The sequence below is a fragment of the Heptranchias perlo genome, chromosome 18 (assembly GCF_035084215.1).
Source record: "Heptranchias perlo isolate sHepPer1 chromosome 18, sHepPer1.hap1, whole genome shotgun sequence".
Classification (NCBI taxonomy): domain Eukaryota; kingdom Metazoa; phylum Chordata; class Chondrichthyes; order Hexanchiformes; family Hexanchidae; genus Heptranchias; species Heptranchias perlo.
In genome coordinates, this window is record NC_090342.1 from 43828782 (window position 1) to 44117139 (window position 288358).

The window sequence follows — 288358 nt, forward strand, 5'->3', positions numbered from 1 at the left end:
CTTTCATCAGAACTGGAAAATGTGAAAGAGTTAAAGTTTTTAAACAAGTACAGAGCCAGGGAAAGAGCGGGGGGAGAACACACGGGAAGGTCTGTGATAGGGTAGAAGGCACGAGTGATTAAATAACTAAAGGGATGATAGTGCAAGGCAAGGAGGGTGGTAATGGGTCAGGTTAAGAAACAAAAAATCGGTCCAGAGGAGCTGTAAATGACAACGGCAGAACCTGCTGTCCTAAATAAATAAATATATAAATAAATGGGAGTAGTAGTTATGATCTGAAGTTATTGAAATCAATGTTGAGTCCGGAAGGTTGTAAAGAGCCTAAACAAAAGATGAGGTGCTGTTCCTCGAGCTTACGTTGAGCTTCATTGGAACAGTGTAAGAGGCTGAGGACAGAGAGAACAGAGTGGGAGTAGGACGGGGAATTAAAATGGCAAGCGACCGGCAGGTCAGGGTCACGCTTGCGGACAGAGCGGAGGTGTTCAGCAAAACGATCACCCAATTTTTTTTTTGTCTTTTTTTTTCTGTTTTAATCCTTTCCTCTCCCTACACCATGCACTATTCGGGAATTGAGAACAGACATGATCGAGTCCCATTTGTCTACAAATACTCCTTTGATGTTCTTTGGGATGAGTGTACAAACAGAATAGTGTGACTCAACCTCTATTTTCTCCTCCGCCACCCTTTTTTGAGTTAACTGATCTCTACTGGGGGCAATTAACTTCTGCCTCCCTGGTTTGGAGAGGAGGAAATCGGGCAGAGGTTCTCATTCTTGGTTGCTATACAACTATCGCTGCTGGAAGTGCAGTTGTGTGGCTGTCAGGTGAGAACAGGACTGGGCTCAGCTGTGATGCCCATGTGGTCGAATAGCCTACTTACACTCACTGTTGAGGGTCACGTGTGAATAATGGCCAAATGGGTACCTGGTGCCTATGGGACTGTACTCTACAATAGGAGCCATGATGTGGAGATGCCGGTGATGGACTGGGGTGGACAAATGTAAGGAATCTTACAACACCAGGTTATAGTCCAACAATTTTATTTTAAAATCACAAGCTTTCGGAGATAATCTCCGAAAGCTTGTGATTTTAAAATAAAATTGTTGGACTATAACCTGGTGTTGTAAGATTCCCTACAATAGGAGATAGCAAGGAAGAGAGGGAGGGAAGAAAATTGGTAAAAAAATAATGTATATAAAAGTAAGTAAAACATACCTTTAAAAATATAAGCACACTGACTCCATCTTGTGGCTACTGTGTGCAGAGTGGTTACATTTTCACAGATTATATTTGAAGTATTGAAGTACACTTCATGTCTCCAATATATCTCAGTACATTTCTCTGCTCCACTGACAAGAACAGGTGTTAAAAACAAATCATTTCTCAATGAAAACCTATAGAAAACGTAACTACTAGGGCATATAAGTGGGAAATTACTCGTGAATTAAAACCAGTTACAATGATTTTTGCGTTACGCCAATCAGTCAGACCTGGGGTATCACACTGTGAATCACTTATTTTCAATTTTTTTTCAAGGCTCCTTGCCTCTGTCTGATTTTTCCTGTGTCCTTTTCTCCCAGCTTTGTAATCGGTCACCCATCCCTGGTGTTGCTGTTCTTGCCCACTTGAGGCTGACACTTCAACTAGCTAGCTTCCCCACAGGTTGCCGGCCCTGACCTTGAGCCTGAAAAAAAATTGCTTCAGCCAAAGTTCTCATATTGGCAAATACCATTCACAGTGCAGGAAAGTAGCTTTGGCTGCTTATGTGTCTGACAGGCCAGGAACAGGTTGGGGGTGGGGGGTTGGGCAGCAGATCGTGGGGAGGGAGGCCGATCACGGCAGGTTAGTTTGGGGGGCCGGGGAGAAGCACTCCTGCTCCTCCTGGCCCACAAGCCATGTTGGAAAAACATTTCCCTGCTGGATCCGGCGGTTCTCGCTTCCCTTTAGCTGCCGGGTTTCCTGAGCCCTCAGTCCTTAAATCAAAAAGCTCCTAAAATCTGAGGCATGCAGCCTCATTTAACATTTTAAAATTAACAACCTGCCTCTCAAGACCTGGTTACTCGCCTGACTCCAACCCGCCCAGGTTAAACTGGAAGTAGGTGCGTTTGCAGCATGATGAGGTCGAGTTTCAGATTTTTAAGAATTGCCTGTATAATTACAGTAAGAAAGACATTATAAACACCGTGTTATAACTTTTAAGTGCAACATTTAGCTGCATCATTGTATTTTAGAAATCTTTATTGGCAGGCAAGTTGGTCATGGAGGGCATCACAGCAGAGCTCTATCCTGCTCAACAAATACACTTTCTAGCAGGAATCACTTGACAGCAATGAGGAGAGAGAACCCCAGGTGAATTCCCCTCTCCGCTACCCCTCCCCTGCAGTCCAGGAGCATTGAGGCTAATTGATGCCCTGGCTGAAATCAGCCAGCTTAGTACAGACTCTATAATTGTACATCTGCCAGTCCATCATCGCTAACCTAGGGCCTACCAACTCAAACCACAACCAATCAATAATTCCAGTAACCATTTGATTCAGTCCATTTCCTAGGATTCCACGCCCTTTCTAAACTGGGCGTGGAATCCTAAAGTGCGCTGTTGTTACTGAGGGCACTTTGCCGTGATTTGTCTCAACAGCAGTGTTTTCCTCTCTCTTCATTAGGTACTTTCAACTAATAATACTATTACCATTGCTGCCTCACATGGGATGCAGTACACCTCCCATGTAGGTTTCTACCAGATCATCTTTTGAATTGGCAGCATGCACTGTTATGTAACATCTGTTTGCAGCATTCCCCTAGTCCTTCACGACTTAGCTTTCTCTGATTCCTGGTAGAATCTTAATTTTCAATCTCTTTATTTTCATTAAGTTCCTCTTGAATCATGTATGGATCCATTTAGGGTTGCTACTTTTTCCCAAATCCAAACCAGATAGAGGGTTGGATTGATGTGGGGCAGGGGGTAACTTCTAATGTTGGCTTTGCTATTGATTAAAAATTAATTGAAAATCTTGTTGATGAATGCCTTTATGTCAAAAGACACTGGGGTAAGTGGAAAAAACTTTTTTAAAGAACAAACTTTGAGTGTCGGGATCACGTATTAGAAATTACCAGACAACCCACTCAAAAACTGAACTGCCTGGTTCAAAATGGAACAGATGGCAACCCAGATCCACGATGGTACATACCTTCAGACTTACTGACAGCCAACCATATAGTTCACAGCAAGTGAGGGGAGATTGTGGAGTACACTCAAACATTGGCCATCGCAGTCCAATTTAAAGTTTAAAAAAACCCAGCAGACTGCAAAATGGGAAGCTGTAAAAGTGACTTCTTGTCATCAACATATAGATTGAAGTCTGCTCTTGTTGTCAGTGATGTGTAATGGACTTTCATGGTTGTTACTTTCCTGCTTGCAATGTGAAAATCTATTTGAAAGAAAGAAAGACATGCATTTATATACTGTCCTTCATGACCTCAGGACATCCCAAATCGCTTTTGAATTGCTTTTGAAGTGTATTCCCTGTTGTAATGTAGGAAACACGACAGCCAATTTGCACACAGCAAGGCCCCCTCATACAGCAATGAAATAAATGACCATAATTCAGGTTGCTTTGTATATTGTCTTTTGCTGACATTTGTTTGCACCTCTCAGGTATTTATCTAATTCCCTTTTGAAAGTTACTATTGAATCTGCTTTCACCACCCTTTCAGGCAGTGCTTTCCAGATCATTACAAACTCGCTGCGTAAAAAAATGTTTCCTCATGTCGCCTCTGGCTCTTTTGCCGGTCACCTTAAATCTGTGTCCTCTGGTTACTGACCCTTCTGCCACCGGAAATAGTTCCTCCTTATTTACTCGATCAAAACCGTTCATGATTTTGAACACCTTTATCAAATCTCTCCTTAACCTTCTCTGTTCTAAGGAGAACAACTCCAGCTTCTCCAGTCTCTCCACATAACTGAAGTCCCTCATCCCTGGTACCATTCTAGTAAATCTCTTCTGCACCCTCTCTAATGCCCAGAATTGAACACAATACTCCAGCTGAGGCCTAACCAGTGTTTTTTAAAGGTATAGCATAACTTTGTTGCTTTTGTGCTCTATGGGGTCGATTTTAGGATGGCCAAGTGGGTGCGTTCGTGGCGGGGGGGCTCCGAAAATTTGGGATTCCAGGGGTGGGTCCGGAGCCCGGCTCCATCCCGCCCACTTCCAGGTTCCCCAGTGACGCGCTTAGATGCGTGTGCAGCCCCCACATGCGGGACTCCCACCAGCAATTAAAGCCAGCGGGATCCCACTTAAGGCAACTATTTTGATACTTCAGGTCATTAGCAGACCTGATTGGGAGGGTATTTTAGGAGGGGTGGGATTTTCATCCAAACTGAGCGTGTTTCCCATACTGGGGGAAACACTCCCAGTTGAAATGGACGTGTTGCAGCCACTAGCCTGTGGGAGCTGCAAAGGTCCATTTGACAAGTCGGGGGGGAGACCTTCACTCATTGCAGGAGGCCACTCTGTCACTTTGGACAAAGTTTGGCCTCCACCACCCTCCTCCGAACACTAAAATTCACAAACTTGCAACCTCAACCCCAGTGTGCAGACACATTTACCTATCTTGCGGACCCCCTCAAATGTACATCTTCCGGATGGGGGCCGCCATAGCTGCAGTCATGACCTCATCGGAGGACGAACAGCATCACCAGCCTTGCTGGCCACGCCGTCCACCTCTGACACATGGAGCTCCACAACACAGTGCTGTGACACATCCACCTGCACAGCAGGAGGGAGGGCAATGGCAGAGAGAGATACGTCGCAGAAGGCACTACCCTCGCCACAGGGTCTACAGACCGAAGCTCAGCTTCTTGGACCTCTCTGAGCAGCAGTGCACAAGAAGGCTCAGAGTCACTCGACATGTAGTCGTGGACATCTGCAGCCTCCTTCATGCCGAGCTGCTCCCGGCTGGCCCGAGCACCACCTTCTTACCTGTCGCTGTCAAAGTCACCACTGCCCTCAACAACTTCTCCTCCGGATCCTTCCAGGGTGCCACCGGGGACATCGCCGGCGTCTCTCAGTCGTCTGCACAAAAGAGCCCTGCAAATACACCTACACCTACTCTGCAGTGACACAATGGGTAGCATCAGTTGTGGGTCTTCATGGTGATCCTCAGGAAAGGGAATTATTGCACAAACCAGACAAGATTTGCAAAGATGTGGCAGTAGTGGTGATAACAAATTTTAATGTGCTTTGCAAAACAAACAAAAGTAAATCAAAAACATGACATTTTGTCTTACACCCTTGCGCATCCCCTTTGTGCTCACAAAACCTTCGCCTTACGTTTACGGGAATCCCTACGTGATGCTACCCCTGTGGCTTCGGCAGAGGTAGTGGCAGGTTGCTCTTGTCCATGCCCTGACCGATGAGATGCTTTGCGCGGACGCCCTCTGGGTTTGGGCCCCTCCAAAGACTACTCCACCTGCACCTGTGCAGGGGCAGACTCGGCCACCTGGAGAGGAGGCAGCATTGCGGGTACTGGTTGAGAAGGGGGCAACGGGTGAGACGTGGGAGCGCCTAGAGTGGCGTCCCCACTTCCATGTCCCCTTTCACCATCATCCCTCTCCTGGGCCAGGCCCACATCACTCCTTCCACCCTGCTGGACGACAGTTTGGAGGACTTGTGTGAAGCCTTGGAAGGCCAGTTGTAATGTATCTGTCAGCTTGTTTAAGGCGGCAGAATATTGCTCACCCTGAATCCGAACGGCCGTTGTCAGGGCCTGAATGGACTCATTGTTGAGCCGTGCTTGAAGCTCGAGGGAGGCTAGCCTTTCCTCTATCGCAGACATTCCCGCACCTACCCACGACACTATCTCAGAGATGCCCTCATGTCCCTGTGACAGTATCTCGGAGATCCCCTCCTGTACCTGTGCCACCATTCCACTCATGCAGGAGTTGGACTCCTCCATCCTCTGCGCGATTGTGGAGAGTGCGCGTGGCAACTGTTCCAGTACCTCAGCAATGTGCTGCTGGCCCTCGCTGACTCTCCTTTTCACGGCTGGCCCCCAGGGTTCAGCATCTGGGTCCAGCTGAGCAGAGCCTGGAGAAGAGTGCTCCCACCGACGCGGACTCTCAACGGCTGCCCCTGCCACCAGGGTCTGCTCGTGCTCACATGTGCGTGGTGACTCACCATGTGCAAGCCCAACTAAATGAGGCCAGGGACCCACCGAGGTGTGTGTATCTGCGCTGGTGGATGGCTGGCTCAGATGTGACGATGCACCCTCAGAGGCCGGCAGATCCTCTGAGGAATCACCCTCTGCAGTCACGGCGGTCGCAGATAGCCCTGCAAGAGAACAGAAAGCAATATTAAGCATGTGGAGAGATGTTGAGGTGCTGCAGATGCCAAGTGATGCTAAGATCATTCGCTATCATGAGTGCTGAGTGTTAGATTTCTGTCACCAGCCATTTGTGCGCTCCCAGTCTCGGCCTCCACCACGGACAGGCATTCCAGTGTCCGGTTTACTTCCAATGTCTGCTGCTCCACGTCTGTTAAGACCACCTGGTGTGGCGGGCCCCCTCCGGTTCTTGCCCTCTCCCTGGCATTCTGGCATCTCTTTTCTTAACGAGGCAAAACACAGAGAGGCGTGATTGAGTGATGGTTGCAGAGTGACCGGCTGCATACATTGGTGTGGGTGGGGGTGAGCGTGAGGGAGATGCATGGGAGGGTGCATGTGAGACATAGCCATGAGATTGTATGAGGATTGGGTTGCATGGTAGTGTTCGAATGGCAACTGGGGCGGTGAGTACGTGCAGGCAAGGTGAGGATGATGGTTGAGTGGATGTGAGGAGTGATGCGAGAGTGTTGTGGTGGCAGTGCAGAAGGAGCTGTGTGGTGGTGGAGGTGATGTGGAAGATGGAGTGTGGGAGAATACGTGAGTATACTCACTTTGGCTGACCTAGTTAGGTCATTAAAGCGCTTCCTGCATTGGACCCATGTTTGGCAGACATTGCTGCTGCTGGTGATCTCCTCAGCCACCTCGAGCCAGGCCTTCTTGGTGGCAGAGGGAGGCCACCTCTTCCCATCTGATGGGAACAAAATTTCCCTCCTCCTCCTCACCCCATCGAGCAGCACCAGGAGTGAGGAGTCAGAGAACCTTGGAGCAGCCTTGCCTCTGGCCTGCTCCATGTTCCAAAAATGGTTCTTTGTTGCAGGAGCAGCATTGGAGGACTGCCCCTTTAAATATGGCTCCTCCTGCTGACAGCCTGTGATGCGGGTGCGCAGTGCACCCGCTGCGCAGGTCTGGAACGGGAAACCCGGAAACACGGGTAAGTACCTTCAATTAGGCTGCGATCGCGTGCGGAGCACCTCGATTTCACTGGGCGCGTTACCCACGCGCCCAGTCGACCCCCCCGCTGCCAGCCAGCCTCCCTCCTAATATCGGGCCCTATGCCTCTATCAATAAAGCCCAGGATCTCATATGTTTTTTTAACAGCCTTCTCAACTTGTCTTGCCACCTTCAAGGATTTGTGTGTGTGCACCCCCAGGTCTCTCTGTACCTGCACCCCCTTTAAAATTGTACCATTTAGTTTATATTGCCTCTCCTCATTCTTCCTGCCAAAATGTATCACTTCACAGTTCTCTGCGTTAAATTTCATCTGCCATTTCACCAGTCTGCCTATGTTCTCCTGAAGTTTGTTATTATCCTCCACATTGTTTACTACATTCCCGAGTTTCGTGTCATCTGCAAACTTTGAAATTATACCCTCTAAACCCAAGTCCAGGTCATTAATATGTATCAAAAAGAGCAGTGACCCTAATACTGACCCCTGGAGAACACCATTGTATACTTCCCTCCGGTCTGAAAAACAACCATTCACCACTACTCTCTGCTTTCTGTCCCTTAGCCAATTTTGTATCCATGCTACCACTGTCCCTTTAATCCCATGGACTTTAATTTTGCTAACAAGTCTTTTATGTGGTATTTTATCAAATGCCCTTTGAAAGTCCATATACACATCAACCCCACTATCCTCATTAACCCTCTCCGTTACTTCGTCAAAGAACTCAATCAAGTTAGTCAAACACGATTTTCTTTTAACAAATCCGTGCTGACTCTCATTTATTAGCCCATTTTCTAAATGCCAATTAATTTTGTTCCAGATTATTGTCTCTAAAAGTTTCCCCACTACCAACGTGCCTTGCTTTATGGGAAGCTCCTGCAGAATACTTCTTAAAGGGGCATTGACTTCATAGAAAATGGCAAACTTTTTTTCATTTCTTTACAAACAGATGATACAATAGTGTCCAGCACTTTTCAATGCATCATTATGTCATATGATGACTATGCTGCATGGCACTTTTGGCTTCTCCCTTGCCAAACAAATTAAAATGCTTGTGGAACATTTTGCCCTGAAGACAATGACCCTTTGACAACAATTGTCTAATTGGCTGTAATATTGTCTACCTCTGTAAACTACTCATTTGAAAAAGTATAGTTCAATGATTGGAGTGGTTTCCTGCCTATTAGTAATTATTTATGTTGATTTACCACCACATGGATAATAGCTAAATTACACCCAGAGCAGATCTTAACTAGGTGACAGTAGACACTTTACTCTCAGTTACAAGGTGTCAGTGAAAGCAAGTGTACACGCTATGCTATAGTGGCACATGAGGTCACATTATATGTCAGAGATGAGTGCCTACTCAAACCCACCGGTGCACACTGCTTTAAGCACTCATTTTGCATTGCATTATTTATAGTAGTGTACACATGAAAAATGAATAACTGTGAAATGCATGTATAGAGGAAATAATTGGGCTTTTACAGTTGTCACCAGAAAGGACACCTTCCATAAGAATATCATTAGGATCTCCAAAAGAAAAGAAGGTTTAATGAAACTGAACATTCCAGAAAAAAAAGTACAATTCCACCTACAGGAACATTGATGGAAAGACATCGTAAAAAATCGAGCAAAGCTTTTTTATTTATAGTGAAACATCGAGTGGTTATATTAATGAACAAGTAGTGACTGTGTAGGGAAATAAGTGAGACTTGATAAGTTTGATCCCTCACCCTTGCCATATGCAGATAAACACACGAACAATCTAAGGAAAGTGTTGTATTGCCAGTTTATAACATCGCAGTGGAATGATATATTTCTATAATACATTTTCCTCACTGTTTAGAGTACTGATTCACTTCCTCCTTCAGCAGAGAGGACAAGTTCGTCATGGCTACAGCATCCGTAATCTGTTATCACTGCCACTTAGTGAGTGCTGAACAGGCTGTGTTAATTTGAAGGAGTGCTCCATCTTGTGGCCCAACTGACAAAGCAAAAAAACACTTTCGACCACAAGGCGATCAGTAAGTGGTCCTCACGTAACGTCCTCAAGACCCTGCGGGAAAAGGAGATGATGGATCCTGTCGGTTGGTTCCCCGAGCAGACTGTCAATGTCATTTGGCAGAACACCTCATCGCCAGAACTTTCAAACAAGCACCAAGACATAGCTTGGCTGGTGGTGAGAAGGGCCCTTCCTGTCAGATCCTTCATGCACTCCCGGACTCTCAGCGCCACCGCGCACTGTCCCCGAGGAGGCTGCGGTGCAGACGAAACCGTCACCCATCTCTTTCTGGAATGCGCCTTTGCAAGGAAGGTCTGGAGAGAGATGCAGTGGTATCTGTCCAGGTTCGTCCCGAGCAGTTCCGTAACACACGACTCTGTGCTTTAGCTTTTCCTGGGGACACACACCGAGACAGACATCAACTGCTGCTGGAAGACCATCAACTCGGTGAAAGACGCCCTTTGGTCTGCCCGAAACTTGCTGGTCTTCCAGTGCACGGAGCTGTCCTCGACCGAGTGTTGCAGACTGGCACATTCCAAGGTCCAGGACTACGTGCTCAGGGACGCACTGAGGATGGGTGCGGCCGCTGCAAAGGCTCTGTGGGGAAAGGCAACCATTTAGAGCCTTCCCGCCATTGTATACCGAGGGGCTGCAATCAGGGAAACACCCCCCCCCCCCCCCCCCCGGGCAGAATGTAAAATTCAAATTGCTGTAATGTACCTGTAATGAATCTGTAATCAATAATCTGTATTGAGTATAATGCAATGAGACACCCCAGAGTGTCATGAACTGTAATTATGTACAATGTGTTCATTGAACTTTACTTGATGTAACCTGCAAATTGTATAATCTGTATTGTGTACGTTTGGAATGTGATATGACAACTGTATTATATGTTTTGCTGCAAATTTTATGAATAAAGTATATTTTTTGAAAAAAAAACTGGCAAAAACTGTCTGATGAGGACAGGTGAGTTTAAATGACTGACAGTGAAAGTTGGAATCCAGTGCATGCCTTAGCCTCTTGAGAGGGGTTAGATCTGTATTCCTTCTCATTAATTTTCTTTTTGTTAGGGATGGAGGAATTACTTGAAGTGGTTGTGATGTGCAGTTGTTTTAAGCCCTTGACTCTTAGAGGCTAGATTTGGGCCTAATGAATCAAAATAATGATAATACCTGTGAGGTAAACATATAGGCTTTAAAACAACAGTCGGTTTGTCTATTTTAACAAATTAATTGAGCTCTGGCGGGTTTTTCTTTTGTTTATTGAATTAAATTACAATTTAAATGAAGTTAGATGGAAGTAAGTATATGGATTTTACTGATTTGCCTGAGCTTTGGAAGATTTTGGAGAACTATTAACATCTCTCTGGATCAAGTTTTTCAATTGATTTGTTGGGTTGGCTTTCTAATTCAGGCCAGTTTCATACACCAGGGCTTTTCCAACAATAGTGGGCTTCCAGTTTATAGTGTGTTTCTGTGGGGACAAATGTTGAAAGCATTAAGTGCTACTGAGGTATTATGAAGCTTAAAGGATCAATGATGGAGTGCAATTACATATTTAAAAAATAATATCTCTTGAATCTAATCCCATTGTTATCTAACCACGCACTTCATAGCATTTGCGCTTGACAACTTATATTAAGTGCTTGTGGCTTATGGTTTGTGCTTTCCGGCGTGTGTTTTTTCCGTCGAGTGGATTGTGGGTTAGAGGAAGACGACTGCGCATTTTGCAATGACTATTCAAATGATTGTGTCCAATTCTGAGCACCGCACTTTAGGAAAGATATGAAGGGCTTAGAGAGGGTGCAGAAGAGATTTACTGGAATGATTCCAGGGATGAGGGACTTTAGTTACATGGATAGACTGGAGAAGCTGGGGTTGTTCTCCTTGGAACAGAGATGGTTGCGAGGAGATTTGATAGAGGTGTTCAAAATCATGAAGGGTCTAGACAGAGTAGATAGAGAGAAACTGTTCCCATTGACAGAAGGGTCAAGAACCAGAGGACACAGATTTAAGGTGATTGGCAAAAGAACCAAAGGTGACATGAGGAAAAACTTTTTTACACAGCGAGTGGTTAGGATCTGGAATGCACTGCCCCGGGATGGAGGGGCGGGGTGGGGGGTGGTGGGTGGTGGAGGTAGATTCAATCATGACCTTCAAAAGGGAACTGGATAAGTATTTGAAAGGCAAAAATTTGCAGGACTATGGGGAAAGGGCGGGGGTGTGGGACTAGCTGGATTGCTCTTTCATAGAGCCGGCGTGGACTCGATGGGCCGAATGGCCTCCTTCCGTGCTATAACCTTTCTATGATTCTGTGATTCTATGATTTGACAAAAACAGCTATACAACTGCAATCTGTTAGGTTTTCAGCATTGATTACACATGTTGCTGCATTTGTTTGGTGGAGCAATTGTGGAATCCGTTCTTTGTTCACCTCCTTTAGTTTGTAATTTGCAACTACTGTAAAGGCTGGGCCGAGTTGCTGCCATCTAGCAAATTGAAGCAGTTAGTAGGAGATTTTTCATGGATGTTTGTCCAGCTGATGCTGGAGGAATCTGTATGCATAAAGGAACCTCTTAAATATCTCTAATTGTTCTTTTTCCCATTTGCGGTATCTTACATTTGCCATTTCTTCTTTCTGTCTTATCTTTTGAGGTTTGCATTCTCTCTTTGCTTGTCTGTATTCAAAAGAGATGCAATTTAGTTCAGTACATGGATGGTAATGTATTTCTGCTCTGTGGATGTTTCTGCTCTGGAGCGATGCCTTTCAATGGGTGCTCTTATTAAGGCCTTTTAAAAGAAAAGTTTACAGAGGAAGTATATCAAGCTAGAAGGATCTAGAAGCTAGTCTGTCATAAAGATTCATTTAAGAATTTTCATTTTAGTAAATTACAATCTTATCTCCAATCACAAATAATTCTGCTGCTTGCCTTTTCTGCACATGACATGATGATGATCTTGTAGTGGGCTTCTTTACAAGATGGCTTAATATGTTTCTTCATGATTGGTCAATGGTACTTGTTGCTTATCTGATGAAGTGCCAACCTTTTGGCTATTGTTTCCATACTCGAGGTCATAAATGGAAGCTCAAGTAGTTTTTGCATTTCAAACATGATCATCTACAGTTCTTTAATAGTCTCAGTTGAAAATTAAGCATTCCAATGTTATGTTGTTCTAAAGAGCTTGTTGCTTTGTCAGGATTATTTTTTAGTTTCTGTTTAGCTACTAAGATTTGATTACTTTTTTTATATTTCAAAATATACTTTATTTCATAAAATTTAAAGGTACACACGGTTCAATGTAAAAAACACAATTTCAAGCAATATAGTTCGAACCAATACAATGCAGATCATACAAACTATGATCTAATTTTTACAATTCAGAGCATAGTATATGTCTTCTAAAACATTCTGTACAATGAAAAGTGGGGTGGCCTTACATGGTGGCCTTTCCTCATAGAGCCTTTGTATAGGCTGCACCTCGCTTCAGAGCGTCCCGCAGCATGTACTCCTGGAGCTTGGAGTGTGTCAGTTGGCAACACTCAGTCATGGACAGCTCCTTTAGCTGAAAGACCAGCAGGTTTCGGGTGGATCAAAGGGCCTCTTTTCCGAGTTGATGGTCTTCCAGCAGCAGTTGATATCTGTCTCAGTGTGCGTCCCCGGGAACAACCCATAGAGCACAGGGTCCTGTGTTACCGAGCTGTTTGGGATGAACAGGGACACTTATCAACGCATCTCTCTCCACACCTTTTGCACAAAGGGGCAGCCCATCAGGAGGTGGAGGGCGGTCTCTTCCCCACTGCAGTCTCAAGGGCAGCTCGCGGTGGCACTGAGATTCTGTGCGTGTTGGAAGGATCACACTGGGAGGGCCCTTCTCACCTCCATTCAGGCTACATCCTGGTGCCTGTTGGTCAGTTCTGGCGACGAGACGTTCTGCCAAATGGCATCGGCCATCTGGTTGGGGAACTGCCTGATCGGATCCACCCTCTCCTTTCCCTGCTGGACTCTCAGAGCGTTCCATGCCAATCACTATCTGACAGTCTTGTGGTTGAAGAGGTTCCTCCTCAGGAACTTCTCCACCTGGGACAGGTGGTGGCGGATGGTCCAGTTGAACAGGACGTCATGTGCCTGCTCGGCCAGCGTGGCCAGTCCTAGCCTTCTCAGTGTGTTGGATGGGTAGAAACTCAGCACGTAGTGACACTTGGTGTTTACATACTGGGGCTCTACACACATCCTGATGCAGCTACACACAAAGGTGGTTATCAGGATCAGAACGGCATTGGGGACACTCTTCCCCTTCTTTGTCTGGGGGCTTGCACATGATGTCCCCACGGACGCGTTCTACCTTGGACCTCCAGACAAAGTGGAAGATAGCTCGGGTGAGTGTGACGGCAGATTGGCGGGGAATGGGCCAAACCTTGGCCACATAGAGCAACACCACGACTACCTCGCACCTTATCACGAGGTTCCTGCTGGTTATGGAGAGGGATCGCCCCACTCACATACCAAGCTTCTGTTTGGACTTGGCGATCCGTTCCTCCCAGTTCTTGGTGCAGGCCTGGGGCCCCCCCCGAACCAGACCCCTAGCACCTTCAGGTAGTCAGACCTGACAGTGAAGGGGAAAAAGGACTGGGTCTCCCACATGCCAAAGGACATGGCCTCATTCTTACTGAGGTTCGCACTGGCCCCCGAGACCAGCTCGAAACGATCGCAGATGCCCATCAGTCTGTGGACCGACTGCTGATTGGAGCAAAAGATGGTGACGTCGTCCATGTACAGGGAAGCCTTAACCTGAGAGTCTCTGCTGCCTGGGATCGTCACCCCGATACCTGCGTCCTTCCTGACGGACGCGGCAAACAGCTTGATACAACATATGAACAAAACTGCGGAGGGAGGACAGTCCTGCCTGACTCCAGATCCGATCAGAAAGCTCTCTGACTTCCACCCGTTAATTGGGACTGTGCTACGGATATCTGCATAAAGCAGTCGGATCTAATTGCGGATTCCCTCCCCATATCCCATTTTGGAGAGCACATCCATCATGTACGTGTGGGATATTCTGTCAAAGGCCTTCTCCTGGTCCAGGCCTTTGAGGCAGGTGTTCACCCCCCTCTCCTGCACGTATCCCTGAGCAGTGCAAGGCTATCAGAGATCTTCCTGCCAGGCACCGTACAGGTCTGATCTGAGTGGATCTCCCACTCCAGAGCAGACTTGAGTCTGTTGGTGATGGTCTTAGACAGAATCTGGAAGTTGACATTTAGCAAGGGAATGGGTCGCCAATTTCTGATTTCTTCCCTCTTCCCCCTTCTGCTTGTAGATGAGGGTGATGATGCCTTTCCTCATGAACTCTGACATGCTGCCTGCCAGAAGCATACTCCCGTACATTTCCAGTAGGTCTGGGCCTATCCAGTCCCACAGAGCCGAGTGCAACTCGACCGGTAAGCCGTCGCTTCTGGAAGTTCTACTCTTCTCGAAGGATCAGATGGCCTTTGTCAGCACGTCCTGAGTCAGCGGCCAATCCATGCTCTCCCACCCGGTGTCCTCTGAGACCTCCGAACTCCGTGATAGAGGACAGGAAGGATTGGGAGGCCATGCTGTCTATGGGCTTCATGTCATACAGTCCGGCATAAAAGGATTTGCTGATCCTCGGTATGTCGTCCTGCGAAGATGTCAGCGAGCCGTCATCCTCCTTCAGGCTGCTGATCACAGAGGTCCACCAACCTGTGCAATCCCTCTTTAGTTCCTCGATGTTCTCCGGGGTCAACAGTCTCATGTTCAGCTTCCCTATCCCCCTGCCCACCTTCTGGTCTTCCTGTAATTGACAGTCTGCCAGTAGGGGGCAGTGGTCAGAGAAGAACACTGGCTGGACATCGGTGGATCTGACCTTGATCGTTGGGGACACAAGTAGGAAGTCTATCCTGGAACGGACGGACCCGTCTGGCTTGGACCAGGTGTATCTCTGCGGCGCTCGGTCTGCAGGGTTGCTGAAGACATCGCAAAGCTTTGCATCTTTCACTGCTTCCATCAGGAGTTTGGACGTGATGTCCAGTTTTCCGCCGCCCCTGCTGGATCGTCCAGCCGCATCAATAATGCAGTTGAAGTCCCCGGCGAGAATGAACGGCCTGGAGGTCGCCAACAGCATCGGGAGATGGTGGAAGACCTCCAGCCACTCGCTTTTGAGGGTCGGGGCGTCCACATTGATCAGTCAGAGTGGGGCGTTCTTGTACAGAATGTCTGCTACAAGCAGGCGGCCCCTCATCACCTTCTTAACCTCAGTGATGGTGAATTGGCCGCCTCGCAGCAGAATCCCCAGGCCCGAAGATCGATTATCATTGCCTCCTGACTAGATCGACTGCCCCTGGGTCCAGATGCGTGATCACTGCCAATAGTTGCTGAGGTATCCTGCACTCCTGCAAGAACAGCAAGTCCCTCTTGACCCTGGACAGGTAGTTCAGGGACGTAGCACATCCCATAGTTGATTTAATACTACACACGTTTAAGGATGCAATTTTTAAAGCCATTTTAAAAATACAAAGGGACAACCATTAATGTCTTACAATTGCATTGTCCGGGTTCTATGTCACCGTCTATTTCGAACGCTCGATCCAGATTCTGCATTTGTGTGGTGTGCAGGAACTTCTGGACGGTCCTGGGGTTGAGGAAGGAGGCCTGTCCTCTGTTGGGGGAGGGTCTGCGCTCGGGGGTCAACGATGTGGTCTCGTGGGGTGGTGTGTCTGTGAGATCTGCGACCGGGTCCGGCTCCTCGGCCATCGCTGGTAGTTTGCTCTCTGCATCTACCGTGCTGCTTCTGGTTTCCCGGAGTTGGGGGACCTCGCTCTCCGTATTGCTTCTCCTGGTTGCCCGGAGTTGGGGGACCTCGCTTTCAGAGTTGCTTCTCCCGGTTGCCAGGGGTTGGGTTCCCTTGCTCTCCGTGTTACTTCTCCAAGTTGCCCGGAGTTGGGGGACCTCGCTCTCCGAGTTGCTTCTCCCGGTTGCCCGGAGTTGGGGGACCTCGCTCTCCGAGTTGCTTCTCCCGGTTTCCCGGAGTTGGGGGACCTCGCTCTCCGAGTTGCTTCTCCCGGTTGCCCGGAGTTGGGGGACCTCGCTCTCCGAGTTGCTTCTCCCGGTTGCCCGGAGTTGGGGGACCTCGCTCTCCGAGTTGCTTCTCCCGGTTGCCCGGAGTTGGGGGACCTCGCTCTCCGAGTTGCTTCTCCCGGTTGCCCGGAGTTGGGGGACCTCGCTCTCCGAGTTGCTTCTCCCGGTTGCCCGGAGTTGGGGGACCTCGCTCTCCGAGTTGCTTCTCCCGGTTGCCCGGAGTTGGGGGACCTCGCTCTCCGAGTTGCTTCTCCCGGTTGCCCGGAGTTGGGGGACCTCGCTCTCCGAGTTGCTTCTCCCGGTTGCCCGGAGTTGGGGGACCTCGCTCTCCGAGTTGCTTCTCCCGGTTGCCCGGAGTTGGGGGACCTCGCTCTCCGAGTTGCTTCTCCCGGTTGCCCGGAGTTGGGGGACCTCGCTCTCCGAGTTGCTTCTCCCGGTTGCCCGGAGTTGGGGGACCTCGCTCTCCGAGTTGCTTCTCCCGGTTGCCCGGAGTTGGGGGACCTCGCTCTCCGAGTTGCTTCTCCCGGTTGCCCGGAGTTGGGGGACCTCGCTCTCCGAGTTGCTTCTCCCGGTTGCCCGGAGTTGGGGGACCTCGCTCTCTGAGTTGCTTCTCCCGGTTGCCCGGAGTTGGGGGACCTCGCTCTCCGAGTTGCTTCTCCCGGTTGCCCGGAGTTGGGGGACCTCGCTCTCCGTGTTGCTTCTCCCGGTTGCCCGGAATTGGGGACCTCGCTCTCTGCGTTACTATTCCCGGCATCCCCAAGTTGGGGTGCACTGGGTGTGTTGCTGCTCCCAAGTTCCTGGAGCTGGAGCGAGTTGTCAGTGTCGTTGGTCACCACCGCGTTTTGCTGCTTCCTTTGATGAAGATGGGGTTTCCCCCCTTTCCTTGTTCATCTGCTGAGGAGTGGTTGCTGTTGTCCATTGGGGACTCTAAGCTCCTCTTGCTGCTGGTCGCACCTTTGGCTTTCATATCTCTGGTCCTACCGGACTTCCTCTTTTTCTTTCCCTGTGTCACCCATCCTTCTTCCGCTCCTGGGTCGCTTGCCATCGACTCTGTGTTCTCAGCAGGAGTCTTGGGGCTGGTGTCGGTTTGATTGTTTTCCTTAACTCTCCCTTCCTACTCTTTGTCCTCCTCCTGGTTGTTGGCTGTTTCATGGGGGTCCATGGTGGGTGGGTCAGACCTCCTTTGGGGCAGCTATGACTACTGCTGTCTTCTCCTGCGTCACCTTGCCTCTTGCTGCCTGTGTGTAGCTGTGTCTGCGGTTTTTCAGGTCTTGTACAGGTGACCAGCCTCTCCACACAGGTTGCAGCACTTGCCTCCTGATAGTCCAGTGTCTGGTCGCCCTCCTTCCAGCAGATCACCGTCTTGCAGGAGGTCACCTTGTGCCCGGGTTTGCCGCAGGATGGACATACTCTGGGCTGCCTCTTGTACACCACATACCCACGACTCGTTCCAAACGTGAAACTTGACGGGAGGTGGATGATGTTTCTGTTGGCATCCACCCTCAGCCTCGCCTTGATGCTCTTCTTGCTGGTCCAAATCCTGTGCATGTCCTGGATGTCCTGCAGGCAAACCAAGCCCAGTCGACCCTACAAAGTCCTCCTCACTAACATCTGGAGACTTGTGCCAAAATTGGGAGAGTTGTCCCACAGACTGGTCAAGCAACAGCCTGACAAAGCCATACTCACAGAATCATACCTTTCAGCCAACGTCCCAAACTCTTCCATCACCATCCCTGAGTATGTCCTGTCCCACTGGCAGGACAGACCTACCAGAGGTGGCGGTACAGTGATATACAATCAGGAGGGAGTGGCCCTGGGAGTCCTCCACATTGATTCCAGACCTCATGAAATCTCATGGCATCAGGTTAAACATGGGCAAGGAAACCTTCTGCTGATTACCACCTACTGTCCTCCCTCAGCTGATGAATCAGTCCTCCTCCATGTTGAGCACCACTTGGAAGAAGCACTGAGGGTAGCAAGGGCACAGAATGTATTCTGGGTGGGGGACTTCAATGTCCATCACCAAGAGTGGCTTGGTAGCACCACTACTGACCGAGTTGGCCGAGTCCTGAAGGACATAGCTGCCAGACTGGGCCTGTGGTGAGCGAACCAACACAAGGGAAAAACCTACTTGACCTCGTCCTCACCAATCTACCTGTCGCAGATGCATCTGTCCATGACAGTATTGGTAGGAGTGACCACCATATAGTCCTTGTGGAGGCGAAGTCCCGTCTTCACACTGAGGACACCATCCAACGTATTGTGTGGCACTACCACCGTGTTAAATGGGATAGATTCAGAACAGATCTTGCAGCTCAAAAGTGGGCATCCATGAGATGCTGTGGGCCATCAGCAGCAGCAGAATTGTATTCCAGCACAATCTGTAACCTCATGGCCTGGCATATTCCTCACTCTACCATTACCAACAAGCCAGGGGATCAACCCTGGCTCAATGAGGAGTGTAGAAGAGCATGCCAGGAGCAGCACCAGGTGTACCCAAAAATGAGGTGCCAACCTGGTATAGCTACAACACAGGACTACATGCATTCTAAACAGTGGAAGCAACATGCTATAGACAGAGCTAGGTGATTCAACAACCAACGGATCATAAGAACATAAGAACATAAGAAATAGGAGCAGGAGTAGGCCAATCGGCCCCTCAAGCGTGCTCCGCCATTCAATAAGATCAAAGCTCTGCAGTCCTGCCACATCCAGTTGCAAATGGTGGTGGACAATTAAACAACTAACAGGAGGAGGAGGCTCTGTAAACATCCCCATCCTCAATGATGGCAGAATCCAGCACGTGAGTGGAAGCATTTGCAACCATCTGCAGCCAGAAGTGCTGAGCAGATGATCCATCTCGGCCTCCTCCCGATATCCCCACCATCACAGAAGCCAGTCTTCAGCCAATTCGATTCACTCCATGAGATATCAAGAAACAGCTGAGTTCCGGCTGAGACAACATCCCAGCTGTAGTGCTGAAGACTTGTGCTCCAGAACTAACCCTGCCTCTAGCCAAACTGTTCCAGTACAGCTACAACACTGGCATCTACTCGACAATGTGGAAAATTGCCCAGGTATGTCCTGTCCACAAAAAGCAGGACAAATCCAATCCGGCCAATTACCGCCCCATCAGTCTACTCTCAATCGTCAGCAAAGTGATGGAAAGTTTCATCGACAGTGCTATCAAGCGGCACTTACTCACCAATAACCTGCTCACCGATGCTCAGTTTGGGTTCCGCAAGGACCACTCGGCTCCAGACCTCATTACAGCCTTGGTCCAAACATGGACAAAAGAGCTGAATTCCAGAGGTGAGGTGAGAGTGACAGCCCTTGACATCAAGGCAGCATTTAACCGAGTGTGGCACCAAGGAGCCCTAGTAAAATTGAGGTCAATGGGAATCAGGGGGAAAATTCTCCAGTGGCTGGAGTCGTACCTAGCACTAAGGAGTGGTTGTTGGAGGCCAATCATCTCAGCCCTAGGACATTGCTGCAGAAGTTCCTCAGGGCAGTGTCCTAGGCCCAACCATCTTCAGCTGCTTCATCAATGACCTTCCCTCCATCATAAGGTCAGAAATGGGGATGTTCGCTGATGATTGCGCAGTGTTCAGTTCCATTCGCAACCCCTCAGATAATGAAGCATTCCATGCCTACATGCAGCAAGACCTGGACAACATCCAAGCTTGGGCTGATAAGTGGCAAGTAACATTCGCGCCAGATAAGTGCCAGGCAATGACCATCTCCAACAAGAGAGAGTCTAACCACCTCCCCTTGACATTCAACTGCATTACCATCGCTGAATCCCCCACCATCAACATCCTGGGGGTCACCATTGACCGGAAACTTAACTGGACTTAAATACTGTGGCTACAAGAGCAGGTCAGAGGCTGGGTATTCTGTGGCGAATGACTCATCTCCTGACTCCCCAAAACCTTTCCACCATCTACAAGGCACAAGTCAGGAGTGTGATGGAATACTCTCCACTTGCCTGGATGAGTGCAGCTGCAACAACACTCAAGAAGTTTGACACCATCCAGGACAAAGCAGCCTGCTTGATTAGCACCTCATCCACCCCCTAAACATTCACTCCCTTCACCACCGGCGCACAGTGGCTGCAGTGTGCACCATCCACAGGATGCACTGCAGCAACTCGCCAAGGCTTCTTCGACAGCACCTCCCAAACCCGCGACCTCTATCACCTAGAAGGACAAGAGCAGCAGGCACATGGGAAGAACACCACCTGCACGTTCCCCTCCAAGTCACACGCCATCCCGACTTGGAAATATATCGCCGTTCCTTCATCGTCGCTGGGTCAAAATCCTGGAACACCCTTCCTAACAGCATTGTGGGAGAACCTTCACCATACGGACTGCAGCGGTTCAAGAAGGTGGCTCACCATCACCTTCTCAAGGGCAATTAGGGATGGGCAATAAATGCTGGCCTTACCAGTGATGCCCACATCCCATGAACAAATTAAAATAAAATGCTCAGATCCGCTCCGTCCACCTATCTCTTGAGGAACATCAGAACATCCATGACAGGCACATGCGGGTTGAACATGTGGACCGTTAGCGTCTGTTCCCTCTCCTGTGGGAGCGCGAAGAGTGTCTCTGCGGTGAGGAGCGACAACGGTGCTTTATTCCCCTTCTCCTTGAAGGCCTGGAGAATCATCAGGCATCCTTTGACATCCCTGAAGGTGACTTTGAAGTAACTACTCCTCGGAAAGTCCTGCGGGCAGAAGATGTCCGCGGCCTATGAGGGGCAGACTGGGTATATGGGAAATCAAGAGATTTCCCAATTGTTCCCGTGAATGGTTCCACAGCTGTATTATCGGTGCCCCCTTTATACATGAGAATCCTGAACATTCCTGCGCCCTTTTGGGGAGCCAGTCCACCACTGCTCCCTACTGGAATGCAGTTCCAAAGGCACTGGCAGTCTTCCAGTACCTCACCCAAGTGCCCACTCTTCCTGTGTGAGCATTGATGGCATGGTATCAAGCCTTAGAGGGCATCACAGCCAATCCTGTTTTTAACTGACATCCAGAGATGTACATTTCCAGCAAGGGTTGGTTGTTGGTTAATTATTAGGAGTGGAGACCCGGTCTAATTTTCTCCTCTCCAACTCAGGGACATTGAAACTAATTGCAGCATTCCTACCATAATCAGCTTGCTCAGTATCAGAGTCTGGGACCTTCCTGGTCTCTATGGCTAAACTAACACTGCCTTAACTAGCTGTGCCATATGGTGGAGGGTGTGGGAGTAGAAACTGGTTCCAGCTGTTTAAATGCACCTCATTTGCCTCATTATTTAAATCAGAAATATAATTCCTGACATTTGCTAAGTTTATGGTTCTAATGATTACCTTTCTTTCGATGTAGAGGTCTGTAACTAGGATACTTGAATATAGAAGGAAAAACTTTATATAGCGTCTTTCACGACCTCAGTGCCCCATAGTGCTTCACAGCCAAAGAAGTACTTTTGAAATGCAGTCACTGTTGTAATGTTGGGAACGGGACAGCCAATTTGTGCACAGCAAGGTCGCACAAAACAAGTCATAATGACCAGATAATCTGTTTTAGGTGTTGGTTGAGGGATAAGTATTGACTAGAACACTGGGGGGAACTCCCCTGCTTTTCTTCGAATAGTGTTGGTGGGATCTTTTATGTCCACCTGAGAGGACAGATGGGCCTCGGTTTAAAGTCTCATCTGAAAGCCGGCACCTCTGACAGTGCAGCACTCCCTCACTGAGGTATATGCCTCGATTATGTGCTCAAGTCTCTAGAGTGGGGGTGGGACTTGGACTTGAACCCAACAACCTTCTGGCTTGCATATAAAGTTGAAATGCGTACAGTGGAGAAATTACATATTTTCTTTGTGTTTTCTATATTGCATTTATTATGTTTTAGACTGGTTTACTTTCATAGTGATTTTTATTTTTGCATTTATCATGTATTTCCCTTCGATTAATTTTTAATTGTCTGATTCTTTATCTCTCTCTCTCCTTATCGTGTCTGGGACTTGACCTAATGCGGTTGACATGCGGACACATTCCACTCCCCCTCCCTCCCTCCCTCCCCTCCTACACACACACACACACACACAACGTTGTTGGGCAGCTGATGTGACGCTCGGCTCTCGCTTGACTGTCATATGATCGCTGGCTGCGGAGCTGGAGAAGGAGAGGAGGGGAAGAGCCGAGCCGAGCCGAGCCGAGAGACAAGAGGGGCAGAGAAATACAAGGAGGACATACAGCAGAAAGTGGAGCCGGGGTCCGGGGCTGGAGCCGGGGCCGGGGACAGGAACATGAGCATGTTGGTGCTGATCAATAAGCTGCTGGACTGGTTCAAGTCGCTGTTCTGGAAGGAGGAGATGGAGCTGACCCTGGTCGGGCTGCAGTACTCGGGCAAGACGACGTTTGTGAATGTGATAGCGGTACGGTGAGCCACTGCCCGCCGAGGGCTGCGATTGACCAGTGTCTGTGCTTCGTTGTTTTAAAAAAAATAAAATGATTATTCATCTCCTTGTCACCCCTGACAACCAGGAGGGGAGCAGGCCCTGACTCCAGGGCAGAGCCACTCACTTGGCCTTTTCACCTGCCTGCACTCCGCTCTGCCCAACAATTCCTTGTCATTGAAACCATTCACTTTATTGAAAGGGAAATCCCACTTCCAACCCTTTTTCTGGATGAGGATCCCTGGATTGCCCCTCTGCGGCCTGTAGGGTTTGGTACCTCTTCAGGCGAGTGGCAGCAGGAGCCCAGCTCCCCTGAATCGTATCTGTGCCCAGTAAATCTCTCCTAGAAACACGCTTATCATCGTTCCTTGTGAATAATTACATTTTATGTCTCGGTGCCTTGCTTTTTATTCTCTTTTCTTAAAAAAAAAATATTGTTGCTTGCAGCTTTCAGTATTTTTAAAAAATTGTATTTTAAGATCTGTTTCACTTTCTGTCCCCCTCCCCAAATGTGATGGGCATCATTTTGCGTGTGTGTGTGTATAATGTATCTACACACATGGTGCTGTCATGTGTGGTCCAGCTGAGCCAAGTCACCTGATGTTGCACAAGCCCTTCCCCAGGAAATAAGAAACCTTGAATCATCCACTTCATGTATAATGCAATAGTAGCATTACTGATGATTTTCAGTTACAGATTCTAAGAGTGGAATGATGCATTAGAAATAAATATTTGTTCCTTCTCCTCTTCCTGTCTATATTTTTAATTACATATTCTGGTCTTATATTAATGAAATTTAGTATTGATATCCTTTTAACTTCCTGAGCAGTAACAGACCTTCCCAGGTTCCAGACGAACTTAAAGGGATTTCTGTAGATCTTTCTAGAAATTTAAGTTGGATTTGAGAACAAAGTAAATAACATTTCTTCGCTTTGAAATGATAAAATAAAAGTTTTTTTAAAAATTTGGTGCAAAGTTCCTCCTCCTGCGCTGTATGATTCTATGAAATTCATTGCAGTTCGCCAAACGGGTGAAGGTTATGCAAAAGCTGACCCTCCCAGTGTGCTAAATTTATACGGTAACTGGATAAAGTAATTAGACCAACACAATAAAACCGAGTATATAATGTTTTGGAAATGCACATAATCAGTAGTTGTTGCAGATGTAGGTTTTATATTTTTAGAATACTGTATTTCTGAATTAGAACATTGAGCATATGTTTTCTAAGGAAATAAAACCTGGTTTGGGACTGTTGGGTGTACAGTATCTTTTAAGTTGCTTCCCCTCAATATAAATGATGCATAAATTCACCTGCTTCAAGTCTCGGTGAGGAGAACGGTCATAAGACCTGAAGTGTTAACCCTACGGTCCTCCCTCCTCAGATGCTGCCTGACCTCTAAGCGTTTCCAGGGTTTTCTGTTTTTATTCCAAGTAATTATTGCCCACCCTGTTTTATTTATTAGTAGATCAGTCCTCTCCTTTTCACCCCACCTCTCCTGAGGATGCTGATTCGTCAGCAAAAAAAGAAAACTGATTATTTGGTCATCGCTGTTTGCGAGACCTTGTTGTGCTGTTGCATTTCCTACATTATAACAATGACTGCACTTCAAAATTACTTAATTGACTGTAAAGCTTTTTTGGGAAGTCCCGAGGTTGTGAAAGGCGCTATATAAATGCAAGCTCTTTTTTTCTTTTCTCATACTGGTACTTTGGGTCCTAGCTGCGCCTCCAGTACTTTGTCGCAAGTGGCCATTCATCATTTGTGATTTAGACAGTCACTGTTAGCATGCAACTTAATTATAGAGGTGATTCCAATTAAGCCCACTTTGTTCTTTTCTCATTTCTGACACCTTACACATGTTTTTCCAGGAGGAAGCATTGAATAAAATGATACAGCACAGAATCGAGGCCATTCGGCCCATTGTGCCTGTGGCAGCTCTTTGAAAGAGCTATCCAGTTAGTCCCATTCCCCTGCTCTTTCCCCATAGCCCTGCAAATTTTTCCCCTTCAAGTATTTATCCAGTTCCCTTTTGAAAGTTATTATTGAATCTGCTTCCACCACTCTTTCAGGCAGTGCATTCCACATCATAACAACTCACTGTTTAAAAATAAATTCTCCTCATGTCGCCACTTTTTTTTGCCAATTACCCTAAATCTGTGCCCTCTGGTTACTGACTCATCTGCCACTCAAAACAGTTTTTCCTTATTTACTCTATCAAAGCCCTTATCTCCATTAAATCTCCCCGCAGCCTTCTCTGTTCTAAGAACAGCCCTAGCTTCTCTAGTCTCTCTGCGTAACTGAAGTCCCACATCCCTGGTACCATTCTAGTAAATCTCCTCTACACCCTTTCTAAGGCTTTCACATCCTTCCTAAAGTGCGGTGTGCAGAATTGGACACAGTACTCCTGCTGGGGCCTAACCAGTGATTTCTGAAGGTTTTCATAACTTACTTGCTATTGTACTCTATGCCTCTGTTTATAAAGAACATAAGAACATAAGAAATTGGAGCAGGAGTAGGCCAATCGGCCCCTCGAGCCTGCTCCGCCATTCAATAAGATCATGGCTGATCTGATCCCAACCACAAATCTAAAGAACACAAGAAGTCGGAGCAGGACCCGGCCACATAGCCCCTGGGCCCTCTCCGCCACCCACAGGGCATTGACCGATCCGAACTCAGCTTCATGTCCAATTTCCTGCCCGCTCCCCATAACCCCTAATTCCCTTTACTTCTAGGAATCTGTCTATTTCTGTTTTAAATTTATCTAATGATGTAGCTTCCACAGCTTCCTGGGGCAGCAAATTCCACAGACTTACCACCCTCTGAGTGAAGAAGTTTCTCCTCATCTCAGTTTTGAAAGAGCAGCCCCTTATTCTAAGATTATGCCCCCTAGTTCTAGTTTCACCCATCTTTGGGAACATCCTTACTGCATCCACCCGATCAAGACCCTTCACAATCTTATATGTTTCAATAAGATCGCCTCTCATTCTTCTGAACTCCAATGAGTAGAGTCCCAATCTACTCAACCTCTCCTCATATGTCCGCCCCCTCATCCCCGGGATTAACCGAGTGAACCTTCTTTGTACTGCCTCGAGAGCAAGTATGTCTTTTCTTAAGTATGGAGACCAAAACTGTATGCAGTATTCCAGGTGCGGTCTCACCAATACCTTATATAACTGCAGCAATACCTCCTTGTTTTTATATTCTATCCCCCTAGCAATAAAAGCCAACATTCCGTTGGCTTTCTTGATCACCTGCTGCACCTGCAGACCAACATTTTGATTTTCTTGCACTAGGACCCCCAGATCCCTTTGTACTGCAGTACTTTCCAGTCTCTCGCCATTAAGATAATAACTTGCTCTCTGATTTTTCCTGCCAAAGTGCATAACCTCACATTTTCCAATATTATATTGCATCTGCCAAATCTCCGCCCACTCACCCAGCCTGTCTATATCCCCTTGCAGGTTTTTTATGTCCACCTCACTCTCTACTTTCCCTCCCATCTTTGTATCATCTGCAAATTTTGATATGTTGCACTCGGTCCCCTCCTCCAAATCGTTAATATAGATTGTAAAGAGTTGGGGACCCAGCACCGACCCCTGTGGAACACCACTGGTTACTGGTTGCCAGTCCGAAAATGAACCATTTATCCCAACTCTCTGCTTCCTGTTCGATAACCAATCCTCCACCCATGCCAGAATATTACCCCCAATCCCGTGATTTTTTATCTTAAGTAATAATCTTTTATGTGGCACCTTGTCGAATGCCTTCTGGAAGTCTAAATACACTATGTCCACTGGTTCCCCTTTATCCACCCTATACGTTATATCCTCGAAGAACTCAAGCAAATTTGTCAGACATGACTTCCCCTTCATAAAGCCATGCTGACTTTGTCCTATTAAATTATGCTTATCTAAATGTTCCGTTACTGTCTCCTTAATAATAGACTCCAAAATTTTACCCACCACAGATGTTAAGCTAACTGGCCTATAATTTCCAGCCTTCTGCCTACTACCCTTTTTAAATAACGGTGTTACATTAGCAGTTTTCCAATCTGCCGGGACCTCTCCTGAGTCCAGGGAATTTTGGAAAACTATCACCAAAGCATCCACAATCCCTACTGCCACTTCCCTCAAGACCCTAGGATGGAAGCCATCAGGTCCAGGGGATTTATCCGCCTTGAGTCCCATTATTTTACTGAGTACCATCTCCTGAGTGATTTTAATCGTATTTAGCTCCTCCCCCCCGAGAGTCCCCTGTTTGTCCAGTGTTGGGATATTCTTAGTGTCCTCTACTGTAAAGACTGAAACAAAATATTTGTTCAGCATTTTTGCCATCTCCATGTTTCCCACCATTAATTTCCCGGTCTCATCCTCTAAGGGACCTATGTTTGCCTTAGCCACCCTTTTTCTTTTTATATAACTATAGAAACTCTTGCTATCTGTTTTTATATTTTTTGCTAATTTCTTTTCATAATCTAACTTCCCTTTCTTAATCAATCCTTTAGTTACTTTTTGCTGTCTTTTGAAGAATTCCCAATCTTCTATCCTCCCACTAAGTTTGGCTACCTTATATGTCCTTGTTTTTAGTCGGATACTATCCTTGATTTCTTTACTTAGCCACGGATGGCTGTCATTTCTTTTACACCCTTTTTTCCTCAGTGGAATATATTTATTTTGAAAGTTGTAAAATAACTCCCTAAATGAACACCACTGCTCATGTACCGTCTTACCCTTTAATCTATTTTCCCAGTCCACTTTAATCAATTCCGCTCTCATACCATCATAGTCTCCTTTATTCAAGCTCAGTACGCTTGTTTGAGAATCAACCTTCTCACCCTCTAATTGGATATGGAATTCAACCATGTTGTGGTCGCTCGTTCCAAGGGGATCCTTAACTAGGACATTATTAATTAATCCTGACTCATTACACAGGACCAGGTCCAAGGTTGCCTGCCCCCTTGTAGGATCAGTTACATACTGCTCAAGAAATCCATCCCTGATGCACTCAATGAACTCGTCCAGTTAATATGATAATTAAAATCCCCCATAATTATGGCTGTTCCCTTATTACATGCCCCGACTATCTCCTGATTAATACTTCTTCCAGCAGAGTTGCAACTATTAGGAGGCCTATATACTACACCCACTAATGTTTTTTTTCCCTTATTATTCCTTATCTCCACCCAAACTGTTTCATTATCTTGATGCTTTGTCCCAATATCATTTCTCTGTATTACAGTGATTCCTTCCTTTATTAACATAGCCACCCCACCTCCCCTTCCTTCCTGCCTGTCCTTCCTGATTGTTAAATACCCTGGCATATTTAATTCCCAGTCGTTGTCACCCTGCAGCCATGTTTCTGTAATGGCCACAAGATCATACCCATACGTAGTTATTTGTGCCGTTAACTCGTCCATTTTATTACGAATGCTACGTGCATTCAGATAAAGAACTTTCAAATCTGTTTTGTGACGCTTTTAGAGCTGTTAAAGCTAAGGATCCCCTGTGCTTTAACAGCCAGCTCAACTTGTCCTGCCACCTTCAAAGATTTGTGTACATACATCCCCAGGTCTCTCTGTTCCTGCACCCCCTTTAGAATTGTATCATTTAATTTATATTGCCTCTCCTCATTCTTCCTACCAAAATGCATCAATTCACACTTTTCTGCGAAAAATTGCATCTACCACGTGTCTGCCCATTTCACCAGTCTGTATGTCCTCCTGAAGTCTGTTACCAGCCTCCTCACCGTTTACTACATTTGAGTTTCGTGTCCTCTGCAAACTTTGAAATTATTACCCAAGTCCAGGTCATTAATATCAAAAAGAGCAGTGGTCCTAATACCAACTCCTGGGGGACACCACTGTATATATCCATTCAGTCTGGAAAAACAACCATTCATCACTACTCCCTGTTTTCTGTCTCTTAGCCAATTTTGTATCCAACTGCTATTGCTCCTTTTAATCCCATGGGCTTCAATTTTGCTAACAAGTCTATTATGTGGCACTTTATCAAAACTTTATTAAATGCCTGACTAGAACTTTTCCCCCTTATTAGCCCAGGGATCCTGAGGCTGATTGCCATGCCCCTATTATTGACTGGCTATTAACAAGGAACTTAGCACAATCAAGGAATGAAACCTGGGATCTTTCTGGTGCGTATGGATCTATGCCACACTGGGTGGTGCCTTTACACACTAAATATTGAGGGAGCTCAGAAATGTCCTTCTAAAACTACACTGCTGTACAGGTTTTGTGAGATTATTTCCCTAACATATAAGGAGCTAATTGCGACCATCTATCAGTTTTCTTTCTAATGTCGTCGGTTACAAAGGTAGTGAACGTTTTGCTGTGGAGGTCAGTTTTGGCGATGTGTTAACATTTGATTCTTTCCCTGAGGTCAGCAGCATGAAAACTGCCCTCTCATGAAAATGAGCTAAATTCATAAGAAATAATGGTAGGGGTGGGAGAAAGAATGTGTGGCTCTCTCAGTCCCTGCACAGTGGATTGGAAACTATTATATGGTGACAAATGTGGAAAATGAAGCACTCTGACAATTCTTGGCCCAATTGTTTTATGGCAAATCAGCCGTTTTCCCTCCTTCATTCCCACATGTAAGGCTGCAATGCAAATAGCAGTAACTCTTGAGTGCTTTATTTTTACTTTTAATTTCCTTTCCTAAAAATGATAGGTTTAGTATGATTAATCGATCTGCATTCATTTCCTTGCATGTGAGATGAAACCTCCTGCCAAAGGTGGTCTTAAAATGACAATCCCCTTTTTCTCTGCATAGCATATCCATAAATGGCATATCATTATGGTGAATATGATTCCATTCAATTCCTTTCCAGTGGCATTTTATGTCCTAAGCAAAGCCTTGAAATGTTAATGGATTTGTGCCTGCCAACACTCAATTTGCATTCTTGCTTCACGCACTCATCAGCCCATTGTGCCTTCCCTTTTATCCAATGTATGTTACCTGATATTGATTTAAATTATTAATTCTAACCATGCTCCCTCTGAGCTTTTGCCTTCTTACTAGTGAAAAAGGTCACTTGTAAACAGAATTACCTCACTTGGTTTTTAAATTCTTACTTAGGATCTAATTAGCTTTGTTTGTACTGAAACGTTAATTTTCCAGTTCAGGATATGTTGTCTGATGTTTCCGTTTTTTAGTGATCACAGTTACCACCAGGGTTACAATTTAAAAAAAAAATTGTTCTCATGATGTGGGCGACAATGAGAAGACTGCATTTATTGCCCATCCCTAGTTGCTCTGAGAAAGTGGTGTTGGGCCTTCTCCTTGAATAGGTGCAGTCCTTGTGGCGATGGTGTTTCCACGGTGGTTGTTGTATTGTTCTTCCTGGGGGTTCAAGTGTCACAATGCCAGAAAAGCATGCAGGATCTGCTCCAGCTGCAGTCGATGGGGGTCAATGTCGCGGAGGAACTCCAAGAGGTGAAGGGCCAGCAAACCTTGCTCTTTGCCTCCGAGGCCTCAAAGATCATCTTCCGGTCCAGAGCCTGATCCGTGGTGCATGGCGAGAAGTGCTCGCTCTTCTTCCTCTTCCAGAAGCTGTACAGAGGTCTGTGATCAGCAGTCTGAAAGAGGAAGACGGCTCAGTGATGTCTTCGCAAGCCAACATACTGAGGATCAGCAAATCCTTTTATGCCGGGCTGTATGACACGAAGCCCACAGACAGCATAGCTTCCCAGTCCTTTCTGTCCTCTTATCACGGATGTCTTAGAGGACAGTGAGTGGGAGAGCACGGATCGGCCACTGATCTTTGACGAGCAGACAAAGGCCATCCAGTCCTTCGAGAAGAGTAGAACTCCCGGAAGCGACAGCTTACTGGTCGAGTTGTACTTGGCTCTGTGGAACTGGATAGGCCCAGACGTACTAGAAATGTACGGGAGTATGCTTCTGGCAGGCAGCATGTCAGAGTCCACGAGGAAAGGCATCATCACCTTCACCTACAAGCGGAAGGGGGAGAGGGAAGAAATCAAAAATTGGCCACCCATTTCCTTGCTAAATGTTGACTACAAGAGTCTGTCTAAAGTCATCGCCAACTGGCTCAAGTCTGCTCTGGAGCTGGTGATCCACCCAGATCAGACCTGTACTGTACCCGGCAGGAAGATCTCTGATAGTCTTGCGCTGCTCAGGGATACAATTGCCTATGTGCAGTTCAGGGGGGTGAACACCTACCTCATCAGCCTGGACTAGGAGAAGGCCTTTGACAGAATATCCCACATGTCCATGATGGACGTGCTCTCAAATGGGTTTTGGGGAGGGAATCTGCATTTGGATCCGACTGCTCTATGTGGTAGCTGATCGGTGGTGCAGTCCTAATCAACAGGTGGGAGTCGGAGAGCTTTCCGAACAGATTTGGAGTCAGGCAGGGCTGTCCTCTCTCCGTGGTCTTGTTCGTATGTTGTATCGAACCGTTTGCTGCGTCCATCAGGAAGGATGCAGGTTTCAGGGGGGTGATGATCCCAGGCAGCGGAGGCTCTCAGGTTAAGGTTTTCCTGTACTTGGACGATGTCACCGTCTTCTGCTCCGATCAGCAGTCGGTCCACACACTGATGGGCATCTGTGACCGTTTCGAGCTGGCCTTTGGGGGCCAGAGTGGACCGAAGTAAAAGCAAGGCCATGTTCTTTGGCATCTGAGAGACCCGGTCCTTTGCCTCTTCACTGTCAGGTCCGACTACCTGAAGGTGCTGGGGATCTGGTTCGAGGGGTCCATGGCCTGCACAAAGAACTGGGAGGAACAGGTCACCAAGGCCAAACAGAAGCTTGGTATGTAGGTGGGGGCGATCCCTCTCCATAACCGGCAGGAACCTGATGATAAGGTGTGAGGTACTCGTGGCATTGCTCTATGTTGCCAGGGTCTGGTCCATTCCCCACAACTCTACTGTCACAGTCACCTGAGCTATCTTCCACTTTGTCTGGAGGTCCAAGGTAGAACGTGTTTGCAGGGCCACCATGTAGAAGCCCCCAGACAAAAGGGGGAAGAGCGTCCCCAGCACTGCTCTGATCCTGATGGCCACCTTTGTGTGTGGCTGCCTCAGGATGTGTGTAGAGTCCCAGTACGTAAACACCGAGTGTCACTGTGCTGAGTTTCTACCTGTCCAACGCACTGAGAAAGCTGGGTCTGGCCATGCTGGCCGAACAGGCGCAGGACGTCCCGTCCAGCTGAACCGCCCCCCAACCTGTCCCAGGTGGAGGAGAAGTTCCTGAGGAGGAACCTCTTCGACCACAAGGCCGTCAGACAGTGGTCGACACGAAACATTCTAAGAGTCCTGCAAGAAACTGAGAGGGTGGACTCGATCGGTTTCTTCCCCAATCAGATGGTTGAATGCATTTGGCAGAACACCTCATCACTGGAACTGACCAACAGGCACCAGGATGTAGCCTGGATGGTGGTGAGAAAGGCCCTCCCAATGCGATCCTTCCAATGTTCATGGAACCTCAGCGCCACCGCGAGCTGCCCTCCTGATGGGCTGCCCCTTTGCGTAGAGGGTGTGGAGAGAGATACGTTGGTATCTGTCCCAGTTCGTCCCCAACAGTTCGGTAACACAGGATGCTGTGCTCTACGGGCTGTTCCCCGGGACGCACACCGAGACAGATATCACATACGGCTGGAAGACCATCAGCTCGGTGAAGGAGGCTCTTTGGTCCGCCCGAAACCTGCTGGTCTTCCAGTTGAAGGAGCTGTCCGCGACCAAGCGTTGCTGACTGACACACTCGAAGGTCAAGGAGTACGTGCTGCGGGACGCACTGTAGCGAGGTGCGACCTATGCAAAGGCTGTATGTGGGAAGGCCATCCCACCCTGTATTGTACAGAATGTATTAGAAAATATCTGTTTTAAAATTGTAACAATAAGATCATAGGGCATACGATCTGTACTGTATTGCTTTGAACTGCTGTGCTGCATTTTGTGCCCTTTATTTGAACTGTGTGTAAACTGTGTGTATCTTTAAAATCTTATGGAGTGAAGTATATTTTGAAATAATTCTTATTTAAAAAAAAGGTTAAAGTCTCACTACAGACTTGAGCATATCTAGGCTGATGCTTCCATGCAGTACTGATGGCATACTGCATTGTTTGAGGTGCCCTTTTGGGATGAAATGAGGCCCCGTTTACTTGCTTGAGTGAACATAAAGGATCCGATGACACTGAAGAAGAGCAGGAAGTTCGGGTGTCCCGGCCAGCTTTCCTTCCTCAGCCAAGGCCACTGACCGTGATCTGGTCATTCATTTGTTTGCTGTTTATGGGACCTTGCCACATGCAAATTGGCTGCCGTGCTATAAAATGTAAGATTGTTCTCCTCTTTTCCTGCCTGAGTACCTTGCTTTTTCCTGCTTGATTGCTTGGCTGTGAATCCATTCACTTTGGCAAGATTGATGACTATGTATTCCATGTCAAACATCGTTAAATCATCATAAAATATGGCTGGGTAAGTCATTACATGTCTTCATCATGACTCCTAAACCTTGAAATTTAACTTGAAGAAAATCTGAGTCTGTGACAGGTTGGCCACAAACTGCAGGGAAAAAAATAGTTTGTCATGGACAACTTCTGATTTTTTGAGCAACATTTGGTGATTTAGTCAATTGATCAGTCGGTCCCAATTGATCAGTTGGGTACTGCAGGCGATTGGCGTGGTTGAGCTACATTCCAGCCAGAAGGTTGGACAAAATCTTTAGTAGGAAATCAATTATCTATGCTGTCAAGGAACACTGCATCTTGTATGTCATCTTAAGAGGTCCAACTGTCCAGTTATTTTTGCTGATAGCTGTGCTCTTTAATAGTTCTTTCCTCTCAATGTCACTCCATTTTGATTTGCTCTGTATTGGACTTACTTGATCTCTTGTGACCAACTCTAAAACCCTGAATGTAGCATTCTAGCAATGTACCTTGACTCTTCACAGATGTAGTCCAGCCTGCTATTTATTTTCTTCAACATTTCTCAAGATAAAACTTTGATAATATAACTTGAATGCCTGCTACTAATAGGGCAAGACTTATTCTGGTTTTGTTTTGTGGATTTTGTTCTGTTCTGTTATACCCTTTGTGGCATTACATTTTTTTACCGTCTTTTCCAATTGATTGTCACAGCAGTACTTCAGATTTGGTTTCCCTCTAACATTTTAATTTGAAGAAAATATCTTTGAGCAATTTTAATTTTGTCTTAGGTCCAGTCTAACTTACACAACAATTCTAGCCACATCCATTTTTAATTAGTGGGATTACTGTTGTGCAAATTACGGTTAATTTATACCAGTAACTACTGATCTGAGAACCGTTGATACATAATTGGTTTCAGCCATGCGGTATGTTATTTATATTGCCTGGCTCACAATTGAATTTTCACAGCCAGGAGACAGCTCTGTGTATGCAGGCTTATACACATGTGCAGAGCTCCGTACCTGTCGTGCACATTCAAAGCATTTACAATAACTCTAAGTTTATAATTGTCCAAGAAATCCTAGTGACACTGTTTGCATAGGTTTAGAAACTAAATGCGGTGTGAAATTGCCTCTCCCGGACTCATACTGCTCCCCTTTGGAGTCAGGTAGGGACCCAACTTAAGAGGTGTATTGCCACTTGAGCATTCTTGGGAAATTGCTTTGTAGTATAAGTGCACCCATAGATTCTTATGGGACAAGAAATGGCACCTTAACTGATTTGCAGAAGGAATGATAAAATTCACACAGAAGCACTGAACATTGTGTTCTGTCGATGGATGGAAAGTTTTATGAATGGAAACTAGGATTTCAAACATTGATGGATTTTGAGGGCCATACTAAACGAAAATTTTAATTGGAAAAAATGCCAAAATACAAGCTTTCTAGAACCATTACTTGACGAGGATTATTGGATTTAAGTGATTCAAAAGTATTTGCTTGATATGAGAAAGCAGAGCCCAATACTATTGTTCATAAGCTTAAATTAATTTGGGATTCCTGCTTCTCTGTTGATTGCATAATCGGATCCATTTGGACCTTTTTTAAAATATGGAAAACTTACAGCTGTCAATAGGTGCCATAATGTGGAAGTCAAATGCTTTGTCCCCTGTACCTAATATGACTGAACACCTCACCAGTGTTGTGCACAGTGCTGTGATCTGAAGGAGTAAATTAGAGGGGCTGTTTTGCAGTTGTTTTTGCCGTGTCATCTCCTCCCAATTTTCTCTTATCCATAAAGGTGCTTATTTCTTCTCTGGGGTAGGGTTCAATGAGTAATAGTCATCCTCCAATTGCTTGCCCAAGTGGCTATTGTTCTTGTGTGAGCTTGATGGTGAGTGTGGCAAACAGTCCTACTATGGAAGACATACTAAGACTGGTGATTGAACGTGGGATGTTCCTGGTTTGTATTGTTCAGAGAAGGAGACTTTACCTCTGAGCTATCGGGCTAGCTAGAAAGGTGGAGTTTTTTAATGGTTTCCAGTTATCATTTAAGTTTTTGTTAAAGTCTGTCACTGCTTAACACACAGAATAACAGCACCACCTGTCCTTTCTATGGTCCTCCTCAAATAAAGAGACGCCTAAGTGCTGGTGGACACTGGGCAGGAGGAGGAAGATTTGAAGAGAAATGGTTGAGGAGAGAGGGTAACAAGATGGAGGTACAAAGGGTGGGGAAGAGTGCTGAAGGAGTGGTGGAGCAGAGGAGGTGGGGAAAGGGAAGTAAGGTAGTGTTGGAGGAACAGAGGGTGTGGGAAGGGATGTACAGCTGGAGGAGATCGTGGAGGTAGCAGGTAAGGGCAAACAGGGATTTGAAGGTGAAGATATAGATCTTAATCAGATCTCTAGGGCAGAAGGGGTCAGTAGAGCTAGGCATGAATGGGTGTGATGGGGACTCAGTCTATAGTGCAGGTGACAACACAAGTTGCAGTGTTCTGGATAAATTTCAGTTCATGGAGGGAGGCTGGCAAGATGTTTATTTGAGAAATTCAGTCTTGAGGAGTTAAAGGCTTGAATTAAGGTTTTGGTGGCAGTGGAGACAGAAGCGAAGGTGGGTGATTTTTTTAATAGGTGAAAGAAATTGGTTTTGGTACCGGGGAGGAAGCTGAGCTTTTGGGATGAGCAGTAGACCAAGGATCTAAACCTCTGGGCTTAGCCTGAAATTGCAACTCGGAGGTTGATGGAGTTGAGGCCAGAGGCACATAGGAATCAAAGAGTATGGCATTCGTTTTGTTGATATTTAGCTGGAGGAAGGTTTGGCTCACCCAGGCCTCAATGTTGGAGAGAATGACAACAGTTGTGGGATTGAGGTTCAGAGCTGAGTGTCATTGGCGTACATGTAAAAGCTGCGCCATCTTTCTGGACGATGTTGCCTATATGTAGCGTGTAAATGAAGAGGGAGCCAAGGATGGAGCCTGGGTTACACTGGAAGTGACTGTGAACAAAGGAGAAAAAGCTAGAGAAAGCCTTTAGATGTTAACCTTAGGTCAGTGGGTAGCACCCTCGCCGCTGAGTCAACAGGTTGTAGGTTCAAATCTCACTCCAGAGACTTGAGCATATAATCTAAGATGCCATTTTAGTGCAGTATTGAGGGAGTTGCCATCTTTCAGATGAGACGTTAAACCAAGACCCCGTTTGCGCTCTCAAGCGAACATAAAAGATCCCATGGCGCACTCCCCAGTGACTTGGCCAATATTTATCTCTCAACCAACATCACTAGAATAGATTATCTGGTCATTTTCTCTGGGGATGGATAGAGGAAGGAGAGGGAAAGGATGTTGGAAAGATTAACTCCAGGGGAGTAGTCAAGTGCAGAAAACAACATAGAAGGGGAATAAGGCTCTTGGGATGACTGCTGAGGCAGCGAGAGCTGAGTGGTGAAGGGTACTTAGGAGGCGACAGGAAGCCATAGCCTGCTCAGGAGTGATGAGAGCCTGAGGTGACAGAGGGAAAGGAGTTCAGTGGGGGAGTCATAGGGCTAGGAGTGGGTGGGCCAGAAGTAGTTTCTCAAGCGTGTTCAGCACAGTATGTTCACTTGCTTATTTTAGTTTAAGTTGCCCTAGTGTTTATTGTGTTATTTTCCCTCCTTCCCTGAGGATAGTTTCTCATTCTAGGGTCCAATTCAGCCCTTGGTATCTTGCCCAGGAGGTTATTTTTACTAGTGTATCACAGCATTTGTTTACTGTGCTGGAGCGAAGTCTTTGATTTTATTTTGCTTTGCTTTGTAGTATTAAGTTTCGTTCCATGACTGGAACCTTCTGCTGCTTCCCTTTCTAAGCAACTATCACTACCTCCTTACAGCAGTAGATTTGGCTGCAGAAGTGTCATTTGTCTTATTCTCATGTTACGGTTACTGTGATCAATTTTGTTTCTGGCACTTTCCATGCCTCATAAATGTGGAAATGCATGGATACTGTGCAGCAGCAGTTGATGGATATACTGCACTGGGTGTACTTACAGGACGCAGTGAACTGCTCTTGTATGCAGTGGGTTGGAACAGCCGAAGCTGCTTCTAAACCATGACCGGCTGTGCCTTAGGTAGTTCATACTCTTATCATATTTCCTTGTACATGGAGATTAATAGCTCTTACGCTGGACCTCATGTAAAAAAGCTGTAGAACTAAAATTTGACACAGGATATCAGCATATTTGTGGCGGAAAGACATTATGGCTTGGAGTTTCCGCATGATTTCCGCCCAGATATCAGCTTAATCTGCGCAGAATCAAATGAAATAGCTCTAAAGATTGCAGAATTTTAACCGTACATGAGTTGTGCCCATAACCACCGTACGCTGGAGTAGCTGCGATCTTGTACGCTGCTTCAGAAGTCCATTTGCCCAAAGCAGTCCCTGCCCACAAAACTGGCCAAGCCTCCAGTTTCCGCCGATTGCACCTGTTCTGGGGTTGGGGAGTGGGTTTGTCACATTGTGAGCCCACAGGCACCCGTGGTCACGTGAATCCAGTGTTAATCACCTGACCTGTAGCCAATTGAAGCCACTGGCCCAGGTATGTTTCTCCTGCTGCTGTTACAATTCCTTTAAATTCAATCAATTGATTTGCCCTTGCTATATAAGACCTGTGACTAGCAGCCAATTGAAGCCACAGGACTTCATCCTCACTCTGAAGGGAAATTTTCTTTTCCTTGTCTTTTATACGACCCCAGCATAAACTTCAGTGTAGCTTCACCTTCACTAAACTGGCACAGTATCCAGCGCATTCTGGGCGCGTTTTGCTGATTGCACCCCCAGGCTATAGGCTACTTCATGCCATTGGCTATTTTTTTTTGTGTATTAGTTTGCTAATTTGTACACAGAAGAATAATCTGAATAGTGCTGACTTTCATATCTACATTGCCCCTTGGAGCATGCTGTAAGAGGCATGCACAATTCAATGCATGACGCAGTCCCTTATTAAAGAGCCTGACTGAGATTTGTAACCTGTGATTCAAATTACAAAAATAGTGTAACATCTGTGAACAGACTCCATAAACAATGCAATTCTCACTCTAGTACGTATAAAGGAGCAAATCACGATGTTTCCTAGTGCTTGATACTGTAAAATAAGCAGATCCATTTTGTACTTGGTTTACAGTACTTGTGCACACCAACACCTGCTTCCCTGTATCAGAGTAGTGCAAGCATGAGAGGCCAAGAGGGAGTGAGGATTTGGACCAGGGTCCATTATCTGAATGCCCTTACTGTATATCATAGTAGTAGTTTTGCAAATATGTAATTTAAAAATGTTTAGGATGACCTTATGTTATTTGAGTCGTAGTGTGTGTATTTTTTCTATTTACCGCATTCTCCTACTTCAGCAGTACTTATGTTTATTAAAAATAAACTCTTTTAAAACAGAAAATGCCTTTTATAAGTTTGCTTACACAAGACACGAAGATGGATGTTAAGCTTGTTCCAGTGTTCCATTATATTTATTTATCCTAAGTTTTTCCCTCCTCTCCAGTTTCTTATGCTGAAGTCCACAAGCAGTGGCAGCCCTCAGCCAAGTGGCTATTCTTTGTGTACAAATGTAAGGAATCTTACAACACCAGGTTATAGTCCAACAGTTTTATTTGAATAAAACAGTTGGACTATAACCTGGTGTTGTAAGATTTCTTACATTTGTACACCCCAGTCCATCACCGGCATCTCCACATCATATTCTTTGTGTGTTAGCCAAGCCAATGATTATTTGACTGGGGAAGGATCAAAGCGGTGCAGATTTCTGTGTTTACCCCATATTAACATGTGCAGTTTCCAGTGGTGGGTGTGTGTGGGGGAGGGGGAAACGTTGGATGATAATCAGGAGAGGAACCCGAGCTGAATTTCTTTCCCCCCCCCCCCCACATCCCCTCCTGTTCAGGACGCTGAATCTGATTTCTGTCTCAGCTAAGGTTAGCTAACTTGAGGCTGTTTTAAATTGGAATTCTTTTGGGTCTGTATTATGGGAAAACAGTATGTGTGCACCTACTGTCTGTGTTTACACTGCTGAAACACATTCACTTGTCCTGACAGCAGAATCGTGGACCTACTTTTGCTGCAAAAAAAGTTTTCTTGTGACATGTTATTTGCCTTGACTGTTTCTCTAGTCATTGAAATTTCAGCATAGAAGGAGGCTTTTTTGGCCTATCGTGCCTGTGTTAGTGCTTGTACCACATTGGAGCTATTTAATCTAATCTCCTTTCCCTGTTCTCTTCTCGTATTTTTCCTTTTCCTTCAAGTGTTTATCTAATATCCTCTTAAATAATGTGATTGACTTGACTTCATTCTGTTTCCGAATAATCTTTTGTGTGAAAGAAATTCTTTTAACCAACCCCTTTGTGTCAAGTGCTAATCTTAAATTTATGCGAGTGCATTTATTTTTGTTTGCATGAAACTGTGAGGGGTTTCATTTGTGGATCAGTGAAATAATCATTCACATCTGTCTGTGCTTACCAGATCAGGTAGTGCTTGATGCTGGCGCTGGATGCCTGAAATGGGAGACGCTCCATTTCCCAGCACTAATATCCCTCACCTTGACACGCACAAACTTGTATATTTAAAAAAAACACAATCTAGCTCAAGACTACATAAAAATTTACAATACCTATTCTGTTTTAGCTAAAAGGCGTTTGCACACTTCTGGTGTTTATCCCTTAAAATCTTTTAAAATATGAATATTGATTCATTTTTTTTTTGTTTTCTGTACAGTCTGGTCAGTTCACTGAAGATATGATTCCAACAGTGGGTTTCAACATGAGGAAACTAACGAAAGGCAATGTCACCATAAAGGTAGGTTGTCAGGAAATATTTCCGTATATCTCAATATTTTAATTTTCTGCAGCAAAAAAATTAAAATTTTAGCAACCACTTTGATACATACTGTTCTATACATGACCACATATAAAATGGTTTATTTTTTAATACACTGAAAACTTTTAACAAGCTATCTTTTCAGATGATGAACAGGAAACAGGGAGTAGGGGTTAAAGATAGTTACTCAGACTGGTAAAAGGTGGGAACTGGTGTTCCACAGGGATCGGTGCTGGGACCATTATCGTTCACAATTTACATTAACGATTTGGATTCAGGAATCGGAAGTACAATTTCAAAATTTGCAGACGACACCAAATTGGGGAGTGTAGTTAATACAAAGGAAGAATGCACCAAAATGCAAGAGGATATTAATAAACTTGCAGAATGAGCAATTGTAATTGGCAAATAACTTTCAATATAGGTAAATGTGAGGTGGTGCATTTTGGCAGGAAGAATAAGGAGGCCACACACTGCTTGGATAATAAGAGTCTAAATAGGATAGAGGAGCAAAGAGATCTAGGGGTACAGATACACAAATCACAAAGTAGCGACAAATGAAGCACCAGGGTTCATTTCTGGAAGGATAAAATTGAAAAGCAAAGAAGTTATGTTAAACTCATACAGAACCTTGGTTAGACCACACTTGGGGTATTGTTCACAGTCTGGTCTCCATATTATAGAAAGGATGTTGAGGCATTGGAGAAGGATTCATAAGGATGATACCAGAACTGAGGGGATATCCTTATCAGGAAAGGCTTAAATGGCTGGGGCTCTTTTCTCTAGAAAAAAAAAGGTTGAGGGGTGACCTGATAGCGGTCTTTAAGGTAATGATAGGGTTTGATAGAGCAGACATAAAGAAAAAGTTTCCACTTATGGGGGAATCCAAAAGTAGAGGTCATAAATATAAAATAGTCGCTAATAAATCCAATAGGCAATTCAGGAGAAACTACTTCACCCAGAGTGGTAAGAATGTGGAATGCGCTACCACAAGGAGTAGTTGAGAATCACATAGATGCATTTAAGGAGAAGCTAGATAAGGACATGAGGGAGAAAGGAATAGAAGGGTATCCTGATAGGGTTAGATGAAGTAGGGAGGAGGTTCATGTGGAGCATAAACGCCGGCATAGACCAGTTGGGCCAAATGGCCTGTTTCTGTGTGTAGTTACACACATTGCTGCTCTCCGTAGGCCATATTGAAATATGGGGACCTCCTCCAATACATTATGTGCAGTCATCATGTAAAGCATTAAGTGACGTAGCATTGGAGTACATAGGAGAGCAATTACATAGCAAACCAAGCTGTAGCAGATTGCATTGCATTAGAAGTCCATCTGCTTTCTCCTTCCAACTGCAAAGCAAAACAAGAGCAGGGGAGTTCTTCCCAGTGACCTGGCCAATATTTATCCCTTAACCCACATCACTAAAAACAGAATATCTGGTCATTATTGCATTGCTGTTTGTGGGATCTTGCTGTGTGCAAATTGGCTGCCACGTTTCGTACATTACAACAGTGACTACACTTCAATAGTACGTCATTGGCTGTAAAGCACTTTAGGACGATCTGAGGTCATGAAAGGAGCTATATAAATGCAAGTCTTTCTTTATGCAACTTCGAACCTAGGAGACAAAGCTTGACAATGAGCTGCAAACCTGGGACACTAAATCGTGATGTACCCATTCAGACAGTGCTATGGCCTCGGTTGTGCACATGCGTGACCTCCTCAACATCATATACCTAAGCATGTTATGCCCCAGGAGCCTGGGAATTGAGATGGACATGTAATGGGTCCAAGAGTGGAGGTGTTGGATCTGATGGCAGATTGCTCGACCCACAAAACTATGGACTTATGTTGCTGCTGGGTCACTAATATTAATGAGTACTGTCTATTCCATTCCAGTGAAACAAAATCACCTTTAATCAAAATGGTGTTATCTACTGATTTTGGCATTTTAGTGAAGGGTGACCACTGGGATTCTTATTTTACTCAACACACCAGTATTAATTCTCTAAGAAAATAATCTTTAGAACAAAAACAGTGATAGAAGTAACAGTTCCTGTGCTTTACAATCTTTTCTGGATGTGATCACATTTTGTATTGCTTGTATCATAATTTGTTATTACAATACTCAATGTGATCACCTGGAATTTGTACTACTCAGTATGTGTGTGTGATGCTAGTTACTGGTATGGTATGTTTATTAATTTGGGTGCTACATATTACAATTCAGTTGTTTTCTCTTTGATTAGAAGTTCCCAGCAAAGGTGAAAGATTACATTCTTTTCTGAGCTTCCCCCACCTCCCTTTTCTGTTAATTCTCCCCCCTTTCCTGAAGACATGATTCCTTAGTGAGGTACGATTTCACAGAAATCGTTCACCTTTTGGAACCTTGCACTAGTGTCTGCGCTTCACATGTGAGCCCAGATGGTGTCCAATGTACCCTTCCCTAACCCTGGGGCAATGAAGCCACTGTACTGCTCCTATTGCCATCCTCACCTAAAATCAGCCTACTCGCCACAGAACGAAGATTGAACCTGCTGTCGTCTTGATCTGTGTGGTGACTACTTACCGCCTTAACCAGCTGAGCCATTAGGGGAGCATTTACTGGGCTTTCATCATGAAAAAATGTATATAACCCATGAGCATCCTTGACATAACCATTTGATTTGTTTATGGTTCCTTCATTCACACATCATACAACCTTTAATGGCCTTTCCTGCCTCCTCCCAACAAAACAATAGTTTATGCCGTGTTGTCTTTTTTTTCCAGTATATGCATCCTTTTTAGGAAATAAATTGCTGTTTTAGTTTTTAGAACTAGTAAAAATAAAGTTTACCCTAAATTTGCTATGACCACAACTTAAATTATGTAATATTACTGTTTTTTTTCTTTATTTACAAATCCTTCTTTTAGGGACCACAAAGCCACACTCAGTAAAATAACCCTAACATTTTATGAGGTGATAATAGCACAGCAGTTCATATTGGGACCCCTGCTAGCCCTGGACAGGAAATGATGTCATGTAAATGCACAAAACTAATTCTTGGGGCGTGTCTGGCTGTGTTTAAGTGCATTGCCAGATAGTAAAGACAGCACTAAGTCAAAATAAAACTGTTGACTGTAAAATCTCATTCTCAGAAAACGCGTTTTAGTTACTTATAAACTTTCCTTCCAGCTCTTATCTGACATGACTGGGAATGCAGTATTAATGGCAGTTTGTATCTGATTGAATTACACCAATGGAAAGTAATAAAAATCTGATTTTCAGAAGAGAAAAAAATAAGGCAAAGCAATTCAAGATACTAGTACATAAAATTCTTCACAAATCAGTGCTTTATGATACCATGCAATGTAAAAGAGCAACAGTATACAATGATGCCATTGATGAAGGTGAATTTAGGATTAGTGGAAGGCAGCCTCCGATCTTCGGGTAAGCGTTCTCCAAGCCGGCCTTCGAGACACACGACAATGCAAAATCGTCGAGCAGAAATTGATAGCCAAGTTCCGCACCCATGAGGACGGCCTCAACCGGGATCTTGGGTTCATGTCACGCTACATGTAACCCCACCAGTGGAAAAAAGTTATCTGTTTTTAATACAACTGGACTCTCTCTCTCTCTCTCTCTCTCTGCCTTTCGGGTCTCTTTCTCTCTCTGTCTTTGTGACCTGACCCAACCCATTGTGTATTCAGTATACTGGGATGTAATGTTTTCCGTGGCTAACCTGTCTGAACACCAACGGCACCTTTGATTGCTGTGATCGTCTCCCAGCCGAGGTGTTATAGGAGGCAGTTGGAAAGATTATCTGTAATCACCAGGCATTGTTCTCTGACTATATATGCCATGCGTTTTTAGAATCCCTTCACTCACTTGACGAAGGAGGAAAGCTCCGAAAGCTTGTGATTTAAAATAAAACTGTTGGACTATAACCTGGTGTTGTGCAAGTCCTTACTTCTGCCCCATTTAGGCTCTTATCTTCCAAGGAGTGTGTGGCCTCCTTATTCTTCCTACCAACATGTACCACCTCACATCTATATTGAAATTCATTTGCCAATTACACGCCCATTCTGCAACTTTATTAATGTCGTCCTGTATTTTGTAGCAGTCCCCCTCAGTATTAACTACACTCCCCAATTTGGTGTCAACCGCAAATTTTTAAATTGTACTTCCGATTCCAGAGTCCAAATAGTTTGTGTAAATGGTGAACAACAGTGATCCCAGTACTGATCCTTGTGGAACACCAGTTCCCACCTTTTGCCAGTCTGAGTAACTATCATTAATCCCTACTCTCTGTTTTCTGTTTTGTAGCCAGCTTGCTATCGATTCTGCTACTTGTCCCCTGACACCACATGCTCTGACCTTAGTCATGAGTCTACTATGCGGTACCTTATCGTAGGCCTTTTGAAAATCCAAATGTGTTACATCTACTGCATTACCCTTGTCCACCCTTTCTGTTACTTATTCAAAGAATTCAATAAGGTTGGTCAAGCATAACCTTCCCTTTTGAAATCCGTGCTGACTATTTATTATATTTTCTATTACATCTTTGAGTAAGGAATCCATTATCTTTCCTACCTCCAACGTTAAGCTAATTGGTCTATAGTTCCCTGGACTTGTTCTATCTCCCTTTTTAAATATAGGAATCATATTAGCTGTCTGCCAGACCTCTGGCACTATTCTCTTTTCTAATTAATTTTTAAAGCCTCTGCTTTCTCTTCCCTAACTTCTTTTAATATGCACGGATGCAATCCATCTGGACCAGGGGTTTTATCTCCTATGTTTGATTAGTTTATCGATTATCTCCTCCCTTTCTATCTTAAATGTCTTTATATCTTTTTTGATCTCTTCTTCTAATGTCATGCCCACCATGTTAGTCTCCCTGGTAAATAGTGAGGCAAAGTAATTATTTAACATTTCTGCCATTTCGCTGTCATTACCTGTGAGTTTATCGTGTATATCCCTTAGTGGTTCTATCCCTATCCTGATTTTTCTTTTGTTATTTGTGTCTTTAGAATACTATTTCCTTTTATATTCCTTGATAATTTAATTTTGTAGTTTCTCTTTGCCCTCCTAATTTTTTTGACTTCTTTCCTAACCTTTTTATGTGTGTTTGCATGCGTGCGTGCAGTGTTTGGGGAAATTATTAATAACCAGGTTAAAACAAAAAGTGCTCTCGTCGTTGTTTGAGCACCCAGAATTACTGGTGATGTATTTAAAAATGCTTATCTTGTTGTAATTGTCTTTTGATGTTAAATAACCTTGCTGGTTGAGATCACTTTTGACTGGAGAGAGAAAAATTGATGTGCAAAAAATAGTACATAGTACACACATGGCATCAACATAAGGCAAATTCACTGCTTTGCATGTTATTTTGAGTGTTTTGCAGAGCATCTTTTGAATTTTAGCATCCTGGTTGACATTATAGTTGGCCTTGATTTGCATTTTTTTTAACATACAACATTTTCCAAAGTCACATCCTTGGTAACCAGATGTTCTAATTTATGGTTTTAATAGCACAATGTTCCTTCCTCAAGCTGCCCTTTTTCGCTGCATTTCTTTAGTTTGCTTTCATTTGCAATCCTCTGGGGTCTGGAGGCTTGTGTGGCTCTCTTCTTCCCTTTGTGATGGCATGTTTTCGTAAAACCATTTTAGAATTTCAATCTTTTTTCATTTGCAACTCTTTGACGTGTTAGCAATTGAATTTGTGTAATACCAGCAACATATTTGGTTTGTTCCTTGTAGTGCAGATGCACTTTGTTGTGATGAGACAAATACTAGTGTGCAGACCGTTTAAGTAATTGCCTCATGATACCAGCGAGAGTGGGACTAGATCATCTGATGAGACTGTCTGATCTAGTTGTGATGAGTTGGATGGCATTGGATGATAACTGTCTGCAGACAGATGAGTTTTGTGCAGCCAAGTGCAACAGCTGGATGACTGCACAATTGAAAGACACCTCTGTTTCAGGAAGATTAGTTTGTTTGAAATTTGAGAAAATTGCTAAAACAGAACACGTATAAATTGGAATAGTTGCTGTGGCTTAATGGCCAATTAGTTTTGAACGGTATAAAGATGCGAGTGCTCATCTTCCAACCCTTAGTTCTAAAGATGGTATAGATGTTGCAAAAACAAAACAAATTGCAGGATGAAGTTCTTTTTTTTTAATTTGTTGTAATTATATCCCTCATTACATCAACTCATTCTGTCCCAGGGTCTCAAATCCATGGAACGTCCTCAGTTTTACTTTCCACCTACAATCTACAGGCTTTTAAAACTCTTTGCATCGCTTGTCACTGTTTCTTGATTTACCTTGTGTTCTTCCCTACTCTTTTCAGCCTTGGTGTTGTCCTGCATTATAGTCCATGAGCCTTCACCATGGTTTCTCAATAAATATTATTAGGCTAAAAAAAGTGTAATTTTGGCATTGGCACAAAATGGCGGCAGCAGCTCACGCAAGTATTAGTTCAGTTAATCAGAAAGGGGAAGCTGCACTTTAGGGAATTTGAATAAAGTGCCACATGCAGCTCGTGAGTTGTGAATTGGCCACCCTGATAAAGATACAAGGATCAAAAAATAGTAGTGACTAATGTTGAAAAGTCAGTTAGTGATAGCTGAAAAGGATGTTGGAAAACACTAGAAAAGGTAATTAGATAATAGAAAGAAAGACTGATCAGCAACTGAGAGGGAACAAAACCAATTTCTAGGTCTGGATAAATATCAGGTCCTTTTTAATGGATCAGTGGGGTAGAAATATTTGGGGGACTAGGAAATACAGAGGCATATTAAGTTAATTATTCACAATAGATGGAGGGCAAACTCAATTTTCAATTAGATTGTCTTGGAATTTTGAGTTCTGTACAAGGTAGAGAACTAAATGTCTGCAGGGCAACTGCAATGGATGAGATGAATCCCTTCTGAAAAGAAAATGGGTAATGCTGGTTTTATATATTTTAAAGGCTATACATGAGGACTAGAAAATAGGAAGCATTATCCTGATAATTCAAAAAAGGAGCAACTTTTGAATCGGAGAACTCCAGACTCTAACATTGTGAGTGGGTAAAGTGTTTACATTTTCCTGGAGACTACGATTATTCAGATAGATAACATAGAGGAGCAGGCAGTATGATATTAGAAGATAGCAATCCTACTTTGCAATCTACTGTAGTATCTGAGGTGATAACTATCTAGTGGCAATAACCAATTGGTAACTGGATTAATAACAGGCTCAACAATGGATGAATGGTTAAAAAGGTGTGTTAGCACTGATTAGTAGAATCCTGCAATGGTCTGTTAAGAGTTCTTTTGTGTTTGTTATTCTTAAGCTGTGACAATAACTTGCATTAATATAGCGCCTTTAACGTAATAGAACGTCCCAAGGTGCTTCAAGGGAGCGATTTTCAAACAAAATTTGATACCAAGCCATGTAAGGCGGTATTAGGACAGGTGACCAAAAGCTTAGTCAAAGAGGTAGGTTTTAAGGAGCGTCTTAAAGAAGGACAGAGAGGTTTAGGGAAGGAATTCCAGAGCTTAGGCAGCTGAAAGCATGACCACCAATGGTGGAGCGATTAAAATCGGGGATGCGCAAGAGGCCAGAATTGGAGGAGCGCAGAGATTGCGATGGTTTGTAGGGCTGGAGGAGGTTACGGAGTTAGGAAGGGGCGAGGATATGGAGGGATTTGAAAACAAGGATGAGAATTTTAAAATCGAGGCATTCCTGGACCAGGAGTCAATGTAGGTCAGCGAGCACAGAGGTGATAGGTGAACAGGACTTAGTGCGAGTTAGGATACGAGCAGCAGAGTTTTGGATGAGCTCAAGTTATGGAGGGTTAAGGATGGGAGGCCAGCCAGGAGAGCATTGGAATAGTCAATTTTAGAGGTAACAAAGGCATAGATGAGGGTTTCAGCAGCAGATGAGCTGAGGCAGGGTGCGATGTTACGGAGGTGGAAGTAGGCAGTCTTGGTGATGGAGCGGATATGTGGTTGGAAACTCATCCCAGGGTCAAGTAGGACGCCAAGGTTGTGAACAGTCTGGTTCAACCTCAGACAGTGGCCGGGAGAGGAATGGAGTCAGTGGCTAGGGAATGGAGTTTGTGGCAGGGACTGAAGACGATGGGCGCTAAATTGGGCCGTGTAGTGTCCGTTGTTTCGACGCTACACGGCCTCTCCGACATCCAAGATGGCGTCTTGGATGCACACGCACGTTTCCTGCGTGACATGCGCCAGATGCCATCTTGGTATAGGAGTTTGCCCAGGCGCGTATAAGAAACACTGGAATCATGTAAAGTAGGAAGAGAATGGCTTCAATCGGTGTGCAACACTGATTTAAAGTGATAAGTCCCAAAATGGTGTCTAACGCTCAGCTCAACGCACAGTCTTAACCCCGACCATCCGAACGTGTCTTAAGAGTGCCTGGAGGACCCCCCGCCATCGGCGCTATTTGAAGGGACCTTGCAGGATTTGCAGGTTACTGGCTAGCTTATTGCCTCCGGCTGCCGAGACATTTGTAACTGTTTTTGGAGGTCTCCTAGACTTCAATACTAGGACGCAGGGATATAGCCTAACATTTAGTGCCAGGACATGCAGGAGTGAAGTTAGGAAATGCTTCTACACGCAAAGAATGTGAGACTTTTGGACTGCTCTTCTACAGACGGCAGTTGATACTAGCTCACTTGTGAATGTTAAATCTGAGATTGATAGATTTCTGTGAACCAAGGATATTAAGGCACATGGGGTTAGGTCGCAGGTCCATCATTGAATGGTGGAACAGGCACGAGGGCTAAATGCCACTGCCACTTGCTGCCTCTTGATATGCACCACCTTCTCCTGCAAGAAAGCGAGGCATGTGCCTGTATTGGTTGATTAGCCGCTTGTGTGTGTGGCCTGTGAGTTGTGGGTGGGCGGCTTGAAACAGTGGTAATGTGTTAAGGGTGGGAGCAAGCATTTTATTGGAAGAGTTGAGTACTGATGGAAAGAGTTTATTGGTTTGTGGGGGATGGGGCTGTAGTGCGTAGTACAGTTGGTAAGAGACGCCACTTGATAGTTGACCTCACTCTCCTTGCCCATTCATGTCAAAGCAATAAAGATTGGAGGATGTGGGATTTAGTAATGCGCAACCTTTATTCAATGTTTTAACATAACTCATCAGTGTGTAAACATAGGGATGGGACCTGCATCTGTGTTTTGTGTGCAATGTCTGATCTCCGTTCAGACTCCATGCAGACAGCAGGCTGTTATTTTCAGCAAATAACAGGTACCAGCTACCTTTTGAGATTTCTAACAGCCTTTAAGAGATTGGAGCTCCCCCTGCTGATGGAAAGTGCAAATTGCATGGAATCTTCGTTCACAGCTGATTTCCAACGCAGATTGCAGGTGAGTCCTCAGGCCTGACGAAAATCTTGTCCTGCCTGTGCAGGGACCATTGGGCATGGGGTAATAGCGGATCGTGCTACTCCGCCCAAAAACTGGCCTTATCCAATTTTCCCCCCATCGGCTTTGATCTTCCTAATACTTAGTTGGAGGAAAATTTTTGCACATCCAATACTGGATCTCTGATAAGTAGTGTGACCAATCAGAGATAGTGGAGGGGTCAAGGGAGGTGGTGGTGAGGTAGAGCTGGGTGTCGGATGACGTGGTGTTTTCAGTTGATGTCGTCTATGAACAGCATGTAGATGAGAAATAGGAGAGGGCCAAGGATAGATCCTTGGGGGACTCCAGAGGTAACATAGTAAAACATCTCAGCATGAACTAGAGGAGGGGAAGAGGAGTGCCAGTTTTAATTGAGGGAGGAGAGGTAGAAGAGTACCACCTTGAACTGGGGCTGAGGGAAAGAGGAGAATGTCTCTGTCACTGATGACCATATAAACTTTTAAAAACAACCTAACAATCAGAGTACCAATACAGGTTGACCGTTTCTCTGCAAAAAATTAGCGATCCCACCATCTTCTGCTATACAGGTGATGAGCATACCAGCAGGTTAATTTATGACAAGCCCATGCCACGCTGTACTTTTGGTATAACTGCATAGCATAGGTGTTTATTCAAAGGTGCTTTTGATTTTGTCTGCTTTTTTGAAGCTGTGCCAGGTTTTTTGACATTGTCAGTAAGCTTTTGCTAATTTTCCAGGTTGGCCTGTATATAAATCTGTGTGCTTCACCGGTGAAGTTAGTTAGAAATCTGGAATCGAGTACTGTACATCTTAAAATTGTGTAGGGGCAAAAACTGGTTAGGATTCCAACACCTGATTGCTTTCCATGAGCCTGCAAGGTGGTGTCTGATATTTTTTTGAGTTGGTGCTGCCCTCAAACCACGTTTTGTAGGGAAACATTAAAAAAGCATGGAATGAGAAAGGCCATCCAGTTTAAGCCTGCCGCTTCCATAGACAATATACAAAATCTGTCCTGTTTGTGACTGTACCCCACTTTAAATTTCCTGGAGAGGTGTTCTGCAAAAGCTCTCCTGTATCTCCAAAGGCCATCAAATGAGCCTGCAGAACCTAGATCCAGCAGCACGGCCACCATTGTATTCCACGGAGTATTTGGTCATGTCTGCCTATACTTAGCCTGTAACTTTCAATTCTGTGCCCTAACTGGATATTTATGCAGTTTCTTTTTATTTGGATGGAGTTAATTAGCATCTAATTAACCTCTTATGCTGGAAGGCTTTTCCACATATCCATTACTCAGCAGGGAGGGGTGCTTTTATAGTTTTTAACTGGCCAGCGTGTAATGGTCAGCATAGTTCAGTGCAGAGATAAACTTTGCTGGTTGCCCAACTTGTTCTCAAGATCGATACCTGTGATATAACCATATTCTGTTATGCTTTTCCAAAATGAGGAAGAAGACGGTTGGTGAGTATGCTTGACAGCTACCTCTGTGGCCTGCTTGCATCCAGAGGGGTAAACTCATCCATGGAGCTGAAAAGATTAAAATTTACTTCTAACTGTAAGAAGAGAACTAAATCATATTAAAAATGTCAGAACTGAGGACTGTGACATGACTAGGAAGATGGAAATGTGTAATCTTGTGACTGTGAAATTTAATCTAACAGCATTAAAGAACCAAGAGATCATTTATAGTGAGACAAGTACTGTACTATTTTGCAGAATCTTATCAGTGTTAATCTAAAAAAGCACAGAAGCAATTAGGGGTAGTCAGCGTAGTTTTAAAATTAAGAGGTTTTGCTTCATGAATCCACTGGAATTCCTTGAGGATATAACTAAATTAGTGGGCCCCCTATGACTTGAACTTTCAGAAGCATTTTGAGTTCCAAATGTGTAGCTTTTAAAGAAGGTTAAGGCATGTCAAATGAACTACATTAGTTAGCTGGTTTGAAATTTAGTTTGGCAACAGAAAGGTGAAAGCAGCTGTAAATGGACAAGGGTCCAGAGAGGTGCAGTGAATGGAGTTCCTTTTGGTGTGATTTAGGACCCCTGCTATTCACGCTAGGCATGATATGAAAGAGGTCACTTGTATTAAATTTGTTGACCATGCCAAGGTCTGTGGCCAATGAAAGGTAGACTCAGATTTATAGGGATCTGGGTAAATTAAATGGATGAACTAAGGAAAGGCAGATGGAACTTCTTATGAACAATAAGATAGTAATGCACGTTAGTACATGAAATTGGTTGGTGCCTATAGGCAAAAGTGAAAAGGAAAGAGATTTGGTTATGATTTTTACTTTTTCAGTAAATTTTGGTCGGAAGAATGAGAGGAAATGGTAACATTTTAAAAGTAGAGAGACTAGGGGGTTCAGATACACAAATCTTTAAAAGTACGAGGACATGTTGATAAAGTTTTATATAAAAAGAATGGTGTGGGACACTAGAGTTTAGAAATAGGGACACAGAGTACGAAAGCAACGAGATAAAATGAAATCTATATAAATCATCAGCTAGGTCACGGTTAATGTTAGAGGATGGTTTTTATTTATGATTAGATGTTCTATCTTTTCCTTAAAATCAACAAGGTTCTTGAAGTGTTAAGGTCAAGCGTTCATAGTTTTATTAAGGATACAGTGCATACAATAGTACTTGGTATACACTTAAAATGTAATACTTACTATACCTGATGGTTGAGGACTCAAACGCGATACATTTCTGGGCTCAGTATTCAGATTGATCAAACTCTACGAATCCAAATCTCATTATACTCTGCCACTTCTTAAACCTTTTGAGCCAGAAGTTCCCTAGCAAAATGTCAAACAACACAACAAGCTACACAGACCTGATCACATCTTGTTCACGTGTATAGTTTTACATCTTTAAACTGCAGAGTAGTGACTAATGGGCTATTGATTGACCTGGGTGAAGATGTAAACATCTTGCTTTCCACTTTCTCAGGCTACTTATCCCTTACCCCTACTACGTGACAATTTGCACGTTTCTACATTACATGATTATACCAAAGTTCAAATATTCTTTGATAAGGAGAATCTAATTGGACCTATACCGTATCAATTTCTTCCGTTAATTTGATTTCCTTACTAATGTGCCCTATTTCTGAACTCCATTATATTGTTATCTTATCAAAAATGTCTTTCTTATTACATTTAATTGCTATTCTACGAAGTGAAACTTTTAATCATAAGTCTGTCTTTGATTCTGTAGCATTCAGCACGAGCTTGATTTTCTCCCCATTCTGCAGAAAACTGAATTAAAAAGATAATATTTACCCAGATATTTTCCTTTAGCATGACTAACCATTATCCTTGCACCCAATTGATTGCAGCTCCCTGAAACTTAGGAACCAGTGTGCAGTGGTACGTCTCTCATTAAGCAGGCGGTCAAAAGACCATAAGAGATGGGAGCAGGAGTAGGCCATTCGGCCCCTCGAGCCTGCTCCGCCGTTCAATGAGATCATGGCTGATCTGATTTTTACCTCAACTCCACTTTCCCGCCTTTTCCCCATATCCTTTGACTCCCTTGCTGATCAAAAGTTTGTCTAACTCAGCCTTGAATGTAATCAATGACTCAGCCTCCACAGCTTTTTGGGGTAAAGAATTCCAAAGATTCACGACCTTCTGGGAGAAGAAATTCCTCCTCGTTTCTGTCTTAAACGGGCGACCCCTTATTCTGAGACTATGCCCCCTAGTTTTAGATCCTCTCAGCACCTACCCTATCGAGTCCCCTCAGAATCTTGTGTTTCAATAAGATCTCCCCTCATTCTTCTAAACTCCAATGAGTATAGACCCAACCTGTTCAATCTTTCCTCATAAGACAACCCTTCCATACCCGGAATCAACCTAGTGAACCTTCTCTGAACTGCCTCCAATGCAAGTATGTTATATCATATTAAAACCCACTTTATGGGTCAGTCTCAGTGCAAAAGTTCAGTGGTCACCATCTTAGTACACTTGTAACTAATTTAAGAAATAACAATTTAAGAATCATACTTCCCTATTTAGCAAACAAAGGCTAATAGTTAACATTGCTACAATATAAAGACAAATCAATAGTGGTATGACAGCACACTTCAAGTTAGTCTGAATAACCCTTTCCTTACATTAGAATATTGTGTCCCATGTCAAAGCCATGGAAAGGGTACAAATGATTTTTACTAACATAGTACTGGGGATGAGAGGCTTTAGTTATGAGAAGGGACTAAACAAAAGGGGGCTCTTTTACTAGAACAGAGAAGGTTAAGAAGATAGCTGTTCAAAATTGAGGGGTTTGATGAGGTAAATAGGGGAAAATCTATTTTCATTGATCAAAGTCGACAATGAGAGGGCACAAATTTAATATCATAGAATCATAGAATGGTTACAGCACAGAGGAGGCCATTCGGCCCATTGAGCCCTTGCCAGCTCTTTGAAAGAGCAATCCAATTAGTCCAATTCCCCTGCTCTTTCTCCATAGCCCTGCAAATTTTTTCCCTTCAAGTATTTATCCAATTCCTTTTTGAAAGCCATGATTGAACCTGCTTCCACCACCCTTTCTGACAGCGCATTCCAGATCATAACTACTCACTGCGTAAAAAAGTTTTTCCTCCTGTTGCCTTTGGTTCTTTTGCCAATCACCTTAAATCTGTATCCTCTGGTTCTCAACCCTTTTGCCAATGGGAACTGTTTCTCTTTATTTACTTTATCTAAACCCTTCTTGGTTATGAACACTTCTATCAAATCTCCTCTTAACCTTCTCTGCTCTAAGGAGAACAACCCCAGCTTCCCCAGTCTATCCACGTAACTAAAGTCCTTCATCCTTGGAATCATTCTAATAAATCTTTTCTGCACCTTCTCTAAGGCCTTCACATCCTTCCTAAAGTGTGGTGCCCAGAATTGGACACAATACTCAAGATGTGTCTGTACCAGTGCTTTATAAAGGTTCAACATAACCTCCTTGCTTTTGTACTCTATGCCTCTATTTATAAAGCTCAGGATCCCGTGTGCTTTTTTAACCGCTTTCTCAACCTGCCCTGTCACCTTCAAAGATTCGTGCACATATACACCCAGGTCTCTCCTGTACCCAATTTGGAATTGTACCATTTAGTTTATATTGCCTCTCCTCGTTCCTCCTGACAAAATGTATCACTTCGCACTTCACTGCATTAAATTTCATCTGCTATGTGTCCGCCCATTCCACCAGTCTGTCTATGTCCTCATGAAGTCTACTACTATCCTCCTCACTGTTTACTACACTTCCAAATTTTGTGTCATCTGCATATTTTGAAATTGTGCCCGGTATACCCAAGTCCATGTCATTAATATATATCAAAAAAAGCAGTGGTCCTAGTACCGACTCCTGGGGAACACCACTGTATACCTTCCTCCAGTCCGAAAAACAACTTTTCACCACTACTTTTTTTCTCCTGTCACTTAGCCAATATCGTATCCATACTGCCACTGCCCCTTTTATTCCATGAGCTACAATTTTGCTGATAAGCCATTTATGTGGCACTTTATCAAACGCCTTTTGAAAGTCCATATACACAACATCAATCACATTGCCCTCATCAACCCTCTCTGTTACCTCATCAAAAAACTCTACCAAGTTAGTTAAACACGATTTGCCTTTAACAAATCCGTGCTGGTTCCTTTTATTAATCCACACTTGTCCAAGTGACTATTAATGTTGTCCTGGATTATAGTTTCTAAAAGCTTCCCCACTACCGAGGTTAAACTGACTGGTCTGTAGTTCCCGGGTTTATCCTTACAACCTTTTTTGAACAAGGTTGTAACGTTTGCAATTCTCCAGTCCTCTGGCACCACCCCCATATCTAAGGAGGACTGGAAGATTATGGCCAGCACCTCTGCAATTGCCACCTTTTATTTCCCTCAGCAACCTAGGATGCATCCCATCCGGACCGGGTGACTTATCTGATCATCATCACCAAAAGAATGTAGGAGGAGGTCAGGAGAATTTTTTTTGTAAACAAAAGGTTGTTAGGACATACAATACCCTACCAGAAACATTAGGAACAGAGGAATCCATAATAGGAAAGTGGACAAATAGATAAAAATTTAAAGCGTGTGTGGAAAGAGCAGAGGTGTGGGACTAATTGGATAGCTCTTTCAAAGTGCTGGCACAGACACGATGGGCCCAATAGCTTCCATCAGTGCTTTTAACTTCTTCTAAATTGTCTGTCACACATTTTCTGTCCTTGATCTGTTTCTTTCGTCTTTCCAAAACTTTGGTTAGCCTGACTTCTGTCTTGGTTGTTCCCTGGGTTCTCTGCTTGATGTAGAACACCTTGAGTGATGCCACCCTTGCTGCCAGACTGCTGTGATATTTTGATTGAAGGCTCTACCAACTGTAAAATTGTTTTAAGTTTGACTAACCTTGCTGCGGCCCAGAATGTGCTTTGCTCAAATAGAAGATTGGATTAAATTGCTTTATGCTTTACTGTCCAGTTATAAGTACTGTTCATATTTTATGTTTAATAAATTGCTGTAATAAATGTGTTTTTTTTTCCCTGCAGATTTGGGACATTGGTGGTCAGCCAAGATTCCGAAGTATGTGGGAACGTTACTGCAGAGGAGTCAATGCTATTGTGTAAGTTTTTAGATTATAAAATGTGCTCTTTAATTTTTTTAATGGCACATGCCTTACTTCCCCCACCACCCCAAACCAACCTCAATTCCCTGTGTTTGAGTTAATTTCACAGTTCAGCTGAATGTGTTTCCATTGAGTATATCTGAATAGTGTACCCTGATGTTTGCCTTGTTTGTAGCTACATGGTGGATGCTGCAGACTTTGAAAAGACCGAAGCTTCAAAGAATGAACTCCACAACTTATTAGATAAGCCACAGTTGCAAGGAATTCCTGTAAGTCTAATTTTTTCCCTTGCTTTCAAATTGTATTGCATAGCCCATAAACATGGACGTAGGAGAACCTTATTCCCAAGCTTTCTATAGCTTTACAATTGCTTACAGAATGTGTACTTTCTATCTTAAAACAATTCTTTTATAATCTTTTAAAACTATGCAGTATTCATTTTTTGTGCATTCGTATAACTCACTATTTAAAAAAAAATCAAAGTTCACAGCCCCCTTCTGTGTCTTGCTTCACGGCAGCTCTTGGGTTTTCTGTAATATTGCGCACCAGAGCATTATGGGATGTGGATCTGTGAGTACAGTTCCCCATATAATGAGCTCCGTCTTTTAATTGTGCCTCTGCTGGCATTTGCAAAATGGAGGCCAGGCACTTTCCTACAGGAAGACGTAAAAACTTCAAGACTAATATATTAAATAGTTCTCTTTTAGTAAGGCTCTTTCAGTTGCTGTATAAAAATTGGATGGACAGCACCCCCTAACAGTGTTCATGTGCCTCCTCCTTTTGGAGAGGGAAAAAAAGAGGCAACATCACTGAATTGTAGCTGACTTAACATCTCACTGGCAGGCAGTCCATGAATGAGGCCCAGAAATACATGGTTCAGTGTCTGTTGAGGACCACAGAAAGAAAGACTTACATTTATATGACACCTTTTGCGACCTCAGGCCGTCCCAAAGCGCTTTACAGGTGAAAGAGAGGGGTTGCCATTGGCATTCAGGAAATGCTATGAGTACCATTGTCCTAAGTAGACCAGAGATGGTTTGTTTTGCATTCAATTTGATACGAAGGACAACGGATAATAGGAAGAGGACATAGCCTCAACTTTGGGACTGCTGTAAAGTAATAGATGTGGTGCCACAACTTCCAGAGGGCAAATTAAAATTGCAAATCCTGACTCTTAAACAGCTGTGCTTGCTGTTTGTCTTTTGTGGTTGATGCTGTGGAATTTGCCCCACCATGGCTGTGAGTCGGACTCCACAGCATCTTTAAGCTGTCCGTAAAATAAAGGGGGGGGGGTAAGCTTTCATCATATATCCTCCATTTTGTACAGTAATAGTGTTAACTCATTGGATTCATGTAGTCTCTGAAAAGTGCTTTTTCTCTTGCACATTATGGTGCTGCCATCAAGAATAGCTGTTTCCGAGCTTGCAGAAATGATTTTATGCATCAAAAAGAATGTATATTACTGGCACTTATTATGGTGCCAGCAATATACATTGCTTGCTGAATGGGAAAAGCATTGGATGTTTTGTAGTAAGTCTATACTGAAGAAGCAATGGAAATTATACTTTTACATCAAAGGGTATCTTGCTTTACCCTATGTACTTTGCTTATTTTGCTGTAGCAGAGGCTGAGCTGGTATTCTGTTCTAAAACCTTTTGCAAACAGGAAAAAAGGTTATGGAAGTTAAACTTTATTTTGTCAAGCTTGCAGTTTTAAATTGAAATGTCTTTGTGTTGAATCATTCACAAAGCAGAATATTGACACCCCCGAGTATGGAAGAGGCGGCCAGTCAGAAACCCTAAAACAGCAGTGACTTTGCTGTTGTGGCAATCAGTGCACTGATTCCAGTTCCATTCTCGCTCAGTGAATAATTCAGTATGGTTAGCACAACAAGACATTATTTTAAAGAGTTCTGTAACAATAGATCAGTTGACTAAAGGAGTTCACACTTCCAAAGTGTACTTTAGTGCACTAAGCCAATCTGTACCATATTAAACGTTTTATAAGTGCTACAGACTCCCAAGAAATATCTCTGGTCGAATGTCAACAAGAGACAGTGGTGTCTCATTAGAGAAGTTTGGATTGGATGGTGCAGTTGTCTGACTGTCTGTTCATCCCTCAGGACTTGGGTTCAGATCCATCCCAGCTTGAGGGGCGGGGGTGGGGGGGGGTGGGGATGAAAGTCTCCTCTGTCTCCCTTATTTGTTATCTTGCCAGACTCATTAAAGACGACAACCGGAAAAACTGGATATATGCTGGGTCTTTCCAACTGCGGCCAGTCTTCAGAGCTCAGTAACCTGTACAATAAAAGTGCCGAGTTGGATTCGGAGCAAGTGTCTGCATCTTGATGTCATGGCTGCAGATTGTTTTGAGCAATTTTTTTAGATGTCTTGAGATGTGGGTGATACCACAAAGCAGCGTTTATTACATATTCCTACTTGTCCTGAGGACATTAAGAGTGCACCATGTAGTGTGGGAGTCACATGTAGGCTAGACTCAGTATGGATGGCAAGTTCTCTTCCTTGAAGGAACATTAATGAACCAGTTGGGTTTTCGTGACTATATGACAGTTGTCATAGTCGTATTTTCCTAGTGCCAGGCCACAAATTGCCAGATTTGTTGAATTCAATTTCTCAACCTGCCTTGATGGGATTTGCCCTCACGACCCCCGGGTCACTAGTCCAGTACTATACCACTACATTACCATACAATCTTACATCACAAGGTCGGTTACACATGCACTCTCTGCATGCCCATTGGCCAGAGAGTTGCAGGTAGTCACAGGCGCAGATTATTGGGACTAATATCATCGTTGGTTTACACAGACACTTTAGTGTCAACATGGGAGAATGTCTCCTGGAGTTTTGTCTCACATTCAGACTTTGGAGACCACAAGGAATAAAAGTGACTTAAGATTCCCATTGGAAATGAGTTTGGGTAATCTCATCCAGGATCTTTTGAGTGATAAAACAGAAGAGTTGGTTGTGCTGGTGGTTATTCTGTCTGGTGAAACAAACCAAAAACGCAGAGAACTCTAAGCACTTTTTCATACTAATATGCTGTTAGTGAGTGTGCCGTCATATAAAGCAGGCAAACTGTCTCCCGCATCCTGCACCCAGCTTTTCTGGGTCGTGGGATCGGAGGTTGGAGATGTGGAAAACGTGGGCCTTTATCTATTGGCTCTAAAATGGAGATAAGAACATACAGGTACACTAAAAGGGTCACATTGTGCCCAAAGGTCACGAGTCTCCGCTTGAGCACCACTCTCCCAGAGCAGAAAATGGCTCCAAATATACTTGTAAATTTGGAAAACAGTATTATACCTAGTGATGAAAGCTCCTGACCCCAATATTTACGGGGAGGGAGCAGGGGCACGTGCTTGTGGGGGGGAGGGGTGAACAGAAATGTGGGGAATGCGGCAGTCATGCCGAAAGCTAGGTCCCTGGCAACCGGGAAACATCGTGGGTTAGTGGGGGGGAGGGGGTGATGGAGTCGGACCGGCAATCGGGAGGGAGGGGGGACCAGGAAACATTTGCGGGAGCGATGGGGTCGGCTGATCGCAGCAGAAGATCTGCTTGGGGGGGGGCCAGGGGGAAGCAGTGCTCTAAAAAGCACTTACCGGCTGGATCTAGCTGCTCCTGCCTCCCTTTCGCTGCTGGGTTTCCTGAGCCCTGGGAAACCCAGCCGGCCAGTGTTAAATTTAAATGGCTTCCAAACTATCAGGAACAGAGCCTCAATAACAAATTATAAAGATGGACCCGTCTCTCCAGAGCGGATTACTCCGACGCATCCAAAGCCACCGTGGTTAAACGGAAGCAGGCCAGTTCGTGATGGGTTGGGTTCGGGTTTTGCAAATTTGCCAATTTAAACCCTCCCCTGCCAACCCTCTCCGCCTGTCGTGGGAGGGCTTAACATTCAACCTGCTGTGTTTCAAAATCAGTTAATTGTAGCACTAAATATGAAGCATTCACTTTGAAACTTTTTTTTGCTTAGAGAAAATGATAAAATGTGGATGCACTGTAAGTTATTGAGAGAAGAGGACATGTATCGTAAGCCATTAAACATGGCGATTTTGTGTACAAATTCTTAATTTGCTTTTTTTAAAGGAGACATTACAGGGGGGAATTTTAACCCCCAAGAACGGGTGGGTTTGGGGCGGGTGGGTAGTTAAAATAATAGATTTTTCGAGCGCGACCACAACCTGGCTCGAACGCCCACACTTCCGGGTTTAATAGAGGAGGGTTTGTAACCTCGCCACATTTGTCTTAATTAGTTCAGGCGGGCAGTTTGTTATCACAGCAATTAATGTTCTTACAAGATGTTAATTAGGTCTTTTTTAAAATTGAATTCCCCCCCCCCCCCCCCAACCCCCCCGGTGGTGTCTGACTTCCCCCAACCTCTCGCTGAAGTTGTACTTACCTGATGAAGCCTGGCAATGTGAAGTCATAACTGATCTTCGCAAGTTACCAGGAACAGTACTCACTAAGAATGCTTGTTCTGGTGTTGATTCCTTTATCTTCCTATTTATCTCAGTTTCTTTAGATCATCTTGGCTACAAATGACTTGGTGGATACTCGTGGACGCCCAGCTCCCCCCTCTCTCTTCCCCCCCCCCCCCCCCCCCCCCCACTGGTGGTGTCTGACTTCCCCCAACCTCTCGCTTCGCGCCCCCCCCCCCCCAAAATCCAAACTGCGACTTACCTCCCAACTGCTCCACGGCTACTTTCCCACTCAACAGGCAGCCAGCCTGTCAATCAAGCTGTTTGAAAAATTTTAAAGCAGGTCCTACCATTAAATTCAATAGGACCTGCGGGAAACCCTTACTTTTGGGTTTCCCATCCGCAACCCCTCACCACACTCCCTTCCTGGCTCCAGGTTAAAATCTAGGCCAATATGTTTAAAATAAACTGGTTAATACCTCTGTTAAAACAGCAGTTAAAACTAATTTGATATGAATGCGTTAGGTGTTTAGACACACATTGTAACATCAACACCTGGGCGTCCACGAGTATCCACCAAGTCATTTGTAGCCAAGATGATCTAAGGAAACTGAGATAAATAGGAAGATAAAGGAATCAACACCAGACCAAGCATTCTTAGTGAGTACTGTTCCTGGTAACTTGCGAAGATCAGTTATGACTTCACATTGCCAGGCTTCATCAGGTAAGTACAACTTCAGGTTTAGTGACTCAAAACTGAAGTTGCGTAAGTGTCTCAAAGTGAAGGCATCTGAATGAAATTGAGATTTGTCTACGTTTTGGTTCTGTTGGGGATGATATTTAGCAAACCCAAATGTGATGGTGCTGAGTTTAATAGAATGAACTCCAAACTACAAGTTATATGTGCAAAACGAGCTGTACTTCTAAAAGTTCGCTTGTGTGGTAACACCGACCGGCATGGACCTGTTGGGCCGAATGGTCTGTTTCTGTGCTGCATATTCTATGTAACTTTGTGTTTCAGTTTAGTGTTACCTTGAGCTCTCGTCGTCCTTTTCTCAGCATCATAATTTTTGGTTTGAGTGATTTGCTCAACTTTCTGTGACCTTTGGATAGCTTTTATGACAAAGCCTCTACTCGTAGCTGTGAAATATTTCCAGATTGTGGTGAGTGGAGCTGTAACAGTAGACTTCTAGCTTCGCTGTCATTAAAATCATACTTCCAATGAAGCATTGGATGCTGGATCTTATAGGAGGTCCAACCAGCAAGGCACACAGCCTATCCTGCATAAGGTAGACTTCTTGATTTGCTGATCAAAGAAAGAAAGAATTTGCATTTCATATAGGGCCTTTCATGACCTTGGGACATCCCAAAGTGCTTCACAGCCAATTAAGTACCTTTTGAAATAAAAACAGAAAATGCTGGAAATACTCAGCATGTCAGGCAGTATCTATGGAGAGAGAAACAGAGTTAATGTTTCGGGTCGATGACCTTTTGTCAGTACTTTTGAAGTCTGGTCACTCTTGTAATGCATACGACCCTACCACACATTCTCCATCTTTGAAACATGCCAGCCAATTTGAGCACAGCAAGGTACAAATAGCCATGAATTAATAACCAGATCGTCTGTTTCTGTCCCGGCGCATGGGGATGAGTGCTCCAGTCTCTGAATACGGGGTTGACAGTCAGCAGAGTACTTGGGCAATTTTCAAAGTGAAAAACGGGTGGTTTGGGGGTGGGGGAGCACTGAAAATTAGCATCATTTCAGACCCTGCTCCAACCCACTCATTTCCAATTCTCACTGGGGCGGGAAGAGGGGCAGGCAACCAACCCGCTCCCAGGAGGCGGGTCGGGCCTTAAAACCTTTCAAGGAGGCTTTGGGCCTCCATTTTTCTGGACTTCCCAATTTCAACCCCGCGGGGGCCTGGATTCCCGGGACTTCTGTTTTACGCCTCATGAAAGGAGGCGAGAAGACCCGAGACTAATAGGTAGGTGCCTAGAAAGGCACAGCTTGTGGGTCCGGAGGAGCAGAAGTGCTTCCTCCAGGCTCAACAAGCGTACCTGCACCGAGCCCCCGGCGATCGCCGACACCCGATCCTCCCACCCCCGATCCTCCCCCTCAATGACCGCGGACCCCCGCGATGACCCCCGATCCCTCCCCCCCCCCCCCCCCCCCCCCCGACTCTCAACACCTGTGCCCACCCTGCTGTCCGACTGAGACCAGCCTGTTAATCAGGCCGGTCAGTCAGACGGGAAACAGACAAAAAAAAACTATGTCCTTACGTCAAAATCCTAAGGCTATCCGGGAAACCCATGCAGTTTCCCGACCTCAATTTGACCCCCCTGCCGCCTTCCTGGCTCGGTTTTAAAATTGAGCCCCTAGTGTCTGATGGCTGAGTGTTATGATTCAGGCCAAGATCTGTTCATGTAAAAAAGGGAATTCATTATGGAAATAACCCAGCATAAAGATGCAAAGCAGTGGAAGAAATAAGTTGATTCGTGCCATTTGGCATGGAAGAGAAGAAAAATAATCTGTTTTTAGTGATGTTGGTTGAGGGATAAATTTTGGCCAAGACAAAAGAGTACTCCGCTGCTCTTTGACGAGTGCCACAAGATCTTTTATGCCCACCTGAGAGGGCAGAATGAGGTCCGGCTTTAATGTCTTATCTGAAAAACGGCACCTCCAATGGTGCAGCACTCCCTCGGTACTGCACTGAAGACTCAGCCCAGATTATGTGCTAAAGTCTGTGGAGTGGTGCTTGAACCTGTGACCTTCTGACTCAGCGGCAAGAATGCTACCACTGAACCAAGGCTGACACCTCTGGCTCGATTTTCCCGGGAAATTGCGGGTGCGTTGGGGCTCCAAAAATTGGGGAAATCCCGTTCGGGTTTGGAAGCCGGCTCCAACCCGCTCACTTCCGAGTTCCCCACGGATGCACCTCTGCGCACGCGGGCGTCCCGAATCCGGAAGTCCCGCCGGCAATTAAAGCCAGTGGGATGATAGTTAAAGAGGCAAATGTACCTCATTGGGGTACTTATGGCACTTTACTTGTGACATAGTAGGTAGTTAGAACTTACCTGGGCAGCTTTCCCCACGGCTTCTGATTCACGCCTGGTGAAACCAGGCATGAAGGGCTGGATCAGGCAAAAAGAAACAAAATAAATTAAAGAACAAACCATTGCACGAAGTTAAAACACAAAATCAACCTACCTTTCCACCCTTACCCGATGTCTCCCCTCTTCAACCCCCCGATGTCCCCCTGATCTCCCCCTCTTCAGCCCCCTCTTTTGCAGTTGCCCTGGTCTTTTCTTCAATCCAGAGTGTGGGTGAAAATGCTATGGTTTCTGCTGCCATGCAGTCATGGAAATCCCCAACTTAACATGCCGCTGTGAAAGTCAGCAGTTCCAATAGGTCCTTAATTCCCAGCGGCGTTCATGTAGTTCCCTAATTGTGCTATAACTTCACATTTTGTCAACTTTCTTCCTGTTAGAAAATGCACTACAGATGCATGTGAAATAAGTTGTACTAAAGCAAAAAGAAAAAAACTTAATTAAAATAATCTGATTGTGCATAACTTGAACGTATGCCTTCATTGAACATTTCAGGTATTCACAGATGTGTTAGTGCTTCTGGCAATATGTTCCCAAACTAGCTCTTTGAGGCTTGGAATGTTTGAAAAATTGAGTAAAAGCCATCCAGTTTGGAAAATATTCCCAGTGATATTTGACTATATAATTTGGCAATGAATTGTGCCACCTGAAATCATAAACATTTGCTTCTGGTAACCTTGCATGTTATCTGGTCTGGTGATGTAACACACATTTTCTGTTGTTCCCCATTGTATAATTGGTGTCAGCTATGGCACTGCAGAATTTATACTTTATCTTTCATGTTTAGTACTTTTTAAACAAAACTGAAATGTTCTTTTTTTACCATCCTAACTATGATCTCCCTGGAGTTTTTTATTTTCAGTAATTTTGCGTTGGAAAATCAGAGCGGAGGAGGGGACAGGCTTCCAAAGAGCAAGTTTTGTTACATTCTATGATTGGTCAGTCTTGCTATCAGTTAAAACAGTTTTATCAAGTTGCAAGCATAGATGCATGCTAGGAGCTGCAGCCTGCTAGATTGAGTCTGCTGCTAATAGTGATGGATCAAGCAAACTGCATGGACACAGGCCTCTGACTGAAAACATTATCAGTCATTTCAAACACAAATACTATTATATAGGTGAATTTTTAATCATTTTCTTGTAATTGTAATTTTTAAGTCTTTGTTCCCAACTTTATTTCTAGTACTAAATTTTTCCACTTAGACAAAGATGGTGGCTGAAAAGACTTTTGGAAAATGCGTGATTTGATGGGTTCCTTCGTTCTTTTATTGGCAGATTTTGCTGATTGTTTGTTTATGCTTGAATTGTTACTTTCATGTGTCCTCAGTAGTTCCTCTTTGGAAGTCCATTTTCCTACTTTCCTTATGTTTGAGTCGACCTACTTCATCCTCACACTAAGTGAATGTTCCTGAGCCAAATTAGATGTTCAACTTCACAGTCCTAGAGAATATAATGCCTTCCTGAAGAGTGGGGAAAAAAAATCTCTCTAGTAGGTTTATGGGCAGATTCTAAACTTCAAATTTTGTTTTTATATCTATTCTTGATGTGGGCATCGCTGCCAAAGCCAATATTTACTGCCCATTCCGAGTTGTCCTGAGAAGGTAGTGGTGGGCCTTCTTGAACCACTGCAATTCTTTGTAGTGGTTTGGTACAGCTGAGTGGCTTGCTAGGCCAGGCAGTTAAGAGTCAACCACATTGGTGTGAGACTAGAGGCCCGATATTAGCACCCGCTATCGGGTGCGTTCCTGGCGGGTGGGGGGGCTCCGAAAATCGGGGAATCCCGGAGCAGGTCGGGAGCCCGGCTCCAACCCGCCCGCTTCCGGGTTCCCCACAGACACGCCGACGTGCGCACGCAGCCCCCGCATGTGGGACTCCCGCAGGCAATTAAAGCCGGCGGGGTGCCACTGAACGGTATTTATCTTGTCATTTCAGGTCATTAACAGACCTGATTGACCTGTTATATTAGGAGGGGTGGGATTTTACAAACAACTGGGACTGTTTCCCGTACTGGGGGAAACACTCCCAATTGAAATGGACGTGTTGCAGCTGTCAGCCTGTGGCAGCTGCAAAGGTCCATTTGACAGGTGGGGTGGGGGGAGGCCACTCTGTCACTTTGGACAAAGTTTGGCCTCCACCACCCTCCTCCTAACAATCAAATTCACAAACTTGCACACTTACCCCGGGGTCCAGAGACATATACCTACCTTGCGGACCCCCTCAGATGTACATCTTCCGGATGGGGGCCACCGTAGCTGCAGTCATGACCTCCTCGGAGGCCGAACAGCATCGCCGGCCACGCCGTCCACCTCTGACACGTGGAGCTGCACAACACAGTGCTGTGATGCATCCACCTGCACAGCAGGAGGGAGGGCAACCGCAGAGAGAGATGCTTCGCAGGGGGCACTACCCTCGCCACAAGGTCCACAGACCGAGGCTCAGCTTCCTGGACCTCTGAGCAGCAGTGCACTCGGAGGCTCAGAGTCACCCGACATGTAGTCGTGGACATCTGCAGCCTCCTTCATGCCGAGCTGCTTCCGGCTGGCCCGAGCACCATCATCTTACCTGTCGCTGTCAAAGTCACCACTGCCCTCAACAACTTCTCCGCATCCTTCCAGGGTGCCACCGGGGACATCGCCGACGTCTCTGTCATCTGCACAAAAGAGCCCTGCAAATACACCGACACACACTCTGCAGTGATACAATGGGTGGCATCAGGTGTGGGTCTTCATTGTGATCTCAGGAAAGGGCATATTGCACAAACCACACAAGATTCGCAAAGACGTGGCAGTAGTGGTGCCAATATAATATGTGATGTGAGTTGCTCAGAAATTAAATATAAGTAAAAACCATGACAAACCCTCAAACACCCTTGTGCATCTTTTCATGCTCACAACACGTTTGCCTTACTGCACATATGTGATGCATGCCCTGTGGCTGCAGCACAGGTAGTGGCAGGTTGAGTGAGGCTGACCGTGAAAGAGATGCATGAGAGGGTGAGTATGAGATTGAGCCATGAGATTGTATGAGGATTGGGTTGAGTGGTAGTGGCGGGATGAGTACTGGCGAAGTGAGTAAGTGCAGTTAAGATGAGGATGAGGTTTGAGTGGGTGTGAGGGGTGATGTGACAGAGTAGTGTTGGCAGTGCAGAAGGAGATGTGGGGTGGGGGCGGTGATGTGGCAGACGGAGTGTAGGGTAAGAGTAAGTGTACTCACTTTGGCTGACCTACTGAGGTCATTGCAGCGCCTCCTGCACTGTATACAGGTGGGCGATACGTTGCTGGTGTAGGTGACCTCCTCTGCCACCTCGAGCCAGGCCTTCTTGGTGGCAGAGGCAGGCTGCTTCCTCCCGCCCGCCGGGGGAAAGATCTCTGTCCTCCCCCCTCCTCCTCCTCCTCACCCCATCCAATGATACCTGGAGTGAGGTATCATTAACCTGGAAGCAGCCTTCCCCCTGGGATGCTCCATGCTGTAATTTTTCCTATTTCTTGCAGCATCAGTCAGTGGAGGACTGCCCCTTTAAATAGAGCTCCTCCAGCCGACAGACCTTACTGCGCATGCGCAGTCCGCCCGATGCGCAGCTCAGCAGTGGGGAACCCGGAAGACCAATCAGCCTGCGATCGCGCGCGAGGCCACGCGCCCAGTCACCCCCCCCCCCCCCCCGCCGCGAACCCGCAGCTCTCCTAATATCGAGCCTATGGAGTCATATACAGGCCAGACCAGATGATGAGGACGGATTTCCTTGCCTAAAGGTTATTACTGAACCATTTGCGTTTTTACAACAATCTGATAGCTTCATGGTTACTTTGACTGATGTGCTTTTCCAACTGATTTTGAGAATTGAAAGATAGAGCAATGATTTCTCTCTCAAGCCCGCATTCTCATTCTCCCAGAGAAGGATGGCCTTTGTCACAGGAGTACATTAAACTCTTTTTTTTGTAAAAAAAAAATGGGAATCTAGTCATTTCTGAACTCATCCAGAAGCTGTCGATCTGCAAGAAGTAGAGACGTTAAAGATCCATCTACTCTACCTCCTTTGAAGCTCTGGAGCATGATCCTAAAACGTTTTATAGAACCAAGTGAAGAAAATTTTGAATATAGAAACCAGGAACTCCGTGATTGGAAAGTCAATTCTAAGGTAAGGTTTATGTGTGAAACATAGTCCAGGGCAGATTGGTTCAAATATCCATCAGGGCACAGTACTTGCCCTTGTGTTTAAAAAGTCACTGCCTGGATGATTGTCCATTTAGGGCAGGTGACAAAGTTAAAATCCCCATCCAAAAGGAGAAGCCAGTCTGACAAAAGAGGGAGAATTTGTGTTAGGGGTGTACACATTAACTCTGACCCTGTCAACTATAACCTTACCCTTGCATCAGAATGGTGGACAGAAGAATGTCATATGAACATGTTAAACTAATATTGGCAACAATGATTTCTAGGCTATAAAATTCAAACCAATAACTATCAGCTTCCCTTTCCATATTCATATTGAAACCTTGTGAAAAATATGTAGCCATATCTGATCAATCTATATGTACTTGGAAAAACCCAATCCTATTCTGTAGCAAAAGCAATCAGCTAGTAATTCATTATTAAAGTGCACCATCTTTTCATTCAATCTCAAAGAAGCTATGTTTTCAATTAATTATGATTGCATCATTTTTGTACTATAATCACATGGCTTTGGGGATTATTGTAACTGAACTAAGAACTTTAGTGCCAGCATTCCTGGAGAATAACTGAGAAAGTTTGGCACTATTAAATGACTTTAATTGACCAGAAGTGATGTGTGTGCAGCTAGGTCTATGCAAATGATTAAGTCCCTATTAAATGCAGGCATTTGTCAGTGTTTTGTGCGCAGCTCAGCAGGGAAAAGGTGTCAACTATTAAAAGGGCAAAAACAATGGAAAACTGAAATTTGGTGCTCACCCAGGTCAACAGAACTTGCGAGCAGATGTCCGTGCACGCAAGTGAAGTAAGCTAATTGGCCTGCTATTGAAATACATATACCTGAAAGTATGAAACACGAACATACTATAAAAATTAACAGGATAGATGGGTATCCTGTCTCCCTGTATTGGTAGGAACAGTCTGCACAAGTACCTGACAAAGATCAGGACTATGCTAAAAATAACAGTGCAACATTGCAGAGGCAGTGGGGGTAATTTAGACTTTAGGCGATAGTGTAAACCAGGCACTATTGGATCAACCACCATCTCTCCCCTTTTTCATTTCCATTGGCTTTAATGGAATCGGGAGAAATGTATAACGGGCAGCTGATCCAATATCGCCCGTGTTGCACTATCGCCTAAAGTCTAAATTACCCCCGGTTACCTTTAAGAATAATATTGCAATGTGCCACATGAATACTTAAGGGAGGAATTAATTAATTAGCAAGCCCTCTGGAAAAGCAATTAGACCTAGTCAGCTCAGTAAACAAACCGAAAAAAAGAGACCCAGTAAGAAAATAGAGAAGTTCAAGTGATATCAGCTAAGGAGCAAGTGGAATGACCTCTCTATTAATACGGTGTATATAAAGACAGTAAAGCATGAGCAGACAGTGTGGTCTGACATGCTCATGATGACTGACACAATCTTGTCTTTTGCTAGTCTGTGACTACAGCTCCTGATGTTGATGCCACCAAGTTTTAAGGTATGAATTCTTTCTAGGAACTTCCACTCAGTCTCCAGAGGTGTGGGGGCCTCGCAAGTGGGAGTGATATCAAATACCTTTTCTGCTCAGTACTTCCTTGAGTTTATCAGAGATGAGACTGTGCAGGAGTACAACTAGGCCACAACCATTCCATGGACAGGTATAATCCAAAGTGCTTTGAGATTTCCATTCTTTAGCTCTATTTCTTGTACTTATGTGCCTTCCTCCCCTTTTTCATCCTTTCCAATTTTATCCTTCCTTTTTTTCATCCATCCTTCCTTCTCCTGTGTCTTTTCTTCTGTCTGTCTTTCCTCCTCTTTTTTGTTTTCTGTATTTTATTTATACATCTTCATTTTTGCTTGTCTTTCTTCAATATATTCGTTTTGTGTCCACTATCTCCTTCAGTAATCAGGCTACCTGATGGGAGGCCACATGGGGCAGGTGGCAAGCAGAACGTACCGCTGTGTTGGACAATTTTTATTTATTCATTCATCCCCCTTCACTCTTAATATTAGACTCGCTAGAATCGCAAGCATTTGGTCCTGTGCAAAGTAGGCAAGGGGAAGGAGTGGACCATCTATTCCTGTGCTGCAAGATAAGAAGAAGGAGCAAATAAACAATTAATGCTAAAATACCAATTCAAGTTCAAAAAGTGGTGTAAATGGCAGGATGCAGCTATTAATATTGCTAGTGGAGCAATCCCACCATGTCCAGTCACCAGAAATCAGCTGTGGCTTTTTGTAAAATGCCAATGTGTAAATTACCAGGCTGTTTACGGATTCAGTTTTGAGACGCAGTTCATATTGCACAAATGGTGCAGGAGCATTAACCTTATTTCAAGTCGGAGTTTGCAATCTTGCGTTGAACCTAGGACATTTTTAATGTTGCCAGTACCTTGATCATGCTTTCAATACTGGAATACTTGAAATATTTTTTTGAGGATTAGAAAAAGATACGGTGGTAAAATGCTAAGAACTAAGTATGTAGGACTTAGCAGCTCGCAATACATCAGAACCTGCAGTTTGACTAGGAGCCAGCAGACTAGAGCTAAGTTGCCATCTCTTTTGTTGGCCTATGCCTAGGGAGAGCAGAGTCCTGCAGGCCAGTGTTTGGACATATGTGCAGAGCTTCTCTCGTTGGCTACTGAATGCATGTCAAACTTTTAATGTCAGATGAGAGTCAGCGGCTTTCTACTAAAATTAAAAACATTTGAAATGAAGTCTAAAAAGTGACCACCTAGGAACTGTGTAAACTTGAGTTTGCATGGTGAAAAATTCATGCCGTACCGAGTGTGTATCCCAAGCAGTGTGAGATTACAGCTGCTTTTATTCTGGTGCTTGTTTAGATTGGATTCCAGGGGACTAATGTCTGAGAACTGACTCCTTGGCATTTAGTTGCACAGTGTTCAGTTCCATTCGCAACCCCTTAGCTAATGAAGCAGTCCATGCCCGCATGCAGCAAGACCTGGACAACATCCAGCCTTGGGCTGATAAGTGGCAAGTAACATTTGCGCCAGACAAGTGCCAGGCAAAGACCATTTCCAACAAGAGAGAGTCTAACCACCTCCCCATGACATTCAATGGCATTACCATCGCCGCATCCCCCACCAACATCCTGGGGGTCACCATTGACCAGAAACTTAACTGGACCAGCCACATAAATACTGTGGCTACAAGAGCAGGTCAGAGACTGGGTATTCTGCGTCGAGTGACTCCCCAAAGCCTTTCCACCATCCACAAGGCACAAGTGTGATGGAATACTCTCCACTTGCCTGGATGAGTGCAGCTCCAACAACATTCAAGAAGCTCGACACCATCCAGGACAAAGCAGCCTGCTTGATTGGCACCCCATCCACCACCCTAAACATTCACTCCCTTCACCACAGGCGCACAGTGGCTGTAGTGTGTACCATCCACAGGATGCACTGCAGCAACTTGCCAAGGCTTCTTCGACAGCACCTCCCAAACCCGCGACCTCTACCACCTAGAAGGACAAGGGCAGCAGGCACATGGGAACACCACCACCTGCACATTCCCCTCCAAGTCACACACCATCCCGACTTGGAAATATATCGCCGTTCCTTCATCGTCGCTGGGTCAAAATCCTGGAACTCCCTCCCTAACAGCACTGTGGGAGAACCTTCACCACATGGACTATAGCGGTTCAAGAAGGCGGCTCTCCACCACCTTCTCGAGGGCAATTAGGGATGGGCAATAAATGTTGGCCTTGCCAGCGACGCCCACACCCCATGAACGAATAAAAAAAAATTTATGCTACTGAATCTGGCTCCCTTATACGGGTGGCAGAATCTTCAGTAGTGTAGGTGGCAATCTCCCATAACCAGACCTAAATGAGTGCCAGTATGAAAGCAGTCTGCATCCTGGAGGTTGTTTTACATCTCAGACTCCTGATTAATGCTTTTGATTTCGTGTCAATACTTAGAAAGTTGTGAGACTGTGGAATTCACTTCCAGGGTTAGTGGTTGAGGTGGAAACTATGTCAACATTCAAGATTAGATTGGATAGGTCGATGAAGGAAAAGGGGTTGAATGGATATGGGAAAATGTGATTAGAACTATTTGCTCACATGGAGGGTAAATGTCGACATGGACTGGTTGAGCAGAATGGCCAGCTTCTGTGTTGTGACTTCTATGTATTTCTGTGCATTTGAAGCTACTTTATATGAATGTGGAAGGGTTAAGCAACAGGCCTATTAATTACTCTTCTCCTCTTCCACATTAAGATAAATGATCATTTTACATAAAGTACAAAGTACTTTTCAAGCACAGGATACAGACTGCTTTCATACTGGCACTCATTTAGGTCTGGTTATGGGAGATTGCCATCTACACTACTGAAGATTCTGCCACCCGTATAAGGGAGCCAGATTCAGTAGCATAAATTTTTTTTTATTCGTTCATGGGATGTGGGCGTCGCTGGCAAGGCCAACATTTATTGCCCATTAGATTTATTGCCCATCCCTAATTGCCCTTGAGAAGGTGGTGGTGAGCCTCCTTCTTGAACCACTGCAGTCCATGTGGTGAAGGTTCTCCCACAGTGCTGTTAGGAAGGATTTTGACCCAGCGACGATGAAGGAACGGCGATATATTTCCAAATCGGGATGGTGTGTGACTTGGAGGGGAACGTGCAGGTGGTGTTGTTCCCATGTGCCTGCCGCTCTTATCCTTCTAGGTGATAGAGGTCGCGGGTTTGGGAGGTGCTGTCGAAGAAGCCTTGGCGAGTAGCTGCAGTGCATCCTGTGGATGGTACACACTGCAGCCACTGTGCGCCGGTGGTGAAGTGAGTGAATGTTTAGGGTGGTTGAAGGGGTGCCAATCAAGCGGGCTGCACACATTTCTCAGAGTTGGCTTATTCACCTTGGAACACTGGTTTCCCACTGTTCACATGTCTTGTAAAGCAGGATTTAATAGGCTCAGCCAGCCTGCTGAGATCAGCTACTGCAGCAGAAGTATGGGATTTTCTTAATCTATATGGTTTAGCAGTGCACTGATTGCCACTGAGTAATCAGAGACTCTAAAAGTCCTGCTTTTGTTTGTGGTATAATACTGATCGAACCTGTTTCACTCCGATTTAATTTACCTGTGCAAATTAGGTTGATTGCAAAATAGTCTCTTTCTGGAACTTTTGCTGCGAATGCTTGCCCTGTTTTGTTCAGACCAAGCGAGTGGTGGTAGTTGGTAAAGCCAAATGCCTGATGCATCTGTTTTGCATCATTCGGGCAAGCTAACCCCTTTTTCTTGCTTCCCACGCATGACCATACAATAGCAGAGCATTCCTTCAAACTGCAATTTACCATGCTCCCGGTTGTCTCACTAACTTCTCAAAAGGCATTCATACTGACACAACACAGCTACATGATGTACATTTACTGACACATGCTGGGATGCAGGAAGACCACTTGGATGTCACTGCATGCATCATGTTTAACTGTGCAACATCTGTTTGCATGCCAAATTGACTTGACAGAAAGGAGCAAACCCACTAATCTAATGCCACTGACATAATATGAGGAGGCTATGCTAGATATGTAAGATACATTAAAGATGAAGCTGGAGGCCTCCCCCAGCTAAGAGCTGGTACTATGTTACTCTTATTAAGTCCTTTGCTCCCTACTCATTCACTTTATTGCTGTCACCAAGGCATACATCAAAGAACAACAATATGCCACACATTACATTTCCATGTAAGCACTCTTTGGGTTTCTTGTATGCAGTATTATAACATTTCTTTATTCTGATTCTCTAGGCTTGCCACCAGCGGTAGGTGCAGCTCCCAGAGCTGCTCAAGAAACCACCACATCACAGTGCCCCTGTCACTCTCTCCACCTGTGTAAGCACCACCTCAGGTACATCTACCCTGGGAGATTTAGATAGAGTTTGTAGAGGGTGCACCAAATGAAGCGCTGAGCATAAGTGAGGAGCAGCAAACAGAGGAGGCAGTGAGGGAAACAGGAACCTTCCAGCTAGGTCCAGCTGCAGAGCCTAGGGATTTGGATCTCATAGGGTTTGCTTATAAAAGAAGATTGATTTTTGAGTTGGATTGTTTGTTGGAGTCATTTGAGTCTGTACAAAACTCCCTGCAAGGTCTGGCTAGAAATATGGAAGAGTTCATTAGCCACATCTGTGCAGTAGTGTGGGAATGCTTCTCAGCACTGTAGTCCACAGTGGAGAATATCACAATTTTAAGGACTTCCGCAGCTAATGCCTCAGTTGCAAAGGTGCTAGGGCAGGTTAGAGTACTTTTTTTGCAAATGTTCAGACTGCTGTCATAAAGGCAATCTACAACAGGTTGCTTTGTCCAGCTTCAGCTAGGTGGGGGATTGGATTGATAAAGCCTTGCAGTCGAACTTCACTGACCTCATCGCTCCCCTGAGATTAGATTCCATGCACTCCAGGGTGATGGCTGAAGTAGGCAATACTACATCCAGTCCCTCCCCCCACAAAGATGACATGTCATATAACTGTCAGGATCAATTAGTCATAACAGCCCTAGGCATGCTAGAGACCATTGGAGGGATATCTTGTGACACAGTTCAACGAGGTAGAAAGCCACCTGAATCCCAAGTGGCTTCCAGTTGAAATTGGCCCCCAATGACACAATTTATATATTCATGCAATTTTCTGGTGTTTATTCTGGTGTGGCACTCAAGTCATCTACCCGTCCACATGATATGGGTGTGCAGGGCTCCTCACTGATGTTCTGCATGAGCCTCATTGTAATTGCACTCAGCCTATGTGCACAGCTGGCACAAAGAAGTCATTAACTGTGTTTGAATAAGGTAGCCCTGGTCCTCAAGAAGCCATCTTTGCAGTCTGTTGTAGCCCTGTAACTGCTGTTGCCATCTCTGATATTGCAGTGGCTTCCTGGTCCTGCTTCTATCTGGCCTTTCTTTCATTTGAGAGGGCTGGCTAGGTGGGACAGATGAGTCACCACCTTGAGAAGCTCCAGCTGCTGGTCACTCCCTCAGCATGTCCAAGGATCTTCATGGACCAGACAGCTGGCTAGCACTGAAGTGTGTGAAATCCCACGTAAAGGTTCTTTCAATCTGATCCCCCAGCGTGTTGATTAAGGCCAAGGGAGACTCCCAAACATTGGAATCCAGGAAAGAACTTGGTTTTACACATAACCCACAGCCTCAATAGCTCCTGTCAGAACATGCAAGAGAGAACCTGTGACTGAACTTAAGACGTCAATCACTAAGGGCTCTACTGCAGATAACTCTGAAGTTACCACGCACTCCACGTGACCAGCAGTTCTATCAAGCAGTCAAATAGCATTGTGCATACATGGGTAGCGAACTCCTCGCTTTGTCGCTGCTAATGCTTTGCACGTTCTTAAATGAAGAATTGGTGCTCGGAGAGCAGCCTTCCTCCATGTGCAGACCCCGTGAAGTACCAATCTCTGGCCTCAGCAGCTGACGAAGGTCACAAGTGATGGACTGGTATGTTTGATAGCTGCCAAAATGGATGTAGTGCAGAATGAGGTGGTAGCAACAAGGGCAGTCCTGCCCATAAGACAGGTCTGGACAGAGGAAGAGGGCTTGAGAGTGTAGCTGACTCTTAATGCCAGTTCTGCATCTAACTGTCTGCTAATCTGGAACCTGGATAGCCAGTTTTGCACATTTATTGCCACCTCTGCATGTAAATGTGTGTGGGAGGGTACTAGCAGGTGGATGTAGTCTGCCTCTGCTGCACTTTGACCTGGCTGATTCCATCCAGGATATCACAACCCTGGTGGGGAGCCTTACCACTTGGAGTACGTAAACAGCAATTCGAGCACATGTTACCCATGATTTTCCGTTCAAAAATAAATTGACGGAAAGTCATGGGCGACACTAGCCCGAATTCCCAGTTGTCGGGACTACAATGCTATAAAATTATCTCTTGTGTTTAAGCTGCTTTCCCAATCTGTCCCAGTATCTTGGGCATATTTAAAAAAAAAGCAAACTTCTTTGCTAAACCTCCTGGCCAACTAAGTGACAACAGGAAAGAAACATGGCAAAAGGTTCAGAAAAGGCAGCAAAATGTTGCAAAATATCTTATTATTAGGGCTGTGAATACACTTCTGTGAACAGAACAATCTATCAGCCCTGCACACACCCATTTCATGTAGGTGGGTAGTTGACTGAGTGCTATACCGGTATAAACACCAGGAAATTGCGAGTATGTATAAATTATGCCATTGGCCCCCAATAGACTGGCAAATCAAACGCGGCACTAAATGGGCAGGAATTTGGTAATGGATCTCGGAACATTTTTACAATTGGATACACTCACATTTTGCCTGTAATCAAGTGGTGTTGGTCGTAAAGTCTACCCTGAGTGATGGAGCATCATGTGCAGCATTACAAAAGTGCGACCATGTAGGTTTGTTTCTTCCCCCTCCCCTCCCCGAGATGAGTCCTGAATCTCAGCCATACTATTGTGGTGAATGCCTCTTTGTGATGAAAAGAGGAAGGGACATTCGTGGGAGACCTTTTCTCATCCTAATCTCCTCTGCTTCCTGATACCTCGTTCCCAAATGGCATTGTTTGAGGCATGCAAAAAAGGATAAAGAGAAAATGGAGTGATTTCATACTTGGGATGGGGGGAGGCAGCATCAACGAAGATCAACATAAATTTTTATTTGAATACTTTTTCATGCAGTGCTTCCCAATTTTTCAGTCTTATAGGACAGGTATGAGAACAACAAAACAATTACAAATAGGACTGAAAAGGCAGAGGGGAAGAAGAATTATGCTAAATAATAATAACGATAATAGGTGGCAGCCGTGGCTCAGTGATAGCACTTTCACTTCTGAGTCAGATGGTTGTGGGTTCAAGTCACACTGCAGAGATTTGTGCACAAGATCCAGGCTGATACTCCAATGCAGTACTGAGGGAGTGCTGACTGTCTTTCGGATGAGCCGTTAAACTGTGACCCTGTCTGTCGTCTCAGGTGGACGTAAAAGATCCCATGGCACGAAGAGGAGCAGGGGAGTTCTCCCCGGGGTCTTGGCTAACATTTATCCCTCAACCAACACTTCAAACAGATAATCTGGTCATTAACATATTCCTGTTTGTGGGACCTGGGCTGCCACATTTCCTACATTACAACCGGACTAAACTTCAAAAGTACTTCATTGGCTGTAAAGCGCTTTGGGACATCCTGAGGTTGTGAAAGGTGCTATATAAATGCAAGTTTTTTGTTTCTTCCAATCTTATTTAGACAAAATGATTAACTTCTGTGATTGTATTACACCAGAGACCAAGTTCGTGTTATGGTGATAAGCTTACTTTGTATGAATTAAAAGAAGAGCAGGATACCGGGACTTCCTGAGTGTGACAGATATGATGAGAACTCTCTTTAGCAAAGTAACTTTTGCATTAATTGCCTAGAGTGGTGATTTACTTCCTTCCAGGTTACAAATGCAGATTTATCAGCTTTTATATTTGTAAGCAGGTTTTACACAGATGACCCAAGCTAATCTTACATTGAAATGTAAACATTATGAGCATAAAGTTTCATTCTTCCAGTTACAGTGGTTGTTTGTGATCAGGAATACCAGCATGGATGAACAGTTAGTAATTTTTTTTTAATGAATACAATTCAGTTTTAAATTGTTCATTTAGTGCGATTGTCATGCTTGTACTTATTCCTGCTTCAAATGTGATTCACCAAATGCCATGCTAAATTCAGGCTTAATTGCATGACTTTGTTTTGTAACAACCCAACATCGACATCCATACTTTAAGATTAATGGAAAGTTTAAGGGGCAGGAGGTTTTAAGCTTCAGAAGTTTTGCAGTGGTTCCTATCCACAAAATTGGGTGAGCCAAGTAAACAAAACTAGGGTATAGCTTTGAATATCTGCCAGACCCCATTGTACCTCGCAACCTCCTTCAGCCTGTTCCCGTGCCCTTTGGTTCTCCAAATGCCAGCTCCCTTCAACTCCCAGCGCAGGCTCGATGGGCCGAATAGCTTCCCTGTGCTGTAACCAGTCTATGATTCCATGCTACCTTCAATGGCAGAGACATCAATCATCAGGGTCCTACTCTCTGGAACCCCATCCCTGAACCTCTCCACTATGTTTTTCACCACGCTTTTGATCACCTCTCCTAATTCTCCCATTACTGCTTGGCATTTGTTTCTCTCTTTTTGTGAAGCTTTTTGTGATGTTTTCTACATTAAAGGTAATATGAAATTCACTGATGACACTGAGCACCTGACCAAGTATCTCTTGTAAGGGAGATTGATCAATTCCGTAGTGCAGCTTAAACCCACAGCCTGTGACTTGGAAGCAAGACTGCTATCGTTGAACCAACGTGACATTTGCAAACTCCACACACAGTTTAGCTTTCACAAATGAATAGTCCTTCATGTTGGGGTGACATAACCATTTTAAAATTAAGATAGGAATGAGAGGTGGCCTCACAATCTATCTGCCTTTCCCTGTTTTGGGGGTGGGATTTGACATATTTTCTGTTTCAGGATTATCTTGGATGTTTCAATCTTTTGTCTAATTTGGCAAGCTGATGAGTCTTTGTGGATCTTTGAATTATTTTATCCCTCTGTGCAGAGCATCTTGCCTTCATTCGCAAGATTGCATTTTTTCATAAACATAGTCATTCCACTTACAGCGCTCAAGAATGTGTTATGTCACCCTTTTCAACTTATACTCTGGATCACTTAGAATTTGGGTGTAAGATCAATGGAAAGTTACTTAATAAACCCCAGGGTCTGCCAGTGATACGTTATTGATTGCAGATTCAGAAGAGCGATAACAAGATTGGAATAACACTAGCAATGTTTCCACTTTCCCTGACTTGAATTCATTGTAAATAAATTCTCCCTGGATTGGTATGCCCTATTCCTTGATGCATTTTTTGTAGCTTTTTGTTGCAATTGCTCTGTGGTAGAAATAAGCAAGAAAGACTGGTGTCCTAACATTTAACCTTGATCCCTGAAAAATGGTTCAGTGACAGAAGTAATTATTAATCAATCATGCCTGACGTTGAACATAACCTTGAGTGACAATGACATGTAGAAATGAGATACAATCAGAAAATTGATTGAGAGCGCTTTCGTCGAATCTACTTAAAGTTGTTAGCAGCTTTTGTTTCTGTTAAAGTGGTAGTTAAGAGCCATGATGTTGGGTTGGCCTTTGTTTGATAGACTAGTACCCATTTTTAAACGTCCAGTTCATTCAGAAATATACGGGGCAAGATAAAGCAGAAAAAGAAAGCTTATGACTGTCACAGAAAACTAAATACTGCAGAAAGCCTAGAGAAGTATAGGAAGTACAGGGATGACGTAAAAAAGGAAATAAGGAAATCAAAGAGAGAGCATGAAAAAATATTAGCTAGTAAGATTAAAAAAAACCCAAAAGATGTTTTATCGTACATTAAGAACAAGAGGATAGCTAAGGAAAAGGTGGGACCTATCGGGGATGATAAGAGTAACTTGTGTGTAGAAGCAGAGGAGGTGGGTAGGGTTTTAAATGAATATTTTGTCTCTATATTCACAAAGGAAAGGGATGATCTGGATGTAGTGGTTAAAGTGGATAAGGTAAACATAACGAGAGAGGAAGTACTAGAGGGACTGGAATCCTTGAAAGTTGATAAGTCACCAGGGCCGGATGGATTGTTTCCTAGGCTATTGAAGGAAGCCAGGGAGGAAATAGTGGATGCTCTGAGGATCATTTTCCAATCCTCACTAGATACAGGGGAGGTACTGGAAGACTGCAAACGTAGTACCATTGATTAAAAAGGGTACGAGGGAAAGGCCGAACAATTATAGGCTAGTCAGTCTTACCTCGGTGGTGGGCAAACTATTAGTAAATCCTATCTCTCAGTATTGATTCTGTCACTTGGAAAGGCATTGTTTAATCAGGGATAGTCAGCATGGATTTGTTCAAGGAAGGTCATACCTTACAAATCTGATTGAATTCTTTGAGGAAGTGACAAGGAGGATTGATAAGGGTAGTGCAGTGGATGTTGTCTACATGGATTTTAGTAAGGCATTTAACAAGGTCCCACATGGCAGACTGGTCAGAAAGGTAAAAGCCCATAGGATACAGGGAAGTGTGGCGAATTGGATCCAAAATTGGGTCAGTAACGGGAAACAAAGGATAAAAGTCGATGGATGTCTTTGCGAATGGAAATCCGTTTCCAGTGGTGTGCCACAGGGCTCAGTGTTGGGTCCCATGCTGTTTGTGGTATATATTAATGATTTGGACTTGAATGTAGGGGGAATGATTGGCAAATTTGCAGACGACACAAAAATTGGCCGTGTAGTTGATAGTGAAGAGGATAGCTGTAGACTCCAAGAAAATATCAATGGGTTGGTGGAGTGGGTGGAAAAATGGCAAATGGAGTACAACCCAGAGAAGTGTGAGGTAATGCACTTAGGGAGGGTAAACAGTAAAAGGGAACATGCAGTAAATGGGAATATATTGAGAGGGGTAGAGGAAGTGAGAGACCTTGGAGTTCATGTGCACAGGTCTCTGAAGGTGGCAGTACAGGTAGATAAGGTTGTGAAGAAGGCATACGGAATGTTCTCCATTATCAGCCGAGGTATGGAATACAAAAGCAGGGATGTAATGATGGAACTGTATAAAACACTGGTAAGGCCACAGCAGGAGTATTGTGCGCAGTTCTGGTCACCACATTACAAGAAGGACGTAATTGCTCTGGAGAGAGTGCAGAGAAGATTTACAAGAATGTTGCCAGGGCTTAAAAATTGCAGCTACGAGGAGAGATTGGATAGGCTGGGGTTGTTTTCTTTGGAGCAGAGGAGGCTGAGGGGTGACTTGATTGAGGTGTACAAAATTATGAGGGGCCCAGATAGAGTAGACAGGAAGTACCTGTTTCCCCTAGTGGAGAGTTCATGAACTAGAGGACATAGTTTTAAGCTGATTGGCGGAAGGATTAGAGGGGACATGAGGAAACACTTTTTTACCCAGAGGGTGGTGGGTGTGTAGAATTCGCTTCCCGAATTGGTGGTAGAGGCAGGGACCCTCAACTCTTTTTAAAAAGTACCTGGACCTGCATCTAAAGTGCTGTAAGCTACAGGGCTACGGACCGGGTGCTGGAAGGTGGGATTATTATGGACACTTGATTGTTCTTTGAGCCGGCGCGGACATGATGGGCCGAATGGCCCCCTTCTGTGCTGTATCTTTTCTGTGGTTCTATTCATGACCTGCACCAGCTCTACCAAACCAATTATTCTCCCAACTGACTTAAAGACATATATCATTGGGTTCAACTTCAACAGTGTTGTTAGATCTCTATAGCCCTCAATCCATCTTACCAACAGACATTAATCCGGCTCCTTTTTAAGGGTGCCAATTGACCCCGAATCACCTCCCTTCTCTTGGAGTTTTTTCCACACGCCTATCTTCTTTCGGCATATCAATAGTAAACAGGTAGTAAGAGGAAAGGTGGGACCGACTAGGGACCAAAAAGGAGAACTACACATGGAGGCAGAGGGCATGGCTGAGGTACTAAATGAGTACTTTGCATCTGTCTTTACCAAGGAAGATGCCAAAATCACAGTAAAAGAGGAGGTATTTAAGATATTGGATGGGCTAAAAATTGATAGAGGAGGTACTAGAAAGGCTGGCTGTACTTAAAGTCGACAAGTCACCTGGTCCAGATGGGATCCTGAGGGAAGTAAGGTTTGGCCACAACTGGAGTATTGTGTCCAATTCTGGACACCGCACTTTAGGAAGGATGTGAAGGGCTTAGAGAGGGTGCAGAAAATATTTACTAGAATGGTTCCAGGGACGAGGGACTTCAGTTACTTGGATAGACTGGAGCAGCTGGGGCTATTCTCCTTAGAGCAGAGAAGGTTAAGAGGAGATTTGATAGAAGTGTTCAAAATCATGATGGGTTTAGATAAAATAAATAAAGAGAAACTGTTTCCATTGGCAGAAGGGTCAAGAATCAGAGGACTTAGATTTAAGGTGATTGCCAAAAGAACCAAAGGCTACATGAGGAAAAACTTTTTTACGAAAAGAGTAGTTATAATCTGGAATGTGCTGCCTGAAAGGGTGATGGAATCAGATTCAATCGTGGCTTTCGAAAAGGAATTGGATAAATATTTGAAGGGAAAAGATTTGAAGGGCTATGGGGAAAGAGCAGGGGAATGGGACTAACTGGATTGTTCTTACAAAGAGCCGGCGATGGGCTGGATGGTCTCCTTCTGTGCTGTAATGATTCTATGATTATCGTGTGTTTATTGGAAGCTTTCTTCTTTCCAATATCTAAGCTTGCTTAAGGCTTGTGAATGTTATTCTGGTCTTCTCATGGTCTATTTATTGTCCATGGTAAATAGCTTGTTTTCTTCCACCTGAAGACCCATATCTTGTCCTGCCTCAGTCGTTTCTCCCGCAAGTTTATTTGTTTTAGTCTAAATTCACTACAATTATTAAATTGGTGTCATTTTAAAATTCCTGCTTTGAGTACAATATCTAAAGCAAGATTAAAAGGAGTCATGGATATTTAAAATAGAGTGCCACCTAAAGCAATCAATGGTGTATTGACTAACATTTTTTTTAAAAAGCTGGAAGAGTATCTGGTTGCAAATAGGATCAAGGTTTATAAGGATAAACACAGAATGCAGTGTGAAACATGATGGTTCCTGTGTTGGTAATATCATGAAAAAATACCTTGTGGTATCTTGTAACAATCATACTGTTTTCACTATTCAAACAAGGTGCAATTCCATACATAAACACAGCAATAAACATCCCTTTGCTCACCCACAGACCACGTCTAAAAGGGTAGTTTGCCAATATAGAACATTATGTGCTGATTCATGTGGAAAACACTGTAATTGATAAAAGATGGATTGTGTAGTATACAAGGGTAGGTAGGTAGGTATCCTGGCTTTTTACTGGCCTTAACTGGGGGAGGACGGCAGGGAGAAATTTTGCTAAATCTTTAGAGATGAAATAGGTGATTGAATGGGGCCTGTGGAAGGAAAAGCCTTATTGTACTAAATGGCCTTTTACCTGTTCGTAACCCAGTGATTCAGTTTGATTTAAATAGGGGCTAGGTTTTGAAATCTCTCTCTCATTCATATATACCCTCTACTCTTACTTAACTATTGTGTTGCCATTGAGCAGCTTGAAAGGAAAGCAAAAAAGTTTACTTGCCCTACAATTTTAAATTACTTTATGTTGTTTATCCTTCCAAGATCATCTTTTCATTTTAGTAAATTTCACAGATCTGAAACTGTAGTGGTGATGAGCAGCAGAAATACCCACCCACAGGGGGTTTGCATTCACAAATTTAGATCTTTAGATTCAAAGTACAGAGGTAGCTTTTAAATTTGAAATCCAAATGGTTTGGTTCCAATATTGAAGAATTTGGGCATCTCAGTAATTTACCTCGCAGACTTAATTTGGTATTAACAGAATAGCATAAACAATTCATCACAACTGTTTATCTTAAGAGGCTGTCATCATAAAGAATTGGGAAACGAAAGATGGCTTGTAGACTTGGGACCTAGGTCATGTTTTAATTAAAATGATACCAGTACATGGGGACGATTATCAGGTGTCGACTGCTCACCTAAGAAACAGGCGTTCGGCAGAGGAAAACCTGGGGGGCACCTTGGACAACCATTTGCCTGCCTGATTCAGTTTTCAAAGGGGCACCCTGTACTCCCACCCAAAACAGGGCAGAAGGTTGTTCAAATATGCAAATAGGGGTACAACGCCTGTTGTAGAATCCCAAATGCAGTTTTAATGTACAAGTGGGCAGTGCATGCCAGTCCCAGTTGTATTGGATGTTGAGTGGCGTAACCACTGGTCCTTAAAGGGTCCGCTGGAGGCCGCTTAGGAAAAGGTAAGTTTTTGTGTTTTTTTTTTAATAAGATATTTTACGAGGCCTGGAGGAGCATTCACCTGCTCCGTGCAGAAGCTGGCTGATTTTACGCCATCCGAAACAGGCGAGCTGCTGCGGAGTGCTGTTTGCCGCCGGTGGTAATCACGTGAGGCCCGAATCTGAAAACAGTTTGGGCCGCCCAAATGTGGCTTTTGGTGGGTGCCGTGGGCACAGCGCCGACTTTGCACCCGCTTTGAGTCGACGTTGAAAATGTTGTGCCCTCCCCTCACCCCCCCCCCAGTTTCAGATCTAGCAGAACGATCATAGACTATTATTTCAGGGACATTATAAATGATCATAAATTCCAGTGAATAAATTGCCTCCCAGTTTTTGTACCATAAGTGCCATCCTCTCCTTCTCAAGAGCACAACCTGCACAACTCATACCTGCTTTTATGGTTCTGCACATTCACCTGAATCATACAGGAATTGTTATAATTGTAAAATAGTTTGTGCATAAAGAAGGGTTTGGACACCAAAATCAGCACAGCCTCTGGAAAGGAAAACCAGCAATACTTTGAAGACTGAGCAGAAAGTTCTCCCACTCAAAGAATCAATTTGTGTTTTTGTTTTTATAGGTGTTGGTCTTGGGAAACAAGCGTGACCTTCCTAATGCCTTGGATGAGAAACAGCTGATTGAAAAAATGTAAGCCATTGTGTTTTCTTGGATGTATTGATGTGTGGAGTATAAGTAGTCTTAAAGGCTTTGGATTTGGATAGAACATATGTACGTTAACCTCACATGTACCTTACACACAAGCTGGGATTTTCCATTTTGCCAGAACCCTCAAGCATCTTGGTCAGGGTGGGGGTTACACCCATCCCAGACCCCTGCCAATTTTTCTGGGGTCAAGCTATTTTGCATATTTTAGGCGGGCTTCCTGGCCTCTGTCGGTAGGCAGAGAATGGCTGTGGCAAGCCTTGGGTACCTGCCATAGTGCAGAATGGCCGGCGGCTTCCAGGGCTAGGCACAGGAAGAAATAAAAAATAACAATACAGCTTTGCCCTGTGCAGTCAATCATTTTTTAATTTTAAAAGGCTGTCAGGAACACACGGTCATACCTAGTGCCCAGCATTACTAAAATGCAAACGATGGGAATAAGTCAGCTGACCAATTCTCATCTGAATTCAGTTACAATTTGCCTGTCCACATTAGGGCAGGTGTATTGTATGCCAGAAGTAGCGGGTGAGCATGGAGTGACTCCTGAGGAAATTCCCACTCCCGAGAGCATAACTCCAGTAGAAAATCTAGACCATGGTATCCATAGCAGCAGCCTGCACAGTTCCTTCCCAAAATAAACTTGATAGATTCAGTGACAGTAGTGTGAAGTAGAAGACAATACAGTTAAAATTGAAATACATTTTCCTGGATTTTTGTGTTACAAAATAACGTACTGTGATATGTATATCTTTTTATTCTACAGGAATCTATCTGCTATCCAGGACCGAGAAATCTGTTGTTATTCGGTGTCCTGCAAAGAGAAGGATAACATAGGTAAGTGCATCCAGTTCCACATCTATATCTGGCATAGAATGGAAATTTCAGCACCATAGACAGCTCTGTGTAGTATTATGCTCTCTCAGATATGATATTAGGCCGGATCTTGCTCGAAAAATAACAGCAAGTTAACGATGCATTAATGTGCAAACCGGCCAGCAAGTTCAAGGGATTAGAAGATACGCCGTGAGTTGCAAATCTCCAGAACTTGCTGGTTGATTTACACCACTGCGCCGTTTGCTTCACACAAATGCCATCTTGCCGTTAGCCTCCCTGTATATTTTTAAGAACTTGCTGAATTTGCACGTTAACTGCCCATTAAACTCGCCACGGAAAGTTAAGTCTGGTAATTAAGACCGCAAGTAGCCTTTTAACAACCTGATAATTATTAATGCAATGCCAATTAAACTCTCTGGCCCAGAAAGGGAACAAGTGAAACTGTGGAGTCTCATTCCTTCAGGTAGTGAATTGTTCTTAGAGAATTTAAATATTTAAAAACAATTTCTTCCTTTTCCTTTATGGTTCTTTTTTTCTCTCTCTCTTAATCCAATCTTACTTTCCTTCTCTCTCTTTCTTTCTGTACCTGATTTGACTCTAATTCACCCTATTTTCTTTTCCGTCATTCCTCTGTTTCTTTGTCAATCCTTAAATCCCACTGGTTAAGAAGATACACTGTTGGTCCCGCCGTTCACTGGGGTCCCAGATGCCCTGGTGCCCTCACCGCGCTGTTATAAGTTTGCACTTCCAGCAAGGTATGACGCAAAAATATTTTGAACTGAATGGTGCAAGAGAACGTCTAACTAACGACGTGAAATGCCCCGCTCCAGCAAGATCCGGCCCATTGATTACACTGAGGGAAACATTCATTCTAGGTACTATTGGGCCTCGCTCTGCTCTGCCGAAACCGTTCGCTACTCCAGGATCATTTTGGACAGCAAAAATAACCCCTGGCTTCTTTTAACCACTACTGTCTCCTTAGACCCCTTTTCCCTGCTCCCTTCACACTCACCTACAAGTGTGAGGGGCTCATGGACTTCTTCATCACCAAGATTGTGACCATTCGTTCAGCCACCCCTTCTGTTTCACTCCCTTCCCCTTGCTCATCAAGCCGAGCCTCTTCCCAGGCTCCCCCTGCCCTAGCCCTGAACCCATATCTTTCTCTAGTTCCTCTCTTACCTCCCCATATGCCCTCTCCTTGTGCATGAGACCCATCTCCTGCTCCCTTGATCCTATTCCCACTAAACTGCTGATCAGCCACTTCCATCCTGGGCTCCGTGCTAGCTGTAAACAATTTTACAACACCAAGTTATAGTCCAGCAATTTTATTTTAAATTCACAAGCTTTCGGAGACTTCCTCCTTCCTCAACATTTACCTGAGGAAGGAGGAAGTCTCCGAAAGCTTGTGAATTTAAAATAAAATTGCTGGACTATAACTTGGTGTTGTAAAATTGTTTACAATTGTCAACCCCAGTCCATCACCGGCATCTCCACATCCGTGCTAGCTGCCATCTCCTCAGGCATTGTCCCCCTCCCTTTCAAACCTGCAATCATCATCCCCCCTCTCAAAAAAAACACCCTCAATTCCTCTGTCCTTGCAAAACTACCACTCCATTGCCAAATGCTCTTTCCTCTCCAAAATTCTCGAACATATTGTCACCTCCTAAATCCGTGACTATCTTTCCTGCAACTCTAAATTTGAATCTCTCCAATCAGGTTTCTGCCCCAGCCACAACACCAAAACAACCCTAACCAAAGTCACAAATTACATCCTCTGTGAGTGTGACCATGGTTCATTATCTCTCCTCAGCACCTCCACAACCTTTGACATGGTTGACCACACCCTTCTCCTTCAACACCTTTCTTCCATCGTCCAGCTCAGTGTAATTGTCCGCACTTGGTTCCACTCTTACCTAACTGATTATAGCTCGAGCTTCTCTTCCTACCTGAGCACCATTACCTCCACAGTCCCTAAGCAGCTATATTTGCCGCCACCCTTCCTGATCTACACATTACCTTTTGGCGTCATCATCCACAACATGAAGTCAACTTCCACATGTATGCTGACGACATCCATCTCTATCTCTCCACCACCTCTCTTGACTCCTCCACTACCTCTGTGTTGTCCAATATCCAGTCGTGGATGAGCTGCAATTTCTTCCAGTTAAACATTGGGAAGACTGAAGCCATCGTCTTTGGTCCCCACCTAAAACTCCACACCCTTGCCACTGATTCCATCCTCCTCCCTGGTTTTTGTCTCAGGCTGAACCAGACTGTTTACAATCTTGGCATCCTATTCGATCCCAAGCTGAGCTTCTGACCCCATATACACTCTGTCACAAAATCTGCCTACTTCCACCTCTGTAACATTGCCCGCCTCTCCCCCTGCCTCAACACATCTGCTGCTGAAACCATCATCCATGCCTTTGTCACCTCCAGGCTTCACTATGCCAATGCTCTCCTGGCCATCCTCCCATCATCCACACTCTGTAAATTTCAGCACATCCAAAACTTTCCTGCCTGTATCCTAGTCCACACCAAGTCCTGCTCACTTATCACTACTGTCCTTACCGACCTACATTGGATTTTGGTCCCCCAAAGTCTCCAATTTAAAATTCTCATCCTCATATTTATATCCCTTGCCCCTCGCTATCTCTGTAACCTCCTCCGGCCCTCCAGACCCCCCCTCCCCCAACTCTCCGTTCCACTGATTCAGGCCATTTGTGCATCTACCATTGACAGCCATGCCTTCAGCTGTCTAGGCGCCACATTCTGCAGTTCTCTCCCTAAACCTCTCCACCTCCCTCTCCTCCTTCTAAGACTCTCCTTAGGACCCACCTCTTTGACTGAGCTTTTGGTCACCTTTTGTAATATCTCCTTCTTTGGTTTGGTATCATTTTTGGCTGATTTACGCCTATGTGAAGCCCTTTGGGATGTTTTTCTATATTAAAGGTGCAAGTTGTTGTTGCTCAATAAAATTGCATTTTCAAATTTAATGCCCACTAATAGAAGTGGTGAAGTATGAACATCTTTTTAAACTGAGTATATAATACAATGTTATTCTGTTTCATATTTTAATAATTATCAATTATTCTGCTGACGATAATAAATGTGAAATACGACATTATTCTTCTCACATTTGCCTCTAAATGTTACATTTTAATGGGGAAAATTAAATGGAAAGAAGTATTATCCTCCCCCAGCTTGCACCATCAAGTACCATTTTTGTAATGTATGCGAATATTTCCCTGTAGCATGATTGAATCTACAAATGTTTTTACTAACATCTTTCAACAGACAGTAATCAATAATTGAATACACACTAGTTCAGACTTTGACAAATGAACATTCAAAATATATAATTTGATGCTTGAATGCCTTTGCAGCACTGTGTGTGTGTGTGTGTGTGTGTGTGTGTGTGTGTGTGTTATGCAGGCTTGAACCCATAACTCTCAGCTTTAGCTTCTGAGAAGTTGTTGAACAGAACCTACAGGGAAAAAGAGAAAACTAAAGGATGAGCCGCCAAAGGGTTACATGTGCCTCCCAGCATCTGGTTAAACAGTAACATAGGCACAGTAACATTCCTTTCCCACCTTCTGAGTTAGGAATGTTGTGTTGTATGGGGGACTTTTTTTTTGTTTTTCTCCCTTCTAATCTCCCTATATCATGCTCATTTCCTGTCTGAGGCCAGGGCAGTGGGGAAGCAGCAATATAGCTGCCTGCTGGGAAATATGAGAGTAGTCCCTTTTTCTCTCATAGAGAACATGGTCATCATGCTGTTCCACACCCTCCACCCTTAGCAAAACAAAAAAAAAATAAGAGAAATAGGTTTCAAAACTTGTATGCAGGATAACGTGATAAAAATTGCTGCTGTACACCTCTGGAATCATTCTGTTTTTTCCTTCTGTTGTCCTACTACTTACTTGCTTTACTGTTTTCTCAAAGGCAGCTACTGTGCCAGGAATAAGATTCATATTGGTTTTGAAGTTAATGGTAGTAATATGGGCAATTTCTTGCACAACAGGGTGAAATGCATTTGTTGCTGTGAATTGTAAAATTGTGGTACCTTATACATATTGATTTTAAATCTCAGGCTGCCACGTCTGTGTTTTTTTGAAGAGAAATGGCTGCACATAATGCTGCAAATTTTTTTGACTTGCATCTTCTTTTGTTTCTTTCCCCTTTTAATACTCCCCCCACCCAAAAATAAAGCTTTCCAAAATTTGAACATGACATTAAGGCTTTCTGTGTACAGTGCCTGGAGATACAATTTCATCATAGAAGTAAACTAATTACATGGAGGCATTGTACGGTCTCAGATGATGGCATTAATTGACTTAGGCTGAAGCCCATAATGTTTGTGCAACCTCAACAAATTGAAAAGGCCTCTTTGGTGCAGCTCCCCCCACTGCATTTTCCCTTTATAGCAGCAATGAAATCCTCCCTAGGGAACTAAATGCAAAGGGCAGGAAAGAGCAGTGAACAAGAAGTTGCATTTCAATGATCTTAATGAATATGTTCATAATGGACTGGAAATGTTTTGCAGAGTTATCGCAAAGAGGGAAAACATAAAGTATGACAACTATGGTGATTGACCTACAAGAACAGAACTCTAATTTAGTGAACTGCAATAGTATAAAGACCAAACCACATGATAAAGAGCTAAGTGAATGCTGAAATGCATTAACAGATATACAGTATTGTATCTTGATCTATAGAATGCAGATTCCGCATATTCTAAAATGTCACTGAAGAATACAGTGAAACTTTACAGTTGGATGTGAGTGCATGCAAAGTGAAATATGATTGTGTAGAGCACTGGGAAATCAGGTGTGTAAAGACTTTTGCAGCTTTCCTTATATCTTGGTGAATGTACCCCATGATATGTTACTGAGCTACTCATACTAGAAGTCAGATTCATTCCTAGGTTTGTCCTGAGTTAGACAATTTCAACTGTAGCAGCAATTGGATTGCACATTGTGCTTTTGTGCACATCAGGTTAGGATAGTATTGAGGTAGACATTGTCGAATAGCCTGCTAACATTCATGGTCAAGACTTGCGTACAAAGAAAGGCCATTTTGGTGAAATATCAGAAGGCTGCCAACACTGATCGAAGTGTGAGAGCTTGCTGTGCGCAAATTGGCTGCCGCATTTCCTACATTACAACAGTGACCACACTTAAAAAAACAAGTACTTCATTGATTGTGAAGCGCTTTGGGACATCTTAAGGTCGTGGAAGGCGCTATATAAATGCAAGTCTTTCTTTCTTTCAACTGCAACAGTTACCAATTCCAGGAAAGTAGGAGAGAAAATTGGGGATGATCAAGTTAATTTTAAAAGGAAATCATCAAATTTTGACATTTACTGTTGGAGTTTAGAAAAAAAAAGATATGTACAGGGCTGTGAGCTAAATGTAATCTTTCACTTATAAAGTTGAATCTGAGTGTAGCAAGAATATTATTCAACGAGACAGCAGGATCCCTGATCTCAGTTGTACTGTGATCAACAATCTACAACAAATTGGAACATTCTTTCTTAACCCCCCCCCTTTCATATTTGTTGACAAAAGTTGTTATTGTACTTTTTTTTTTAAATTGCGTTTTGTAGGTTTTTTTAAATACTAAGGAATAGGAATTCGTCATGAGCAAGAGCGCGAAACGGACGGTATCGGATCTGCCACCCGTTATATGCCCGCCCGATATTCAGTTGCATTGACTTCAGTATCGGGCGGGCGTATAACAGGCAGTCCATGCGATCCCGCCTGTTACGCGATCCCGTCCAAGACCAATTTCTCCCCCTACATGTTTTAAAATCTCAAATCTGAGTTTAGTTTCAGGCACTCTGTTCTGTTCTGATCAATAAACAAATTACTGATGGTGATCCTTGCAAATTTTCTCTGCACCTTGGCAGCCTAAAGTGCACTACCTCCATAGCTAAAGTTTAAATGTCAGCTTGATTCAGTTGGTAGCATTCTTCCCGAGTCAGAAGGTTGCGGGTTCAAAGCTGTCTGGATTTGACCACATAATCCATATGGACTGTTCAGTACTGTATTGTCAAAGTGCTGTCCTTCAGATGAGACAGTAAACTTAGGCCCGGTCTCCTGTCCATCTACTTGGTGTAAAAGATCTTCGAAGAAGAGCAGCGTTTTCTCCCAATGTCCTGGTCAACATTTCTCTTTCATCTAGTACTGCCAAAAAAACCCCAGATTATCTGGTCATTCATTTTCTTTTATGGGACCTTATAGGACCCTGAGCATGTTCTTTCTTTCCTCCTTTTAAATGTTAGTGAATAGTATGAAAACTGAAATGCATACGGTGTACTATTTGTTTTATTTGGCTCATAAAATGTACTTTTGTTTCATCCCTTAAAAAATCTTCTGAACTTTAGCTACTTCCTGTACATTTGGCCATCATGGCCTTAAGCTGTTCTATGACATTTTATTGGGTTTTCACCAGATTTGACAAGGTCATCTGATATTTTGATTCCCTTCACAGTTTGACACACTGGAAACCACACATGAATGTGTACAGGTTCTCTCTATATGGGGATATTTTTTCTTGAACATTTTTTGATCAATACTTTTTATGGAGAGCTGTTTTTTCTGTGTATGAAATCACTATTGCCTCCCCAGGCAACATAAACTGCTAGCAAGAGCACTTGCTCCTCGTCCTTTGCCAGTGCCACTCTGAGTTAGCAACCGGAGGGTGTATGACCTTGGTTTTCAAACAGGTAATCCGTGGGCTTAAAGGGAGAGGTGGGGTGGGGTGGGGGGGAGGGATCCTTGAGGGTCCACAAAGTCATCTTATTTTGCCAGTCTGTCATCGATTTATGCATTTTTCGGTATTGGCCGATTTAGCAACATGTTTTTCTGTTGCTCTGAAACAATACCCATCGGTATTATTTGAATGCCAGTGGTAACCATTTTATTTTAAATGGTTTACTGCCAGCATGAAAATAATAACACTAGGCTATTTCTGCAAATGATAAATAGTGTTTTTTGTTGGATAACTGACACTGGATTTTGGAAGTTAGGTCAGGAGCCCTCCAGAGTGTCTCAGTGTTTGCAGGGCTACGCTGCCCCATACAAAAATGTTTGAACACCACAGTGTATGAGTACAGGCTGAAGGGGAAGGGAGAGGAAAAGTGCTCCAATTTGATCCCTGGCCTCTGCATGCTGCTTCCTTACAGCAATGCGGCATAGATTGAGAACTCAGCAGAGCAGAGGCGGTGAAGAGATTCCCCCCTCCCCCCCCAAAACTCGGTAGTGTCACATGACAATGCTCCAGTGTGTTGTGCTACTCCTTTTCTAGAGGTTTTTAATGTTGCTTGTTTTCCAGTTTATGGCAGGTTTAGAATTTATAAAACCCAAATTAAGTAGCTTATGGAGCAGACCAAATCTCTTAAATCTTTAGACACCGGCAAATGTCTGAAAATATTCCAAACACTAATGAGGAAATATTTCCAACCTATCCTCCTGCAGGTACCCTTCAGATGACCTATTTTCCCTGCAGCATTTGACTGTTGCAGTAGTGGGTTTTTTTGTTGCTGAGGCTGGACGATTAAGGTTTTATATTTAAAATAGGCAGAAGGTGGAAAATGTTTGTTTGTAACCATTATAATTCCATTTGGCTGCTTGTTAAAAATGGAATTATGAAATATATATTTATACCAAGATGATTTCATGGAAATACTTTTCATCCTGTTGAACTGTTTAGGACCAAACGCCTTGGTTTTAGATTACATACTGCTGATTTTGGACTGAGCTGAGATGAGCCCCAAAGGTCGGTCCAAGGGCAGCCTTTTGTTCTTTCTTCCCACTTTTAAATTATAAATGAGACTTGCTTGCTGCTTTCTTCACAGCCAACATAAAAGTGCAGGTATTGATGAATGGAAACATACATGTGTGAAACTATTCATTTGCTCTGAGTGTACATGAATGCTTGCATGCACAATTGTAGAGGTGAATCAGTTGTTTAGTATGTATAATGCTTAACAAATTAGAACTTGAGGTAGGAGCTGCTCATCATATTTGCATATGTATGAATTTGACTGCACATACTGCATCGAATGGGGACTCACTATATCAGCCATTGTGAAGTCATTGTAACCAAAGTCAATGGTTACAATGATTGTAAAAGAAAAAGCTGCTTTAAAGAAAGGCGCCATCAGCAATTTACTAAATCCTTTCATTGTCATGAATAGTTTTATCTTTGGACAAATAAAACACTTGAAACATTGTGCACCATAAGTCTAAGAACCTTCAGTAGTTTTCCAGAGTACTTGTGTACATTGAAGAATTTCAAGGACAAAGTAATCCTGATATGGATGTAATCAATTATCTTACCTCTTATTTATGAAATGTGAATAGTGGCAAGACGCTGTAATCCATATCTTAAATTGTGTCCTTGCAGACATTACACTACAATGGCTTATTCAGCACTCCAAATCGAGGCGCTGCTGAGGATGGTCTTTCTTTGCAGAAGATCGTAAACAGCCTACCCATCCTATGTACCTTGGAAAGAAGTATGGAAGAGCAAAGCCAAACTCAGCTGGGACTGAGTCTTTCAACCCCAGTTCCTGTTAATATGGACCTCTAAGATTTCTTCTTTGTGTTCCTCTGTCTAAAGGTCATTTTGTACATTTAAAAAGAAAATTAATTTGTGCCATTCAACAGTAATGCAGAGTAATCACAAACCATTTATGTAAGCCTCAGACACATGGCTTCATTATTTGGATGATGCATCTGTTTTAAAAAAAACTGCCTATACCCTTTTTAACAGGCTGCTATCCTGATTGTGTGTTTTTCATTTTGCATGTGATGTATTCATATAGTGCAGTATTTCAATGTAAGGTTACTTGCACATTGAAAAGCTGTTTTGTGAGGTATCTGTCTCCTTTAAGAAATGCTCAGCCCTATTTAAAATGGCTATGGATTGCTTGAACACCAGTGAAGATATGCTCCTGCTTTATTAAAAAATAATCATATTGAGACACTGTATGGAGACAGGAGCAGGCTAGCAAGATTTTGTTGATTGGTAGGGATGCCTTCACTTTGCTGTTTTGACATCGATATGGATTGCCATTTAATACAAATGAACACTGAAGCTAGCTCTTTCAAATGCTTTTCCCCCCACCCCGAGCAGCATCTACATCCAGAGTGCAGCAAGAAAATCCAACGACCTTTTTCTTAATTTAATATAAATTTCTTTGCTCTTTTAAATTATTTGCATTCATAACCTAATGCATTGATATTGCATTGAAGGAAGACTGGAGATTGATTCTAATGTGTCACTGATGTGCACCATTCCTAGATTCATCTTGTACTCCCTGGACACCTCAATGTGAGAACAGCACCAGATAGACCTACTATTAATGTTTTAATAGATACAGGAACTTGACAACATCAGACACCACTAAGTGTAGCATGGTGGCATCTAAGTTGCATCAGAATAAGAGCAAACTTGAAATGCATCCAACGGCTGCTTGTAAACCAGTGTAGTTCGATGGTCACAGCATGCTCCAAATTGGTACATTACATAGTGAGAAGGAAGTTTTAGTACAGTTTGATGTCAACATTGTCTTTAGATGAGATTCCGCTACATCACTCAAACAAGACCGTGATCAAGATCTATTCGAAACTGATGTGCTCTTTTACTTAACAGACACGCTGCCATCCACTTCACCAAATCCCTGTCCCTGTATTTTGCTCCCTCTGGGCTGTCTTGAAAAAACATCTAATTTGTGATAACAGCATGGAGCACATGTGACCTGCTTGTCACTTGATCTTAGTCCCTGTGATTTTTTTTTTCTGTGGCATTACCCGAAGGTGCATGGGCATACTCATGACCAAAAAATAAGAACTTTATTGTCAACGTGAACATTGATTCTTGTGCTGTAGACCTGACTAGCAGGTGTTGTTCAACAGTGCAAAAAGTGAATTGAATACATTCTAAACTTTGAATTGTTTCTGTTTTAAAGCAATCTCTCCAGCCTATCCTCTTGCAGGTATCTTTCAGCAAAGATTAAAAAAAAACTTGCATTTATATAGGACCTTTAACCTGTGTATGGAGGTGTTAATTGAGGATTAAGTGTTGGCCAGGGCACGAGGAGAACTCCCTCGCTCGTCTTCAAATCGCATCATAAGATCTTTTATGTCCACCTGAACAAGCAGAGCCTCGCTTTAACGTCTCATCCAAAAGATGGTACCTCTGACAATGCAGCAGTCCCTCAGTATTGCACTGAAGTTGTCAGTCTAGATTATATGCTAAAGTGGAGTGGGCCTTGAACGTACAACTTTCTGACTCTAAGGCACTAGGCCAAGCTGACATTTGATTAGTTGCTGAGTGCAGTAGTTGGAGAGTTGCAAAAGATTATTGAAAATATATATAACTTTTCTGATATCAGTTTTTCCAGTGTTAAAACTGAATTATGAAATGTGTTTCAGTTCATAAAATTTAGTGGAGCAAACCCCTCCAATTCTTCTTTTTCAAATGGTCTTTCACTTTGTGATTGGAGCAAAATATGATTGTCATCTAATTTTTAAAAAATAATCGACCCTGTACCTTAACAATTGTTAAATCACTATAAACTTTGAAAGCATGGGGTGAATTTCCATTTTACAGTTGTTATTTTCATTTATTGCATTTACCCTAAATAGTAAGACAGTTATTTTAAAAAGTTGTGTTTTATTAAAAGGGATACAATCTCTTAATGAATAATTTTACGGAATCTGGGGTGTTGATTTATAGAAATAGTACCAGCCAAAATTAAGAACAAGTCTTGACAATTTTTGAGAGAAGCCAATTCCAAGCAGAATTTAGGGGCTAGTGCCATTTTTTTGAGGTGCTGGGAAGGGAATACTTTCTGCATTTACTCTGTAGCTTATTTTATACAATAGGTAAATCATCCTTTTGTTTCCATGGCAATTAAATAACAGTTGATGATTTAATTACTTAGCAAACAGCAACTTCATGATGCCTTAAACATCATCAATTCTTCAATGTAACTGGCCCTGCTGTAATTGAAATTTAACTTTAATACTACTTTGTGTCGTAACATGTGACATTTAAACTGAATACATGAGTAGGATGCTGAGTTTATTACTCATCAGTCTCTCCACGTCTGCATGCTGCATCTGCAGGAGAACTGCATATCCCACTTTTTCCTCATTGTGTTATCTGTATAAAACATAGTTTAGATTGAATTGTCCATGAGCCATACGTATTAACCTTATAAAGGTTAAAATGGGGACTTAGCTGTAAAGCTCTGTGATCTCATGTCCAGTATATTTTTTAAAAACTGGCTATTAGTAATTTGCATTGCAACTGTTGTGCTGTTGCAGTTATATTAGGTTTAGGAATGTGGGCTTTTGACAATACATCAGTGCATTTTTGGTCAGTAGAATCACAAGCATTAAATCCAAATCTGCCATATTGGTGTGGTAATTTGCATTGTTCCACTGCATAGAATGGAACAGATGATCCCCATTATACAACATACAAGTTTTCTTCAAATTTCCAATTGGCATTAAGATTTTTTTCAGAAACAGTTTTAACATGCAATAAATTCTTCTGGAAACTCCCACACACATTTGTCTGGCAACTGAGGTATCAAAATGTTTCTGAACTAAAACAGCATCTGGAACTTGCCCAGAGCTGGAGAGCAGGACTAATTGGATTGCTCTTTCAAAGGGCCGGCACAGGCATGATGGGCTGAATGGCCTCCTTCTGTGCTGTATGATTCTAACCAAGAGTCAAACATGTTTTTAAAAACCAGTAGGCACCTTTTCTTGGTCAGCTTTTATTTTGAAAGAATGTTTTGGACTTGTGATACTCAGTATTCCACCTAATTTTTAAATGTATATACAACAGTGATATGATTGAATGGGTACCTCAGACTGTAAAGTGAGCACTGATGGTGCTAACTGGAGCAATTCATAGGTACAATAAATCTGTTTTTCCCCCCCGAGGTAAAGACAAAGTAGATTTATGTAAAATTGCATCGTCCATTATGTATACTTTCAAACTAAACATTAAAAATCTACGACATCTTAATGAAATGTAATGCCATTGAAAATTGAGATGAATCTGTAGCATTGTATTGTAACTGGACCAACCCGTACTTTAGGTGGGATTCGCAAACCCCATTCTTCTAGTTTATTTCTTCAATTCTAAAAACCTGGATGTTTTACAGGATTGCTCTGACACAAAAGGTAAACTGTTAATCAATAGAAACAAACATTCAGGATATGATGAACTAATTTATGGAACTGTGGATTAGACAAGAATTCAAGAGTAAAATAATCTAGTATGCTTTTCGGCACCTAATAGCGTGACATTGAATGAACCTGCTGCCGTCACTGTTGCTTAACATCATACATTCACTATCCAGTCATTGTAAGCACAGGTTGGCTATTCATTTACAATGTGGTAATACTGTCTCAGGGTTCAGATGACATAAATCACTGTTACTGTTGTTTATGTCATCTGAGCCCTCATCTTGTAATTCAAGGATCGGCACCTAGGATCCTGAAAATGTGTCAGCAGTGGTCAGCAAAATTACATTTCTAGTTGGCTCCTTTAGAAATTTGTGGTGAATGTTTATTGGTCACAAAGATTAAATTTCTTTTGTTGCCACTTTTAAAGTGAAGCAGTTCATATAGGATGTTGCATTAAACTATGACGACTGGTAGTATTAATAATTTACAGTGTAAGTTTTAGAAATCATCCACACATTTCAGAAGACCGATGTCAGATTCTTTCTTTTTAATTCTCTCTCTAAATTTTACTTTAGGATTAAAATAAAAACATTTTTCTGACACCCATGAATTGTAACTTTTTTCACCTTATGTGCTTCAGTGCCACGGTGTCTGCCCACCTGAACTCTTGTTTGGATGTGGCCAGAGGAATGGAGAGGGAAATATAGCATTGCAAGCCACAATACCAAATCAGTGTTGCCACTTATAATGCATAAATTTCTACTTAAATCCATTAGAATTACCAAATCAGCAGAATATGGAAGCCCTGAATCTCCTGCAATGAGAAGCATAGCAGTACCAGTACTCTGCAGTCTTCATGCTACTATTTCAGTTATGTATAATGTTTTTAATATGAAAAAAATGTATGAATTTTTGCTTATGCTGCCTGACACACAAGTGTACAGATTTAAACTGTGGCCTTAGTTTAGCATGTTTACAGTCTTTACCAGTAAGTACTTGTTTTATTCTCTGTACTGTACTATATGCAAAGGTGAAGCCAAAATTGTAGAGATTTTTAACAAAGTATTGCAGTAACCTAATACTGCAGTGGCACATGGCTGTTATCAAACATGTTGTGAACAAAATTATATATACTTCAAATAAAATCACAACAGTACAGTATTAAAATTGAACTTGTGTAGTTAACATGTCAATCGCAGGACCATGTTTTTAGAGCAGTACAGGGGAAAAGTTCAAATCCTGTATGTTTGAAAAGGTATGCAGCTGAAGCATTATTTTCACAATCCACAATCTGATTGTTTTAATAAAATTAATTTAGTGTCGAGATAATCTGATAGAACAAACATTAAAAAACTATTGTGTACATACAGCTCTTCCAAATGGAATTACAAATTGTAATATTCGACATATTAAAGTGTGGCCCTCATCAGAGGGAGAGAGGGATCTTTCATTGATTAGGAAAAAAAAATGTCCATTCCTTTGGCCACTAGATGTGGCTAACTACAAATACTGTACAACAGTATGTACAACACATGCTATAGTACAGTAGTAGGAAACAGTACTTCCATTATTCAAAGTGTGTCAAATTCAAATAAAGATGCAAATGTCGGGTTTGTACACACTAGTCATTTAGATCGTGTTGGGACTCAGCTTTGCCTCATCCCAAATTAAATCAGTGGCATGATTTTAAAAGGTCGCACACAGCATTCTCATAGACTGTCGATCACTAGATACTGATTGGTAAGTTTAAAAAATAGAAATTGATTTTTAAAAATTGTTTACAGTGGTTAATCTCAATGGACAGAAGTAAGTGATTTCCAAACCGAGTTTGAATTGTAGCAGCAGCCGGGTTAGCAGCAATTTTCCTGCAGAGGCCCATGAATGGCCATTTTTAAAATTGACCTGCCAAGCATAGCTTACGTTGTATAATATGCCACCACAAGCAATGTTTGATGTTGAATCCATGTTAATCTGATGTTTAATCTGCAAGCACTGTAGGATTGAGAGCAGAAAATGGATTCTAGAATTACAGTCTTAACAATCTTGGTCTTCAGGATTTAACCTTATGGTCATAAATGGGCCCCACTGTATATTTGCAAAGTATTGAGTGAGTGAATAGCAGCTAATGTTCAAGTTATTACAATTTGAAGATAGTTAAAAATGAAAGATGGAAGCATGCACCCATTAGAAACCAGGCAGTATTAAGTTCGTTAGTCGTTATTGTTTACCGCTCTCTTCGCAGATTTATCCAAAGGTAAAATATCCAACCGTAACCGCATCGTATAAAAAAATTCCCCATCAATATTGGAATTTTCATTAGTTTCATATATATTAAAAATGTGCTTGGTATTTCAGTCAAGTTGTTCTGCTTTTCCCATTAGTGTAGATTGTCTTGGAGTTTTTACTCTTGGCACAATGCACACGTAGTAACACGTTAGACAACACGTCTTGATAGTAGCTGAGGAAGATCCATCCCGGCAAGTACATTAAGGTGATGAGGCCCATGAAATTAAGAGGGTAATGAGAGTAATCCCAAGAGCAGGCGTCGTACTGCCGGAGCCCGAGTCCCCAGGTGAGCTCCCAGGTGTAGATGAAGAGAATGTAAACGGGCAGCCTCTGCCAGGTGTTCCAACCCAACCGGTAGTGAAGGTAGAAATAGAGCTTCTCCACCACGAAGCTGCAGCTGCCGTACATGAAGAAGGACCAGAGCGACGTGTGCCCCAGCAGAGTGCGGTCCGACTTCTCCACCAGGTTGAACATGGAAGTGAAGAAGATCTCGTCCAGGAAGCCGTGCATGCCGTAAAAGACGAAGCGCAGGGAGTCGGGGAGCCCTTGGAGCGAGGAGAGGCGCTCGGCCAGCGTGGCCCGGCTGCCCCTCTCGGTGCAGCGGCACTGCAGGCGGAGGAACCTCTTGAGGAAGAGCTGGGAGTCGTACAGGGCGAGCAGGTAGTGCAGCAGGACGGTGAGGATGGAGGAGCCGGAGCCCGAGCCGGCCACCACCTTGCCCACCAGGGTCTGCAGACCCACGTAGACCGAAGGGTAGAGCACCAGGTGGAAGATCAAAGGGCGCCCTTGGAAGTTCCTCTTCTGCAGGTAGAGCTTCTCCAGGGCGAAGTGGGCGAGCGAGTGCACGACGCCGAGGTAGGGCGAGGAGAAGCCCAGCATCTTCAGGTCGCTGGTCTGGACGAAGCGCTGGACCGAGGACAGCAGGACGTCCAGGGTGATGCCATGCATCCCGTAGAAATACAGGCGCATCCAAGTGGGAAGGGAAGGGCTGGGCCGGCCGGGGCTTTCAGCACCGGACAGATCCTTGAGCCGGGTGGAGGAGGAGGCGTGAAGCAGCCGGCTCCTCTTGCTGCTTTGACCGGGGCGGTCTGTTGCGAGGAGCCGCTGAGCGTCGCGTCGTTTGCTGTTCATGATCCTGCAGTTTTTCAAATCCTCTTTCATCCCCCTCCGCCCCCCCTCCCCCTTCCCCAAGAGAGATTAAGATTAAAGCCTGTTGTTTGCAAAGAAATACACTTCCAAAAAAAATATATAACACGCAGAAATAACCAGAAAGGTTAAGGGCTAGCTCATGTCTCTCTCTCTCCCTCTCTCGCTGTTTCGGTCCTCTGCAAAGGTTAGCAGCTTTGATCATACATCCAGCACCCCCGTTACCTGCCAGAAGCAGCAGCAATCCTCGCTGCCTGCCCCAGACCCAGCAAATGCAGACGTAACGTCTCCACTCAGCAAACCAACACGTCTCACCTCAGACGTAGCCATCCTTAAAGCTGCATACGTGAACTTATTGCCCTCCTCCCCCACCCCCCCAAATAAACCTCGCTCCGCAATAAGATCTCCCCTCCTCCCCCTATTTAAAATCCCTATTCTTATCATGTTTCATATTTTTAGTAAATATTCCGTACGGCTGATGATAATAAACGTGAAATACATGAAATGTGTGCATTTTTTTTGTAAAGCCCCCCCTCCCCCATTTAAAACGTGCAACCGAGTGCACGAAATGAAACCCTTCTTCACCTTTGTCGTTCCGAAAAATCCTCAAAGAAGCAAGACCAGTTTTATTTATATATTTTTTTAAAAAGAGGGAATATCACGTGTCAGGGTGCAGATTGTGTGCAGAGATATCCAACTGGAGGGATACATCCCAAGGATTGTGGGGAAATAAACCCCCCGGGAAATATTTCTGTTTAATTTCACGTTTTCAATATTCACAAGGTTTTATTTTTAATCCAGGGACTTTCTATTCACCAGCAACCCCGGGAGAGTACCTGCTGCAAACAGAACAAAATGCGAAATGCACACTCTTTCCTCATGCAGGTTATCAGATTTTGAGGATGTCAATCGATGTCAAATTACAGTATATTCTAAAAATGGAAATATGAAGTTTAAACCGAGAAATTATTGTTGGTGATATTCGCCCCAATGAATGCTTAACGCCTTTATCTGATGTTCATCTGCTAATCTAATGGAGATGTTAACTGTTTATCGTAAATGGGTTGTCACCTTTGTTAAAATAGCAGAGGAATGTTACGCGAATACGTAGAGCGTTTGCGTGTTAATTTCTAGCCTTTCAAGAATCTGGACAAAATTTGTAGATGTGAATCACACACAAAAAAAAAAGCCCCTTTAAAGTTGGACTGGCAACTCTCTGTCAAAGAAGCAATACATGTGCAAAAGTTTTTAGAAAGCTTTGTTCTGATTGCCAAACACTAGACACCTTACATCAATAAAATTGCTTTATTGAAGTCACTTTTCCAATATTCTGTATTTATAGACTTAGTCTTTTTTAACTATTTAAAAAATGATAGGTTTGTGTTGCAAAATAGGTCATAAAAATGCAAATTGCTATTGGGTTAAGTAGTTGGCTCTAGGAGGTGTGAGTGTGCAGATGTTGGTTGAGGACTCATCTGTGAAGCCCTCCGTGGTTAACCAGCCTGCTGAAACTCGCTGTCTAGGCTCACTTAGGAAGAAAAGCCACTTGGGTCTCTCTCTAGATCCCATTGTGGGATAAAACCTGTATTTTGACAATGAACAGTGCAGTGAGAGTTCAGTTATTTGGGGGAGGGGGAGGTTCATGGGGGATTTAGCAATCAGGCATTGTCTCACTTGATTGAGTACATGGAAGTCCTGAAATCATGTCAGTCAGTGCACAAATCTTTCTGCATTCATCTGGGAAGAATAGGCAGATTCTAACTTCTTCCATTTCTGATGAAATGCCATCGGCCTGAAATGTTAATTCTGTTTCTCTCTCTACAGACGCTGCCTGACTTGCTCAGCGTTTCTACCACTTTCTGTTTTTATTTCAGATTTCCAGCATCCGCGGTATTTTGCTTTTGTGATGATAATCTAGTTGTTTGTGAAGTCTCCTATGAAGCAATGGCTCAGTGAGATCTGGCATGGCTTCGCACGGCAACATTCATAAAAAGCACAGTTCAGCACTAATCAGCATATACATCAAGCTACGAATAAAAGAAAATTAGTTGCTAATAAAAGCATCTCATAGTGAGAAGAATATGTCACTTCATAATCTTTCGGGCACCCATTTCACAGTACTGAGATTAAGTTCAGGGACTTAGAACATGTCGATTGTAGGGACATAGAGGAAGCATATTTCCTGTAGACAACTGTCACTTGGAGTGCTGAATTGCCAATCAATGCCAGGTGATCCAAAAGTTGGTTCACATTCCTCAGGCATCAGTACTTGGGAGTGAACAACCTGTTGAAAGAAAAAGGCCTTTATGAGCTGGGAGAGTCCTTTTTGGCTAACTTGAGAGTTCAGAAACACAAAAGCAAGAACTGAGGCCTGGGATTCAAAGATACTTATGTTTCAGTTCTGCCTGAGTCAGAGCGATGAGGAATGGTAAGGCCTGCCCACCATCTTCAAAGGCAAAATCCTGAAAAGCTTTGCCACTGGGATTCTTCCAGCTGCTTAAAATAAATCCTTAGAAAGGCACTCTCTGTGAAACATTTGTGGAACCAAGATGTGTTGGTGTTCTGCTTTTACTGACTGGAAACATTTAAACGTTTAGTGTTATCAGGAATTTCAAATGAAGCAAGCACAAACCTCTGTTCAAAAGGTTGAAATTTTGTAATGTTGACAACTGATGTTTAATGTCTATAGAACACAGAAAACTCTTGTTCGATAGGCAGTTTTCAAAATTTGATGCCCTACTTTTAAATTTCCCAATAATGTATTAATTGCAACAATCTCTTTTGCTGCCTTTAATCTTATTTCATGCAACAAGTTCGGTGCTTATGGTCAAGTCCGACTTATTCATTGCTATGGCAACAGCTTAGGTTAGCTAAGCTGTTACCATAATCACACTGACTGCCTTTAACTCTTCCTCCCCCCCTCCCCGAGCGGCATTGGATAAAACAAGGCCTTTAATTGATTGCTGCAGCTGACTGGAATATTATCCCTAGAGATGTTTGGGGGAGGGAAGTGAGTACAAAGGGGACAAATAGTCAACTGGTATTTGGCTGTCTGGACAGTTTGCTTCAGGCCTTTTATTATCCCCACTGGAAACATAGCGTTCAGCTAAACATAAAGTCCTCGACTTCATTGGGATCCTGTGACTATGCTTTGTGCTCTGTACTGTCAGAAGAATGGTCACAAATGGGACAAAATCTCTAACTATTCAACAGGTCCAGTTATCTGAATATTATTGAAATAAAGTTTAACTTGTTATGTCATTGTATTTGTGTTCCAGAGAATGTAGTTTTGAGGAATTAATGTGAAATTATTAATTACAAGATTGCACAGAATGTATTATATCAGTCCAGCACAGTTTGATATTAAATATCTCTTTTAAAGCGTGCCTTAGGTATGATGTCTATATGTGGAAAACACAACAGACATTTCTAGGTTAATGACATTTTAATTATGCTGGTTGACCTCCCATGGTTCTGCTCAAGCTAGGTCAGAGATTACACTGCTTTGTAAGGCAGGAGCATTGTAAATTATAATGCACAGTATGTTATTCTGCTGCTAAAGTACAGATGTGCAAAACTTAATGTGTCCCTTTAAGGCCATAAGTTGTAATTGCTGCGCCTTCCTAATCAGTTAGAGGCTAATTGCTCTTAAAAAGTTCCTCAGGTCGATTAGAGGTTACACTAGCTTTCTTTCCTTTATACTTAGTGTGACTCCTGAAGTTAATTAGAACATCTGTTGGTGGGGAAATTTCTCCGTACATTGGAAATGATTGGTTTTCTTTAACTTATTTATACTTTTTAAAATAAATGTGTGACACAAGTTTGCATGTGTGACAGCTCAAGTGTGATGAATGTGTCTCAAAACTATTACACGTACTAGCAAATCTCACATGCTATTGCTCCCGAGGTGGTAAGGTGAAGTATGTTATCAGGACCTTGATTTATTGCAATTGAATATGTGAAATTGTAAATCGATGGCATTGACTGATTATATTTTTTTAACCCATGCATTAAATTTTAAAACTTACCTTGATTAAATACTCAGGAAGATGACAGGGAAAGTGTTCCAGGTTGTAATTAGGTAGGTGGCGTATAGCAATATCGGGGGGGGGGGGGGAGAGAGTACTCATGTGGTGTGGTAGTGTTGGGAGGGGTTTAGAATCAGAGGGAGAGGATGTGGAAGAAAAAGTTGGGCTCTAAGCATATTGGGGAGGGAGTTCCTTTGGTCTCAGAGTAGTGGGGAGGGATCCAGGTTATGAGAGTGACAGTAGTGGGAAGGTAGCCTCTCATTGTCGTAGCACTCAGATCTGGGAGAGCTGGCAGTGGTTTGGGAGCAATGGAAGATGGATAGTAGGGTTTGGAAGCATCAGGCAAAAGCTGGCTCTGGGAGCACTGAGGAAGGGGGGTATTTGGGTGTGGGACTACTGGAAGGGGGAGGGATGCTAAGGTCTGGGACTGTGTGGCGGAATGTGAGGGCAGGGTTTAGAGTTACTGGAGGGTGCAAGGATTTGAAACAGTTGGGCAAGAGGCCTTGGAGTCCTGGAGAATTGAGGGAGGGGTAAGGAACTATGGGGGGGGGGGCGCGCTGAGATGCAGTAGGGTTTGGGGGCCTCGGGTCTGGTAAAACATTTGAGTAGAGGGGGTGAAGGAGAATGAAGGTTGTAAGTTTTTTTTTATTTGTTCATGGGATGTGGGCATCGTTGGCGAGGCCAGCATTTATTGCCCATCCCTAATTGCCCTTGAGAAGGTGGTGGTGAGCCGTCTTCTTGAACCGCTGCAGTCCGTGTGGTGAAGGTTCTTCCACAGTGCTGTTCGGAAGGGAGTTCCAGGATTTTGACCCAGCGAAGGTGAAGGAACAGCGATATATTTCCAAGTCGGGATGGTGTGTGACTTGGAGGGGAACGTGCAGGTGCCTGCTGCTGTTGTCCTTCTAGGTGGTGGAAACCTTGGTGAGTTGCTGCAGTGCATCCTGTAGGTGGTACACACTGCAGCCACGGTGCGCTGGTGATGAAGGGAGTGAATGTTTAGGGTGATGGATGGGGTGCCAATCAAGCGGGCTGCTTTGTCCTGGATGGTGTCGAGCTTCTTGAGTGTTGTTGGAGCTGCACTCATTCAGGCAAGTGGAGAGTATTCCATCACACTCCTGACTTGTGCCTTGTAGATGGTGGAAAGACTTTGGGGAGTCAGGAGGTGAGTCAATCGCCACAGAATACCCAGCCTCTGACCTGCTCTTGTAGCCACAGTATTTATATGGCTGATCCAGTTAAGTTTCTGGTCAATGGTGACCCCCAGGATGTTGATGGTGGGGGATTCGGCGATGGTAATGCCATTGAATATCAAGGGGAGGTGGTTAGACCTTCTCTTGTTGGAGATGGTCATTGCCTGGCACTTGTCTGGGGCGAATGTTACTTGCTACATATCAGCCCAAGCCTGGATGTTGTCCAGGTCTTGCTGCATGCGGGCTCGGACTGCTTCATTATCTGAGGGGTTGCGAATGGAACTGAACACTGTGCAATCATCAGCAAACATCCCCATTTCTGAGCTTATGATGGAGGAAAGGTCATTGATGAAGCAGCTGAAGATGGTTGGGCCTAGGACACTGCCCTGAGGAACTCCTGCAGCAATGTCCTGGGGCTGAGATGATTGGCCTCCAACAACCACTACCATCTTCCTGTGAGCTAGGTATGACTCCAGCCACTGGAGAGTTTTTCCCCCAATTCCCATTGACTTCAATTTTACTAGGGCTCCTTGGTGCCACACTCGGTCAAATGCTGCTTTGATGTCAAGGGCAGTCACTCTCACCTCACCTCTGGAATTCAGCTCTTTTGTCCATGTTTGGACCAAGGCTATAATGAGGTCTGGAGCCGAGTGGTCCGGCAGAACCCAAACTGAGCATCGGTGAGCTGGTTATTGGTGAGTAAGTGCCGCTTGATAGCACTGTCGACAACACCTTCCATCACTTTGCTGATGATCGAGAGTAGGCTGATGGGGCGGTAATTGGCCGGATTGGATTTGTCCTGCTTTTTGTTTTCAGGACATACCTGGGCAATTTTCCACATTGTCGCATAGATGCCAGTGTTGTAGCTGTACTGGAACATCTTGGCTAGAGGCGTGGCTAGTTCTGGAGCACAAGTCTTCAGCACTACAGCCGAGATGTTGTTGGGGCCCATAGCCTTTGCTGTATCCAGTGCACTCAGCCGTTTCTTGATATCACGTGGAGTGAATCGAATTGGGTGAAGACTGGCTTCTGTGATGGTGGGGATATCGGGAGGAGGCCGAGATGGATCGTCCACTCGGCACTTCTGGCTGAAGATGGTTGCAAACGCTTCAGCCTTGCCTTTTGCACTCACGTGCTGGGCTCTGCAATCATGAATCCCTCCTATTTGTTTCAAATCAAACTTTCTGAGCCCTGAGTTGAGAGACTTGTTTTATCAGGTTAGTCAAGGATCTCATTTCATTGGGACCCCCTCCCCTTTCATCAGATACTGCCAGATTCTAGCAACACGCGCCCCCCCACCTACCCTCCGAATACTTGCAGATCTTTACTCCACTCATGCTCCCAGACCCTGCCTCCTCCATTCTCATGGCCCATCAACTGCTCCCCAGAATGCACCCCTGCTGCTCCCTCGGACCTCTCTCCCAATGATTCCAGAGCCCAGAACCCACCACATTGCTTCCAGAAACCCTTTCTGCAGTGCTCCCAGACTCCATGCCCCTTCCCAATGCTCCCAGAGCTGACAACCTTCCTCAGCATACTGCTAGACCCTGAGACCTTAGCCCACTACTGCTAGATCCCAGGCCCCTCTCCCAGTGCTCCCAGATCCCAGAGCTCCCCCTCCCCATGCTGATAAATCAATGTCCATGATATAACACTGCAACTCACCTAGAGCAATGCCATGGGGCATCACTTAGTATATAATTATATTAAAGTCTTGCATATGGTACACTTATACCTTACTTCCTATGTCAACATTTGGTCTTAACATTTGGTATCAACATTTTGCTATCACAGTTTGCTGAATAGCTTAAAGTAAAACTGCAGCAAATCAGAACTTAAGAGGTGGGGAACGTATGAATCAAAAGTGATGTCAGTGGTTAGTGAACTGCAATGAAAATCTGCTAAGGACTTATGAAAACAACCAATCCTGAATGACTAGTCAGGAGAAACAAGCAATTACATTTTTTTTAAAAGATCAACCAAAAGTTCTTAAAATGCTTTTTGAAAAGGTTTAATAACTAAAATTCCTGATGTACAAAATTAAATTTTACATAAAATAAAGATATTAAAAATTGCATATTTCATGACAACATGGATAAATTTAGCCATTAAATCTCCTTTTTGTCTTTTAATACCTTCATCAAAACTGTTAATTGAAGGCCTCAGCCTCTCTTAAAAGCCTGAGCTTGGATCTGATATTTTTACCTGCACCTATGACTCTTTCATATACATGAACAGAGAGGGAGACAGAGACATGCAAATGGAGAGTCAGACACAGGCGGTGTATGCAGGATCAATCACAAAACTTACAAACCAGTGCTGCCAGACCCAGGACCTCTTGTCCCCCCGCCCCCTAAGCAGTATTGTCAACTCTGTGCACTGCCTCTCAACTCACTCTTGACTGACACTAGGAAAGATGAAAATGGAATCAAAACTGAAGATAACCACAAGATAGTTAATAGTCTGAATGATTACTTTCTCTCAAGTATTTACAAAGGTAGACATGAGTAACATGCCCTCCCCAAACCTAGAAAACCAAAGTAAAATCAATGACTTTGATGTAAATGATATGTACGTCTAAGGATTCAAAACAAGTAAATCACATGGGATATATTTACATTTACATGTTTCAGAAACTCAATGCAAACTGGCCAAATTTGTTGATGATTGGAAGGGGCAGTGGAGCTTGAGGAAGTAGCTCATAAATCACACAATGAGTTGGATAAAATATGTAAGGGGCACAAAGATGCCAAATTAAATTTAATGCAGATAAATGTAATGTACTACTCATAGGAAGGAAAATTAAGTGGCACATGTACTCCATGAATGGGGCAGAAATAACTAAGGATGAAGCCATAAGACACCCAGGAGTCTTAGTAGAACTGATGCTAAACATGTCCAGAAAAAAATTCAATATAGAAAGAAAAACTTGCATTTATATAAAAAGCAAAATACTGGATGCTGGAGATCTGAAATTAAAAACAGAAAATGCTGGAAAAGCTCATCAAGTGAGGCAGCAACTGTGGAGAAAGAAACAGTGTTAACGTTTCGGGTCGAAGACCTTTCGTCAGTTCTGCCTCACTTACTGAGCTTTTCCAGCGTTTTCTGTTTTTATTGCATTTATATAACCTCATATGACCTTAGGATGTCCGAAAGCATTTTACAGCCAATGTGGTCACTGTTGTAATGTAGGAAACACCCTCAGTACCGCACTAGAGTGTCAGCCTAGATTTTGTGCTTAAGTCTGTGGAGTGAGACTTGAACCCACAGCTCAGAGGCAAGAATGCTACCACTGAGCCATGGCTGACACCTTAAATGTACCTTAAACTGAAAATAGGGACATAGCTAAAGGTCACTATTTAGAGCAGCAGAACTGCTTGTATTGTAAATTACTGTCCCACCCACTCTCTCCCTCATCTAATTTTTCTTCTACTCTCTGGACTGTTGTCCTGCACATTATTTAAATTTGAGATCATACGCTCTATAAGACTGCAGAATGTTTTCACTTATTTTGAAAAGGATCATTAAACACTGCCCTAATTTTGAGAAGCTAACATGCATTTGAAGTCAGAACGGTGAGTTGAACACTTCCCTGCTCTTCCTGGCCCCACAAAAATAATTCTAAACTTACCTTTTCGGTCCTTTTCTGCTTCACTGCCCTCAGAAATGCATCGGGCTGCTATGTACATCGTTTACATGCAATAATGAGGCTCCTGTTTGATTCAAGCAAGCGCTTAGCCTGCCCAGTGCAAGGCCCCGGGAAATATGGCAGAATCCGAGAGGGAATGGGAATGGGAAGGTAAGTGCAACACAACTATTTTAGGGACACTAATTCCCTGTTTTCACCAGCCAGGTCAAGTAAAAATCAATTGTAAACAATTTTACAACACCAAGTTATAGTCCAGCAATTTGGTGTTGTAAAATTGTTTACAATTGTCAACCCCAGTCCATCACCGGCATCTCCACATCAAGTAAAAATCAGCCCTAGTATGTTTAACATTGAAGAATATGTAAATAAATTGGTTATTGAAATAAAATTTACATATAGCAGGATTTACATATATTAATTCCAGATATGCAAATTTCCACTAGCTTTAATATAAAGTACAGGATCATCTCGTTTTGCTTAATTTCCATAAAACTATTAAATATTTGGAGTGTTTTAAATGATAGGGCAATGAACCAGCCATTCTTACACCATTGGTTTCATCCTTGCTTACATAACAACAGTGCCTACACTCCAAAAAATGATTCATTGGCTGTGAAGAGCTTTAGGGTGTCCTGAGAATGTGAAGGGCAGTATATAAGGTTGTGGTGGGGTTTGTTAAATTTGAGGGCAGAACATCTTAATTGTGGTTGCCCAAAGAAAATGAGTGATTCCATAAACCTGCACAGTTCAGTTCATGAAACATGAGACACTGTACATAAAGGCCCAAAAACTTTATTCAGTTATACTGTGAGGAATTGTGATACCTAAGGGTGAAGGACAGATTTCTATACAGAACTATTGTTAGATACTTCTAGTTTGGTGATTATCTTTTAATATTTTGCAACACTACGGCTGAAGCTGGTGAGACTTGATATATATTCTAGAGCCAATTCTCATATAGATAAGAGTGTGCAGAACAATATATGATACATGTATGCTCCTTAAGCCACTGAAGTATTGTGGGAAACAGGTCTAATCTCCTTTTAGAAACAAACTAGAGGACAATATTACAGTTATTTATAATAACTGGTAATCCACTGCAACAAAACCACATAGCAAGCCCTTTGTTTCCAAGTGTTGCATACCCTTTGCAAGTGACGTGGTGAGAATGTGGGCATTGCCAATTGTACCTATCAATTGAGATGAAACTATGCTGCTTGTGGAGTTGCAGGGTGTTTGCTCTACATTCTCACCTTTGCAGACATCTGCACCCGGCCAGTCAGTAGCCTTGTGACTAAGGAATGACATTAAAAAAATCTTGATGGTGTTTTAATACACTTGGAACACATTTGTTAGTATCCAATGTTCTGTATATCATTCAACTGCTACTCTCTTATCTAGAGATGCGATTTTCCTAACCCATTGCTGAAGGAGAATTTGCTATCTCTTTTGAAATATAAAAGTGCATATATGTGTCAGCATTAGAGTGATCATTAACACAAACAATTCACAGTGTTATATATGTGTTTTTAGCCAGAAAGTATTATGAACTATGCACCTTTTTCTTCACATTGTTACAAAAAATCAGCTGCTTCTCCTTATTTCACACACATGCACACACATACATACACAACACATGCACACACATACATACACACACATACATACACACACACACATACACATGCACACACATACATACACACACATACATACACATGCACACACATACATACACACACACATGCACACACATACATACATAACATCAACAACAGCTTGCATTTATATAGCGCCTTTAACGTAGTAAAATGTCCCAAGGCACTTCACAGGAGCGATTATCAAACAAAACTTGACACCGAGCCACATGAGGAGATATTAGGACAAACTTTGTCAAAGAGGTAGGTTTTAAGGGGAATCTTAAAGGAGAAGAGAGGTCAAGAATACAAACACAAATACACATGCGCGCAGACACACACACACACACATACACACACACATGCATCTGTAGATCAATACTGACAAAGTAAAAAGCAACTATGTAAGCAATAACACTACAAACACAGGATTTTGTGTGTCTACATTCCTGAATGTCCCTGCTCATTTTATGTCTGTCTTGTGGTTGTTCTTTTTTAATGAATTTGACAGAGATCAGTGAGAATCTGCATTCAGGCATAAACATACTCTGCTGTTGTCTTTAGCATGGACTGACATATTTCCTCATCCCCAAGAAATCACAAACAACCACCTACTGGCACGTTCCATGTATACACTGGAGGGTAGATTTTTGGACTCCTCGCATATGGTGAGGCACCTTCCATGGCACAAAGATGCATCACAAAAACCCAGGCCCACTGCCTGTGATCTTGGGTTCAATGAACTTAGAAATACATCGGAAAATCATTGATCAATAGTAACCTTGGACAATCAGACCCTTCAGACGCAGAGCTGCTCCGAGAGGTCCTCAAAGGAACTGTGCCGCCTATAGACAGGCTGTGGTGGGTGGTACCTTGTTGGCTGCTGCCTTATTCTGCTCACCTCCATGCGCTGCTATTCTTCCTCCTCCTCCACAAGGATGATGTGGAGAGGTATGCCCATGGGGAATGTCATTCCTTCTCCAGAGTCATTCTGAGTATGTGGAGGGAGCCGGGGATTGGGGGGTTGGACATTGTAGGGGTGTTGTGTAGCGAGACTGTAGCACTGCGAGGGATTCAAGAGCAAGTCTCAGTGAGCAAAACTGAAAACAAAAAAAGGGTTGAAAAAAACATCAGTGCAAGCCAGAAATCATCAAGCAAAGTTTGGGGGCTCTTCGAAGGTCTCAAACTCCTCACTTCCACCTCAACCAGGTGACTGGGAGAGCAGCTGAGCCTGTTTTATTTGGGTCCAACTTTCCCAGAGTACAGTGGTGGCGGAAAAGCCAGAATTTCCCGGGCACAGTGCCACCAGGTGAGTGGAGCATCTACGCCAACGAGCCTCACGGGGCTTGGTCGGGCGGATCGTCAAAGCTGCCAGAAAGATCGAGGAAACTTCTGTTTAGCAAGTTAATGGCAGATAAGCGGAGTAAAGTGGAAAATGTGACCTTTGTTAACGCAATAATGGGCATGCGCTGAAGATAGTGAGGAAATAGTAATACGCTAAGTGCCATTACAGTAAATTGTTCTGTATAATACAGACTGGTTCCCCCCTAAAATAGGCCTAAAGTGGAGCTGCATGTTATACACAGATTCATAAAACCACAACTTTTTATATCCCTTTATTCTAACACAAGTTGATTTGGCAGCTTTTGCGAAAAGGGCACATTTTCGATGCAGGCTGGTTCGAAATAATGTTTTTTGTGCTGTTTCAGAATGAACTGCTGAAAATGGGGTCGTTTAACTTCAGCATCAGTGTGGAGCTTCTGAGCAATGCTAGAGCAGTATAGAATAACCAAGTCATTCTGCAGGAGTTTTATCATGCAATAGATACCTGAAATGATATGCGTCCTCTTCACCAGAGATATAGAAACTTTGCTCACGGTGCAATGCGACTGTGATCAGATTGCCTGTTGCTGAGCTCAGTGTACTCACCTGAACGTGGAGCCCCGAGGGGCTCCTCTTGACCCCACATTCAAAAATTGTGGGCCGCTGCCAAACACCACTCCCGCCTCCTGAAAGCCGCTGCTACCACCACCCTCCCTCCCCGGCCACCGTTCCCCCTCTCCCAATCGCTACTGCGACCACCCCCAACCCACCCCCGTCCCCGTCCCTGGCCACCATTTCCATGCCGACCCAATCACCACTCCCCCCCACCCCCCGCCAGTCGTCCCCCTTCATTACTTACCCGAGGACCGCAGCTGGCGTCGCAGTGGTCCGATCTTCAATCCCACTTCGTTGCTGAGCTGCCTGTTCCTGTCCACAGCTCTCCGGCTAAATGGTAATGAGGCCCGAAGCCCAATATCGAGTGTGCCTCAGGCCTCACCATTCAGGCTCAGTGATTATTCGGGCATGCCCGAATTTCTAGGCCACAGGCACCTAGGCCTGGATATTAATGAGAGGGCGGGAAGGATACGAGGGAGCCCGGTAGTGGGCGATGAACCTGACAAGGCCGGAGAGGTGGAGGACATGCTGATTTACATAACTGACTCCCACCTGCCTCTGGGCCAGATTGACTGACTGGCCTGGTGAGGGAGTAGGAATTAGCGGCCAAAGGGTGCAGCCGGGGACGCCAGGGGACGGTCCCTGGCAGTCACGGGAAGGGGAGCTTTGCAGGAGATGGGGGTTCCAGAGAGATCGGGAATGATGGGGGGTGGTGGGTAGGAGGCCAAAGGATTCCTTGAGGGCCCTGGGGGAGCACTCCTGCTCCTCCAGGCCCACTAGGAATTCTAAAAGGAGCAGATCTTTAGTAGTTACCTTGGCCAGTCGGCGCCTCCCGCCTTGGAGCTGCTGCCAGGCAGCCGACAGCGTGGCACTCCCCCCGACGTTGAGTTAAGTTTACATCGCAGCGTCGATGATGTCATCCCACCTGCCGTTTGCGGGAGCCTCGTCGATGGCCTGAATTGAGGTAATAAAAATATAAACGGCCAGGAATGCGGCCAGGAGGTAGAATTTTTAAACTTTAACCCCTCCCATGCTGCGCAGAGGGTGGGGGAGAGGCGAAAAGTGGGGCCCTAAAGTCTGGCTTTTGGAAACAGGGCTACACAGGCAGTCAGACATCGAAGAACTGCGGGAAGATTGAAAAGAAGGTTGGGAAAAGCAGACTAGCAACTGTCAGAAAGGTAGCGAGTTTCTTGAGTGTGTCCAGGATAGTTTTCTACAGCAGAATGTTCTAGAGGAAACAAAGGGGCAAGCCATACTAGATTTAGGAATGAGTAATAAACCAGATTTAGTTAACAGCTTAACTGTGCGTGAACATCTATTCAATAGCGATCATAACATGATCGCGTTCAATGTAGTGTTTGAAAGGGACAAAAGTGAATCAGCTGCTAAGATTCTAGACTTGGGTAAGGCCGACTTCAATGGGATGAGGCAGAGACTGTCCACAGTAAACTGGGCAAATCTGTTAATGGGTAAAATGACTGATGATCAGTGGGAAATGTTTAAAGAAACATTTAACGTGATACAGAATCAGTTTATACCCCTGAGGGGCAAGAACTCTCCTTGCCAAAAAAACAGCCATGGACAACTAAAGAGGTAAGGGTCAGTATAAGATGTAAGGAAAGGGCATAAAAAAAGGCAAAAAATGGCACAGATTCTGGCGAATGGGAAAGATACAAAGATCAACAAAGGGTCACAAAACAGATAGTAAGAGCTACAAAAAGAGAGTATGAAAAGAAACTTGCAAGGGATATCAAAACCAATACAAAGAACTTTTATAGTTATATTAGGAAAAAGAGGGTGGTCAGGAGCAGTGTTGGCCCCTTAAAAACTGAAAGTGGGGATATTGTCATTGACAATGGAGAAATGGTGGACATGTTGCATAATTACTTTGCGTCAGTATTTACAGTAGAAAAAGAGGATAGCATGCCGGAAATCCCAAGAAAACTAATATTGAATCGGGGACAGGGACTTGATAAAATTAACACAAGTAAAGCAACAGTAATGAAGAAAATAATAGCACTAAAGAGTGACAAATCCCCAGGACCAGATGGTTTCCATCCCAGGGTTTTAAAGGAAGTAGGTGAGCAGATTGCAGATGCCCTAACTATAATCTTTCAAAGTTCTTTAGATTCAGGAACCGTCCCTCTCGGTTGGAAAATTGTACATGTCACTCTGCTTTTTAAGAAAGGAGAGAGAGGGAAACCAGGGAATTATAGACAAGTTAGCCTAACATCTGTTGTGGGGAAAATGCTGGAGTCTATAATTAAGGATAGGGTGACCGAACACCTTGAAAATTTTGAGTTAATCAGAGAAAGCCAGCATGGATTTGTGAAAGGTAGGTCGTGCCTGACAAACCTGATTGAATTTTTTGAAGAGGTGACTAAAGTAGTGGAAGGGGAATGTCAATGGATGTTATTTATATGGACTTCCAGAAAACATTTGATAAAGTCCCATATAAGAGACTGTTAGCTAAGATAGAAGCCCATGGAATCAAGGGAAAAGTATGGACTTGGTTAGAAAGTTGGCTGAGTGAAAGGCAACAGAATAGGGATAATGGGTAGGTACTCACATTGGCAGGATGTGACTAGTGGAGTCTCGCAGGGATCTGTCTTGGGGCCTCAATTATTCACAACATTTATTAATGACTTAGATGAAGGCATAGAAAGCCTCATATCTAAGTTTGCCGATGACACAAAGATTGGTAGCATTGTAAGCAGTGTAGATGAAAACATAAAATTACAAAGGGATATTGATAGATTAGGTGAATGGGCAAAACTGTGGCAAATGGAATTCAATGTAGACAAATGTGAGGTCATCCACTTTGGACCAAAAAAGGATAGAACAGGGTACTTTCTAAATGGTAAAAAGTTAAAAACAGTGGATGTCCAAAGGGACTTAGGGGCTCAGGTACATAGATCATTGAAATAATCAATACGGCTAATGGAATGCTGGCCTTTATATCTAGAGGACAAGAGTACAAGGGGGCAGAAGTTATACTGCAGCTATACAAAACCCTGGTTCGACCGCACCTGGAGTACTGTGAGCAGTTCTGGGCATCGCTCCTTCGAAGGACATATTGGCCTTGGAGGGAGTGCAGCGTAGGTTTACTAGAATGATACTCGGACTTCAAGGGTTAAGTTACGAGAAGAGATTACACAAATTGGGGTTGTATTCTCTAGCGTTTAGAAGGTTAAGGGGTGATCTGATCAAAGTTTATAAGATATTAAGGGGAAAAGATAGGGTGGATAGAGAGAAACTATTTCCGCTGGTTGGGGATTCTAGGAGTCGGGGGCACAGTCTAAAAATTCGAGCCAAACCTTTCAGGAGTGAGATTAGAAAACATTTCTACACACAAAGGGTGGTAGAAGTTTGGAACTCTCTTCCGCAAACGGCAATTGATACTAGCTCAATTGATAATTTTAAATATGAGAAAGTTAGCTTTTTGGCAACCAAAGGTATTAAGGGATATGGGCCAAAGGCAGGTATATGGAGTAGATCATAGATCAGCCATGATCTTATCAAATAGCGGAGCAGGCACGAGGGGCTGAATGGCCTACTCCTGTTCCTATGTTCCTAAGACAACAGAGTGCAGGGAGAGAGATTCTCCTCTGGGCTGTAAGACACGATACAGAGAGATTCCGTTGTTTAAATTAAGTTAGGTGACCCACTCAAGTGGGGGGTCTCATCACTTGTTTTTTATTTTGCATCATGACAAGAGTGTAAGTTGCACCAACTGAACTGAGGGATTCTGATCACACCCATTGCTCTTTACGTTTCAACTTATTCTGGAATAAGGCAACTTAATGATTGTAACCAAACTTTGCCTCACCGAGCGCTAACTCAGTCCACCATCAGGAAGAAACACATGCAAAAGACATGGGCACTCCTGTAAAAGGCACTCAGACTGCTCAGGGAAGTGACTGACGCCACTGAACCGCATAAGGTATATGTGACAGACCCGAATTTGTAACCAAGGCTTTCGAACGCCGCTGGGCAGACCAAGCAACTTCCTAAAACCGACCTCAAGGTCACTGAGATTAATTGTGATGCCCCAGTGACTACTCCAGCAGTGAATCAGCTAACTCAGCACAGGCCAGGGATTGAATCTGGGATCATCCTGATCTGCATGTCTCAGCTGCTCGCTGTCTGAGCCACCCTGGGAGTTTGACGTATTCTTATTGTGAAGTACAGTAACAGCTGCATCGAGATTCGCTCATTCCAAAACAGACCCAGGTGTTCTAAAACCCATGAGAAATGTGTGCTACTTATTCATCACTATTTCCATATAACAGGCACTGAATTTCATCACCTGCTGATATATGGTCTTTGGTTCAATAGAGAATGTTCCATGAGGATTACTTTGACCAGGTAATTCGGAAATTCAGATTTGTTTTGCATTACCTGAATATTACCACCAGATGGTGGTGTTGGAAGAAGTACAGTTTTAATTGTTGACTATTATATATATTTTGGATCGTTGCATTACGGTTGCTCCATATCAAGGGATAAGTGGATTCTTATATGAAGGAATGTCACCATTTTTTTCATGCTTTCGACTGTTTTATTCTGCGTCGAATGAGATCTATGAAACTCCTTACCTCCTAAATTACGACAGTGACTACGTCAAAACAGTACTAAGTAAACTATAAAGTGCATTGGGACCTGAGGTTATGAAAAGTGCTATACAAATGCAGGTTTGTTGTTCCTTTCAGTCTTTTCTCCCTCCCACGGTCTTCATGCTTGGCGTCACCTAGCATTTATCTTGTCTTTTACCGTTTTCAAACGTGTGGGGTTCTGCACTATGGGCCTCAGCTCTTCACCTAGACTCCTCAGTAACAAATTCATTTCGTGTCTCCGTACCTCAGTCCTGCATTACAACAACAACTTGCATTTATACAATGCCTTTAACATAATAAAACGTCCCAGGGAACTTCATAGGAGCGTAATCAGATAACAATTGACACCGAGCCAAAGAAGGAAACATTAGAACAAGTGACCAAAAGCTTGGTCAAAGAGGTAGCATTAATATAATAGAAGCAACATTACACCAAAGGGGCCCTCCCAACACGGAACAGTGCTTCCTGTGAGGACTGGATCGCAGAAACACCCATTAAGAGTAAAGTCATAGCTCATAGTTGAAGATTGTTAAAAATAATCCCCTGGAAACCAACTAATGAATGTTTTATAGGATGGCAACATCAGTATCCAGTTAGAATAGCTGTGAAATTGTACAAGTTCCTCCAAACGACAACAACAACTTGCATTTATATAGCACCTTTAACACAGTAAATTGTCCCAAGGCGCTTCACAGGAGTCAAAATTTAACACCAAGCCACAGGGACGTCAAGGATTGTAATGGAACACTTTTTACATTGTTTGAAATGCTTCTTGAAACTGTTGTGAACAAAATTAGAGTCACTTTAATTAAAATACTTTGTGTCCTCCAGTAACCAACATTACATCAAGACCTGATGTGAAAAAATTAAGCAAAATTTTAAGATTGATAAATATCTTGGGACATATCTGACTGGTCTGGTCTACTGTTGTCAGTGTGCAGGGGTATGTGTGTGTATGTGCGTGTGTATGTGTGTGTGTGTGTGTATGTGCGTGAGTGGGTGAGAGGGTGGAAGGGAAAGGAGACAATCAACTTGACTGTCTTGGAATGCCATGGGGACTCCTGGTTTTAAAGTTGCATATTGCCATGACTTCTGCTCAGAAGTGTGTTCTCAGGGACTTGCTTTGAGGAATCTATGGTTATTGCAGGTCCTCAGGGCTCTGTCTGAAGGACTCTGTCTCATCTCCACACGTCCACTTCCATCCTCCAGGGCCCACTCTACGTGTCTCATTGTCTCCGTTTCATACTCGGCAAGACTGCCTCTCCCTCTCGCAGACGTAAAAAGCAAAGAAATGCTAATGTGAGGCAGAGATGCAGAGGTCATGGAGCCTTTCACTAGCACTGTGGAGACTTTCATAACCCGACCCCCTCTCATAGTGTTTCTTTGCTTTCACTGAATGATGTGGAGATGCCGGTGATGGACTGGGGTGGACAAATGTAAGGAATCTTACAACACCAGGTTATAGTCCAACAGTTTTATTTGAAAATCACAAGCTTTCGGAGGCTTTCTCCTTCGTCAGGTGACGAAGGAGAAAGCCTCCGAAAGCTTGTGATTTTCAAATCAAACTGTTGGACTATAACCTGGTGTTGTAAGATTCCTTACATTTGTTCACTGAACGAGGGAGAGGAAGTCGAACTGAATCCCTGACAACATCAGACAGGTGGTCAATTCATGCACCACAGCCCCACAAAGCATCACCACCTGCGAGAGAATCCAATATTTGCAATTACAATGAAATGAAAAGAAAATCTAGAGCCAAGAGGTGAAATTTTGTGAACTGCGATGCATCGGTAGTAGATGGCGCTGTAAGAGGAAGCTGCATTTCAAGCAGCAATTTAATTCTTTAGTGAAAAATTATAAATAGAGCTATTAATTGTCACTCAGTGGATGTGAGTGTGGTGCATTGAGCGCAGCATCACACATGGCAGCACAGACTTCAACACCTGTCTTCTGATCTATGAAGACAATAGTCCATGTGGATAGGGTGGGGAGCCCTTTTGCATCCCCCCCCCCCCTTCTCTTTGCCAGGTATGTGCAAACATGCAATTACAGAGCAGCAGTGGGAGACTGTCTGAGAGGCTGTGTGGGGTCAGGGAATATTCAATCAGTTTGGAGACCCAGAGGCATTAATGAAGGTTGCCATCATGATTGAAATGCCTCCACTTTGACATGGGAGCATGAGGCTCCCAAATGTCTACCTTGGGTAAATCCCCTGCCACGTGAATGGAATGAAGCTACACCTGGACAAGAATGTGTCCCAAAGGAAACATTTCATCACAATGGTGTGAAATGCTTGAAATGTATATGACAACCTCCCCTTTGTTTACTAATTAACATTCCAAATCATTATGGTAACCTGCCTGGATACAACTTGCTAGTTTATTGTTGAGACAAAATGCTGATTTTAACACTACAGAAATATTATAAGTTGAAAAATCCAGTTCAGGCAATGCAGGTGAAAATCTAAATGTTACAGTTGATTAATATTGCAAACAGTAATTTCTAAGTTAACATTTCTTGGCTTTATATGATACAAATCCATGCTTTTAATTAACTAACCATGATGTGGAGATGCCGGTGATGGACTGGGGTGGACAAATGTAAGGAATCTTACAACACCAGGTTATAGTCCAACAATCAGTAATGATGGCCATGAAACTACCGGATTGTCGTAAAAACCCATCTGGTTCACTAATGCCCTTTAGGGAAGGAAACCTGCCATCCTTACCCGGTCTGGCCGATACATGACTCCAGACCCACAGCAATGTGGTTGATTCTTAATTGCCCTCTGAAATGGCCTAGCAAGCCACTCAGTTGTAAAATCTCGCTACGAAAAGTCATAATAAGAATAAAACCGGACGGACCACCCGGCATCGGACCACTAGGCACCGGACACGACAAAGGCAAACCAAGCCCAGTCGACCCTGCAAGGTCCTCCTTACTAACATCTGGGGACTTGTGCCAAAATTTGGAGAGCTGTCCCACAGACTAGTCAAGCAACAGCCTGACATAGCCATACTCACAGAATCATACCTTTCAGCCAACATCCCAGACTCTTCCATCACTATCCCTGGATATGTCCTGTCCCACCGGCAGGACAGACCCACCAGAGGTGGCGGTACAGTGATATACAGTCAGGAGGGAGTGGCCCTGGGAGTCCTCAACATTGACTCTGGACCCCATGAAATCTCATGGCATCAGGTCAAACATGGGCAAGGAAACCTCCTGCTGATTACCACCTACCGTCCTCCCTCAGCTGATGAATCAGTCCTCCTCCATGTTGAGCACCACTTGGAGGAAGCACTGAGGGTAGCAAGGGCACAAAATGTACTCTGGGTGGGGGACTTCAATGTCCATCACCAAGAGTGGCTCGGTAGCAGCACTACTGACCGAGCTGGCCGAGTCCTGAAGGACATAGCTGCCAGACTGGGCCTGCGGCAGGTGGTGAGCGAACCAACACGAGGGAAAAACCTACTTGACCTCGTCCTCATCAATCTACCTGTTGCAAATGCATCTGTCCATGACAGTATTGGTAGGAGTGACCACCGCACAGTCCTCGTGGAGATGAAGTCCTGTCTTCGCACTGAGGACAACATCCAACGTGTTGTGTGGCACGACCACCGTGCTAAATGGGATAGATTCAGAACAGATCTAGCAGCTCAAAACTGGGCATCCATGAGGCTCTGTGGGCCATCAGCAGCAGCAGCAGAATTGTATTCCAGCACAATCTGTAACCTCATGGCCCAGCATATTCCTCACTCTACCATTACAAACAAGCCAGGGGATCAACCCTGGTTCAATGAGGTGTGTAGAAGAGCATGCCAGGAGCAGCACCAGGCGTACCTAAAAATGAGGTGCCAACCTGGTGAAGCTACAACTCAGGACTACATGCATGCTAAACAGCGGAAGCAACATGCTATAGACAGAGCTAAGCGATTCCACAACCAACGGATCAGATCAAAGCTCTGCAGTCCTGCCACATCCAGTCGTGAATGGTGGTGGACAATTAAACAACTAACGGGAGGAGGAGGCTCTGCAAACATCCCCATCCTCAATGACGGCAGAGTCCAGCACATGAGTGCAAAAGACAAGGCTGAAGTGTTTGCAACCATCTTCAGCCAGAAGTGCCGAGTGGATGATCCATCTCGGCCTCCTCCCGATATCCCCACCATCATGGAAGCCAGTCTTCGGCCAATTCGATTCACTCCACGTGATATCAAGAAACGGCTGAGTGCACTGGATACAGCAAAGGCTATGGGCCCCGACAACATCCCAGCTGTAGTGCTGAAGACTTGTGCTCCAGAACTAGCTGCGCCTCTAGCCAAGCTGTTCCAGTACAGCTCCAACACTGGCATCTACCCGACAATGTGGAAAATTGCCCAGGTATGTCCTGTCCACAAAAAGCAGGACAAATCCAATCCGGCCAATTACCGCCCCATCAGTCTACTCTCAATCATCAGCAAAGTGATGGAAGGTATCGTCGACAGTGCTATCAAGCGGCACTTACTCACCAATAACCTGCTCACCGATGCTCAGTTTGGGTTCCGCCAGGACCACTCGGCTCCAGACCTCATTACAGCCTTGGTCCAAACGTGGGCAAAAGAGCTGAATTCCAGAGGTGAGGTGAGAGTGACTGCCCTTGACATCAAGGCAGCATTTGACCGAGTGTGGCACCAAGGAGCCCTAGTAAAATTGAAGTCAATGGGAATCAGGGGGAAAACTCTCCAGTGGCTGGAGTCATACCTAGCACAAAGGAAGATGGTAGTGGTTGTTGGAGGCCAATCATCTCAGCCCCAGGACATTGCTGCAGGAGTTCCTCAGGGCAGTGTCCTAGGCCCAACCATCTTCAGCTGCTTCATCAATGACCTTTCCTCCATCATAAGGTCAGAAATGGGGATGTTCGCTGATGACTGCACAGTGTTCAGTTCCATTCGCAACCCCTCAAATAATGAAGCAGTCCGAGCCCGCATGCAGCAAGACCTGGACAACATCCAGGCTTGGGCTCATAAGTGGCAAGTAACATTCGCGCCAGATAAGTGCCAGGCAATGACCATCTCCAACAAGAGAGAGTCGAACCACCTCCCCTTGACATTCAACGGCATTACCATCACCGAATCCCCCACCATCAACATCCTGGGGATCACCATTGACCAGAAACTTAACTGGACCAGCCATATAAATACTGTGGCTACAAGAGCAGGTCAGAGGCTGGGTATTCTGCGGCAAGTGACTCACCTCCTGACTCCCCAAAGCCTTTCCACCATCTACAAGGCACAAGTCAGGAGTGTGATGGAATACTCTCCACTTGCTTGGATGAGTGCAGCTCCAACAACACTCAAGAAGCTCGACACCATCCAAGATAAAGCAGCCTGCTTGATTGGCACCCCATCCACCACCCTAAACATTCACTCCCTTCACCACCGGCGCAGAGTGGCTGCAGTGTGTACCATCCACAGGATGCACTGCAGCAACTCGCCAAGGCTTCTTCGACAGCATCTCCCAAACCCGCGACCTCTACCATCTAGAAGGACAAGAGCAGCAGGCACATGGGAACAACACCACCTGCACGTTCCCCTCCAAGTCACACACCATCCCGACTTGGAAATATATCGCCGTTCCTTCATTGTCGCTGGGTCAAAATCCTGGAACTCCCTTCCTAACAGCACTGTGGGAGAACCGTCACCACACGGACTGCAGCGGTTCAAGAAGGCGGCTCACCACCACCTTCTCGAGGGCAATAAGGGATGGGCAATAAATGCTGGCTTCGCCAGCGACGCCCACATCCCGTGAACGAATAAAAAAAAAATGTTATTTTAAAATCACTAGCTTTCGGAGATTATCTCCTTCGTCAGGTGAGTGGTGAATGAGAGGTTCTCAAATCGCATATCTTATATTAGGCTGGGACACCATCACACCAATCAAAGGTGTCGTTGGTGTTCAGACTGGTTAGCCACGGAAAACAGTCGGTCCCAGTATGCTGAATACACAACGTGTCAAATTATACAGACAGAGAGAAAGAGACCCGAAAGGCAGAGAGAGAGAGCCAGAGAATTTCCAGTTGTATTAAAAACAGATAACTTTTTTTTCCTTGCTGGTGGGGTTACGTGTAGCGTGACATGAACCCAAGATCCCGGTTGAGGCCATCCTCATGGGTGCGGAACTTGGCACTCTATACCAGTATCCCCCACGATGACGGCATCGCTGCAACAGCCTCAGTACTCAACACCAATAACAGCCAATCTCCAGACGCCATCCTACAACTTATCCGCTTCATCCTGGATCACAATGTCTTCACCTTCGATAACCAGTTCTTTAACCAAACACACGGAACAGCCATGGGGACCAAATTCGCACCCCAATACGCCAACAGTTTCATGCACAAGTTCGAGCACGACTTCTTCACTGCACAGGACCTCCAACCAACGCTATACACCAGATACATCGACGACATTTTCTTCCTATGGACCCACGGCGAAGAATCACTGAAGAGACTACACGATAACATCTACAAGTTCCATCCCACCATCAAACTCACCATGGACTACTCCTCAGAATCGGTTTCTTTCTTGGACACACAAATCTCCATCAAAGACGGGCACCTCAGCACCTCACTCTACCGCAAGCCCACGGACAACCTCACGATGCTCCACTTTTCCAGCTTCCACCCTAACCACGCCAAAGAGGCCATCCCCTATGGACAGGCCCTACGAATACACAGGATCTGCTCAGATGAGGAGGAACGTGATGGACACCTACAGACGCTGAAAGACGCCCTCGTAAGAACGGGATATGACGCTCGACTTGTCGATCGACAGTTCCGATGGGCCACAGCGAAGAATCGCATAGACCTCCTCAGAAGACAAACACGGGACGCAACCAACAGAGTACCCGTCGTCGTCCAGTACTTCCCCGGAGCGGAGAAACTACACCATGTTCTCCGCAGCCTTCAACATGTCATCGATGACGACGAACACCTCGCTAAGGCCATCCCCACACCTCCACTACTCGCCTTCAAACAGCCACCCAACCTCAAACAGACCATCGTTTGCAGCAAATTACCCAGCTTTCAGGAGAACAGCGTCCACGACACCACACAACCCTGCCACGGCAACCTCTGCAAGACATGCCAGATCATCAACACAGATACCACCATCACACGAGAGGGCACCACCCACCAGGCACATGGTTCATACTCCTGTGACTCGGCCAACGTTGTCTACCTCATACGTTGCAGGAAAGGATGCCCCAGAGCATGGTACATTGGCGAGACCATGCAGACACTGCGACAATGGATGAACGGACACCGCGCAACAATCACCAGACAGGTGGGTTCCTTCCCAGTCGGGGAACACTTTAGCAGTCAAGGACATTCAGCCACCGATCTTTGGGTAAGCGTTCTCCAAGGCGGCCTTCGAGACACACGACAACGCAAAATCGTCGAGCAGAAATTGATAGCCAAGTTCCGCACCCATGAGGACGGCCTCTACCGGGATCTTGGGTTCATGTCACGCTACACGTAACCCCACCAGCAAGGAAAAAAAAGTTATCTGTTTTTAATACAACTGGAAATTCTCTCTCTCTCTGCCTTTCGGGTCTCTTTCTCTCTGTCTGTGTAATTTAACACATTGTGTATTCAGCATACTGGGACCTACTGTTTTCCGTGGCTCACCTGTCTGAACACCAACGACACCTTTGATTGGTGTGATGGTGTCCCAGCCTAATATAAGATATGCGATTTGAGAACCTCTCATTCACTACTCACCTGACGAAGGAGATAATCTCCGAAAGCTTGTGATTTTAAAATAAAATTGTTGGACTATAACCTGGTGTTGTAAGATTCCTTTAATTAACTAACAACAGCAGTCGGAATTACATGGAAATATTCAATCAAAATTCAAAATGTTTTTGACCATACTCCTTTCCCCTTGAAAATAAAAATGAATCATAAATATATTTCTGGGCATAATAAGTATAAATATGATAAAACCGCACTCTCTTGGAATGACATTTCATTTCATGCATTATGATGTGCTTGCGTATTGCAGCAAAATATCATGCAAATTATAGGAGATATGATTAATATGAATACCAATATATCTGCTTATCCCTCCCGTCTCCATGGTCCCAATGCTTTCTGGATTCTTCTTTTCGAAAACTGGAACTGTGCGCTTCCTCATATGCAGTGAGTTGCTCTCCCTCATACATCCAACAACTGTTGCATGCTGTTTCCTCCGATTATGCTTTACTTTAAACATAAGTGCAGTGGGAGCGGAAAACTTTACACTAAGCCAACGACTGTTTGATGCTGTGATGGGAGAGCTGTAGATTCCTTGTAGGGGGGGGGTGGTTGATGATCTATGAAGAGCTGAATGGCTTTCCTCATTTTGTGGTGCTGCGCCTGGAGTGTCTCAACTGTGACTGGAGTACCAAAATAGTCTTGCAATCACTTTACTTACCTCTCCCATCTCCACAAAAACAAGATGAAGAGCATTTTATCTCTTGAAGCCCCTGTCCCAGTCTTGAGCTGTCATTGAGAAGTGTCAAAGTGAGAGGTCATGTTTTGATCTCAATCACTGGTGTCAACATCAATAAAATCAAACTATTTATAGCAGGGAGCAGTAGATTGTTTAAATGAGGAGGAGTAAGCAAGTGAAAAAAAAAGTTAATATCGAAAATATTAGTCGACTTCTATTTTGCGATCAGTATGGCTGGGGATTAAAGATAAGCTTCGTTCATATCTATTTTAAATTTTGCAGATTCTAGGGATGTGAAGGTGATACTGATTTTAGGCTTACTGCAGATATCAGTGTATTAGACTTTTAAAATTAATTTTTCACCTTTCTCCATTTTCACACCACTTTGGATGCCTGCACTGTTTTTTTTTATATTCGTTCATGGGATGTGGGCGTCGCTGGCAAGGCCCGTATTTATTGCCCATCTCTAATTGCCCTTGAGAAGGTGGTGGTGAGCCATCTTCTTGAACCGCTGCAGCCCATGTGGTGAAGGTTCTCCCACAGTACTGTTGGGTAGGGAGTTCCAGGATTTTGACCCAGCAACGATGAAGGAACAGTGATATATTTCCAAGTCGGGATGGTGTGTGACTTGGAGGGGAATATGCAGGTGGTGTTGTTCCCATGTGCCTGCTGCCCTTGTCCTTCTAGGTGGTAGAGGTCGCGGGTTTGGGAGGTGCTGTCGAAGAAGCCTTGGCGAGTTGCTGCAGTGCATCCTGTGGCTGGTACACACTGACACCACAGTGTGCCGGTGGTGAAGGGAGTGAATGTTTAGGGTGGTGGATGGGGTGCCAATCAAGTGGGCTGCTTTGTCCTGGATGGTGTCGAGCTTCTTGAGTGTTGTTGGAGCTGCACTCATCCAGGCAAGTGGAGAGTATTCCATCACACTCCTGACTTTGGTCATTTCCAAATTCCAGCTATGAGTCTGCCTGCAGCAAGGTACTTGAAAGGGCTACAGGTTGAGAGTCACTGGCATAGGAAATAGTTTTTGTGAGCCTCGTTTCTGCAGAATGCTGTAATTGCGTAAAATTTTAATTAAAGTGGAAAAAATTCCTTTTACTTAGTCTCAAAATGCGTTCTTAACATCAAGCGACAAATAACAGAGCAGATAAAGTCAGTGCATTCTGAATGTGTCCTTTAAATGTGACTGCAAAGGATTAATTAGCTCAGTCTGGCATTCACACGTTAGAGAAACACTGACACAAATTTTATGCAAGCACTGGGCCCTGCTACTGTTTTGAGTGAAAGTTTTGATACTGTTGGGTAGAGCAGTGTTTATAATGTTATTTAACAGACTGTAAGGAAGATTATCTGGTCTGATAAACCTTCCTGTGGTCAGGGATAATATTGTTACACCAGCTCAGACAGATCCTGCCCAGCAGTCAATCCATTCTACATTCTCAGTTCTACACTCTACATTCTGTATTCCCTTTCTAAACTTTAAAACTGTTGGTTTGCACATGTGCAGGTTAGAAAATTATTGTGAAGTTCCCCATAAGGCTCAGCTGGTTAAGGCAATGAGCAGCTGAGCTGTACGGAGCAGTGCAGTCCTAGCATCGATTCTTGGCCAGTGCTGAGTTAGCTGAGATCAGTTGGAGTGGCATTAGAAGCAGTACAACTGCCCTCCAAGCACCCCTGTAATATGGAGAGGAAAATTGGGAAAGATTCTCACACCTGGTCACGTGAGGGGTATCAGTGAAGACAGGCTCAGGTTGGCTGTGATGCTCCTCACAACCGAATAGTCTGCCCATACTCGCTGTCTAGGCTCACACATGAAGGATGGTCACTTGGGTGAGGTACAGCCTGTGGTGCTGTATTCCAGCAAGGAATCGATGCCTTCAGGAACGGAAGGGAAGGGAGAGGGGGAGGGAGAACTATTGGCTTTCTCTCTTCTCAATGGTCAACTGCCTGCTGTATATTGGTGAAACTACAATAACAAAGTCAGCTGCCAATGTTGCTTACTTGCCTGACTCACGACTGGCTTCAAGCATGGATTTATGTATGTTACTGCTGGTCCTGTCTGGTGGGGGCTCTGATCCCTTGTGATCTAGTGAAGAATTATAAATGTATCATCTGCTGGTGTTGGTTGAATTATTGATCTGGAGCAATGTCATCGCTTTGTCCCCAGCAGAGAAATGATAAAAAGAAAACAATGAGAATTTAAAAAAAAAATTGTTCTCAGGTTGTGGCTGACGCTGGCAAGGCCACATTTATTGCCCAGCTCTAGGTGCCCTGAGAAAGGTGGCGATGGGCTGCCTTCTTAAAATTAGTGATTGTTAAACTACGTGGCTCGCTAGGCCACATCAGAGGGCAGTAAGAATCAACCAGATTGTGTGGGAATGGCATCACACGTAATCCAGACTGGGTAGGAGTGGCAGGTTCCCTTTCCTGATGGACATTAGTGAACTAGTTTTTTTAGTAACAATATGACAGCTTTCATGGTCATTTTATCTGGTGCTAACTCACTAATTACCAGATTTACTGAATTCAGCTTCACAATGTGCCAGGTTGGGTTCCAGTACTGTAACTACTGCACTATCATTCCCATTCATAGAGGCTAGAAATTAAAACAGAAAATACTGGAAACACAACAAAAATGACAACACCAACTTGCATTTATATAGCACCTTTAACGTAGTAAAAAACATTTCGAGGCACTTAAAGAAAACAGGCACCAAGCCAAAGGAAATTAAATGAGGTGACTAAAAGCTTGGTCATAGAGGTGGGTTTTGAGCAAGCAAGTCAGTCAGGATCTGAAACTGAAAGATAGCTTAGTGCTTTGGATGGAATCCTTCATCAGGACGGTTAGCCCATCAGCCTGTTTTTAAGATGCTGACTGGCCTGCTGTGCGTTTCCAGCATTTTCTGTTTTGATTTTACAGACAAGTTTGTATTTGTTTCCTCTAACAATACATGTGTCAGATGGGAGAAAGGAGAGAGCATCTGTGCTTCCTGGAAATTGATGGAAATTCACACACCAGATGGCTGGACTCCAGAATCAGCATTGGCTCTGCAAATACTTGAAGTCGTCAACCTCCTGAAAAGAGGAGCCCGAAAAGATCCAACTCCCATCTCCACAGGCTGCTTGCTGTATGTACTTGGTCAATTCATTACACTGGCCGAATGCTATTTGGAAAATGGCAGATTTGGCGCTAATGTTCATTTAAGCAATGTTAATGCTGATCACAGTTACTAATATGGATTCAACAAGATAGTCATCATCGGACAAATTCTAGGTGTGAGACTTTCCGTTGAAAGCCTGAATACTTGAAGTGTTGACTTACACCAAAAACATCTCTATACTTCTGTGTAATTATTTTATATTTTGCTCTCGTTTTCATCAGTTCCCTTTCCTCGTTCCTTGTTCTTAGAATTCTCTACCTTTATTATGTGTTTTCCTGTCTCTTCCTTTCATCTTCTGTGCCAGGTTAAGCAGTCCTCTATTCCATATAACATCACAACTCACCTTGCAGTTTTATGTTGTGCTCCCTTTTTACTATTGTCTTTCCTCACCACCCTGCTATTTTTATCGACATTCACAGCCAGTTGATTCCCTCGGTGGCAGCCTGAGGTAAAGTGACCATCCCTTAAACATAAAAGGTGAGAAGAGGCACTGAGCAGACCCCACACAGTGACGCTCCACCCGTCTTTCCCATATCTCTGTACGCAGAGCAATTCAAATCTCGCTGGAAGTAATCGCAGACTCACTGACCCTCCACAGTCACACTGCTGTATGGCTTGCTCCCCACAACTTGGCCACGTGTGGCGCACACATGGACTCCAGTGCTTTACCTCAGCCTTAATAGCTCACTATAGACTCTGTGGCTATGCTGCATATGCCTGGCAGCACTCACCAACACAAACGAAGGGGTTTTTATACACCTGCCACAGATAGAAACACTTATAACAACAGCAACAATTTTCATTTATATAGTGCCTTTAACATAGTGAAATGTCCCAAGGCGATTCACAGGAGCGTAATCAGACAAAAATTGACACAGAGCCAAAATAGGAGACATTAGGACAGATGAGCAAAAGCTTGGTCAAAGAGGTAGGTTTTAAGGAGCATCTTAAAAGAGGAGAGAGAGGTGGAGAGGCAGTGAAGTTTTGGGGAGGGAATTCCAGAGCTTAGGGCTTAGACTGCTGAAGGCACGACCACCAGTGGTGGGGCGAAGGAAATCAGAGATGCACAAGAGGCTAGAATTGGAGGAATGCAAAGTTCACAAGGGTTGTAGGGTTGGAGGAAGTTACAGGGATAGGAGCAAGGCCATGGAGGAATTTGAACACAAGGATGAGAATTTTAAAATTGAGGTGTTTAGGGACCAGCAGCCAATTTTCAGCAAGCACAGGGGTGATGGGTGAATGGGACTTGGTACAAGTTGGGATACAGGCAGCAGAGTTTTGGATGAGCTGAAATTTATGGAGCTCTGCCAAGAGCTTTAACCACAGCAGCGCACAGACATGCGAGATCGTGAACTTCAGGCAGGAAAATAGGAACAGAAGTAGGCCATTCAGCCCCTCGAGCCTTTTCTGCCATTCAGTTAGATCATGGCTGATCTGTACCTCAACCCCATTTATCCACCTTTGAATCATATCCCTCGATACTCTTACCTAACAAAAATCTATCGATCTCAGTCTTGAAAGCTCCAGTTGACCCAGCATCCACAGCTTTTTGGGGGAGAGAGTTCCAGATTTCCGCTACCCTTTGTATGATTAAGTGCTCCCTGATTTCACTCTTAAATAGCCTGGCTCTAATTTTCAGAAGATGTCCCCTTGTTCTGGACCCCCCTCCAGAGCAAATAGTTTCTCTTGATCTACCCTATTTAATAATAATTGAGTCAACTATTGTGGGGCAAAATAAAACCAACAATATTATTGCCTTTGTGTTACCTACATTTTAGAAGATACTTGCTTTAATGTTTCATGTTGCTTTGATTTGTATAGTGGACAGAATATTCTGTGTATAATGAGTCTTCATGTCATTACTGATGGCTAATTGTACAACACCAAACAATAGAATGCTTTCTAACAGTTTGTTTCATCTATCTACTGAAACTATTTTAATCATAAAATATTTATTAGTCTTCTCTTAGGAGAACATTAGGGAGTGGAGTGGATTGGATCAGATCTAAAAATTCAAGAATAAAATTCTAAATTTGAGTTCAGAGATGCAGAACATAAAAGTCTGCAGATTACTTCAAAGTTCAGATATCAAGCGGTACAACGTGAAAGTTCACAGATGAATTTGAATTTCAAATTTCTTCAACGTGCTCAAACCGATGCTTTGAGAATACGAGATCTGTTCTCCGATGTGCAGCATTTTCGGGTTGGCAGGCTGTAACTAGTGGGGTACTACAGGGATCGGTGCTTGGGCCTCAGCTATTTACAATCTATATTAGTGATTTTGATGATGGGACCGAGTGTAATGTATCCAAGTTTGCTGACGATACAAAGCTAGGTGGGAAAGTAATCTGTGAGGAGGACACAAAGAGTCTGCAGGAAGATATAGACAGGTTAAGTGAGTGGGCAAGAAGGTGACAGATGGAATATAATGTGGGGAAATGCGAGGTTATTCACTTTAGTAGGAAAAATAGAAGAATGGAATATTTTTTAATTGGTGAGAAACTTTTAAATGTTGGTGTTCAGAGAGATTTGGGTGTCCTTGTACACGAAATACATTAAGTTAACATGCAGGTATAACAAGCAATTAGGAAGGCAAATGGTATGTTGGCCTTTATTGCAAGGGGGGTAGAGTACAAGAGTAAGGAAGTCTTGATGCAGTTGTACAGGGCTTTGGTGAGACCACACCTGGTGTACTGTGTGCAGTTTTGGTCTCCTTACATAAGGAGGGATATATTTGCCTTAGAGGCAGTGCAACAAAAGTTCACTAGATTGATTCCTGGGATGAGAGGGTTGTCCTATGAGGAAAGACTGAGTAGGATGGGCCTATACTCTGGAGTTTAGAAGAATGAGAGGTGATCTCATTGAAACATATAAGATTCTAAGAGGGCTTGACAGGGTAGATGCTGAGAGGATGTTTCCCCTGGCTGGAGAGTCTAGAACTAGTGGACATAGTCTCAAGATAAGGGGTCGGACATTTAGGACTGAGATAAGGAGGAATTTCTTCACTCAAAGGGTTGTGAATCTTGAGTACATTCAAGACTGAGATCGATAGAGTTTTGGTCTCTAAGGGAAGCAAGGGGAATGGGGATCGGGCGGGAAAGTGGAGTTGAGGTCGAAGATCAGGCCATATTGAATGGCAGAGCAGGCTCGAGGGTCCATATGGCCTAGTCCTGCTCCTATTTCTTTTTTCCTAGGAGCCCCATCATGGGAAATGGGTGAGCAGAAAATCGCAAGTTTGAGAACTCAGCAATGCCCTGCTCTATAAACTCAGCACAGCATTTTCCATACATGAAGTTTCCCTGGATTGGTGTGGGATTTATTTTAATACTTAGTTTTATGGAAAAAGATATATCCAAAATAGATAACTAGGCAAATGAAGTAGATTTTAAAACTTTCATCCTTGTTTTCAAATGCTTCCACGGCCTCGCCCCTCCCCATCTCTGTAACCACCTCCAGCCCTACAACCCGCCGAGATCTCTGCACTCCACCAATTCCAGCCTCTTGTGCATCCCCGATTTTCATCGCTCCACCAATGGCTGCCATTTCTTCAGCTAACTAGGCCCTAAGCTCTGGAATTCCCTCCCTAAACCTCTCTGTCTTTCTCTAAGATGCTCCATAAAATCTACCTTTTTGAACAAGTTTTTGGCCACCTGTCCTAATATCTCCTTAAGTGGCTTGTGTCAAATTTTGTTTGATAGCACTCCCGTGAAGTGCCTTGGGACATTTTACTACGTTAAAGGCGCTATATAAATGCAAGTTATTGTTGTACATCAGAGTATTTCATCTTTAGAATTTCTGATTGATTGATTTCAATACTGTGATTTGATAAAATTAAACATCATTATAAATACTCAGCTGGCTACTGATATACCATTCCCTACTCCTCCCCCCACCCCCCCACATACCCCCTCCCCCCCCCACACACATACACACACACACATGCACATGAAGTAAAGCAGAAAACAATTCATCTGATGCTCAGTTGTTGACACGATGGAACTAATCTTCTGCTTTGTGCATCTGCTCCCCTTGCTGTATCTGCAGTCAGATGAGCTTCCCACCTGAGAACGAGAACAGATTATATTTTGTCAGAAAACCCTCACAGAGTTGACTTGTAAAAACCATCACCATTTGGCGAGGGTAGCAGAATGCTCATCTGAGTTCAAAAACAAAATTAAAAACAGATTTGGGTTTGCTTCACAGAGCAAATTAAATGCGTTGTGAAAAAGCCTGCCAGATTTTTGAAGGGTGTTGAATGCGTTAAGAGGGCTCTTTAGCTCTATTCAGTGGGTTTTTAAGTATACCTACAAAATAATTAAAATTGAAATATTGCTTCATAAACAAATCTTTTATATTAACACAAATATTATAGCTAAATCAAACTTGAGCTGATTTAGCAATGAATGGTAATAAATTATAGGAGGAGATTGAATTGATATTGCTATGTTCTTTTACTACCTGGATGTTCTCTATCTCTCCCTCTCTCTTTTTTCCCCTCAAACCAATGATTCATGCTGGCATGTGGGCAAATGGGCACCATCAGCCCTTCAGTATCATACCCGTGTGTCAGTGGGTTATTTAGTTATGGAGTTCATCACATCCTGTCCTCACTCACCATCCATAGACACACACTTCCAACAGGGGTCCTTGGATAATGATCAGAAGTGGGACTCTGGCTGATTCTTCCGACCTATCCTGGGAATATTATTCACTCGCCTTCCTTGTCTGTATGGCTCAAACCCACACCACATTGTGTGCACTTAACCAAAAAACTATCAAGAGGGAGGTATTCCCCTACCATCATCTTGGTTAAAAGTCAGAAAATTAACGTTAGTAAAATGATCCAATGTGATGTCATTGTTAAGGATCAGCATCATCAGTGCCTTCCATGTGTGGGCAATAGTGAACTTATGATGTGGCCAACATCATTGGCTCAGTGGTAGCACTCTCACCTCTGAGTCAGAAGATTGTGATTTCAAGTCCCACTTCAGAGACTCGAGCACAAAATCTAGGCCAACACTCTCAGAGCGGCACTAAGGGTGTGTTGCACTGTCGGAGGTGCCGTCTTTTGGATGAGACCTTAAACCAAGGCCCTGTCTGACCTCTAAGGCGTAAGTAAAAGATCCCAGGGCACTATTTCGAAGAAGAGCAGTGGAGTTCTCCGCGGTGTCCTGGTTGATATCTATCCCGCAGCCAACATCACTTAAACAGGTTATCACGTCATTACCACCTTGCTGTGTGCAATTTGGCTGCTGCGGTTCCCTACATAACAACAGTGACTACACTTCTAAAGTAGTTCATTGGCTGTAAAGCACTTTGAGACATCCTGAGGTCATGAAAGGCACCAAAGAAATGCAAGTTTTTTCTTTAACATTGGATATAGTTGCTTTTTCCAAATCCAGGCTTTTTCAAACTATTTCAGCTATTACTCCGACATTATAGCACATTATAACCAGGCGCTGCCATCTTTTACAAATATAAAACTGGACAGGGGAAGGACATACTGAAGTTTGGGTGGAGGTGCAAATGGTTGCACAGGCATACATGAATGTGAGCCAGGTTTAGTCGACATGCGCAAACACAACACAGTCACTCTTGCACATGCACATGGCCTTTATTAAAAATGCAAGGGTTGAAAACCAAGTCACCTTTATCGGAAATGCTTGTGAAATATAATCTGTTCTCTGAGTTCTAGCTTCAGACTTGAGCCTGTTTGGAGGACCGTCGTATTTTATGTGGGAACGATTCACGGTTTGAATTTCGATCCACCCTTATTAAGCTAGAATTCTCGGGGCAAAGTACTTGCTGGTAACAGATGTGTCGGGAGGTTGATTACTTTTGTTAGTTTAAATCAAGGAAGTCCAATCTTGTTGTCTTTATGGAGCCTCAGGGTGATGTATAAAGTTTAAATCCACATCCCCTTTAATTTGCATATATCTCAAGTTGCTGATACCAAAAGACCTTTTTTTTCTGAGTTAGGATTTATTCACCATTGAATTAACAGTACTAAAAATAGCCCTCTTCAAACCTCCAGGCCCACAAAGTTCAAACAGGACAAACAATAGAGTAAGAATCAGAAGCACAAATGGGATTAAGTGAGCTGGACTTCTGGTGCCAAATTGCCACGTCTCAGGAGCTGCGTGTTGCACACAGAACACAGTTTGGACACCTCCTAGTTTAAATCATATACCACATCACTTCTCTCCATGCATTAGAATAAAATATCAGGGAGCATATGTACGATGAACAATGTGGTATAATTCTCAATAAGTACAGGTGCTGATTTTATAGCACGATTTGTTTGTTGTGTGCTTTAGCCTTATTTGCAGCCTTAATTAAATTAATTGTTTTCCTTCTATGCTTTACTAATTGCATTAGATTAACTATTTGATCCACAGAACAGGTTCTTGCCTGTGTTTGTATATTCCCTGATTAGATTATATCTGTTTTGTCACCTATTGACTGTAATTCACATTACAGTAAGGGATGGCTATTGTGATTGATGACTGACCTCCTGATGACCTCGTCTACACAAGCCATTCTTCATTATTGTACTGGAAATAATTGCACCAGTGGAACTGAGATGGTCCTGACCTCATAAGTAGTGGCATTGAGTTGATAGACAGGGTGAAACCTTTTGTTTCCCTTATGATCCTCAGTTTAAAATCTTTCCTTTCGGCATTCATATGTATCATAGAATCATCGAATCTTACAGCACAGAAGGAGGCCATTCGGCCCATCATGCCTGTGCCAGTTCTTTGAAAGTGCTGTCCCATTAGTCCCACTCCCCCGCTCTTTCCCCATATTCCTGAAAAATTTTTCCTTTTCAAGTATGGAGGAAGCACTGAGGGTAGCAAGGGCACAAAATGTACTCTGGGTGGGGGACTTCAATGTCCATCACCAAGAATGGCTCGGTAGCACCACTACTGACCGAGCTGGCCGAGTCCTGAAGGACATAGCTGCTAGACTGGGCCTGCGGCAGGTGGTGAGCGAACCAACACGAGGGAAAAACTTACTTGACCTCGTCCTCACCAATCTACCTGTCGCAAATGCATCTGTCCATGACAGTATTGGTAGGAGTGACCACCGCACAGTCCTCGTGGAGATGAAATCCCGTCTTCGCACTGAGGACACCATCCAACGTGTTGTGTGGCACTACCACCGTGCTAAATGGGATAGATTCAGAACAGATCTAGCAGCTCAAAACTGGGCATCCATGAGGCGCTGTGGGCCATCAGCAGCAGCAGAATTGTATTCCAGCACAATCTGTAACCTCATGGCCCGGCATATTCCTCACTCTACCATTACCAACAAGCCAGGGGATCAACCCTGGTTCAATGAGGAGTGTAGAAGAGCAAGCCAGGAGCAGCACCAGGCGTACCTAAAAATGAGGTGCCAACCTGGTGAAGCTACAAATCAGGACTACATGCATGCTAAACAGCGGAAGCAACATGCTATAGACAGAGCTAAGCGATTCCACAACCAACGGATCAGATCAAAGCTCTGCAGTCCTGCCACATCCAGTCGTGAATGGTGGTGGACAATTAAACAACTAACGGGAGGAGGAGGCTCTGCAAACATCCCCATTCTCAATGATGGCGGAGTCCAGCACGTGAGTGCAAAAGACAAGGCTGAAGCGTTTGCAACCATCTTCAGCCAGAAGTGCCGAGTGGATAATCCATCTCAGCCTCCTCCCGATATCCCCACCATCACGGAAGCCAGTCTTCGGCCAATTCGATTCACTCCACGTGATATCAAGAAACGGCTGAGTGCACTGGATACAGCAAAGGCTATGGGCCCCGACAACATCCCAGCTGTAGTGCTGAAGACTTGTGCTCCAGAACTAGCTGCGCCTCTAGCCAAGCTGTACCAGTACAGCTACAACACTGGCATCCACCCGACAATGTGGAAAATTGCCCAGGTATGTCCTGTCCACAAAAAGCAGGACAAATCCAATCCGGCCAATTACCGCCCCATCAGTCTACTCTCAATCATCAGCAAAGTGATGGAAGGTGTCGTCGACAGTGCTATCAAGCGGCACTTACTCACCAATAACCTGCTACCGATGCTCAGTTTGGGTTCCGCCAGGACCACTCGGCTCCAGACCTCATTACAGCCTTGGTCCAAACATGGACAAAAGAGCTGAATTCCAGAGGTGAGGTGAGAGTGACTGCCCTTGACATCAAGGCAGCATTTGACCGAGTGTGGCACCAAGGAGCCCTAGTAAAATTGAAGTCAATGGGAATCAGGGGGAAAACTCTCCAGTGGCTGGAGTCATACCCAGCACAAAGGAAGATGGTAGTGGTTGTTGGAGGCCAATCATCTCAGCCCCAGGGCATTGCTGCAGGAGTTCCTCAGGGCAGTGTCCTCGGCCCAACCATCGTCAGCTGCTTCATCAATGACCTTCCCTCCATCATAAGGTCAGAAATGGGGATGTTCGCTGATGATTGCACAGTGTTCAGTTCCATTCGCAACCCCTCAGATAATGAAGCAGTCCGAGCCTGCATGCAGCAAGACCTGGACAACATCCAGGCTTGGGCTCATAAGTGGCAAGTAACATCCGCGCCAGATAAGTGCCAGGCCAAAAAAACAAAAAAAAAGTATATACCTAATTCCCTAGTTAATTCCAAGAAAGTAGCCAAGGACCAAGTTAAAAGCATTAAATTTAAAATTCAGATTGTTTTTCTATATGTTGAGTAGAAGCTCTTGTGAAAGTGGACAGAGGTCCAAAAGTTTGTCTATTATGTAAATCTACATCTATCTCGGGGTCAACCTTCAGTTGTCTCAAGCCAAGATTTTGCTCTGTTCACTCTATCATTTTCTGCTTGAATACGATTTGGTGGACAGGAATGATGAGGATTTCATTTCTTCAGCATGTTGGCTCATCTTCTGAAGCTCTAGACTTTAGATAACCACCAACATTGAGAAGCTGAATCCAAACTCCGTGACAAAAAATGCAGCCCGGCTATGACTCTGTAGGGTTTCAACCCCAGCTCTCAGAAACAGTTCTGCAGCAAGCATCATTAAATGCCCGTCACTGCGACTGACATACTGAATACTGTCACAGCAAATAAAGGTCCCAGATCAGGGCCAAAAACATCTAGAAGTACCATAAAAAGCGGTGTGCAAGTCACAGCAGGATAATAGATATGCATAAGTAAATCCAACTCCTACCTGATATATGGATGTTGAAACTGCAACACTGAGGTCAACGGGCCTGCAGGATTTTCCATCCATTAATTTTAATGTACAGAAAATCCTGACCTCTGCATCAGAATTTTTAAAAAAATGATTGTTGGGGTATGGGCGTCGTTAGCAAGGCCGGCATTTATTTCCCATCCCTTGAGAAGGTGGTGGCGAGTTGCCTACTTGAACCGCAGGAGTCCGTGTGGTGAAGGTTCTCCCACAGTGTCGTTAGGTAGGGAGTTCCAGGATTTTGACCCAACGACGATGAAGGAACGGTAATATATGTCCAAGTCGGGATGGTGTGTGACTTGGAGGTGGTGTTGTTCCCATGTGCCTGCTGCCCTTGTCCTTCTAGGTGGTAGAAGTCATGGGTTGGGAGGTGCTGTCGAAGAAACCTTAGCGAGTTCCTTCCCGCTATGTGCTTCCAGTGCTCGAAGCTGTGCCTGGAAAGTGAAAATTTGTAAAATCTACCCCCTTAGGCGGTGGGAATTGATAGAATTCAGAGCACGTGTAACAAGTCACATCAGCAAAAGCAGTTAATCATATGTTAACTCCCTCAACAAGAACCGGATATATCTGCTTAGGAGTAGGGCTGAAGATTATTTGGATAAATATAGAGAGACATGGCAAAGCGCTACGTAGTTTCTGATCAGCTGGGGCCATGTGAATATCATCTGGGGAAAATAACGTCAAGGCTGATAATCGCGGCATATTCTGGACGGTATGTTTAATTGCTTTTGGGAGTTAGCGAGGTTTTTATTCAGAAGTTGTTCTCAGAAGATTAAGTGGAGCAGAATCCATTGTACACAGTCTGTGGAAAGAATGAGCTTGAGGAGCTGAATGGCCTTTCTTCATTTCATGCATGGTTATGTTCTATCTTAAACACAAATTCACAGGGCAGAAAGAGATGATTGATTCTTTATAAATAATTGTTGCCGGCCAACATAACTGTGCTGCTTTCTTCGTCACGGAGTTTGGATTTAGCTTCTCAATGTTGGTGGTTATAGAGTAATATTTTGCCGAAGTTTAATGGTTTCCCTAAAAAATGACATAGAATAAAAATGTTGAGCTGCTAGTTTATGTATTTGAGTGACTTACTTGTTTGTGAGTACTACAGTGTGGTGCCAGAAAGAACAGCATGGTGTAGCCTCATCTCATTCTGATTTCCAGGAAGCTGTGACAGCCACTACAAGATAAAACAAGGCCAGAACAGAGAAGTATGGATAACAGTTTGATACTCAGCAATTCATCGCTGAGTAAAGTGAGCTAAAAAAGAGGTGTAATGCTGGCCTCCCTGTGCTGCACTAGTGCCCAGTTCAATGGGTTCATTGTTGGATAGAAATATTTAAATTTAAATTCTGCCCTCTGACTGCTGTAGATTTTGAACATGAATATTTAAACAGTGTTCCAGAGTATGCAGCCTGGTGTGGGCTGCAGAAGCATGTTAGTCTTAAAATTTTAATTCACATGAAATAAAAGGGATTTCGCCAGGCTCAGAGCTGCATGCTGTGTGAACTCTGCACTTGCACAGTGATTAAATGAAGTAAAAGATTAGTTAGTGGTTCGAAGGTAGAACTCGCTACCACGAGGAGTAGTTGAGGGGAACAGCATAAATGCATTTCAGGGGAAGCTAGATAAACACATGAGGGAGAAAGGAATAGTGTATGCTGGTAAGGTTAGATGAAGAGGGGTGGGAGGAGGCTCGTGTGGAGCATAAAAGCTGGCATTGACCAGTTCAGCTGAATGGCCTGTTTCTGTGCTGTAAATTCTATGTAATTCTATGTAATTAAAGAAAAATGATAATGTCGGACAACATTTCACGAAATGTAAGCTTTCCATTCGGTTACACTCAGCACATCAGTCTCTCACACCATTCAGTTATTCCACCTAGCAAATCAAGGCTGCCTCTCTTACCACCCATGCAGGACTTGAACCATTCACTTACCCACAATCGTTTAGTCATAAACCTACTCGCTCATTAGTATTAAAATAGGCATTGGTTTTATCTTTGAATCTGAAGCTCTTGCACCTGTCAGATGTGAAAACTGTTTGTTTGTATCATAGGAGCTGAAAGGTAGTAGAAAAAAATGTATGCAGCCTCCACCTCCCCATTGCTGTTTGTGGGACCTCCCCAGAGGCTGCTGACTTGTAAAGTGACTTTAACCCACAACAAAGGGCAAAGTTGCTTATTTCTATTATTTTGATGGTACGTGGAGCGATAGGAAAGAGATGTATCTTAGTGAAAGACTGCCTTCTGTTCATGCACATGTAAAAATAAACCAGTTTGCTGGTTTACAATTGGCTTTGTCTCACTACAATGCTTTTCAGTCCATCCTCTATGTCAGCCTTAGCTCAGTGGGTAGGACTCTCGCATCTGAGTCAGAAGGTTGTGGGTTCAAGAGACTTGAGCACAAAGTCTAGGCTGACACTTCAGTGCAGTACTGAGGGAGTGCTGCACTGTCAGAGGTGCCATCTTTCGGATGAGACGTTAAACTGAGGTACTGTTTGCCCTCATGGGTGATGGAAAACATCCCAGGACACTATACGAAGAAAAGCAGGGGAGCTCTCCCCAGTATCTTGGCCAATATTTATCCCTAAACCAGCGTCGCTAAAACTCATTGCTGTTTGTGGGACCTTGCTGTGTGCAAATTGGCTGCTATGTTTCCTACATTACCACTGTGACTACACTTCAAAAGTACTTTATTGGCTGTAAAATGCTTTAGAACATCCTGAGGTCGTAAAAGGTGCTAAATAGGATAAAGAGGAGGTACTTAAAAGATTGGCAGTACTCAAAGTAGAAAAGTTACCAGGTCCAGATGGGATGCATCCTAGGTTACTGAGGGAAGTAAAGGTGGAAATTGTGAAGGCTCTGGCCACAATCTTCCAATCATCCTTAGATATGGGCGAGGTACTGGAGGATTGCAAATGTTATACCCCCGTTCAAAAAAGGGGAGAGGGATAAACCCGGCAATTACAGGCCAACCAACTTAATGTTGGTAGTGGGGATGTTAATCAGGGACAAAATTAATTGGTACTTGGAAAAAAATGAGTTAATAAATGAAAGCCAGCACAGATTTGTTAAAGGCAAATCGTGTTTGATTAACTTGATTGAGTTATTTGATGAAGTAATAGAGAGGGTTGATGAGGGCAATGCGGTTGATGTGTATATGGACTTGCAAAAGGCATTTGATAAAGTACCACATAATAGACTTGTTAGCAAAATTGAAGCCCATGGGATTAAAGGGGCAGTGACTGCATGGATGCGAAATTGGCTAAGGGACAGAAAGCAGGGAGTAGTAGTGAACGGTTGTTTTTCAGACTGGAGAGAAGTATACAGTGTTGGGACCACTGCTCTTTTTGATATATATTAATGACATAGATTTGGGTGTACAAAGTATCATTTCAAAGTTTGAATATGACTCAAAACTCGGAAATGTAGTAAATGGTGAGGAGGATAGTAACAGGCTTCAGGAGGACATAGTCAGACTGGTGAAATGCGCAGACACATGACAAATGAAATTTAATGCAGAGATGTATGTAGTGATTCATTTTGGTAGGAAGAATGAGGAGAGGCAATATAAACTAAATGGTACAATTTTTAAAGGGGCTGCAGGAACAGAGAGACCTGGGGTGTTACATTTATGTTCTTATGTTCTTAGAATCCTTGGCTTTATAAATAGAGACATTGAGTACAAAAGCAAGGAAGTTATGCTAAACATTTATAAAACACTGGTTAAGCCCCAAATGGAGTATTGTGTTCAATTCTGGGCACCACACTTTAGGAAGGATGTCAAGGCCTTAGAGAGAGTGTAGAGAAGATTTACTAGAATGGTACCAGGAATGTGGGACTTCAGTTACGTGGAGAGACTAGAGGATCTGGGGTTGTTCTCCTTAGAGCAGAGGAGGTAAGGAGAGATTTGATAGAGGTTTTCAAAATCATGAAGGGTTTTGATTGAGTAAATAAGGAGAAACTGTTTCTAGTGGCAGAAGGGCCGGTAACCAGAGGACACAGATTTAAGGTCATTGGCAAATGAACCAGAGGTGACAAGAGGAAAACTTCTTTTACGCAGCAAGTTGTTATGATCTGGAATGCACTGCCTGAACTGATAGTGGAAGCAGTTTCAATAATAACTTTCAAAAGGGAATTGGATAAATACTTGAAGTGGAAAGATTTGCAGGGATATGAGGAAAGAGCAGGGGAGAAGGACTAATTGGATAGCTCTTTCAAAGAGCCGTCACAGGCACGATGGGCCAAATGGCTTCCTTCTGTGCTGTATCATTATATGATTCTATGATATAAATGTAAGTTATCTCTCACTTTCTTAAAAGATAGGAGAATGCCTGTAGAGGTGCATGTGAGAGAGGTTATAGCATATAGTACAAACAATGAGGGGTCCAATTTTATAATCCCTGTATCATGCTATCATTTCACTAGATATTGGATCGTAAAGGTGATCTCCAGTTCATAGGGACCCAAGGTCCACTTATGTGAGTGGCTGGCGACACTGAACCTGAGACAATATCTAACGTAGACTCGAAATTTGTAATTATCAGCTATTCTGTTAGTGGTAGTGTTGCTTGAGACATGAATGTTGCTCAGGAGGTCAAGAGTACTCCCTGTTCTTCTCGGAATAGTGCCACGGTTTGACATCTCATCTGAAAGATAGCAACTCTAAGAAGGCAGCTCTCCTTCAGCATTGCGCTTTTTTATTATTCATTCTTGGGATATGAGCGCCACTGGCAAGGTCGGCATTTATTACTCCTCCCTAGTCGCCCTTGAGAACGTGGTGTTGGTGGGCCTTCTACTTGAACCGTTACAGTCGGTGTGGTGAAGGTGGTCCCACAGTGTTGAGTGGTAGGGAGTTCCAGGATTTTGACCCAGTGACTTAAGTGTCAGCCTTGAGATTTAGTAAAAAGTAACAGTTAGTGACACAATCCTTTGAATCATACTGAACCTCAAAGTGGTTCCAATTTTGCAATTTTTGCATTTCTTTATGTGCAATTGAATTTTTGTCCAATTCAAATAATTTTATGTTATGGGTGACCCTGTCTTTTTAAAGAACAGTGATATATGGTGGAAATTGCAGAGGTACTGGCCATAATCTTCCAAACATCCTTAGATATAGGGATGGTGCCAGAGGACTGGAGAATTGCAAATGTTACACTCTTGTTCAAAGAAGGATGTAAGGATAAACCCAGCAACTATAGGCCAGTCAGTTTAACCTCGGTGGTGGGGTAACTTTTAGAAATGATAATCCGGGACAGAATTAACAGTCACTTGGATGAGTGTGGATTGATTAGGGAAAGCCAGCACAGATTTGTTAAAAGCAAATCATGTTTAACTAACCTGATAGAGTTTTTTAATGAGGTAACAGAGAGGGTAGATGAGGGCAATGCAGTTGATGTGGTGTTTATGGACTTTCAAAAGGCGTTTGATAAAGTGCCGCATGGTAGGCTTGCTATTAAGATTGCGGCCCATGGAATAAAGGGGGCAGTAGCAACATGGATACAGAATTGGCTAAGTGACAGGAAACAGAGAGTAGTGATGAACGGTTGTTTTTCGGACTGGAGGGAGGTGTACAGTGGTGTTCCCCAGGGGTCGATGCTGGGGCCACTGCTTTTCTTGATATATATTAATGACTTGTACTTGGGTGTACAGGGCACAATTTCAAGATTTGCAGATGACACAAAACTTGGAAGTGTAGTGAACAGTGATAGACTTCAAGAGGATATAGACAGGCTGGTGGCATGGATGGACACGTGGCAGATGAAATTTAATACAGAAAAATGTGAAGTGATACATTTCGGTAGGAAGAACAAGGAGAGGCAATATAAACTAGAGGGCACAATTCTAAAAGGGGTACAGGAACAGAGAAATCTGGGGGTACATGTACACAAATCGTTGAGGGTGGCAGGGCAGGTTGAGAAAGCGGTTAAAAAAGCACATGGGATCCTGGGCTTTGTAAATAGAGGCATAGAGTACAAAAGTTATCTCATTGAAACATACAAAATTCTTACAGGGCTCGACAGGGTAGATGCAAGGAGGATGTTTCCCCTGGCTGAGGAGTCTAGAACCAGGGGTCACAGTCTCAGAATTTAGGCCATTTAGGACTGAGATGAGGAGAAATTTCTTCACTCAGAGGGTGGTGAATCTTTGGAATTCTCTACCCCAGAGGGCCGTGGAGGCTCAGTCATTGAGTACATTCAAAACAGAGATCGATAGATTTCTAGATATTAAAGGCATCAAGGGATATGGAGATGGTGCAGGAAAATGATGTTGAGGTGGAAGATCAGCCATGATCTTGTTGAATGGCAGAGCAGGCCTACTCCTGCTCCTATTTCTTATGTTCTTATGTAAGTAAGGAAGTCATGATGATCCTTTATAAAACATTAGTTCGGCCACAACTGGAGTATTGTGTCCAGTTCCAGGCATCGCAATTTAGGAAAGATGTGAAGGCCTTAGAGAGGATGCAGAAGAAATTTACTAGAATGGTTCCAGGGATGAGGGACAACATCGGAGAAACTGGAAGAAGCTTCAAGAGTTAACGACTGCAGCATGAGCTCCTCCAACGAGACTTTGTTTCTGAACTTTGACAAAAAGACTTTGATTCTGAGCTTTGACCAAAGCACTTTTGTCTAAACTTTGAAGAAAAGACAAACCTTGATGAAAGGAACCTCGACACATCACTTTACACATCTCCTAACGAGTTGCATCTGTTATGCAGCAATTAACACCCTACTTCTAGACCTAGACCACTGCTTGATGCATAAGGTTTCATATGCTACTTGCTCACTTTGCTTCATGCCTGCTTATGTGCTCTTTTAAATCATTAAATAATGAACGTTGCGAACCCCCACTTGTATTATCAGGTAGAGTAATCCTTGTATTAATTGAGTTCCTTCATGCTTGCTATGTATTCTTTTTAAATTACTAAATAAAGAATTACTTTTATTCACAAAACTACCGTGTCAGGTGGCTTTCTTTATCTGAACTATCGTCCAGATCCATGAATCACTGGGAAGGACCCTAAATTCCCTACATGCTGCGTCAAACAATCCCTTATTGCCCAATGGAGAGGGGGTTGCCGGCTTTGCAATGGAGGGATGTTAATCCAGTGGCTCTCAACTTAATTCATCCATGGATTTCAGCTCAAATGGTATTGGTTCTTCTTCATGCATCTTAATCCAGGTGATTTTGCTCTATAAGTTCATATAGTGGTTTACATGCACAAGAAAAAATGATGGGAACTGCTGTTTAATACTTTTAGAACTGTGTTTTTCTCTTTCTAGTGAGTTAATGGAGTATATATTCCACCATGTGTAAATAAAAATTCCTTTACTAAATTGTCATTGGTTTGTAATATTCAGTTTATTAATAGAATGTTTTTTTAAACTTTATACAGAGGAAAATAAAGGTATATTTTCTGGTCCTTGCACTGAAGTGCTGGGACTAATGCACAGCGAATTTTATACTTGCCAAAATTGCATACAGCTGACCTTGAACTACTTCCTAAGGTCAGCCTGATTATGTACTCGTAGAGAGCTCTTAACCTGGATTAGGCCTGCTGCCAGAGAGGACCAGGACTGTGTATCATTCCAGATCTTAAAGGGGTTGTGTATTTGTTGTTGATCAGTGAGTGATCCGTTGGCCAGAAAGAACTCTGACCGAGATGTTCGGAGAACATTGCCAGAAACTTCCCTTCCACAGGTAATCTGGGAAAGGAGGGCAGCCCAGTCTGGATCTCCACCATGGGAGCAATGGAGGAAAAAGCTCAAAGAGACAACGCAGTGTCCAACACCCAAAGGGCAAGGAAGCAGATGAGGGTAATGTTTAGTAGCCTAGCAGTCTGTCAAGGTAAAGCTAGCCAGTCTAGACCAAGTAGATGGGCAAAATACACATGCCACAAAGAGTTTCCTTGCACGGTGAGCTTACAAAGCAAGTTTACAACATAATGCAGCTGAATGAAGCATTTTTTACTCACTGGCACACAAGCTGGACACTTGAAGCCTGATTATATGAACAGGTGCTACCACCATTGAGTCTCATCCTCCGGGAGTGCCTAACAGGAAATTGCAGGTGTGCTCTTCAAGATTTTCCATCCATGGTTAGTAAATCATGGGGAATGCACCCATGAACTCCCAGGTGAGGTTCCACACCAGGAGTGCACATTCATAAAATTGGCTGTTTGGTGTCACTATATGTGCTTTTCAAACTAAGGTTTTTCAGCAAGGATATCCTCTGGCTTATTGTCAGCTCCTTGTCTATGAATGGGCTTTCTCCTCCTTTACCTGCTCTGTTAGGCTTCTCTGGATGATGAAGTTGTACAGCATGCAATAAATTACGGTAATTGGGGAGATTCCGATGAGGCTTTTGTAAGACCCCCTCACCACCCCCCCAACCCCCGCCTCGGATCTGTTCAGGTATCAGACGCATCAAGATGATGCCTCTACTGTGTTTGACAATGATCTTGGTGGCTTCATGGAGCTTGTTGTATCTCCATTGTGCTGTTGTTTGTGGCTATGTCAATGATGTCATGAACCAGGATGGATGAGGGGTAGCGTTGGTATCTTAAGAGCCATCTTGCTGTCTTCCTTCTTCTTCAAATGGCCTGGGTGCAAAAGGTTGTCTCAATATAACTGCTGCCTGGGAAGTGGGCATTAACCTGTTTGATCTCATGTTGCTGGTGCTCCCTCATTCAGCTGTCAAGTTTCCAGGGAGAAAGTGATGATGGTGAACAATCCACCAGTCACCTGCTTAATATACCTGTGCTCTATAGATTGATTGATATTGCTGATGTCCCCTGTGGTAGTTTGAAATGAGTCTGAGGCAGTGGTGACCTTGACAGCCACATGCAGTGCTGTCGCTATGATGGATGTCAGCAGGTCAGATTGTAGTAGACAACGCAACTCCATCATTGCCTGTGAAGACAGGTTTCCTCAGATGTATTAGATGGCCGGGCTTGTAGACATGGCTGCATTGGGTAAAGGCAGTTGAAACTTCCTTGTGTCCCTCCTTTCACCCTCTTCCAAAGAACTCGAAAAGAGAGGAATCCCTAAAGGAATTGTTGTATTCCAATTTTGAATTGGAGCAATGAAAAATGTTGCAACCAGAATCTGGGCAAAATATGCAAAACAAACTGTCCACCATACCAAACAGTTTAAAATGCATCTCTCAGAAATCAACTGTTAAAATGCACTTTGGGAAATGATCTTAGGACAAATATACACTTAGTCTACCTTTAAGGAGACATTTCCTATCTGCCCTGAACCAGTCTGACCCTCATCACGCATTTCATATGGGTGAACTGAGCACACACCACATTCCTCATGAGAATTGAGGAATTGCACTTGTGCTCATTATACTGATAATAGCATATGTTTTAATATTTCAATTGCACAATTTGTGTGAGAGCACTTTAAGATGCAGTGCTGTGCAAAATTGGTGGAGATATAGTGATGTCAATCTCTACCTGACTTAGCGTTTGCATCAGTACCACAAGCCACACAGAACAGAGGTACACCCGTTATACCCCAATACCATATTAAGCATGCACTTTTGATTTAGTAATGCAATGGAGACCACCAGATGGCAGCACCACATTGGACTGCCATCAATGCTCAGTCAGATTTCCTGTTAGTGCAGCGAACCATAATTATACACTTGAATCTTTGAATTATAGGTTTTGAAGGAGTTCTGTATTAGAAACCCATGCCTGAGCTGCCAGTGCCTGGCTGGCACATACTAAATTCCTTTATCCTCACCTGTACAAAATCCGACACTGCTGTCACACACGTCCTTCCCAAGCTCTATCGTGCTCTAGTGAATTAACTTCAAGGTCCTTACCCTTGCTTTAAAATTTCTTCACAACCTTGTGTCACCCTACTGAGTGATCTCTTTCAGCCTTATATCCTTCGCACTGGTCTACTCCTTTATCTCCACTCCACTGGTAGTGGCCATTCTTTCAACCACCAAACAAACCTCTGCCCTCTGGATCAAAAGCAAAATACTGCGGATGCTGGAAATCTGAAATAAAAAGAGAAAATGCTGGAAATACTCAGCAAGTCAGGCAGCATCTGTGGAGAAAGAAACAGAGTTAACGTTTCAGGTTGATGACCCTACATCAGAACTTCGTCTACCCTCTGGAACTCACATCCTAAACCTCTCCACCTCGCCACCACTGGCCACTCCCAGCATTCACAGGCCGTCTCTTTGACCTTGCCTTTGCACCTCCAACCTTTCCATTATCCATTTTCTCCCTCCCCCTCATTGTCCACTCTTTTCCCCCCTGCCCTGTAAAGCAATCTGAGTTATTGCTTTGTATGTGAGGAGCATTGTAGAAATATAAGTGGTTGACTATTACAAAGAATGCACAGCACAGAAACAGGCTATTCGGCCCAACAGGTCCATGCCAGTGTTTATGCTCCATGTGAGCCTCCTCCCACCCTTCTTCATCTAACCCTATCAACATATCCTTCTATCCCCTTCTCGCTCATGTGTTTATCTAGTTTCCCCTTAAATGCATCTATGCTAGTTGCCTCAACTACTCCTTGTGGATTGCAAGTTCCACATCCTTACCACTCTGGGTGAAGAATTTTCTCCTGAATTCCCTATTGGATTTATTAGTGACTATCTTATATTTATGGTCCTTAGTTCTGGACTCCCCCGCAAGTGGAAACATCTTCTCTACGTCTACACTATCAAACCATTTCATAATCTTAAAGACCTCTATCAGGTCATTCCTCAGTCTTCTCTTTTCTGGAGAAAAGAGCCCCAGCCTATTCAATCTTTCCTGATAGATATAACCTCTCATTTCTGGTATCATCCTAGTAAATCTTTTTTGCACCTTCTCCAGTGCCTCTATATCCTTTTTATAGTGTGGAGGCCTGATCTGTTCGCAGTACTCCAAGGGTGGTCTAATCAAGGTTCTGTACAAGTTTAGCATAACTTCTCTGCTTTTCAATTCTAGCCCTCTAGAAATGAACATCAGTGCTTGGTTTGCTTTTTTATGTTTCGTACTAACCTGCGTCGCTATTTTTAGTGATTTGTGTATCTGTACCCCTAAATCCCTCTGCTCCTCTACCCCGTTTAGACTCTTATTTTCCAAGCAGTATGAGGCCTCCTTATTTTTCCTACCAAAATGTAACACCTCACACTCATCCATACTGAAATTAATTTGCCAATTACACATCCATTCTGCAAGTTTCTTAATGTCCTCTCGCATTTTGCATTCCTCCTTTGTAATAACTATGCCCCACAATTTGGTGTCATCCCCAAATTTTGAAATTGTACTTCCGATTCCCAAGTCCAAATTATTTATGTAAATGGTGAACAACAGTGGTCCCAGCACCGATCCTTCTGGAACACCACTTCCCACCTTTTGCCAGTTTGAGTCACTACCTTTAACCCCTAATCTCTGTTTTCTGTTTTGTAGTCAGCTTTCTATCCATTCTGGTGCTTGTCCCCTGACTCCATATGCTCTGACCTTAGTCACGAGTCTACTATGCGAGATCTTATTGAAGGCCTTTTGAAAATCCAAATATATTGCATCTACTGCATTGCCGTTGTCTACATTTTCTGTTACTTCTTCAAAGAATTCAATAAGTTTGGTCAAGCATGACCTTCCCTTTTGAAATCCATGCTGACTATTCTTTATTATATTTTCAGTTTCTAGATGTTTCTCTATTACATTTTTGAGTATGGATTCCATTATCTTTCCTACCACCAACGTTGAGCTAATTGGTCTATAGTTCCCTGGACTTGTTCGGTTTCCCTTTTTAAATGTGGGAATCACATTAGCTGTCCGCCAGTCCTCTGGCACTATTCCCTTTTCTAATGAATTTTTATATATATGTGATAATGCCTCTGCTATCTCTTCCCTAACTTCTTTTAATATGCGCAGATGCAGTCCATCCGGACCAGGGGTTTTTACCCTCTCCATGTTTGATTAGTTTATCAATTATCTCCCCCCTTTCTACCTTAAATGTCTTTACATCTTTTTTGATCTCTTCTTCTAATGTCATATCCACCATATTAGTCTCCCTGTTAAATACTGAAGCTAAGTAATTATTTAATATTTCTGCCATTTTGCTGTCATTGCCTGTGAGTTTATCATGTGTATCTCTTGGTGGTCCTAATCCTATCCTGATTTTTCTTTTGTTATTTCTGTGCCTGAAGAATACTTTACTATTTTTTTTGATATTTCTTGATAATTTAATTTTGTAGTTTCTCTTTGCTTTCCGAATTGTTTTTTTGACTTCTTTCCTAACCTTTCCGTATTCCCTTTTGTCATCCTCTCCTTTGTTGTCTGCGTACTTATTGTTGCCTTTTTCTTCAGTTTCAATTTTGCCCTTATTTCTTTATTCATCCATGGTGTGTCATTACTGGCTAGTTTGTTCTTGTTTTTTAGTGGGATATATTTCTCCTGGACTCTATTGATCACCGTTTTAATTGTTTCTCACTGCTGTTCTATTTCTTTGTTTGTCAGTAAATTTTTCCAGTTTATTTTCCCTAGTTCCATTCTCATTCCCTCAAAATCAGTTTTTTTCCAATGCATTACTTTGGTCTTTGTCTTATGTTCTTCTCAATCTTTATCTTAAACCTTATTATGTTGTGATTGCTATTGCCTAGATGTTCTCCTATGCTTACTTTTATTTTCTGTTCTGGTTCATTTTCCATCACTAGATCCAGCAGAGCTTCCTCTCTTGTTGGGCTTTTGACATACTAGGTGAGAAATGAGTCCTGCACAGATTGTAAAAACTCCTTTCCCTGTACCCTTTTACCTACCTCTTCTTGCCAGTTTACTTGGGAGTAGTTAAAATCTCCTATGATTATTATTCTATGCCCTTCACTCATTTCACGTATTTACTTACATATTTCTTCCTCTACCTCAATTCCACTATTAGATGGTCTGTAATATACCCCTATTAGCGTGATCGATCCCTTCTTAACGTTAATTTCAATCCATATGGATTCTGTTTGTTAGGTCCCTTTTTTCTACTGCCATTATGTTATCCATAATTAGTACAGCTACTCCACCCCCCTTCCTTCGCTATCAATTCTGATTAAGTAATAACCTGCAATGTTTAGTTACCAGTCCTGTTCTTTATGTAGCCATGTTTCAGTTATTCCTATTACATCTAGTTCCTCGCTTCGGGTTATTGTCTCCACTTCCTCCGTTTTATTTTGGATGCTGTGTACATTGCTATACAGGCAGTTATTCCTTTTAATTTTACACTTTTTACCTTATCATTTTTCTTATTTTTCACTCCTGCTGTGTTTATTTCAGTTATTTTATTGTTACCCAGACCTGGAGTATTTCTACAACACTGGTCTGGGCTTTACTCTGGACCCTTTTTCTTACTCTTGCATTACCTTTTTTTCTAATATTTTTACCTGAACACCCCCCCCCACCACCCCCACACACACACACTTTTATCAGTTTAAAGTCTTATCAACCACCCTGTTTATCCTTTCTGCTAGGACCTTGGTCCCAGCCTCGTTCAGGTGCAGCCCATCCCAACGGTACAGCTCCTTCCTGTCCCAGTATTGATGCCAGTGTCCCATGAAAAGGAACCCCTCTTTCCCACACCAATCCTTCAGACCCGTGTTTACTGTCCTGATCTGTTTGTCCCTATGCCAATTCGCACGTGGCTCAGGTAATATTCCTGAGGTTACTACCCTGGAGATCCTGCTTTTGAATTTAGTTCTTAACTCCTGATACTCCCTTAGCAAGACCTCCTCTTTATTCTTTCCTATGTCATTGGTTCCACCATGAATCGCAACAGCTGGACCCTCCCCCTCCCTTTCCAGGTTCTTTTCCAGCTGTTTCGAGATGTCCCATACCCTGGTGCCAGGTAGGCAACACATCCTTCAGGACTCTCGATCCTGACTGCAAAGAATCGTATCTATCCCTCTAATTATCGAATCTCCTAGAACTACCACCTTTCTACTCTGCACCTCCTCCCCCAGGACAACCTTCTGCTCCAGGGTGCATTGGTCATCATTCTGCCTGTCCTTCCCACAATCTTTTCCTTATCCTCACAGGTATCAAGTGCATTGTACCTGTTGGACAAGACTAGTGTCTGTGGGACCTCCTCCTCTATCTCCCCTCTGTTCCCACTACCTTGCTGACTACCAGTCACACTCTCCCTCTCCTGTACCTGTACTATCCTCTGAGGTGTGACTGGATTCTGGAGAAAACTGTCCAGATAGTCCTCCCCCTCCCTTATGTGTCGGAGTGTCTCTAACTCGCACTCCAGCTCAAGGACTCTGAACTGGAGTGTCTCAAGACAGGGACATTTATTGCAGATATTGCAATCCAGGACAGTCTTGTTGTCCACAAACTGCCACGTACTGCAATCCCAACACATAATGTGCACTACCATTTCTAGTTTTTATTTGTTTATTTACTTAGTTAGTCTTGTTACTTTATTTATTTAATTTGGTCTTGTTTTTTAAAAAAAGGTTTTAGTTAATTTTTTTTAAAGGTTATCCTAGATCCTTTCAATTTTTCAAATTTCTACCTGTGGTTGAGTTGGTCTCGCTCTCGCTGTGCTCTCGCCGCTTTTAATCTCGGGCCCCCGTTGCCGCCGTGCTTTATATCCCCGCCACTCTCTGTGCTTTCTTGCCTGCACTCTAACTGCAGTGGATGGGGACATCATACCTGGTTCATATACATACATTACTCGGGGACAAAGGGTTCTCAAACACCAGGGCAGCAATTTTCAAGTCAGTCAGCATTAGGGCTTGCTGCTGAGCAAAATTAATTGTGATGTCCATTTCAGCTTTTGTACAATCATGTCAGTAAGGCACATATTAACCTATAATTTTCTGTCAATGGTAATGTAGAGTACTACTGGCAAAGATGGAACAGAGGGAGAGCTAGGCCAGCATTGAAATGCAAGCTAGATACATTTATTTTTAAAAGCTAAAAACAGCTGCTGCTGCTTGCTGTGATTTAACATGGCTGCAGTCCACTGAGAAAATTAATGCAGCCATTTGTGATGGGATTAATTGATAATAATCTAAATTAACAATACACTTGCTGGTAGTCGTGGTGTTCAAAACTCAAGTTCAAGTTATCCTCATCGCTAATCTAACTGTAATTTTGGAAAACTGGGATGAGAGCATTAGCTGTGGCTCAGTGGTAGCACTCTCGCCTCTGACTCCGAAGGTTGTGGGTTTAAGTCCCACTCCAGAGGCTTGAGTAGAAAATCTAGGCTGACGTGCCAGTGAAGTACTGAGGGAATGCTGTACTGTTGGAGGTGCTGTCTTTCGGATGAGATGTTAAACCTCTCAGGTGGACATAAAAGATCCCATGGCACTCTTTGCAAGAAGAGCAGGGGAGTTCTCCCAGGTGTCCTGGCCAATATTTATCCCTCTACCAACATCACTAAATTATCTGGTCATTATCACATTGCTGTGTGCAAATTGGCTGCCACGTTTCCTACATCACAACAGTGACTGTACTTCATTGGCTGTAAAGCGCTTTGGGACGTCCTAAGATTGTGAAAGGCGCTATATAAATGCAAGTCTTTTTCTTTATGAGTGAGTTTTGAGTGAGCTCAGGAGGACTGCTGGAACCATACCCCAGCTGGATTCAGAATTGGAGGGGAGGGGGTGGGATGGTCAAAATTAAGCAGGGTTGGAGGGGGGGGGCGGAGGTGATGGAAAGTGGCAACTCAAAAATAAACTACCGTGGATTACAATTCTGGGACAATATGCACTCACACTTTGGCACCTACACAGTTGGGACGACATGTACAGGCTTTGTAGAAAGAGACTGAGCTCCTGCCCTTTGAACAAAATGAAGAAGAGGTTCCTCCCCACCCCCACCTTCCGGGCTCGTGATCAATAGTTTGGCATTTTGTGCCATTGTTGTTAGGGCAAGCACTGATCCCTCAGTAAAGCAGTTTAGGACCCTGATTCAGGGCTCCCAGAACAAGGCTCAGTGATCCCAAACAATACTAATGCTGAGACCTAATTGAGAATTGCCGATGCAGTGACATGGGATCGTAATTCTCCAATACTTTGTGCTGTGGAGTTAATAAAACCATTTCCTTACACAACACGCCATGAGATAGAGGCATTTAACAGAGGCTGCACATTTTCCCACAGACAGGATTATTAGCGAGAATATCACGCTGCGGAACTCTAGAAGTTGGCTGAACAGTGACACTGGTGGGGGCCTTGTTACAGGTCATGTGACCATCATCTCATCATGGAATGGTGAGTGGCACACAGAGCCCGACAAGCATAGAGAGAGAGATAGGAGAAAAATTCCAATCATTGCAACATAACTGCTATATGACATCTTGCGGAACCTCAGAGGCTCTGTAACTCCCACTGAAAAATAAGTTTAAATTAACCGACATATAGACCAGAAGGGAGCACGCATAGTCTTCGGTAGAGGTAATTTCCTCCTCCCCCTCCAACTGGCCCTGGCCTTCCTGTGCACTTTGCTGATGTTACATGCGTTGCGTACCTCAGCTCAGGGATCGTGGAACACTTTACACAGATCACCTATATGCAGAAACACGGCCAAGAGCTGGAAACAGCAAACGGACTGACGGGTGAGACTTTAAACAGTTGTTAAAATGGGTCTGAAAGTCGCATCCATTAAAAGCACTACGCGATGTGTGTCGACCTTGGACTACCTGGCCAAGGTCAAGAGCGACCTGCTGTTCTTGCAGGAGTGCGGCCTGCCGCATCTCAGCAATTACAGGCAATGGTCGCAGCGCTGGGCCCACGGGCCGTCTATCTGGTCGGGAGGCAACGATAACCGTGCCTCCGGCCTGGGGATTCTGCTGCGGGGGGGCAACTTCACCATCACCGAAGTAAAGGAGGTGGTGGGGGGCCGTCTCCTCGTAGCAGACGTAATGTACAAAAACGCTCCGCTCCGGCTGATCAACGTGTACGCCCCGACTCTGAAGGACGAGCGGCTGGCCGTCTTCCAGCAGCTCCCACTGCTGCTGGCGACGTCCAAGCCGGTCATTCTCGGCGGTGACTTCAACTGCATCATCGATGCGGCTGGACGATCCGGCAGAGCCGACAGCAAACTGGACGCCACGTCCAAACTCCTGATGGAAGCGGTGAAAGACGCCAAGCTGTGCGACGTCTTCAACAACCCTGCAGACGGAGCGGCGCGTCAATACACCTGGTCCAGACCAGACGGGTCCGTCCGTTCCAGGATAGACTTCCTGTTTGTATCCCCGAAGCTCAAGGTCAGATCCACCAAGGTCACACCGGTGTTCTTCTCTGACCACTGCCTCCTCCTGGCCGACTGTCACCTACAGGACGATCAGAGAGTGGGCAGGGGGACATGGAAGCTGAACGTGAAACTGTTGACCCCGGGAAACATTGAGGAACTGACGAGGGATTACAAAGGTTGGAGAACCGTAAAGCCCCTCTTTGATTCCCCAGTGCACTGGTGGGAAGCCATCAAGGCGAACATCAAGAGGTTCTTCATCCTCAAAGGTGTTCAGAAGGCGAGAGAGAGGCAGAGGGAAACGTCCCGACTCCAGAAAAGCATGCAGAATCTTCTCCTGCTGCAGTCGATGGGGATCGATGTCGGGGAGGAACTCAGAGAGGTGAAGGACCAGCAAGCCTCGCTCTTTGCCTCCGAGGCCTCCAAGATCATCTTCCGGTCCAGAGTCCGCTCCGTGGAGCAGGACGAGACTTGCTCGCGCTTCTTCTTCCAAAAGGTGCACAGAGAGAGCTCTGTGATCAGCAGCCTGAAGGAAGAGAACGGCTCGGTCACGTCCTCGCAGCCCGACATACTGAGGATCTGCAAATCCTTTTATGCCAGACTGTACGACGCGAAGCCCACAGACAGCGCGGCCTCCCACTCCTTCTTGTCGTCTATCACGGAGGTTCTAGACGACAGCAAGCGGGAGAGTCTGGATCACCCACTTACTCTGGACGAACTGACAAAGGCCGTCCGATCCTTCGAGAAGAGTAAGACTCCCGGAAGCGACGGCTTACCGATGGAGTTGTACTCGGCTCTGTGGGACTGGATAGGCCCAGACCTGCTGGAAGTGTACGGGGGTATGCTTCTGGCAGGCAGCATGTCAGACTCCATGAGGAAAGGCATCATCACCCTCATCTACAAACGAAAGGGGGAGAGGGAAGAAATCAAAAATTGGCGACCCATCTCACTACTTAACGTGGACTACAAAATTCTGTCCAAGGTCATCGCCAATCGGGTCAAGTCAGCCCTGGAGGTGGTGATCCACCCCGATCAGACCTGCACCGTACCCGGCAGGAAGATCTCTGATAGCCTGGCGCTACTCAGGGATACGATTGCCTACGTACAGGACAGGGGGGTGAACACCTGCCTGATCAGCCTGGACCAGGAGAAGGCCTTTGACAGAATATCCCACACGTACATGATGGACGTGCTCTCCAAAATGGGGTTTGGGGAGGGAATCCGCAATTGGATCCAACTGCTCTACACAAACATCAGTAGCGCAGTTTCAATCAACGGGTGGGAATCAGAAAGCTTTCCGATCAAATCTGGAGTCAGGCAGGGCTGTCCTCTCTCCTCCGTCTTGTTCGTGTGTTGCATCGAACCCTTTGCCGAGTCCATCAGGAGGGATGCGGGCATAAGAGGGGTGACGATCCCAGGCAGCGGAGGCACTCAGGTCAAGGCCTCCCTGTACATGGATGACGTCGCCGTCTTTTGCTCGGATCAGCTGTCGGTCCGCAGATTGATGAGCATCTGCGACCGTTTCGAACTGGCCTCGGGGGCCAGGGTAAATCGTAGCAAGAGCGAGGCCATGTTCTTTGGGAACTGGACCGACCGATCCTTTGTCCCCTTCACCGTCAGGTCGGATTACCTGAAGGTGCTGGGGATCTGGTTCGGGGGGGCCGGGGCGTGCACCAAAAACTGGGAGGAGCGTATCTCCAAGGTTAAGCAGAAACTGGGACTGTGGCATCAACGATCCCTCTCGATTGTGGGCAAGAACCTGGTCATCAGGTGCGAGGTGCTCTCGGTGTTGCTGTACGTGGCGCAGGTCTGGCCCATACCTCGCTCCTGCGCCGCGACAGTCACCCGAGCCATCTTCCACTTTGTCTGGAGATCAAAAATGGACCGTGTCCGCAGGGTCACGATGTACAAATCTCCAGAGAAAGGGGGGAAAGGCGTGCCCAACGTGGCCCTCATCCTGATGGCCACCTTTGTGTGCGGCTGCATCAAGCTGTGCATAGACCCTCAGTACGCAAACACAAAGTGTCACTACGTGCTGAGGTTCTACCTGTCCCCGGTGTTGAGAAGGATGGGCCTGGCCACGCTGCCACGGAACGCTCCGTCCAGTTGGACCGTTCCGCCCCACCTGTCCTTCGTGGAAAGGTTTGTGCAGGAAAACACCTTTGACCACAAGGCGATCAGCAAGTGGTCCGCACGTAACGTCCTCGAGACCCTGCGGGAAAAGGAGATGGTGGATCCTGTCGGTTGGTTCCCCGAGCAGACTGTCAATGTCATTTGGCAGAACGCCTCATCGCCAGAGCTTTCAAACAAGCACCAAGACCTAGCTTGGCTGGTGGTGAGAAGGGCCCTTCCCGTCAGATCCTTCATGCACTCCCGGACTCTCAGCGCCACCGCGCGCTGTCCCAGAGGAGGCTGCGGTGGAGACGAGACCGTCACCCATCTCCTTATGGAATGTGCCTTTGCAAAGAAGGTCTGGAGAGAGATGCAGTGGTATCTGTCCAGGTTCGTCCCGAGCAGTTCCGTAACACAGGTTTCTGTGCTCTACGGGCTGTTCCCGGGGACGCACACTGAGACGGACATCGGCTGCTGCTGGAAGACCATCAACTCGGTGAAAGACGCCCTTTGGTCTGCCCGAAACTTGCTGGTCTTCCAGCACAAGGAGCTGTCCTCGACCGAGTGTTGCAGACTGGCACATTCCAAGGTCCAGGACTACGTGCTGAGGGACGCACTGAGGATGGGTGCGGCCGCCGCAAAGGCCCTGTGGGGAAAGGCAACCGTTTAGAGCCTTCCCGACATTGTAAACCGAGGGGCTGCAATCAGGGAAAAACCCCCTCGGGCAGAATGTAAAATTCAAATTGCTGTAATGTACCTGTAATGAATCTGAAATGAATCTGTAAGCAATAATCTGTGTTGAGTATGATGCAATGAGACACCCTAGAGTGTCATGAACTGTAATTATGTCCAATGTGTTCATTGAACTGTACTTGACGTAACCTGCAAATTGTATAATCTGTATTGTGCACGTTTGGAAAGTGATATGACAACTGTTTTGTATGTACTCCTGCAAATTTTATGAATAAAGTATATTTTTTGGAAAAAAAAAAAAAAAAAAAAAACATGCGTTGGAGCCAAGTCCCTGTGGCTGTTTCATGGACTTTGCCATTTTGTTTTTGCTAATATAACATTTGTTTTAAAAAAGCGATTGATTATTTTAAAGCGCATCTCCTTTCCATAGGTGTATTCCTCGTTTAATAGGTAATAAACATTATCCAGTGAAGATGCGGCATTGGTGGAACTTTTCTGAGGGTTTGTTGATACTTCAAAATTCCACAAATTGTACAGTTCCAACGTGTCTGAAGATGCAGTTAGGTAGTAGCTTTTGTGTTGCTGAAAAGCAGTTTCCACTTCACAATTACACAAAAGTGACTGTAGATCTCTGGAGTCAGGTCCTGATCTGACTCTGAAGCTCAGTGGCCTGAGAGCCCCTGTAGAGAAGGCCACCTCACACCATTTTGCATAGACCACACATGCACTATAGGGCAAACTCAGCAAGGTTGGGCTTCTGAGGGGTCAGAGCAATGGTGCTGTCGCCCTATCACTGACTCATGCTCCCATCTAGTGACGCTGAGCAGTCAGACAATCAAGAATATAGTGCTATCGCCCTATCTCCAGCCCACACTCCCATCTATCGAGGCCACATCCTTGAAGAGCCAGGGCTATAGTGTTATCGTATTAACTCTGACTCACACTCCCGTCTTGTAAGGGTGCACTCACTCAATTTGTCCTTATAAATCTAGCATGGTGTCAAGCCAAGTTTAAAAAGGTGCTCACTGAGTCCATTGAACCTCATGTGCAATTCATAACTGAAAGCAGAATTTACTTGAATCTCTCTCCACCCCTGTACACTCTCAACTCATTTCAAATTTAACCACCTGTGAGAGTAGCCAGTGGCAGTGGAACAGTGCCAGCAAGAACCTGCCACTTCAGCGAGGAAAATAAGCACATTTTTTTAAAAAAACAATCAGTTAAGGGAGGATCTTCAATGCCATTTGGTCCATGAATTGGAGGTGATGTCAACAATGGAGCCCTTACTTTCAATGATGAACCTGTGTAACTCGATGTGTATCCATTACATGGTGTCAATTGATGCCAGAAAACAAGTGGCATCATCAATCAACCTGAGTGCAATCTGCGACAATCGATCCAGGGCATTGTTCTCTGGTAACCACTCAATGTAAGAAAGAGGCAGTTCCTGGCTAATTTTCCATCAATAAAGGTACGAGCCTGTAGTCTGGATTACAGCAAAGGCTGCAAGCTAATTAAACACGCTGAGAGTGACACACAGTGAAAAGCATTAGGAACAAAAGTCAATACAAGCTAGTGCTGAGTACTGGCTCGGCCTCCATTTTGGAATGGACATATCATGGGATGCCTACTGATCCCTTCAACGTTCTTCACAAATAACATTGAATCCTACCCAAATTTCCATTTGTGTAGAAAGTTAAACGCAATCGTTTCTAAATGGGAACAATATGCAAAAAAAAATTAAGAGCCATAGAGATTTATGACAGAATTGCCTCACACACCAGTGAACTTCACAAGCTGCCACCTAGAACTAAGTAAAGATAGCACCTGAGAGAGCCCATAGCAACCTGCTCAGGCTGATTATTGAGAAACTGAAGTCAAGGGTCAAGGCCCCTGGAACAGGAAGCCAACAAAATTGAAAGAAGTGAACAGATAGCTCAAAAATTAAAAAGCAGTGATTAAGTGATACTAAACTTGGGTTTTGAAAGCCTGAGGAAAGGAAAGACTGACAGAAGTAAAGTTTTTAATTCCTGAGAAAAATGAGGTGATGCAATGAGCCTTGATTTCACCACAGTAGGATTCAGGGAGGAGAAGAGTGCAAGTGATGTAACGGTGTTAGGGGGTTAATGTGATGTCCACCTAGTGCTTTACACTCTCATCTAGTGCAAGAGCGTCCAAACGTTTTGTCTTTGGGTCATTTATTGCCTACCATGGAACCCTATAAGTTTAAATGATCGCTCCTGTTAACAGATCAAGGGATTCAGATTTGGGATTTCTCCACCAAATAAGAACATACCTTTCCAGATCTACGAAATTCAACCAGGAGAAAAAATGGAGCAGTGTAAATAGAAACTGAGTTGGCAAGCCTCTGCCAGCTGGATAAATGTAGCTCGTGGACCACACATAATGTGGGGATATAGTATGGACAGTCCAGACCTAAAGAAGTATAAAACTCCTGCCTGTTGCTGAGAAGTGAGGGGCAGAACATATATCGATACAATAAAATTTAATCCTTAGGAACTGGCAGATACAAATGTGACTTATGCTAAAGATCGATGGGTTGATTTTAATTCCTCCCCCCCTCCCCATCCCTGGCAGAAATCAGGCGGAGGAGGCAGTTAAAATAGAGCAGGGGAATTACCCACTCTTTTCCCACCCCAATCTGGCCGAACGCAATTTTAAATTGCATGCGGCGAAGACACCTGCCCCAATTCAGCGGAGTCCTCTTTAAATATGTAGATCGGACTCTGATGATGTAATCGGAACCCAAACTGCTATTTTAACCTGAGCCCTGAGCAGTGGGGAGCAGTGGTAGCTTCCCTGCCAGGCAAAACCTGCTGGGACAGGAGCCGGGGCCAGAAGTGGCACAGCAAGGTTACGTTCTTAAAAAAACATTTTAGTTTCCTTTTTAATGCTTCTCCAGGCCCTTCAAGGATTCCTTGGGCCTCCCCTGCATCCTACTTCTAACCCTGCCCCCCCGCTCCCCCCCACCAACTGGGGTTCCCCCTCTCGGAGCTTTTACCTTGTGCCATGGACCATTCTCCTCTGTCCTTTTAAAGCCAAACGTCATAACCAATTTGTGCACAGCAAGGTCACACAAACCACAATTGAGACGAATAATTGTTAATATGTTGTTGGTTGAGAAGTGAACGTTGGCCAAGACATTGAGGGAGCTCTCTGCTCTTCGTTGAATAGTGTCACAGAATCTTGTACATCCACTTGAGCAGGTAGACATCTTATCAGATAAACAGCACCTCCGACAATGGAGCACTCCCTCAGTACTGCACTGAAGTATTGGCCTAGATTATGTGTGCAAGTTCATGGTGGGGTCAAGTCTGACTCAGAAGTGAGATGGCTACCAACTGAACCAAGCCAACACTTAGAAATTATTATATTTATGGATTCCGTTCTCAGTTTTTCCATTTTTAGCGTGTATTTCTTTGCCAAATTTTTGCTGGTATTTTATCAAAATCATTTTAGACATTTGAAAATTGTTGCCTTCAACACTGAACCCAAAATCAGTACCAGCAACAGTGCTTTGAAATAACCTGGAATTACAGGTTCATGCAGCAGTCTTTGTCTAAAATGTTAAAATAATGCTGACGTTGACTCTTGTTCTGTAACCATAAACTGTATTATTGAACCATTCAGAATTTATACATTTTACAAGCCATTTCACTTAATAGCAAGAAAATATTCAAACATGCAGGAGGATCAAAATTTCCCAAAGGGCCATGAAATTTTATTTGCAAAAGCTGTTTCTGTGCAGTCAGCAGAAATAATAACTTTCCCCCTTTCCCAGTGTTTATTTTACAAAACCCACTTTGAAAACTATTGTCTTGGTGTTTTTCTCATTTAGCTGCGATATAATAACCACCAGAGTATTTAAAATGAAATCTATAGCAAGTGTTATTGTAATGTTGCAGATTCCTGGGTTCAAATTATATAATTTTATGACAATATGTCTGGCTCCATGGGAATGGTTGAGAGCGAGTGGGGCTGATTTTAACGGTGGGCCTTTGGCATAAGTCACTTACTGCCCATTTACAATGGTGCTTCAGCCACCCCCATCTTGGAAAGGTCCTTGAGATGGGTGGCTGGAGTGTCTGTCTCTTTCAGACAGAAGGACACCTAAAATATGCAAAACAAGGTCCTCAAATAAATGGCACAAAACCATACTCATCTTTTATTTATTGCGGGGCTCCTCCCCACATAACAAAACTCTGGTCCATATGCCAGTACCCCTCCCCAGGATCCCATTCCCCCACCTCCAGGTCCAGACTGTCAGCTGACTCCGCAGAGGAGGCGACCGATTACCTCACTCTTCCCCAACTGGTAAGCTCCATCGGAGCGCCGGTTTGGCACGTGCTGCTCACTGGATCCGTACAAATGAGGTTCAAGCTTCAAAATGGCTCAGGTCTCATGGCGGCCACAACAGGAAGAGGGCAAGTTACTCTGCCCTCTGATCGCCCGTTTTGCGCCAAATGTTAGAATCGGCCCCAGTTGGTGTAACAAACAATTACGAACTATTGATGAGTGGGTTGAAATATTTCGTTTGATATCATATCACAGCATCTTCAGATGTATTTACAGTCTACCCTCTTAATCCAAGTCATTTTATTCAAATTAAGTGATTAGTCAAATTTTTACTACTAAATTCCCACTTTTCTGTGTTATTTATGTTGCTTAATTCAAATTATTTGGTCATCTTTTTTTAATGCAAAAAACAGCTTTGATTTATCAGAGTAAATTGTATTTAATATAATGTTACTGCGATATATTAAAGTGCTAATTCAGTTCACAATTAAACAATGCACTAGTTTAGAGTGAATACTTTGTTATTATTTGTTCCACACCCAGCAAAATGAAACTCTGTTCTTTTGCCATTCTAAATGTTCAGATTAAACTTACTTAAATTAGTGCTTTGTTTTGGTTGGATGAGATCCAGGCAAAAATGCAAACTGCACGTCACGTCACCCATATATTGACTATTTTCTGGGTGGTTGCCAGCAGTCTCATTGTCAATATTGATCTGCTGCCGCTTAAACCATGTTCCAATGTGGTCCAGTGGTGGAGACCTGCCCCTGTTCCTGGGTGGTCCAGTGGTGGGGATCTGTCCCTGTTCCTGGGTGGTCCAGTGGTGGGGATCTGTCCCTGTTCCTGGGTGGCCCAGTGGTGGGGATCTGTCCCTGTTCCTGGGTGGTCCAGTGGTGGGGATCTGACCCTGTTCCTGGGTGGTCCAGTGGTGGGGATCTGACCCTGTTCCTGGGTGGTCCAGTGGTGGGGATCTGACCCTGTTCCTGGGTGGTCCAGTGGTGGGGATCTGACCCTGTTCCTGGGTGGTCCAGTGGTGGGGATCTGACCCTGTTCCTGGGTGGTCCAGTGGTGGGGATCTGTCCCTGTTCCTGGATGGTCCAGTGGTGGGGATCTGTCCCTGTTCCTGGGTGGTCCAGTGGTGGGGATCTGACCCTGTTCCTGGGTGGTCCAGTGGTGGGGATCTGACCCTGTTCCTGGGTGGTCCAGTGGTGGGGATCTGACCCTGTTCCTGGGTGGTCCAGTGTTGATGATCTGTCTCAGTTCCTGGGTGGTCCAGTGGTGGTGATCTGTCTCAGTTCCTGGGTGGTCCAGTGGTGGTGATCTGTCTCTGTTCCTGACTGGTCCAGTGTTGATGATCTGTCCCTGTTCCTGGGTGGTCCAGTGGTGGTGATCTGTCCCTGTTCCTGGGTGGTCCAGTGGTGGGGATCTGTCTCAGTTCCTGGGTGGTCCAGTGGTGGGGATCTGTCCCTGTTCCTGGGTGGTCCAGTGGTGGTGATCTGTCCCTGTTCCTGGGTGGTCCAGTGGTGGGGATCTGTCCCTGTTCCTGGGTGGTCCAGTGGTGGCGATCTGTCTCAGTTCCTGGATGGTCCATTGGTGGTGATCTGTCCCTGTTCCTGGGTGGTCCAGTGGTGGTGATCTGTCTCTGTTCCTGACTGGTCCAGTGTTGATGATCTGTCCCTGTTCCTGGGTGGTCCAGTGGTGGTGATCTGTCCCTGTTCCTGGGTGGTCCAGTGGTGGGGATCTGTCTCAGTTCCTGGGTGGTCCAGTGGTGGGGATCTGTCCCTGTTCCTGGGTGGTCCAGTGGTGGTGATCTGTCCCTGTTCCTGGGTGGTCCAGTGGTGGGGATCTGTCCTTGTTCCTGGGTGGTCCAGTGGTGGCGATCTGTCTCAGTTCCTGGATGGTCCATTGGTGGTGATCTGTCCCTGTTCCTGGGTGGTCCAGTGGTGGGGATCTGTCTCTGTTCCTGGGTGGTCCAGTGGTGGGGATCTGTCTCAGTTCCTGGATGGTCCAGTGGTGGGGATCTGTCCCTGTTCCTGGATGGTCCAGTGATGGGAATCTGTCCCTGTTCCTGGATGGTCCAGTGGTGGGGATCTGTCCCTGTTCCTGGATGGTCCAGTGGTGGGGATCTGTCCCTGTTCCTGGATGGTCCAGTGGTGGGGATCTGTCCCTGTTCCTGGATGGTCCAGTGGTGGGGATCTGTCCCTGTTCCTGGATGGTCCAGTGGTGGGGATCTGTCCCTGTTCCTGGATGGTCCAGTGGTGGGGATCTGTCCCTGTTCCTGGATGGTCCAGTGATGGGGATCTGTCCCTGTTCCTGGGTGGTCCCTGTGGGAATGTGTCTGTCCTTCTGAGTGTTCAAGTAATGGGGATGTATATGTGTTCCTAGGATGTATATGTGCTCCCAGTCTGGCAGTAACTATCTCAGATAACCCATCACCTGTTTGCCTCAGCATGGATCAGGTACGATCACCAAAACAAAGTAAACATCCAAAATTGAAGAGAATTTCCTATGTTTTTAGAGGAAAAACTAAGTGCCCAAATCTCTAGGGCTTGTTTCCACATATCAAAACGCAATGTGCAGGACCCTTATGAAACAATCTGAAAAAATGATTTTGAAAAATTGAACCCATAGTTCTTTTATGCTAATTTTAGGCTGAAGAATAACAAATAAACTTAAGAAAGAAAACACTTAACACAGCCAGTTTGTAGAAATTAATAGAAGGCTGCCTTGAAGATTCAAAGAGTACATTTTAATGATACCAGAAGTCTTTATGGCATGTGCTAGACCAGATAACTTCATAATGATGGTGTCCAGTCTCCCTTTCAATATGCTCATTATTTTCATTAATTATGGTCTTAGATGGAGCAGATATGATCAGATATTGTGATGAAATGGAATATAAAGCTAGCCAAGGAGTACAGCTGAATCCCACATTCATTGCAGTTAAATTATTCCATCGTTCTCACTCGCAAACCTTACTGATCAATCTTATGCTGTTTTTTGGGAACTTAAACATTCTGGGGGTTAAATTGGTTAACCCCCGAAACTGGGCGCGGGTATCGCAATCCGCCATTAACCTGCACCCGGTGCTTCCATCGCAGGCAGGATGAGATATTCGTCCAGTTTGAACACTCACCTAAACGCAGCCTTCCACACCAGGCCTTGACAGGAGGATTGAATGACATTCACACTTACCACCAGCAGGGGGAGCCCAAATCTCTTAAAGGCAGGCTGTCTCTTAAAACCTCTTAAAGGTAGCTGGTACCTGTTATTTGCTAAAAATAACAGTCTGCTGTCTGTACCGAGTCTGAACGGAGATCAGACATCACATACATAAAACACAGATGCAGGTCCTGTCCCTATGATTACAAACTGATGAGTTATGTTAAAACATTGAATAAAGGTTGCGCACTACTAAATCCCACATCCTCCAATCTGCAAGCCAGACCTCACCAATCTGCGATCTGTGTTTGTACCAGGCCTGCAAGAGTGCATGCACCAAGGCTCTCCGCTGATGCACTAGAGGCCTTGGTGCAAGAGGTGGACAGAAGGAGGGACATCCTATATTCGCAGGGGTGGGTGGGGGGGGGAGGTGCAAGAGGCCATCCAGACATATGGCCAAAAGGCAGTGGGAGGCAGTGGGGGACGAGGTCAATGCCAGGCGCATAGCACCACGAACATGGATGCAGTGCAGGAATAAGTTCAATGCTTTGACACGAGTGGTCAAGGTGAGTGAGGCCAACTGTCAAGTGGTGTCTCCTACCAACTGCACCACTAGCCGTGTCCACTGCTCCACACACTACAGCCCTACACACCAACAAACTCTTTCCATCAGTACTCAACTCTGCCAATCAGATGCTTCCTCTCACCCTTACACATTACCACTGTTGCAAGCCGCCCACCCACAACTCACAGGCCACACACACTGGCAGCTATTCAACCATGACAGGTACATCTCCTAGACACATGTCCTGCTTTCTTGCAGAAGAAGGTGGCGCATAACAGAAAGCAGCAAGTAGCAGTGGCATTTAGCCCCTCGAGCCCATTAGAATCATAGAATCACAGAAAATTTACGGCACAGAAGGAGGCCATTCGGTCCATCAATTCCACGCCGTCCAAAAATGAGCCACCCAGCCTAATCCCACTTTCCAGCATGTGGTCCATAGCCTTGTAGGTTGTGGCACTTCAAGTGCATATCCAACTACTTTTTAAATGTGATGAGGGTTTCTGCCTCTACTACACTTTCAGGCAGTGAGTTCCAGTTCCCTGCCATCCTATGGGTGAAAACATTTTTCCTCAGCTCCCCTCTAATCCTTCTACCAATCACTTTAAATCTATGCCCCCTGGTTATTGACCTCTCTGCTAAGGGAAATAGGTCCTTCCTGTCCACTCTATCTAGGTCTCTCATAATTTTATACACCTCAATTAAATCACCCCTCAGCCTCCTCTGTTCCAAAGAAAACAACCCCAGCCGATCCAATCTTTCCTTATAGCTAAAATTCTCCAGCCCTGGCAACATCCTCGTAAATCGCCTCTGTACCCTCTCTAGTGCAATTAGATCCTTCCTGTAATGTGGTGACCAGAACGGGACACAGTGTTCAAGCTGTGACCAAATAATGTTTTATACAGTTCTAGCATAACCTCCCTGCTCTTATATTCTATGCCTCGGCTAATAAAGGCCATTTAATGAGATCATGGTTGACCTGTGACCTAACTCCACATACTCGCCATAGCCCCATATCCCTTAATACCCTTGGTTCACAGAAATCTATCAATCTCAGATTTAACATTCACAAGTGAGCTAGCATCAACTGCCTTTTGCAGAAGAGCGTTCCAAACTTCTCTCTCCCTTTGCATGTAGAAGAGCTTCCTAAATTCACTCCTGCACGTCCTGGCTTTAAATGTTAGACTGTGTCCTCTCGTCCTAGTATTCAAGTATAGGAGACTTCCAAAAACAGTTACAAATGCATCAGCAGCCAGAAGCAATAATCCAACAAATAACCTGTAAATCCTGCATGGTCCCTTTAAATAGCACTGGTGCCTCCAGGCACACTAAGACATGTTCAGATGGTCGCGGTTAAGGCAGTGCGTTGCGTGGAGCATTAAGTCACAAAATGGTGTCTATCACTTTAAATCAGCACTGTACATTGGTTGTATGCATTTTATCCTTACTTTACATGCTGCCGGCATTCGTTATTTGCGCATGTGCTACTACCTTTACCAAGATGGTGTCCGGTGCACATCATGCTAGAAACGTCAAGTGCATCCAAGACGCCATCTTGGCACTCCGGGAGGCCGCGTAGCGCCAAAACAACATGCGCTGGACCGCCCAATTTCTAGACCTCTGTATTAGGACCACTAGTCTCAGATAGGCAGCCAAAGTAAACAGAAACGTTCATCGGGATGCCAACTGAATCCCGACTCGCACACTGCAATGTTTTTTTCTGCACTTGAGCAAATAACGAACAAAATAATGAGGTTGCCTCCTTTGTGAATTCTCTTCTCTTCCTCTTCTTGAAGAGCACTCTGAATGTCTCCTGGGCACAAAATGTATTACTAGAATGGGCATGTAAGTGACAAATGAATTTCAGTATAGATAAGTATGATGTGGTGCACTTTGTTAAGAAGAATAAGGAGGCCACATACTTCTTGGAAAATAAGAGTCTAAATGGGGTAGAGGAGCACATTCACAAATCATTAAAATAGCAACGCACGTTAAAAAGAACATTAAAAAGCAAACAAAGCACTGGTGTTCATTTCTAGAAGGATAGAATTGAAAAACAGAGAAGTTATGTTAAACTTGTATAGAACCTTTGTTGGACCACACTTTGAGTACTGTGCACAGTTCTGGTCTTGATATTATAAAAAGGTAAAGAGACACTGGAGAAGATGTAAAAATGATTTACAAGGATGATACCAGAACTGAGAGGTTATACCTATCAGGAAAGATTGAACAGGCTGGGGCTGTTTTCTCTAGAAAAGAGAAGTCTGAGGGGTGACCTGATAGAGGTCTTTAAGATTATGAAAGGGTTTGATAGGGTAGACATAGAGAAGATGTTTCCACTTGCGGGGAAGACCAGAACTACGGGCTATAACTAATAAGTCCAATAGGGAATTCAGGAGAAACTTCTTTACCTAGAGAGTGGTAAGAATGTGGAACTCGCTACCATAAGGAGTAGTAGAGGTGAATAACGGAGATACATTTAAGGGGAAGCTAGATAAACACACAAGGGAGAATGGAATAGAAGGTTATGCTGATAGGGTTAGTTGAAGACGGGTGGGAGAAGGCTTGTGTGGAAAATAAACATCGGGAAGGACCATTTGGGCCGAATGGCCTGTTTCTGTGCTATACATTCCATGTAACTGGATTTATAACATTCTAAAAATAAACCTAGAAAAGAACTGACCACTACATTTAACGGGATGCAGTCAGGGCTACTAACAGGTTAATGGTTGAATTTTATCTTGTTGGACTGCATAGGCATGGGTGCCAATATATTGTGCCTCTAGGTACTGTTTGAGATATTCTATTTGACAGCACAAAGTGGTGCTTCATTGCCACAGATAAATATTTAACATCGAATTTAAATGAAGTTCTGGCACTGTTAAATACCAAGCAGGCATCAGGGATGAAAATGCCACAAACAATGCAACACAAGTACTGTGGCCTCTCTCCAGGAGTGAAAAGGGTAGACTTAAATTTTAAAAGGTGAATTAAATTAAACCATGCTCGACCTGATGGGTCAGATAGACATCACTTTGAAGACTTTTTCGGAACCAAGGAAGAAAGACTTGCATTTATATAGCACTTTTTACGACCTCAGGATGTACCAAAGCGCTTTACAGCCAATGTACTTTTGAAGTGTAGTTACTGTTATAATGTACAAAACTTGGCAACTAATTTGTGCACAGCAAGGTCCCACTAACAGCAATGTGATAATGACTATATAAGGGGATTAAATTGGATAATCCCCGTAACATTCGTGCTGCCTGGTGATTTCAATGATTGCTGTGTGCAGCCAGCGCTACCTGCACTGTTGATTGGCTGCATGCATCAGCTGTGGGCCCTGATTTCGGGAGTGGCTAGTGCTACTTAAAGGCAGCCTGCACCTCTTAAAGGGGAGGTACACTGTGGCTGCAGGAAGTGGTGGGAGTCAAGTGAGAAGTGATTCCTGGGCGGTGATACCTGGAAGAATGGCTGCGCCAGCGAGAGAGCGTGCGCCAAGGTTCTCTGATGATGCTCTAGAGGCCTTAGTGCAAGAGGTGAACAGAAGGAGGGGCATCCTATATCTGCAGGGGGGCAAGAAGCCCTCCAGACATATGCTCAAGAGACAGTGGGAGGAAGTAGCAGATGAAGTCAATGCCAGGAGCATAGCGCCAAGAACATAAGAAATAGGAGCAGGAGTAGGCCAGATGGCTCCTCGAGCCTGCTCCGCCATTCAATAAGAAGATGGCTGATCTTCGACCTCAACTGCATTTTCCGACCCCATCCACATGTCCCTTCATTCCCTTAGAGGCCAAAAATCTATCGATCTCAGTCTTAAATATACTCAATAACTGAGCATCCACAGCCCTCTGGGGTAGAGCATTCCAAATATTCACGACCCTCTGAGTGAAGAAATTCCTCCACATCTCAGTCCTAAATGTCTGACCCCTTATCCTGAGACTATGACCCATAGTTCTAGACTCTCCAGCCAGGGGAAACATCCTCTCAGCGTCTACCCTGTCAAGTCCTCTTAGAACCTAATATGTTTCCTGAGAACAGTGTGTACAGCACAATTCCTGCAGTTCTAGTCATGATGCTCAAGGCTGCAGTTTCAAAGTTAAATATCATTTAGGTACAGTACAAAATGCTATGCATTTACATTTAAAACAGGAGGTAAATCTGTGATAACGTGTATGAGCATGAAAGTTAGTAGCATTAGGAATAAGGTGCCTGTGACAATAGGGAACTGTGATGTATAGGAATACCAGAAACATGGCTGACAGTATGAATATAAAATACAGGGATATAGAGTATTCAGGAAAGGAGGTCGCACTACACTCCCCATCACCCTCTTTCAATCAGTACTCAGCCCTTCAAATCAGATACTTCATCGCACCCTCACACATTACCTCTGTTGCAAGCCTCACACCCTCAACTCACAGGTCACACATACTGACAGCTATTCAACCATGACAGCCACATCACCCAAGCATCTTGCAGGACACTCACTGACACACTTCCTTCTTTCTTGCAGGAGAAGGTGGCGCATAACAGTAGGCAGCAAGAAAGAACTGGAGGAGGACAGGCACACCTACACGTCCTAACTCCCATGAAGGAGACAGTGCTGTTGATCATTGGGCAGGCTGTCGCTGCGGTCATGGCCACTGGTGGTGCTGGAGGGATCGATGATGAGGGTCTCTGCATTCATAATCCTCCTTCTCTCTTCCCACTTCTCCCTCATCCCACAATTTTTTCTGACTCACGTGCTGCAGATGGTGTAAGCACGCACTTCTTATTTTCTCCTCTTCCCTCACCACAACCCAACCCGTGTCCCTTCGTCATTTCAGATACCGAAGAACTGGAACTTGCCCAGTCAGAGGAGGCAGAGGAAAATGACAGTGACAATGCAGACACACCGTCACTTGATCTTAAACTCACAGCCACCAGCTCAGATACTGACATTGCACGTGGTTTAGAGGCTAGGATAGAGGAGGGATCTGCGCGTGGTGAGACACCGGGCACAAGTGTGGGGCAGGGGGAAAGGATACCGCAGGTGCCAGCTTGCTGGGGGACGAGGTCGCACACTAGTCCTGCTGTAGTGGAGCCAGATAATAACTTCAATGGGCTAGACTACAGAAGGAGGCTGATGGGCGTACACAACCAAATGCTTGCTGCCTGGAAAGTGTGCCAAAAAACTTGCACACAATGTCAAGGAGCATGGAGGAGTCCAGCTGCAACTTGGCTAAGGGGTTTGTGCAGAGCTTGGAGCCCATCCTTACCTACATGGAACGGGTGGTCACCTCCATCAGCCCACCTGTGGAACCCACCATGATACAGCGTCTGATTACCGATGTCACTGCTTCCATTGCAGCACAAACATCTGCCATCCAAGGTCTGACTGCTGCTTTGGAAGCTGAGACTGCTGCTATCATGGCTCTGGGCTCCACTGTGGAACAGGGTTTCCAGGGCCTCACAGCAGTCCAGCAATCTGTTCTGCAACAGATCACCAGGATTGCTGAGGCGCCGACGCAGGAGAGTGGCAGTGGCACCATGGATGACGAACCTGCTGTCCTCTCTCAGGATGACAGCATTCCTGCTCCCGCCACTGCCACTCCGCCAGTGCCCTTGGTATTGCCTGTCAGCCAGCCAGGCCAGACTGCTGCAGCCCATGCCAAGATGGTGTCTGTACCTGTAGTAAATGGCATCAGAAGAAAGAGAAAAGAGCAGTAAGCTGGTCTCTGCCTCCTCCTCTTTCATGAAAGAAATGTGCTGTGCTAAATAGAGCAGAATAACAACATTTATTTATGCTGTGGCATTGTAAGTATACTTTTACCGTGCTGCACTTGAAACAAAATGCAGCTCTAACTCTGGTTTGTCAGTGAAACATAAACCACTCAACATTACTTTAGAATTTAAGGAAAAAGGTAGGAGAATTCATATCAACTAGGAATTAGAATTAATCAAACAAATTGAACTGGCCTGTGCAGCTGACTCAAATTCAGTGAATGTCTGACATGTGGCGATTGGTATAAAGTGAACTGAAAATACAAAAAAAGGCAACTAATGTATTCCTTGTCAGAGGAATAACTTTACTCACAAATTAATGAGCTTCCTAACACCAATTAAGTAGTAGCAGAACATCTTTTCTGTTGCAGTTATTATTGCACTGTAATTAATTAGACATTAAAAATTTGGCTGCAGGTTGCCTGTGATATATCAGTGTGATTTTTTTTTAATGGATATTTCTAATCTCCACATTAGATGTTATTGGCAAATACTGGCAAGTTGTTAACCTTTTAAAGAGTAATCCATTTTAATTAGACGAGTTTTATAAAATTAGGTTCAGGCCTGAGCTATGCAACGGGATTACTTCGAATTACATCGAAACTACAGCACTGAAACAAGGCCATTCGGCCTAACTGGTCTATGCCGGCATTTATGCTCCACATAAACCTCCTCTCTCCCTACTTCATCTAACCCTATCAGGATATTCTTCTATTCCTTTCTCCCTCATCTAGCTTCCCCTTAAATGCATCTATGTTACTTGCCTTAACCACTCCATGTGGTTGTATGTTCCACATTCTTACCACTTTTTGGGTAAAGAAGTTTCTCCTGAATTCCCTATTGGATTTATTAGTGACCATTTTATCTTTATGACCTCTAGTTTTGGACTCCCCCACAAGTGGAAACATTTTCTCCACATCTACCATCTCAAACCCTAGCATTGTCTTAAAGGCCTCTATCAGGTCACCCCTCAGCCTTCTCTTTTGTAGAGAAAAGAGTCCCAGCCTGTTCAGCCTTTCCTGAAAAGGATATTCTCTCAGTTATGGTATCATCCTTGTGAATCTTCTTTGCACCCTCTCCAATGCCTCTATACCCTTTTTATAATATGGAGACCAGGGGCTCAATATTAGGAGGAAGGCGGGTTGGCAGCGGGAGGTTCTCTGACTCCTCACTCCAGGTGCTGCTCAATGAGGTGAGGAGTAGGAGGGAAATTTTTTTTCCATCTGGTGGGAGGAGGTGGCCTCCCTCTGCCACCAAGAAGGCCTGGCTGGAGGTAGCCGAGGAGGTCAGCAGCAGCAGCAATGTGTGCCAAACCTGGATCCAGTGCAGGAAGCTCTTTAATGACCTAACCAGGTCAGCCAAAGTGAGTATACTCACGCATTCTCCCACACTCCATCTTCCACATCACCTCCACTACCACACAACTCCTTCTGCACTGCCACCACAATGCTCTCGCATCACTCCTCACATCCACTCAACCATCATCCTCACCTTGCCTGCACTTACTCACCGCCCCAGTTCCCATTCGAACACTACCACGCAACCCAATCCTCATACAATCTCATGGCTATGTCTCACACGCACCCTCCCATGCATCTCCCTCACGCTCACCCCCACCCACACCAATGTATGCAGCCGGTCACTCTGCAACCATCACTCAATCACGCCTCTCTGTGTTTTGCCTTGATAGGAGAAGAGATGCCAGAATGCCCGGGAGAGGGCAAGAACCGGAGGGGGCTCCCCACACCAGGTGGTCCTAACGGACGCGGAGCAGCAGACATTGGAACTAAGCCAGACGCTGGAGTGCCTGTCCGTGGTGGACGCCGAGACTAGGAGTGCACAAGCGGCTGGTGACAGAAATCTAACACTCAGCACTCATGATAGCGAATGATCTTAACATCACTTGGCATCTGCAGCACCTCAACATCTGTCCACATGCTTTCTGTTCTCTTGCAGGGCTATCTGCGACCGCCGTGACTGCGGAGGGCGATTCCTCAGAGGACCTGCCGGCCTCTGAGGGTGCATCGTCACATCTGAGCCAGCCATCCACCAACACAGATACACACACCTCGGTGGGACCCCGCCCTCAGTTAGTTGGGCTTGCACATGGTGAGTCACCACGCACATGTGAGCACGAGCGGACCCTGGTGGCAGGGGCAGCCGTGGAGAGTCCGCGTCAGTGGGAGCACTCTTCTCCAGGCTCTGTTCAGCTGGACCCAGATGCTGAACCCTGGGGGCCAGCCATGAAAAGGAGAGTCATCGAGGGCCAGGAGCACATTGCCAAGGTAGTGGAACAGGTGTTACGCGCACTCTCCACAATCGCGCAGAGGATGGAGGAGTCCAACTCCTGCATGAGTGGAATGGTGGCACAGGTACAGGAGGGGATCTCCGAGATACTGTCACAGGGACGTGAAGGCATGTCTGAGATAGTGTTGCAGGTAGGTGAGGGAATGTCTGTGATGGAGGAAAGGCTAGCCTCCATCGAACTTCAAGCATAACTCAACAATGAGTCCATTCAGGCCCTGACAATGGCCGTTCAGATTCAGGGTGAGCAATATTCTGCCGCCTTAAACAAGCTGACAGATACCTTACAACTGGCCTTCCAAGGCTTCACACAAGTCCTCCAAACTGTCATCCAGCAGAGTGGAAGGAGTGATGTGGACCTGGCCCAGGAGAGGGATGATGGTGAAAGGGGACATGGAAGTGGGGATGCCACTCAAAGCGCTTCCACGTCTCACCCATTGCCCCCCTCTCAACCAGTACCCGCAATGCTGCCCCCTCTCCCAATGGCCGAGTCTGCCCCTGCACAGGTGCAGGTGGAGCAGTCTTTGGAGGGGCCCTCACAGGCACCTAAACCCAGAGGGGGTCCGCGCAAAGCATCTCATCGGTCAGGGCATGGACAAGAGCAACCTGCCACTACCTCTGCTGAAGCCACGGGGTAGCACCACATAGGGGTTCCCTTAAACGTAAGGCGAAGGTTTTGTGAGCACAATGGAGATGCACAAGGGTGTAAGACAGAATGTCATGTTTTTGATTTACTTTTGTTTGTTTTGCAAAGCACATTAAAATTTGTTATCACCACTACTGCCATGTCTTTGCGAATCTTGTCTGGTTTGTGCAATAATGCCCTTTCCTGAGGATCACTATGAAGACCCACAACTGATGCCACCCATTGTGTCACTGCAGAGTGGGTGTCGGTGTATTTGCAGGGCTCTTTTGTGCAGACGACTGAGAGACCCTGGCGATGTCCCCGGTGGCACCCTGGAAGGATGCGGAGGAGAAGTTGTTGAGGGCAGTGGTGACTTTGACAGCGACAGGTAAGAAGATGGTGCTCGGGCCAGCCGGGAGCAGCTCGGCATGAAGGAGGCTGCAGATGTCCACGACTACATGTCGAGTGACTCTGAGCCTCTGTGTGCACTGCTGCTCATTGAGGTCCAGGAAGCTGAGCCTCAGTCTGTAGACCCTGTGGCGAGGATAGTGCCTTCTGCGATGCATCTCTCTCTGCCATTGCCCTCCCTCCTGCTGTGCAGGTGGATGTGTCACAGCATTGTGTTGTGGAGCTCCATGTGTCAGAGGTGGACGGCGTGGCCGACGAGGCTGGTGATGCTGTTTGTCCTCCGAGGAGGTCATGACTGCAGCCAAGACGGCCCCCATCCGGAAGATGTACGTTTGAGGGGGTCCGCAAGGTAGGTAAATGTGTCTGCACACCGGGGTTGAAGTTGCAAGTTTGTGAATTTTAGTGTTCGGAGGAGGGTGGTGGAGGCCAAACTTTGTGCATAGTGACAGAGTGGCCTCCTGCAATGAGTGAAGGTCTCCCCCCCCGACCTGCCAAATGGACCTTTGCAGCTCCCACAGGCTGGTGGCTGCAACACGTCTGTTTCAACTGGGAGTGTTTCCCCCGGTACGGGAAACACGCTCAGTTGACATGAAAATCCCACCCCTCCTAAAATATCCTCCCAATTAAGTCTGCTAATGACCTGAACTATCAAAATAAATGCCTTAAGTGGGATCCCGCTGGCTTTAATTGCCGGTGGGAGTCCCGCATGCGGGGGCTGCGCGCGCATCTAAGCGCGTCACTGGGGAACCCGGAAGTGGGCAGGTTGGATCCGGGCTCCGGACCCGCCCCAGGAATCCCCAATTTTCGGAGCCCCCCCCACCCCGACACGAACGCACCCTCGCGGCCATCCGAAAATTGACCCCCAGAACTGTGCACAATACTCCAAGTGCATTCTAACCAAGGTTCTATACAAATTTAACATAACTTCTTTGCTTTTCAATTCTATCCCTCTAGAAATGAACCCTGGTGTTTGATTTGCCTTTTTATGGCCTTATTAACCTGTATCACTACTTTTAATGATTTGTGTATCTGTTCCCCTAGATCCCTTTGCTCCTCTATCCCGTTTAGACTATTATCCAAGCGGTGTGTGGCCTCCTTATTCTTCCTACTAAAATGCACCACCTCGCACTTACCTATATTGAAATTTATTTGCCAATTACATGCCTATTCTGCAAGTTTATTAATATCCTCTTGCATTTTGACGCATCTTCCTTTGTATTAACTACACCCCCAATGTGGTGTCTTCCACAAATTTTGAAACTGTGAGTTTATCGTGTGCATCCCTTAGTGGCCCTGTTCAATAGGGGTGTCTGGAGTCTGTTTAAAGTGTTGTAATCTCATTCTTGTACAATACTGAATCTTTTTTTCATGGAAATGGAGAACTAAGGTTTCTGGATGTGCTCCTCTTGGATGTGTTTGCTATTTAAAATATAAATTGGGTATTGTAAATGGTGCCTTCTGGATAAAGATATCTGCAAATAAAACAGGGCCCCAAAATTGCAATATTGGTAGTTTCGGGGGTGTTCCTTCCCATGGCACAAGGACCTCTGTACCTGTAACAACAATAACAACTACTTGCATTTATACAGCGCCTTTAACGTAGTAAAACGTCCCAAAAAGCTTGCAACAGGAAGAGCTGGCCTCACTGCAAATCCTGAAGTTAGTCCCTCCCTCTAATTGTAGTAAATTTCAAGTGGCTAGAAAATGGGTGCTGGGAGCTAGGCCAAGAGTGCGATTAGCTAGGGTGGTGGGGGGCAGCGGGTGGTGGAGGTGTGCGGGATTTGTGGTGAGGCGGCAGCCTATTGAAGATCTGCCGTTTGCTCTTAAAAGGGAGTGCTTATTTCTATAAGAAGTTTCTGTCAAAGCTACGATGGATCCACGGGGCAGTCTGAAGAACTGGAAGGACCATTGGAGGTGCTGATACAGGAGGTGCAGCAAAAGAGTGTAGTCCTCTTTGGAATGGAAAGCCAACTTCCTGTGAAGGGGAGATACGAGCTGCGGGGGTGGGGGAGGTGGAGAGAGAGTCAGTGGAGTCTCTCAGGTCTGTAGGACCTCAATATAAATACAGAAAAGCTTTAATGGTATCAAAAGGAGGGCCAAAGTAAGCACCGTTGCATATTTTATTAACATTGGAACATAGTACTCATAGTTCAAACTAGAGATACCATGCAGAGTACCCAAACAAACTTCCCCCCTTTCCGTACCAATTCCAGAAAAGCTACAGGAGACAAACTTTGAACAGCAAACAAATAGCTTTCATTGATATGTTCACAAAAAATTCTGGTTCATCAAAAAATTGCAATTGATTCTTTATAGATATATGAATTATTCATAAACCTTTTCCCGCAGAGAATTTTTTGCTTCTGAAGTACATTCCTCACTGCGATGGTGAGGGACTTTCATTTGCAACACCCAACACATTTATGCCTTTGTGAGTGGCATCGCCAATTGAGGAAAGGTATTACCAGATAGAAAATCAGGATTTAATTCCTATTGCTGAGAATGATTTGGATTTCCATTCATTCATTCTTTCTACGTTTAAAAGTTAATTTCATCATTTTTTTATTTTTCCATTCTCCCACCTTTTTTGTCTGTCTCAGATTTCATAAAAATCTATTGGGTTTATTTTCAAATATTTGACTTTTAATAGATTTTTTTGTGCATCTTGGGCACACAGTGTGGAAGTACAATCACCCCTGTCCTCCTCACTTACATTGACTCCTACTCTCCCAAACCTTCAAACGTAAAATTCTCATCCTTGTGTTTAAATCCCTTCAGGGACTCACTTTTTCCTATCTCTGAAACCTCCTCCAGTCCTGTAACTTCCCGCAACCCCCGCCCCTGAAATCTCTATTCCTTTGAATCTGCCTCATGTGCATCCCTCCTCCCCTTCACCCCACCATTGGGCAAACCAATCTTGGACAGCGGGCCTCCAACAGGCAATAGGCAACCTTATTTGCATATGCGAAGGGCTGAACGCCTGTTTCAGGCTTGGGTAAAGGACGCATATTTTTTGTCCTCACCCAATGTGGTGGGTGGCGCACCGCACGCCGGAAATATGTGCACGCTTCCTGCACGCCATATTGGGGCCTTAGTAGTCTGAGTGTGTGGACCAATTCCCTAGCACTTGTGCCTGCTACCCAAATTCCTCCCATTTGAACCACTGCTTTTATGCACTCTCATTGGAGTCCTGATTTACAAAAGCAACCAAAATAAATATCACATTTTGTAAAGGAGGTGTCAATCAATAAACAGTTAAATGCACTGATTTCGCAAAACCAATCAAATCACATAAATTCATCTCCCCAAAAAAAAACAATTAAATAAAAAATCAACCAATGAGATTGTTGGAAATAAACAATTTTTAGGAAGAATGTGAGAGATAAAGGCAATTTCCCAACCGACACGGCTCCCAAATGAACGCTTAACATACTAACACTAAAAATCACTGTCTGTGCTATTTTAACACGGGAATTAAAAGGAAACAGGTAAATTAATGCCTGCACTAAAAAAGCGGACAGAGGGATTTAGCGTAAACATATTAAGCATTATTTTAATCCAGCACCCATCCCAGAACCTCACAGCACATCAGGCCTCTTTGGCCCTACATGACCATGCCAGTCTTCAAAAAGAGTTAAAGTAATCTGAGGAACCCCATCTCAGTATTAATTTAAACTTGAATAAAAGCAAGATCTCCCATTTCTAGGCCTGTTATAAAATGTAGGCCAAAGTCCTCTTGACAGTGGACATCAGCATCCCTGTAAAAATGACGTAGGAACAGGAAAACCTGAAACACCTTGTTCAAAACAAATGAGCAGTTTGTCTGCAAAATAACACGTATTGGGTAATCAGGCACTGAACCTGCTGAGCGGCTAACCTCATAGGAAACTGCTGATTGATCAAAAATGACAAGGTTTGAAATATGCAACAGAAAGTAATTTGCAAACCCTCGGGACTGATAGAAAAATACAAAAACAACTCAGCATTAGTTCCAGTCCCTGTTAACTTTTGTAAAGAGAGCATTTGACTTAAAATCCATTGTATTGAAAATGATAAATAAGCTTGAAGGGGGTTAAAAATAGTCATATAAATTCTTCAGCCCCTTAGAAGTACAATTTGAACAGAAATTTTGAAATGATCATACTTATATTTATGCAGGTCTTTATTATTTTAAAACATCTCAAACGCTTTGCATAATGAATGACTTTTGTTACATAAGTAAACACGGCAGCCATTCTGCACCAGCAGTGTCATACGGACAGCATTGACGTGAATGTCCAGTTCATGTCTTATGAGGCTGAAGGAGGAATATTAGCCAGGACAATTGGAGAGTTTCCTGCTGTTGTTCGAATATTGAGCTCTGGTATCTTTAACATCTATCTGAAACACCAGAACAGACAGATGGGGCTTTGATTTATCCAAGGGACAGCACCTCCAACAATACAGCACTCCCTCAGGATTTCCCTGGAGTAACAGCCTAATTTGCAGAATGGGTGTGTAATTGGCAAATGGATTTCAATATAGATAAGTGTGAGGTGGTGCATTTTGGTAGGAAGAATCAGGAGGCCACATACTCCTTGGAAAATAAGAGTCTAAATGGGGTAGAGGAGCAGAAGGATCGGGAGGTACAGATACAAAAATCACTAAAAGTAGCGATGAAGTTTAATAAGGCTTTAAAAAAGCAAACAAAGCATTGGGGTTCATTTCCATAGGGATAGAATTGAAAAGCAAGGAAGATATGTTAAACCTGTATAGAACCTTGGCAAGACCACTCTTGGAGTACTGTGAATAGTTTTGGTCTCCATATTATAAAAAGGATTGGAGAACTACATCAACAGGTTTAGGGTTTGCCAGGGGACAGACCATACTGCAGGGATCCACTTTGTTTCAGTTCCAGAAACGGGCATTAACCTCTCCTGTTCCAAATGGGTTAACACCTCTGTTAAAGTAACAGAGAGAGGAATTTGTCACAAGCGCACAATAACACCGTGCACAGTAATTGCCATTGGGATACCCTTCTAAATCAAGGGTTTATTTCTAAATCATACACCGTTTGTTACAGTTGGCACTTTGGGGTAATTTTCCAAGTCCACACTCCTGGTGGGGAGCCCCGGCTGACAGCTGGTAAATCGTAGGCTGCGTGCTCCTGATCCACACTGCCAAATGAGGCTTTCCTTCGAGAGTGAACATTTTCACTTCATTTAAATATTTATGCTTATCTAGATGGTGTGTTTCCACTTTGGGTATCCACTGTTGCTATCAAGCAGTCCCCAGGTCAGTTGGATGGGTGTGTTGGTTTTTTTTTGGGGGGGGCGGGGGAGTGGTTATGAGAAGATGGGTTGGTGCTTGGGGTGGGGACTTGTGTGGTAACACTGTGCTGGCAGGGTGGTCTGCACTGCTTTTTTCCCCTTCTGTTGGAGCCTGCTCCGCTTCATCAGTTTTTCTTGTTTCCATTTCTACCTGTCTCACTCCCCACTGCGTCAGCTATTCACACGTTCTCTGTGGCTCATAACTTTTTAATTACTCTCATTGGACCTCCTAGTATCTCATGTTAATATCATTTCAGGTGTGTGTGTGTGTGTGTGTGTGTGACGCCTCTGTTCCTTCTGCAGATCCTGAGTGTTGCTACTTCTTTTGTGTTGTTGCAGTTGGACTTGCTTTGGCGTGAGCAAAAACTCACTAACAATTTTCTTTAAACGCTAGCTTCAGAGAAACAGTCCCTATTACATCAGATATCCCCTTTATATTGACTTGGTGGGGTGATAAGACCGCCTTTTGTGTAGGTCTTGCACAGGGAGCAAAATCCCTTTGTAATATCAAAGTTCCTCGATCTGGCTGGTTTACTCTGGGTTTTCAAGCACTTTGCTGATTAAATGAGTACGATGTCTAATTGCTGACACTGAGCAGATTCATTTGTGTTTTGTTGAGCAGTTAAGTTAAAAGAAATCAATTCAGTACTGAAGAATCTTTTTTTTCCCCCAGTGTGTTTAAGTACTACAATAGGCTCAAACCTCATCTGTTATATAATGTCTTCCAAAAAAGAGGGAAAGCTTTCTACAAATATTTTACTGTCTTGGAGAATGTTCCAATGGATTCATAAAATCGAAATATTTAACCTTTTTACTCGAGTTACTATGACTGCTTTCCTTGATATATGTTAAGAACTTAGACTTTCTCCAGGGTCAGTGCTGGGACCACTGCTTTTTTTGATATATATTAATGACTTGGACTTGGGTTTACAGGGCACAATTTCAAAATTTGCAGACGACGCAAAATTTGAAAGGTTAGTAAACAGTGAGGAGGATAGTGATAGACTTCGAGAGGATATAGATAGGCTGGTGGCATGGGCGGACACGGGGCAGATGAAATTTAATGCAGAAAAATGCAAAGTGATACATTTTGGTTGGAAGAATGAGAGACAATATAAACTAGAGAGCACAACTCTTAAAGGGGTACAGGGACAAAGATTTGGGGGTTTATGTGTACAAATCATTGAAGGTGGCAGGGCAGGTTGCGAAAGCGGTTTAAAAAGCATAAGGGATCCTGAGCTTTATAAATAGAGGCATAAGAGTATAAAAGTAGGGAAGTCATGATGAACCTTTATAAAACACTGGTTCGGTCACAACTGGAATATTGTCCAGTTCTGGGCACCACACCTTAGGAAAGATGTGAAGGCCTTAGAGGGCACAGAAGAGATTTACTAGACTGATTCCAGAGTTATAGCACTTTAGTTATGTGGCTAGACTGAAGAAGCTGGGGTTGTTCTCCTTGGAACAGAGATGGTTGCGAGGAGATTTGATAGAGGTATTCAAAATCATGAAGGGTCTAGACAGAGTAGATAGAGAGAAACTGTTCCCATTGGTGGAAGGGTCAAGAACCAGAGGACATAGATTTAAGGTGATTGGCAAAAGAACCAAAGGTGACATGAGGAAAACTTTTTTACACAGCGAGTGGTTAGGATCTGGAATGCACTGCCCGAGGGGGTGGTGGAGGCAGATTCAATCATGGCCTTCAAAAGGCAACTGGATAAGTACTTGAAAGGAAAAAAAATTACAGGGCTACGGGGAAAGGGCAGGGGAGCGGGACTAACTGGATTGCTCTTGAGGAGAGGCAAAATAAACAAAATGGTACAAATTTAAAGGGGATGCAGGAACAGGCAGACCTGGGTGTGCACATACACAAATCTGTGAAGGTGGCAGGACAATTTGAGAAAGCTGTTAAAAAAGCATATGGGATCCTGGGCTTTATTAATAAAGGCATAGAGAACAAAAGCAAGGAAGTTATGCTAAACCTTTATAAAATACTGGTTAGCCCTCAGCTGGAGTATTGTGTTTAATTCTGGACACCACACTTTAGGAAAGATGTCAAGGCCTTAGAGAGAGTGCAGAAGAGATTTACTAGGTGCCAGGGATGAGGGACTTCAGTTATGTGGAGAGACTGGAGAAGCTGGAATTGTTCTCCTTAGAACAGAAAAGGTTAAGGGGAGAATTGATAGAGGTGTTCAAAATCATGGTTTTGATAGAGTAAATAAGGAGAAACTGTTTCCAGTGGCAGAAAGGTTGGTAACCAGAGGACACAGATTTAAGGTGATCGGCAAAAGAGCCAGAAGCGACATGAGGAAACATTATTTTACGCAGCGAGTCGTAATGATCTGGGGTGCACTGCCTGAAAGGGTGGTGGAAGCAGATTCAGTAGTAACCTTCAAAATGGTATTGGATAAATACTTGAAGGAAAAACATTTACAGGGCTATGGGGAAAGATCAGGGGAATGGGACTAATTGGATAGCTCTTTCAAAGAGCTGGCACAAGCAGAATGGGCAGAATGGCCTCCTGCTGTGCTGTACCTACTATGATACTATGATAATTCTATGTAATTACGTGCTCAAATTCCAGTGTGGAGCTCAAACCCACAATCTTGTAACCTAGGGCCAAATGCTATTAAGTTGATTTAGATGAAAACAAGTAGCTTCCTAAATAAAAATTATAATCAGTAAAATAACAAGTTGCTGTTTGTATCTGCATTTACGTGTGTTTATATGTACACTTTTTGTTTTCTTCTTGCGACTCTCCCCGTCTGTGCCACAACCTATCCCCTGACTCAGGGTTCCGTTCAATTGGGCACTTGGAAGCATACAAGAGTGGCACTGGTTGTCTTGCCCTTTGATTTCCCTGCCCTCTATATGGGCAAGCACTGAATCTCTTTCATGGCTCTAACAAATCGAGAGCTCATCTTGTTTTGTCACCACATTACAGCAGTGATTACACTTCTAAAGTACATTTTTGGATGTAAAGCACTTGGGCTGACCTGAGGTCATGAATGACGCTTCATAAATGCAAGTCCTTCTTTCTCTCTTTCTTACTTCATAGCACAACACATTACTACACCAACACCTCTCACCATTTGCCACCCTGTGCTGAAAATTAAACTTGCCCTTGGAGCTGAATTTGAATCCAGCACAGACTATGTTCAGCCTAGTCTTCTCTGTCTGCTGGCTCAAGGGTCCGAGGAGAAATGATTTTGGGATCCTGCTAAGTTTGAAAACGTCCAGGTGGTCTCAGGTGCCCAATGTTTTTTATTTCAAACCAGGCTTGACAACAACAATAACTTGCATTTATAATGCGTTTTTAATGTAGTAAAATGTCCCAAGGCACTTCACAGGAGTATAATCAGACAAAAATTGATCCTGAGCCAAAGAAGAAGGCATTAGGACAGGTGACCAAAAGCTTGCTCAAAGAGATAGGTTTTAAGGAGCGTCTCAAAGGAGGAGAGAGAGGTGGAGAGGCGGAGGGGTTTAGGGAGGGAATTCCAGAGCTTAGGGAGGGCCTAGACAGCTGACGGCATAGTTGCCAATGGTGGGGCGAAGGAAAGGCAGGGATGCTCAAGAGGCCAGAATTAGAGGGGCATAGAGTTCTTGGAGGTTTCAGAGATAGGGAGGGGCAAGGCTATGAAGGGATGAGAATTTTAAAATTAAGGCATTGGAAGCCAATGTAGGTCAGTGAGCACAGGGGTTAACTTTTCCCTGTCCGATCCACAAGCAAATAACCGTTCCATTGTATTCAGGAAACAACACATGTAAGAATCCAGTTTAAAAGGAATTACACTTTTACTGTAGGGTGTTTTGGGGTTGTTCTCACCCTATTGATCGGTGCAGATATCTGCTCCCCGGTCTAGCCAAGGAACACTTATACCTATCGGATCAGGGGTTCAGGAAAACGGGACTTACGCTAACGCACCCGATGATGGATCATGCAGTCAAATAGCACAGAGAACACACAAACTCGGTGTTTGAATTGAATTGGAATGTTGATTTTATTATACCGTCAACATGAAGAAAATAACAATACAAACGGTCCTACACAGTTCATTGAGTTAGACACACCCACTACAGTACTTTATCCCACTAAACTAAGAGGTTGGTGGGGACCCTGGAGACACCTATCACACACACACGTATAGTCGAGGTTCACCATTCCTTTGCACTTGCAGGTCTGGCTGACCGGTTGTCTCACGTAGGGTTCGTTGGTTTCACTGGAAGCTGCTGTCCTCCCTGGAGAGTGCAAACCAAGAAACAGCAAAAGCAAGGCAAGCAAGAGCCAGAGAGAACACAAGAGCAAAAGCAAGAGCAAGAGAGAGAGAGAGGAGTTTTGAGTTTCCACTTATATATCCCTCCACTTACAATGGTCTTCGTCACTTAAATGAGGCACTTGATGTCTGTTTAAACAGTTCTTACAAAGTCCTTAAGAATCTTTGATGGCTTTTGATGGTCTCTCATCATGTTGCAATTGCTTTTCTCGATGGGTCATTGTTAATTCCGATTTGTTGATCACCTAGTATACTGGGCTCCTTTTGTATCCAATGTCCTAGGTGTTGATCGGTTTTGCTTTAAAACAAAGACATGGCCCCACCATGTCTGGAGCAGTTGCCTCTTTCAATGGCCTACTGCCTTTCAAATTAGTACTGATCGTTGACCACCTGCTGTAGGTTTTGCATTAAAACAGAGACATGTCTGAAGCAGTAATTCTCCCACATTCCACTGTGTGTGTTGTTGATTCGCCTCACCTATCCTTTCTTCTTAGGCTTTTAGTCAATGACCAAAATTTTCCATACTCAGGGAAAAGGTAGAATTCCCAGAATTCTTACATTACTCTGCCAACAGATTTTACTATGCAATGTCTTCACCTTTAATGAAGGGGTTAATCTTAATTTTTAATCGTGGTTAAGAAGCAATTCAGTTATAATTACCATCATTGCTTTCATGTTATAACAACTACAAGACAAAGAAAAATGCTGAAGGTAGTGAATGGAAATCAAAATGGCTATCTAAATAATCAGATGAATTGGTTGAAAAGAGGCGCTATTGTCAACCTTATCTGGATAAAAATAATGTAGTTGATCAAAAAATAAATGATCATGGTGATCATCTGTAATTCCAATAAGGCTTATCTCCTCTGGAAAAATGCTACGTGCACCTTGTACCAGCCTCTTCAGTATCATTTCATTCTTAATCTTTCTTCCACTGCAAGTTGAGTCAGAATCCCAAACTAGGCTGTGTGCTTAGAACTTGAAGGAAGAAAGACTTGCTCTTAACTGTAACTTGTCAAAACATGCTACTTATAATGGAGAACAATCAACTCATCAACCCTGTCAAGTAAACTAGATTCACCTCTCCCCACCCCTTTACCAGATCACAGGAAAACCACTGGAAGAATGGATCCACTGTTAAACTATGGGGGTAACTTTGTGAGGCTCTTCTGCTGATGTGGAGACTCGCTAGTGGTGAGCACAGGCTGGAGAATTGGGGCCACAGTGTTGTAGCCCTATCTCTGAGGCACTAACTAGCAGTGAAGTCTTGCAAAATTAACCCTTAAAAATTATTCCCTCAGCAATGCACAATAGGCAACCAGGTGCCCCTCACCAAGATAATGTTCGCAGACCTTTGATCCTGACATAAATGCCACGATTGGCCTGTTGGGATCCTCAAACACTGACCATGTTGAAGAGTCCAGAATCAGGGTAGATTCTCTCATCTGAAACTTAAGGGGCACAACTTGGGATCAGGGGACCTGGAAGAAGTGATGTCTGTCAGCTGCTCACGTTAATGCCTGCAACCCCAGCCCCATCACCAATCCTGGAAGAGCCTATCATCCCTCTTTACAAGGGAACCAAACCCACAATGGAGATGTGGATTTTCTTTGGGGGCCCAGGACAAGAATCTTTTTTTAAAATTCGTTCATGGGATGTGGGCGTCGCTGGCGAGGCCGGCATTTATTGCCCATCCCTAATTGCCCTTGAGAAGGTGGTGGTGAGCTGCATTCTTGAACCGCTGCAGTCCGTGTGGTGAAGGTTTTCCCACAGTGCTGTTAGGTAGGGAGTTCCAGGATTTTGACCCAGTGACGATGAAGGAACGGCGATATATTTCCAAGTCGGGATGGTGTGTGACTTGGAGGAGAACGTGCAGATGGTGTTGTTCCCATGTGCCTGCTGCCCTTGTCTTTCTAGGTGGTAGAGGTCGTGGGTTTGGGAGGTGCTGTCGAAGAAGCCTTCGGGAGTTGCTGCAGTGCATCCTGTAGATGGTACACACTGCAGCCACAGTGCGCCGGTGGTGAAGGGAGTGAATGTTTAGGGTGGTGGATGGGGTGCCAATCAAGCGTGCTGCTTTGTCCTGGATGGTGTCGAGCTTCTTGAGTGTTGTTGGAGCTGCACTCATCCAGGCAAGTAGAGAGTATTCCATCACACTCCTGACTTGTGCCTTGTAGATGGTGGAAAGGCTTTGGAGAGTCAGGAGGTGAGTCACTCGCCACAGAATACCCAGCCTCTGACCTGCTCTTGTAGCCACAGTATTTATATGGCTGGTCCAGTTAAGTTTCTGGTCAATGGTGACCCCCAGGATGTTGATGGTGGGGGATTCGGTGATGGTAATACCGCTGAATGTCAAGGGGAGTTGGTTAGACTTTCTCTTGTTGGTGATGGTCATTGCCTGGCACTTGTCTGGCACGAATGTTACTTGCCACTTATCAGCCCAAGCCTGGATGTTGTCCAGGTCTTGCTGCATGCGGGCACAGACTGCTTCATTATTTGAGGGATTGCGAATGGAACTGAACATTGTGCAATCATCAGCGAACATCCCCATTTCTGACCTTATGATGGAGGGAAGGTAGAGTGAGGTGCTGAGGTGCCCGTCTTTGATGGAGATTCGTGTATCAAAGATGGGCACCTCAGCACCTCACTCTACCGAAAGCCCACGGACAACCTCATGATGCTCCAATTCTCCAGCTTCCACCCTAACCACGTCAAAGAGGCCATCCCCTATGGACAGGCCCTGTGAATACAGAGGATCTGCTCAGACGAGGAGGAACGCGATGGACACCTACAGACGCTGAAAGACGCCCTCGTAAGAACGGGATATGACGCTCGACTCGTCGATCGACAGTTCCGACGGGCCACAGCGAAAAATCGCATAGACCTCCTCAGAAGACAAACATGGGACACAACCAACAGAGTACCCTTCGTCGTCCAGTACTTCCCCGGAGCGGAGAAACTACGCCATGTTGTTCGCAGCCTTCAACATGTCATCGATGACGACGAACACCTCGATAAGGCCATCCCCACGCCTCCACTACTCACCTTCAAACAGCCACCCAACCTCAAACAGACCATCGTTCGCAGCAAATTACCCAGCTTTCAGGAGAACAGTGTCCACGACACCACACAACCCTGCCACGGCAACCTCTGCAAGACATGGCAGATCATCGACACAGATGCCACCATCACACGAGAGGACACCACCCACCAGTTACATGGTTCATACTCCTGTGACTTGGCCAACGTTGTCTACCTCATACGTTGCAGGAAAGGATGCCCCGCAGCATGGTACATTGGCGAGACCATGCAGACACTGCGACAACAGATGAACGGACACCGCACAACAATCGCCAGACAGGAGGGTTCCCTCCCAGTCAGGGAACACTTCAGCAGTCAGGGACATTCAGCCTCCGATCTTCGGGTAAGCGTTCTCCAAGGCAGCCTTCGAGAAACACAACGCAAAATCGTCGAGCAGAAATTGATAGCCAAGTTCCGCACCCATGAGGACGGCCTCAACCGGGATCTTGGGTTCATGTCATGCTACATGTAACCCCACCTGACGTAGAGTCATCCAGACTCAAGTTGTAGTTGGCTTGTTCTCCATTCACAGATGCGGCCGGACCTGCTGCGATTTCCAGCAAAAAAAGTTATCTGTTTTTAATACAAACCCCAGCATCTGCTACATTTGACCCCTGGTGACCCCACCTCAGTATTCTTGGATGTAATGTTTCCCTGACTAACCTGTTTGAACACCATCCACTCCTTTGATTGCTGTGATTTTCTCTCTGCCGAGGTGTGATAAAGGGCAGTTAGAAAGATTATCTGTAATCACCAGGCATTGTTCTCTGACTATATATGCTGTGCCTCTATGCAACTCTTCACTTCACCTGATGAAGGAGCAAAGCTCCGAAAGCTTGTGATTTCAAATAAAGCTGTTGGACTATAACCTGGTGTTGCACGCCTCCTTACATTTGTCCACCCCAATCCATCACCGGCATCTCCACATCTTCCTTTGTGCTTGGTATGACTCCAGCCACTGGAGAGTTTTCCCCTAATTCCTATTGACTTCAATTTTACTAGGTGTCATACTCGGTCAAATGCTGCCTTGATGTCAAGGGCAGTCACTCTCACCTCACCTCTGGAATTCAGCACTTTTGTCCATGTTTGGACCAAGGCAGTAATGAGGTCTGGAGCCGAGTGGTCCTGGCGGAACCCAATACTGAGCATCGGTGAGCAGGTTATTGGTGAGTAAGTGCCGCTTGATAGCGCTGTCGACGACACCATCCATCACTTTGCTGATGATTGAGAGTAGACTGATGGGGCGGTAACTGGCCAGATTGGATTTGTCCTGCTTTTTGTGGACAGGACATACCTGGGCAATTTTCCACATTGTCGGGTAGATGCCAGTGTTGTAGCTGTACTGGAACAGCTTGGCTAGAGGCGCAGCTAGTTCTGGAGCACAAGTCTTCAGCATTACAGCCTGGATGTTGTCGGGGCCCATAGCCTTTGCTGAATCCAGTGCACCCAGCCATTTCTTGATATCACGTGGAGTGAATCGAATTGGCTGAAGACTGGCTTCCGTGATGGTGGGGATATTGGGAGGAGGCCGAGGTGGATCATCCACTCGGCACTTCTGGCTGAAGGTGGTTGCAAACGCTTCAGCCTTGTCTTTTGCTCTCACGTGCTGGACTCCGCCATCATTGAGGATGGGGATGTTTACAGAGCCTCCTCCTCCCGTTAGTTGTTTAATTGTCCACCACCATTCATGACTGGATGTGGCAGGACTGCAGAGTTTTGATCTGATCTGTTGGTTGTGGAATCGCTTAGCTCTGTCTATAGCATGTTGCTTCCGCTGTTTAACACGCATGTAGTCCTGAGTTGTAGCTTCACCACAGTGCCACCTTCAGAGTGCTGTAACTGTGGAGTGCCACAGCGATTGTGCAGAGTGGTAGAACACAGATTGAACCCCCTCCCCTTACTCAGTACTGAGTTCTTGCACTTAGTAACATCATGCTGGAGCTACACGATGTTCCTAAGGAAGGGAGTGAAATTTGAGAGTAATTAGCTCTGGATTACTGTCATGCACTTTGTGACAGCGGGCACAGAGAAAGTCTGGGAGCAGGTTGCAGACGCAAGCGTGACCTATCCAGGGAAAACCGAACGAGGCAACAAAACAAAGAAAAAGTTAGAGGCTAACACACACTTAAAAATGCAATGTTTTATTAATTATCAATATAAGAACATAAGAAATAGGAGCAGGAGTAGGCCATACTGCCCCTCAAGCCTGCTCCGCCATTCAATCAGATCATGGCTGATCTTCGACCTCAACTCCACTTTTCTGCCCGATCCCCATATCCCTTGATTCCCCTGGAGTCCAAAAATCTATCTATCTCAGCCTTGAATATATCCAACGACTCAGCATCCACAGCCTTCTGGGCTAGAGAATTCCAAAGATTCACAACCCTATTTCAAAGATTCAGAACCCTGTTATATTATAAACTGAATATTATTCAATATTATAAACTGAATTTGAAAAGTTTGACAATTTTGAACCTGCACAGGAACTTTTGATTATTTTAGAATCATAGAATCATTGAAAGGTTACAACATGGAAGGAGGCCACTCGACCCATCTAGTCTGCGCCGGCTCTATGCAAGAACAATCCAGCTAGTCCCACTGCCCCGCCCTATCCCCGTAGCCCTGCAAATTTTTTCTTTTCAAGTACTAATCCAGTTCCCTTTTGAAGGCCATGATTGAATCTACCTCCATTACCCCCTCGGGCAGTGCATTCCAGATCCTAACCACTCGCTGTGTAAAAAAGTTTTTCCTCATGTCACCTTTGGTTCTTTTGCCAATCACCTTAAATCTATGTCTCTGGTCCTTGGCCTTTCCGCCAATGGGAACAGTTTCTCTCTATCTACTCTGTCTAGACCTTTCATGATTTTAAATACCTCTATCAAATCTCCTCGCAACCGTTTCTGTTCCAACGAGAACAACCCCAACTTCTCCGGTCTATCCACGTAACTAAAGTTCCTCATCTCTGGAATCATTCTAGTAAATCTCTTCTGCACCCTCTCTAAGGGCTTCACATCTTTCCTAAAGTGCGGTGCCCAGAAGGGGACACAATACTCCAGTTGTGGCCGAACCAGTGTTTTATAAAGGTTCATCATGACTTCCATACTTTTGTACTCTATGCCTCTATTTATAAAGCCCAGGTTCCTGTATGCTTTTTTAACCACTTTCAACCTGCCCTGCCACCTTCAATGATTTGTGCACATATATCCCCAGATCTCTCTGTTCTTGTACCCCTTTTAGAGTTGTGCCCTTTAGTTTATATTGCCTCTCCTTGTTCTTCCGACATGTATCACTTTGCATTTCTCTGTGTTAAATTTCATCTGCCACGTGTCCGCCCTTTCCACCAGCCTGTCTATATCCTCTTGAAGTCTATCACTATCCTCCTCACTGTTCACTACTCTTTCAAGTTTCGTGTCATCTGTAAATTTTGAAATTGTGCCCTGTACACCCAAGTCCAAGTCATTAATATATATCAAGAAAAGCAATGGTCCTAATACCGACCCCTGGGGAACACCACTGTACACCTCCCTCCAGTCTGAAAAACAACCGTTCACCACTACTCTCTGTTTCCTGTTGCTTAGCCAATTCTGTATCCATGTTGCTACAGCCCCTTTATTCCATGGGCCGTAATCTTGATGATAAGTCTACTGTGCAGCACTTTATCAAACGCCTTTTGGAAGTCCATATACGCCACATCAACTGCATTGCCCTCATCTACCCTCTCTGTTACCTCATCAAAAAACTCTATCAGGTTAGTTAAACATGATTTGCCTTTAACAAATCCGTGCTGGCTTTCCCTAATCAATCCGCACTCGTCCAAGTAATTGTTAATTCCGTCCCAGATTATCATTTCTAAAAGTTTCCCCAGCACTGAGGTTAAACTGGCTGCCTATCGTTGCTGGGTTTATCCTTACACCCTTTTTTGAACAAGGGTGTAACATTTGCAATTTTGTAATCCTATGGCACCACCCCCGTACCTACGGATGTTTGGAAGATTATGGCCTGTACCTCAGCAATTTCCACCCTTACTTCCCTCAGCAATCTAGGATGCATCCCATCCGGACTGGGTGACTTATCTACTTTAAGTACAGCTAGCCTTTCAAGTACCTCTTCTTTATCAATTTTTAGCTCATCCACTATCTCAACTATATCTTCCTTTACTGACACTCTCCCTGGAGAGACTTTACAGAGACAAGTTTTATTTGTACTATACTCAGGCAATTCATTTGCAAGTTAACTTATGAGCACTAGCAATATGATGCCTTCAGGAGAAATTTTTGCCAAGCAATTTCTGTTCCTGACCTACTAGCAATGGCTGGCCAAGGTGTTGTGTGCATTCTCTGCATTTACATCCAGCTTCAGGGCTACACGAGAGAGGCGTGTTTAATTCCGCCCAAATACAGCTACTCACAGCACCTGACGTCAACTCGGCTAGGCAATTACAGCAATGCACCTCACCATCACTGCCCCTGCCTATAATTGGGCTCCTGGGTTGTCCATATGTCACTTTGTAAGGCGCATACAGTACCATATAGATTGTAGTCGCTACAGAGCGCTATGAATGAATTGCATGACAATGGTATGTATTCATGCTCTGTTCAGTGTTTCTACCAAAATCACGACATCTTTTAAAAGATGTCACCACAGATAGCAAACAGAGGAATTTTTACCTCAACTTTTGTTACCAAAAAGAAACACACTGATTTGGGAGGAAGGCAAAGATTTGAATTGTTATGTCTGCACCACAACCCGTGAAATTTTAATCAATTACAAACCAGAACAGATAGCTTACCAGTTGCCATGGAACTTTTATTATTTTTCATCTCTACACTGCAGTGTGTCATCAACCTTTTGAGCATCAGGATTGCCTTTTGAATTTGAATGCCACTGAAATACTTCAATTATGCAAGTATCCTACCATGCAAGTGGAAAGTCAGTTACAGTATTACTAACTTTTATAGAACGGGCCACTCTAAATTCTAGGTAACTGGGTGGAAAATATCCAATTAAAATACCCCCGTTCTTATGGGGTTGCCTAGGTTATCTTCATCAATATTGGATAAAGTTCATGGGCAGCCTGACCAGAAGCTGAGGACTGAAGATTTTGAGTCCGAATGGTTTGCCAGTTACTTGGAGAAATTGGAAGGCTGAATATTGTGCTACACCAAGTTGGGAAGGGGAGCAAGGAAGGTTGGGGAGGGGGAGTAGGGAGGGTTAGGGAGGGTTGGGGAGGGGAAGCAGGGAGGGTTGGGGAGGGGAAGCAGGGAGGTTGGGGGAGGGGGTGTAGGTAGGGTTGGGGATGGGAAGCAGGGAGGGTTGAGGAGGGGGAGAAAGGGGAGGTTGGTGCTGCATATGGTCAAAGAGGAATTTAATATTTTTCAAGTTTGGATATTGAAAGTTTGCCCCAACTTATTTAAAATGTGCATTTATACAGCACCTTATCATATCTTATGCAGTGACTGTTGATATGTAGGCAAATGCAGCAGTGATTTTGGCACAGTGAGATCCCACAAACAGCAACGAGATGAATGATTACTTAACCTATCTTTTGGTGATGTTGACCAGAGGAGGAATATTGATGAGGACACCAGGAGAATTCCCTGCTCTTCTTCAAGTAGTGCCATGGGATCTTTAACACTCACCTGAACCAGCATCAGACAGAACTTGGCACAATAAAGGTACTCGGGAAGACCGCTGAAGCAAACAATTCAAATGGGTTCAACGTTTTATTTCCGGAAAGAGAAAAGGTTGAGGTTTATCGTAAGCAGATGGAATTGAGATCGTTCAATAAGAAATGAGTCTGTTGGCTTTAATGGCCATTTCCTGTTACTAAAAATTCGTGCTACACTCTAATGTAATATGGAAAAATAGAGCACATGGAACATTGGGGTTATGGGGCTAGATTTTTCTGCCCATTGCCTGAATGGGTGGAAATCTAGATTGCCTTTTTTTCCTGTGAATGTTGTAAATAAAATGATTATTTAGAATTGTTGCAGGGATTCAATTAATTTCTGCCAACAACCTAGTTACGGAGCCCCACTCTCTGGGCACAAGGAATTCGAGGGGCTCAGCATTTTGCCCGAGCTTGGCATTTGCGTATCATCCGAAGGCACAAGGCTATGCTCAGTAGCAGCCTAAGTGTACGTGACATATTACAAGGTTTATACAAAGCAGCACGCTCCACTGCCTCTGACAGGCAAGTCATGAATTTATTACACAGCTCAGTCAGGAAGGGCACTTGGAAAATGTATGACATTGCCATAGTGTTAATTAAAAGGTACCATTTCTCTTTGCATGTCAGTGATATAATGATCTTGTGGGCACCGATAAGGCTGCTTACCAGCATTCTATAAAGAATGCAGTGATGTTGACTAGTTTTTTTGCTTTGCATTCTATTATAAATTGAGAACTGTCCATAGCTGTCTTCCTTATTTTATTGTGAAGGCTCGCAGTGTTTATATAGAATATAGTTCCACTACTTTTTGAATTAGGGAACAATGCTGTATTGCCAGAATAAATATTTGATGCCTAAAAGCATTGAACATTACACCATTCAGGATGATGCCAAGGCTGGAATAATGAAAGCTGGCACCATGTATTGCTTTCTCAGAATAATGGTGTGAGAAGGGACTATTATTGAAATAGACAATTAAGAGTAATTTAAGATTTTTGTTAGGAATTGCACTGAACAGAATTGATTTATTTTTCAAAAGGATTACTCCTTGGTCTGTGCTGAGTTAGTTGCTCTGAGTTGGAGCCCTACAATTGTCTTCAGCACTTGTGTGCTAGGTAAGGGGGTGCAGCTAGTAGCAAGGGCTGTGCTAGCTTGTGTTTTATAAAGGGTTCCTGCTGTTTAGTTAGCAAGTCCAGGAATAATTTCTGGACTTCTGGGTCATCCAGAACTGTGAAGTCAGTCATGGTCTACGTGGATCACAGTCCCGAATGGCTGAATGGCCTGTGGACAAACCAGGAGACCGATTCTAGGGAGGGCATGTCCAAAATGTTCATCAGTGGGTTCCCTTCCGGCTGCAGCCCCTCAGAAATTGTCTGAAATGGAGGGGTAACATTTGTGGAGTTTGTATGGGGTACACCATGTGTGATGCATGATCCTGAGTGGGCTCTTATGCATTTTGGTATAGGTGGTAGTACTATAGGTGGTAGTACTGCAGACCTGTCTCCATATCTCCCTATTCCTCTTCTGTTAACTGGCAGCCTAGGCCTCAGTGCTAGGCCTCCTTCAAGCTTTCTGTGTTGTTCTTTGTCGACCCTACCTCTGCAACCTCCTCCAGACTGTACCTTTCAGTTCCCTGACTCCTGCTTCCTATACATTCCCCCCACCCCACCCCACCCCACCCTCATGCCACACTCCATCATCATCAGCAGAACCTTTAACTGTCTCGGACCTACTTTCTGGAACTCTCTCCCATAGCCCTCTTGGGATCTGAACAATAGCCAAGCAATCGCTAAGTGCATCAGTCCTGGAACCTCTGCCGCTCCATATTTATTAGTCAAGAGGATATTGTAAACCAAAGTTTGTTGGTGATACTAAAGCAAGATGCGATGTGAAGAGCAGCCTCCAAATGGACGAGTAGCAAATGGAGTGAAGCATTGACAAATATAGGTAACATATATTGGTTCTAAAAATAGAGAACTGGAGTTCTCGCTAAAGCCTCAATTACCATTGAAAGAAGAAAGGCTTTGATCTTATAACTGACCAGTAATTGAAAGTGTCTGCACAGAGAGTACAAGGGGTAGAAATTGATCTCGGGCGGTGGGGCAAAATGAGCGGTGTCGCATTGCCGGCCCGTTTAACGCCCCATCCGATATTCAGTTCAATTGGCATCAATGGGACTGAATGTCGGGCAGATATATTACAGGTGGGCAATGCGATACCGCCTATTTTGCATTACCGCCCATATGCCTTTATTGCTTTATTATGCTGTGCCATTCCCCACACAGCAAGTCTGCACCTGGGTCTTTTCTCTTTTCCGGTGCTGGTGGCCTGCTATGGGTTTCCTGTATTCTCTAGCTGATTTACTGCTATTCTTCGTTTAGCTTGAGGGCCTGGGTCTGGCTCCTGGCATTTGTCCTGTTGAGGGTTTTGTGTGTTTTAGGAAGGGCCGGTGGGGTGGCATCACTTGTTAGAGAGGGACTAGTTACAATGGAATTGGATGCTGGAAGTGATACTGAATCTCTTTGGATAGAATTAAGGGACAGTAAAGGAAAAAAGTTAGTAATAGGATTATGCTACAGGCCACCAAATAATCAATGGGAGGCTGATGCAGTTTTGTGGGAGATGATAAGACAGATGAATGCCAAGTCTGCAGTGGTAATCCTGGGGATTCGCCCTCATATTGACTGGAGTGCACAATGGAGACTGTCTGCATGTGAGTGAGAATTTACTGAAATTGTGAGGGACTCGTTTGTAAGGAATCCACAAGGGGTAAAGTAATATTGGATTTAGTTCTAATGAATGAGAAGGGAACAATTAGCAAAGCAGAAGTAAGGGTACATTTGAGATCTAGTGAGCATAATCTTCTGACATTCAGGGTAGAAAACAAAAGGAAGCCAATTAAAAAGTTAAATTTCAAACAAGCTGATTTTAAGGATCTAAGAGAATGCATGGGAATGGTAAAATGGGAAGAGATACTCGAAAGAAAAGGGGACAGATCTTGACTTTGTGCGAATCTTGCAATCTTACACTGGGAGCCTCAAACAGACGTAAGGCCCCGTATTGCACTGAATACACTGGATACAGCAAAGGCTATGGGCCCCAACAACATCCCGGTTGTAGTGCTGAAGACTTGTGTTCCAGAACTAGCCGCGCCTCTAGCCAAACTGTTCCAGTACAGCAACAACACTGGTATCTACCCAACAATGTGGAAAATTGCCCAGGTATGTCCTGTCCACAAAAAGCAGGACAAATTCAATCTGGCCAATTATCGCCCCATCAGCCTACTCTCAATCATCAGCAAAGTGATGGAAGGAGACGTTGACAGTGCTATCAAGCGGCACTTACTCACGAATAACCTGCTCACCAATACTCCGTTTGGGTTTCACCAGGACCACTTGGCTCCAAACCTCATTACAGCCTTGGTCCAAACATGGACAAATGAGCTGAATTCCAGAGGTGAGGTGAGAGTGACAGCCCTTGACATCAAGGCAGCACTTGACCGAGTGTGGCACCAAGGAGCCCTAGTAAAATTGAAGTCAATGGGAATCAGGAGGACAACTCTCCATTGGAGTCATATCTAGCACAAAGGAAGATGGTAGTGGTTGTTGGAGGCCAATCATCTCAGCCCTAGGACATTGCTGCAGGATTCCTCAGGGCAGTGTCCTAGGCCCAACCATCTTCAGCTGCTTCATCAATGACCTTCCCTCCATCATAAGGTCAGAAATGGGGATGTTCGCTGATGATGGCACAGTATTCAGTTCCATTCGCAACCCCTCAGATAATGAAGCAGTCCGTGCCCGCATGCAGCAAGACCTGGACAACATCCAGGCTTGGGCTGATAAGTGGCAAGTAACATTTGCGCCAGACAAGTGCCAGGCAATGACCATCTCCAACAAGAGAGAGTCTAACCACCTCCCCATGACATTCAACAGCATTACCATCGCCGAATCCCCCACCATCAACATCCTGGGGGTCACCATTGACCAGAAACTTAACTGGACCAGCCACATAAATATTGTGACTACCTCCTGACTCCCCAAAGCCTTTCCACCATCTACAAGGCACATGTCAGGAGTGTGATGGAATACTCTCCACTTTCCTGGATGAGTGCAGCTCCTACAACACTCAAGAAGCTCGACACCATCCAGGAAAAAGCAGCCCGCTTGATTGGCACTCCATCCACCACCCTGAACAGTCACTCCCTTCACCATCGGCGCACAGTGGCTGCAGTGTGTACCATCCACAGGATGCACTGCAGCAACTCGCCAAGGCTTCTTCGACAGCACCTCCCATACCCGCGACCTCTACCACCTAGAAGGACAAGGGCAGCAGGCACATGGGAACAACACCATCTGCACGTTCCCCTCCAAGTCACACACCATCCCGACTTGGAAATATATCACTGCTCCTTTTTCGCCACTGGGTCAAAATCCTGCAACTCCCTACCTAACAGCACTGTGGGAGAACCTGCACCACAAGGTCTGTAGTGGTTCAAGAAGGCGGCTCACCACTACCTTCTCGAGGGCAATTAGGGATGGGCAATAAATGCTGGCCTTGCCAGCGACGCTCACATCCCATGAATGAATAAAAAAAAATACAAAGGGCCTAACCCCTGTTTCAGGCATGGGCACTGCACATCGATTCTTTGGCCTTTACCAATATGGCACGCAGTGCACTTCCGGCCTGTCCACCATATTGGAGGCCTAGGGGGTCTATTAGCTTCCGAAAAATTGTTGCTGCAGGATCAAATTTCTAGGCCAATGTTTTTGTTTCTTTTTTTTCAAAATCCAGCCCCATCATTCATTTTAGGTTGACTTGCTGTCCATCAAGGGACTCTTGACTAAGATGCCTAGTCATTCCCTGAGCTCCAGTGAATGTTGATATTGTAGAAGCTCCTTTTCAATGTCCACTCTTTTTTGCAGCTCTTTCTGTTCTGTTGAAGTCTTGTGAAAGTCTCAGTCAGCTTTCTGATGAATATTCTCACAAATTGACACTAAGTTTGTATTCTCTTTTGTGGAGATCAAAAGGATGGGCGGTTTGGGAGCTTTAAATGTTATGCTGGTGCTGTGGGGCATGCTCTTCTGAGGTTGGGGTTGAGGTACATTTTAGCACATAGTAGAGTGAGGTTTGTTCTGCAGCTTACCTGTGCTACATCTAACGTGGGAATGCTTGATTCTGATACCTAATGGAAAAGAAGAGGAGAAGTATTCCATTGACACCTCTCACATTGATGATCATGAAAAATCAACAAAACTTAGGGTAAAATAAAGTGATGGTATTGTATCAGTATGACATGCAGTCATTGCTTCATGCTTTAACAAGCTATAATATATTAGTTTTTGTCCCTGTAAGGTATTTATTTTCTGAAAGTCAAAAGCAACAACAGAACAAGTCACTGCACAATTAAAAATATGGCATTGCCAAATGATATAAAATAATTTTTCATTGTCATAGTAGGTGTACACTTTGAGAAATATATTTTTGAAAATAATGACCTACTTTTACAGACAAAATGAACTTTAGATGAAAAATTAGTTCGAGTGTAGCTGCCAGTTTTAATAAATATTTTAAAACAAAATTGCTCTAATTTGTCAGTGTAAGTTAAATCTATTGGATAAATCTGTGTGGGAAATAAGAAAGTAAAATTCTAACAGATTGCAAAATGAACTGATAGCATTTGATGACAGGTGATTTTAGATGTTCAACAATAGAGATGAAACAGAGGCGAGATTAACTGAGGTATCTTAAGCACGAGCTAATTACCAGTTGAGCCTCACGCTAGAACTCCATGTCTAACGTGCTCGAGCGTATCAGTGAATAAAAGGTTGCCATGGAGTCGGTGCATTAGAGTGTGACAATACCAGCTCATCAAAAGTTACTGACACTTCATGGCAACTGGTTGGAATTTAATGAAGGACAAGAGCAGGTACTGAAATGCCTTACCCTAGCAACAGTATTAAAGGGTGACGAGATTTATTCTGAGTCAACCTTCATGTTCTCTATAGTCTTCACCCTCAGATCCTCAGCTCCTCAAAGAAAAAGAAAATATTTAACACCAATAATTAGTATTAACAAGAAAGTTCAAAATTAGATTTGATGTTAATGTATCTAATGATCCTAATTACTTTTTAGTCCATCTCTTCAAAGATTGACTTCGAGCCAAATAAGGAGACATTAGGACAGGTGACCAAATGCTTGGTCAAAGGGGTACGCTTCAAGGTGAGAGAGGAGGAGAGGCAGCGGTTTGGGGAGAGAATTCCCAAGCCTAGGGCCTAGATGGCGAAAGGCACAACAGCCAATGCTGGGGTGAAGGAAGAGGGGGATTCGCAAGAGACTGGCCTGATCAGTGCAAGGGAGATGAATGCTTGGTATTTAATATTAAGCCAGTTGTCATTTTGTAGGTTTTTTTTACATAGATTTACATAGAATATACAGCATAGAAACAGGCCATTCGGCCCAAATGGTCTATGCCAGGGTTTATGCTCCACACGAACCTCCTCCCACACTACTTCATCTAACCCTATCAGCATAACCTTCTATTCCTTTCTTCCTCACATGTTTATCCAGTTTCCCCTTAAATGCAGCTATGCTATTCGCTTCAACTACTCCATGTGGTAGCGAGTTCCATATTCTAACCACACTCTGGATAAAGAAGTTTCTCCTGAATTCCCTATTGAATTTATTAGTGACTATCTTATATTTATTTTGGTCTCCCCCACAAGTGGAAACATCCCCCCACGTCTACCCTATCAATCACTTTCATAAGCTTAGAGACCTCTATCAGGTCACCCCTGAATCTTCTCTTTCTAGAGAAAAGAGCCCCAGCCTGTTCAGTCTTTCCTGATAGGTATAACCTCTCAGTTATGGTACCATCCTTGTAAATCTTTTTTGCACCATCTCCAGTGCCTCTATATCCTTTTTATAATATGCAGACCAGAACTGTGCACAATACTACTGCTGCTGTCTTTTTCGTTAAAGAGATTGTGCCTGAGGAGAAATTGACTTGTGGGGGTGTGGATGGAGGGGGTGGGGGTTACTGTGACTGGTGGTGGTGCAGTGTACATAATTGCTCATCCTGTAACAGTGGATGTCTCATGCTGACAATACTCAGAAAGAATGTCAATCTAGATGTTATATCACCGATGTTATCTTGAGTTATGTGGAAAGACTGGAGAAGCTGGAGTTGTTCTCCTTAGAACAGAGAAGGTTAAGAGGGGATTTGATAGAGGTGTTCAAAATCATGAACGGTTTTGATAGAGTAAATAAGGAGAAACTGTTTCCAGTGGCAGAAGGGTTGGTAACCAGAGGGCACAGATTTAAGGTGATTGGCAAAAGAACCAGAGGTAACATGAGGATTTTTTTTTATGCAGCGAGTTGTTATGATCTGGAATGCACTGCCTGAAAGGGTGGTGGAAGCAGAGTCAATAGTAACTTTCAAAAGGTAATTGGATAAATACTTGATGGGAAAATAATTACAGGGCTATGGGGAAAAAGCAGGGGAGTGAGACTAATTGGAGAGCAATTACAAAGAACCGGCACAGGCACAATGGGCTGAATGGCCTCCTTCTGTGCTGTAGCATTCTATGATTCTATGAACACTTCATAAGGAAGGCCAAGATGTTGTTGTGTTTATGTCAAATATTGTAGTTCTTATTTAAAACCCAAATAGTTGTTTTTTTTACCTATGTAAACTTAAATTATATTCCCATTTTCTCTCATTTTACGGAGCATTTTGTGAAAGGCATTTTTAACCTAGTCGCACAGAGCATCAGGTCTATTTAATTAACCAGTTTATGATATTTCTCATATTCATTGCCTTTCTGGCACATAGAGCCCCTGAACACACAGCTTTAAGTTTTTATTTTGTGTTTTTACTGGTTGAAATGTATCATTCATTCTTTCTGATTAGCTCATTCCAACAGTTCCTGAGAAAGAGAGTAGTATATATTATTAGATATAGCTTTGAAATATCCTTCAATTGGTAACTTGAGGACTGATAAGTTCAGACTGATCATTTCATTAGAAGAAAGAAAAGAAAGAACTTGCATTATATAACACGTTTCACAACCTCAGGTCTTCCCAAAGCATTTTGCAGCCAATGAAGTACTTTCTGAAGTGTAGTCACTGTTGTAATGTAGGAAACGTGGCAGCCAATTTGCACACAGCAAGGTCCCACAAGCAGCAATGAGATAATGACCAGATAATCTGTTTTAGTGTTGGTTGAGGGTAAATATTGTTCAGGACACCAGGGAGAACTCCCCTGCTCTTCTTTGAAATAGTGCCATAGGGTCTTTTACATCCACCTGAGAAGGCAGATGGGGCCTTGGTTTAACATCTCATCCAAAAGACAGCACCTCTGACTGTAGTACTTCCTCAGTACTGGAGTGTCAGCCTGGGTTATGTGCTCAAATCTCTGGACTGGGATTTGAACCCACAACCTTCCGACTCAGAGGCGAGAGTGCTACCATTCCCTGGTGTCCTGAACAATATTTACCCTCATGGCTGACCCCTTGGACATTGATAGGATACTAATGTTTAACAAAAATAGCGTCCCACTTCCATGTCCTGGCAAATGGCAACTCATCATATTTTGCCTATGAGACCAATACATTGTTTAACTGGAATTATTAAAGTGAATTGGAATGAGTGACAGAGGGCAAGAAAATGTAATCTGTAATCATATATTGACTAATGTTTATTACAGACTTTCATGTCCTTGTGTGCCATCGAAGGCTCGTGCTCTTCAAAAGAACAATTTAACCATTTATCTACTGCCTGTGTGAAGGTCAGCGAACTGCCCTGTAACCTTGTTAGAATTCAAAGAGTTACACAAAATCATTGATTGCCCCCACTGAACCGCAAGACCTGATTGACAGTAGCCAGGAGAATTCCACAGTCCATCACATCTTGCTCTCCACTGAAGAAAGGTAGCTCACATGAGAAAAGGAAAGGGATAGAAATCATGTAAAATAAATGAAACGATGAACAAATAATTCTAATGAACTATAGAGAAAATAAAAGCGAATGTTGTGGATGTTCAGATTTAATACCACAAACCAATAGCTAGCCCAGTAGTACAGCTGTGGGATCCTGACAGGAGTATCACATGTTCTTAATTTTATGTGTAACTGATACTTGCGTTCATCTGCTGTGGGGAAGGAATGACAATGAGTGAAGTTTTGTATCTTTTCTCATTAATTTATTGCATTTACATCTTGCTGGATTTTTTTTAGCAGGTTCAGGATGTTTCTGTCGCTTGTATTTTTCCATTACCAGGAGCGATAACTAATATCTCCAAGTCTCCATGTTATGAAATTTATTTTTACAGTGTTGCACTTTACTGTGATTACAAGAACAGTGTTTCATTATTTTTTCTTAAATGTGATCCTGTAGCTTACATTCACAATTCTTCCCAATCTTTAGCATAACCACAAGAGGACCAGGAACTGACCCCTTGCTTGACATTCCTTTCAGCATCTCTTAATGTCTAACCTACATAGGTTCCCGGACCACCAACACCTCAATTTTAAAATTCTCATCCTCCTATTCAAGTCCCTCCCTGGCCTTGCCCATCGCTGTCTCTATAACCTCCTCCAGCCTTACAACCATCCGAGAACGCTGCATTCTTCCAACTCTGGCCTCTTGTGCTTCCCCCACTTCCTTCACCCCACCAGAGGCCATCAGCTGTCTATGTCCTGAGCTCTGGAATTCCCTCCCCAAATCTCTTCGCCTCTCCGCCTCTTTCTCCTCCTTTAAGACGCTGCTTAAAACCTACCTCTTTGACTAAGGTTTTGATCACCTGTCCTAATGTCTTCTTCTTTGGCTCAGTGTTGATTTTTGTCTGATTATGCTCCTGTGAAGCACCTTGGGACGTTTTACTCCGTTAAGGCGCTATATAAATGCAAGTTGTTGTTGTTGCTGAATGAAGAGTGTCATTGTTGAAGTCCTGGCAGCAGTGGCTTACCTTCCCTTTCTGCTGGGAGATAGAGTGCTGAGTGAGGAGCCTTAAAGGGAAAATAGATATTAAAGCACTGACAGAAAAACACTCAGGGCAAACATAGATGAGTGACTGATTATTGTTAATTAACAGGTAGAAGGAAATAATATTATTCACAGTGAAGAGAGGAATGGAAAAAAATGTAATTGGCTGAAATAAGGATAAGAATGCAAGGAACATTAGCAATAGAACATTGGAGCTGAAGGTTTGTGCAGTCAGCCATTATTGACGTCATAAGTGTGAACAGAAAATGGACAAGTGATGGAGCTGAGAGGGTGTATTGAATGTTTTATAAAGATATATTTACAAAGCCAGGAGAAGTGGTATTGTTAGACAAAGATGGCATAGCAGAAAATAAAAGAAGTGCTGACGGCAGAAACAATTTGGATAGAAATTAGTAATGATAAGGTCAGCGAAGTAATAATTGGAAACTGTCCACAGCAGACAGGTGGATAATTAGTTGCCTAGGCAAGTAGGAAATGTTGTGAGGAATTGTAATATGATAAGTGGTAGGGGGAGGGGAGATCTCCATATCCCAGAGGCAAAATGGACAGATGGAAGACATTTAAGAGAGAGAGACAAGGCACGAACAATTTCAAAGAGGAATCGGTGACTGCTTTTTAATACAATACGTGAAGCTGACTATGATAACAGGATTTGTATTAGATTTAGTATTCAGCACCCAGCAAAATTAATTAATAACCTGCAAGTGGGTGCCATTTAGGCTCATGTTACGATTGCATGGTTAGATTTGTTGGAATAGATAAGACTGAAATAATAGCAGAAATGAGCAAACCTATAGAGGAGCAAAGTTTAGGCTAAGTAGAGGATCCCAGGAAGAACTGTGTGAGTTTTAGTACTAAAAAATAACAAAGAGTAAAAAAAAATGCTTCATGGCTAGTTTAACTCATGTGGGAAGGGTCCCTCCTTTGTGTATCATTAACACAGTCCTGCTTTCCCCCACAGACTCAGTGGGCTTATGAAGAAATACATTAACACGTTGTCAAGAATCCCGTCAAGATGCTCCAGTGGAGATTATCCAGCTTTCCAGTGTGATTCACACCGCAGCATTTTGATCATTTTTTTGAGCATTTCTTCTCTGGTCTCTTTTCAATCATTTTTCTTTCTATTACAATAGTTAGAAATTTGATGTATTTTGATGTAATTTCCATGAGTCTGAATAGTGAAATCAAGAGTGGCACAGAATGAATGTTAAGAATGTTAAGAAGAATGATTTAAAAATATTCCAGTAATCAAAAAGCAGTGAGGACCAGGAGACTTAGAAATGTCATTTAATGATAACCTCGGCGACAGCATCCGCAGTCATGGGGTCAGGTTCCACCTGTACACTGCTGACACCCAGCTCTACCTCTCCACCCCTTCACTGCCTCTGTGTTGTCAGACTACTTATCCGACATGCAGTCTTGGATGAACCATAATTTCCTCAATGAAACATTGGCGAGACCAAAGCCATTGTCTTTGGTCCCCACCCAAACTCCGTACCCTTGCCCTGATTTCATTACCCTTCTTTGCCATTGTCTCCTAACTCAGCACTGCCCATATCCTAAATCTTAGAGGCACTTAGAATATCAGAATATAATTAGGCAGAGTCAACATGGTTTTATGAAAGGGAAACCGTGTTTGACAAATTTATTAGTGTATTTTGAGTATGTAACTGGCAGGGTAGATAAAGAAGAACCAGTGGATGGAGTATATTTGGATTTTCAAAAGGCATTCGATAAGATGCCACATTAAAGGTTGTTACACAAGGTAAGGGCTCATGGGGTTGGGGGTACTAGAACAGCATGGATAGAGGATTGGTTTACGGAGAGAAAACAGAGAGTAGGGATAAACGGGCCATTCTCAGGCTGGCAGGCTGTAACTAGTGGGGTACCGCAAGGATCGGCTATTTACTATCTATATTAATGACTTAGATGAAGGGACAGAGTGTAATGTATCCAAGTTTGCTGATGATACAAAGCTAGGTGGGAAAGTAAACTGTGAGGAGGACACAAAGAGTCTGCAAAAGGATATTGACAGGTTACGTGAGTGGGCAAGAAGGTGGCAGATGGAGTATAATGTGGGGAAATGTGAGGTTATTCACTTTAGTAGGAAGAATGGAAAAACAGAATATTTTTTAAATGGTGAGAAATTATTAAATGTTGGTGTTCAGAGAGACTTGGATGTCCTGGTACAAGAAACACAAAAAGTTAGTATGCAGGTACAGCAAGCAAATAGGAAAGCAAATGGCATGTTGGCCTTTATTGCAAGGAGGTTGGAGTATAAGAGTAAGAAAGTCTTACTACAATTGTACAGGTCATTGGTGAGACCTCACTTGGAGTACTACATACAGTTTTGGTCTCCTTATCTAAGGAAGGATATACTTGCCCTGGAGGCGATGCAACAAAGGTTCACTAGATTAATTCCTGGGATGAGAGGGTTGTGCTATGAAGAGAGGATGAATAGAATGGGCCTATGCTCTCTGGAGTTTAGAATGAGAGCTGATCTCATTGAAACATATAAGATTATGAGGGGGCTTGACAGGGTAGATGCTGAGAGATTGTTTCCCCTGGCTAGAGAGTCTAGAACTAGTGGGCATAATCGCAGGATATGGGGTCGGCCATTCAAGACTGAGATGAGGAGGAATTTCTTCACGCAGAGGATTGTGAATCTTTGGAATTCTACCCCAGAGGGCTGTGGATGCTGTGTCACTGAATATATTCAAAGCTGAGATGGATAGATTTTTGGACTCTGGGGGAATCGAGGGATATGGGGATCGGGCGGGAAAGTGGAGTTGAGGTCGAAGATCAGCGATGATCTGATTGAATGGCGGAACAGGCTCGAGGGGCTGTCTGGCCTACTCCTGCTCCTATTTCTTATGTTCTTATGTTCTAACTTGCACTAAGTCCAGTTCACCCATCACTCCTGTGCTTGCTGACCTACATTGGCTATTGGTCTGGCAAAGCCTCGATTTTAAAATTCTCATCCTTGTTTTCAAATCCTTCTACGGCCTTGCCCCTCTCTATCTCTGGAATCTCCACCAGCCCTACAACCCTCCAAGATCTCTGTGCTCGTCCAGTTCTGGTCTCTTGCGCATCCCCGATTTAAATCCATTGGTGGCCGTGCCTTCAGCTGCCTAGCCCCTAAACTCTGGAATTCCCTTACTAAGCCTCTCCGCCTCTCTACCTCTCTCTCCTCCTTTAAGGCGCTTTTTAAACCTACCTCTTTGACCAAGCTTTTGGTCTCCAGTCCTAATATCTCCTTGTGTGACTCGGTATCAAATTTTGTTTGATAACACTCCTGTGAAGCGCCTTGGGACGTTTTACCACATTAAAGGCGCTATATAAATGCAAGTAGTTGTTGTTGTTGTCTCAGGTTGAAGCAAATTGCTCACAACCAAGGGCTGAGTTACACTATTGGCTGCAACTTGCTGCGGTCGCACTGAGCTCAGGAGCAAGACTTCCACACAGCTATATTTGAATGCTCAGAGTTTGGCTCCTAGACAGTTAATATTTGTCATTATGAGCAACAAAGGGTTTCTACTCCATCAGTGACCAGGGACTGACTTATAGTACAACCTTCCTGTGTAATCATAGAATGGTTACAGCAAAGAAGGAGGCCATTCAGCCTGTCGAGACCATGCTGGCTCTCTGCAAGAGCAATCCAGTTAGTCCCACTCCCCTGCCATTTCCCCGTAGCGCTGCAAATCTTTTCCCTTCAAGTACTTATCCAGTTCTCTTTTGAAGGCCACGATTGACTCTGCCTCCACCACCCCTTCAGGCAGTGCATTCCAGGTCATAACCTCTCGCTGTGTAAAAACGTTTTTCTTCATGTCGAGTTTGGTTCTTTTGCCAATCACCTTAAATCTATGTCCTCTGGTTCTTGACCCTCCTGCCAATGGGAACAGTTTCTCTCTATCTACTCTGTCTAGACCCTTCATGATTTTGAATACCTCTATCAAATCTCCTCTCAAACTTCTCTGCTCTAAGGAGAACAACTCCAGATTCTCCATTCTATCCACATAACTGAAGTCCCTCATCCCTGGAACCATTCTAGTAAATCTTTTCTGCACCCTCTCTAAGGCCTTCACATCCTTCCGAAAGTGCGGTGCCCAGAACTGGACACAGTATTCCAGTTGTAGCCGAACCAATGTTTTATAAAGGTTCATCATGACTTCCTTGCTTTCTTACTCTATGCCTCTATTTATAAAGCCCAGGATGCCGTATGCTTTTTTAACTGCTTTCTCAACCTGCCCTGCCACCTTTGAAGATTTGTGCACACGTACTTCCAAACTCTCTGTTCCTGCACCCCTTTTGGAATTGTACCCATTACTTTAAATCGCCTCTCCTTGTTCTTCCTGCCAAAATGTATCACTTCACACTTTGCTGGGTTAAATTTCATCTGCCACGTATCCACCCATTCCGCCAGCCTGTCTATGTCCTCCTGAAGTCTATCACTATCCTCCTCACTGTTCACTACACTTTCAAGTTTTGTGTCATCTGCAAATTTTGAAATTGTGCCCTGTACACCCAAGTTCAAGTCATTAATATATATCAAGAAATGATGTGGAGATGCCGGTGATGGACATTTTCACATCGTTCACCTGACGAAGGAGGAAGCCTCCGAAAGCTTGTGAATTTAAAATAAAATTGCTGGACTATAACTTGGTGTTGTAAAATTGTTTACAATATATCAAGAAAAGCAGTGGTCTTAGTACTGACCATGGGGAACACCACTGTACACCTCCCTCCAGTCCGAAAAACAACAGTTCACTACTGTCTGTTTCCTGTCACTTAGCCAATTTTGTTTCCACGTTGCCACTGCCCCTTTTATTCCATGGGTTTCAACTTTGATGACAAGCCTATTATGCAACACTTTATCAAACGCCTTTTGGAAGTTCATATACACAAGATCAACCGTATTGTCCTTATCGACCCTCTCTGTTACCTCATCAAAAAACTCAATCAACTCAATAAAAGCTAAAGACTCAATGAAATATCAGTGCTGGGTTAGCATGCATCTACTTGATGCAACTGCCAGGCAGACTCCCCTTTAAGGAAAAAGAGCCAACTTGGCAGAATGTGCCAATCATTCAATGTCTATTTTATATGGGCTCTGAGCACCAGCAATGCCGTTCAGGTGCTGAGACCAAATTAGAATTTTTGTTGCGGCCTCAATGAGCCCATTGCCTCAGTTCATAGGCCCTCAGCACCACAGGCACTTCTCCACCACGCCATCTGGAACTATGTACAATGGGTGTACAGCAGGCCTCAGGTGTCAGTGGCCTCATTGGCCTGTGGCCAACGTGCATTAGTGCTATGAGTGTCAGTCGTTGCGTTATTAGCCCCATAATTTACTTGGATTTCACATTTTAGCATTGATGAAGTTTAGCATTGAGGCTTTTAATGAAGATTGAAGGCTCGTGGAATTAATGACAAATTGGCTATTTGGTTAGAAAATTAAAAGTTGATGATAAATGGACAAGGCTTTCTCAGAGGAACAGTGACTATGGCTGCTGTCATATTACAGATACTGGTCTGAGACTGATATCGATTTAGGTGAATGCAGGCGGGCCAGAAAACCTGAGCTACACGATCGGCTGAAATTTGCTGATGATCGCACTGAGCTCAGGGACAAGACTGCGACATACATATAATTAGGTGCTTGGAGTATGGGTATGGTAGCATAGTGGTTATGTTACTAGATTAGTAATTACAGCCGCTTCCAGTCATGAGTTCAAATCCTGCTCATAACAACTGGGTAATTTGAATTCAGTTAATTAAATAACATCTGGGGGGGGGAAAAAAGCTAGCACCAGTAATGGTGATCATGAAACTACTGGATTTTTGTAAAAACCCATCTGGTTCACTAATACCCTTTAGGGAAGGAAACCTGCCATCCTTACCCGGTCTGGCCAACATGTGACTCCAGACCCACAGCAATGTGGTTGATTCTTAACTGCCCTCTGAAATGGCCTAGCAAGCCACTCAGTTGTACAATCATGCTACATAAAAGACAAAAATAATAAGAATAAAGCCGGACGGAGCACCAGACACGACAAAGGCAAACCAAGCCAAGTCGACCCTGCAAAGTCCTCCTCACTAACATCTGGGGGCATGTGCCAAAATTGGGAGAGCTGTCCCACAGACTAGTCAAGCAACAGCCTGACATCGCCATACTCACAGAATCATACCTTTCAGCCAACATCACAGACTCCTCCATCACCATCCCTGGGTATGTCCTGTCCCATCGGCAGGACAGACCCACCAGAGGTGGCGGTACAGCGATATACAGTCAGGAGGGAATAGCCCTGGGAGTCCTCAACATTGACTCCGGACCCCATAAAATCTTATGGCATCAGGTCAAACATGGGCAAGGAAACCTGCTGATTACCACCTACCGCTCTCCCTCAGCTGATGAATCAGTCCTCCTCCATGTTGAGCAGCACTGAAAGTAGCAAGGGCACAGAATATACTCTGGATGGGGGGCTTCAATGTGCATCACCAAGAGTGGCTTGGTAGCACCATACTAACCGAGCTGGCCGAGTCCTGAAGGACAAAGCTGCCAGAATGGGCCTGCAGCAGGTGGTGAGAGAACCATCACGAGGAGAAAAACCTACTTGGCCTCGTCCTCACCAATCTATCTGTCCATGACTGTGTTGGTAGGAGTGACCACCACACAGTCCTTGTGGAGACGAAGTCCCGTCTTCACACTGAGGAAACAGTCCATCATGTTGTATGGCACTACCACCATGCTAAATGGGACAGATTCAGAACAGATCTAGCAGCTCAAATCTGAGCATCCATGTGGCGCTGTAGGCCATCCAGCAGCAGCAGAATTGTATTCCACAAAAATCTGTAACCTCATAGCCCGGCTTACTCCTCATTCTACCATTACCAACAAGCCAGGGGATCAACCCTGGTTCAATGAGAAATGTAGAAGAGCATGCCAGGACCAGTACCAGATGTACCTAAAAATGAGGTGCCAACCTGGTGAAACTACAACTCAGGACTACATGCGTGCTAAACAGCGGAAGCAACCTGCTATAGACAGAGCTAAGCGATTTCACAACCAATGGATCAGATCAAAGCTCTGCAGTCCTGCCACATCCAGTCGTGAATGGTGGTGGATAGTTAAACAACTAATGGGAGGAGGAGGAAGCTCCGTGAACATTCCCATCCTCGATGATGGCAGAGCCCAGCACGTCAGTGCAAAAGATAAGACTGAATGGTTTGCAACCATCTTCAGCCAGAAGTGCCAAGTGGATGATCCATCTCGGCCTTGTCCTGAGATCCCCACCATCACAGAAGCCAGTCTTCAACCAATTCGAGTCACTCCACGTGATATCAAGAAACGGCTGAGTGCACTGGATACAGCAAAGACTATGGGCCCCGACAACATCCTGGCAGTAGTGCTGAAGACTTGTGCTGCAGAACTAGCCATGCCTCTAGCCAAGCTATTCCAGTACAGCTGCGATACTGGCATCTACCCGACAATGTGGAAAATTGGCCAGGTATGTCCTGTCCACAAAAAGCAGAACAAATCCAATCTGGCCAGTTACTGCCCCATCAGTCTACTCTCAATCATCAGCAAAGTGATGGAAGTTGTCATCGACAGTGCTAACAAGCAGCACTTTCTCACCAATAACCTGCTCACCGATACTCAGTTTGGGCTCCAGACATCATTACAGCCTTGGTCCAAACATGGACAAAAGAGCAGAATTCCAGAGGTGAGGTGAGAGTGCCCTTGACATCAAGTGTGCCCTTGACATCAAGTGTGCCCTTGACCGAGTGTGCCACCAAGGAGCCCTAGTAAAATTGAAGTCAATGGGAATCAGGTGGAAAATTCTCCAGTGGCTGGAGTCATACCTAGCACAAGGAAGATGGTAATGGTTGTTGGAGGCCAATCATCTCAGCCCCAGAACATTGCTGCAGGAATTCCTCAGGGGAGTGTCCTAGGCCCAACCATCTTCAGCTGCTTCATCAATGACCTTCCCTCCATCATAAGGTCAGAAGTGGGGATGTTTTCTAATGATTGCACAGTGTCCAGTTCCATTCGCAACCCAGCAGATAATGAAGCAGTCTGTACCCACATGCAGCAAAACCTGGACAACATCCAGGCTTGGGCTGATAAGTGGCAAGTAACATTCACACTAGACAAGTACCGAGCAATGACTATCTCCAACAAGAGAGATTCTAACTACTTCCCCTTGACATTCAATGGCATTACCATCGCCGAATCCCCCACCATCAACATCCTGGGGGTCACCATTGACCAGAAACTTAACTGGACCGGCCACATAAATACCGTGGTTACAAGAGCAGGTCAGAGGCTGGGTATACTGCGGTGAGTGACTCAGCTCCTGACTCCCCAAACCTTTCCACCATCTACAAGGCACAAGTCAGGAGTGTGATGGAATACTCTCCACTTGCCTGGATGAGTGCAGCTCCAACAACACTCAAGAAGCTCGACACCATCCAGGACAAAGCAGCCCGCTTGAATGTCACCCCATCCACCACCTTAAACATTCAGTCCCTCCACCACCAGCGCACCGTGGCAGTAGCGTGTGCCGTCTACAAGATGCACTGCAGCAACTCGCCAAGGCTTCTTCAACGTACCTCTCAAACCCATGACCTCTACCACCTAGAAGGACAAGAGCAGCACGAGCATGGGAACACCACCACCTGCACATTCCCCTCCAAGTCACACATCATCCTGACTTGGAAATATATCGCCGTTCCTTCATCATTACTGGGTCAAAATCCTGGAACTCCCTACCTAACAGCACTGTGGGAGAACCTTCACTACACGGACTGCAACGGTTCAAAAAGGCGGCTCACCACCACCTTCTCAAGGGCAATTAGGGATGGGCAATAAATGCTGGCCTTGCCAGCGACGCCCACATCCCATGAACGAATAAAAAAAAAGTTTGGCTGCCGGGCAGTTAATATTTGTTGTTATGAGAACTCATTGGCAGTATCCATTCTTTCCTTCTTCTTCCTAAAGCTGTCTGGGAATTCAATTTTTAAAATGTCACTTTGCACGAAGCTGGTGTGAAGCTGTTGGGGGCTGAAACTACCCACTTGTAAGTGGTCTTAAACTCTTCTTCCAGTACACTTGAGAGTCACATCAGTAACGTGATTCCTGAGTTATTCTGCCAATTTGACACAGATGCACACCTAGGATAATTGGCATAAGAACCAGGGGGGAGATGAGGAGAATTTATTTTTTGCAGCGAGTTGTTTTGATCTGGAATGCACTGCCTGAAAGGGTTGTGGAAGCAGATTCAATAGTAACTTTCAAAGAGGAATTGGACATATGCTTGACAAGAAAAAATTTGGAGAACTCTGGGGAAAGAATGGGACTGATTGAATAGTTCTTTCAACGAGCTGGCACAGGCACAATGGGCCAAAAGGCCTCCTGTGCTGTATGATTCTATGAAAACCATTTTGCATTGGCACAAAAGCGATAAAATAACAGTCCAGCAGTGTTTAGTATCATATGATGTACATTGTTTTCAATAATGTAAAATTTGTTGATGTCATCAATGTATGAAGCCAGATGACAAACATAAAGGACAGCATGCAAGGAATCTGGGCATTTGCTCTTAATTCACCACTGATTGGCACTCTTAGATAAGAAATTGAATTGTCACATTGGTAGTGTAAAGGTTGTTCTTCTGAGTTTGATTTAAAACAGTGAAGGGGGAGCTTTACTCTGCATCAAACCTGCACTAAACCTCATCCTCTGAGTGCTTGTGGGGGCAATACCTTGTAACATGCCCCGTACCCCAGGACTGAGATCCCTTACATTGATCAACAGAAATTCATATCCCAACTACCAAATAAAGAAATCCAGGCATGCAGTCAGCAAATTGCACCTCTGGAAGGTCCATGATTTGAGAGTTTGTGGAACAAAAGTAAAGGCAGAAAGATACCTTAAAGACGGGATTTCTGGATGTTACTGAATGTTCTGCAGGCCTTAGCAATCAGTGTATTTCTGTGATGCCACGGTGAATTGATGCGCCTGCGAAGTATGTTCCAGAGTTGATTAATTAAAACAATTTACAAGCATATTATTGATACATTGATTTATTTTGTTACTATTTCGAAATACACGAGGAATGAAAGAAATTTCAGTTCTATTTGCATGCTGGTGTATGGCCTCATTTCCTGTAGGGGGTGCTGTTGGCAGATTCATCAAAGTCAAACAGAGAGTTTTTCCAGTATGGTGGGACTGTCAGTATCAGAACAAAGTTTAACCATCAACATATAGGCAAATCCTCACAAATATATTGTGTCAAAGAATTTGCAAAAGCGATAAAATGTTGACTTTTTTGATATTTGTAAATAGGAGAAAGATGGTTCATATTGAAGTTTCCAGTATATCAGCACAGACACTGATGCATAGCAATGTTTAAATAGATTAATTGAGGCGTTTTCTTCATAGAATTATGCTTTTTTTCCGTGGTATTTTGTTTAACTCCCCTTTTCCTGTCCCTATAGACTTCCTGTTCCAGAGAGTTTCCTGATATTGAGAAGATAGGTTGGCGATCTGCTCCCAGGTCTATCAGTAACACCATATAGTGCACAAGAACAGCCTGAGCATATTCAAATCCCACCATGGCAGTTTGAGAATTTGAATTCAGTTTAAAAAGCCTCACAAGTTCCATAGTACATAAAACTTGTTTAAAAGGATTAGCTGAAAGATCACAGGATCTGACCACTTCCAACCTAAAATGGCAATCAGGGTCCTGTATACGCCATAGGACGCCGATTTCCAGATTAAAGTGGGCCTGTTGCCTGAAACACCTAGCTCGAGCAGATGAAAGCGCAGACACTACGGGCCGGAGGACCGAGGTTTTCAACTAGGAGCCTGGATTGACGGGACCCTTGTTGGAACTGAGTGAAACTTCTTGGCAGCCTGATAATGGTCTTTGGACACCTGGCAGTAGGCCCCTTTCAAAATGGAACCGGCCGTTAACACGGGCGGTAGGGCTACCGACGCCATTTTGAGGCCGTCACCACCCCATCAATGCCAGGCCAGGGCAGTGAAATTCGACTCCAGTGGAGTCTCCAGCCAGCATTCTTGTTTCTCGACTCATCAGCCTGCGGTTTTCCACCCATTTTAAGAATATAAGAACATAAGAAATAGGAGCAGGAGTAGGCCATACAGCCCCTTGAGCCGGCTCTGCCATTCAATAAGAACATGGCTCATCTTCGACCTCAACTCCACTTTCCCACCCTATCCCTATATCCCTTGATTCCCTTAGAGTCCAAAAATCTATCAATCTCAATCTTGAATATACTCAAAAACTGAACATCCATAGCTCTCTGGGGTAGAGAATTCCAAATATTCACGACCCTCCTCATCTCAGTCCTAAATGTCCGACCCCTTATCCTGAGACGATGTCCCCTAGTTCTAGACTCTCTAGCCAGGGGAAACATCCTCTCAGCATCTACCCTGTCAAGCCCTCTTAGAATCTTATCTATTTCAATGAGATCACCTCTTATTCTTCTAAATACCAGAAAGTATAGGCCCATTCTACTCAATCTTTCCTCATAGGACAACCCTCTCATCCAAGGAATCAATCTAGTGAACCTTCGTTGTACCACCTCGAAGGCAAGTGTATCCTTCCTTCGGTAAAGAGATCAAACCTACACACAGTAGTCCAGGTGTGGTCTCACCAAAGCCCTAGATAATTGCAGCAAGACTTCCTTACTCTCGTACACCAACCCCCTTGCAATAAAGTTCGACATACCAGTTGCCTTCATAATTGCTTGCTGAACTTGCATGTTAACATTCTGTGTTTCGTGTACAAGGACACCCAAATTCCTTTGAACACCAACATTTAATAGTTTCTCACCACTTAAAAAATATTCTGTTTTTCTATTCTTCCTGCCAAAGTGAATAACCTCACATTTCCCCACATTATACTCCATCTGCCACCTTCTTGTCCACTCACTTAACCTGTCAATATCCCATTGCAGACTCTTTGCATTCTCCTCACAGCTTACTTTCCCACCTAGCTTTGTATCATTAGCAAACTTGCATACATTACATTTGGTCCCTTCATCTAAGTCATTAATATAGATAGTAAATAGCTGAGGCCCAAGCACTGATCCCTACGGCACCCCATTAGTTACAGCCTGCCAACCCGAAAATGACCCGTTCATTCCTATTCTCTGTTTTCTGTCCGTTAACCAATCCTCAATCTATGTTAATATATTACCCCCAATCCCGTGAGCCCTAATCTTGTGTAACAACCTCTTGTGCGGCACCTTATCGAATGCCTTTTGAAAATCCAAATATACTACATCCACTGGTTCCCCTTTATCTACCCTGCTATTTACACCCTCAAAAAACCCTAATAGATTGTCAAACACGATTTCCTTTCATAAAACCGTGTTGACGCTGCCTAATCGTATTATGATTTTCTAAGTTCCCTGTTACTACATCCTCAATAATAGATTCTAGAATTTTCCTGACCAATGTTGTCAGGCTAACTGGCCTATAGCTCCCTGTTTTCTTTCTCCCTCCTTTCTTGAATAGCGGGGTTACATTTGCTACCTTCCAATCCACGGGGACCATTCTAGAAGCTTGGGAATTCTGGAAGATCAAAACCAATGCATCCACTATCTCTGCAGCCATCTCTTTTAAAACGCCAGGATGTAGGCCATCAGGTCCAGGGGATTTGTCAGCTTTTAGTTCCATTAATTTTTCTATAACTTTTTCTTTACTAATCTTAATTACTTTAAGTTCCTCCCTCTCATTAGACCCTTGATTCCCCACATTTTCAGTATGTTTTTATGTCTTCTACTGTGAAGACAGATACAAAATATTTTGTTTAACATCTTTGCCATTTCCATATTCCCCATTATAATTTCTCCTGTCTCTGCCTCTAAGGAACCAATGTTTATTTTCGCTAATCTCTTCCTTGTTATATATGTGTAAAAGTTCTAACAATCTGTTTTTATATTTTTTGCTAGTTTACTCTCATATTCAATTTTCTCCCTCTTTATCAATTTCTTGGTCATCCTTTGCTAGTTTCTAAAACCCTCCCAATCCTCAGGCTTACTACTTTTTTTTGGTAACATTGTAAGCATCGTCTTTTAATCTAATACTATCCTTAACTTCTCTAGTTAGCCACAGTTGGAACATTTTTCCTGTGGAGTTTTTATTCCTCAAGGGAATTTTCGCTGGGACATTTGAATTATTTCTTTAAATGTCTGCCATTACTTATCTACCGTCATTTCTTTTAATCTAATTTCCCAATCTATTTTAAACAACTCGCCCCTCATACCTACATAATTGGTCTCATTTAAATTTAAGATCTTAGTTCCGGACTTAACTCCATCACTCTCAAATTCAACATGAAATCCTATCACATTCTGATCATTCTTCCCCAGAGGATCTTATATTATAAGATTACTAATTAATCCTGTCTCATTACACAATACTAAATCTAAAATAGCCTGTTTCCTAGTTGGTTCCTCGACATATTGTTCTCGAAAATTGTCTCAGATGCATTCCATGAACACATCCTCCAAACTATTTTGGCCAGTTTGGTTTGCCCAGTTTATATGAAGATTAAAATCCCCCATGATTATTGCATTACCCTTGTTACATGCTCCTCTAATTCTGAGTTATACTCTGTCCAACACTATAACTATCGTTAAGGGGCCTGTAAACTACTCCCACCAGATACATCAGAAACAATGCCTTTAATATTAACGTTTTACGCTTTTTCCCTGATGTAACCTTAGTCACGAATGCCCTGTTACCTTTGTTAAACCCTCTGTTCCTTCCTGACCCACTCTGCTTTTTTTTACTCAAATCGTTACTCTGCTCTACAGCCTTGACTTTTCTTTTTAGACTGATCAAATTACCCTTACCTGAACCCTCCCCCCCCCCCACTTATTAGTTTAAAGCCCTATCAATTGCCCTAGTATTCGATTCGCTAGGACACTGGTCCCAGTCTGGTTAAGTGGAGCCCATCCCAATGGAACAGCTCCCTCTTTCCCAAGCCAGTGCCCCATGAATTGAAACCCCTGCTTCCCACACCATTCTTTCAGCCACATATTTGTCCCTATGCCAATTCACACGTGGCTCAGGTAGTAATCCAGAGATTATTACCTTTGAGGCTCTGCTTTTTAATTTGATCCCTAGCTCCTCAAATTCCCTCAGCAGAGCCTCATTCTTAGTTCTACCTATGTCGTTTGTTCCTACACGGACCACGACAACTGGATCCTCCCCCTCGTGCTCCAAGTTCTTTTCCAGCCGCGAGGAGATGTCCTTAACCCTGGCACCAGGCAGACAACACAGCCTTGGAGACTCCCGATCGCAGCCGCAGAAAGCAATATCTATCCCCCTGACTATACTATCCCCTACCACTACCACATTCCTTTTTATTTAACAGGTGGAAAATCGTGAGAAGGTGTGCATGGAAGTGGAAAATCCCAGATCACAATGCTGGCTTCTTGCCAGCCTACATCTAAGTTCTCCAGGCTTAAGTAAGTAGTGCACATCCCTATGGGAAGAAGGAAGCACTACATAGCAAGGAATTTGGAGCTCTCCTTATGTGGATTCTTTAATCATTTGTTTTGGAGACTCTTAACTATGGTGATGGGTTTCCATGGTGATCAGATATCCAGCTGACCAAAAATAAAACTACTTTACATTCTGGTGAAGCAGATCTTCGCCTGTCTCGCTGCTAGCCTTTCATTCTGCGTGATGCTTTTATTATATCTTGATTGTAGAAGATGCAAGGTCATTATCAACAGTGCTGCTTTAAAAATTCAGCTGCTACAAAAGGTATATGACTAACTTCAATCTTTTTTTATCTTGTTAGTCTCTATTTTTTTTGTTTAAAGTATGACCACATATAACTTCATTAAAAGAAGTGACTAGGAGCAGTTATTGAGCCTGGAGACATTTGAGGGTACATTTTGGGAGGCCGCACTCCCAATGCGGAGCCTCACTCAACGGGAGCTCTGTTCAGAGTATCGGGTGCAAAGGCCAGCATGCCCAATTTGCAGTTTTTCCAATGTTCCAATGTTTGAGGCTCTGTGTCGGGGAGTGCAGCGTCACAAAATTCACCCCATAGCATTGTGGCAGCTTTTCTCATAGTAGTTTATGCATGGTGTGCAATCTCATTCTAGATCTGCTCAATCCAAAATTGGTCCAACTGTGTCGACTCTATCAAGACCCAAAACCATGCCGATGGCTTGTTTCATCGGGTCTAACACTTGGCGACAACATAATGACACACGACCCCTGTCTACCCTCTGTGTCTCACAACGCACTTACACTATCCTGGGTGATTCAGATAACATTTACTCTCTCAGTTAAAGACAAAATGGCTTCACCACCACTAACAGGCAGGAATAACAAAATAAGCTGCTATTTTCAAGTCCAACTGATCAGCATCCATGAAACATCACTTAACATTGTCCCTATGCCTAAGGAGCCTGACTTTTGTAACCTCCCCCTTCCCAACTGTTTCATGCCACTGGGAATAAGAAAAATCTGATTTATAATGCCGCCACTATGGGGTGAGTGACACTTTGGAGGCGTACAGGATAAAGGAGTAAATGTGAAGTGATATACAAGGTGAATTTAGTTGATAACAGTATAATCATCATGATTCCACCCACAACAGCAGGACTTTCTTTCAATGAAGTAAATCAGCCATGGTAGTTGGAACAGTATCGACAATAAGCATTACCAGTAATGTATAGAGTTATGGAATGAAATGAATTTACAAGCGTGATCAATACATAGAATACAAATGACACTTTCATCTTCAGCTGGTGTTTTATAACAACTGAATGACTGTATTATTGCATTTCAAGAAAACAGCTCTGGCATTAAAGGATCAATATTTCCTCATTTTGTTCATATAATAGAATTAAACATTTTATCATCAATATCTCACCTGCAGTGTTAGCTCTGAACTATGAAGCATACAAATGGAAGGATTTTGTTCTGGTTGTGTCGTGCTGTATGTTGATGTGATATGCAGTCAACTTGTGTCAAGTAGAAACATTTGCTCTCCACTCCCAATGAATCTCAGGCCTGGCAGAAATAATACTGAAGGAAGAATGTATATTATGTGTGAGGCATGATTGACATCTGTGGAAACAACTTAAAATATACTAGTTGATCTCCTGTGGCATTGCTCATGGGTAATCTGGGGTCTGGAGCATGGTTGTGATATTGAGCTCCATCTTAGCAACAATATTACCCAGACCAGATACTTTAAGGCTCAGGTACTTCCGTTGGAGATGTTATCTAAACAAGCACATCTTAAGGTCAATTCAATGCTAATTGTTAAGGGAGCTTCTGTAGATTAGCGGCTGTTTGTAAATCCTGGTCCAATCTTTGAGGATAGGCCAGGTTATCAAGAAAAAACAGCAGAAAATTACTGGTTTGCGTCAATTGGTTCACCTTTTATTATGATTTTAAGTTTTTTAATTGATCGATTCTATTGATTGGTCATTCAGGATAGCCACTTCCCTTACTTTTGGTTCATACATTCCCTACTTCTGATTTGCTGCTGCTTTACTTTAATCTAATCAACATAACGTGATTGCAAAAGTCTGACAGCAAATGTGTGACAGGAAAAGTGTGACAGCAGGAAGTGAGTGGGACAAACAGGAAGTGTGCGCGTGACACAACACTATATATCGATGTATAGATGTTAAAAAGGAATCAGGAAATGTGTAATACTATACAAGAACAATGTTTTATTAAATCTGTTTAAGTGACAGTGTCCTACTTGTTAAGAAGGATATAAATTCTGAAAATTCAGTTTCCACCACTACAACAGCATAATTATACACAGCAAGAAGAAAGAAAGAGCTTGAGTTTATATAGTGCCCATGATTTAAGCGATGTACTGATGTCCAACATTGGACTTTCTTTCCCTACCACCTGTAGCCTGCCTAAAAAAAATCAACATCTGTGTGAAAGAGATGTTGCTGGCTGCTAGGTGGCATTAGACGGGCCGAAGTACTGTTAGAGGTATTTTTTACGAGCTCCTGGTTCTGTGGGTGTCAAACCTTCAGGCAAACTGCTCCCATTGAGGAGTTGAGCCGACTCTTCAGTTCGGGTCGAGGTATATAATCCAACTTTGCTGCTGAAATTTTTAAAAATGTTTTATCTCTAGCATCAGTTTTGTTGTTGGAGCTGTGGAGGCTTTCTTTGGTCCTTCAGCCATAAAGGACAGGACACAAAGGCGTTTCCATGAGGGATCCCCTATACTTCTGTTATGAAATTACATTGAATTACATAAAATGTACAGAACAGAAACAGGTCATTCGGCCCAACAGGTCCATGCCGGTGTTTATGTTCCACACGAGCCTCCTCCCTCCCTACTTCATCTAACACGATCAGCATATTCTTCTATTCTTTTCTCCCTCATGTACTTATCTAGCTTCCCCTTAATTCCTTCGATGCTAGTCACCTCAACTAATCCTGTGGAAGTGAGTTCCAGATTCTAACCACTCTCTGGGTAAAGAAGTTTCTCCTGAATTCCCTATTGGATTTATCAGTAACTAGCTTACATTTATGAGCCCTAGTTCTGGTCTCCCCTACAAAAGGAAACATCTTCTCTACATCTACCCTATCAAACTCTTTCATAATCTTAGAGCCCTCAATCAGGTCACCCCTCAGTCTTTTCGAGCGTTAAATTGGGCCGTGTAGCGCCCGTTGTTTCAGCGCGACATGGCCTCTTCGACATCCAAGATGGTGTCTTGGATGCGCATGTACGTTTCCAGCGTGACGTGCGCCAGACGCCATTTTAGTATAGGAATTAGCGCAGGCGCGGATAACGAATGCTGGAATCATGTAAAGTAGGGAGAAAATGGCTTCAATCAGTGTACAACGCTGATTTAAAATAATAGACACCATTTTGGGACTTAACGCTCAACTCAACGCACAGTCTTAACCCCGACCATCTGAACATGTCTTAGAGTGCCTGGAGGACCCCCCCACTGGTGCTATTTAAAGGGACCTTGCAGGATTTACAGGTTAGTGGCTGGATTATTGCTTCTGGCTGCCGAGACATTTGTAATTGTTTTTGGAGGTCTGCTTTTTTTAAAATTCGTTTTTGGGATGTGGGCGTCGCTGGCAAGACCAGCATTTATTGCCCATCCCTAATTGCCCTTGAGAAGGTGGTGATGAGCCGCCTTCTTGAACCGCTGCAGTACTTGTGGTGAAGGTTCTCCCACAGTGCTGTTAGGAAGGGAGTTCCAGGATTTTGATCCAATGATGATGAAGGAATGGCGATATATTTCCAAGTTGGGATGGTGTGCGACTTGGAGGGGAACGTGCAGGTGGTGATGTTCCCATGTGCCTGCTGCCCTTGTCCTTCTAGGTGGTAGAGGTCGCGGGTTTGAGAGGTGCTGTCGAAGAAGCCTTGGCGAGTTGCTGCAGTGCATCCTATGGATGGTATACACTGCAGCCACTGTGCGCCGGTGGTGAAGTGAGTGAATGTTTAGGGTGGTGGATGGGGTGCCAATCAAGTGGGCTGCTTTGTCCTGGATGGTGTTGAGCTTTTTGAGTGTTGTTGGAGTTGCACTCATCCAGGCAAGTGGAGAGTATTCCATCACACTCCTGACTTGTGCCTTGTAGATGGTGGAAAGGCTTTGGGGAGTCAGGAGGTGAGTCTCTCGCCACAGAATACCCAGCCTCTGACCTGCTCTTTTAGCCACAGTATTTATGTGGCTGGTCCAGTTAAGTTTCTGGTCAATGGTGACCCCCAGGATGTTGATGGTGGGGGATTCGGCGATGGTAATGCCTTTGAATGTCAAGGGGAGGTGGTTAGACTCTCTCTTGTTGGAGATGGTCATTGCCTGGCATTTGTCTGGCACAAATGTTACTTGCCACTTATCAGCCCAAGCCTGGATGTTTTCCAGGTTTTCTGCATGCGGGCAGGGACTGCTTCATTATCTGAGGGGTTGCGAATGGAACTGAACACAGCAATCATCAGCGAACATCCCCATTTCTAACCTTATGATGGAGGGAAGGTCATTGATGAAGCAGCTGAAGATGGTTGGGCCTAAGGCACTGTCCTGAGGAACTCCTGCAGCAATATCCAGGGGCTGAGATGATTGGCCTCCAACAACCACTACCATCTTCCTTTGTGCTCGGTATGACTCCAGCCACTGGAGAGATTTCCCCCTGATTCCCATTGACTTCAATTTTACTAGGGCTCCTTGGTGCCACACTCGGTCAAATGCTGCCTTGATGTCAGGGGCTGTCACTCTCACCTCACCTCTGGAATTCAGCTCTTTTGTCCATGTTTGGACCAAGGTTGTAATGAGGTCTGGAGCCGAGTGGTCCTGGTGGAACCCAAACTGAGCATCGGTGAGCAGGTTATTGGTGAGTAAGTGCCGCTTGATAGCACTGTCGATAACACCTTCCATCACTTTGCTGATGATTGAGAGTAGATTGATGGGGCGGTAATTGGCCGGATTGGATTTGTCCTGCTTTTTGTGGGCAATTTTCCACATTGTCGGGTAGATGCCAGTGTTGTAGCTGTACTGGAACAGCTGGGCTAGAGGCGCGGCTAGTTCTGGAGCACAAGTCTTCAGCACTACTGCCGGAATGTTGTCGGGGACCATAGCCTTTGCTGTATCCAGTGTACTCAGCTGTTTCTTGATATCACATGGAGTGAATCGAAATGGCTGAAGACTGGCTTCTGTGATGGTGGGGATATCGGGAGGAGGCCGAGATGGATCATCCACTCGGCACTTCTGGCTGAAGATGGTGCAAATGCTTCAGCCTTGTCTTTTGCACTCACGTTGAGGATGTTCACGGAACTTCCTTCTCCCGTTCGTTGTTTAATTGTCCACCACCGTTCACGACTGGATGTGGCAGGACTGCAGAGCTTTGATCTAATCCGTTGGTTGTGGAATCGCTTAGCTCTGTCTGTAGCATGTTGCTTCCGCTGTTTAGAATGCATGTAGTCCTATGTTGTAGCTTCACCGGGTTGGCACCTCATTTTTAGGTACGCCTGGTGCTGCTCCTGGGATTCTCTTCTACACTCCTCATTGAACCAGTTTGATCCCCTGTCTTGTTGGTAATGGTAGAGTGAGGAATATGCCGGGCCATGAGGTTACAGATTGTGCTGGAATACAATTCTGCTGCTGCTGATGGCCCACAGCACCTCATGGATGCCCAGTTTTAAGCTGCTAGATCCGTTCTGAATCTATCCCGTTTAGCACGGTGGTAGTGCCACACAACACGTTGGATGGTGTCCTCATTGTGAGGACGGGACTTCATCTCCACAAGTACTGGCTATAAAACAGAAAACAGAGAGTAGGAGTTAAAGGTAATTACTCAGACTGGCAAAAGGTGGGAAGTGGTGTTCCACAAAGATCAGTGCTGGGACCACTGTTGCCCATGTTTGACCTGATGCCATGAGATTTCATGGGGTCCGGAGTCAATGTTGAGGACTCCCAGGGCCACTCCCTCCTGACTGTATACCACTCTACCGCCACTTCTGGTGGGTCTGTCCGCACAGGTGGTCACTCCTACCAATACTATCATGGACAGATGCATCTGTGACAGGTAGCGTGTTGGTTCGCTCACCACCTGCCGTAGGCCCAGTCTGGCAGCTATGTCCTTCAGGACTCGGCCAGCTCAGTCAGTAGTGGTGCTACTGAGCCATTCTTGGTGATGGACATTGAAGTCCCCCACTCAGAGTACATCCTGTGCCCTTGCTACCCTCAGTGCTTCCTCCAAGTGGTGCTCAACATGGAGGAGGACTGATTCATCAGCTGAGGGAGGGCGGTAGGTGGTAATCAATGGGAGGTTTCCTTGCCCATGTTTGACCTGATGCCATGAGATTTCATGGGGTCCGGAGTCAATGTTGAGGACTCCCAGGGCCACTCCCTCCTGACTGTATACCACTCTACCGCCACTTCTGGTGGGTCTGTCCTGCCAGTGGTTCAGGACATACCCAGGTATGGTGATGGAAGACTCTGGGACGTTGGCTGAAAGGTATGATTCTGTGAGTTTATTAATGTCTTCCTGTATTTTGTCACAGTCCTCCTCAGTATTAACTATACCCCCAATTTGGTGTTGTCCACAAATCATTAATGTAAATGGTGAACAACAGTGGTCCCAGCACTGATCTTTGTGGAACACCACTTCCCACCTTTTGCCAGTCTGAGTAATTACCTTTAACTCCTACTCTCTGTTTTCTGTTTTATAGCCAGCTTGCTATCCATTGTGTTACCTCTCCCCTGACTCCACGTGCTCTGACTTTAGTCATGAGTCTACTATGCAGTACCTTATCGAAGGCCTTTTGAAAATCCAAATATATTACATCTACTACTTTATCCTTGTCCACTCTTTCAGTTACTTCTTCAAAGAATTCAATAAGGTTGGTCAAGCATGACTTTCCCTTCTGAAATCCGTGCTGACTATTCTTTATTATACTTTCATTTTCTAGATGTTTTTCTATTATATCTTTGAGAAAGGAGGAGAAAAGAACTTGTGATTATATAGCGCCTTTCACGACCTCAGGACTTCCCAAAGTGCTTCACAGCCAATGAAATATTTTCAAAGTGTAGTCACTGCCACAATATAGGGAAGCAATTTATGCACAGCAAGGTCCCACAAACCACAGCAATGAGGTAAATGGACAATGTGTTCTTTTGCTGATTTTTTTGAGGGATAAATGTTGGCTGGGCGAACTGCTCTGCTTTTCTTCGAATAGTGCCATGGGATCTTTTATGCCCACCTAAGAGGGCAGACAGGACTTTGGTTTAACGTCTCATCCAAAAAATGGCACCTCTGACAGTGCAACACTCCCTCAGTACTCTACTGAAGTGTCAGCCTAGATTATGTGCTCAAGTGTCTGGAGTGGGACTTGAACCCACAACCTTCTGACTCAAGGCAAGAGTGCTACCAAGGCTGACATCTTAATATAAAGAATACTCTTTATTTCAAATATCTATATATTATTAAAGTTGGGATGTCCTGTCATCTGTAAATATTCCACGTTAATTGTGTCCACAGTTGGAATTGCCTGTGACTCCTGTAGGTGGTGTTGTAGTAAGATTCCCCCATTTAGAGCACTCAGCTCTTTGTCACATTTTTCAGTTGCAAACGCTTGTGATTCTGAGCAATTCCCTATTAAAAAGATTGTTTGGAGTCTGCCTCCATGCCCATGTTCTGGCCTCCAGGTGGCTCTACAGAGCAATTGAAGAAAAGAAATTCATACAGTGTCTTTCAGGTCTACAGAACATCCCAAAGTGTTTTACAACTGAACAATTACTTTTAAAATGTATTCACTGTTGTTTTGTAGGCAAATGTGGTTCACAATTTGTGCATAGCCAGGTCCCACAATCAGCAATAAGATGAAATTTGGTTTTTGCAGGAGTTGGTCAGTTGTTTAGTTTCTTAGATTTAATGTGTCAGCCATCTTGGTTATGGTAAGTGAGTCAGGTAAATAATAAAATTTCTTCTTAAATCTAATTCTGGCCTGTTCTCAATCTGCTCTCTGCCCTTATTTTTATTTATTTTTTCAGTCTTCGGCCCATTCTCTACCCTCTACATTTTAATAATTTTATTTATTTACTTTCAGTCAATCAGAATTATTCTTAAAAATGTTTGCTCTCCTCTACCTCCCCTGCCTGCCCTCTCTACTCTATCATCCTTTGCCCCCACCTCTCTCCCCTCCCTTTTCCCATTCCTCCCTTCTCTCCTCCCTCCTATCAACCTTCGCCATGTCCTTTCTTCCCTCCTCCTCTGTCCCTCCCATCACCTGGCCCACCCAATCGCTCCTTCTCCTCCCCTCCCCTCTCCCTGCCCTCTAAGCACTCTTCACCTAAGGACCATGGCTCCCCTTCACTGCCCGTGTGCGACACCACAGGAAGATCGATTTATTTTAGAAAGAAATGAGACTACCAAAAGGAAATGTTCATTGGATTTTGTGATAGAAAGAAAAAATTTGAACGCCGGAAATCTAAAATTAAAAGCAGAACATGCTGGAAATGCACAGTGGGTCAGTCAACATCTGAGAGGGGAAAAGATAGGTTAACAATTTGGGTGGTGACCGTTTTGTTCTAAAACATTAAAATGTCTTTTCCGTTCACATGATGAAGGAGTTGCTGTGTATTTCCAGCATTTTCCGTTTTACTTGACAGACATATTGATATGCAACAAGGCAGCTTACTTGCTTTTTCAGGCCACACTAAAACTGACCTATTTACTGCAGATGGGATCACAATCACATCATTATCACTGAAAAGTTCACCTTGCACAGTACAATGCATTTCCTATCTCCCCCTGGGTTCCTCCTTTTAGCTCCACTGATGTGGTTCTGCTGCCAAACAGTGTCTGTCGCCTGGAATTTCTCATAGATGTACAAATCAGGGGGTTAAAGGTGTGTGTGCTGAAGGGTTTTCAGGAGCAGGCTCGATGGATCATTAACCCCCAATATTCTAGACTTGGCTGATGTATATTTTGTAGAAGTTCCTACCTGCCACAGTAGGCTTGTCAATGCAGTGGACGATCATTTAAATAACTCGAACACCCATTCTCAGCGGCGGTGAGAATGGACGTGGTCTGTGGTTTCTTTCCCACGCATCACCCAATTCACGACTGAAGCTGCTGACCCGGGAAAGCTCTCCTGTGTGGTACAGAAGAGCACCGTCCACAAAGATGGCTGGTGCAGCACGCCTGGCAAGAGATAGCAGCCAAGGTCAATGCATGGCCTTGAGACCCTGGATCCAGGTGAGGAGAAAAATGGCACACCTAACAGAATCTGCCAAATTAAGGCAGCTTCCTATGACAAGTAGCGGCCCCCAAGTATGCAAACCACAAAGCGTTCCCTCCAAACCCGTAACTGCTGCCCTACCCAAAGAAGCCTTACCCTGCCAGAAAATAAACATCCCATTGAATGCTTATATTGCATAGTCATATTATAATAGGGCACAAATACAAACTGCAACCTAGAATTGGAAGTGTTGTCCCAGAACTGACACACTCAAGTCTTAAAGGGGCTTCACAGAGCAAATCCTTGTAACACAACCTCAGCCGCTGGTGCATACTCATTTACCATCCAATTAGTCCCACTTCCCTGCTCTTTCCCCATAGCCCTGTAAATATTTCCTTTTTAAGTTTGTATCCAATTCCCTTTTGAAAGTTACTATTGAATCTGCTTCCTCCATCCTTTCAGGCAGTGCATTCCAGATCATTAAAACTCGCAGCGTTAAAAAATATTCTCCTCATTTCACCTCTGGTTCCTTTGCCAATTACCTTAAATTTGTGTCTTCTGGTTACCAATCCTTCTGCCACCGGAAACGGTTTCTCCTTATTTACTCTATTAAAACCCTTCATGATTTTGAACACCTCTATTAAATCTCCCTTTAACCTTCTCTGCTCCAAGGAGAACAACCCCAGCTTCTCTAGTCTCTCCACATAACTGAAGACCTGCAGCCCCAGTACCGTTCTAGTAAATCTCCTCTGCAGCCTCTTTAAAGCCTTGACATCCTTCCTAAAGTTTGGTGCCCAGCACAGCCCAACCAGTGTTTTATAAAGGTTTAGCATAACTTCCTTGCTTTTGTACTCTATGCCTCTATTTATAAAGCCAAGGATACCGTATGCTTTTTTAACAATCTTCTCAACTTGTCATACACCCACAGGTCTCTCTGTTCCTGGATGCCTTCAAAATTGTACCATTTAGTTTATATTGCCTCTCCTCGTTCTTCCTACCAAAATGCATAATTTCACACTTCTCTGCATTAAATTGCATCTGCCACGTGTGTACCCATTTCACCAGTCTGTCTATGTCCTCCTGAACTCTGTTACTATCCTCCTCATTGTTTATTACATTTCTGAGTTTTGTGTCATCAGCAAACTTTGAAATTATGCCCTGTACACCCAAATCCAGGCAATTAATACATATCAAAAATAGCAGTGGTCCTAGTACCGACCTCTGGGGGACACCACTGTACACTTCCCTCCAGTCTGAAAAACAACCATTCACCAGTACTCTCTTAGCCAATTCTGTATCCATGCTGCCACTGCCCCTTTAATCCCATGGGCTTCACTGGGTGGAGTACGGAAGTATGAAGCCAGATGTCTCCCCCCAAGCTCAGGGTTAAATTCCTGGTCTTGACATGTCATTATTTGTCATCCTACTCTCTCACTGACACATACACTCAACCGAAAAAAACATCACACATCAAACATATTGCAATGCAAGCACTGTTTGAAGATGTCTCTTAGAGGCAACATTATGACATATGATCTGTTAGAGATTAAGATTGATAAATAGTAAAAGAATCCATTTATATTCGGTTCCATTTTATGTTCGCTCTATAGTTAAAAAACATAAAACGTAAAAATCTGCAAATGTAGCCGACAGGCATTGGCTGTAGAATGTCAACAATCTGTAAGGTTGTAACCGTCGTCATATAAAATAGCCTTGGATATTTCTAATCTCCTCATGGAAACAACAATATGTTAATTCCTTTCTGTACGTGTAATTAGATAAGGTAGTTTATGTTATGCCCTGAGATCACGCTGTGGAGCCTTTCTGTCCTATGCTAACCTAATAATACCTAATGTAAAACCAAGAGTGAAGTCATGTAGGAGGTGATGAAATGGGCCTTTTAGCTGAGCTTAAAAGCGAGTCCATTATAATGTGAGGTTGGAAGGAATCAGAAGGAAGATGTTGAGCTCAATGGTTGTAGCGTGCGTTCTTCTACAGCCGCACCTTATGTAATCTCGGTGTTGGCTATAAGTATGTCTGTTCATTTAACCCTTAATAAAGCTCCATGTTTTGAATTCATTCTTAACACATAGGCACAGGACTGCAGCCTTTGTCTATGTTATTAAAACAAAAATACATTCCTAACAGTTCCTCTCCTGTTTTTGTAGGTGTAAAAGAACATCCTGCCAGCACTGCCTGTGTCCACAAGCACCTCAAGGTGCTCCGTCCCACTCTCACAACCTGTGCCACTCACACCACCTGTGCCACTCTCACAACCTGTGCCACTCACACCACCTGTGCCACTCTCACAACCTGTGCCACTCACACCACCTGTCCCACTCTCACCACCTGTCCCAGTCTCACAACCTGTGCCACTCACACCACCTGTCCCACTCTCACAACCTGTGCCACTCACACCACCTGTCCCACTCTCACAACCTGTCCCACTCTCACAACCTGTGCCACTCACACCACCTGTCCCACTCTCACAACCTGTCCCACTCTCACAACCTGTCCCACTCTCACAACCTGTCCCACTCACACCACCTGTCCCACTCTCACAACCTGTCCCACTCTCACAACCTGTCCCACTCTCACAACCTGTCCCACTCTCACAACCTGTCCCACTCTCACCACCTGTCCCAGTCTCACAACCTGTGCCACTCACACCACCTGTCCCACTCTCACAACCTGTGCCACTCACACCACCTGTGCCACTCACACCACCTGTCCCACTCTCACAACTTGTGCCAGTCTCACCACTGTGTCATTCTCACCAATTTATACACGCTCTGGCACAACTACACACACGCTGGAGGACACAAGCACGAGCTTGAAGAGATTACACCAGGTGCTTAGGTGAGGAGGAGCAAGTGGTGACGGCAGAGGGCCATCTTAGTTCCTTCCTCAGCTGCAGTGCCTAATGATTTGATCAGCATAGAACCTCCATATAAAAGGAGATGCTTTCTGAGCAGTATGGTCCACACAAGTGTGTCCAAACTGTGCCTGTGCAAGATCAGGCTAGAAACCAAATCTGTGCAATTATGGAGGAATTGTTTGTCTGCTGCCCTCAATGTAACATCTGCTAACCCCAGGCAGCACCTTGAATTAATGCTGCTATAAAGGCCTTGGGCTCCAATTTACAAGAAGCTGTATTATATGGCTTAAATGAGTAATTTGAGACATGACATATGGTAAGTGTAGCATGCTTGGGAGGCACAAATGACCTTGGACCTATGGACCTAGAAATTGATACGCGCCAGCTCACCGGTGAGCTTCAGACATCTGCTGGGTGTCCCCAGGCAGTTCGCCGATGAAGACCATTTGAATTTCAGCCGCTGTGTCACTGGCAGAGGCCCTCAGGTAAGTCTTGGAAGAGGTGGGAGCGATCGATTGAGAGGGGGCGATCGAGAGAGAGGGGAGGGAAGTGAGCAGGAGAGAGGATGTGTGATCGGGAGAGGGGGAAAGGAAATGATCAGGAGGGGGATGGAGACCATGGAGATGGGGGCACGTGTGGTGGCTGACAGCTGCCCTTGGTTTTAATGTGGGGTCAGGAGGAGCACTCCTGCACCTCCCAGCTCCACATTCAGGTAAGAATTTTTTTTTAAACTTACCTTTTTGGTGATAGCCTGTAGCTGTCCCTTTAAAAACCATTGGGTAGGTCACAGTAGACCTGGGTTTCCTGACAGATATTGGCCATTCTATCCCTATGGTAGAACGTTCACTGCAGGTCTCCTTGCAGCAGATGGCACAGCTCTGTAACTGCATCCTTGCTAAACTTAAGCTTCTGGAGGCAGAACTCATCAGTTATTTCAAGATATCTGTGTCTCGGCCTGTAGATGTGTTGGGTGGCATATCAATGAATGCAAACAGTCCAACTCTGCTGCCATCTGCATCCCTGCCAGCCTCTCTTTGTCTGTGCTCATCCTCCTCCATTTAATCAAGTCGCAGGGAGCATTGAAAGCAATGCCCATAGCTGTGAAGAGTCCACCACTGGAAGCTGACTAATGCTGTTGCTGTCAGGTTAGGGGGTGTGGACAGGAGGGTGGTTGTCCCTTCTTGTTTTCATATTTTCCTTTATGTTTGGAGTTTCTGCCACTTTTATTTGACTCATGCTTTCTATTACTTTTTGTCCTGTTTTTCTTGGTCGTTTATCCCTGGCTGGGGTTGTGGTAGTAAAGTTGGTCCTGGTCCTGGATCGAGCTTCTGACATATGGAGTACCTGGCTGACCTTTAACATCCATTTTAAATGAGTGAAATTAGTGCATCGCGCGTGTGGTGTGTGACGACAGCAATATTGCAGACTTCCCCCCTTAAATAGCAATATTGAGCAGATTTGTGATGATACCAGCAACTTAGAATGATACCAGGGATGAGTAACTTCAGTTATGTGGAGTGACTTGAGAACCTGGGATTGTTCTCCTTAGAACAGAGAAGGTTAAGGGGTGATTTGATAGAGGCAGTCAAAATTATGAATGGTTTCAATAGAATAAATAAGGATAAACTGTTTCCATTGGCAGGAGGGTCAGTAACCAGAGGATACAGATTTAAGGTAATTGGCAAAAGAACCATGGGGTGGATGAGGAGAATTGTTTTTACGCAGCGAGTTGTTACGATCTGGAATGCACTGCCTGAAAGGGTTGTGGAAGCAGATTCAATAGTAACTTTCAAAAGGGAATTGGATAAATACTTGAAAAGGAAACATTTGCAGGGCTATGGGAGCAGGGGAGTGGGACTAATTAGATAGTTCTTTGAAAGAGCCTGCACAGACACAATGGGCCGAATGGCCTCTTTTTGTGCTGTATGATTCTATAATTCTTGTACAGCAAATTATCATTATGCACAGTCTGGACGAGAAAGCATGTTGCCCTCCTGAGATGCCCTGGAGAAATTTTAAGAGCAGCACTCAGCACATAAGAAGCACGCAAGTCAAGTAAATCGCAAAACTCCTAACACTGACTGCACAATTACCACCAGCTTAACAAACTCCAGACTTACGTGCTTTCAGATTTGGCAAATAATAATTAGATGATTCAAATGTTATACACACAACAAGGTTAGCATTAATGAGTGCCAGAGCTGTTTCCTTAAAATGCAGTCACACTGCACGCAGATGAAAGTTGTTATTTGTATTCTTAGGTATCGATTTCTCTCCCAAACTCATTCCAGGGCAGGAAATGGCCTTTCCAGAATAAATGACACGGTATTGTGAGACTGATCTGTAAACGTGTTAATAGAAGACAATTTGTCTCATCAGAAATCTAACCGTACACTCATGCTACAATGCATTAGAACTGAGTATGATCTTCCAGCTGGATCCTGGCACTTGTTAATTTGTTTAAAGGCAGTTGCACAGTAAAGGCTATTATTAGACAAGACTACATTTTGCAGTGCTTTTAAGACAAGAATTGAGGTATAATTGCCCTGAAATGAGATGAACCCCACTTTATCTTAGTGTGAATGACAACATGAATGGTTAATTGTTTATGTCACATGAAATAAATTCTTGCTTAATCGCTGTTTCAGAGCCGTTCCGTTTAATCATGGTCAATGAGGTATGAATGACAACATAAATGGCTAATTGCTTAGGCCCCATAAAATAAATTCATTGTTAATCACTATTGCTTAACGTTCTCTTCCACTTGACAGTCTTTATGAATTCTGAGTGTGACTGGCCCTCTTACTGTGCCCACCATATTATTCTTATGAACAAGATGTAAATTTGTAATAGGAGAAGTCACAATTTCCATAAAATACCTTTATTCGATTTGAGCGGTTCAATATACAGGTTCAATTCAGTGGCCACATGCTCCCAACAGGGAGCTGCACTCAAAACGAGCACGGGTTGATGAACCAGCACTGCACCCAATACTGACCCGTGCTGCCTTGGATTGTAGCTCCCTGCTGGGAAGATGGGATTACTGAATTTATCTTTATTTTTTTGTGCCAAAAAAAGAGTATCCCTGACCCAAGCCCCGAGTCCTGCTGGTCCCCCTGATCCAAGTCATGAATCCCGTTGATCTCCCTGATCCAAACCATGAATTCTGCTGGTCTCCCCGATCCAAACTATGAATTCTGCTGGTCTTCTAGATCCAAACCATGAATTCTGCTGGTCTCCCCGATCCAAACCATGAATTCTGCTGGTCTCCCCGATCCAAACCATGAATTCTGCTGTTGTCCTAGATTCAAACCATGAATCCTGCTGGTCTCCTAGATCCAAACCATGAATCCTGCTGATCTCCCTGATCCAAACCATGAATCCTGCTGGTCTCCTAGATCCAAACCATGAATCCTGCTGATCTCCCTGATCCAAACCATGAATCCTGCTGGTCTCCCTGATCCAAACCATGAATTCTGCTGGTCTCCCTGATCCAAACCATGAATCCTGCTGATCTCCCTGATCCAAACCATGAATCCTGCTGGTCTCCTAGATCCAAACCAAGAATCCTGCTGGTCTCCCCAATCCAAACCATGAATCCTGCTGGTCTCCTAGATCCAAACCATGAATCCTGCTGGTCTCCCCAATCCAAAGCATGAATTCTGCTGGTCTCCCCGATCCAAACCATGAATTCTGCTGGTCTCCCCGATCCAAACCATGAATTCTGCTGGTCTCCCCAATCCAAAGCATGAATTCTGCTGGTCTCCCTGATCCAAACCATGAATTCTGATGGTCTCCAAGATCCAAGCCCTGAGTCCTGCTGATCTCCCTGATCCAAACCATGACTGCTGAATCTGGTCACCTGACCCAAAGCTAAACATCAGCATGGATAGTAAATTTGACTGGGCACTGGACAACCAGATAACATAAACTTATTCTACGGGATCAAAAACCCAGAGTCTATAAACAACCAATTAATAATTCTCAATCGCATCTTAGCTGTCTTATACAAAATTAAGCCCAGATTCCTCGGAAAAACCTTGTGGATAATCGAGAGTGCAGATAATGGGTGTGTAGATAATCGTATTTAACAGAAAGGCGGGAAAATGGAGTTGAGGTGCAGATCAGCCATGATCTAATTGAATGGTGGAGCAGGCCCGAGGGGCTGAATGGCCTACTCCTGTTCCTGTTCCTATGTTCCTATGAAAGGTGAAAAGAGGACACTTGTCACTCAAAGAGTTGCAGACTGAGCTTTGTGATTAGCAAATTTCAAGATTCGCAGGAACAGATTAATCCCTGCAGCTCATTATTGCTTTTCCACAGAATGGGATTTATTAGAGTGAACTGGAACTTATTCTGAGATCAAATTTTAAAGGTGACTTATTTCCCTTGAGAACATAATCCAATTCAGATGTTATCTGATAAATACGTGTCTAAAATGATCCTGACTGAAATAATCACTCAGATCAGATATTACTGGAAGAATGATAGAGCTGAAGAGACAAGTCAGACTAAAAGCGACAGAGAGATTCCTCGATTCCCTAAATTAGGTCTCTATTAGAAGTCAAAACCACATGTCTAAAATAATCCACTTCTGTTGGTTGTACATTGTCATAGCTCATCAGTTTCTTTTAACTGTGAAACGAGGGAGACATTTTGCTTTCTTGTATGATTATAATTTTTCCATACATCATGATACGAGTCCTCTCCTGTAGTGCTGCTGTTTTATCCTTTTGGCTGCAGTTACAGTTTAACCAGAGGTTTTGTTTTAACTTCCGAGCTGCTTTAAGCATAACATAAAAGGGAGAATCTTCCTGTAAATTATTTACATAAAACAAGCCACCCAGTATGATGTCCTTGGCCTGAATTCAACTGACTTGACCATCTGGCCCACATGTATTTTTTAATTATTCTGAAGAGCTGGCCTATCAATACTCTCCAAAATCCATCAAAGTAGGAGAATCTATCATTCAACTAAATAGTTACAGTGTGGATGGCAAATCAAAATAACCCATTAAAAGAATGAATTTAGTCCTATTCCAACAACAATGTAATATCAGGTCAATCTTAATAAGGGGTAATCTTCCGACTTTATGATACCAGCAGGGTTCTTTGTTTGCCAGAAGCGAATATAGAAATTTGGGAATACGTTGTCCGTGATTTTCTGACTATCGGAAAAAACCAGAATCATACAGCACAGAAGGAGGCCATTCAGCCCATTGTGCCTGTGCCAGTGCCAGCTCTTTGAAAGAACTATCCAATTAGCCCTACTCCCCTGCGTAGCCCTGCATGTTTTTCCTTTTCAAATATATATCCCATTCCAATTTGAAAGTTACTATTGAATCTGCTTCCACCATCCTTTTAAGCAGTGCACTTCAACTCACTGTGTAAAAAAAAAATCTCCCATCTGGTCCTTTTGCCAATTATCTTAAATCTGTTTCCTCTGGTAACCAAGCCTCCTTCCAATGGAAACAGTTTCTTCTACTCTATCAAAACCCCTCATAATTTTGAACACCTCTATTAAATCTCCCCTTAACCTTCCCTGCTCTAAGGAGATTAATCCCAGCTTCTGTAGCCTCTCCACATAATTGAAGTCCCTCATCCCTGGTACAATTCTGGTAAATCTCCTCTGCACCCTCTGCAAGGCCAATATGTGCAGCATGCGCCCAAATCTCCAGTGCTCACTCCCAGTGGGCAAGGGTACTTGCTGGAAGAACAAAGTCGGAGAATTATCCCTGTATAGATTATAATTATTTTTAGAGTGGAATTTGAATATTTTTTTTTACCATTTCCTCCATCATTAGGTATAGCATGGGTTAGATGGAGAATAACATTCCCTCCTTACTGCCCCAATATTATAAGGACAATCCCCGCTTCTGCACCAATGTGGCATTTCTATATGTCACAGCACTTGTGGTCTTTGTTAATTAGACTGCCAATGTAATGTCAAATTAGGTAAGAATTCACTGCATGAATTATCAACAAAGGTTCAAGTACACTAATAATATAATTCTACCTGTAATAATAAATTAGTCAACAATTTAAGGCTATTTCAGAATTTAAATAAATATATCATTGAATTCTGATAAACATGCACTAGTTTGCCAAGAAATGTTAAACTTATAACAGGGTTATTCTGGGTCAGAAGCTTTGCAGGCTGCTCAATAAAAAAAGATCTCCAATTTGTAATGTTGAAACCTCCTTCAGCCCAATGACTCATGCTCTAAATAATCCTGATCAGTGAAGTCAAATTTACAGACTGAAGTGACTCCAATTGTTTTGTGGGTTTATTTGTAAATACAATTTAACCCACTTCAGACATTGTTGAGTTTGAGTTGGCTTGTCACATGATAAGGGACAGAGGGGCAAATTATCCTGTCGGCTGCAATGGTGGTGGCACATCAATGAAATATAAAAATTGCTAGATGACAAAAGACCAAAGTCCATCTAGTTCGCCTTCTCCCATCCTGGCAGTCATATGATACAACGATAATGGAGTTGTTGAGTTTTTATAGCAATCAGTCTCTATCAACTAGTCTACAACAGATCGAGACATGACATGAGGAAAACCTCAATGGTGGATAGCTTTTGGTACGATTGGTCCAAAGTTACCTTTTTCCTCCCAAGCATGTTACACTTACCATATGTCATGTCTCAAATTACTCAAATGCTGTATCCCAAAATGTTATTTTCTGAAAAAAATCTATCTAATTTGCAGTTGAATGAATCAATTGCTTTCCTATCATTTGCATCTCGTTGCGATATGCCCTCCCATATTTGGCCGGATATATTCACACGGTCGACATCACTTCCAGCAGGAAGTAGCGGAAGCAGGGTTGGAAGAGGGAGCCCGACTGAAGGGCTTCCAGCCCACCAGATTGTGACTCTCTGTATGTAACACAGCACTCTTCCTAAATAAATGCTGTAAGTACACAGCAGATCCATCAGCACCTGAAAAGAGAAGTGGTAGATTCATGTTTTTCTGGTGAATCCCCTTTAGCAGAGCTGTATGGCGATGCAGAAGTTAGCAATGCAGATGTGTAACGGGACATTTCATTTGTGTCTACACACCTTCTATGATGTAAAATTAGGAGTCTTTCTGCTTATTAAAAAATGTTTTGAAGTGTTTATGGATGGTGATGAGGGGGGGAAGGCAGGAGGAGGAAGAGTTGACTCCTGCCTATTAGGTGTCCAATCCCTGGCAGCCGAGTGATGGAGTCTGCTGTCCACACCGTTCAATTGGAAGAGTTGCTCGCTGCTTGCTCAGACCCTGAGAAAAGCAGCGGTATCTCCTGAAAGCTAACCCAGCAACACAGTCATTCCTTTAATATAAATTTGCCACTTTCCATTTAATATTGTTAGTCCAGCATGTTTGATATGGGAACAGGTTAGGAGAGGTAATTTCAGCCAAGTGCTATCATTGGCTTGAGCTTCCTTATTCCAACATAATGTATGATGAAATGTTCATAATGATGATTCATAATTAGTGGCATCACTTTTAATCTCTGGTTGTTGAACCCATTCAGGCTTTTATGACAGATAAACCCAACTCTCATAGCCAATAGGACTGCAAGAATTTTGTATTCTACCTACTAATCACTTTGAATGTTTGTCCGTTGCTTTTTATCCTTCTAATCGGGCAATTCCACCATCATTTATTTAGATCACTTAGGTTGCCATGACAGTTTTCTTGCTATGAATTGTGGGTAAATGAGGTAACCAAGGACTGACAGTCCTGTATAACTTTACCCTCATGTCATCAGTTTCAATACTTCATTGAGAATGATGTAATGGCAATGGGAGTGTAGTGAACTATGAGTTTGGATTGACATAATTTAACTATAATCACAAGCAAGAAAAACAAATTAATGAGAACCCAGGTGGCAAAGATAAACGATTGCAGAATGCTCCCACTGGAGGAATATAAAACAGCTGAGAGCCACTCATAATAAAAAGTTTGTAATGTGATAAGGATTGCTTTGCTGCCAGAAAATTGTGCATCTTTGCAATGGATGACTCTGTGAGTGTGTTATTCTACATAAAGGAGATAAAATTCCTCTTTTAAAAAAATGAAGAAATGCCTGATTTTGCCTATAATTAACGGCATGCTAACAGAATCACAGGAGCGGGTAGCTTTGAATCATGAGATTTCTGAGAATGTGATTTCATTAGCAGGTCTTCAATTATGGAGAAAGACAGACATTTTCCTAAGAGGCATTTTTCATTGAGAGAAATTTCACCCCAACAAGTATCTGCAGCATGCCCTCAAATGGCATTACAGTAACGTTCAAACAGAAACAGAAAATGCACAATAGGTTGGGTCAGTGTGAAGAGGGAGATAGTTTAATGTATCTGGTGTGAACCTTCATCAGAATTTGGGTGCAGAACATTAACCAGTCTCTTTCAGCTGCTGACAAACTTGCTGTTCATTACCAGTATTGACTCTTTTGTTTTTGAACAGTAATATTATTTGGATATGAAAAGCCATGACTAGCTGATTCAAAGCTGCCTTTAGCATTCCATTAATATTATTGCGACACCGGCAAGACAACTTGCTTCCCATTCATGTCACGAGAACAAAGGATCATTAAAAAGTGTGCCTATGATTGTTTACCGCCTCCGCTTTTAACCCGCGCACCTCAGAAAAATGATTGATGTTCACAGCCCATATTATCGCATTTCAAACAGGAGCTTTCCAATTGATGTACCTGAAGGGAAAGCTTTCCATCACTTTCTGAATATGAAATAAGCATCTCAGCTTTTTGTGTTCTGAGACAGTCTAGAAAGTATATTGTAAGGGGGCAAATTAGTTGAATTTTGCCATTTTATCGACTAGACTTTTCTGCAATATATTACTGTTGGGGCTCAGACATCGATGGACTGTATAACTAATGCCTTTATCCAAACTGTAACATTTATATTTCAGTGCAGCGTCCAACTCCAAAGAGAGCTCTGTGTTATGTATGAGCCACTGTGCCTGTGTTTTTGTGATGGGTGAGGGGAGATGGAGCATAGCCAATCATTTCCATCTTTGAAAGGCTGATGGGAGCCTTGAGTTTATTCATGGGCTGCGTGTTTTTTTTGTTGAAAAAATGCGTGACTGTTGTATCTTTCCTCCGAGAAAATCTTCATCTTCTGATGTGCGTCTTTTCAGCCATTCTCTGTAGATTTGCCTGCCTCAAGGAGGCCACTACATTTTTTATCCCCTACAATTTTCTTCCCTTTTCTTTTCTGAAGACCATGTGTTATAGTGTCACTGTGGCTGAGTGATAGCACTCACCCCCTCATGAGTCAGAAAGTTGTGGGTTCAAGTCCCACTCCAGAGACTTACACACAAAAAAAATCTATGATGTGGAGATGCCGGTGATGGACTGGGGTGGACAAATGTAAGGAGTCGCACAACACCAGGTTATAGTCCAACAGCTTTATTTGAAATCACAAGCTTTCGGAGCTTTGCTCCTTCGTCAGGTGCGTGTCACTCACCTGACGAAGGAGGAAAGCTTGTGATTTCAAATAAAGCTGTTGGACTATAACCTGGTGTTGTACGACTCCTAAAAAAATATCTAGGTTGACACTCCAGTGCAGTACTGAAGGAGTGCTGTAGTGTCATCGGTGAGATTTTAAACCGAGGCCCCGTCTACTCTCTCAGGTGGACGTAAAAGATCTCATGGCACTATTTGAAGGAGAGCAGGGGAGCTATCCCTGGTGTCCTGGCTAATATTTATCCCTCAATCAACATCACAAAAAATAACAGGTTATCAATATCATATTGCTGTTTGTGGGAGCTTGCTGTGTGTCTGCTGTGTTTCCTACGTTACAACAGTGACTACACTTCAAAAGTACTTCATTGGAACATCCTGAGGTTGTGAAAGGCTATATAAATGCAAGTCTTTCTTTCCTCTATACACCTCATCTCATTTTCCTCTCCATTGTGTGGGAGGGGCGTATAACGGGCGACCAATCCACTACCACCCGCTTTGCACCCCTACCAAATTTGGATTTTACCCCACTGCCCACCCCACTGTCGCATGCTGGATACATTTCCTCAGCTAAAATGGATAGATGGAAAATTGGGGGACGCACAGGCGAATTTCCGATACGTGCTCCCAGTGCAGGAATCTCTGCGCTGAAGATGAAGGTTTATCCTGCCGCAGAAAATAAAGGAATAGGAGCGATACTGGACGAGTATTTTTGCCTGGGAAGGACTGCATGAGTACCAGAGCAGGATGTAGAGCTAATTGATGTAAGTGCTAATTGATATAAATATTAAAAAGGACACAATTAAAGAGGCTGGTTCTGTGCCCAGCTATGGCAAGTGCGCAGGTGCATACTTGGTACAGGGGATTGGACTGTTCGGCCCCTCCGATCGAGCACTCAATTCTTTCTGCATGCGATTTTCCACCAGCTGCATTTTGCATGTTAGAATATTTAGCACAAATTTTATGCCATCACACATCAAAGCTGGGATTGTGCAGAACATATTAAAGGCGTTTGGCTTTTTGCCTTCAAATTCCACTTTGAAATGGCATGAGGGACACACTGGGGGTAATTTTGACTTTGTTCAATAGTTGTAAAATCGGTGATAACAAGTCGACAGCCAGTTTTACATTGACGTCAATCGGGAGAGATTTAAAACGGGCTGCCGATTCAAAGTCAAAATTACCCCTCCTATATGTGATGTAGCTTTGAACGAGAACAGAGTTTGGATGTTTTTCGGTTGCAATGTTTACTTATCTTCTTTAGTACTGCATTACTTTCTTGGTTTTTTTTACTTTTTGTGACATTTTTAATAATGGGTAGTTTTGGAATTTTATTTGGGAGACATTTTATGTTTACTTATTACAATTTGATTTCAACATCCTGATCCTTGGAAAATGGACTATTAGTGAAACATTTACAGGACTTCAGCAGAACAGAAACAGATGAAAAATCAGAGTTCTTTCAATTCCAATTTTTGCAGAAGCTCAGGGAGCAACAAGGCATCTAGATTCAGGCTGCAGTGTCCTGGGGCAAGCGCCAAGTAAAGGTGATGGTTCATGATGAGGTTTGATTTTGATCCGTGGTTGAAATAAAACAAGATGGAAGAAGGAATGCCGGCCGACCAGGAGGCACCTGAGCTGCACTAGTCGTAACTGCCACCAATCATAACGAAAGGTCTTTAGCAAGCCTACCCGCTGAGGACCAAGGACAACTGCCTCCCAGGCTCTGGGTCAGCAGGGAGCTATTTGCAGAGGTTTGGCATCTGCTGCAAGGACAGCTGGAGCCAACCTGGAACATAGGCATGACAGTGAGTGGCAGGCAAAGTCACCTTGCTGCCTCTGGCTCATCCTGCATCAGTTATTAAAGAGCAATACACTTTCAATGCACTGCTGCACTTCAGAAAGTGCATGTGGCCATCGGATTGCTGCTCTTCCTGTGCTACCACCATTTGCTTCTCCTCACCTGTGACTTGACCAGAGCTACTTCCTCAAGTTCACAAGCTGCATCCTTTGATATGTGCTGGTGCTTGCAAACATCGACAAGAAGGGCGCAGTAATGTGCGTTGCTGCCTTGTTCTGGATCATGGGCAGTGCTGGCAGACCACTCTTCCACTCCTACAATGAAGGAAAAGCAGCAAATGTCGGAATGGTGACTGCAAAAGAGATCTTAAGCAGATCCTGCCTTGTGATATACTGTGTAAGATGATTGCATGATTGTGTGAGGGGTCAGTGGTGGCTCTGGTAGTACTCTGGGTCAGAAGGTCGTGGGTTCAAACCCCATTGCAGTGACCTCAGCACAAAATCCGGACAGGCGCTTCAGTGCCATACTGAGGGAGTGTTGCACTGTCGGAGGTGCTGTCCTTTGGATGAGACTTTAAACCGAGGCCCCATCTGCCCTCTCAGGTGTAAAAGATCCCATGGCACTATTTTGAAGAAGAGCAGGGGAGTTCTCCCCAGTATCCTGACCGATATTCATCCCTCATAGGAAAGAACATAGGAACAGTAGTAGGCCATTCAGCCCCTCGGCCTGTTCCACGATTCAATTAGAGGAAATCGTTCCCCTTTATCTACCTGATCAACTCCTTTAATATCGCCAAAAATGTGCAAGACCTCAATCTCAATATTACCATGTTTTTCAATAAGGTACAATGTGCTCGTCCATCTGCAGTGGGCATAATGGGTACCTCCAACTGTATCTTAACTATCTACCTGCCTTGGTTGTGTAACCCTTAATACCCTTGCCTGACAAAAATCTATCAATCTCAGTTTTGAAATTTTCAATTGATCTAGCCTCAACAGATTTCTGGGGGAGAGAGTTCCAGATTTCAACTGCCCTTTGTGTGAAGAAGAGCTTCCTGACATTACCCCTGAATGGCCTAGCTCTACCCATAATGGTAACTTGGGTACATAATTGGCTAAGGGATAGGAGGCAGAGAGTAGTGGTGAAATGATGTTTTTCTGATTGGAGAGAAGTATGCAGTGGGGTCCCCCAGGGGCCGATATTAGGACCATTGCTTTTCTTGTTATCTATAAATGACCTGGACTTGGGTATAGGGAGAACAATTTCAAAGTTTGCGGATGATATAAAACTTGGCAACGTAGTAAATAGTGAGAAGGATCGTAGCAGACTTCAGGAGGACATAGGCAGACTGGTGAAATGGGCAGACACACAGCAGGTGCAATTTAATGCGGATAACTCTGCAGTGATGCACTTTGGGAGGAACAACATGGAGAAGCAGTAGAATGGTACTATTTTCAGAGGGTGCAAGAGCAGAGGGACCTGGGGGTGCATATTCACAAATCTTTGAAGGTGGGACGGCAAGTTGATAAGGCGGTTAAGAAAGCGTATGGAATACTTGGCTTTTTAATCGGGGCATTGAAGGAAGTCATGCTAAACCATTACAAATTACTGGTTAGGCCTCAGCTGGAGTATTGTGTACAATTCAGGAAGGATGTCAAGGCATTGGAGAGGGTACAGAGGAGGTTTACCAGGGTGATACCAGGGATGAGGGGCTTCAGTTATGTGGAGAGATTGGAGAAGCTGTGATTGTTCTCCTTAGAGCAGAGAAGGTTAAGAGGAGATTTGATGGACGTATTCAAAATCATGAGGGGTTTTGATAGAACAAATAGGGAGAAACTGTTTCCCCTGGCAAGTGGGTTGGTAACTAGCGGGGAAATTAGGTGAAATGTTGTCACACAGAGGGTTGTTAAGATTTGGAATGCACATCTGAAAGAGTGGTGGAAGCAGATTCCATAGGAACTTTCAAAAGTCAATTGGGCATGTACTTGAAGAGGACCAATTTGCAGGGTTATGGGGAAAAAGCTGTGGTGTGGGACTAAATTGGGCAGCTCTTTCAAAGAGCCGGCACAGGCATAACGGGCTGAATGGCCTCCACCTGTGCTGTAAGATTCTATGATTCTAAGGGACTCAAGGACGTAATTTCTGAGCCCTTCTCCATGTCCCCTTGTATTATGTGGAATCTTGTTCAAGCAGAGAAGGATTCTTGAGTTGAAAAGGCACAGCACTAGTGTCATCAGCCAGTGACCATGCATGAAGCTGCTTATTGGGAGCATTAATTTGTAAAATCCACCCTCCAGCATTACACCACTACTGATATAAGATGGTGAATTTTAAATATCCTAGGTTCAAATAATTATGATGGGTAAATTATCTCAATTCCAGGATGTGAAACGTTAATAGTTTCACAGGCAGGACTGAAGAATGAAAATGTGTACTTAATTTTTGAAGTGATCCTGAAATCATTCCCATCCTCTTGGTAATATCCTGGGAATTTTTAATCGTTTATTGGATCTGATTATTTAAATATTTAAAAGGGATTATTCAGATCACTGATTATTCGAATATATTAAAGGGATTGTTCAGTTCACTGACTATCTGAATATATTAATTTCAATTGCAACACCTTTCAATCTTAATTATTATCATAACTTGCTACAGATTACAGACATCCTAGTGCTTGGGCAAAGAGGTATGTCTGGTGGGATGTTCATTTGTGATATTATATAGAATTACATAGAATTTACAGCATAGGAACAGTCCATTCGGCCTAACTGGTCCATGCTGATGTTAATGTTCCACATGAGCCTCCTCCTACCATTCTTCATCTAACACTATCAGCATACTCTTCTATTCCATTCTCCCTTACATGTTTATCTAGCTTCCCCTTAAATGTATCTATGCTATTCACCTCAACTTGTGGTAGCGAGCTCCACATTCCAACCACTCTCTGGGTAAAGAGGTTTCTCCTGAATTCCCTATCAGATTTATTAGTGACTATCTTACATTTAGTTTTGGTCTCCCCACAAGTGGAAACAGCTTCTCTACGTGTACCCTATCAAACTCTTTCATAACCTTAAAGACCACTATCAGGTCACCCCTCAGTCTTCTCTTTTGTAGAGAAAAGAGACCCAGTTTGTTCAATCTTTTTGTTTTTGTTTTTGATCTTATAGAGTCATTGTTGTTAGGGGTTTCCAAGCCCAGGAATTTCTGAGGAGAAGCAATGGGATACGTTTTCTGGCTGGTGAGCTCGTTCTTGTGGAACATACAAGGGGGAGCCAAGAAAGAGCGACTTGCGATCTTTCAGCTGGTCTTTTTAGGTAGCTCTAATGGGCTCTCACACAAAATGGCAAACAGCAGGGAACAATGCTTAAAGGGAGTGTGGGTTGGAGAATCGGCGCTACTATCTCTGCCCTGTGCTCGCTTTGAATGTAAATCTCCACAGGGAGTGCAGAGTCAACGAATAACGCCAAAAATATGCATGACCGCAATCTCAATATTCCAATGTTTTTAAATAAAGCACAACGTACTGTCATCACGCTGTGCTTGCCCATCTGGAATGGGCATAATGGGAATCGACTTCTTAAAGTGCAGACACTTTTTCAATTTGTTTTCCAGTGCCTTTTCAGTGCTGCTTTTATGCTCTTTCTACCTCGTTGCTTTTATTTTTCTGATTTTTAAAAAGAAATTCTTACTTATTTTGAGTTTTCTTTGTATCAGAACAGTGAGGAATGTTTACGACGAAGCAAAAGCAGCTGACTACTATCTACAAAATCACCAGAAATCCGACTGTAATTGAAGCAGAACAGTTCAGCAGAACAGGAAGAGCGTAAAAAAAAATTTGTACAATACAAATTTCCATGGGAGCTCATGTAGCAACAAGGTATCCAAACGCAAGTCACAGAGTTTCATGGCAGCTTAAAATTAACTATGGGGGTTGGTTTTAAGACAGCCCAAATTCAGTATTTCATGGTCAACATGGTAGACGTTGAAAGAAGGCATGACAAGGAGCTCAGCAGGTACCAGAGCTGAACCCACCATGATGCAACCAACCATATCTGCAGGCCCTGGTACACTTGACTGGCAAGTCTTTTTTGGCTGTGATGAACTGGTTCTCATTCATTAGGATGACTGGTGTAAGAAATGGAAAAGTCACACCAATGCTGTAGGAGATGTCCTTCTTAGGCTGGGCTTATGGCACATTGCTAGGTTAGTGTACAGGGAGCGTTCCTGAGCATTCTATTGTACTATACTGAATGAATAAAATAAGAAAATGTTTCATTATCCAGCACTAATATCCTTCACATACCTGAGCACAAATTTCAACCTCTTCCTTCTCCCCCAAACAGGTCTTTATAGGTGACGCTGATTAAGCAACAGGCTGTGTGTTTTATTGCTGGAAGGCAGAACACAGGTTTGTACAAAGTAGTACTCCATGGGTTGAGTTAGCAATCTCCGCTGGGTTTGGGCGATACATGGGCGGGGGCATTAAGCAGAGACAAAGGACATATCCCAGCCCCCTGCACCACTCAGTACAGAGTGACATTAGCAGACATTTGGGATCATGTCATGTGTCTCCCCTCTCAGTCAGGGAATGATGTGTGCCAAAAGGGATTGAAAAGGACCAGAGAGAAAAAAGTCAATTTATGTGGGGTTGGAGAAAAAGGGTCTTAGATTATACAGGGCCTTGGTGAGACGACTTTTGGAGTATTGCGTGCAGTTTTGGTCTCCTTATCTGAGGAAGGATGTCCTTGCCATGGAGGGAGTGCAACGAAGGTTTACCAGACTGATTCCTGGGATGGCAGGACTGACGTATGAGGAGAAATTGGGTCGACTAGGCCTATATTCACTCGAGTTTAGAAGAATGAGAGGTGATCTCATCGAAACATATAAAATTCTAACAGGACTAGACAGACTAGATGCAGGGAGGATTTTCCCGATGGCTGGGGAGTCCAGAACCAGGGGTCACAGTCTCAGGATATGGGGTATGCCATTTAGAACTGAGATGAGGAGAAATTTCTTCACTCAGAGGGTGGCGAACCTGTAGAATTCTCTACCACAGAAGGCAGTGGAGGTCAATTCATTAGATGTATTCAAGAAGGAGATAGATATATTTCTTAATGCTAAAGGGATCAAGGGATATGGGGAAAAAGCGGGAACAGGGTACTGAGTTAGACGATCAGCCATGATGATTTTGAATGGCGGAGCAGGTCCGAAGGGCCGAATGGCCTACTCTTGCTCCTATTTTCTATGTTTCTATGTTTCTATTACGGCAATAAATAAAATAGCCTTCTAAATATATCTGATCAAGAAAGAAAGACTTGCATTTAAAAGCGCCTTACATGACCTCAGGACATTCCAAAGCGCTTTACAGTACTTTCTGAAGTGTAGTCACTGTTGTAATGTAGGAAACGTGGCAGCCAATTTGCACACAAGGTCCAACAAACAGTAATGTGATAATGATCAGATAATCTGCTTTTTTTAGTTATGTTGTTTGAGGGATAAATATTGGCCAGGACACCAGGGAGAACTCCCCTACTCTTCTTCGAAATAGTGCCATGGGGTCTTTTACGTCCACCTGAGAAGGCAGACGGGGCCTCAGTTTAACGTTTCATCCGAAAGACGGCACCGACAACAGTGCAGCACTCCCTCAAATACTGCACTGGAGTGTCAGACTAGATTTTGTGCTCAAGCCTCTGGAGTGAGACTTAAACTCACAGGGCCCAATATTAGGAGGGAAGCGGGTTGGCAGCGGGGCGGGGGGGGGGGGTCGACTGGGCGTGTGGGTAACGTGCCCGGTGAAATCGGTGGGTTCCTCACGCAAACGTAAGTAAATTGAAGCCACTTACCTTGGCTTCTGGGTTTCGCACTGGAAAGCTGCGCAGCAGGCGGACTGCGCACCCGCATCATAGGCTGTCAGCTGGAGAAGCCCTATTTAAAGGCGCAGTCCTCCACTGACTGATGCTGCAGAAAATAGGCACAATTACAGCATGGAGCAGCCCAGGGGGAAGGCTGCTCCCAGTTTTAATGATGCCTCACTCCAGGTCTTACTGGATGGGGGGAGGAGGAGGGGGAGGAGGAGGGAGATCTTCCACCTGGCGGACGGGAGGAAGTGGCCTGCCTCTGCCACCACGAAGGCCTGGCTCGAGGTGGCAGAAGAGGTCACCAGCACCACCAACATATCACGCACCTGCATACAATGCAGCAGGTGCTTCAAAGACCTAACCAGGTCAGCTGAAGTGAGTACTCTTACTCATTCCCCTACACTCCATTTGCCATATCAACGCCCCCACCCCACATCTCCTTCTGCACTGCCAACACTACTCTATCACATCACTCCTCACACCCACTGGACCCTCATCCTCATTTTACGTGCACTTCCTCACCTCCCCAGTACTCATCCTACCACTAACACTCAACCCAATCCTCATACAATCTCATGGCTCTGTCTCATACTCATCCTCTCATGCATCTCTTTCACAGTCAGCCTCACCCAACCTGCCACTACCCGTGCTGCAACCACAGGGCATGCATCACGTATGTGTAGTAGGAAGCGTAAGGCAAACGTGTCATGAGCGTGAAGGGGACGCACAAGGGTGTTTGAGGGTTTGTCATGGTTTTTACTTATATTTGATTTTTGATCAACTCACATTACTTATCATATTGTCACCACTACTGCCACATCTTGGCCATTCTTGACTGGCTTGTGCAATAAGGCCCTTTCATGAGGTTCTCCATGAACACCCTTGATGCCACCCATTGGGTCACCCTACAGTGGGTGTATGTGTAGTTGCACGACTACTTTGTGCAGGTGCCTGTTGCGCAGCACTGTGTTGTGTAGCTCCACGTGGCGGAGGTGGACGGCGTGCCTGGCGAGGCTGGTGATGTTGCTTGTCCTCCAATGGAGTGATGAATGCAGCAACGGACCCCCCACCCCCATCCTGACGGTGTGAGTGTGAGGGGGTCCACAAAGTAGGTAAATGTGTTTGGACAGCAGAGTTTAGGGTATGATTTAATAATTTGGAGTGTGGAGACAACGGTGTGGCAGGCAAAACTTTGTCTGAGGTGACAGAGTGCCCTGCTGCAATGAATGAGGTATTCCCCCCAACTGTCAAGGAATCCTCTGCATCTCCCAATGGCTGCTGACTGAAACACGTCTGCAACAACAGGGAGTGTTTTTCACAGCATGGGAAACACGCAGAGGAGAGTCCAAAATCTCATCCCTGCTAAAATCTCTTCCCAATGAGGTTTGTCAATGACCTTAAGTACATCCCTAACTATCTAAACTGTCATCCCGCTGGCTTTAATTGCCGGTGGGAGTCCCGCATGCGAGGGCTGCACGCGCACTGATTCACGTAATTGGAGAACCCGGAAGTGGGCGGGTTGGAGCCGGGCTCCGGACCCACTCCGGGATTCCCCAATTTTAGGAACCCCCCGCTCCCACTCGGCCATCCTAAAATTGACCCCACAATCTTCTGGCTCAGAGGTGAAAGTGCTACCAACTGAGCCACAGTTGGCACCCATACACATCAGGGAGAGTATTAAAGGAATGATATATATAATTTTTAACATCTGAAGACCATTATTAACATTAGTTTTTATTTTTAATGAGAGTTGCAGGTTTTATTACCTTCAGCTGTTTGGAAAGTGTTTGTATAAATTCTTCAGCACTCCCCTAACTTTACCAATCCTGCCTCTCTCCACATCAACTACAGTAACCAACACACTGGTGAGCCAACACAGTTGGCCTGGCAAACTGGATCTGCTTCCAGGTGGCTTGGTAGGGAGGTGGGAACCTAGAGAGACAAAGTGCTCAGCCTACTGTTGTTTGAAATAGGGAACTCTGGTAAGGTAACATCTCTGCTGAGGCAAACGTACAACCAACTTCCACGCCCCTGAGCTAACAAAAGAAAAATCGGCTCTGGTATCAACTCCTGGTTGCTGTCCAGCAACCGTCCCTGATGGATAAACGTGTGTTGGGTGAGGCCAGAACTGGTCTCCCCTGTGGTGGGAGGGGCAGGAGGAAGGGGATGAGAAAAGAAGAGGAATCAATTAAAAATAATTGTCAGATTGTCAGTGGGAGAGTTGCCAATTTAGTAAATCTGCAGCCAGCAGCACCAACAAGAGAAAACCTCCCATCAGCAAATGCCAGTTCAGAAGCCTTCTGCACTTAGGGCCTGAAAACAATTATTAACACTCTGTTTCCCCTCAGTACATGGGCTCAGTTCCAATCCCGGCACAGCTGCCCCAATTATTGAAATAATTTCACGTGTGAGCCACTGGGTATCACAAGTCTGGATCAACTGATAGAAAGGACCAAATTTCATGACCTCAGGATGTCTCAAAGCCAATGAAGTACGTTTTTTTAAAAATGTAGTCACTGTTGTACCATAGGGAAACATTTGTAAACAATTTTACAACACCAAGTTATAGTCCAGCAATTTTATTTTAAATTCACAAGCTTTCGGAGGCTTCCTCCTTCCTCAGGTGAACGTTGTGGGAAACATAGCAGCCGACTGCTCAAAGTCTGGATTTTACAAATGTGTTTGATTGTCGCAGATGTATTCCGAAGTTTGGTCAGAACACATTATTATTTAAAACAATGTTGTTTTCAGGTTTCATATGGACAAAACATGGTTTGATTCTCTTTTCACTCAGATTGTAGCCCAGTTCCGAACAATATACAGAAATTACGCTGGAAAAAGTGATAGTCATTTTTTTTGTTTGTGGGTAGCTGTACATGTTGAACTGAATTACTTACACAGTGCAGCCTTTTTATGATCTGCCAAGCTTAATGAGATGCATTAAAAATACTTTGCAACCCATAACTGGAATCTGGCTCTATAGACTATCCAGAGGTAGAGGAATTCGCCAGTCTACTAAAGGAAACTCATTGTATTATGGATATTTTACCTTTATCTTAATATTAAAAGTAATAATGGGGGTATTGTCTGAGAGTGAGTTAGATGTTGGCCTTTCACCCCAGGATCGGGATTCAAATCCAGCCCAATTAATAGGACAAAAGTCTCCGCTCTCTATTGGCGACGAGGATCCTACATGAAGTAAATTTGAGTCATCTGGATCCATTTCATAGTGGGAGTGACAAAAATGAGGCATTTGTGTCAAGTTTTGATTCAGTTGTTTTTCCTTTAAATCCAGTGACAGTACATAAGCAATTCAGATTCCTGTACCAAGCCTGTGCCAAAACAATGCTGCAGCTTTCATTGGTTACAGGTTGAAGAGGAAAATGATTCAAGCTTAAACAGTGCTGTTTGATTGGCTCAGTATGAATATGAATAATAGTTCAATTTTAAATTTGAAAGGTCAGCTATTCAAAATTCAGGAAGTCCCAATAACTCTTTTCGGAGATATAAAAATGGCATTTTCTGAGGAGAAATCAACTGGGAGTTTCAGTGAATGAAGGATCTGGTCTCCTGAAAAAGAACATCAGTTTTAATTTAACATCAATTTCCAGGAAGCAGTTTAGATTATTATAGGCTCCCACAGTGATAAGAAATTCAAAAAGGAAAGAACCACTGAGTATTTGGAAGCTGCTGAATTTCTACAGTTGCAATCTTTTTATTATTTATCCACTCAATGAGTTAGATAATGGATTTTCTGTTGTGAACATATAACTGCATAATATAACTTATTCATCATTTGTTAAATAAATTTGCTTAATGGTTTTAAGCTTAAAATTAGGTCGGCAAGTGAAGCATTGTATGCACTCAATGAAGATTACATGAAGGCACAGGATAAGTCCAGTAGCTAAAAGCATTTAACAGACAAGGTTTTCTGTTTTGTTATCCCCGATGCATTACTGAAAGCTTCCCTTGTTCATAAGGCCAAGATAGATAGTCGTGAAGATATCAGGAGTTGGGACTTCTCCATAAGAGTGATGTAGGATATGAGACTAAATATAATCTAAAGTAAGTAGACTAGAAAAGACCCAAATGGGTAACAGTGAGTTTGGACCCACAGCATAAAGATGTTGTTAGCTTGGCACTGATTTGCATTCATGCCCTTTTTGTCTTCGCACTGTTTGTTGGAGGTGACCCTAAAGTATAAACAACCCAATGCCAGTGTTGTCAGAGGCAACACAACTCTTCTTGAGTGCCGCCGAGATAAATGGTTGAAGTTATCGACACTTGTATTTGGGTCTGCCATTTTGATTCAAGCCACAGATAGGCCCATCCCTACATGGCCTGGAGATTAATCCTGCCATTCACTGGCCCGTACAGAACTTCCTCCAGCATAGAGAAGGTGTGCAGCTAGAATGAAAAATTTATTACAAACCTAACTTTGTGATAACTGGGCATGTGCAAATCTTGGACATGTGTATTTGTTCCTTTGCTGTGAATCCATCTCATAGTATAAACAGAAAGATTGTGGCACCAATGGTGCAGGCACATATTGTGGAGCTCATTCCACTGGGAAGGGTTTCCTAATCTAAAGGCGGCATGAATGGATAGATTCTTGTTAGGTAAGGGTATCAGGGGATATGGGTCAAAGACAAATAAATAGAATTGAGGTACAAATCAGCCATGATCTGATTGAATGGCAGAACAGGCTTGAGGGGCTGAATGGTCTACTCCTGTTCCTATCTCACTCAGAGAAGCTGCTAGTTGACTGGTATGGGAAATGGAACATGATGTATTGGTACCTTAGGGATGTTCTTCTGTTGGGGAGGGGCAGAAGCAGAGTAGTGGAAGCTTTCTTCCCATGGAAACTGAGAGCCTATAATTCTGACACTGGGCGCCCAAAATAGAAAGTTTTCCAGTTCCCAGCACTAACACTCTGCACCTTGATGAGCATAAAATTCATAAATAAGGAAAAATAGTAAATCTGAAGTGCCATTTGCAATTGGTCATCAATCCAGTCTTTGATGATCATGCCATTATGTCTTCTTCTGTATATAGACACAGTAAAACAGGGTATTTGAAGACAAATAAGGTATGAGTTCAGCCTTGCACCTCTCCTGCCCATCATCCTATCAAAGACCTTCCCTTTGTTCTTTCCTCCCTCCCCCCGCCACCTCCTCTGGCTCTAAAAAAGTTAAATCTCTCACTTTTTCCAGAACTGATGAAAGATCGTTGACCTGAAATGTTAACTCTCTTTCTCTGTCCACAGAGCTGCCTGACTTACTGAGTGTTTCCAGCATTTTCTGAGTTCAGCAGGTTCGTCCACTGAATAGCTGAGCAATTCACACCAGGAAAGTCCTAAATTTGATCCCCAATCTGGGCTGAGTTAACTGATCACAGTGATTGTCCTCCATGCCTTTGGATTACGGAGGAGAACACTGGTCACAGTTCCCACTCCTGATCACTCTCCAGCAGCCCCCATTGGCAATATTTGTGTTTGAGCTTTGGGCGAGGAGAGGTGCAGACTTGGCTGTGAAGTCAGTGCCTTCTGGAAAGGAGGGGAAGGTAGAAAATTGGCTGGGGATAAAAAAAAAGAGCGAATGTTCTTGAGAAACAAGGGTGAACATTCAAGTCTTTTCGAATCATTTGAAATTCAGTCTTGAGTCCGAAAAATTGCAAGTATCAGCAAGATGTATAAGGGCACCATGAAAAGCAGGTGGATCAGACAGATTAGCAGGACAGCATCGTAAAAACAAACTGTCAGCAGCCACCAACATGATAGTCACCTAGTTTCAACTGTCAACAACAGAGACTGGAAACATGGAACTGATAAATGGCACTGCACATGCACAGAGCCAGCCTAAACTGGAAACTGTCACTTAGCATCAGTGGTGACATTGTCTTAAGGGGACTAATGCCTTTTATAGAGTCTGAGGCCCTAAAATGGAAGCTTACATCGAGTTATATCGAGTCAACAGCACAGAAACAGGCCATTTTGCCAAACTGGTCTATGCCAGCATTAATGCTCCACACGGGCCTCCTCCCACCCCTCTTCATCTAACCCTATCAGCGTACACTTCTATTCCTTTCTCCCTCACGTGCTTATCTAGCTTCCCCTTAAATGCATCAATGCTATTTGCCTCAACTACTCCTTGTGGTAACGCATTCCACACTCTTACCACTCTTTGGGTAAAGAAGTTTCTCCTGAATTGGATTTATTAGTGACTATCTTATATTTATGACTCTAGTTTTGTGGACTCCCCCACAAGTGGAAATATTTTCTCTACGTCTACCCTATCAAACTCTATCATTATCTTAAAGACCTTTATCAGGTCACCCCCCAGCCTTCTCTTTTCTAGAGAAAAGAGCCCCAGCCTGTTCAGCCTTTCCTGATAAGAATATCCTTTCAGTTCTGGTATCATCCCTTTGAATCTTTTTTGCACCTTCTCTAATGCCTCTATATTATTTTTTATAATAGAGAGACCAGAGCTATTCACAGTACTCCAAGTGTGGTGTAACCAAGGTTCTGTACAAGGACATAACTTCTCTGCTTTTCAAGTCTATCCTTTTAGAAATGAACCCCAGTGCTTGGCCTTATTAACCTATGGCACTCCTTTTAGTGATTTGTGTATCTGTACCCCAGATCCCTTTGCTCCTCTATCCCATTCAGACTCTTATTAGCCTCCCAGAATGTAGCCTCCTTATTCTTCCTACCAAAATGTAATTTGCCAATTACACGCCCATTCTGCAAGTTTATTAATGCCTTCTTGTATTTTGTTGCATTCTTCGTATTAACTACTTCCCCTAATTTGGTGTCATCCATAAAGTTTGAAAATGTGCTTCCGATTCCTGAGTCCAAATCGTTACTATAAATTGTGAACGATGGTAGTCCCAGCACCGATCCCTGTGGAACACCACTTCCTACCTTTTGCCAGTCTGAGTAGATACCCTTAATCCCTACTCTCTGTTTTCTGTTTTGTAGCCAGCTTGCTATCCATTCTGATACTTGTCCCCTGACTCCACATGCTCTGACCTTAGTCATGAGTCTACTATGCAGTACCTTATCGAAGGCCTTTTGAAAATCCAAATATATTACATCTATTACATTACCCTTGTCTACTCTTTCTGTTACTTCTTCAAAGAATTCAATAAGTTTGGTCAAGCATGACTTTCCCTTTTGAAATCCGTGCTGACTACTCTTTATTATATTTTTGTTTTCTATTATATGTTTGAGTAAAGATTCCATTATCTTTCCAACCACCAATGTTAAGCTAACTGGTCTATAGTTCTCTTTTTGTGTATATTTTCATTGCTGCACCATTGGCGGCTATGCCTTCAGCTGTCTGGGCCAGAAACTCTGGAATTCCCTCCCTAAACCTCTCCACCACTCTCTCTGCCTTTAAGATGCTTCTTAAAACCTACCTCTTTAACAAAGCTTTTGGCTACCGGTCCTAATATCTCCTTATGTGGCTCGGTGTCAAATTTTGTTTGATAACACTCCTGTAATGGGCTTTGTGACATTTTACCATGTTAAAGGAGCTATATAAATGCAAGTTGTTGTTGAATAGTTCTGTAGTGGACCAATCTATTTAGAATTCTGTTTAGAAATTAGGAACTCATTCTTACTCGTGGGTAAAATATGTTAAAATGGTTATCAACTTTTTAGAAATAACCTGGAATAACCAGGCTCAATGTGAACACACAGCTTGCTGTTATTTGTTATGTAGGGCTTTCATAACTCCACAGTTAAATAGCCACTGATACTCAGGGCGCTAAATTGGGCCGGGTAGCACCTGTTGTTTCGGCGTGATGCGGCCTCTTCGACATCCAAGATGGTGTCTTGGATGCGCACGCACGTTTCCAGCGTGACGTGTGCCAGATGCCATTTTGGTATAGGAGTTAGCGCAGGCACAGATAACGAACGCTGGAATCATGTAAAGTAGGGAGAAAATGGCTTCAATCTGTGTACAAGGCAGATTTAAAGTGATAGACACCATTTTGGGATTTAACGCTCAACTCAACGCACAGTCTTAACCCCGACCATCCGAACGTGTCTTAGAGAGCCTGGAGGACCCCCCCACCAGCGCTATTTAAAGGGACCTTGCAGGATTTACAGGTTAGTGGCTGGATTATTGCTTCTGGCTGCCGAGACATTTGTAACTGTTTTTCAAGGTCTGCTACACTTGAATACTAGGACACGGGGGCATAGTCTAACATTTAGAGCCAGGACATGCAGGAGTGAAGTTGTGAAATGCTTCTACACGCAAAGGGTGGAAGAAGTTTGGAACGGTCTTCTGCAAACGGCAGTTGATGCTAGCTCAATTGTGAATTCTAAATCTGAGATTGATAGATTTCTGTGAACCAAGGATATTAAGGGATATGGGGCTAAGGCAGATATATGGAGTTAGGTCATAGGTCCACCCTGATCTGATCAAATGGTGGAACAGGCTCGAGGGGCAAAATGCCACCGCCACTTGCTGCCTCCTGATATGTGCCAGCTTCTCCTGTAAGAAAGCGGGATGTGTGTCTGGGTGATGTGCCTATCATGGTTGAATAGCTGCCAGTGTGTGTGGCCTGTGAGTTGTGGGTGGGCGGCTTGCAACGGTGGTAATGTGTAAGGGTGAGAGGGGTGAGTACTGATGGAAAGAGTTTGTTGGTATGTGGGTGATGGGGAGTGTAGTGCATGGAGCAATGGATGCGGCTAGTGGTGTAGTTGGTAGAAGACACCATTTGACAGTTGACCTCACTCATCTTGACCATGCATGTCAAAGCATTGAACTTCTTCCTGTTCTGCATCCATGTTCATGATGCTGTGCGCCTGGCATTGACTTCATCCCCTACTGCCTCCCACTACTTTTTGGGTGTATGTCTGGAGGGCCTCTTGCTCCCCCCCCCCCCCCCCCCCCCCACCACCGTGGATATAGGATGTCCCTCCTTCTGTCCACCTCTTGCATCAAGGCATCTGGTCTATCAGCAGAGAACCTTGGTGCACAGAGTCTCAGATTGGCAGATTGGTGAGGTCTTGCATGCAGATTGGAGGATGTGGGATTTAGTGGTGCGAAACCTGTATTCAATGTTTTAACATTGCTCATCAGTATGTAAAAATGGGGATGGGACCTGCATCTGTGTTTTACGTGTGCGATGTCTGATCTCCGTTCAGACTCTGTGTAGACAGCAGGCTGTTATATTCAGCAAATAACAGGTACCAGCTACCTTTAAGAGATTTCTAACCATCAGCCTGCCTTTAAGAGATTGGAGCTCCCCCTGCTGGTGGAAAGTGCGAATTGCTTTGAATCCTCGTTCAACGCTGATTTCCAACGCAGATTGCAGGTGAGTCCTCAGGCCTGACAAAGATCACGTCCTGCCTGTGCAGGGACCATTGGGCGTGGGGTAATAGCGGATCGTGCTACTCCCGCACAAAAACAGGTCCTATCCAATTTTTGCCCCTCACAGTCCAGGCTTACACTGTCACCGAGGGTGAGATACCGAAGGATCTTGCCACCCATGGAGACACTCCACAGCACAATTCAATCTCTGTGAATTTCCTCAGGGAGTCTCCTGATCGGCCACCGTAACTTTGGCAGACAATTGGCGGAATCCCCTGGTTAGATACACCAAAGTTGCGATGGCCAGTCAGGAGAACTCCCAAGGAAATTGCCAAGGAAAGGAAAAGTAAGGGGAGAAAATTGGAGGGATTTTTGTTTTCTGTACTGCAATACATGGCCACAACATGACGTCAAGCGGGAAGCCATTGCAATTTACTTCCTCCAAGAGCAACAGCGCCTTTTCAAATCCTGACAATACAATTTTCCTGTAATAATAGTTAGGGACCAATATTTTGAAGTTCCACAAGTTGTATATTATTTGTGCTTTGACGTTCCTTGATTCTCTGCTTATGTCAGTAGAAAGCAGTGATAAGATAATAAATGGCAGTTTTCTTGCCTCCAAATCGCCCTGCTCGGCTAATGAGGATTCTGGGAGGAATTTGTGGCAGACTAGGGGCCGTTTCACTCTGGCAGGTGTTTGGACCAGCCTGCTGCAAACCCACCAATGGGAGGAAATCCCGGCCTTGGAGTTTACAGAGACGTTTTATTTGCTTTTCACATTTTGCCATTCATCAAAAACAGATGTGCAGGCACTTATCTCTTGCTCTGCATCCAACATTTTATTTTCCAACATTGCTGAATGACTATCAGAGACGAGGGAAGGTTCTGTCCCTGTGAGGCCATATCAATAGTGCATCATTAAAATACCAACTAGTATTGCATTGGAGGGGAAAATACTGTGAGTGTGCAATGGAGATTGCCTTGAGGCAAGATTAGTTGCAAATACTGGAAAATTCTGCCCAAAGCATTATCACAATTACAATTTTAATAAACCAATCAACACCACTTTAGTGAATACACAAATCTTATTATTGCTGTTTAGTAAATATAAATTTTAAATCTAACAATTGACCAAAAAACATGAAACATAGAAGTTTCAACTGAATGAAAATAGTTCACATTCCACATTTTTTATTTCACTATGAACTCAAAATAAGTAAACCGAATACTGTTAAACAAATTTTGAGGCTGCCTGCAAAATCTTATGTATCAGAAGCTTTGCTAAATCAAGAGCAAGCAGGTTGAGTGCTGCCGATTGAAAGACGGATGAAGTGAAGAGCAAGTTGAAGTGCTGGAACAGAATGTACACTGTACTGTGCAGACACAGATCACAAAGGTAATTCCTGAAATGCAGCTCTTGCACTCCATACTTCAGCTCATCCAAAATGGACCATTTTTGCACCCGTTGGTACTTTGCACTGTGATTCAAAAAATATTGCAAATGTTAGAAATCTGAAATAAGAACAGAAAATGCGGGAAATACATAGCAGTTCCATCAACATCTGAAAAGGGAAAAGATAGAATCTTACAGTACAGAAGGCCATTCAGCCCATTGTGCCTGTGCCGACTCTTTGAAAGAGCTGTCTAATTAGTCCCACTCATCCACTCTCTCCCCAGAGCCCTGCAAATGTTTCTTTTAAAGTATTTATCCAATTCCCTTTTGAAAGTTACAATTGAATCTGCTTCCACCACCTTTTCAGGAAGTGCATTCCAGATCATAATAACTCACTGAGCAATAAAAAATTAATTTCCTTAAATCTGTCTCCTCTGGTTACAGACCCTGTTGCCAGTGGAAACAGTTTTTCCTTATTTACTCTATCAAAGCCCCTCATAATTTTGAACATCTCTATTAAATCTCCTCTTAACCTTCTCTGCTCTGAGAAGAACAACCCCAGCTTCTCTAGTCTCTCCACATAACTAAAGCCCCTCATCCCTGGTTTCATTCTGGCAAATCTCCTTGTTTCAAATATAGAACCGTTCATCAGAACAGTGAAGACTTCACAGTCAAAGCATAAAATGTAACCGCACTCTCATGTTACTATAGAACAGTTTGAGGCTGCCTGCAAAATCTTATGTATCAGAAGCTTTGCTAAATCAAGAGCAAGCTGGTTGAGTGTTGCTGATTGAAAGACTGATGAAGTGAAGAGCAAATTGAAGTGCTGGAACAGAATGTACACTGTACTGTGCAGACACAGATCACAAAGATAATTCCTGAAATGCAGCTCTTGCACTCCATACTTCAGCTCATCCAAAATGGACCATTTTTGTGCCCGTTGCTACTTTGCACTGTGATCTGCCTGCTCCGTATGTAGCGAAACATCTGATACACAAGATTTTACAGACAGCTTCAAACTGCAGATAATTGCTGCTGAGTGAAATAATAAAAAAAGAAAATGAGGGCCCCGTCGACATCTGAAAAAAGATAGTTTCATGCTTTGAGTGTAAACCCTTCACGATTCTATATTTGAAACATTAATTTATCTTTTCTCTTTCCAGATGTTGATGGAACTGCTCTGTATTTCCAGCATTTACTGTTTTCATTTCAGACTTCTAATATTTGCGGTGTACTTTAGGTAGAAACTTGATTTTTCAGTATTTGATTTACTTATCTTGAGTTGCTAGTGAAATATTAACAGTGGAGGATTGGGATGTGAGGGAGGAGAATAATTCTCCTCACAGTTTCTTGAACTGTTGATGGTTCCTAAGTTTACTTCATTCTCTGTTTCTGAAGGTTGTGAGATTGAGCTGACTGCATATTTCAAAGAAGATTATGATTGACTATTTCCTGCAGCTGAGCCAGAATGAATATTATTAAAAAGTACAATTACAAGATGCAGTCCATGCACAGATAGAGATTAAGTGCTTTGTGACTGGAGACAGCAGTCCCCTTTGATCAGTGAGGAGAATTCTCTATTCAGTGTGGGCTAAGCAATGCAAAATGAGCCCTGAGATTTTTTTTACTAATAATCGTACAATCATGTTATTGTTATGGAAATATTATTCCAATTAGTTATACAGTAAATAAACTTGAAGATTGGAATTGTGTTTAGTTATGAACTGAGCTTCATTGTAGCTGAGCTTAGTATAAGAGGCTGGCACACTACAGCCTGGATATTTGTACAATAAACAGATTAATTTTCTCAGAGGGCCTCAGAAATATTTTGAAGTGACCATCTTAGAAAATGTGCTTTCATCTCCTTTTATATAATATAGCTCATGCTTCACCAGTTGCCAGGTTGTTGCAACCCTCCCTAGTTGGTGGTTTAAGGGTTTACTATTTCTACAGGGGCTGTGCATATATTGATATTAAATATATAATATCTACTAGTAAATTGCTCATGATCAGTTGACAAATTTTTATTTATATGTATTATATATATAGGTACAGTATATATATATAAAAATCTATCTATAGGTGATGGAGTTGGAAGAGACCTCAGAAGCAGAGCCACTCAGTGGCCAAAGCCAGCAATTACATCATGAACATTCACTTAGCAAAATTGAATGGGAAATGTGAGCAAATATCATGCATACCCTGCACAAGATTTTTAATAACATATTTATGATGTACTATGTTGGCTAGGTGATAACTTCATCTGCATAAGTTGAATGCACACATATACACTGTACATGTACAAACAGGCTAACATATATATATCGAACAGAACAAATAACGTGATTTTAGAAGATGATGATGAATCAAAAAGGTGAGCCCCAAACACTGATCCCTGCCCTAGTAACCGGTCTCCACGCAGAGCTGCTACCGTTAATAACAACCCTCCATCTATGAGAATGCAACCAATTCCCTATCCAACCCAGAACGCACCTTCCAATTGCACAGGGCCTGTTGTGATGCACCTTATCTAAATATAATATACCGAGCTATCTTCATCCATCAACCTGGTAACCGCCTCGAAGAATTCAGCCAAGTTGGCAGGGCATGACCTTCCTGTCCAGCAGCCATGTTGTGTGTGCATGATAACCTTTTCTCTGTGAAGATGGTAGACTTTTACTATCCAAGAATAAAATACATTTTTTCTGTAAATAACTCATAAAAATATGAAGGATATAGCCTTTAGGAAATCCTTCCCTTCAACCGTTTTACCATGTTTTCCAAAGTACCTAACTGGACAAGCTTTAAAGTAACTCAAGGCCATTTTGGATCATGATTTTTAAGCTGCAAAAGTTGCCTTTTTTTAATGCTGCAGGAATATCTCGTGTTTACCCATCTGAAATTTGCACTGCAAGAAACTTTAAAAAAAATTAACAAGAAGATGATAGTGATGGTGCTTTGGCCCATTGTACTATAAGACTTTTAGAGGCATGTGTGGTGCCTCAGCAAATGGGAGGCACCTGCCTACTTTTGTGTAATTCAGTCATGGGCCACCTCAAATTGCTAATGGGACCAGATATGGACATGGGTACCCCAATTGTAACCCCTGAAGCATAAAACTGTATGCCATAACATTCACGTTACATGCTTGTGAAAACCTCTGTTCACAGTGTTGGAAATAAAATCCAATTTATCCCAAATAATCAGTGCTAGAGGACTGGACGATAAAGTGAATTAGCACACTGACCTTTCACCTCTGGGATCTGGGTTTGAATCCGGCCCGGGTTGATTGGTTGAAATTCTTCTCCAATGTGAAATGAGTTTGTGAGGTCTTAACCCAGTTTCAAGTTGGTGTGGAACAAAACAACCCCAATTAGGCACTAACTCTGATTTAAATTGTTAATCTGACTCTGAGGCCAATGTGAGAAATGGGAAATATTGTACTGGCGCAGAGAGGTATTTTTCTGAGGTTGGGGCAGTAGAGATGGAGGTTTTCTGTGCTGTACTCGACCTGGCAGTGCTGGAATCTGACACTGAGTGCTTGAAATGATAAAATGTTCCATTGCCCAGCACTAACATCCAGTGACCTTGGATCGTTGTCATTGGTTTCCCTTCTGAGCTATACCTGCAGCTACCTGGAAACTGGTAGAACTCAGTTATTGCTTTGTAAGGGAAACACAGTCTTCAGAAGCTTTTCCAAGGATCACATTGAAGTAGCCCACTTGCATCTGCAGGCAGGAGGCTATGGCTACCAGCAGGGTCATCTAAGTGCCTTGTAAAATACTTTAATAAATTTTAAAGGAAGTTTAAACAACCTTAAGGAAACTTTTAAAAACTTTACAAAGGCTTAAAAATAATCAAGACCAACTTTAAATAATACTAATAAAGAATTTATTTACTTTAGGTATAAAACAATTCTGGCTTGCCACAAGCAGCCCACAAAGCCTCTTCCCCGGAGACTTTCTTTGTCACCGGTGGCAACAGTGTGGTAAGTGAGGGAGATGTGGGCCTGCAGCAAACCCAGCTTATCCGCTGTCATTTACATGCGGCCGGGTGGGGATCAAAGATGTCTTCCCCCGGCGTGGCCCGAGAAAAATCTCTCAGCAGGTTTTTGGGATGGAGACCTGGCATTGGACCTCAACCGCCCACCGAAAACAGGTGGGCATACAGAGGAAAACGCAGCCCACGGCCTTTTCCAGCCTTAAGATTCTCTAGGGAAAGATTTTCCACTTTGATGCTCCCTGTGCACGAACAGTAAATTGTGTGCTGGGGTGTCTAATTTCTCAATGTCTCCATGTGCGGGAACGCCAAAGTGGAAAATCTCTCCTTATGTTTCTATACTGCACAGAAGCATTAACAAAAACATTCATTATTATCAGAGGAAATCAAGGGTCTTGGCGTTTTAAGATGGTGGAATGGAGATATTGGAGAAGACACAGGCCATGACAAAAGGTGCATCATTCCTTTGGGAACCTTAGATTCCAACTGTCTCATGAAAATATTGACCTGGCCACAATTACCGTCACCCTGTTCCATCACACAGGGACATGCAGAAGGGAAAATGTGGAAGGATGAAACTTGAAAGAAGTAAAACAAGAATACTTTCTGCCCTCACTTGTACTACAACCATGGTAGAATTGTTCTGGGTCAAGCATCTGACCTCTGTGTTAGGGTGGACACCAGTTACATTTTATTCATTGAGCTGGTTTGCCGCAGTATTCCTAGTCACTGTTTTCTATTTCCCCGGTGGCACTAGTGTAATCCCAAAGGGGAGATGACGAAAAGTGAACAAGTTGTCAAGTAAATATGGGGCTTTGAATTAATTAAACAGTTCGGCTCCTTAATGGAAAAAAAAACAGGCACCTGCCTCTCCTCTATGTGGTGTCTCCAGTGTCTCTGCTGGTTGTAACTGTTAATGAGGCACCATTTTAATGAAAAGCTGTTTAGCAAATCTCTTTCTCTAATTGTGGGGGAGGGGTGACAAGACAGAATAGCCATACATCAATCTCATCACAATAGTGTGGCACGCAAGTGATGAGTTGATTCAATTCAACGTGATTTGTGCCAGTAAGTTGTGTGTTCCTAAGCAAAATAATAAATGTGACTATCTTTCTCAGTAACATGGTGTCCCTTTAACAATGCCTGAAGTATTTTATGTCCATATTATTTGTAAATCTCCACTAAACGTTCCCTTGTTTTGATACGTAGTTTCCAGTTACAGTTATCATTGAACAGTGACTATTTTTTTATCATACTATTGACTCCTATCCATGAACATTTTTTTGCCAAGCCCACAGCAGGCTGATTTTTTTTCACAAGTATTTTCTGATTGTAATTGAACATTGCATTTCTGTTCCGCAGTTTGTTCACACAAAGAGCCTTTCTGCCTGTTCGAGTGGGTGTCCACTGGCTGTTTCAGCATTTCCTTCGTGACTTACACTGGCATAGAGAAAGGCCATTTCTCAACTGAATTCGAGTTTGATTGCCCACGGTCAGCTCTAATGCGTCATATGTGAAATTTAGAGAGTGCCATAAAGGAGGTCATCTTTTTTCTCTCTCTTTAAATCGGGCAAAGCAAAGCGATGGGGCTTTATTCGCTAATCCTTTGCTCTATTTATATTACTGATTCATCATTAATACGTTTTATATTGCAAAGGGAGGACCTCTGTTCTGGAGCAGCTATGAGAACGCTTTCAGCCACTTCTAACTTCACAGGACATTGGCCTTTTGTCACTGATGAGCTAAACTGCGCCTGAAAAGCAAAGGGCAGGATCAATAAGCGGTGCCTTCCATCTGGGTCACTGAAGCGTGCATTGTGGCACAATGACGAGCTAGCTTTCAACCATTGATTTGGTTTCAAAAAGTTTCCATTTCTTTTTCAAAAGTTAGTAACATTAAAGGCTTAAATACCCTGAGTTAACCCCTTCATTCTTCGGTTATAGCCATTGGACTCTTGTTCCCTACTCCATTTGTACTGAATTAATCAAGCATTCTCAAATCATTGTGGTGAGAGGCCTCTATAGCTTGACTTTAAAAAAAAATCATTAATGATTCATTGCAGTTGCTTCGTATCCTCCTGTCTTCTTTGTTAAATTACAATGACAAAATCTTTACCCCAATTTAACCCGTTGATTATCAAATTCTCCTAAATTTAATCCTTAGAAGTCAGACAAACTTCATCAGTTGGGGACATGCCTTAGATAATTTTAGGTGTTATCCTAGGCTTGAGAGATGCCATTTGGCTTGATTGAATGGGGTATTCTAGTTGTTAGCGCAAAAAAATAGGCTTTGGAATCATTATACTCAGCATTGTACTGTAATCACATCCAACTGACGTATACAAACATGGTCCCCTCCCAATTTAATCTGTACCAGTATTGTCTTGGCTAAGTCAGTGGCCCACTTGTCTCTGACTCAAAAGGTTGTGGGTTCAAGCCCCACTCCAGGACCGGGGCATGTAATCTGGATGACCACTGTAGTGCAGTACTGAATGAGTGCAGCGTTGTTGGAGGTGCCTCCTTTGAAATGGGAGGTTAAACCAAAGTGCTATGTTCCTTTTCAGATTGATGTAAAAGACCCCATGGCTCTATTCAAAGAAGAGCAGGGGGTTTGTTTCTCTTGTTGTCCTGGACAACATTTATTCATACAGAACATGGGGGTGAGAAAATAGAAGATTGTTTTCACCGTGCTCTCAGCTATACATTGGAATTTTTATCAGGTCAGAATATAAGGTCAGATGCGAAGGCAGCCAAATATGTTTGCAACATGAAACGTGGGCAATGCACATTTTGCTGCAAAGCAAAATTTTGCCTCAAGTGTCTTGATTTCTAACTCTCTTTAACTATGTTCCATCCAAGTGTAATAATCAATAGCTCTGCCTGAGTAGGTACAAGGAGCATTTTAATGCCTCTGACCCTACGTAGGAGTTAAGGAGAAAAATATAAATGTCTTATTACTCATTGCTGTCATGATGTTTAATCAAAAACTGACCCAGCATGGCAAAGAAAGAGAATTACAGAGTAGGTTAGTGCAGTGGGTTAGAACATTGTCCTTTCTGTTCTAGCATTTAGGTTCAAATCAACACATATTCAGTGTTTCTATCTCTGCCAACTTTAAGGATGTTAATTGGCATTAGTTTGAGCAGCTTCAACACAGTTGCTAGTAGGCTTGAGTTCATAGCACAAAACTACCACAATTTGGAAGACAATCTTACTTAGAGAGACCACAAGCATGACTGATGTAGGAACTAGAAATGTCCCACTGGTGCACTAAGATGCTATTTTCAAACTGAGATTATGGCATATTTGTCTTTAAATTAGGCTGTTCAGTTATCCACCTATACATGAAATTCCTTTGCGTGCTATTTTAATAAAGGTGTTTAAACTGTTTAAAATAAATGGATTAAAGCCTTTATTTAAATAATGGACAGTGAAAATCCATATGAATAATGTCGTCCTTGGCTCAGTGGTAGCACTCTCGCTGCTGAGTCAAGAAGTTTGTGGGTTCAGGCCCAACTCCAGAGACATGAGCACATGTCTGACAATCCAGTGCAGTACTGAGGGAGTGCTGCACTGTCGGAGCTGCTGTCTTTCGGATAAGACGTAAACTCTCTCAGGTGGACGTGGAAGATCCCATGGCACTATTTTGAAGAAGAACAGGGGAGTTCTCCCTGGTGTCCTAGCCAACATTTATCCCTCAACCGATATCACTAAAACAGATGGTCTGGTCACTTATCTCATTGCTATTTGGGTGGCCTTGCTGTGCGCAACTTTGACTGCTGCGCTTCCTACCTTACAACAGTGGCGACACTTCAAAGATACTTTGGGATGTCCTGAGGTTGTGAAAGGCGCTGTACAAAATTCTTTCTTTCTTTCTAACTCTTTAAGTATGCTTGACGATAACGCTGGGTGAAAATATGAAATGGAAATGTTCTATTTAACAGCACTGAACTCCCTACCTGGTTAAAGCACACACATGAGGCTTCCATTCTGTTGAATTATGAAGATGATCCTAACATTTGTGCTTGGCTCAGCTGTTTTGATAAGAGTTGAAGAGGTAAACAAGGTTTAAAAACTGATCCTATTATTTATAGAAGTGCAAACCCTTTTCAACTATTTGAACTCCTGAGATTGCAACAACAGAGAATTCACTCCACTCGGCCAAAAATTGTATAACTGGAAAACATGTCAGTAATTTCAATCAAAATGGAAACTTGGAGACCAAAATCTCATGGGCCATGTATATGGGCACAACATACTAAAAAAACTAACGGTGTGTAGATACATTATTGAATTCAATTATCCTGAAAAATCATATCAGGTGTTCAGAGAGTGGTGAAAGGAGATGAAAAGAGCCTGCAGCATCTACTATGCACAGAAATCCCCATGTCCATTAGAATTTATTAGGGGTACCCTGTACCCAGCCTTAAGTTAGCGAATTGATAGGATTATGCAAATAGGCATCACAAAGATCCCAAGCAGCATCATTCTAACCTTATCTGGGACTTCTGTTATAGTTGCCCTTTAATAGGCCTTCCTCAGTTCCATAGGTGGTTACAGCATTATTCAATCTTAAAATTAGAGCTAGGCCATTCAGGAGCGAAATCAGGAAGCACTTTTACACATATAGGTTAGTGGAAATCTGGAACTTTCTGGAACTCATTTGTGTGGACTTGTGGTGAAAAAAAGCCCCGTTTCAGTTTATTAAGTGCACAGGAGGTCCAATAGACCACTTAAACCCAGCCTGACACTGCACTGGAGTTATATTAATGGGGTGTCGAGCACAAGCTGTGTGAGGCGGCCTACTCCAAGGCATCTAACACTGCTATCCTCTGGAGTCAGATCAGGCCCAGACTCTGGAGTTGTGCTGTCACTGCTGCATTGCTGTGGGCAAGGTTATGCCCATACCCAGTGCAACATTGTAACCAAGTTATGGATGCGTTAAAGAATAAAGGTTAAAGGCAAACTTTACAATTCAGCACTGACGTTGCAGAGCTACATGGAAATGAGAGCACGTACCAGGATGTCGGGGCCTGTGTAATTTCCGTCCAGGAGCACTAAATCATAAAATGTGCCCTTATAAGTAATAACAGAAAATAGCTGGAAAACACTCAACAGGTCAGGCAGCATCTGCGGAGAGAGAAACAGATTTAGCCTTTCAGGTCGATGACCGTTCATCAGAACTGGAAGATGTTAGAGGCAAACAGCAAGAACAGAAGTAGGGAAAAGAGGGCAGGTAAAGAACAAAAGGGTGGAGGGCAGGAATGATTAAATGACAAAAGGGATAATGATGCCAGGCAAAAGGAGGTGATAAAGGGACAAGTATAGAAACAAAAGATGGGTCCAGAGGAGGTGTGAATGTTTACAGAAGAATAGCAGAGGGGGAGGGAAGCAGGGAAAATCTGGCAAAGAGAAGGCTCCCATGGCCCAGGAATGTGGTGGAAGTAAGGCAGGTAGACCCCAGGGGTGCAGACCACCCTGCCAGCCGTGTAATGAAAAGGAATCCCCACCCCAAGCACCTGCCCACACCTCCTCCACTCCCAGTGGCTCTGGTGCAACCATCCTCCTTAATGTGGAGATGCCGGTGATGGACTGGGGTTGACAATTGCAAACAATTTTACAACACCAAGTTATAGTCCAACAAATTTATTTGTGGAATTTAAAATAAATTTGTTGGACTATAGCTTGGTGTTGTAAAATTGTTTACAATCCTCCTTAAAGGTAATGTTCAGTCATGATTGCCAGCAACCAGTAATCACCCATGAACATTCTTGATTATGCTGTTGTTACAAATTTGGGTCTGTCGTAAATACCATGTCGGCAGTCTGAGCATTTTATTGTTACGGTGGTTGACTCAAAGTGCCCTATTTCCACTTATACAATAGGGCAATCCAGGGTTAAATTCCAGGAATAAAAACAGAAAATGCTGGAAACACTCAGCAGGTCAGGCAGCATCTGTGGAGAGAGAAGTGAAGTGTTGGCCTGGAAATTGCTCAAGAAATAACAGCGAGGCTAACAGGGCTCACTATTATTTCAGAGCAAATGGAAGAGCAAGTTCCGGTGAGGCACGCATACGCGGTCAAAGGCAGAAATTTGAAAATTGTTCTAGTATTTGCCCCTCTCGTTTGAAAGTTTTGAGTTAAAGAGATCTCACCAGCTGAACGAATGGACCAGTGCAAATTTGCTGCACTGCCCAGCTAGAAACAAACTACTTTCTCCATAAAAAAAGGTACGCTGGGTTTTTTAGGTTTAAACTAACTTTTAATGGCGTGGTAAGTATTAATGTCTGCCAAACAAGCTTAAAAATTTTTTTTAAATAATTTAAAATTGTTATTTTTTTTTACTTATTCTTTCTGTCTCTTTTACTTCCATCTTTTAATGTTACCCTCTCTTTATTTTGCTTTCTCTAACGAATTTTATAGTGAATTTACTAATCTACCTGATACTTCCTAGTTCTTAGTCTGCAAGGCTTGTCAATGATACTTCCAGCTGGTTGGTTGAGGGAAGAGGGAGATCCTTTCCTCGCTCTCAGAGCTCAGAGAATCCCGGGAACGACTGCCGCACTTCTTGCAGGTCTCAATTAAAGCAAGTTGGTGTCCAGAAGCCTCCGAAAGGTTTGTGGGTGAGTTAGCTACTTACGAGCGGCGGGCGATGTTCACCATTCAGCGCAATTTCCGACCCAATGTTTCAGGTCAATGACCTTTCATCAGAACCTTTTATCCAGAGTTGCCTTCATAGAAGAGAGAGACACTCAGGGGGTGAAGGTAGAATGAACACAGAGTGCTGAATATTTGGAACCTGGGTTCTGCTAAAAATCACTTTCTGTCTCACACCACTAATGAGTTTATTGCTTTTGTCTCACCTCAGAATATCCCTGGGGACATGGCTGGCCTCATCTTAGGCAACTGTTGTACTTGGATCCTTACGTCTTTGATTGCCACAAACTGTGTGGAATTAAGGACAATTCAAGCCCAACTTGTACCAAATGGCAGGTTTTCCCCGTGTCCTGGGACTGATTTAATGCCTGCATGTAATTCCAAAGTCCGGCCATCCAGTCTTTTCAGAATGGAAAATGATTCCGTGTCACAACTAAGCAAGTGGAACGTGGGTCTAATGTAAAATCATTCCTATAATTTCAATGCCTGAGAACACTGGACCTTTGGCTGTGCTGCTTCTGGTTGAGATCTTCCAGTAGCCTGATCTTCAGGACATTCCACCTTTGCTTGAAGTCTGTTCTAGAGAAGTGTGCTGACTTGTTGATAGATCTCCACCTAAGTTCCTCTTGCTATCTTCTTGGCATAACCCCTGACAGCCATGCCTACTGTGACAAGTTTCCAAATGATTTTAAATTCATATTTTGGCAATAACCTTTCTCTGCACATCCACAATATTTGGTCAAGACTTTGTCAACGGTGCACATTGCATGTTCCGTTTCCGTAATGTCTCCTGGAATAGCTTTCCTTCCTGCTCCTGCACAGCTGCCTCTGGATAAGTATCATTAAACTTGTTTATTATTGATTTCCACCAGAATTTCTCTGATTTTTTGGGGGTTGGTTAATCGATTAAAAACTGATTTCCATCCCAATTTTTCAATGGCAAATCCTTGAATTCTCCCCATTTTTCATGCTGATAATTGGGTCTCAATATACACAGACGCCTTGCATTTGTGATGTCATCATGTGCATTGCGTGATGTGCATCATGCACATGATGCATGACATGTACAGCACGTACGTTGTGGCTTCATGAATGAGATGCGGGTGTGTCTCTAGACCTGATTTTCAGAGGCAAATTCTTTTAACATTGAATTCTCTTGAAGATTTGAGCTGTTGAGGAGTTCAGACTTCAGAGTTAAGCAGCAGTAAGAGTTGAAGCTCAGTAGATGGTTGGTTCCTGGCCATCAATGGTAGTCAGCAGAATTGGGTATTTTCTCCTTTGTTAGTCACCGTTATAGTGCGAAGGAGATAGAGGAGAATATTTCAGGCAAATTACAGAAAGATGCAAGAACTAGAGAGTAGTGATAATGGGGGATTCAATTATCCCAATATAGGCTAGGACAGTAACAGTGTAAAACTCAATGAGGGGGAGGAATTCCTGAAATGTGTTCAAGAGAACTTTCTGGAATAGTGTGTTTCCAGCCCAACCAGGAAGGAAACAGTGCTAGATCTAGTTCTGGGAAATGAAGAGGGGCAGGTGGAGCATGTTTCAATGGGGGAGCATTTGGGGAACAGTAATCACAATATCATTAGGTTTAGAATAGTTATGGAAAAGGACAAGGAACAATCAAATGTGAAAACGCTTAACTGGAGGAGGGCAAATTTCAGTGAGTTAAAAAGGGATCTTACCCAGGTGGATTGGAATCAAAAATTGGTAGGCAAAACAGTAATTGAACAATGGGAGGCCTTCAAGGAGGTGTTGGTTCGAGTACAGACTAGACACATCCCCATGAGGGGGAAAGGAAGGGCATCCAAAGCTAGAGCTCCCTGGATGACTAAAGATACAGAGGTTAAAATGAATCAGGAGACGTGTGTTGAATGTACGATTCATAATAGAGTAGAGAACCAGGCTGAATACAGAAACTCCAGAGGAGAAATAAAAAAGGGAATAAGAGCGGCAAAAAGAGAATATGAGAATAGATTAGCGCTAACACAAAAGGGAACCCAAAAGCTTTTTATAAACATATAAATAGTAAAAGGGTAGTCAAAGGAAGGGTAGGGCTGATTTGGGACAAAAAGGAGATTTTCTTGTGGAGACAGAGGGCATGGCTGAGGCACTAAATGAATACTTCGCATTGGTCTTCACTAGAGAAGAGGATGCTGCCATTGTAGTGGTAAAGGAGGAGGTAGTTGCGATATTGGATAGGATAAAAATAGATAAAGAGGAGGTTCTTAAAAGGTTGGCAGTACTCAAAGTAGAAAAGTCACCCGGTCCAGATGGGATGCATTCTAGGTTACTGAGGGAAGTAAGGGTGGAAATTCCGGAGGCTCTGGCCACAATCTTCCAATCCTCCTTAGATATGGGCATAGTGCCAGAGGACTGGAGGATTACAAATGTTACACCCCTGTTCAAAAAAGGGGACAGAGATAAACTCGACAATTACAGGCCAATCAGCCTAAAGTGGGGAAACATTTAGAGACAATAGTTCGGGACAAAATTAATTGGCACTTGGAAAAATATGGGCTAATAAATGAAAGTCAGCACGGATTTGTTAAAGGAAAATCATGTTTGACTAACTTGATTGAGTTCTTTGATGAAGTAATGGAGAGGGTTGATGAGGGTAGTGTAGTTGATGTTGTGTATATGGACTTTCAAAAGGCATTTGATAAAGTACCACATAATAGGCTTGTTAGCAAAATTAAAGCCCATGGGATTAAAGGGACAGTGGCAGCGTAGATACAAAATTGGCTAGGGGACAGAAAGCAGAGAGTAGTGGGGAATGGTTGCTTTTCAGACTGGAGGAAAGTATAAAGTGGTGTTTGTTCCCCAGGGGTCAGTATTAGGACCACTGCTCTTTTTGATATCTATTAATGACCTGGACTTGGGTATAGAGGACATAATTTCAAAGTTTGCAGATGACACGAAACTCGGAAATGTAGTAAACAATGTGAAGGATAGAAACAGACTTCAGGAGAACATAGACAGACTGGTGAAATGAACAGACACATGGCAGATGAAATTTAATGCAAAGAAGTGTGAAGTAAGAAGAATGAGGAGAGGCAATATAAACTAAATGGTACAATTTTAAAGGGGGTGCAGAAACAGAGAGACCCGGGGGTGCACATACACAAATCCTTGAAGGTGGCAGGACATATTGAGAAGGCTGTTCAAAAAGCATATGGGACCTTGGGTTTTATTAATAAAGACATAGAGCACAATTTTAAAAGGGAGAAACAGGTGGGTTGGGGGTGGGGAGGATTCAAAATCGCAACCATTTCAGACCCGCCTCCAACCCGCCCACTTCCGGTTTTAACCGGGGCGGGACAAGGGGCGGGCGACCCACCCGCTCCCAGGAGGCCGGTTGGTGATTAAAACCTTTCAAGGAAGCTTCGAGCCTCCATTTTTCTACACTTTCCAATTTCAACCCCAAGGCGCTGGGATTCCCGGGCCTTCTCTTTCACGCCATGACCCCCGACCCCCCCAATGATCGCGGACCCCCGCGATGATCTCCGATCCTGACACCACCCCTGTGACTGACACCCAATCACTCCCCCATGATCTCCATGCCAACCCATGCCCCGTAACAACCCATGCCCCCCCTGCCCACCCACGCCCCCCCCCCCCATCCATACAAACAAAGACTTACCTGAACACGTCCTCTCCCTGGCTGGTCTCCCGTCCGACTGAGACCAGCCTGTCAATCAGGCTGGTCAGTCGGACAGCAAACCGACAAAAAATAAATAAAAGACGTCCCTACGTCAAAATCATAATGACACCCGGGAAACCCGTACTTCCAGGTTTCCCGTCTGCAATTTGACCCCCCCACCCCATTCCCGGCTCAGGGTTAAAATCATGCCCATGGAGTACAAAAGCAAGGAAATTATGCTAAACCTTTGTAAAACACTGGTTAGGCCTCAGCTGGAGTATTGTGTTCAATTCTGGGCACCACACTCTAGGAAGGATGTCAAGGCCTTAGAGAGGATGCAGAAGAGATTTATTTGAATGGTACCGGGGATGAGGGACTGCAGTTATGTGGAGACACTGGAGAAGCTGGGGTTGTTCTCCTTAGAACAGAGAAGGTTAAGGGGAGATTTGATAGAGGTGTTCAAAATCATGAACGATTTTGACAGAGTAAATAAGGAGAAACTGTTTCCAGTGGCAGAAGTGTCGGTAACCAGAGGACACAGATTTAAGGTGATCGGCAAAAGCATCCGAGGCGACATGAGGAAACATTTTTTTACGCAGCGAGTTGTAATGATCTGGAATGCACTGCCTGAAAGGGCGGTGGAAGCAGATTCAATAGTGACCATCAAAAGGGAATTGGATAAACACTTGAAGGGAAAAAATTTACAAGGCTATGGGGAAAGAGCAGGGGAATGGGACTTTCAAAGAGCTGGCACAGGCACGACGGGCCGAATGGCCTCCTCCTGTGCTGTACCTACTATGATATTATCATGGAGTGTGTCAAAGTTTTGGGCTCGTACCCTCCTTCAAAACTGAAAAATAAGAAACGGATAAACATATTAATAGGATTGGAAAAACAGAGAAAAAAATAAACAACAAACAGGCAGAGAGAGGATGTAGCAATGGAATGATAATTGGATGATGTAATGGATCATCTCATTCAAGTAATAGAAAGAAGTATTAAAGAAACAAAAGACATTAAAGAAACAAAGGAATAGCTAAGGTAATGGGAGGCCAGAGGAAAATGGGAGAAAAGAGAAAGGAAAATGGAAAACCTGGGGATCAGGTTTGGAAATTAAAACAGGTTTTAAATTTAAATACAAGAGCTGCAGGTCCAAAAAAGTTGTTCCTAACCCTGTTCACCTTCATTGCTTATCTCTTTCCTTTCTTGTTTCTGATCATGCATTTGCTAAGATTTATATATCATTCTATTTCTTCTCTGGTGTGTGTGTGTGTGTGTGTGTTGGTGCACACGCATGTGGGTCCGTGTGTGTGTGTGCACACGCATGTGGGTCCGCGCGTGTTTGTGTGCACGCGCATGTGGGTCCATGTGTGTGTGTGTGCACACGCATGTGGGTCCGTGTGTGTGTGTGCACACGCATGTGGGTCCGTGTGTGTGTGTGTGTGTGTGAGTGGGTGGATGCTTGTTTCCCACCCCGATTCCTTTCGTTCTGTTCCTTTTTAAATGCTGTTCATCTGTAAGATCCTTCAGTCCTTCACCTGAAACATTAACTTGTCCACTCCCTCCACAGAAAATACCTAGCCTGTTGACTGTTTCCAGCATTGTCCCCCAAAAAAGAAAGAACAGCTGTGTATAACAAGGATTTCACTATCAATTCAGCGTACATGAAGCAATTTGAGATTAGTCTGAGCGATATGATAAGGTGCTATATAAATGCAAGGCCTCCTTTTTCCGTTTTATTATTTTTAGCATTCACTTTGTTGGCAGTATTGGGTACCTTCTTAGGTGTCCTTATTAGGTTTCAACCATAGCTCAATCGGTAGCACTCTTGCCTCTGAATCAGAAGGTTATGGGTTGAAGTCCCACTCCAGAGACTTGAGCACAAAATCCAGGCTGACACTCCAGTGCTGTATGAGCAAGTGCTGCACTGTGGGAGGCGCCCTCTCAGATGGATGTAAATGATCCCATGATACTATTTGAAGAAAAGCAGGGGAGTTCTCCCCAGTGTCCTGGCCAACAACTATCCCTCAACCAACATTGCTAAAAAACAGATTATCGGATCATTATCTCATTGCTGTTTGTGGGACCTTTCTGACTGCAAATTGGCTGCCATGTTTCCTACATTACAACAGTGACTACACTTCAAAAGTTCTTCATTGGCTGTAAAGCACTTTGGGATGTCCTGAGGTTGTGAAAGGCGCTATATAAATGCAAGTTCTTTCCTTAACCTTCTGTCTCCAGGCATAAGAGCCTGCAGCCACTGACCCTCTCACATAGAATGTTAACTGTTGGCAGTGACGACTTGTTTGCTCAATTCAACAAAACTGAAATGGCATGCCATTACTTTTAGAGAGTTTATTTGTGATGTCTCATTGGCAAATACACTGAATAGATGTGGATTCTGTTTACTTTCAGGAGCTTTGTGGTATAATACTTTGTCTTGTTTTCTCAGCCTTGACAAGCGTTAGTCTAGTCTCCCAGAGAGAGTAAACACAGCATCTGTGTAAGGGAACCACGTGTGCCATGTATTTATGTGAATTTATCAGTGTGCCTCGCAGAAAAGGCCTCAATGAGTGTAATGATGTGTAATTGTCAGGCTAATGGGATCTTTAAAGACCTGTTGGCAGTGAGTTGCTCGTGTTCTTGGGTTTAAAAAGTGAAAATGAGAATTGGAAAGGGTGCATACTCAAAAGTGGAAGCACAGATCTAATGAAAACTTGTCTGACTACAATAGATGGCTGATGCCTAATTGCAGTGCGGCGCTGACCTCTTTTAGGAACTTTTTAAGTCGCAAGAGTTTAATAATATTAAAATTCCTCACATTAACAATAAGTATATGCTTTGAAGTTCACTCTTATGACAGTTTGACACATTCACTATCCAATGTCCAACCAGCTAAGGATGCACTGGACCCTGGCAGCAGTGCCAAGTAAAGCATGTGTAATGGTAAATATTGTACTGTGCAGCATGGCAGGGACTTTCTACACGTCATGAACACAGCATTAAGAGGATGAGAGTTTTACACTTCATGCACCATTAGGTGCAACACAGCAACAGCAGCTCACACCTGCCAACCTCAAGTCTGACAGTGGTTCTAATTTAAATCTGCATTAAGAGCCCGTCTGTCTGTAAATACCCACTGCAATCCCTTACACAGGGCTATTAGAGACAGGATGCACTAATAATAATTAACAGAGCACATAAGACACAGGAATCACCTTCTTAAAGAATATTGGTTTCAGTTACAGGGTGATAGCAGGGCATTTTGCTGTTCTGTCTCATCTTCTCCAGCTGTTCGGACTGATGGAAGTGAGCTTTGCATCCATTACACATTTTTCCATTTGAATGCATCTCCTAGGAGCAGGGATACAAGAGACGTTCATCCAGGTTTTGCTATATTAATATTGACAAACTCCTGTGACCATTTTTTTATTTGCTGATCTTAATAACTGCTGCTGACTATTCAGGCACAGCCATTAAAGATTCACTTTTAAGTTTGATGACGTTACTGTAGAACTGACTTTTTTCCCTGTCTTTCCCTCTTCCTTTGTTCCCTAGATGGACAGGAAGCTAGTCTTGAACTATGACCCTAGCCCTATCTGTGGGTTGGCCAGTAGGGCTGCCAATTAAATTTTCCAAATACCCCTGCGCATATCCTGGCAGCAGCGTATCCACTGATTGACTGTAAGCATTGCCACAGGAGATCTGCTATATTTGAACAAGTATTGTGTCGAATGCAGTTCAGTGGGGATGGTAGTAGCAGTGTAAGATGCTAGATTAATTAACGCTGCTCATAAATGTATAGTTAGCTTCTTTGTGTAAGAAAAATAGCCAACTGCTAGCCTTCTTATCAGCAACATCAAACATCTTACTCCATATTAGTGCCTCCTATCCTGCTGAATTACCTCAGACATCACTTCCTCACAGCTCATCACCTGGGGAGGCCTCATTTGTTGTGAACACCTCTTAATCAACCGTTATTACCCATGTGGTCAGGTGCTAAAATGCTGAAGAACCAAATTTACATTAGATGCAGTTTGAATTCTGATTAATATACCTCTGCTCTGTTAAGGAATATTATGCATTATTAGGAAATCATATAGCCTATACACATAAATAACTACTTTGCATTGATTGTATCTTAGCCCATACATTGTGCAATTGTCTCTTAAAAAGAAAAGCATATCCTTTGGCTATTAAACACAATAAACAAAGCCCTTCTTTACAGGAAAATGTTCATGTGTAAAATCAATCCTTCTAACTTCATGCTACTGCTTTCAGAGGAACTTGAGAGAAAGATTTCCAGCATTTACTGCACCGAGGTCTGAATGAGCTGATACTGTAGAGAGAAATTGCATGCTCAGATAATGATTATGTACTTAATAAAAAAAAGTCTGTAAACCAAGAGAGTGAACAGGAATCGATGTGTTAATTGAAATTCTTTGTCAGGATCTGGTACATCTTCCTGGAGCTGAACATATAATGCGAATTTTAACATCCAGCACAGGAAACTGTGCTTTGTCCGTACATGGCACTGTGTGTCTTCAGAAAGCTGTTCGTTCTTGGTCTGAAGTGAAACCATTTGGCTAACTCGAAGTGGAAAGCTCACACTGTGAATAATTGTTACGTTAATAAGTGGTGCTGGATGTCGCCATGTGTCTGGCACCGAGCCTGGCCATCCTTCTGTTGGTGCGCCTGAATGCGCTGTCTTTAGAAACTGCTGATCCATTGTGAACAGCTGGATGTGGACCCATATAGAACAGGCACGCACTTTAAAAAGAAAGAAGTATATTCATCTTGAAATAGCATTCCGACCAACTGAAAGCGTGTTTTAAATTGGCTGGAGGAGATGATCTGGGGTGTTCAGACTCCTATAAACAAATGATGAGCAAATATAACATTAATGTAAGAAGTGTCAGAAATAAGACAAGTAAGCCCATCAAAGCTCTTCTCTCTAGTACATTAACTCTCCCCTCAGGGCATACAATTGTATTTTGAATATCCCCCATGTTTTTGCCTCAGTACCTTGCTTGGCAGCTTATTCCAAATATTCATAATCCTTCTGGGCAGAGGTTTTTTCTTGACAGAAAGGATGGCGCATTGGGGAAGTACTTTCCTGGTGTTGGAAAAGACCCGATTAGTCCAGAACTTAAGTTTCACCTGCTTTGTGTGTATGCGGTGCTCATAGAAGCCCCTCCCTTCTCCATGTCCCCCTGTGACCTGTATTGAGTAGAAATGGAGTTGAATGTAACTCTTGTTTTTCTATCCACACTATATTCACCTTTATTTTACTGGAAATTGTTGCAGGCACAAAACAAGGGGGCAAAACTTGACCTCCTCTTGAGAAATAAGGAAGGGCAGGTGACAGAAGTGTTAGTGAGGAATCACTTTGGGACCAGTGATCATAATTCCATTAGTTTTAAGATAGCTATGGAGAAGGATAGGTCTGGCCCAAAAGTTAAAATTCTAAATTGGGGAAAGGCCAATTTTGATGGTATTAGACAGGAACTTTCAGAAGTTGATTGGGAGAGTCTGTTGGCAGGCAAAGGGACGTCTGGTAAGTGGGAGGCTTTCAAAAGTGTGTTAACCAGGGTTCAGGGTAAGCACATTCCTTATAAAGTGAAGGGCAAGGCTGGTAGAAGTAGGGAACCTTGGATGACTCGGGGGATTGAGGCCCTAGTCAAAAAGAAGAAGGAGGCATATGACATGCATAGGCAGCTGGGATCAAGTGGATCCCTTGAAGAGTATGGAGATTGCCGGAGTAGAGTTAAGAGAGAAATCAGGAGGGCAAAAAGGAGACATGAGATTGCTTTGGCAGATAAGGCAAAGGAGAATCCAAAGAGCTTCTACAAATACATAAAGGGCAAAAGAGTAACTAGGGAGAGAGTAGGGCCTCTTAAGGATCAACAAGGTCATCTAGGTGCGGAACCACAAGAGATGGGTGAGATCCTGAATGAATATTTCACATCGGTATTTACGGTTGAGAAAGGCATGGATGTTAGGGAACTTGGGGAAATAAATAGTGATGTCTTGAGGAGTGTACATATTACAGAGAGGGAGGTGCTGGAAGTCTTAACGCGCATCAAGGTAGATAAATCTCCGGGACCTGATGAAATGTATCCCAGGACGTTATGGGAGGTTAGGAAGGAAATTGTGGGTCCCCTAGCAGAGATATTTGAATCATCGACAGCTACAGGTGAGGTGCCTGAAGATTGGAGGGTAGCAAATGTTGTGCCTTTGTTTAAGAAGGGCGGCAGGGAAAAGCCTGGGAACTACAGACCGGTCAGCCTGACATCTGTAGTGGGTAAGTTGTTAGAGGGTATTCTGAGGGACAGGATCTACAGGCATTTGAAGAGGCAGGGACTGATTAGGAACAGTCAGCATGGTTTTGTGAGAGGAAAATCATGTCTCACGAATTTGATTGAGTTTTTTGAAGGGGTAACCAAGAAGATAGATGAGGGCTGTGCAGTAGACGTGGTCGACATGGACTTCAGCAAAGCCTTTGACAAGGTATCGCATGGTAGGTTGTTACATAAGGTTAAATCTCACGGGATCCAAGGTGAAGTAGCCAATTGGATACAAAATTGGATTGACAACAGAAGACAGAGGGTGGTTATAGAGAGTTGTTTTTCAAACTGGAGGCCTGTGACCAGCGGTGTGCCTCAGGGATCGGTGTTGGGTCCGCTGTTATTTGTTATTTATATTAATGATTTGGATGAGAATTTAGGAGGCATGGTTAGTAAGTTTGCAGATGACACCAAGATTGGTCTTGTATTTCAATATTTTTAATGCATTGTCATTGAAGTAAAGGGAGTTGATACTAAGCTATGTGCCATGGACACATGTCAAGTTGACAGTGAAATGAAAAACAAATAAATTTTACTTTTAAGGATACCATTGACATTTTGGTTAGCTTTTAAGCAGTCCATGTCCTGAAACAATCAGGAAGACCCTCCATTGTTTCTGAAATCGTTATTCTCAGGCCAATTTACAGAGACCTTCACATGAACTACTATGATGAAGTTTATTACAGGTCCACTTCAATTTTTTTTGATAAACTTTTGTTTTTTGCGAGTTCTTTTGGTCAGCTGTGATATCAGCGGTTACATTTTAGCCTCTGAGTCAGAAGGTTGTGGGTTCAAGTCCCACTCCAGAGACTTGAGCACAAAATCTAGGCTGATGCTCTTGTGCAGTACTGAGGGAGTGCTGCACTGTTGGAGGGGCTGTCTTTCGGATGAGACGTTAAACCGAGACCCTGTCTGCTCTCACAGGTGGACATGAAAGATCCCACAGCACTATTCATAGAAGCACAGGAGAGTTCTCCCCAGTGTCCTGGCCAATATTTATCCCTCAACCAATGTCACTAAAAAACAGATTAACTGGTCATTTATCTCATTGCTGTTTGTGGGACCTTGCTGTGCAGTTCCAGTACAGCTACAACACTAGCATTTACCCGACAAAGTGGAAAATTGCCCAGGTATGTCCTGTCCACAAAATGCAGGACAAATCTAATCCAGTGAATTACTGTCCCATCAGTCTACTCGCAATCATCAGCAAAGTGATGAAAGGTGTCATCGACAGTGCTATCAAGAGGCACTTACTCACCAATAACTTGCTCACTGATGCTCAGTTTGGGTTCCGCCAGGACCACTCGGCTCCAGACCTCATTAGAGCCTTGGTCCAAACATGGACAAAAGACCTGAATTCCAGAGGTGAGGTGAGAGTGACTGCCCTTGACATCAAGGCAGCATTTGACCGAGTGTGGCATCAAGGAACCCTAGTAAAATTGATGTGGAGATGCCGGTGATGGACTGGGGTGGACAAATGTAAGGAATCTTACAACACCAGGCTATAGTCCAACAAATTTATTTCAAAATCCTTTTAAAATAAATTTGTTGGACTATAACCTGGTGTTGTAAGATTCCTTACATTAGTAAAATTGAAGTCAATGGGAATCAGCGGGAAAACTCTCCAGTAGCTGGAGTCATACCCAGCACAAAGGAAGATGGTAGTGGTTGTTGGAGGCCAATCACCTTAGCCCCAGGACATTGCTGCAGGAGTTCCTCAGGGCAGTGTCCTAGACCCAACCATCTTCAGCTGCTTCATCAATGACCTTCCCTCCATCAGAAGGTCAGAAATGGGGATGTTTGCTGATGATTGCACAGTGTTCAGTTCCATTCATAACCCCTCAGATAATGAAGCAGTCCATGTCCGCTGCAGCAAGACCTGGACAACGTTCAGGCTTGGGCTGATAAGTGGCAAGTAACATTCGGGCCACACAAGTGCCAGGCAATGACCCTTGCCAACAAGAGAGAGTCTAACCACCTCCCTGTGACATTCAACGGCATTACCATCGCCGAATCCCCCACCATCAACATCCCAGGAGTCACCATTGACCAGAAACTTAACTGGACCAGCCATACAAATACTGTGGCTACAAGAGCAGATCATAGGCTGGGTATTCTGCGGTGAGTGACTCACCTCCTGACTCCCCAAAGCCTTTCCACCATCTACAAGGCACAAGTCAGGAGTGTGATGGAATAATCTCCATTTGCCTGGATGAGTGCAGCTCCAACAACACTCAAGAAGCTCGACACCATCCAGGACAAAGCAGCCCGCTTGATTGGCACCCCATCCACGACCTTAAACATTCACTTCCTCCACCACCGCCGCACAGTATCTGCAGTGTGCACCATCCACAGGATGCACTGCAGCAACTCGCCAAGGCTTCTTCGACAGCACCTCCCAAACCCGCGACCTCTACCACCTAGAAGGACAAGGGCAGCAGGCACATGGGAGCAACACCACCTTCACGTTCCCCTCCAAGTCACACACCATCCCGACTTGGAAATATATCGCCATTCCTTCATCGTCGCTGGGTCAAAATCCTGGAACTCCCTTCCCAACAGCACTGTGGGAGCACCTTCACCACACGGACTGCAGCGGTTCAAGAAGGCGGCTCACCACCACCTTCTCAAGGGCAATTAGGGATGGGCAATAAATGCTGACCTTGCCAGCGACACCCACATCCCATGAACGAATTTTTAAAAATTGACTGGTGCGTTTCCTACATTACAACAGTGACTACACTTCAAAAGTACTTTATTGGCTGTAAAGTGCTTGCGGTCGCCCTGACGTTGTGAAAGGCGCTATATAAATGCAAGTCTTTCTTTATGTCATCAAGGTGACAGACGTTAGCACTGAGATGTGGAACATTCTCTGATTTCAGGTGCTAATTGTCAGGATCAAATACTCCTAGATCAGCTACCCAACCAACTGCAGAATAAAGGTCTCTTTATCTTAGTGTGCATTAACCATTACCTCAGAAAAGCACCTCTTTACTGTGCCTGTGTGATCATTTTCCAGTTCCCACACAAGCCAATTTAGGAAGAGCCCACTGGTAACTGGACTGAGACTATCTGACTCTTACAAACTGCAGATGGAGGAGAATAATGCCCATCAGTCTAGGTTTGATTTATAGCCAGATCCCAGAGGTGAATGGATGGTATATTCAGCTATTGCACAGCCCAGTACCTTTTTCACAGACTATAATTCTTTTTAACAAGATACCATTGGTGATACACAGCCATATTTTCCACTTTTTTTCATGGAGAGTAGAATGCTCTTTTTTTAATTGATTTTTACAACCCGTAAACAAAGACTGGTGCAAACAATTTGGTGTACCATGATTTTATGAGTGGGAGCAGCAGAAAAACGGACAATTTGGACGCACTTATAATAATGATCTTTCAACATTTCTCAAACAGCGAACAAGCCACTTAACCAGAAGTAGAGGATAAAGTTTATTAGTCTAGCTGTAAATTGCGCAGTGTTTGTGTGTAATGGACAACCCAGTGACTTGCTTCCAGGCCTGTACTCTCAACCGGCTGCTCGGAGAGGCAAGAGGAACAGTTTGGGAATGACCCTTAAACCGACTTCTCCCGGCATCAGGAATTCAGGAAATGAATGATCAAGCACACATCCCAGTACTGGTGTCCCAACATGTTGTAATATCTGGCTGCCTCCAACCTGTTATGCAGAACTAATTGTATCAAGAAAATCCACGGAGTATATTAGACACATCTAAATTTATATTGGGGATGAGGGTGGCACTCAATTTTACATCCACAACCTCCATGTGCTTCTGGAATGTGGAATTCGCTATAACAAGGAGTAGTTGAGGTGACTAGCATGGATGTATTTAAGGGGAAGCTAGATAAACACATGAGGGAGAAAGGAATAGAAGGTCATGCTGCCAGAGTTAGATGAAGAGGGGCAGAAGGAGGATAAACATCGACATAGACCAGTTGAGCCAAATGGCCTGTTTCTGTGCTGTAAATTATATCATTTTCTATGTAATTCTGCCCCTTATTTCCTCATCATAAAATGGTTGTTCGAGGCTGACGACACATGATTCATGGCTACATAATCCATACATTTAAAGGTAAGTGGAGAGTCACAGCACCTGGCCAGGCCCACAAAAATCTGGATCTCTGCTACCAACGGACTTTGGCAATCTCCTGCTTTATTTTGGAGAGTGCGATGGAGGCTTGGAGTCCTGCACACCTACTGTCAACAGTGCTCCTTCAATATGCCCATTGATAAAGCAAAGAATGATAAAATGAGACAACATTAAAAATTAAAAGGCTTTCAAATACTGACTGACACCTCTTTAATTTCTAAGGGCGGGTGTCTGAGAACAGAGGAAGGTGAACCAATATAAAAAGACGACCTTGCAAAATAATTGTAAGATTATGTTTATCGATACTGCTGTCTGTAAACTTTCTTATGGAATTATTTGGAGAAACAATGTGCCAAAGATTTTTAAATGCATTGCTGTTCTGGTTGAATGAAGAAAAACAACCGCAGCACATTGTGTCTTGTAATCATTTGAACTGCCTGCCTGACTTTCACCCACAATGCGTGGAATCTAAACAGGGCAGGTATTGTTCCTTTCTGGCTTGTGAGGGCTGGAGCAGCTACATTTTTTGCTCACTAGTCTTTGTGAGCAGAGTGAAGAAAAGTCCGGCCTTCGTAAAGTATTCGCATCACGTCCACTTGTATTGTCCCACACGCTCCGGCTTTTTCACTGACTGACAGTGTCTCTTGATGGATTCCCATAGAGAAAAATGAGCAATCCCATCCTCACCAAATCTGCTGGTGCCCCTTGCCTTGTTTTATAACATATTTCTCTGAATGACTCCAATAATCCTCGTTTGTACTCAACCAAGTCACTCGCTTCTCAAAACATGGCTTTTTAAATTAACGTGGGCCTGCATAAACAACAACAACTTGCATTTACATAGCACCTTTAATGTAGTAAAATATCGCAAGGTGCTTCACAGGAGAGTAATCAAATGAAATTTGGACACCGAGTCACTTAAGTAGATATTAGGACAAAAGCTTGGTCATAGAGGTAGGTTTTAAGGAGCATCTTAAAGGAGAAGAGAGAGGTAGAGAAGTTTAGGGAGGGAATTTGAGAGCTTAGGGCTTAGGCAGCTGAAGGCACAGCCACCAATGACGCCAATCAGGGGTGTGCAAGAGGCCAGAACTGGAGGAATGCAGAGATCTCGGAGGGTTGTGGGACTGGAGGAAGTTACAGAGATAGGGAGGGGCGAGGCCATGGAGGGATTTGAAAATAAGGATGAGAATTTTAAAATTGAGTCGTTGCCGGACCGGGAGCCAATGTAGGTCAGTGAGCACAGGGGTGATGGGTGAACGGGACTTGGTGCAAGTTAGGGTACGGGTGGCAGAGTTTTGGAGGGGTTTTAGCTCAAGTTTATGGAGGGTGGAAGATGGGCGGCCAGCCAGGAGAGCATTGGAATAGTCAAGTCTAGAAGTAATAAAGGTATGGATGAGGGTTTCAGCAGCAGATGAGCTGAGGCAGAGGCGGAGAAGGGAGAGATTACGGAGGTGGAAGTAGGCAGTCTTGGTTATGAAGTGGATGAGGGATCAGAAGCTCATCTCAGGGTCAAATAGGACGCCAAGGTTGCGAATGGTCTAGTTCAGCCTCAGATCGTAACTAGGGAGAGGGGTGGAGTTGGTGGCTAGGGATCCAATATTTAGTTGGAGGAAATTTCTGCTCTTCCAGTACTGGATGTCGGACAAACATTAACTATTAGATAACTGTGACTATGTGAGATACTGTCAGTCATTTTATAAACGGGGCAGCATAATTCATCTGTTTTATGTAATTCTACCCAGAAAACTGATTACTTTTACAATTTATGATTTTGTTTCACTTATCAAAGTGTCATATTTATGAATTCTGCCATGAAAAAGTTAATCCACTTGGGGTGAAAGTAACATATCCATCAGAGCAATTTTATTCGCTTTAGAATTGCTCGAATACTTCTTCAATAAACAGTGACAGTTTTTACACTGTTTCTGTGACTAGTGTCATATCATTAAAGTTGAACTGAAAGCCAGGCAGTGCTAAAGAGTTTGCCACCTGCTTGTGTATAAAAAATAAAGAATACATTGTATGTGAGTGTTTCATTGAGACAAAGGAGCAGCAACTTTCTTCATTCTCTGAATTCCTGTGCGTGAGCTGGGGGTGAAACAACCACTCTACATATTTTAAGGCTCTTGGGCCCAGAGATCCAGCGATATAACGACATGTTTCTTAGGCGCAAATTGATTTCTAGGCCTTAGCGTTTGACTCAAAAAAAGTAGTTTTTGACAGCCAAGGTCCTGTCTGGCTTGAATGAGCAGAAATGGAACATTTGTTCAATAAATATTTGACTTGAATTAAACTTTCTGGTTAAAGATGTTGACTGTGTCAAAGGATAAATAATCTAATTTAAAGTAAGACTCCAGCTGGGATTGAAACTGTACCCATGCATTTAGAAATGAAGGTGTAGAAGCACAGAAAGAGCAGAGAGACAATGGGTTGGGGAATCTTGAAGGCAGAGCAGGGATTTTTTTTATTCGTTCATGGGATGTGGGCGTCGCTGGCGAGGCCGGCATTTATTGCCCATCCCTAATTGCCCTTGAGAAGGTGGTGGTGAGCTGCCTTCTTGAACCGCTGCAGTCCGTGTGGTGACGGTTCTCCCACGGTGCTGTTAGGAAGGGAGTTCCAGGATTTTGACCCAGCGACAATGAAGGAACGGCGATATATTTCCAAGTCGGAATGGTGTGTGACTTGGAGGGGAACGTGCAGGTGGTGTTGTTCCCATGTGCCTGCTGCTCTTGTCCTTCTAGGTGGTAGAGATCGCGGGTTTGGGAGGTGCTGTCGAAGAAGCCTTGGCGAGTTGCTGCAGTGCATCCTGTGGATGGTACACACTGCAGCCACAGTGCACCAGTGGTGAAGGGAGTGAATGTTTAGGGTGGTGGATGGGGTGCCAATCAAGCGGGCTGCTTTATCTTGGATGGTGTCGAGCTTCTTGAGTGTTGTTGGAGCTGCACTCATCCAGGCAAGTGGAGAGTATTCCATCACACTCCTGACTTGTGCCTTGTAGATGGTGGAAAGGCTTTGGGGAATCAGGAGGTGAGTCACTCGCCGCAGAATACACAGCCTCTGACCTGCTCTCGTAGCCACAGTATTTATATGGCTGGTCCAGTTAAGTTTCTGGTCAATGGTGACCCCCAGGATGTTGATAGTGGGGGATTCGGCGATGGTAATGCCGGTGAATGTCAAGGGGAGGTGGTTAGACTCTCTCTTGTTGGAGATGGTCATTGCCTGGCACTTATCTGGTGCGAATGTTACTTGCCACTTATGAGCCCAAGCCTGGATGTTGTCCAGGTCTTGCTGCATGCGGGCTCGGACTGCTTCATTATTTGAGGGGTTGCGAATGGAACTGAACACTGTGCAGTCATCAGCGAACATCCCTATTTCTGACCTTATGATGGAGGGAAGGTCATTGATGAAGCAGCTGAAGATGGTTGGGCCTAGAACACTGCCTTGAGGAACTCCTGCAGCAATGTCCTGGGGCTGAGATGATTGGCCTCCAACAACCACTACCATCTTCCTTTGTGCTAGGTATGACTCCAGCCACTGGAAAGTTTTCCCCCTGATTCCCATTGACTTCAATTTTACTAAGGCTCCTTGGTGCCACACTCGGTCAAATGCTGCCTTGATGTCAAGGCCAGTTACTCTCACCTCACCTCTGGAATTCAGCGCTTTTGTCCATATTTGGACCAAGGCTGTAATGAGGTTTGGAGCCGAGCAGTCCTGGCAGAACCCAAACTGAGCATCGGTGAGCAGGTTATTGGTGAGTAAGTGCCGCTTGATAGCACTGTCGACGACACCTTCCATCACTTTGCTGATGATTGAGAGTAGACTGATGGGGCGGTAATTGGCCGGATTGGATTTGTCCTGCTTTTTGTGGACAGGACATACCTGGGTAGATTGTTGGGTAGATGCCAGTGTTGTAGCTGTACTGGAACAGCTTGGCTAGAGGCGCAGCTAGTTCTGGAGCACATGTCTTCAGCACTACAGCCGGGATGTTGTCGGGGCCCATCGCCTTTGCTGTATCCAGTGCACTCAGACGTTTCTTGATATCACGTGGAGTGAATCGAATTGGCTGAAGACTGGCTTCTGTGATAGCGGGGATATCAGGAGGAGGCCGAGATGGATCATCCACTCGGCACTTCTGGCTGAAGATGGTTGCAAACGCTTCAGCCTTGTCTTTTGCACTCGTGTGCTGGATTCCGTCATCATTGAGGATGGGGATGTTTGCAGAGCTTCCTCCTCCCGTTAGTTGTATAATTGTCCACCACCATTCACGACTGGATGTGGCAGGACTGCAGAGCTTTGATCTGATCTGTTGGTTGTGGAATCGCTTAGCTCTGTCTATAGCATGTTGCTTCCGCTGTTTAGCACGCATGTAGTCCTGAGTTGTAGCTTCACCAGGTTGGTACTCCTGGTGCTGCTCCTGGCATGCTCTTCTGCACTCCTCATTGAACCAGGGTTGATCCCCTGGCTTGTTGGTAATGGTAGATTGAGGAATATGCCGGACCATGAGGTTACAGATTGTGCTGGAATACAATTCTGCTGCTGCTGATGGCCCACAATGCCTCATGGATGCCCAGTTTTGAGCTGCTAGATCTGTTCTGAATCTATCCCATTTAGCACGGTGGTAGTGCCACACAACACGTTGGATGGTGTCCTCAGTTCGAAGACGGGACTTCATCTCCACGAGGACTGTGCGGTGGTCACTCCTACCAATACTGTCATGGACAGATGCATTTGCGACAGGTAGATTGGTGAGGACGAGGTCAAGTAGGTTTTTCCCTCGTGTTGGTTCGCTCACCACCTGCCGCAGGCCCAGTCTGGCAGCTATGTCCTTCAGGACTCGGCCAGCTCGGTCAGTAGTGCTGCTACCGAGCCACTCTTGGTGATGGACATTGAAGTCCCCCACCCAGAGTACGTTTTGTGCCCTTGCT

At 44.0% G+C, this 288358-nt stretch overlaps 2 protein-coding genes across 3 annotated transcripts; one reads left to right on the forward strand and one right to left on the reverse strand.

The window, feature by feature from the left end:
• Positions 1-22514: 22514 nt before the first annotated feature.
• LOC137334821 (ADP-ribosylation factor-like protein 8B-A) lies at positions 22515-145622 on the forward strand. Of its 2 annotated transcripts, none has more exons than XM_067999824.1 (7): positions 22515-22855; positions 40021-40101; positions 56035-56108; positions 56287-56380; positions 84275-84342; positions 85121-85191; positions 145141-145622. In XM_067999824.1, the coding sequence occupies exons 1-7, from the start codon at positions 22574-22576 to the stop codon at positions 145158-145160; spliced, it is 690 nt and encodes a 229-aa protein (XP_067855925.1). In that variant the 5' UTR covers positions 22515-22573; the 3' UTR covers positions 145161-145622. The 2 variants fall into 2 exon arrangements, with proteins under 2 accessions (XP_067855925.1, XP_067855924.1); XM_067999823.1 differs by lacking the exon at positions 145141-145622 and adding an exon at positions 93604-98581 and having other exon boundaries at positions 22516-22855.
• tmem229a (transmembrane protein 229A) lies at positions 99765-100826 on the reverse strand. Its single transcript, XM_068000106.1, has one exon. It carries the CDS (start codon positions 100824-100826, stop codon positions 99765-99767), a length of 1062 nt encoding a protein of 353 aa, XP_067856207.1.
• Positions 145623-288358: the final 142736 nt, after the last annotated feature.

Excerpts from the sequence above, each read along its gene's own strand:
- tmem229a (XM_068000106.1), bottom strand. The coding sequence starts at position 100,826 with ATGAACAGCAAACGACGCGACGCTCAGCGGCTCCTCGCAACAGACCGC.
- LOC137334821 (XM_067999823.1), top strand. The coding sequence starts at position 22,574 with ATGATCGCTGGCTGCGGAGCTGGAGAAGGAGAGGAGGGGAAGAGCCGA. Across the intron at positions 56,109-56,286 it reads AGAGGAGTCAATGCTATTGT|CTACATGGTGGATGCTGCAG; the intron begins GTAAGTTTTTAG and ends CCTTGTTTGTAG. Across the intron at positions 56,381-84,274 it reads CACAGTTGCAAGGAATTCCT|GTGTTGGTCTTGGGAAACAA; the intron begins GTAAGTCTAATT and ends TTGTTTTTATAG.